Raw genomic sequence first — 242,500 nt, 5'->3', positions numbered from 1 at the left:
GCCCGGACAATGTCAGGCAGAAATCAGGAGAAAATCGGGAGAATGGTGCCCCCGGGAGATTCAGTGATACCCTCACTGGTAAGTGCTGCTATTTGAGCTATTTTTAGAACAGGCCAGCGGGCGACTCATCTGGTCCTTACGGGCGACCTGGTGCCCGCGGGCACCGCGTTGGTGACCCCTGCTGTACAGTTTAATTATGTGCAGAACATGCAAAAAGAGCAAAAAGAAAAAGACTGTCCGCGTTTGAGTCAGGTTACAGAAGGGGGGTGTCTGACTATCTTAGGGAGAAAGACAATGTGCTTCCACAACATTGCCAAGGCGTAACGGATCAAGTCCGTGGAGGCCAGCCAGGGAGACTACACAGGCAGATGTGTTCAGCAGTACATCCGTGGGAGCAGTGGTGGCACAGAGGAGGCAGAACAAACTGAGGGACCAGAGAAGCGTGACCCACATCTACAGCAGACCAGCGCAGAGGCACGAGGGCACAGCAAGGGGCCGTCCGGACAAAATCACCCCCCACAGGCCAGGCATCAAGGCGGAGCAGGACTGAGACATACCTGGACACCAATGAGCCAACCCACCGATGTGCACAAGTGTAGCGCAGTGGGGCTGTACCAAGCGCAGCACCTATAGCATCAGTCCACAGGAACCAGACAGACATCAGCAAAGGCCTGCACAGAAGAACTGCCCATCTGGCTGGACATATTGAAGTTAACCCCGCCCTCCCAAACCAAAAGAGGCACGGCTAAAGCAAAACTAAACTTACTCCCCAAACACTCAAGCTATATACAGGGCAAAACACAGCCCTAAGGCCAAGGTCACAATTTGTGAGACCCACTAAACATCACCCACCACCCAAGGATTACCACCCTCCCCAGCAGCCAGGTAACAAGGAGCAATTTAAGGAGGAATTTATGGATTTACAGATTGTAAATGGTATAGACAACTATGGGTGCTGCACCACCCACATAGACCTCAAAATGTTGGAGGGCCCAAATCAAAGCCAAGACCTCCTTTTCAATCACAGAATAATTGGACTGATACGAGTTAAACTTCTTGGAAAAGAAGCACATTGGCCTAAGCACAACATCATCACCCCCCGGAGGAGGACGGCACCAGCCCCAACCTGGCTGGCATCCACCTGGACCTGGAATGGTCTATCAAAGCGAGGTGCTGCAAGTACTGTACAAGAACATAACAGCGCCTTGACATTCTCAGTTTGAGGACCACACAAACTTAATATCAACAACTCTGTTAAGGGGAAAATGACAGTGGAGAAGTTCATACAAAATCTCCAATAATAGCCCACAAACGCTAAAGCTCCTTTTTAGTGGTAGGTTGAGGAAAGCCTGCTACAGCATTCACCTTCACGTCAACCGGAGCAACCCTACCCTGGCCCACACACAATAAAACAAGACCTGCAATCTTTCACAAAGAAAATGGAGAACCAACACAATAATCAAAAACCTGAAAAACTAAATTCAATTAAACGAACCACCATCAGATGGACCAAAAAACTAGAATATGCTGAAGGACTAAACCTAACAGTTATTTACACCCTCAGAATGACTCAAAACCTTCAGACTCCCAGGTTGTAAACAATACAAAAATGTATTAGACTGAAAAAAAAATACAAATATATAGTGGTGTCTAGAAATTTAAATTTGACAGCCAGTGAAAAGTGATATTTTTAACAACTGATGCATGAGTCCAAGAGTACCAACAAAAATTCAATTAAACTTTCTGATCCTTCTCAAAGACACAGCACTACTTACAGGTCTCTGTAACATTTTTTTTGAACATAATGTTTCTACGATTGATTAGAATAAAACTTCTGTCGGTATGGACTGGCTATTTCCTGCTTACTGTGCAGAACAGACAACAGGGAATATCTACATATAGTCTGTCCTGCTGAATTACTAACATCACCCAGACTGTCCTTTAAAATATGTTTCTCACTGCAGTGTAAACACACACACACACACACACACACACACACACACACACACTGTATATTAAAGTACAGATGACTGTCAGATTCAAGGAAAGGCTTCTTTATTTTTGGAGCACATTTCTTACGCAAGGCAACTCAATGTGCTACTGCTGGAATTCCTCACCTTCCTGTCATATTAGCTGCTTACCTTCCACCATCTTAGTCCCTCTCGTCATTGCTAATAAAAATATCTCTGTTGTCAACTACGTATGATGTAATCACACCTGTTATTTCAGTCAAGACTGTGGAAGTACAGTTTAATGAATCTGGATTGTTTTCACTGCATTTTTAATTTTTTTTTACTTGTGTCAGGCTGGTCAGCAGGACTCAGATGCAAAACTACAGTTCAGACAGATTTTTATTCGAAGGTTAAGTAAAAGTCAAGTTGAAGCACGAGAAGGAGAAGAGTTCACAACAGAAAGTCGACCTGTGACACACCTCTGAGTTTTACTAGCAGACTCATGTCGGTGCAAAAAACGTTCATGGTTCCATTGCATTGACCATATTTACGGTAGAATGTGGCTGTATTGAGGCAGGGATTTAAAGCTCATATCCGGAGTTTCTGAGAAATCTATGTTTATGAATGATTCTTTTGAAATGCAAAAAAATACCTAACTAGTCTTTTACTATGGTCTACTGCCGGTGGTCATTCATATACATTAATGTATATAAGTCTCTCCTGCGTCCTATAGACCCCTATACAAATGGAAACAATCACAGAGTGCACCCAGCCAATAGGCTTCGACTTCATGTTTTTGAGACTGTCAATCAAAGTGAACGCGGAACTGTGCACGGAAACAAGGCCACGCGTCACAACCGCAAACAGGTAAATATGATTTTGGCTCTTACCTGACCCATAGACCTATATTAATGCGACCTTGTTATGTTCTGCGATGCATGTGCAGAAAAGTAGAGGTGAGGCTTCTGGTAGAGTGGGATAGGCAGTGGGAGGAAGTGGAGCTGTTGAGGGCGGGACATCGAGATGTTTCTCAGAAACTCCGGATAGCATCTGTAAAGTGAATTCACATGTGCAAACTTTAGGGTGGAATGTGATTACTTAAAGCTGACATCCGGAGGATGAAAAGGACTCCACTTCCCCCTGCCTCTGCCATCTACCAGAAGCCACGCCTCTACTTTTCTGCACACGCATCGCGGAACATAACAAGGTCGCATCGGGTCGCATTGATATAGGTCTATGGATCATCGTTATTCTTTTGGCAATGGATATTTCTGAGGTAAGAGCCAAAATCATATATAAGCATCAATGCTGGTCAGAGTGATACCTGTTTGCTGTTGTGTGGCGCAGCCTTGTTTCCATGCATTCACTTTGATTGACAGTCTCCGCTACAGGAATTCGAAGCCTATTGGCTGGGCGATCGCGGCGCAATTTTCTATTTGTATAGGGGTCTATAGGACAAAGGCGGGACTTATATACATTGACGTATGAGAATCGGCAGTAGACCATAGTAAAAGACTTGTTAGGTATTTTTTCACATTTCAAAAGAATCATACATAAACATAGATTTCTCAGAAACTCCGGATATCAGCTTTAAGTGAAAGTGCTTGCAGGTGTGTGTATGCACAGTTCTATAAATTGGAATATGTTTTGATGCAGCACATTCTTAGATTTTTAGCGCACACACATTTTTAGTATGGATCCCACACTGTGCTTTATGACTGAAGCCTCTGTCCATTGCGTTGCAATTTATTTCCCCTGCGTCCTTACCTTGTAACAATTATTGCAGCTCTCAGTATATATAAACACACAAAGTTAAGGCAGGCAATCAGTTTCATGTTTAATAAATCTGATGCATTTGATGATTTATATTATCATTTTCTTCTTCCAATATTTAGGGTGCCACAGCTGATCCACCCAAAACTGCATATTTACCAGAGGAAACACTAAATAATATACTCATGGCCCGGGGGCCAAATGTGGTCCTTTGGAACATCCAATTTGGGCCACAGGAGAAAGTAAAAATGAATCATTGTGTAAATAAAACTAAAAATTATTTGCAGGGGCTCACAGTTTTCTCCGTGCTTATATCACATGATCGCAGTCATTTTTAATGTTAAACTGTTGAAAAAACTCAACATTATTCAAAATCCATACATAATATTCCCCTTGAATTAATAGAAATTTGTCACAAACCTAGAAAATTTAAAGTGAAGATTCTTTTGAGGCAGATATCTATAGTTTACTGCTTGGATATTGTGGCTTTCTTACATATTTAGTATTTTATGTATACTTATAAAGTGCAAACTAGGGCACAATGATGCTAAATTTCCTTGTTTTCCTTCATTAAAAAAATAATAATAATAACAGATCATGCAATCCTGATTGTGAGGGATTAGTAGATCTCCCACAATGTCTATTAGCGTGGGCAGTGACTTCTGCTCACATTTATACATGTGCAAAATGTGTAAGCCAGGCCATAAGGACAATTTTGTCTCTGTCTGAGAAAAAGGCACCAGCGAAATCAAGAACTATGGTTCCGCCATTTCGACCATCACAGAGAAACCAGTCAAAACCTTAGGCAAGCGTTTTGTACTGAATTAGAGGGCTGGCTGAAGACTGTGGAAAACCCTGTCATACCCAGAACATTTCAAGTAATTATTTTTAGAATTCTGTGGGTCATTCTTGTCTATGTGGACCCCATCTCACCAGTCATGACCTTAGAATGGTGGGTCAGTAAAAACCTCAGGGGATGGCTGGGGCTACTTAAGTGCCTGAGCAGCATCGCCCTCTATGGACACCTCATCAATCTATAGCCGCCCTTCAATATTCTTTCAATACTTTGGAAGAGAAGTTTAAGTTTACAAAAGCCACAGAAGTGGTGCAGTACAGAGACTAAAAAGATGAGAAAGTGTCAAATGCAGGGATCCAAGTGAGGACTTGCAAGAGGAGGAGGGTGGTTTATAGAGGTCGTTGAGTTTTCTGGGGCAAGGCTCCATCACAAAGAGCTGATGGGGGTGGTCACACAAGGCGGAGAAGTGCTAGGAGTGTTTCCAACAACACAAATTAACACCAGCAGAAGGAAGAAAATAAGGCACTTCTTTCAGGAGGAGGTAAGAGCAGCATAGGAGGATACCTGAGCCTGAAAACAAGAGAATGCTTGGGCAAGATTCGAAAATAAGGTCGAGCAGAGACGGACCTATGGGCTTTGGAAAGTCGAGCCACATTACATCAAATTTGTCACTGAAGCAGTGTACAATTGGATTCCAATCTTCACACAAGGGGCATTGCAAAGTCATTAGCATGCTCAAACACATCCTGTACAAAGGCACCAGGAGAGGAACAGTACTGGTGGACACATGAGCATGTCCTGAAGACCATTACTGGAGTTGAGTGGGCAAAGTAGTTGCTACCCTCCAAGCAGCCTATCAGTTTTTATCAGAGCTGGGGAGCAGCCAAGAACCACCAGAAGAACACTGTGGGCCTCTTGACAGTTATTGGTGGATCTTGAATGTCAGCTGGTGTTCCCCACCTACACAACAACTGGTTATTGTTCTGTAATCTGATCTACCAAGGAAGTTTTGCTACTGATCATGTAAAGCACTTTGAATTGCCTTGTGTATGAAATGCGCTATACAAACAGATTTGTCTTGCCTTACTGGAGCTGACAGACCATTGGAAAGATTGCTTGAAGGAAGCCTTTGAAAGCAAACTTGTCAGTTAGGGAGGACTGTTCAGCACATGACAGGAGGCAGGATGGAGAGTGAGGCTTTTCTTTACCCAGAGCCTTCAGTATTTCAGGCATGGACGGAGACAGGTAAAGGAGAACTATTCATAATACCACCAATGCAGCAGAGAATGCCTCAAGATGTCTGTGGATCAAAAGAGGAGAGCCACATAGACAGCATAACAAGCCAACTGGACATAAACTTGGAGGCATCATGGGGCTTAGCCTCCGTTATGTCTCTAGCTGTGTCATCATTACCAGCAGGTTTAAAGTTGTTGAGATTATTGACTTTCTTATTGGCTTCTCTTATCTGCAGATATTGGGAAGATTGCTTGAAGGGAGATGCAGTATGTTCTATGCTCTTTGCATTTGTTCAAAAGTAATACCTGTCAAAGGCCAGATAATCCTCTATCAGCCCAATAATAATAAGAGAAGGCAAAGGGTTTCCTGTGGATTAGAAACATGGGGGTTTCCTATACAGGTGACAGAGGTGATACTGGAGATGATTTGATGTCCACCAAGCATTGAGAGTAGCGTTGATGGAGGTGTGTTTCTTGTAACTGAGATGTGTCAGGGAAGTGTTTAATGGGAATTTCTTGTGTCAGTATCAGTGTTAATTTTTGATTTTGTTAAAGTTACATTTTAGTCTTTTAGTTTTCTTGCGTTTCAGTTCAAATTTAGACGGTGGGAATCAGTTTTAACTTTAGTCTCATTTTAAGTCTCATTTTAGTCTTTGCAAAATCATTTCAAAAAGGATGTTTGTTATGGTAGTAAAAATTCCATTGTAAGCATACCTTTATCTATGTGTCATTTAAATTAAGAATGTGCCATATTTTTTTTTGTTTAGGCCTGTTAGAAAAAGTGAAAAACAGGAAGTTGTTGTTTATTTTCTGTATATTTAAATAAATTATTTACAACCTGCAAGAAAAAAAGAAGGTAGCCTTGGAGTGGAGTTAATTTCCTTAACTTACATTATAGGCAAGGATGTTCATTATACAGGGAGGGCACACTGGACTAAAAAGGAGGTATTCCAGACCATTTGATATTGAAATGTGTTCTCGTTACAAATTAGTTGCACAAAATGTTTTTATTTAAAATATTGTCGATGAAATTGAGACTGCTGATCATGATTTGTCAAGTGATAGATATGTTGAGACTTTTTTGTTACAGTAAAATGTATTTGTCACCATGTTGAGAAAAGAGAGTATTATTTTTTCTGTCTAGGCGTGGCATGTACTTTCTCTTATTATCCCAAGGATCCTTTTCAGCTTCTTCACAGTAATGGGAGATGGAATATTATAGGTCTGACTTTATTTGGCTTTAGTTCAAATATCAAAAAAGTGACTCAAGAAGTGACTGAAATAATGTCTGTCTTAATTCTTTGTGCATATTCCACTACATGTTGTGACTGTGGATATTGTCGTCAATAATAAAATAATGAATCTGAAAGGCTTAATCCAAATGTAGGCAGTTGATCTGGTAGAGGCAGATGATACAAGTATTTATTTTTATTTATTTATTTATTTATTCAGTTTATTTCCGACATGGTTACATTAACTTTTTTTTTTTTGTACATGCCGAAAAAGGAGACGAGAGAAGCAGTTTGCTTATCTGGGTCCCGTCCCCTGTTTTACCATCGCAAATTTACATGGGTTTACATGTCTCTCTGGTAAAACATTCTTGAGTTGTTCTGAACAGTCCTTTTTTGTGTATTCTCATCTGTAGTCAGTGTTGTCTTGTTTTTATTCCTCCTCCTCTCTATCGTTGTTCGTGTTGGCCTTGTTCCCTGCCAGACGTTGTTAGCATTCCTCCAGTTCAAGAATAGTTCCTCTTTCAAAGGTGTTTGGAAGGTTTTTCCCTTTTCATCCATAATGTCACCACTCGGGAATGTCTCTTTTGGACACACAAGTTTGCAGCTTGTTTTGTCTCTACATCAAGGTTAATCCAGCTGTTGTTAGTTCTATTGGCAGTGTTGTATTTTCCACTGTTAGATTTAACTTGTATAAACACATTATTATATCTTAGTTCATAAGCAAGGTAGTAATTTCATTGTACAGGAAAATGTGTTTCTAACTGCACATATGACAATAAACACTTTGAATTTAAATTTAATGTAATCCTTAATCACCCCACCACCTAGCAATTGAAATGAATAAATGACAGAGCTTTTTTACTTTCTTGAAAGTGCCAAATCACCAGAAAACATTGCCAGGATTTCTTCTGCCTATATTTCTTGAAATGTTGATGGTTATGGCTTAGAGATAATGAAAACCCAAAATTTAGACCCTCAAAAAATTAGAATACAGTATACAAATATGTCACTTTATTTGTCATGGGGTTCACTTTCTGAAATGAGTGACAAAAAATATTGAACGTTTCTATGATATTCTATAATTTTATTAGATGTACCTGTATATACAGTAGTTTGCTGCATCTATTTGTGTTGATGGGCTATGTGTGAAATGTAAAGCTCCCCCTGGATTTACTAGACTCATAACTGGCTGCTTTAAGACCCGATTCTGTCTGCAGATGCCTTAAATGTGTGCCCTTTCAAGACTGAAAACTTTTAAAGTAGCTGCTCTTTTGTTAGTATTTAGCTTCAACTGAATCTACATAGCAGAAATATTCACTTCCGTATTTTCCTCAAGCCTGATGGCATATTTTGACTTACCCTTTTTATTGCATCTTCTGAAAACTGATCCTCTACCGGACCTCCTGATTTTCCTCTACGCTCGGGTTTTCCTCACTTACTTTCTAGTGTTCTTAACTTGAATCAGTCTCAACGTCCTTTTTTTCCCTTTCTACATTTGGTTTCAAACTTTATTTTCTGTATTTTGTGTGTGATTGGGTTAATGTAACTAAATGTGTGAAGCCAAATTTAAAATCTGTTCCATCTTATTTTTTTTACAATAATAATAATAATAATAATAATAATAATAATAATAATAATAATAATGAATTTTATTTGTGAACACTGGCCTCTTGTATATTATGAGATGGCTCCCCCTGCTGGCTAATGTGTTGATGTTACTTTATCTTCTTTAACCAACCAGATTATTTTAAATGAGCTGTATTCCAAGTGGAAATCCTTGTTTCATAATCCCACAACTTGTCTGTCCTTATTTTATTTTATCAGCTTTTTCATCAGGTTTCTGTTTCTTCTGGTGGACCTAGTGTCCCCTTGTGTACCACATTCTTTTGGTGGATAATGCACTGATAACTATTCCCCCATAATGACCGCAAATTCTCTTTCACACTGTTGTTGGTAAATGTAAAGGTTTTTACAATACTCTCAGCTTGATACACTATAACACTAATTGGAGGAGGAAGTGACTGTCAAACTCATTTTAATCCAGAGGCTAAATATGGTTTTGCCTGCAAAATGGATTATCCTGGTGTTCACAAGCACCAGAATTTATCTTGTGCCGTTCGCGCCTTTGCCTTTCGATTCCGAATCGAAATGGTTAGAACCAATCATGAGGCAGTGTTGTGGTTTAGGGCGGGATATCCGGTTGTGACGAAGGCAGAAGAGCCGAAGCAAAATGGGCGCATGTGTAGTTGCGGGGATAGAAACTAGCTGGGCTACTGCTATTAGCATAGCTCCGAATCAGAATAGAAAGATGTTGATGCAGGAGGATGGTTAACATGCCCTTAACTCGCGTACTCGTGTTGCAAAAACAGCAAAAGTCACTCAACAACTTCCTGATCGCAGCATTACTATCCCAAAAGAAAATTTTCCCCAGCAGAGCCTTGTTGTTGTTGTAGCAGCATCTCTGCGGCGCATGCCCATGACGACATCATCATTTGTTACCGTGTGATTGGCTAAAACAAATCATGGTGGACAGGCGCTTTGCCCAATCAGCCTCAAGCATTCTGTTCATGTCCCTCCCTGGTTCCGAAAGGATTCGTCAGACACAGACCCCGATCGATGTAGAGAACTCGAGTTAGGGAAGGGCTACACATCAATCTGGCTCTTGCTAGGTTACAAATATGAAGCAGTTAGATCTTAAGTGGGCTGCAAATTGTATGTGACATACAGTATTTAAGGCACAGCAATGGACTGGCTCCCTGTACAGGGTGTAACTCCGCCTAGCGCCTAGCTGGTGACAGCTGGAGACAGCTCAATGCCTTCCTGCTTATAATACTTGGATTCTCTACTTGGCATCTTCACTCGGTTTTCCTAGAATCACCTTTGTTAGATCCTCGATCCCACTCTGCCAGTGACTCGCCAAGTCCTCTGTTAAATAACACTTTTGACTGTAACCTCTTGTTTCAGTCTTGGTCTTGCTTTTGGGTTCTGCCAACTCTCATTCCTCTCCTCAACACTTTTTATCCCAGAACAATAAAGTTATCCAATCCTCACAAATTAGATTACACTGAAAATCCAGGGATGTTTTTAGAGTAGCACCTCTGACACAATGCAGAGTATGGAGCACAGAGGTTTGTTTTTAGGCAGTGGCTATCCGTATGGTTGCCCTATCAGTATACCATCATTCTATCTGTATGCAGCGCCCCTATTTGACTAGTTTAGGTCACTTAACTAGTCAGCCATTGGCCAGTTTAGGTCATGTGATAGGTCAGTCATTGGCCAGTTTAGGTTGCGTGACTAAGACTAAACCTAACCCTAACCTTAAAAATTGTAGCGATATTGGGTTATAGCCTGATTCTAACCCTAAACCTAACCCTAAGACGCTACGTACTTGTACTTCGGTAACCATACCAATAGCACCGGGGGTTGTCCGTATGGCAACCATACAAATAGACACTTTTTTGTTTTTAGGGTTGCATCATGTGCATGTTTGGTGCAGGCGCGTCTCACCTGGGGGATGCAACACCTGCACTTTCCTAAAAACTAAAATTCATCCCCTTCACTTTTTTACAGAGGGATTCATTGTTGAAAACATATTGGTCCAGTTAGATTGATTGAATGGTGAACAAGCCAATCAGAGCCTGCCATTTGACGAAGTTGTCATTTCGAGAAGGTAAACAAAGAGTTAACAGAGTTTCTCATTTAAGGTCATATCTCTGACTCTCTACGATGTTTAGAGCACAGGGCAGGGGTGGAGCTATAGACGGGGCCCGGATAGGAGGTAGGACTTAAGGGAGCCGGGCCTCTACCACGGCTCAGGAGAGCTGGAGAAGGTGGGCCCTCCAATGACTTGTGCCCAGAGGCACACAGAGTATGGGCAGTCACCCATCATGCAGATTTATACAGGGGTTATAAAGAAACATTTAGTGTGACGTATGCATACTAAATTAGGTGCATTCGTGCGCAGGCTCTGTGCAAATCAAGCGGAGGACTGCTGTGGCGATGGTACACGGGAGCATGGTGCATGCTATCTCAGTCTGGAATCTGGATCCAGTAAAACGTGACCATAAAAAGCTGTAAATGGACTGATATGCAGACGTAGGGCAGTGAGGAGGAGACTTAATGTCGAGATGGAAACTCATCCGTTGAAACTGATCAAAATACATAGAAATACACGGAAACCTTCATTAACAGGAGTACAGTAGCCCGCCTACCTGCCCGTTCATAACAGTTCTAAGCATCGAGAGACTTAATGCTTTTAGGTTTTCTTTCGTTTATACACTGGGTTTTTCTATCAGATATGTATGAATATATTGCCATTGAACATCGGGGCAGGAGTGCACATCGGATGACCACTTGTTTTCAAGAATGCTGCATGGGTCTAACAATCGTTCACCTGTACTTAAAGTGAGTTTCCTTAAATAAGCGGCGGCGTCCTCAGGTGACAAGCTTTCTATATACTTAGAACTATTTTTGATATTTTTTTTGGTTTCTGCACAGAGTATGCGCGCGCACGTCAGTCACGCGTCCCGCTCATTCTTCAAGTTAAAACTCATTCAAAACCAGTTGAGGAGCACGGTGGGACAGGAGAGACTGAGTGGACTTGCCATGTTGTCCATAGCTTATGAGAGAACAAAGAAAACAGACATACAGAGCATCCTGGACGAGTTCGCGGAGCACAAGGCTCGTCGTACGCCCTTCAAATAGTGGTGAGTAGGTCTATAGTACTTCATATTGAAATAGTGTTAGTGACCATCCGAATGTTTTTGTTGTTCTCTTGTTTTGTTATACTTCAAGTTCGTTTGATGTCTTCAAAATGACATAGTCGCTCTCTGTGGTATCGAAGCTTGTAAAGCCACGCTGTTGCTGGCATGTGTGTGTTGTAAAATGATGTTATCATGAGCTTTATTATTTGGGTTTAAAGGGTCCGGTCATTTGCCCTTCAGAAGCTCTGCAATGTTTGGAGCACCTAGTCTGCATTTAGTGCAGCACCTCTGACTCTTTACAGTGTATGGGGCACAGACCGAGGTTTGCCACAAAAGTGTGATTGTCTGATCTGAGGGCCACAATGTCAACATTCATGTCAGCATTTTGGAGAATGACTACTCTGAGCATTAATACATGTATATGATTGGATATGTTTTTGTGTGTTTAAGTGGTTATTTAGTGTGTCTTTGTTGTTTTTTGTGTTTTATGAATCATTTTTAGTTTTAAAAACATTTTTTTGTGTGTGTTTTTGTTGTATTCTGTGTACTTTTGCTGACCTTTTGAGCATTTTGCTGTTATTTTGTGTATTATGTATTATGGGCCGCATGTGGCCCCCAGGCCTCCAGTTGCCTATGTCTGGGTTAGGGTTTGTCAACTATTGCATCCTGACATCCTCGAAGACCAAAAGTAGGACACTACATCATGGGTCTTTTAATTATTTGCTAGCTACTTTATCATGTGAATGAAGCATTGTTGTGCATTTTTAGTGGTTTTTTTTTTTTTTTTTTTTTTAATTATTGATATTGGCTATTCTATTATTTACCTTGACATTATGGCATGATTGGAAAGCTTTCTGTTAAGTGAAGCTGTGGTCAATTTAAGGTAATGTAATTGATGAAAATTTAATCCCACTCTTGTTATAGAGAGACATTTCTTTACATTGTCTTGTAGGAGCCAGGGCTGTTCAGAAATTCATAATTATCTTAGGGCAACCGTGGTTCAGGTGGTAGTGGGTCGTCTTCTGATCAAGAGGTTGGGGGTTCGATCCAGTACCTGACTATGTGTCGAAGTGTCCTTGGGCAAGACACTGAACCCTAAGTTGCTCCCAATGGTCAACTAGCGCCTTGCATGGCAGTCCTGTCCCACTGGTGTGTGAACGTGAGAGTGATTGGGTGAATGAGCTGATGTGTAAAGCGCTATGGGACTGCTTCAGTGTGGTTATAAGGCGCTATATAAATCTAGTCCATTTACCATCTTTACAAGTGACGAAACACTAAAAACACAAATCATGAAAACAAGCTGCTTTCATGAAGAAAAATTTATTCCAATTCCCTTAAAGAATGCACATCTCGTTCTCTCCCCTGATCAGTGAGCTCCAAGTATCCAACGTGATAGCTACAATCCCCCCCCCCTTCCCAGCATACACTCATACAGCTGATCACAATATGATTGTACTGTTCATTCAGGAACAAAACAAGAGTCTAAACATGCAGAGGATATTCAGAGTTCTATTTCTTGGAACTTCTTCAATAAATAACAGAACGGTGACAGTAAAAACAGACGATTGAAATACCAAGTTCTTTTTTCTTTTTATGTCTGTCAAAAAAAAGCTTGTTTGAAATGTTTATTTACTGTATATCTATTTATCAAGATATATATATAAATTGTTTCAACAGGCTTTTATATTGTTAATCAGAGTTAATTTATAAAAGTAAAAATTGTGTCTGTGGAGGAACTGATGTAACAGCTATGCTAATGAACACATTGCATGATTCCTTGTGCCACCAATCACTGACATACGCAACACAATCTCTAAAGATCTCAATGTGCGTGTGTGTTTTTTTTTTTTTTTGTTTTGTTTTTTTAATCAAGCACCATTATATCAAAAGATTTTTTCTCAAAAATCCTGGAAGACAAGAGCTTCTCAAACTTCCTAAAGACGTTAGAGAGGACTACGATCTAAGGAATTTGGAGGCCTTGGACTCATCATATTGCTACACCCTTTCCTCGAGGTGCATTGTTCTGCACAAAGAAGCCACTGGCATCAACAGAACCCAGTGATCACGAATAGACGAAGAGGAGTATTTAGTCCATACCGACGTTTAGCTAAGCGACACATGCTACAGTGACATCCATACAGATCAATTAAAAAAAAAAGAGAGATGCGTTTCCTTTACGGGATAAACAAAAGCCTTGGAGAGTCAATGCGTGGAGGAAAAAAGATTGTCATATACAATGTAACTCTCACTATAAAACACATCAAATATCATGTAAACCTGTTCTGTCATTTATAAAGACATTAATGATAAATACTTTTATATAAACACTGTAAAAATGGACCATGCTAGTCTTGCTGGGGTACAGAATAAAACGTGTATAATACACTGTAGGCTTCCTATGTACAGTTACATATACATTGGATCTTGTTTCGCATCTTGGCTTTGGTAATTTTTTTTTAAAAAAAGTGTTGGTTTCTCCGTATAACACACCACCATAATCATAGTCTTGTGAAAATCTATCTTTTCAGACGTAAAGAAAACACAATAGAGGGAACTGGCAGCATACACTATAGTTTCTACTGATCTAATGCATAATATAAGTTACCTTTAGTAGGAAATCTGCTGGTTTCTGATTATTGGCACTACAGGAAATTACAGCGTGAACCCAAATCAAAGTGCTGTGCTTCATTGCTTATTGTTGGAAAGAATACTACGCAATCAGTGAACATTACTGAGAAAACGAGAGTTATTTAATTAAATAAAAAGGACTTTTACTTTTCAACTTTACAACTGTTGCTGGACAAAGTATACATGAATTTCAGCCAAGAGGTGCTGCAACCTATAAAGGAATCTCTTTTTAAATATAGCTTTAACTATTTTTTAAATTTTTTTTTTTGGAACAGATAATAATTGTAAAAACACTGCAATATTTTGGCAAATACACTTTTTTTTTTAACATCATTGGAAATTAGAAGAGGTCAGAGTCAAGAGACCCTTGCACACTGTATAAAAATCTATTAATTTATTACTAAATCACGCAAGACCACAGTCTTGTGGTTGTCAACAGTCGGTCAGGCGTACTATACTAAGGATCAGCGTTCATTTTGTCGATTTAAAATTTTCATCAGAGGCTACATTTTTTAAAGTGAAAATAACTAGACTTTGACTAATTTTAAAAAAAAACAAACACAATAACCAAAACATATGAAAATATATTTATAGTTTCGTCGCCTAATAAAAACAAAACTATAATTTCGTAACATGGGACGAAATCCAATCAGAACTCATGCGAACATGTGGTCTAACGCATTGATCATTAAAACAAATGTGTATTTACAAAAACTTGTATTTTTCAAAAATGTATAAACTCTTATCCTGTATATTTTATTCGATTATAAGTTTGACTAAAAGCTCAATGTCATTTAAGTGACTAAAACTAGACTATAACTGAAATATTCCTGATGTCTACATTTTGACTAAAGCTACATTGTGTTTTACCCAAAAGACTATGACTAAAACTAAAAAAACTAAATTAACACTGCTAAAGGCCTGACCCTAACTCAACCTTACACCCAGTCTGAACTGGTTACCAATCCAGCTACACAAACCTATTGCCTATATAGACAATAAATTAGATAACGCCATACAAAGCAATGGTTAATACTTGAGCGAATAGCTCCTCCCCCTAAAAAAAGCACAGTAACCAATTACTGCAAGACCGCTGCCGTTCATTTAGTTTTAATTAATTTCACTCAAATGTACAGTTATAATTTATATTATTAAAATGAAGTGAGTAATTTTGTCATCCAATCCACTAATTGCACAACTAATTCTGTCTAATCAGTGGATACTTTGGAAATTAGCATGCAGTGGCCAATTGTGAGGCTAATGCTATTGCTGTAGGCACGGTTGGGGTCAATTACTGTACATATTTCAGTTACAATTAGGTTTTCAATTACCCATGTTTAATTGAAATTCAATAAGAAATGGTCTATTTGTACGGTTGACGTACGGACAACCCCCGGTGCTATTGGTACGTTTAACGAAGTACAAGTACGTAGCGTCTTAGGTTTAAGTTTAGATTATAACCCAATATCGCAACAATTTTTAGGTTTAGGGTAAGGTTTAGTATTAGTCACGTGACCTAAACTGGCCAATGAGGGGCGCTGCATACGAATAGAATGTCGGTGTTTTGATACGGCAACTGTACGGATAGCCACTGCCATTCATTAAATTAAATTAAAAATATTTTTTATCCTCAGAAAGCCAATTACAATTATGTTCTCAGTTACTATAGTTCAATTACAATTAATCACAATTGCTGAGTTCACTTTTTCTGTTAGGATCTGTTATGTAACCAGGTCCAAAATCAACTGTAAAATGTAAGTGGTGTGGGCATCTGAGCCGTTTTTGTGTCCGTATACCCCCGTATGTTTCTGAAATGCAAAAAATGTGGTAAAGCTTGATATGAAACATATTTTAATGATTGCTAACTACATATGTACATTGAACTGTAACATGTTTCCCCAACTTTGCATGAAATTGTAATTGACAATTTTTAAATAATGTTCATGGCAATTACAATTACAAAGCGAATTATCTAAATTCAATTACAATTTCATTACGATTAGGACAGCAACAGATTTTTTAAATTACAATTACAATTATAGTGATGCCATAATCCTAATTATTATTAATCACGTGATTACAATTTTAATTGACCCCAACCCTGGCTGTAGGTAATGCTAATGCTAACATAAACTGGTTTTGGATCAAAAAGGACGTTGAGTGGCGGCTGTTTTTAGTAGTAATAGCAGAAACAGTAGTTATGTCATAAGTAATTACTAGTATCACTCTAAATATGGTTTATCGTCAGTCATAAAATGTCACAGGAAAGGCCGCTCGGTTGTATTTGCCATGTTGTGTCAGCAACTTTAGCGATACTGTTAATCAATGACTGATTAAATATGAACATGTAATACTGGAAACAAACAAATAGGTACATACAGTAAGTATCCTACTGTAAATGCTGGTTATTCAAACAAAAACATAGCTTTGTAGTAGTTGTAAAATGAGAATATGTCTTCCTTCTAAAGTATTGGGAAGACATTTACAATAAAACGAATCACTTTGAGGATGTAATGAGCCTTAGTAATTTAACAATACACCTGTTCTCAATAAAAATGGCAAAAATCCATAATAAATATGACTAAACTGCACAGGTTAGCAGGTGTAGACAATTTTTAGCAAAAGGTTAATTTTGGCAGTAATACAGCAATGTATCATAGAAGAACGACGCCGAGCTGTGATGTTGGTTTGAAGTCTTGGAAAGCTACAAACTAAACTACAAAGCAGGGTAAAAAATATTGATGGTGGATTAATAAATCCACCATCCAATTAAAACATGTTAATTATTCATAAATAAAGGACTTATTCATTACTTTACAGATTGTGCATTGTATAGACCAAAACAACTCCCAAAACTAGCTTTAACTAAGCTAGAAGCATCTTTGAGTGTCCAAAAAAGCGCTATATAAAATTGACGTATTATTATTATTATTATTATTATTATTATTATTATTATTATTATTATTATTATTATTATTATTATTATTATTATTAAAACATATACTTGAGTTTTACAGCAACAAGTTACAGTAAACAGGTGTTTCAGTGCAAGTCACAGCATGTTTGATTTCATGGCTACAGAGGGAATGCTAAGCACACTTATGGCTCCAACAGTATTCAGTTGAATATGTGGTGTTACTGTTTGTACACAAATAGAAACAAAATATAAAAACATATCCATCACATATTATTGACATATTGGTTACTTTTTGTAAAATAATTCACTATCTTTTTGAAGTTCACAGTTAGTGGTTTTGTATCTATATAGTGCTTTCTAACCGAGCACCCAGAAGTATTTACAACGCAGTAGTAAACATTGGTATCACAGCTTTGAAGCATTTTTTTTTTACGTGTGCTACAAATCAGAATTCACTGTGCTAATCAGTTTTTCTTTTCAAACGTTGGTTAATTACGAAAAATGTCTTTCTCCTACCTAAATAACACACCATTCACATTACAGTACTTTTTTTTTTTTTTTCTGCAACACACACATTGTTGTGCTTTTAGTGCAAACACATAGAAAAGTCATGCTAGGTAAACCCGTCATTTGAAGTGAATCGATGTGTGCATTGACAGGTGAAACCAACTATATGGCGTTTCTACAGTCAGTGTTTATAGAGGTCAGTCCTTAAAAGCAGGGGTGATTGATGTTCCCTTGTAGAAGATACTTCGAGCACTGTCGGGGCTGTTGGCTCTCTCCGGAATCAGAATCATGTTATTACTTTTTCTCCGTAAAGTGGACTCACGGCTAGAGGAGACTGAGAGGGTTTCTGAAGGAGTCTCCCCACCGCCCCCGCTGCCTCCAGCAGAACCCGAACCACCACCATCCCCTGGTGTGACTCTAATGGTGGAGATTCCTTGTGGCTGGTGCCTCTGCTCTGAATGGCCTATTTTCTGTGTGTGGACAGTACCCACAGATGGAGTACTAACAGTGGAAGTGGTAGGAACTAGGTGATTAATTCCTTTTATTTCAATGGACTGTTCGAGCACTCTCTCCGAGTTCTCCGAGTCCCTGTTCAGATTATTTGGATCAAAAGACTGCTTCATATTCTCTCCTCCTGCTTCACCACTTGACATCCCTCCTCCAGTGCCATGATCCAGCGATCGCCATCTCCACGAGCCACTCCCATCAGTGGAGGGTGGCTGAATTATTGGTCTGTTTTCAGGATGGGCATCAACTCTAACAATTGCCCCAGTACTTCCTGAATTATTGCCCATGGTGATACTTAGTGGGTTTGGTCCTTGGGTGGATGTCAGGTCTTGGTCTGGTGGCCCCCGGTAAACCACAGGGCCCTGGCAACTCCCAGCGGCGCTGCAGGCTATGCTGGTCTCATCCAAACTCTTGGAATGTGTTTGTAGGAGTCCCTGCTGCTTGGACATAGCTATCACTTGCATAATGCGTGGCTGGGCATTGTGTCCATTTTCGTAAGTCCTTGGGGCCATTTTCTCTGCTGCTCTTTGCCAGTTACCCTGAATTGTGGAAACCCCCTCGTTGGCTCCTCGTACCACCTTCAGGGAATTAGTATTGTAGTTTTCATGAGCTTCCTCTGGTATGTGGACAAGCTGTGAAGACCCAGGTCTTGACTGAATCGATATTCTGGTCCCTCCGGTGATACCGCTGCAGTTAGTGGGCAGGGTGGAACTCGTCCCTGCAGAGAGTTTGGACATGTATGCATGAGCGTCAAAACTTCCATTAGGACTCATGGTTAGAAGTTCAGAGCTGGCTCTGAGCTCCATGCTACCGTGATGGTGGGGAGGCTGTGAGGACTGGCCAGATGATGAGTCTACGGAAGACGAGAAGGAATTAGGAACCTGGAATGAGCACTTGTGGCTGTTTTTATTTTTCCATTGAGAGAGAAGCTCTTTTGAGCGGCTGGAATCCATGGAGGCGTGATGAAGAGTGGCAGCATGACGTCTGGCTGCTTCCTCATATGCAGCCATCGCCTGAGGGGTGTGGACTCGAGGAAGGGTGTGACTATAAGTCCCCAGAACATCTTTATTCAGATGACTATGAGTGGATATTGCTTCCACATCCGCACCGGATTGCTTAAGGTTGTTATCAGGTCTCTGCTGCAAAAGACCTCTGTGAAGAAGTCCTTCAGAGTGGGAGATGGGCAGACTGGGCTCCCCAGACATGCTGGCTTTCATTTGCAGAGAATGGAGTACAGCCTCCTGGCTTATGTGAGGCAAAGCGGGATGATGTACCATCAGCGGAGGGGAGCGGCTGCTTTCCTTGCTAGACTGAAAATTCCCAACTGCATACAAGCCCTGCCGATGACAGAAAACAGAATAACAGGTGACATTCTGCCATGTTGTTAGAATAATATGAAACCAGGACCAACTCCTACCAAGTAAACAGCAATAGATCCCCCAAGCAGGAAACCTACGTAAACATCAATGGCATGGTTCTTGTACTGAATGATCCTTGTTAAACCACAAATGATGGCACTGATGATAAAAGAGAAGACCAGCAGGGGCTTGAGCAGCTTAGAGGAGTCCGTCAGGGTACTGTTGAAGTACATCTGTCAACACAAGAGGAATCAATTAAATCATCTTGTGTCACTCAGTCAATGAGTCCTATTAAGTAAGTTACGATTTGGAGAGACATGTACACATGTGTTGTCTATTGGCTTCTTGTAGGGCTCTAACAGTGTCCGATAGGGCAGTGGTTCCCAAACTTTTCACAGTCCCGTAACTCTTCATACATTTAACCCGAGTCATGTACCCCCTACTCCTGCACACTTCAAAAAAAACAACAAATAATGTAACGTCATACACAATGTAGCCCTACTGTTAAATTTGTCTCTGAATTTTATCTATCCTGTTGAAGAATAATATATAATATAAAAAGAAGAATAATCTGTACACACACAAGAAAACGTCTTATTCAGAATGACTGCTTTATTTTAATTAATTAGCCTACTGGAATTTTCAGTCTGAAACAATATAATTATTATTTTGGAAAAATAAATCTACCAAACATTTTTTGATTGAACATACACCGGTAATACTACATATTCATCACGCCAATCTAGCTCTTGTCAGATTTTCACTTTTTTGATGAGATTACGTAGGCTAATGTGTAATTTGTGACAATGCGTGGAGGCTCCTGACTGCTGGTCAATTTATAGTCTAGTTCCCAGTTTTGTCAAGCTGTTTTTAATTTTTATTCACTAACCCCCTATTACAATTGGCATACCCCTGGTGATACCCGTACCCCAGTTTGGGAAACTAGGTCCTAGCATTATTGTTAAACATTTTCCTACTTCGACAATATAAACTATACACACTGCACAAAATGACGTGCAGGTGTAGGAACACATTCAAATGTGAAGGAATATAAATAAAAATATTGATAATAATGAAAAAACAAAGCAAGAAAATAATTCAAACATCCACTCGGTTCATGAATGGATATTAATCTGCTTTTTGTTTGACGTTTGCTATGACCTCCATAGGTTGTCATAGCAACCACGGAAGAACCAACACAGCAAGCACAACAAGCACAAACAAAGGCTTGTTAGAGCCCGATATGTAATAACAACCCAAAATGTACAACTAGTCAATAATGTAACAAGATGCTGAGCCCAAATTGTAAAAACTGTGTGTATATATAAATAGATACTGTACACATTGAAGCAATAAACCCTTTAATCCTTAAACCATTGACTCAATCTATGATGCAATAAAAGTATTACACTATTCGTGGATTTTTCTTCATAATGTAATAACAAACATAACGCAAAACGTTTTTACGTTTTGGGCTCAGCACTTGTGTTACATTATTGAGCAGTTATTACATTTCAGGTTTTATAAAAAAAACTTCATAACAAATCGGGTCTTGTTATATTTCGGGTCGTTGTTATATATCGGGCTCTAACAAAGCTTTAAATAAAACGTGTGCTCTGTCAACAGTCATATAATCAGGGTAGAGAATGAAGTTGATGTTTTCCTTACCGAAACATAGACAGCAGCAAAGGATGCAAGGGTGGCATGTTGTGACGGGAAAGACTTTCTGTAAGGACAAAAAAAAATCAGAAACGTATCTATTAAGTATAATATAGTATGGTAAAATTCAATAGTTTAAAGTACAACAACAAGCACCAACTATTTGCTTTTTTTTTTACCATCTTTCTCTTACAGTTGATCTCTTATTTAACCGAAAATTACAAATAAATCAAGGTCAGATACACAGTCACTGTGTGCAGCACAGAAAAAAGAGACAAATGAGTGTATGACCCACTTTTTTAATGAAACTGAACAAAAAGTTGATGAAAATCAACTTTTTTCTAAACAATGCCTTCGCTTTTACCACTTGTTGATAAAAGTTTGTGTTTTTGTAAAACAGTAAAAAAAAACAAACACAAAAACATTAGCCTATGGAATTAAATGAAGGAATTTCTACGTAGTAAATATGGCTCAAGCAAACACTTTTTCTCACCTTCCCTGAATAATGGTTGAAGGGTCGGCTCCAGGGCAGATATCGTCCATGACGTAGGGGTTGTGCTCGCAACTCACATTTAGTAAGGTGTAGTTGGGTTTGCACACAGTGAGGAAATAAGGTGTTGGGTAACCTGTCATCAGTTGGAGGATGTCCGTAATTAGGGCAGTGGCACAAAGACCAAATGCATGAACACCTGCAAAAAGAGGTTGAGATGGAAACGTAAGAGAGGAAATCAATTTGCAAATAAAGGGAAACCATTGGGTGAACGTAGGGTTTAATACAAATATTCTGTAAACAATTTAAACAAACTACCACTGAGTTAAACAGTGATGACTTCATAATCGATCAATATCAGCTGAACAATTTATTTATTATTTATTTATTTATTCAGTTTATTTCCGACATGGTTGCATTCACAGAAGTTTTGTTATTCTTATTTATTTTTATTTATTTATTCAGTTTATTTCCAACATGGTTGCATTCACAGAAGTTTTGTTATTCTTATTTATTCTTATTTATTTATTCAGTTAATATAATAAATGCTGCCAATAATAATAAGTTAATCTAGCCTCATCTGTACTACGGTAATTGTGGGTAATCCCCAGTTTAGCGTGACTTTATTTGATTTTATTTATTGTTTTGCATTCCAAGTAGACCTCCTCCATATGGACAAAAAAATACCTGCATATACAAAGTCATACATTTGTACAGTTAAGAACAACAAGGAATTAGTTACTCAATAAAGGGGAATGGGTCAGAGCCAAGGTACAGTTTGGATTGTGACTCCTCATGTCTGTCTATACATGACAGAATCAAAGCTTAGCGTACCAACGAAGCGGATTGCTCTTCGAACAAAGGAGTTAAAGTTGCACCCGGCAGCGTTGATGTTGGCCTCAGCTCCAGCTCCACACTTCCTCCGGGATAGACAGCAAAAAAGAATGGCCTCTCCAATCATGATCTGTCAGAACAGTAAAAGTTCACATATTTTAACTGTAGGATGTTGTTTTTTGTTGCCTTTTTACTTGTGTGTAAGTGTATGACGTCTGCAACCAATAAAAAGCCACAGCAATGAAAAGTCAGAATACCATACTTGGTATCTGTTATAATAAATGGGTTATATTTTTACCTTTTTACACACTATATTATATAACCTTTATGTAAAGACTTGTTTTTGTAAATCTATTCGGTTAAAAAGGCTTATGAAGCATTTTTTAACAAACCTAGAGATTCCAGGGCGAACATGTCGCACTCCTCTGCGACCAGTCATCTATTCTCAGTTCATTGTTTTACAATACATGATAAAGATTTCTAAATAAAATGGAAACTCAAACCTCAATGAAGTCTCTGATGCTGAATGACATCTTACACTTCAATCTTTTAGGTATGATTTCATTTCACAATTACTCAAATTCTACTGCTACACCTTGGTAAAAAAAAATAGGACATTTTTGGTGAAGTTTAACTCCAATTTTAGGATACCGTATTTTTCGGACTATAAGGCGCACTTAAAATCCTTCAATTTTCTCAAAAATTGACAGTGCGGAGTGATATGTATCAGTACTGTGCTTCAACATACTGAACTGAAAAAGTGAATAATGTTCTATATTTTGTGTGTTAAACCTGAAAAATGTTGAGAATTATTGTTAATAAGTTGAATAAAGTTGGACTTATCTGACTATTTTGTTTCACTTAATAATAATAATAATAATAATAATAATAATAATAATAATAATAATAATAATAATAATAACAACAAACCGGTGCACCTTATAGTCTGGTGCGACTTATAGTTCTTATGTATGAAAATAGACCAGGTCAGACCCATCATTGATAGTGCGCCTTATAATCTGGTGCACCTTATAGTCTGAAAAAAACGGTACATTTTCTAGTCTGGCATGACAATTTTGATAAACTCCTAACAGTTACTTTTTTTCTTAATTTTAAGAATTTGACTATTTTCATTACACTATCTTCCCTTCGACAGATCCAATTGATGCAGTTTATTCGTGGGTGCGATCAATGATGGAATGCTGTCCCACTGTGTAACACTGAATGTGTGTGGACTATTATTGTCCGTAGGTCAGTAGGTCACTATGTCACTAGTACACCTCACAGTGACACATAAAACAGAGGGACATATTCAAGTGTGAAAGTATAACACACAAAAAAAAAAGGTCATATTATTTCAGATTCATATCTCGTTTTAGCAAATGACCAATCTTTATTAAATTTGACTCAGTTATGTCGAGTTGGTTTCCTGTGTTACCCCACCACGATTCATCCCGATTAGGTCCACAATATGCATTACAATCTTTCAAAAAAAGGAAGTGCCAACACATTTCAACCTATACTATATCATTATTAATTGGGATATAACCATGCGATCATCAACATAGGAACAATTTATATGAGCAGTTCTGGTACTCATTACTGCAGAGACTGTAAAGTGTTTTTGACATTAAAGAAACGGCGCTAGGTTGGTTTAAATCCTACCTATCAGACAGAACCCACTTTGTTCATGTTAATAATCTCTCCTCAGCGCACGCAAGAGTTAACCATGGAGCTCCACAGGGTTCAATTTTAGGACCAATACTCTTTACATTATATATGCTTTCACTAGGTGACATTATTAGAGAACATAATATACATTTCCATTGCTATGCGGATGATACACAGCTCTATTTGTCAATGAAATCAGACTAAACTCCTCAGTTATTAAAACTCCAGGCTTGTCTTAAAAACATCACATCCTGGATGAGCTGTAACTTTCTCCTCGTTAATCAGGATACATTTCAGTGATTTAATTTGGTTCAAAACACCTTAGAGAGAAATTATCAGAGCAAATAGTGTCTCTGGATGGCATTACTCTGTCACCCAGTACCACAGTAAAAAACTTAAGTGTTACCTTTGATACGGACTCATCCTTTAATCATCTCATGTTGTTATTAAATCCCTAAAAAAATGCATGCATATAATAATTTAAAATCTTATCTATGAATGCCAAATATTTAAATGTTTATAGGGAATTTTAAGCAGAGGACACTTACTAGTCTAAGGGGTTGGCTGTGTTAATTTTTCAGTGTGAAGTTCGGCCAATGGCGGCTGGCCAATAGGGGGCTCTAGGGCGCCGCCCCACCACTCACGACACGTTAGTTTGAGTAAGACATAAAATATATAATAATAATAATAATAATAATAATAATAATAATAATAATAATAATAATAATAATAATGAATTAAATACAACAAAACAAATTTATATTTGTATTTAGATAATCAGAATGAATATTATATAGATCATGATTATGAGTAAAGTTGTTTCGTCTATGGACGCCTCTGCGCGCAACTTACCAGCGTTCCAAAATTAAGAAAGAGAAATTTCATAATTATGCTTTCCCTGCCTTCTTTTTCAGAATGAGACCCAACATGGATAAAGACAGGTATGACCCATTTTAAACACTTTTCAGAAAAGGTACAGAAAAAACAAACTTGGAACATAATTAAATTTGATGATTTAAAATCTTGAATATGTCCATATTTTGTAAACTAGGTCTTAAATCATAGTTTGTTAGGTCTTAAATTTTGTACAGTATGTTCATTTACCACTTTCTTTTTCACCCCTTTTTTTTTATTTGATTACTTGTTAAACTAACTAACTTAAAGTATAGTAATCTTAACACACACTCACTCCATTGTATATACACATTTGTTCTTGCTTGTTTATGGGTTCTGTGGCAATACATCTGGTTAGTTTTAAAGCGTTTTGTGACTGCAAATCTACTTCTGGTATTTGTTCAAAGCTGCACAAACCCTGCTTTTGTTGTAGGTCTGTTTTGGAGTTGTAGTCTCACTCTTGTCATCTGTGTAGTTCTAAACTCATTTGGGGTCTTTTTTGGACAAAAAACAATAAAAAAAGACTATGCAAATAAAGAGAGAACATACCTAATAGACACAAATGTCCCCATTTCACTGTCAGGCCAAAATGGTCTTCCAATTCATATGAATTTTTCTTGATATGTTAACATTAACTTTATTCTTCCTACTCCCTTTTGACATATTATTACAATTATTTGTTTACATGGATCTTATCTGTTATTTTGAACATCTGATCGTTTTTCTCTGAATGAATAAAATGATCAAATAAAAGAAAATATATTTGTGTTTTCTTTTTTTATTTCCACCTCTATTTTTCAATCTATATTTATTTTTTGGACAATATTTTTTTTTTACATTTTGTATTTAATTTTACATTTTTGTTCATTTATTTTTAAATTTGGCAGGTTTGGTCCTCCATATAAAACTTTCGTTTGTAACAGTGTAATATTACATACATTTTTTATTTACTTATACTTCACCAGGTTGAACAGAGATGGAATAAGTGCAACTTGGCATAGCCAAAGATTGTGTTATTTTTTGGATGTATTTATTTTGTTTGTTCTTGAAAAAGAGAGTACATGTTGAACATTTTCACTATTTTTCACTATAGAAAACAGCTTGTTGTTATTTAAAATGTCAGCAATGTTTTTTTGGGGGTTTTTTTGCACTATTTTGCACCATAAGTTATTTTTGAGTTTTGATGTTTGCTTAATAACTAAAAATTACATTATAAGTTGTAGTTTTATTTATTTAATGAATTTAGCTTTGCTAAGGGACTAAACAATACATTCAGAAACACTTCTTTCTTCTTCTTTCTTCTTCTTCTTTGCCTTGTCTGCACATATTGTCAAAGGTCAACAATATCCCTGAAATGCAATCTTTTTCACGTGATACAGTGTAGGTCAGTCATTGGTCAGTTAAGGTCACGTGACAAAAACTAAACCTTACTCTAAACCTAACTCTAACCCTAACGCTAAAAATTGTTGCGATATTGGGTTATAACCTAAACCTAACACTAAGACGCTATGTACTTGTACTTCGGTAACCGTACCAATAGCACCAGGGGTTGTCCGTAAGGCAACCGTACAAATAGACACTTTCAATCTTTTTATGACAGCAATGCATGTTTTTTTTAATTGCAATTTATTTTATTGCATAATTGTGAACATCACCAGCCCTCCCTAAGGAAGGGTAAAAAAACATTTTATTAAAGGGAGAATATAAAAAGAGAGGGCAGTGTTACACCTAGGTAAGGGGTAACGGAACAGGGAAGAGGGAGTCAGGGTAGGACAACGCAAGAAAGATTTTGTGTTTAATACCGTTACTGTGAAGGGATTACATTTATACCGTGATATGAATTTTAGGTCAGATCTCACAGCCCTGATGGATGAAGTTATGGCACCTTGCTTAATACATCTAAAGTAAAAAATAAAAATACTCCATCCTGGCAGAGAAGAGGCACAGAAGAGAAAAGGGTGAGTTGAACCATGTTGTGTTGTGATGAATCCATACCGCTATTGCAGGTCCAGCAAAGGCCAGGCTGATGAGCATCAGCAGTGGGATGACCTCGTGGTTGGGGTCAATGTAGGGCAGACTCAGGCTGCGGTCATGGCAGTTAAAACCCGACTTGACTGGTTTGAAAACATCAGTCCATTCCAGGAAGTACAGACTGACCACAGATGACACCAGGATTGGCAACTAGAAAAAAAAAAAAAAAAAAAAAGCGTGGAACAATTTTAAGGAGGTACTTTATAATCAGCTGGAGCTTCAGTGGTTTGGAAATGAGTACATTAAACCATGAGGAGGCAGTGAAGGTTGAAAATGTCACCCTAATTTACCGGTTCAGTCACCGTGCTATCAGGTTTTATCGTAATGTTCAGGCACTAATGACCGGGTGTGACTGTAGTGTGATTTCCTTGGCTTTTTGCTCATGCAGGTTTTTATCAAAAGCGTTGAATAAATATTTCTCATGTCAAAAGCAGAAGAGAAACAGTTCATTAGTTTTTATCATCAACATTTTATACCGTAAAACTGTTGCTACAGGCTTTTATTTCCGTGTTCTATAGCAACAGCTTTGCGCTGCACTTAGCCTGTGGCAACTGCTTGCTCAAATTAGTTTTTTGCTCCCTGGGCTGTTGCAAGCATTTCCATTAAAAATCAGGCATGTTGAGGTTTTAGAAAGAGACATCTTTAGCTCAGCAGATGGGACTCAACTGAAGAAAACTGCTCTGTGTTGTGTTACACAGTACAGAGATGTGTATATTGGGTGACCGTGGCTGAGGTGGTGGAGGGGTCATCTTCTGATCAAGAGACTGGGGTTTAATTCCAGAGCTATATCTGCCAAAGTGTCCTTGGGCAAAACACAGGTTCAGATTACTTTATTTGTACCTGTAGTTAGATGTTCTTTGCAGTAAGGTGATAGTCAACCATACATTGATCAAAATACCTTTGGTTCCACAAATAGAGGATTAAAAGATTAAAACAGACAAAGATAAAAAAAAAATACAGAACAGATAAGTAAGAGCAAATAAATAACGTATGTGCAAAAAGATGCTATGTGTTCAGTGCTGTAAGCAGTAGGAACACATATGGTACATTTCTGTACCCAGCCATAAGTGATGAATGTGTCTGTGTATGTGAGGTGGGCATTTGTAAGTACATTTTAACCTTGCAAAGCACTTTGAACAGCATTTTTTGTACTAAAAAGTGCTTGATAAATAAAGTATTATTATTGATACTACATAGTTAATATACATATAGTTTAACCATATATACTATCATATATTAAAGCTGCAGTTTGTAGAAACCTCTCTCCACTCCATTGTAGCCTTAGCCTCTCCTACCAGTGTATTTATGAATGCTCTTAGCAACTTTTTTCTCACTAGAGACTGTCAACAAATGTATGGACTTTATCTTGCGTTATTGGATATTTTTTCTTACATTAAAATATGCTCAAAGATGATAATGGATTTTTAACAACATAACATACAAAAAAACTTACATACTGCAGCTGAAACTACATTACTGTTAACTTAACTATATTATTACTATTAACATGACGTGCATATTAATTCAATTCAATTCAATTCAACTTTATTTATATAGCGCAAATTACAACAAAGTCGTCTCAAAGCGCTATTAAATTTAAATTTCATAAGAAGGAAAGAAATCCAACAAGATCCACTTGAAAAAGCATTAGCAACAGTGGGAAGAAACAACTCCCTTTTAACAGAACCAGTTTCAGAGGTGGCAGCCATCTGCGTCGACTGGTTGGGGTTAGTGGACAGAAGAAAGAACGGAACAGGATGGAGAGATAGAACATCCGAGAGTCCCAGACTAGTTGAGGAGTGAACCACTGATCAGGATATGTTTGAATATAGTGTTGGTATTCTACTATATAATCTTAGTTTTTAGTTCCTATTTTTTTAGGTTTAGGGCTTTGTTCCTAGTGGTTAGGTTATTATATGGTATTATATGGTATACGCTTGAGCTGTTGTTTTGATCATCAAAATGAATGTTAAAGTCATCTACTATGATAGCTTTATCAGTGCTCAGCACCAGATCAGTGAGAACGTCAGAGAATTCAGAGAGAAATATTAGGAGTTGTTGCTTGGCCAGAAATAAGCAACCACACACTCAAGAAAGTGGAAGTAGAACAGAAGTGGAGTCGTGTACAAAGTGAATTCTAGTTATAGTCACAAGTAAAGTATTTAGCAGGCCTGCTGTTCCTCAAACACAGCTCACCTGCCAGTGGATAGCAAAAAGAGTTAAAAAGTGTGTTAAAAAGTGAAAGGGGAGAACAGATCTTTTCTATTCTGGGCCATATGTCATCATGATCCAGTCCAGGAAATAGTTCACAGACACTGAAAAACAAAGGAATAAAATAAATATGCTTCAGGTCTATTATTGAGATTATCTCAGGAATGGACTACGGTGGCAAAATATCACAGAAGCACACAGATCTGTAACAAAGATGTGCATAAAAACAGTGCTTGCTGTAGGTGTACATTTTAAACATGTTGCATGTATTCAGAAATGTCCTATTATTTTTGACCAAGAAAATGGATGTATGCATTTATTTCAGAAAACTATAATAATGTTGCTGTTTCACTTTAGTGCAAAGCTTGAACAATAATATCTTTAAATGGATAATATCCTTAACCCTTGCAGTTTCTTTAAAGACACAAAGTAGTGCAACATTTTTTTTTTCTGATGCATAAAGGATGAATTAACTCATCACAGACTATGAATGCTGGGAAAGCTCCAGCTCATTCATGCCTCCCTTCCCCCTACTTATCTTTCACGACCGAATTCATGGTCTGCCTCCCTCGCTTCTCTTCCAGCATCTCAGCATGTACAAATGAGAAATATAGGTCAGTGCCAGTGCTCGAAGGGATCATGCTCTGCAGATGAAGCTGTTCCCCTCACCATACTGTACTCACTCTGCTTCAGAGAGCATTTCTGAAGAAGGTTTTTGCATTTAAATCTAAGAGATTTTCTGTCATTTTTGCTATTTTCATAGTGATTAAAACAAGTACAGCCCATTGTATTAAAAAATTCAAAACAAATCCTTTGACATGATGGTGTGTATTATGTAGCTGGGACTAATAATGTGGAAACTAATTGTCATTTATGGGATATAGCCAATTTGATTGGCTATATCGGATTGGCATTTTATGCAATTAATGTGATTGTCTGTAATGTCTTAATTCGCCATACCGATCAATGACGTCATTGTGATTAAACTTTCTGTAGATGCTCCCATTGCATTGTTTTATCTCTATCGTCTCATTTAGACCAAAGAGTTGTTTGCTTTAGGTGACACGGCTTTATTTCACTCGCATTTGTGCGCAAAGGTGAAAACCTATGAGCGAACGGCAAAAATGTTTCAGTTGGAGCGGAGCGGCTGATTGCCAGACTTCTTCTCTAGTCTTCTTGCCCTGAAAGTGAGGGCAGCGTCTGTTGTTACTGCGCGCTTGTTTTGTTTTTTCAGCCTGAGCATGTTAGAAGAGCAGAGCGATGCGCTCCAGTGTACTTTCACTTTCATACCGAAGACTTCTGTCCGTTTTAATGGCGGTGGTGAACACAGAAGCATGTGTGTGCGTGTGCGCCACACCTCGGTTGTGCACTTGTGAATAGGGACTATAAGCAACAGCAGGTTTTGCGATGTCACAGTCAGGAAATATGTGTTTTCTCCTAATGCTAATGCTAATGCTGATGGAGGCTTCACGTAGTTCCACTGTGGTCTGCCTCCACATCTTCATCTCCAACTCTCTTGTAGTTGAAGCTATCCACAGCTTCGGAGCAGTCTCCCGAGGACAACCACCGTGTGCAATACCAGTCTGTGGACCATTAGGTACCGTGCTGCATGCCTTCATCGCACTAGGTATGCAACAATTCTCAATAATGTTTTTACGGTTTGGCATACAGGTTCTGCGCTGGTCTGTCTCTCTAAATTGGTGTTGCATGTGTGCCTGTGAGGGACTGGGAAACCCCGCCACATGAGTTAATAAGCTAATCACGACGCGCTAAAGTTTGTTGTCGCTAACAACAACGGTATGTACTTTCAGCATGGTTAGCAGCGAGGGGTAGCTACGGCTTGAGAAAGCAGTCTTTAAAGTCAGCAGTTTGGCATTATTTTCCTTTCATTGTCTAAGTCTAATGACAAGGAAGAGAAAACTGTGAATGAAAAAATGATTGTCTGTAAACATTGTTTACATTGCAGCCGTTTTCGGTGCTTGGTGATGTGGGCTTCCGTCATATACAATACACCATACAAAGGAATGTGTATGAGTTTAGTTTTTTTTCAAAGTTAAATAAAAAGGCTTAAAATGTACCTAAAACACACATATATTAAATTTGTCCTCTGCATTTTAACCCATCCCTGAGGAGCAGTTGCCAGCCATATTTGCAGCACCTGGGGAGTGGTTGGGGGTTGGGGGACCCTCCGATTACAAGCCCAGTGTCCTTAGCCACTGGGCCACCACTCCCCCACAATTGAAACGTGGGCTGACTGTATTGTAGCATTCCTACATCACACAGATGTATTTGTGAATGGAGCCTGTAACTGTCCTGTCAGATGTAACCAGATGTTTGAATTAAGGAGAATAAGGCATTATCTGTATTCAGGACTAAATGAATTAGTTTATTTACTGGCTAAAAGAGATAATTACATTATGTCCTGTTCCGGCGCAAATATATTATATATCAAGACAGAGGTTGATAATGATGTTATTGCACAGTGCACATTGTGCAGCGATGCGTGGGGTGGAGTCAACAATCTGTACAAGATTACATGTTCATTTCGCAGATGCTTTTATCCAAAGTGACGTACAACACGAGCAGTTTGGCTTAAGGGACTTGCTCAACATCCTACAGTGATGGCCCAGGTTGGATTCAAACAGGCAACCCCACTTCCTTAACCACTACGCCACCACCTGTACGGTTGTGTACACCAGAAACTGCTTTATGAAGTACCTGAAACCAAGAAAACAAAAAGTAAATCCTGATCGTTTCAACAAGGCAACATGTCTAGAAGAAAATCATGTTATTATAGCCAAAAGGGACAGCAGATAAAATCAAGAATAGATGGGTCTATGTATAAATAAAATAAAAAAGTTTGAGAATTTTTAAAAATTATTGTTTAATTTATATATTCCGAAATTTTGACTCCCATGGGAATGACCTTTAGTTAACAGTCTCCCTCATTCACACTTGTAGCCGTTGTAGGTAAAGCTGATTATTAACACCTGTCTGTTAAACCTGTGTTCTACTAGGGTTGTCAAAAGTGTTGATACCTAAAAAAGTATCAATATGTGAATTAGCCACCAGCCCTCTGGTAAAAATGCAGACTGATGAAAAATAGCATTGTGACTGCGACATAACTTTGCATGTGATGTTCTTGAGAAAATAATTGTCAATATATTTGATTTGTCGCCCCACGTTAATATTCCTTCATTGAAGAGTACCAAAGGTCTCTTTTTAGATATCTGCTCTTTACAGTAAAATGACAAGAATGGAACAAATTTATTCCAGAATGACTAACTCATTTTCATTGTTTAAAGGGCTCTTCCACTGACCCGTGGATAAAGATTTGAAATGACTTCTTGGATATAGAAATGTGCAAAGGATGGGGTTGATGATCCAGTTGGCCTTTTGGAAAGAATATTAATGTGGCAGGATAGAACATTGGAAAGACCAGAAGCAACATTTAGCTTGATCTGCAAAGCCAGAGATTAGTGTGGAGATACAGTGGAGGCTTTGTAATTGGCTAGCTAAACCTTGAAACCAAACATAAAACTAACTGATGAAAGAGGCTGATAAATTGCTTTAAAAAGCATTCAGTGAACACTGAGGTGGGAGCCACCATTTTGCATGAGAATATATTTTAAAGAGCTAAAAAATGAAAATAATAAATTCCCAATTACTAACAACTTTGGTAAATGTAAGAACTGAACAAATGCTTTCAATTTAATCTAAAAAGGATATCAATTTTCCAGAGAAATGAATTACACAATATAGGTATTCAGTTAGGGCTCTATTCTCCCATGCACTTATGTAAAAAAAGCCATGCTGCGCGCTATTCTCCCCTGTACTTAAGTCAGTCACTGCGTGCCTTCATCCCAGTTACTCACTCTGGGTGGATCGACCCTGAAATGCGGGCGTTCCCATTCAAATCTGGCCTTGCGCATATTCTCCCGTCTGCTTCAGTTCTTTCCCTCTTACGCGGTTCTGACCCTGGAATAAGTGCAGCGCATGTAAGGATGGTCCAGAAACTGTTCTCACACATATTTAAATGAGGCTCATCTTCAGTTCGGACTCGCTCACATCAGCTCCATGAGGCTTTAAACAATATATATTTAAAACTGCGTATTATGTGGGAAGCCAATGGTTCTGTTTCACTGCAAACATCTCTGTCTCCTCTGTCAGGACGCTCTGCGGAGTTATTTCCTCAACCCTCCAATGCATCACACATAGTCACGCTTTAGAGCTACAGGAACCGTATTGATGACCTATGACGATGACGCGCCGATCATTTCTGAATGCAGGAATGGAAGAAGTTAATAAAATCAGGCTTTCCACACAAACGTTAATCCGTCGTTAGTATGAGGGGAAAAAAAGGAGAGATTTTAAGTGTGGCTCGGACAGAAGAATGCGGTTGATCCTGTCACACTGCAAGAATCTGATCAATAATCTTATCAAATCAACCTGTTACATTGTTTATCATTCATTTTTCAAAATAAAGTGCCCTTTATCATTTTCACAGATTTCAATGACATTTACAAGCCTTGGGAAAACTCTATGTTCAGTGATTTCTAGACAGCCCCAAAAAAAATTACATCATGCCCCAGTCCGCCTCCTTTGCTTCAATCTGCCTTCATTGACAGACTTTGTACTTTTGGTCAACTTGCATGCCGTGGGCGTGTCCGGAACCTGGCAGGAGAGAAGCACGTAACTGCAGGCATGGAAAAAAGCGTTTAAGTCTAGACGGTAGAAATAAACTCCTTAATGCATACTAAATGTGCTGCTGTGTGTATGTATGTTATTAAGCTGTGATGCATCTCTTTTAAGATGAGTATTTATTTGTGTGTGTGTGTGTGTGTGTGTGTGTACACTGGTAATTAAGACATACATCTTTAAAACCAGTCACCTTCAGGAGACCTCCAGCAGCTTGGGGACATTATTGGAAGGGGGACATCCCCTAATGGGAAAAAGTCCTGCTTTCTCATCTTCATTGTGAAACCTCCAGAGGGAAGTGTACGAGCAGAACCCAATCAAAAGCAGCTGCCTCTAATCAGTGGAGCTAGAAGTCCTTACACCCAATGCAGACACACGTCACGTGGTCCGCCCTCGGTTCTGGAAAGTACTGTAAAGCTGCAGCTTGGAAAAACCACCGTCATACCGTTGTACCATGTCGAGACACATGAAGATGGCTACTGCACAATGTCAGGTTTGGATGCTGGAAACGACGTTACCATTTTTCCATCGTGGTAAGCGAGTCCACAACCAGCAGCATAGCTGTCTGTACCGCTTACAACATGTGGGCCAAGTTGTAGCCTTAAAAGAGCTACAGTATGTGTGAGGGCAGATGTTTGCTTTTATCCACTGTTTTTATTGTGGATTTTTATCAAAAGGGCAATGTGGAGACAAATGAAGACATAACCTCTTAAACCCACAGAGGAGAAATCAAGGCCATGACAGTACAGCATCATCTTCCTGTGTTGCCAAGCAAGCCCTGTACCCTCAGATGTGTTCAACGAATTGTAAAGAGCGAGGGGTCTTGCCAGTTTGATCCACGTGCACAGGTAAGTACTGTATCTCCCTCCAGACGTTAAAGGATTTGATCATTCAAAAAACTACATTCTGACTGTTAAAGCTGTAGGATCCACCTGTGGCAGGACAGTGGTACCTGCTCATTGCTGACACCATCACTGGCTAAGAAAGTGAGGAATGCATTGGTCAAAGACAACAAGCAATCTATCTTTATATCTGTTGTTGTATAAACAACAAGCGACAGTTTTGTCGGTTATAGCCACTGCCAGTGTTTCTCTATGTTTAAGTCTATCTGTGAACCTTCCTTGATGAGCTCTGCAACAACTGGGCATCGCTAATCATAAGTACTTATCAACATTAACCATGACATTTTAATAATCAAGACAAGATTTCCCTCCTCACTCTGACAGAGCACATGTGACATCATTTTGCTCACTTCTGTACCACAGACTGTTATGACTGGAGTGGAATGGTAGATCAAAAGAACAAACACACAAAGAAATGTGTTTGGCAGACTCCAGCATTTATACTGTACATATTTGTCAATACATAAATTGTTAACTGAACCAAACCACACACTTTTAGCTTCCTGTCTGCCACTGACTTAGATTTGCTGACCATGCAATCCTACTTTTCTTTATTGTCTCAGGCATGAAAGCATGACTTTCATGCTGCAAGTCGACCTGGAAACTATCCAACTCTAAGTTCCCAGGTGAGCCTACGTTTACGCTGTCTTGTGATTCTGTTCCATCTGGGTCGGCCAGACCTCCTTCTGTCAGAGTTTCCCAAAGTTTCCCAAGTTTTCCAACTTAGACTAAAACCTGTAGGACTGTCCAACACCGTAGACATAAAATTGCTGCCGAAGTACAGCTTTGATATTGTAAAGGTTTTGTTTGAGTCGGTCAAATTTGATTTCATCAGAATTGACCTGAATGAATGATGCATTGTTTTACTTCCTTAAAATTGTGAATTAATTTATTATTCTGATAAGAGAACATTTTAAACCTAATCTGTGGGCTTGGATAGTCAGGTATTTCATTTCTACCTTGTTTACATTATCTTTATGTCATCTACTTCACAAAACCACACAACACTGGTGCAAAGGTCACTACAGATTGTCGCAGTAAATCTCCTAAAGGTGGCGGGAACCAAATCCATTGACTGATTTCATTTATCCACGTCCTTTAACAGCTGGAAAGCTCCATGAAAGTGATGGACACACACCATTAGGCAGCGTAAATAGAGGGTTTAATTTACAGAGAGCTGGAACTTTAGGCATTGACTTAGTTTAAATGCCTCTAGCTTTTTGAGTGCAAACCTTCAACAACAGGTTTGATTTCCAAGACATGAGTTCCGAGTTAATGTTTATTAATCAGGTGTATTTAAAGTTAAAATAGTGTCCCGTAGTCCTGCAATGCACTGGCAACCAATGAGTATCAGGGGAAAGGGTCTAGCACCTATTTGATCCTGATTAAGCTATGGATGGATACATATTTGAGCTACGCAGACTTGTGAACTGAACAAAACATTTAAAATGCACACTTTAAATGCATTTTACACTGGATATTATGTTACAATAATGAATAAATATGTTTTATTAAATTTACAAACACGAAGCAGGACATTTATATTTACGTTGAATGTTAACCAACTATTTTTGCCATATTCTTTACAGTGGTCGTCTTAATTACAGGGTAACAGCTGTATTTATTAAAAAGATGTGGATAATATTAGGGTTTTTAAATACAATAGTACCCCGTTTATTGCGGGGTTTATGTTCCAAAAATAACCCGCAATAGGCGAAATCCTAATATTATACATGTTTTAAGGCTGTAAAACCCCTCACCACACGCTTTATACACTTTTCTCAGACAGGAATTAACATTTCTCTCTGGTTTAAACACTCTCAAAGTTCAAACCTTCGTTGATTTTAAAACATAAACCTGTTTTCAATCATACAGCATCTCCTCGCTTCAGCGGACAGTGAAACTCACTGAGTTGGATGTGTTGCTGGTGGGTGAAAGCAGCATTAGCCAATCAGGACTCAGAACACAATGCGAGTTCATACGCTGTAAAAAAAAAAAAAAAATGCTTCTAAAATTGCACTGTAAAAAAAAAAATCTGCGAAACACAGAGGCCGCAAAAGGTGAACCGCGATATAGCGAGGGACGACTGTATCTACAAAGGCAATACAGACAGAGACACAAAACAGACGCAATTAAAAAAACACACAATCATAAAAGCAGCTCTAATGGCTCTGGAAAGCCTGTTTAAAATAAGGAAGTGTTGAGCTGTTTTTTTTAAAAGTCTCCACAGAGTCAAGGGAGCTCAAGGAGAAGAGGAAGTTCATTCCATAGACGGCTTTAAAGGATTCTCCTCGGGTTTTGGGACAGGTTCGAGGAACCATTAGCAGGTTTTGGCCTGAAGACCTCAGACTCTTAGCTCTGGATCAGATCAGTGATATAATCTGGAGCCTGTCCGTGAAAGTCAGGACCAGAATTTTAAAATTCACTCTGAAGGCAACAGGAAGCCAATGGAGAGACTTCAGAACAGGAGTAATATGTTCTCTACTGTTGGTGCAGGTCAGGAGTCTCGCTGCAGGGTTTTGAATGTACTGTATTTTCTTTATTATATGATTCTTAATAAATTATTAACTTTTCCAATTTAAATGTAAAATAATAATAATAATAATTATTATTACTTATTTCTTTTGGGTTTTTTTGCCAAAATGATAAAAAAACAAATACAAAAGAACATAAATAAATTCAGAAATATCAATAAGACCAAGTCAGAGGTGGGCAATATGGGAAAATAATAATACAACATTTTTTTCTTTGTAAAATCACGATCACGATCATTTTAAGTTATTTACCAGTAAACAAACCAATTTGCCAACTTAATATTATTGCCCTAAATGGAAAAAAATAGATAAAAGATCATTTAAGTCAGGGTATTTTTCAAACAATTAAAAAAATATATATGTACAGAAAGTATATAAGCAATTTATCAAACTGGTTCCAAGTACGATTAACATCAAACAAAAAGGCTGACACAAGTGCAATATGCCAAATTAGTATACATCAAACAACACTTGTTCATAAATGTGGTATTAAAATATCACAAAAATAATAATAACTATACTGGCCCCACATTGGTGGATGCTGAGTGCTTTCATTTGCCCGCGGACCGCATGTTAGACACACTGTTCTACAGTGAGGAGGCTTTATCGCACTGTATATCTGACAGCACAATATTTCCACACGCAATAAATGCCTTAAGTACCGATTCTGCGCACATTGGTTGATAGGATAATGTTTGACTGAAAATAATAATGAATAAAAGTTAAATCTGACCTCATCATCTGATCATCAGCTGAAGGAAGCACAGTGTGAACGTTCAGTGGCATCGCTCACCTCCACAAAGTAGAAGCAAGGCAGCAGGCTGACGCTGTCTTTGGTTCGGATCCCTCGGTCTCTGGCAGACATCGTCAGGCCTTCAAAGGTCCAAATAGATCTGAGATGAGACGAGCTGCGGAGGAACGGCGGAGCTGTGAGATCAGGAGCGCCTCATGCCGCTGTAGTTACACTGAGGATGATGATGGTGGTGGTGGTGGTGATGATGATGATGGTGATGATGGTGGCGTCAAGGAATGCCTTCAGAGAGCCAATGGCCGGACGAGCAGGGCCAGATCCAGCCCTGGGCTTTGGTTCTGAGCGTGTTTTCCTTGAGAACGGAGCCGCGCACAGGGAGGGGGAGAGCGCATGCGCACTCAGAGCCTCTGGATGGCCTGTCTTATCATCCCAAATAAACCATACCTGGCTGTCAAGTTTTGGATTTGAAAATATGGGAAATGTTGCATGGGGTGCAGATTGTAAAGTTGCGCACGCTTAAATAAACAGCAACGTTTTGCAATATTTAGCAACAAACCACGTTTAAAAAACTTTTTTTTTTCTTTTCTTTTTTTTTTTTTTTAATGTTACTTTTGACCAGATTTACAGCAATACTTCTGAAATTTGTGATTTTTTTTTTTTTTTTTTCGTGTAAAAATATAATGTCACAGGACACACGTGCGCTTACAGACCCTTTCCAAAAAATTAGAATACCATGGAAAAGTTGTTTAATTTCCAGAATTCCATTTAAAAAGTTAAACTTTCATAGATTATAGATTCAGGGCCCACAATTTAAATGATTTCAAGTATTTATTTGTTTACTTTTACGTAATTTGGGCTTACAGCTCATAAAACCCATGAAAACAGGAATTCAAAAAATTTGAATTCTGTGAAGAAATCACAATTTACTTCTCAGTTTTTCAGAACAAAAGAAGAGAAGAAAGACTGGACTGTTGGCCAGTGGTCCAAGGTCCTCTTTTCTGATGAAAGTAAAGTGTGCCTTTCATTCGGGAATCAAGGTCCAAGGGTTTGGAGGAAGACGGGTGTCTCAAAACTAGAGATGTAACGATTCACTCAACTCCCGATACGATTCGATTCACGATACGATTTTCTCACGATTTATTTTACAAAATGGGAATGTTGACAAATGACAAATTTTTTTGGGGAAAATACTGAACTATTTTCCTTTTATTTTTCATTGTCAAAAGAATCCCTTGATAAACTATTCAAAATGATGCAATTTGACTAAAAATAAATCTTGAATGAAATAAATAAAGGAATAATACAAATGAAGAAGAAACCTATTAATTTAAATTCTGGTTCTATAGTAAACAATTCAAAACTGCATAATAGTTCTTTTTCTTTTTAAAAGTGCAACTGAAAATGTATTTTGTGCCTTAACAATTGGACTTTTAAAAAAAAAAAATAAATAAAAACAGTCATTTTACTGTGATTAGGTCAGATATTTGTTTAGACCAGCAGAGGGCGCTGGTAACCCAGTGGTCGGTTAGCATGCAGTTATTCCACCAGTGAAGAAGAGAAGCTATGCTAGTAGACAGAGCTAATAGAAAAACATGACTTTTACAGATATTCACGTAATATTACAGATATTCTTTCGGTGCTAAAGGAGTAAAGAATCATTTATGAGCATGTTTAACAGTAAATGGCGGCCAGAAAGAAAATAGTAGCAGATTCCGCCTGTCACGTCCGCTTCTGGAAGGATTAATATATAGCGCCCTCTGCTGTTTAAAAAAAGTACTGCGATTCAATTTTCAGAGCATTGATGTGAACCGTGGTACCTATGAATCGATTTTTAACTGCCTTACGATTAATCGTTACATCCCTACTCAAAACACATTAAGTTGTTGTTTTTATTTTTTGAAAAGTGCCAGTTCTCGAATGTAATGTATTTATAAATGTTTATTTCTGTGTTTTTAGCTTAGTGATCATTTCCTGGAAAGTTGCACCAGTAAATTGGAGAAGGTGCTAGCTCTGACAGATGCCATGTTGGAAGATAGGGTGTTTTACAAGATGCCAGAGAGGGACACGGCCATCTTGCACATGACAATGTGGAACATTGAACAGCAGATGAGGGCGCTTCTTGGAGAGAATAAGGTGTGCCCGTTGGTGAACGCTGATCACATTCAAATCCAGATTGCTGACATGGTGGAGGAAGTCCTTTTTTTAAGGAAAGCGCTTTAAATAGCAGGAGGAGACCCAAAAGGTCAACACTGAGCTCCAGGACAAAAACAATCAGCTCAATGACCTCCACATCAACAAAATCATCAATGAGATAAAGATGGATTGGGTGTATCTGGAAGGGAAGGACAATAAAACCCTCACTTTAAAAAATGCCAACCAAGCCCTCACTGAGAAGAACCATGAAATGCAGAAGAGCATGTGTGAGAAACAGGTGGAGCTGATAACTGTGAAGGCAATCCTCACCGATTACCACGAGGCTACAGTGAGTTCACTCTCATCAGAGATAGAGTCTCTAAAATCTGCTCTGCACGTCCGGCAGAAAGATGCTGCTGAAGCTTCAAAACAGCTTCAGGGCAGTGACGAGACGATCCACCAGTTGAAAACATCTGCTGAAGTAAACATGGCCGAATCTAATAGACTCTGGAGCAGAAAGCTGAAAGTTTTGCAGCAGCAGGTGGCTTCAGAGAAGAAAGCTGTCTTTTTGAACTCCCAGGAAGAGATAAACCAACTCCAGACACAAATCCCTGCAGGATCTTCTTCAGAGCCAAACCCAGCAGGTCATTGATTTCCAAAAGCAGCTTGTGGAGGAAAAACAATCGTTGGCCAAAGCTGTTGAATCCCACAAGAAGGCCATGGATGTCTCCCGTGCACAATGGGATGAGTGGTGGTGCACCAGGGAGGAGGAGATGTAAACTTAAATGTTCAACCTCCAGAACCAGCATAAACAGAGGATGAATGTACTTTTGCAAGAACAGCAGGAAGCTAAAAAGACAGTTATTGCAGAGTGGGAAGCTCTGACTAACAGGAATGCTAAGAACCTGACAAAGATTTCAGCTTTGGAAAGTCAGTTCATCAGGACTCAGGCAGAGTGGAGTGACAAGTACAATACCCTGCAGCAGCAACACCTGTCAATGAGTAGAGCAACAGAGATGAGAGAAGAGGACGCAACAGCAAATGGAGGTCCTGGACAAAAAGAACATTGAACTCCAGGAGCTGGCCTTCAAAACAGATAAAGAAAAGGCCAGAGTGAGGAAGGAGCATAAAAAGGAGAGAGGGAGGTCTCCAAGAAGAGTCAAGGGGAGCTGAAAGAGCAAAAAATGCTAAAGACAGACTTTCTTTTTCCAATAACTGGCAAGAAAATCATCTTGCATGTAAATAAGTAGGCAAAGTTGTTTGTTGTTCTTGTTGTAAAATATCATAAACATGCAATTATTTCACTGCTACGCCGATGACGCTCAACTCTACCTTTCTACAAAAACAATCTGCCTCTCTGAAATAAAATCATGGATGATTACTGCAAGATTTTTTTTCACCCTACCTTTTTTTCTCAACCCCCGACATTGGGGCAACTGACGCAAGACGTGATTGGCCGAATTACCCACTAGACAGTAATGAGGTAACAATATCTAAATCTCACGGTTCTGTATAATTTCGGTATTAACTTCACGGTACGATAATTATTCAGAGCCAGAAATGCAATGGGACTAATAATTTGCAGAATAATTTCTTTCAATGTTTTGGCCAAGAATTTTCAATTTGGTTTATCCCTAAAGAAACTCCACAGCGTCATGTTCATTTCAATCCGAAAAAGGAAACAACATCACAATAAAATGCTGTCTGCCCGCTGTTAAAATGTTGTTATCATCCAGGGATTTTTGCTTATTTCTGTAATATTTCATCTGCACTGTGATGTAAGTTAGCCTATCAGAAAATGGATGGATGTGTTGTAAGTTATAACCATCCAGTCTTTTAAAAGCTCTTCTTAGGGAGGTTTAAAGACAGAAACAAATCATGTTTTAGGGAAATATAAATATTTCAGCCAGAAGGCTGCAGGATGCAGGTTAACTGCATTTGTTATTCTAGGGAATCATTTTCAGCAATAACTATTGGCACACATCAGTTACATTGCTTTAATATAGTGATACTTAGAGTAAGTTACTGATTCTATTTTTAACAGGTAACTTGAAATCTTCCCACCCTGGCAGTATGTGTAAGAATTACTGCAGCAATCGTGGAAATCCTTAAAACGTTCTGTATATTAGAATAAAGCAAACTAAATCTTTTTGTCATAGTAGCGGCAACTTATTCCTATTTCTCAACCAATAATATAACCAAAACATCGCACACATAAGAATGAAAACTACAAGTCACATGCCTGTCTACGTGCATGCAGCTGCTATATACAGACCCTTTCCAAAAAAAATTTGAATATCATGGAAGAGTTGTTTAATTTCCCTAATTCCATTCAAAAAGTTAAACTTTCAGAGTAGTGGAAGTAAATGGTGATTTCTTCACTGTATTCTATTTTTTTTTTATTCCTGTTTTCGTGGGTTTCATGAGCTGGAAGCCCAAAATATGTAAAAAATAAACAAGTAAATACTTGAAATTGTTTAAATTGTGGGCCCTGAATCTATGATCTTTGAAAGTTTAACTTTTTGAATGAAATTATGGAAATTAAACAACTTTTCCATGATATTCTAATTTTTTGGAAAGGGTCTGTAAGTTGTAACCTTAGCAAATGTGGGACTCTAGTGGTAGGGAGTTGAAGCAAATCGATAATGTTATATATAGAGTAATATGTTGCACATAACAGTATAAAAACTGTTTACAATTGTAAAGCATGTGAATATTTCATTACATGTCAAACTATTGTTTATTAGTTGTCTACACTTAACTTAGGTCTTATGGAACTAATCAAATCCTTGATTCAAAGGGTCATACCAGCCTGTCATTGCCCGATCCTGTTAGATCTCGGAAACTAAGTAGGTCTGGGCCTGGTCGGTAGGAGGACGGGAGACCACTGAGAATTCCAGGTGCCACAGTGGGGTGGCAGACACCTCAGTGGTATCTGTCATTGTGTCCTTGGGCAAGGCACTTCACCCGCATTGCCTAGTATGAATGTCGTGCGTGAGTGAGTGAGTGTTGGTTGTGGTCAGAGGGGCCGATGGCGCACTTTGGCAGCCTCGCCTCCGTCAGTCTGCCCAGGGGCAATAGTAGTTTATCACCACTAAGTGTAGAATTAAAGAATAATCCCTTAATTCTGTAAAGTGTCTTTGAGTGTCCAAAAAAAGTGTTACATAAAATTGATGCATTATTATAAAGTAAATATTTTTATTTAGCTGAATGGGGATTCATTCAGTGACCACTTAGTCACTTTGCCTAAAAATAAATGGGAGATGCAGTATTACTATCTTATAGGGATGTAGCAATTCACTCAACTCCCGATACAATTCGATTCACGATACTAGGTTCACGATACGATTCTCTCACGATTTATTTTACAAAATGGGACTGTAGACAAATTTTTTTTTTGGGAAAAAAACTAGAAAATACTGTACTATTTTCCTTTTATTTTTCATTGTCAAAAGAATTCCTTGATAAACAATTCAAAACAATGCAATTTAACTAAAAATAAATCTTGAATGAAATAAATAAAGGAATAATACAAATGAAAATGAAGCCTATTAATTTAAATTCTGGTTCTATAATAAACAATGTAAAACTGCATAATAGTTCATTTTCTTTTAAAAGTGCAACTGAAAATGTATTTTGTGCCTTAACAATTGGACTTTAAAAAAAAAAAAAAAAAAAAAAAAACACATGTCAGACCCACGCGCAGAGACAGAATTAGGCACTAGGCAGGTGTAATGTTCAAAATTGGAATCCATTTTAATGACAAAACCCCAAAAGAGGCACAAGAAGAACCAGGGAGCAAAGTGAAAAACACATCAGCACACAAGGAGATATACGTTCACAATGATCCAAACACTAAATAGTGAGGGAGGCCTGATTGGGAACGGGCCACACCAGGGTGGAAACCATGAGGCAGCTAATCACTCACAACCCAAACTTACTGACATCACTGGGAGGTGGAGACACAAGCAGGAATATCTGGGAACACAACGACAAGAGTTCAAACATGAAACTAGAACTATAATAACTAAACAGAACCAACAAAGACGTACAGAACAAAAAGAGAACTGTAAGGGCTACAGACAAAAACACTAAACAGAACCTGACAATTTCAATCTACATGTATAATGTATTTATTGATTGAAATTGAAATTCTCCCTGCTCCTCTCTGGACATGGCATATAACAATGTTGAATATTCCTTGTGAAAAAAGTGTGATCTTTGCCATGAGTGAATAAAAAACAAAATCAAAAAAATGAATAATTAAATAAATAGTATCATTGCTTGATTAGATAGGATGATACAGTATATTGTGCAACAAGATATTGTGATATTAAAACGTCACACAATGTTTTCAGATATTCGAATTCAGTTAAATAAAAAGCATGGTTATTTTCTCAATGGCAACTTTTTTTGTCTTTTTGTTTCCCTTCCAAAAATACTGTATCATATCGTTACCACGATACACTGAACAAAAATATAAACGCAACACATTTGTTTTTGCTCCCATTTTTCATGAGCTGAACTCAAAAATCTAAAACATTCTCTATAAACACAAAAGACCTATTTCTCTCAAATATTGTTCACAAATCTGTCTAAATCTGTGTTCGTTAGCCTTAAGGCACACCTGTGCAATAATCATAATAAACTGTCTAATCAGCATCTTGATATGCCACACCTGTGAGGTGGGATGGATTATCTCCGCAAAGGAGAAGTGCTGACTAACACACATTTACACACATTTGTGAACAATATTTGTGAGAAATAGGTATTTTACATACTTTTTGCTTGTTATAAGCCATTTTGTGAATTTCTGTTGTCCTTTTGTGTATTCTTCCTGTAAACATGTTTGTCTTTTGGAGTCACATTGTGTATTTGCATTGTCATTTTCGTGTATGCTGTACAGACTTTTAATAGTGTCTGCCTCTGATTGTTGACGCCTCTCGGGCTGATTTAGTGAGCTAACGCTAGCTAGTTAACTCATAATTTGATATTACAGTTACAGTTGAATATCTTAATGTGTCATCATGTCAGCTATACATAGACTGAGTTTAGTAATCAGTGTTTACTTAATTTTAAAATTAGCTCCATAAATTGCTTGAAATTGTAGCATTATAGACTACCTTTTAACTGTATATATTGCCATGGCAACGAAAAGGAAACTCACTTCAGTTAAAAAATGAAAGTACAAGGGATCCTCTTTTGAGCTGTCACAGCTTGAGCAATTTAAAACATTCCCCATGTATTCAAAAGTGTAAACCTTCTTTAAACCACAAATACCTAACCTCACCTGTACAATCTTTTCCAAAAATTGAACAAAACCGAAAATAAACAGTAAGTTTACAAAAAAAAAGTATGTCAACGAAAACATATGCAGCTAACGCGATTCAAAACGCGCAGCTTTATTTTGAAGGCGAGCTGTATCTGTTTCTGGTTGTCAACTTCCTTGGTTCAATTTTCATTGACATGAACAACCAATAAATTGTTTTGTAAAGCTGAGTAAAAACTTAAAAAAGTGACTCCATTCAGGTGTCTTTGATCTCTGAACACTCTGCTGATCGCTTTGATTGTCAGGAGATCAAAGTGGAATAGTTGTTTGAATAAATAAAACTTTATACATATTGTTCAAAAAGAAGACACAAATAATCTTGGTGGAATTACTACACGGAAGCAAGGAAACTTCAAAGCGGTCAGCAGACGCCTCTGACAAAGGCTGGCAGATGACAGTCAAAACATGTCAGGAGATCAAAATGGATTTATTTACTAAAGAACTGTCTGAAGCCTAAACATATTATTCAAAAAGAAGACAAAAAGAATCTTGTTGGAATTATAGTAGAAATCTACTTACCTCTTGCTCCATCTCCATTGCTGTCATATTTTATTCTCCCTGATGTTGTTCACTCATTGTAGTGTTGTTTGTACTTTATTATCCCGCAAATATCTCGTATTATAATGTATTAATAATTAAAAGATAGATAAATAAAAACATTCATCTGTCTCTAAACTGAAAGCCACATGGGTGAGCATGAAAAATGTAAAGAAAATATGTAATGAAAATAAAATGTAAATAACAGGAACAGTAAATATGCAATGTGTTGACTTGTATATATAAGTATATTAAATAAACAAATGCACTTCATATACCCATTTATTTTTTTCATTTAGGCTGTATTATAATTTAGGAATTAGGGCTGGGCGATATGATGAGATTCAATATATATTTAGTTTTCTATTTTGGCGATATATAGAAAACTACAATATTGCATATATCATAGCTTTTTTTTAATCAAAAATGGGAATTCAAATGAATTCAAATGGGGTCGTCTGAAATTTCTAGTAAATTATTTAAAAAATAATAATAATTTGATTAAAATTAAAACACCACATACAATCTCAAACAACTGTATTCTATACGTTCATTCCTCAAATATAAATCGAGTTAAGAAAATGCAATATAAAAATTCAATAATTAAATTGTTAATCAACAATTTGAATTTATATTTTTTGAATTTTTATTATTTTCATAAAAACACAATCACAAATAACTGTACTGTATACTATGACTTCCTCAAATTTGTATTATTATTATTATTATTATTATTATTATTATTATTATTATTATTATTATTATTATTATTTGTATTAAAAAATTTTATTCTCTGGGGACATTTTTCTAAGGGTTTAACAAGGTTTTTGTCAAATGTAAGGTTTTGTTTGGTTTTTTAAACGCAACTTTAGTTTCCACTGTCTTCTTGTCACCTGAGTAAGTAATAAATTAGTAATCCTAGGCTGTGTTTTCATTTGAAGTGCGTGTTGTATTAAGATTTCCGACACCACTTGAAGGTAACACTTCATTAGAGCGCCATAGGGTCAAAACAACGCATGCGCTCTGGTAGACGCAGCGCTGTACAAGTTGACCTGTCCTCCTGTTGTTCATGTGGGTTACAGTAGTTAAAATATATATATTAAAAAAAAAAGATTCAGGCTAACAACAGCGGATAACAGACACCTCCAGGCTCCGAGCTCACAGAGCAAGCCGACAGAAAGCCCTCACCAAGCCGCTATAAAACCGCTGCTGCCACCGGAGCTGTCCAAGGTAGCACGACCTGCACTTCTTCATTTCTCCTGTTACTATAGTCTGCACCTCTCCTTCAGCTCACACTACATTAACTGTCTACACGTTTACTGTTATTTCATCTACTTCAGAATTCAAAAAGGTTCCATGCAAGTAAAAATAAATGAATTTTAAAATCAAAAAATGTAAAATAAATAAATAAAATAAATAAAATAAATAAAATAAATAAAATAAATAAAATAAATAAAATAAATAAAATAAATACAAAATTACACAATACTAAAGAATGGATTAGGGCCAAATTTCATGGAGGAAATAATTTGGGACAAATCAAGAATAAAGTCAAAATGTCAAGATTAAAGTTGAAATTTCAAGAATAAAGTTTAAATATAATGTCGAGACTAAAGTTCAACATTTCAAAAAATTTTAATAAAATAATGTTGTGATAAACGCCCTGTCCAGGGTGTACCCCCGCCCAGCGCCCAATGAGAGCCGGAAATTGGCACCGGCAGACCCCAGCGACCCCGATGAACGAGAAAATTAGCGGGTTTGAAGATGGATGGATGAATGGATGGATGTTGTGGTAAAAGTTGAAAGTTTGCTAATTGAGTCAAATCTACGGAAGCAGACTAGGAAAATGAATTTTTGCTAAAACAAAAAAAAATTAAAATCATTTTTGGACACGTGCTTTATTTGTTTATTGGATTAGGTTAGGGTTAGGGTTATAATCTCAGTACGGAGGTAAACTCAGTACATGACACCGTAATAATACATTAGCCATTTATTTGTAGGCAAAGTCTCTAAAATTTTATGTTAGACTTATGTGGTCACTGAATAAATCCCCATTCAGCAAAAAAATAAGTAACTAAAAAATTACTTCATACCGTTTGAATCAATGATTTCATTAGTTCCATAAGACTTAAAATGTTTAGTGTGGACAACTAATAAAACTAATAAATCATTATGTAAAGAACTATTCACACGCTTTACAATTATAAACGGTTTTTATATTGTTGTGTGCAACATGTTACTCATATTCAACATATTACTCCATATATTATCAATTACATAAGTGTTTGCAATGCTGGTAATTTGTGGTCACAACTTTACACAGGGAGGTAGTCTAATAATGTAGTTTAGTAAAGTCATCTAGCACTTTCTACAATATCTGTTTTAAATAAATATATTCATCCATTTCACTACACATACCCACATTGGGATGTTTCTAATGAAACACAATATTGATTTTTTTGTCACTGAAAATCATTTGGTGATGCACCTTTGAAAAAAATGTCCAGTTAATGAATATAATAGTTACTAAAATGTTGCTTGTAATGCACTATTGGTTGGTCACTCAGTGTTTGCTGAGCCAATAATTCAGCACATTTGAATCTTTGAAAACAGGCTGAATTATTATATATAATCTTCATGATTAAAAAGCAGCAAATGAAGCTATCGCATCACCATCTGCTTGTCATTCTATTTTCACCATTAAACCTTAATTTAATATGGCCCTACTTTGATATACTGTTTCATCTGATGTTCAAACAGAAATAACTGTAATGTTTTTTTTCTACCTTTTTTTTTTTTAATTTAATTTAATTTAAATATGCAGAAACGTGGCTTTAAAATTGTGTCAACAGGTTATTATTTAACAGGCCTGTTTAGAAGCCAGTGCAGTAGCTTTGATCAGACTGGGACACAATAGGGGTCAGAAATCAATCTACAATAATCAATGACATAACAAAAAAAAAAAAAAAGGATTAAGTGAAAAAACACAATTTTTTATTTTACATCTCTGAAAGACAATAAATTGAAAAAGTGTCACTATTTTAGTGCAATATTCCAGTAAACAATATATTGGTTCCTTAAACAAACAGTGACAACATTTCTGTGAAGCCGTACCTGCACATTTTAGTGAAAAAGCAGAAAAGGTTTCAAAAAAAATAAATAAATAAATAAAATTTGATACCTATCGATAATCGATCTTGCAAAAAATATCGCGATACATCGCAGTATCGAGATATCGTCACACTTCAAGGACACAATATGTGTTATAGCAGTAGTTCATTACCTAGCTTCTAAACCAGAGCCCAAATTAAGAAATAATTCATATCATTTTTTTTTTTTTTTTTTTTTAATTAAAAACCTGGTGCAGTTTGAGTTTTAGATAATACAGAATATTGGAAACATAAACCTGAGTAATTGCAGGATTAATAAGTCTACCAGGAGGTGATGCTAAAGAGGGAAATATAAGCTCCTGTACATTTTATTAGAAAAGCCATACAGTGCATCTTGGGAACACATAGTAATATTAGATAATAGGATTATTAGACTCAACTCCTCCAGGCACCAAGAAAGTCCAGCTGCTGAGAAATATGTCTGAATTTATTAAAGACGTGATATTTAGTCCCTGGATCTTTTCCTACCAATACTGAGTCAAAGTAAAATAAATCAGTGTTTAAGAAACAGTTTTTAATTACAAACTCAAAGTAAACAGTATTTCTAAAAATAATAAAAAATCAAAAAGGAAAGTTATTATTATGACTTTTATTATGACTTAATGGGATTACTTAGTAAATAACGGAGATTGAAAAAGATTACAATAAAAAGGTTTATACAAAACATTTCATTTAGATTTTTTTTAATTGGCTGATATTAGAAACATTGTGTGAATACCCCCTTCAAAATAAAAGCACAGGGGGGGGACAAAAATGCTCTCATGGTCTAACTTTTATTTTCATTTTCATTACAGTTTGAATTTACTGAAAGAATAAACCAACATGCCACCAAAGCACCTCAGCAGAAGAATGAGGAGGAAGTCGTGCACAACATTGGCATTAGAGGTGAGATTTAAAAAAAAAAAAAAAAATATATATATATATATATATATAGAGAGAGAGAGAGAAAGAGAGAGAGAGAGAGAGAGAGAGAGAGAGAGAGAGAGAGAGAGAGAGTTAATTTTAAAATATGTTTACATATTTATGCAACAAAACAGATCTACACACTTGGATCAATGCATGTAGAGAATTTAATAAGAGGACTTTCATCAGCAGGGTCACAATAAACAGGCTTATATAATACAGGCAATCAGTCACACCTTTGCTCCACCACTCCTGATCACGTGGGAGATGTAGTTCAGAAGCAGAAGGGGGAGGAGTTTGTAGTTCTGACTGCGCAGCAATTAATAAAGTAAATAAAGGAAGCATTATAGAGAATAGAGATCCATCAGAATAAATGCTACACAAAAACCCCTTTTACCAAACACTGTAAGAATGTCAATGGCCTAGAAATAATGATTGTCAAGGTCGATGCACTGTGACACTGTTTACTGTTTTTTGCGATATTGTTTTTATTTCTTTGTTCTTACAAAAAAAACAAACAAAAAAAAAACGAATAAATATCAAGTATTAAAAAAAAAAAAAAAAACTGAAAAATGTTAAGACAATAATCCTGGATAACTATATTAAATGCCTTCCGCGACCCTGACAAATGCAGCAACGCGGTCAGAAAAAAGTGTTAGAGCAACAGCAACTACTGCCCACTATAGAACTCTTGCCATTTTTGCCCTGCTGCATAAGGTGTATCTTTTATTTTTAGTCTTTTAATGACTTACATATTCCTGAATATTCTGTTCTATAACCTTAAAGTTGTGTTCTGCTATAAAAATCTATATATGATTATCATCATTTTATTTTAAATGCATATAAAACTAAGAATAAATAGCCTACTAAGTTGTTCTGTGCAATTATAAATGTTGAAAAATGCTTTGTAGTCATACAAATTATTGATTTTGGAAGCATAATTCTAGAAACCTGTTGTGTGCTTCGTTTTTAATGAAATGCTTAATATTGTGTATCTCATGATACTCTGGCTAGGACCACTGGAGGGCGCTGCCTGTACATTCTTTTAAGGGAACATTCAAAATGTAATGTTTGCTTCATTTTGGTCCAACCTTGTTCTGATCACACATTTAGTTCATGCTCTGCTCAGAGAACAATGTCAGTGAGAAAATTATTGCTGACGTGGGGCTTTTCTAGTAATGATTCTAGGAATCAATTGCTAACTGAAAATATCTTTAAATTCCACAGCTTGAGACAAAAAAAGGAACCCAACATTTTTTTTAAAAAAAATACAGAATTCTGAAGACAACATGAGACTAGGAAGATTTAACTGTTGGCACCTGAAGAAGCCGTGGTTCTCAAACCTGTTTGGCTCAAGTACCCCCTTTTTGTTTTTTTTTTCTGAATTCAAGAACCCCCTTTGTCTGACTACAACATTAGAAAATTCTAATCAAAATTATTGAAATCATTATTTTGGGTGTGTTTTTGGTGTCATTTTGTTAATTTTGTTGTTGTTTGTCTGTTCTTTTTATTATTCAGCGTATTCTTCTCTTATTTTGTGTGTTTTTGTTGTCGTATGGTATTATTTAAATTCATTCTCTCTCACTGTGTATGTTTTTGGTGTCGTTTGGTTGTTTTTTTTTTTGTCATGTTGTATTACTCTCTGTCATTTGCATGTATTTTGTCGTGATCTTGTGTATTTTTCTCTCATTTAGTACTGTATGTCTTTGTTGTCGTTTTGTGTGTTGCTGGTAATAGTAAGTATTTTTCTCTCTTTGTGCATGTGTTTTTGGTGTCATTTTGTTTTGTTTTTTGTTGTTTGTCTGTTCTTTTTTATAATTGAGTCTATTTTTTCTCTTATTTTATGTGTTTTTGTTGTCGTTTTGTGAGTTGCTGGTAAAATTTACGATGATAATAATTTTTCACCAAAAACAAACATTATAAAACCCAAATAATTTCATTTGTTATATTCCTCTCTCTCCCTCTCTCAAGCACCCCCTGTAGTGCCATCACATACCCGTAGGGGTACGCGTACCCCCATTTGAGAAACTGATTTATGACAGTGTCTGAGGATGGCGTATAGAGAAGCCTATGCAGCCTGCAGCATCCTTCAGCATGACCTGATTTCTATGAAGTCAGTGCGAGCCTTGAGAGTCATGTTCTTGTAGGTCTTAATAACTCTCAGAAGAACGACTGCTGTACCAACAGAGCCAACCCTTGGCATAGATGCTTAGGGTATCCTATGAGACACGAATAGTTTACCTTCCCAATCATCTCCTTAGACTGCTCTGCTCCCTAAAAATTCCAACAAGTTCTTTTTGTCTTCCTTTTTGAATAATGCCTCCAAGTTTCATTTATTCAGACATTTTCAGGAAATGTACTTTGATCTCCTGACATGACTCGACTCTCAACTGCCAGTCTTCTTCAGAGGTGTCTGAATAAATGAAACCTTAACACGTGATTCACAAAGAAGACAAAAGGAACTTGTTGGAATTAAAACGCGGAAGTCAAGGAAACATCAAAGCCATCAGCAGACGCCAAGAAGACTGGCAGTTGACAGTCGAAACATGTCAGAAGATCAAAGTAAATTTTCTGAAAAACTGTTGTCTAAATCAGTGTTTCTCAAATGGGGGTACGGGTATGCGATGGAACTACAGGACGTACATGAGAAAGAGACTCGAAAATTAACAAATAAAAGCATTAAAAAATATGGGGATTTATGTTTTTTATTAGTCAAAAATGATAACCATAAGATTGATGATGAAAATTATTTTGATTAGAACATGAACTGAAAATATAAAGTTCAGTGTTGTTGGTCCCACACCAGGGGGGAGATGACCGTAAAATGATAAAAACTATAGAAATAAATCTATTCAGAAGGCACTAAATAAAATTTAATTACACTTATTTACAAAATGGGATTCTTTAAAATGTGTGTTATCACTCGTTCATTCCATCATTATGATCTATAGTGTATAATGTTGTAATCAGGCAAAAGGGGGGTACTTGGATTCAGAAATAAGAGAAAGGGGGCACTTGAGCCAAAAAAGTTTGAGAATCACTGATCTAAATAAATGAAACCAAGAGATATCATATTGCTCTGCTCCCAAAAGCAGACGTTCTTTGACAATGATTGCACTAATGCTGCAAGTGCAGCAGAAAGAGGATGTGATGCAAGAGTGCTAAATGGTTCTAGCTGGCAATGAGTACTGGGATAAGATCCTCTGACCCGTGGTCTGACCATCTGCTGTTAGTGTAAACTCTGTGTCACAGAAATGATGATGAACCTTGACACAGTTCTTGTCTCTAACGTTTGCTCGTACGTCACCAGGATAACTGATGTTCACTGCGTTAAAGTGACGGTTGTTGTTTTTGTTTTTAAAGCACAGCTGCATTATTTATGTTCAACATAATATAATTCAAGTTCATAAATCTGTGACTGAATGAATTACACTTCGGAAAATCCCCAGACTTTTGTAAATAGTAGTTTGTGTGTCTCAGCTGTAAACAAGGGGGCTAAACAAGTTCGGATGAACTACGGCCAGGCCCGCGGAATGTCTCCGCGCCGAATAGCACGTGCCACGTTCCCGAGAATTCAGTCAAATGACTCGGTTCCACTGAGTAAAAAAAAGTCTGCGAGAGGCTCTTGACATCCGCTCAGAGAATATCCATGTCAAATTACAGCCTGATTCCATGAGCATTAACAGAGTGCCCCCGTGGCACATACGAGTAATGGGCTCCATGAATCAGTATCATCAACTGTCGCAATATTTGATTCACAAATGAATTAGAAAACAACTTTAATGGAAATTGCCTTGGGCCCCTAATCGAATTGTCTGAGGTATAATCTTAATCTACGTTGAATAACCTTTGAAATGATATACCACACGACTATGTTCCCATAAATTTGTAAATTACCGGAAATGGGGGTCGGCCCCTGTGCCTCATTTAGAAAAAAAAGGGCTCTGAGCGTCTCATCATATTCGAAAAATGGGGCCCCCGGGGGTCCCCATGGCACGTATGGGGTAATGGGCCCCATTTATATATTGGTATGTGCCAATGATTGGTAGCACCAACTGACGTAATATTTGACTCGCAAATAAATTAGAAATAAACATTTGGTTTTTTTTGGGGGCCCCAAATCAAAAATCGGGCTCCGATCTTCGATGTGTACACGTCCATAGATTACACCTACCAAATTTCAGACCGATCCGGTCCCGAATAACAGAGGACTACACAACAACAACAACAACAACAACAACAACAACAACAAAGTGAGTGGCATTTTGAGTCTGGTAGCCTGGCCTAAAAAGAAAGAAAGAAAGAAAAAAGTGCTTTTTTTTTTTAACTTGAGATCAAAGTGAGCAATAAATACTTCCACTGCAATTTACCAACTAATCATGACTGATGCAATAAGCTACCCTGCAGGACCAACACATTTTTTTTTCTTCTTTTAAGTCCACGATTCATATTGAGGCTATTTTCTCGTTTAAGTTTTATTGGAATGCTGTGTTAACATAAAACTAAAGGCAATTGATGCAAGTGTTTAATAAATAATGTTGTAAAACAACCCCTAAATTCATTAATCGCCTGTATCCAGGATTCAAGCACTATTACAAATACTGCCCCAAATCCTTAGCAGCTAATATGAAGAATAAGGAGTCCATGAGTCAAATTTAAATTTCAAGACTTGAGTATATCTAACATAATGTATTATTCGGTGATGGGAGCTCAGGTCAATGCTGGGACTTCAGCTGCAGGTCCTTCTTGCTTCTGGAAAAAGTAGTGCTTAACTTCCATGCTGCCTTGATCACAACGTTTTGATTAACATTTCTTAATCTAGCAAACAAGGAGTATAAGTAATGAATTTTATTGCTACTTTGCCCATTCACCCAATTGGTATTGCTACAATGACAAACACACTGGCAAACAAGGATAATCGATGGTTTCTTTAGTATTAGTTGTTTGGTCTGTAGGGCATACGTTGGCCTCGTGGTTAGCACATCCGCCTCATCGCAAGAAGGTCTTGGGTTCAAGCCCTTGGGTGAACACTTGGGTCCTTTCTGTGTGGAGTTTGCATGTTCTCGCCATGCCACGTGGGTTTCCTCTGGGTACTCCGGCTTATTCCCACAATTCAACAGTCACGTTGGATTGGAGTCCCTAACATGCCCGTAGGAGTGAATAGGAATGGTTGTCTGTGTGTCCCTGTTGCCCTGCGATGAACTGCAGAAAAGTAGAGGCGTGGCTTCTGGTAGAGTGAGAGAGACAGTGGGAGGAAGTGAAGCTGTTTAGGGTGGGACATTGAGACATTTCTCCGAAAACTCCGGATAGCAGCTTTAAGTACAGGGGGAGAAAAGCGCGCAGCCAAAAACAGCGCCGCAGGATTACTATTGCAACAACACATCATCAGTAGGGTAAAACTATCCTGTCTAACTAACCTGATTTTTTGACTTACGTGCATGGGGGAATAGACCCCATTGATGACTGTAGATAGGTACCAGCAGACCCCCGTGATCGTGAAAAAAAAAAAAAAAAGAACCAAGCAGGTCAGGGAAGTGGATGGATAAAACAACCCTAACATTCATTCATTGTCTGTATCCAGTTTATCCTATACAAGCACTACAAATACTGCCCCCAATCCTTGGCAGCTAATATGGGGAATAAGGTAGAGTCCATGAGTCAATCACACATAAACATCTGATAACTCCTGTGGCAAATGTATATTGGGTATATCTAATGCTTAATTTGTAAATCATCAGGTCCCAGAACACAGGTTGCGTGTTGTTCCGGCAGTAAGAGAAAGACGATAATGTCACAGAATAAAAACATTTTTAAACTAAATGGGCCAGTAATATCACGTGAACACAAACAACCAAGTAACCTAAATATTGAATAAAAGAATGATGAATCAGCATTAAAGAAGTACGGACAATCGCCCATTACAGAGCGCACCCATCGCTCTCTCTGAGTGACAGCTGTCAAAATCTGCCAGGTTTCAGCACCAAGGACAGCGCAAAATCTCTGCTAATTTAGCCACTTTGAACATTTACACCCAGGCCATAACTCATCTAATGAATCAGCAGCACAGCAGAAAATGAAAATATAACATGTGCTTACCTTTTATTTGTCCAATGTCCATTATGTTAGATATACCTTATAACACAATGTATCACTCTATTATGGGAGCTCAGGTCAATGCTTGTCTGGAAAAAGTGTTGAACTTTCATGCTACCTTGATCACAAAGTTTAGATTAAAATATATTAAAGGTATTGTGGACCATGTTTAGAAAAGAAATTCCCTCCACTTTTTGAAAAAAAATGAACATGCGCAACATGCCTACGTGTGCGGGAGAGCAAACACTCTTCCACAGCTCTGTTTACAAGTTGGTGTGGACATCGGTCATACAAGCTTACTGTACTTATTAAAAGAAGATTTGCACTTTTCCCACTATGTCAGACTCGCCACGGATAAGTGAAAATCCATTTCAAAGGACCCGGTGTGCACCAGGCAAAAATCGTCCACAATACCTTTAATATAACAAACAATACAACCAAATGACTTACATTTTATACTTTTTGACATAAAGATCTGACCCATATGAGTTCATTTATATGATTCCTCAGGCCAATATACAGAGATTCACAGTATCAATGCTCCGAGCGGGGCTTCCCTCCATAAATACCGCCAATGTAAGTTTGGAGGAGACTGACCGTCTTTCACCAGGTCATGTGACCTGTAGAATGCCTGGAGAACATTTCACTTTACGGCTGTCACGTGACCAAGCTCGGATATATGTATATAGTTCCCACTTGACGTCACAACATACGAGCATTTCCCGACCCGGGGCCATTGCTGTGGGAAGCTGAAACGAGTTAGCCTCTGTTGACAGCCAAAAGAGCACAATATGGTAGTTTTGTGTTGGGTTAATGATGCACTAATCGCCGCAATAGTTCAGATCCATAACTTCGGGATAAGGATTGGCTCTCAGGGCTGGGCTCGCACCATGGCTTCAGTCTATGGGCTGGAGGAGCAGCCGCCACCGTCGCACTCTTCTTCCCGCCGCGTCGGGCGCTCCCCCCTACTCCTTGGCCTCTCCGCCGTTGTCCCCCCCACTTCGCATCCCAGCTCTTAGAGCCAATCCTTATCCCAAAGTTACAGGTCAACTACTGTTAGCATACACAATCAAAAGATAAGGGAGGCTGGCCCGACTGACTGTTGATTTTTTGCGACAGTGCTGCGGCTCTTGTGGCCACGAGGCGCGCTTGCGTGAAAGTTACCGGTCTAGCGCCCCTAGTGTCTAGAGGTTACACTGTGTGCCTTTAAGTAATTAATTATATTGCCTCTTTCTTTGCCATTCACTTATTTGGTGTTTCTAAGACAAACACACTGGCATTCAAGGACAATCAGTGGTACGTGTTCATTGTGCATTTCTTTACAATATTTTTTAGTTTCAGTCAGTCTTGTAGTTTTATTTGGGCTTTTACTTTCGTCTTGTTTATTACCTATTTAGTAGTTCTCGTGTCTTTTCCTTTCCTTCCATGGTATCTGTTCACATAATGTGTGTGAGTAATTTTGTCATCCGTAGTTATTCACAAAGGTATCCCAGCTTATTACGATTACTACTTTTATGACTAAAGCCTCGTCCGTGCACACATTGCTCACTGGTTTGTCTGCAGTACTCAGTCTTCCCTATTGGCTTCAGTCTGATTTATTCAGTTGTTTATTCAGTATGTTCATCTTCTCAACCAACTCACATCCCCTGTTACTTCAATGTAATATCTGTTCAGCCTGACAGCATATTTCCACAGCAGAACCCAGAATCCTCGCGTGCACGACTTGATTTATAATTGTCACCCTTGTGAACATTATCTAAATCGCTAAAACTAGCATTTAATTAGGACCACAATTTGATGATTGCCTGTAATGTGAGAAAAATGTCTTTCCATGAGACCTGGTAAGTGCCGTGTAAGGAGACTGTGCTTTTTCTTACATGCACCACTTTTTTTTTTTTTTTTTTTGCATTGAAGAACAAGAGCCTGCAGCTACAACTTTCACATCACTGAGTAGCAAGGAGGACACTACATAAATTCCTTATGAAATGTGACATACCAAATAAGCATAGGCTTCTTTAAGCAGCTTTGAAATTTGATCCCCTATTGCTTTATTTCAAGCATGCTGGCAAAATTCAAACAGAGCTGCAGTTCACTTGAAACCAAGGAGACATCAGGCACATTAAGCTCTGAAAAAAAAAAAAAAAAAAAAAAACTTAGTGAAATCAGGCCTTACTATAGATATCTATGATCAGAATGTGTCAGTAATTGATTCAAAAATCTCCAGTTGGTTTAAAATGCTAGAGCAGATGTACTAACAACGGTTACTCGGACACGTTTGATTGGACAATGACTGTGGGCGGGGTTTTGCGAAAGGTCAATTGGCAATTACTTATACATGTAATATTGCACTGAAAGAGATTTAAAGGATATACAACATTATATTTCAACTTTATTGTCAAAATTTGAACTTTATTTTCGACATTTCGACAATTTATTCTCGACTTTCCCAAAAAAAATTGGCCCTAGTCCTCTTCCGTAGATTTGGCCAACCTTTGACTTTTATCATCATATTGTATCATGAGTTTATTTTCGAAATTTTGACTTTAATCTCAACATTTCAACTTTATTTTCAACATTTTGACAATTTACTCGTAACTTTCCTAAAATTATTTTCTCCATCAATATCGGCCCTAGTCCACTTAAGTAGATTTGGCCAACCTTCGACTTTCATCATGATATTGTATCATGAGTTTATTTTTTTAAACTTCGACTTTAATCTCGTCTTTTCAACTTTAATCATGACATTATTCTTGATTCGCTCAAAATTATTTTCTCCATCAAAACTGCCCCTAATCCACTTCCGTATGATGGGGATGCCTAACAACAATAAAAAGTCCTTAGAGTAGTAGAATAAAACCAGTGTAGAATCCAGAATGTCTGTCAGATCTGATGCTGCTCACTAATGTCTGCACTGAGCCTTTTATTCATGTCCCAATCTAATAAACAGAGCAGTGCATGTGTCGGGATATGATGCGCATAACTGTTCAAACACACAAAAAAAAAAAATAATAAAAAAAAAATAGATGGTTGTGAAATTGCTGTCGTCTGTTTCACTCACATGGCTGACACGCGTACGCGTCGCGCGCGCACGCACGGCCATATCAGTGGAGGAAGAGCAGAGCATATATAGTGAGCATAGTGAAGCATAGTGGAGCATAGTGGGGCATAGTGGAGCACATATAGTGGAGCATAGTGGAGCCGCACTGCGATGAGTCCGAGCAGCTGTGGAGGATGAGGAGGAGGAGACAGACGCGGAGGAAAGGACGACGTTGGCTTCTTTCTAAATACATGTCTGTCGCTCTCCATCTGCATCATGCTGTACTTCCAGCTGGTGATCATGGCCGGGACCGTCATGCTGGCCTACTACTTCGAGTACACGGACACGTTCGCGGTGCACGTGCAGGGCTTCTTCTGCTATGACACCACGTTCACTAAACCGTACCTGGGGCCGGAGGACAGCAGCGCCGTCCCGCCGTTCCTGCTCTACGCGGTGGTGTCCGGGCTGCCCACACTGCTGGTGAGTCTGTAAACTTCACCCAACACACACTCACACAGACAGTGTGTGTCCACCCTGGTGGGACCTGCATGGTCCACAGCAGGGGTGTCAAACTCATTTTAGTTCAGCGCAGGGGTCAATTCAGGGCCGGCTTTAGGTCACTCTGCGCCCTAGGCAAGAGTGGACTTTGCTGGGTGAGTTAGCTTTACACGGACTTTAAAGAGGATTCAACTTTTATTCTGAACGAAAGATGAATCTATATGATGGAAAAGTTGACATACCAACTAAAGCTGGAAGGACATATCCATGAAAAGAAGTGGACCGATGCCAACAACAATGAACTAGTTCAGGGGTTTTCAACTGGTCTCACCCTGGGACCCACTTTTATTTATTTATTTTTTTATTTTATTCAACCAAACACATAATATTTTTTTAAATAGCTGTTGAAAGCACATATAATCTTTTTTAAAACATAAATCTTCCTGTGCAACTTGCATGTCTGTTAAAAGTAGTTATTTTTGACGAGCTATCTGCAACCCACCCAGTACAGGTCCGCGACCGTCTTTTGGGTCCCGACCCACCAGTTAAGAATCACTGAACTCGATGACTTGAGAATACACTCAGGAAATGCCCTGACATATAACACCTTTTTATTATATGTTGTATTTCCTATGTTTTTTTTTTGTGTGTTTTGTTTTGTTTTTTCTTTGTTTTTTATCCATCTGTATTGCTTTTCTTACATTTACAAGTTGTTTGCATGTACAAAAAAGAAAAAAAAAAAAAAAGTGAATGTAACCATGTCGGAAATAAACTGAATAAATAATAATAAATAAAAATAAATAAATAAAAACAAAGTTTAAAAAAGAAAGAAAGAGGAATTAAAGCTCCCATGTAAATGTGAGTGTCTCAAAGTGTTTCTCCAGGCATAACTTCATGCTGGTGCATTGCTTTTCCCCAATGGTTAAAAAAGCAAAAGGCACTGGTAGTGGTACTTTCACATTTGTGGAATGGAGTTCAACTCCCTACAGTGTCCTTGCTAAAAGCATGAAAAAGCTACTTAACCTCCCACTTTTCTATAACAATACATAGTGTACTTCCTACATTACACTAGTTTATATAAACAGAAGGTGGTTGCTATGCATGGTTTGTCCTCCAGAGTAAGAGTTATGAATGCTGAGTGGCAAACGTGTCCTATCTTTCCATATCTATGGTTCATACACTGATACCAGGGCTGGGCGAATTTGCCTAAAAAAAAAAAAAAAAAAAATCTAGTTTCGATTCGATTTTTTGACTGCATACATCAGATATATTGTCAAAAGTACAACTTTATTGCTGTGATTGTCCTCAAGAGTTAAAATGCATGGAATAATCCCAAAATAAAAAGTAAATGAGGCTCTGTCATTCAACAATTTCAAGCTTTAACCGATGTTTAAGCAAAAGTGCAACAGCAACTTCACAGTAGCTTAAAATTTCTGATTAAGAAATCAGATAACTACATATTTTATAACATATAACATTACAAATGAAAACAAATAATACACTTTATTTATTTATTTATTTTTGTCAATATCGCCCATCCCTAATACCTCATTTAAATTTGAAAAGCTCGTCTTGGAATCAGTCTTTTGAATAAGATGTAATTTCTTGTCTCTACAGTGTCTGTGAGTATTTATTAGTGGAGGATCTATACCAAGCTTGACTTAATACATCAAATAAAATAAACTAACTACATTCATCATGACCCTTAACCAATTCAACAAATAACTTTTAGCTTTAAAGTAAGGCTGGAACAAAGATGAAGAACATCAACAACAAAACCCCAACTTTAGCTTTACTTCACTAAATTTGACCCTCAGAGAGTTATACATTTCAAAATGGTAGTGTCGGTAGTGCTCGCTTGCATGCCACGCAATCCCTGATGAATTATATCATACTGTATTTTTTAGTATGATACAGTATATCGTAGGGATGTAACGATTAATGGTAAGGCAGTTAAAAATCGATTCATAGGTATCACGGTTGATATCGATTTTCTGAAAATTGAATCGCAGTACGTTTTTTTAAACAGCAGAGGGCGCTATATATTTATCCTTCTCTTGTCCAAATGCTGAGGCGGTGGGCGGAATCTGCTACTACTTTTTTTCTGGCCACCTTATACTCTTAAAACATGTTCATAAATGATTCCTTACCCCTTTAGCGCCGAAAGGATATCTGTAATATTATGTGAATATCTGTAAAAGTCAAGTTTTTCTATTAGCTCTGTCTGCTCGCATAGCATCTCTTCTTCACTGCACAGATTAGCTGCATGCAAACCGACCACTGGGGTACCAGCATCCTCTGCTGGTCCAAAAAATTACAATGCAGACTGGTTTTTATTAAAGTCCAATTGTTAAGGCACAAAATACATTTTCAGTTGCACTTTTAAAAAGAAAAAGAACTATTATGCAGTTTTGCATTGTTTACTATAGAACCAGAATTTAAATTAATAGGCTTCTTCTTCATTTGTATTATTCCTTTATTTATTTCATTCAAGATTTATTTTTAGTTAAATTACATTGTTCTGAATAGTTTATCAAGGGATTCTTTTGACAATGAAAAATAAAAGGAAAAAAGTACAGTATTTTCTATTTCTTTCCCCCCAAAAAATAAAGGAATATTTTTCAATCATTATTTTTCTACAGTCCCATTTTGTAAAATAAATCGTGAGAGAATTGTATCATAAACCCAGTATCGTGAATCGAATCGTATCGGGAGTTGAGTGAATCATTACATCCCTAGTATATCGTGATGTATCGCGTCGTGACATGCAAATCGAGAATCGGATTGTATCATCAGATTCATAGCAATTCACACACCTATTATATCAGAATCAGAATTAGGGTTATTGGCCAGGTACAGTTTAGAACAATACAAGAGTAGAGTAGTTAAATAAGAGTCTAGATTTCAATATTCTTCTGCTTCTCTTGCTGGATCATTGCCTGGAGATGTGTAACTTGAGCAATCTTAGTAGTAGTAGTCGTAGTTACATGTGCACTTTCTATCGATGCACAACTCTAATTATTGCTGAATCTGCACCAATCCAAGCTTGAGGCATTTATTTAAGTCATACTCTTGTCCCATTAATTGCGTAATCTGCATCTTTTTATCTTAATCTAAACATGAATGAAGAGAGAAAGCCTAGATTTGGACAGAAAGAGGAAGACTGTTCCATTAGGGTTATGAAGCTATATGATACTACAGTAGGTGCAACAGTGGTTTTAGCTTATGCTTGCTTGTTGACAAAGTCTTGCATTAATACTCAAAGTAGTTGATGCAATAATTAATACTCTTAACAGCTTAAACACAATCTAGTGATACAACCATGAGTGCACTCTGCATGCTTGCACAACAATTCACCATGCAGGTATTCTCACTTCCTCCCACAATCCAACAGAAAGTAATTTAATTAATGAACTATTTTAACCCTTGTAAAATCAGCCAAATCACAAAACCCAAGTGTTTCAAGCTTGTTCCCATCATAAGTTTCTCTCTTTTGCTATCCAAACACTCTTGTTATTGTTTTCAGCCAAAAAACTGCACATTACAGTTAAACACATGGTTATTTAAGCGGCTGTTGTGATTGTGAGTCAGACAAACACTGTTTCAGGGTGTGTGTGCGGCAACAGTAGCGGAGTCAATCAGCTGAGTCAGCTGCTTCAAACACTCACTGGAGCTGCTACGTGGCTTTCTTGTCATCCTCTCCACTACTTATTACAGGAATAGTCCAGTCAAGGTGATAGTCCACTGTTTAGTCCAACTGCTGCGTCACATTGGGTCACAAACACGTCAGATCATGTCAAAGGCGATACGAGGCGATGTAACGGGTACTAAAAATGGAATTGCTCTAGGTGCTACACCGTTGCTGCCCAGAGGAGCCAGGATTGTCAGGAGGAGGAGTGTCCGCTAGGTGACGTCAAGTAGCAAGAAAAATCCAACTTGCCCTTTTAGAGCTGACTTTTTACAAAATGTGGAATAACAAGGGAGGGAGGAAACAGAACCTTTTCAACTTTGACCTTCTGAACGAGGCTGAAGTAGTGCAATTTAAGTGCGATTTTGCCTATAAAAAGAATCTCATATCTTTTAAAAAAAAATTGAGTTTCAATTCGATTTTCGATTAGTATTTTTTTTCAATGCACTTAAAAATGACTGCAGACATCAGATATATTGTCAAAAGTGCTACTTTATTGCTGTGATTGTCCTCAAGAGTTAAAATGCATAGAATAATCCCAAAATAAAAAGTAAATGAGATTCTGTCATTCAACTATTTGAAGCTTTAACCCAGGTTTAAGCAAAGGTGCAACAGCAACTTCACAGTAGCTTAAATTTTCTAATTAAGAAAGAAGATAACTACATATTCTATAACATTACAATACAATTAAAAAAATAATGAACTCTTCCCTTAGCATCTCAGCATAGTGCGAATAAAAAATGAAACATGTCTGTGGCACACACATAGCCTATTCAAAGGGTAAACAAATGTAAACATAGCCTATTCAAAGGGTAAACAAATGTAAACAAAGAGGGGGCTGGCTCACATCGCTCTACGGTAACCCATGAGGATGGAACGCGAAAAAGTTTGAAAAAACTGGTGGGGAAAGAAAAAAAAAAATAAATAAAAAAAAACAAAACAAAAAAAAAACATGAATTTGCAAAATAAAAATCGTCTTTATCTACAAATTCAATAAATCGATTAAATCTATTTTTTGCCCAGCCCTATTCTAAAGGGATGTATATCACTGTAGCAAAACCATTATAAAGTGCATTTTTGTTAATACTGCCCCTTTAAATTATCTGTTTAATTCTAATCTAAACAGATTAGAAGAATAATGTCAAATTAAAACGTTACTATCGAATAGATATGTAATCCCATTAAAAGCAGTAATGTCAAATGAGAATTTATTCCAGGATTTAGCAGCAGAACTACCCACAAATACTGTTTAAAGTTGATAAAAAAAAAAAGTGGAACGTCGAAGACGTCAACATATTGCTGTGGTTTCACAGATTTGCAGCTCTCTGTGGTTCACTTGCTGTACTGAATAAATCATCTGCATTTACTATGTATTCAACAGTGTTGGGAACGTTACTTTTAAAAAAGTAATTAGTTATTGTTACTCACTACTTGTTCCAAAAAGTAACTGAGTTAGTAACTGAATTACTCTATAATAAAAGTAACTCATTACCAAGGAAAGTAACTATTTGCGTTACTGTTAAAAAAAAAAAGTTGCTATATGTCAAAGAATTCAGATTTTTTCGATGCGTGTGTCGTGAGGTGCTTCATTAAATTCCAGTTGCTTACAACAGATGTCGACAAAGTCTTCACTCCTGGTTATAATGTACACTTCACATGCACGTTCTTGCCTTTGACCACAATTAATTTAAAGTAGTGTTTGTATCGTCACCTTAAAAATGACAACTTTTCATTGGATTGCTCCACGCTCACCATCACTGCTACTTCATCCAATCAGCAGTGTGTGTGTGTGTGCTGGCACGTCGCCTTAGCCAATCATAATCGCTCACCTTGTTTTTAACCCACCTCCTCACTACATTGAGTAAGAAGCCAGGGATGTTTTCGGATAGCAGTTTATTTAATCAATGCATGTAATGCACCGCATTTAACGTTCAGTAACGATCACGGCGTTGTAACGGCGTAAAAACTTAGTTAGTTAGATTACCCCGTTACTGAAAAACAAACGCCGTTATTTTAAACGCCGTTATTCCAAACACTGGTATTCAAACTGTACATGATCAATCTGGAGTTTGCTTTTTATCTTCAAGGACCTAATAGGTGCGACCGTGGCTTAGGTGGTACAAAGGTCGTCTTCTAATCCGTCTGGTGGTTTGATACCAAGGTTTTATCCGCCTGTGTCTGAGTCTGAGATGACGTGACCTTGACCAAGACACTAAACCTTAAATGCATGTTCAAGCGTGTTCAAGGGCAAGTGAAGTGTGCTCTTAAATATTTATGCGACACACGTTCACAAAACATTGTACATGGGTTTGTGTGTCTGTTAGGTCTGTTTTTGGGAGCATTCCACGTCGCTACACAGTGAGTTCAATGTCAGCTGCTTGTCTTTTTGGAGAACACTCATTTCTGTATCGTTACATGGGAAAATAATACTGACAATGATTCCATTTTAATAAACCAAACCTCGATCATGAAGAAAAACAGAAGGTCAGACACCCTTGGGACTAACACTAAAGCAGGCCACAGTGATACTATCCAACACAGGACCAGAGAAGTTAGTGAAGCCCATCTCAGCTCAGGGCAGAAACCAGAGGACAAGATTAGTGATAGACAGATACATCAGCCGATTTTTGTGTTTTTTGCGTGTATCGGCATCGGTCGATGCGGGCTGCTGCGTTCGCCGATTTGCATTATTTACAGAGAGCAGAAATAATTTTCATCTATATTTGTTCTACATCACCTGTTTTTATTATTTTTTCAATACTTTTTTTTTACTTGTTCTTGTTCTACATCACCTGTTTTTATTATTTGTTAAATATTTTTTACTTGTTCTTCTACGTCACCTGTTTTTATTATTTGTTAAATATTTTTTACTTGTTCTTCTACGTCACCTGTTTTTATTATTTGTTAAATATTTTTTTTACTTGTTCTTGTTCTACATCACCTTTTTTATTATTTGTTAAATACCACTGTTGAAAAGCACTTTTCCATTACCTTTTAAGTAAATTATTAAATTCTTTATTTTCTATAATATGCAAATGAACATAATTGGTTTTGACCTTCAGTAACTAAAGCAAAAACTGCTGTAGAATCCCAATAAAGCAGGATTATATCACTAAACTTTGACCTATAAAAAACCTGATATTGCTTTTGAATTGCAATAAGATATTATGCACCTAGAAAAGATTATGACGATAGTGGCTTGTGGGTCTAATCTAAGGTGCCTTGAATGTATTACTTAAGTAACTATTTTATTTTGTAGCAAAGCTTTGCCTTTCAGACTCTTCAAATTTCTCTTTAATAATAACTCACAAAGAAAAGCCTGCAGATTAAGCCGCTTAAAGACAACAGTGGTTGCCAGCCCTGCTTTAAAAACTCAGGTAACGCCACCATCAATTCATCACACATCCATTCAGGCCCCATCACCATGTAGGGAGGCACTGAGTGCAACGCAACATGCAAAAAAAACACATGTTTTCACACGTGTCAAAGCGTGTTTGACACGTGTCAAAACATGCTTGGCAAATGCTGTTGCTTCTTCTTGCTGTGTATTTTATACTGGGATTATGGAACATTCATTTTAATGTCATAAATATGGAAAATGATTTGGATCGGCATCAAATGTAGCTCCATATCTTTCATGTACACGTGGCTGGAATAATTACACTCATGATAATCCACTTTGTTGGAATTATATTCTGAATAAACCATTTCAACTGTTTTAGACCAGTGAATAATACACATTGACTAAAGGGGTTAAGCATACATATATGTTAAAAAAAAACTTTATGTATACTTGTACTATGTAAAAGTAAATAAAGGTTGCTGAAAAAAATAAGACCATAGAATTAGGCTGGCAATCTAAAGGCAGAATATTAGTTATCGATGTTTCCGATGAGCCCATAATTAAAAAAAAAAAAAAGATAAAATATAATTTGATGCTTTACACTTTTGTGCAAAGTTAGAAAAGAAAACATACCTACAAATTTGTACACTTGTAAAATATGATAGATGCTATTCATAGCTTTTCCTTAAATGACTGCCATGCATCACTTTTGACCGCTGAGGCCGTACATCTCATTCATGCCCCAGGGGGTGAAACCAAATACAATAAAATAATAACTTTCTCTTTTGTTTTGCCCCATGAGCCTCTTTTTATCTCAATTTTCATTTTTCACGTGAAGCACCATCACCCTCACCCTCACCCACACATTTTTTCACATCCACAACTAAACTGAAAGCTATGTCATCCTGGTAATTGAGACAAAATAGGATCGAGATATTTAGATTTTTGTCTCTAAACCACCTACAGATCAGCAGAACCCTTTCCAAAATGTGGTTATTGATAGTTTTATTTAGGTTGCATGTGTGAAAAAAATTAACTTTGGTGGGTAACATTGTAGCTTGACAAGCCAGTTTGGCTGGTGAAGAATGAAAAACCACTGCTGCGTCGGTTTGAATCGGCAGGCTGCAGAAAGTCATTGTTGCCAGATTGGGTTGTTTTCCGCCAAGAAATTTGAGGGTTTTTGTTTGTGTTTAGGATAGTGTTTAGACTTCAAAACGTAATGTGCACCTGGCAACACTGCTTGTTGTACTAATCCTCCTATTTCCCATGAACACTAAGTCGTGACGTGTCATTCAACATTTGGCCCACATGCTTACGTTAGCGTGATTGTGGCTATCGGAGAAGAGAAACAAACGTGGAGATATTTATCCAGTGTTGAAAAACCTGAACTGCAAAGAAAATGAAGGCCGCTGCCAACACAGGGGAAAATGTAGATGAAAGAGAATCTGAAAAGAAGAAGAAATTGAGGAGTTTTATTAATAATTTGGATGTCGTGTCATGAGTGGCTGGTATTCGACCATTTGTTGAGCTTGCGTGTTAGTAAAACATTTTGTCTCTACATTACATGTAATTCTTAGTACTGATTAGTGATTACTTCTATTATTTCTAACTTCAAACTGTGTTCCAGGGATCCAATTTTCATCTGAGTTAAGTTTGTTTATTACGTTATGAGAATATGCTTTATAAAAGGTTCACTTCTCCGACACACCCGAAGTTCCATATTGCACCTTTTAGGCCTTATTACAACATTGTTTTTTAAATTAAATGTTTATATTTTTTTTACCATTTTAATGTATTTCTGCAATCAACTAAAATATGAACTATTTAAAGAAACACGAATGCTTAAATCGTAGTTTATTTTTGCTGGAAAAAAAATTTGGCTGGTGGAAAATCTGGTTGGCTGTTCACTTTAAGAATCTACCAGCCATGCTGGCTAGTGATCTAAAAAGTGAATTTAAAGCCCTGATAACAATACATTGTATAATAAAGAAGTTTTGAAGAACAGTTATGTTAGTTTGGCAATAGTTATGGAGGAAATGATTTAAAAAAAAAACAACACACACACACACTGCAAACAAGCAGCACACTGCTACTGTGGCCTTGTCAGCTTGTGTTATGGCTGACAAGGAAGTGGGACAAATACCCCGAGGCTGTCACATGGGTGCCCAAGCGTTTTGGAAATCAGCCACCTCTTGCCTTTTTCACTTCAAACAGACTAACAGAGGCAGCAAATTAAAGTGCAAGAGCAGTACATGTATGAAATGGTGTGTTACATTAACAGCTTTGAATGGCTACATTTATGACACAGGCTGTCATTTTTTGTGGGAAATAAAGGCAATTTTGGCTGACGGGAGCTTTCAATAATGAGCTATTGGCAGTAGAAGAACCAAGAATTTAGAACACTAAAAAAAAAAACTGCTGACTAATAAGTTGCGTGCCCAGATATGAGGCTGCTTCAAATTGGCTTGGTTTGAATTCAAGAATGCCTCTTTTCTTAGCAGGCACGTAGAGTCTCAGATTCTCCGTTTCAAATTTCCCCCAATTTGGTTTCACAGCATTGCTTCAGTTTGTTTAATTCAGTTTTGTTTCCATTTCATTGGCTTTCTCTAATTAGGTGTTATTACTGGCTGGTAAGATTATCAGAATGGTGCCGAACATGCTTAAAAGAGTTAATGAAAGTTAACTACTTTAGTTTTTTTTTCTTTTATTTCAGTGCTTCAGATGGGTCTGTGGAAAGGATTGTTGGGCTAAAATCATGCCGGATTACGTAGCGTAGTGCAAGATTGTGTGTGAGATTTGCTTATGTGGAAAAATATTGTGGAACTCCATGACATTGTCTCAAAACTTTTAAATGAAGGTTTAGTCTGTGTATCATAGCAATTAATTAGATAAATAATACATTTAAAAAAATACGAATAATTTATTATCGTTTCAGTTTTAGGAAGTGATTTCCGTGATTTTAGTCGGTTTTTAATGATCATTGAAAATTGATGGTTCCAGGCATGCTATTACTGTAGCTGAAGACGGTGCTGATTAAATGACTCGGCAAATCAGAGCCGTGGTTCACTGTATTCTACAAGCTTCTACAGACATCCTCTGTGTTGTAGCAAAGGTAAAAAGATGAGATTTAGCAGTTTAAAACGTTACATAAGTGAGAAATTTAAACTAATTAGGTTCTCTTATGACGTAATCATCATTTTACTTGTAATTTCAATAATTTGTTGCTGTAATTGTAATTGAATTGTTATTTAGTGTTTTGTATTTGTAATTTGAAATTAAAATTCTATTAAAGTCAATTACATATTAACTAAATGCAAAGTGGCACATATTGTGCAGCTGTTTTTTAATAAATGAATGTGGCATTTTGCATCAGCAAATTTACCCCAGAATTGTCTTTCTGGTCAGACTTTATTTGAATTAAAATTATCGAGATTTATATCGTCTATCATCATTTTGAAGAACAATATCGAGATGTGAATTTTGGTTGATATCGCCCAGCCCTGATTGAGTTATTCTAGCTAGAAGTTACTACCGATCAGGCTCAAGGGCAGGTTTAGTTAATCCTGCTGCTTAATCTTAGTCTCCAACTAATCTCACAAAGTTCTTTTAAAGGTATTTTAATTATTCACACATTGTTATGTCAGAAAGAATACTTTACAGGAATTATTCCTGTTGCATGTTAATTAAAAAAAACAACTTTTTTTTTACTCATATATAAATAGCATTCCCATCAGTAATGATGTTGAATAATGAGAGATCTATAGATGCAGTGCAACTGTTATGTTTCCCCTGGATAACGTCCGATTGGGAGGGGGGGCCAGATGGAATTGGGTGTCAGTGAGAGCATTTATTATTAATTTCATTAATACACATGAGTATTAATTATAATGCTTCATTATTTTGAACAGGTGGCACAGATGTGTGCATAAAAAGAGAAGTTAGTACAAATCTCTTAATCCTTATCAGCGGAACGTGTCGTGCTCCCTCTGTGCACATTAATTGAAAGTTCAAAGCAGAGATCAAAGAATCTATTCATCAGATCACTCAACGGTCTAATAAATTATATGGTATTTACTGGTGACTTGTTGCATCGTCATTAGCTGAGTTTCCATTACCCTACAAACGGGTAATACCCAAATTTCGAAAAAATAACACTCAAATATCGCAAAAACGTTTTTACGCTTTTATGAGGAGGTATTTCAGATGTTTCGATTTTGAAATATGTCGCAAAAGCGCCATGGAAGCACTTTTTTTTCTCGCAAATACTTGTCACAGGATGTGACGTACCTGGTCACATGACCACTTCTCTCCGAGTAAACAAGAAACGGTACGTGTGGACAGAAGAGGAGGCCGGGACATTTCTTAGCATTATACTTAAAAAATGATTACTGCCACAGTAAACAACAGATGAATACGTGTTATAAGTAGGGGTGTGAAAAAAAATTGATTTCAAGGTATATCGCGATTTTTTGGGTGCCGATTTTAAATTGATTTTTTTATTTAAAAAATCTATTTTTTAATTTAAATTTTTTTAATTTAATTTTAATTATTTTTTTGGAAATTTAATCAATATTTTTGTGTACTTGTGCAATATTTCAGTGGTGGTTACAATGCTTTCAATGTGTTCAGATCAGTGCTTAAACTGATACAATAGGATAAATTATTTTTTTCTTAATTTTGTGTATGTCAGTAACTCTGGGTGCTTCATCCTTAATGTTCTCACTTACAGTTGTTACAATGCCATCGTTATGTTGTTATGGTTACTTTGAGACTTCTACACAGTAGTTTCAATGAAAAGAAACTTGCTGCACTTTATTTTATGATGGCAGTGTGTAACACTACATTTTCTTTTTCAGTGAAAAGTGTGCAAAAACACCAATAATTGATAATAAATAGGATGTTTTGAAGCAAATAGTTTTGACTCAATTTCTCCTCTAAATGATCAATATCTTCTGATGAACATATACAGATACTTGATTTCATCTCTACGTTTGATTTTGATATTAACTGGGTAGAATATCGCGATATATCGCGATAATATTGTATCGCGATACGCATCGTATTGCAACATTCTTGCCAACACTCACCCCTGGTTATAAGGAGGTTCTGAGCGTCCGTCTTACTGCGCCGAAGTCTCGCGAGGCTCCAGCCCAAAACAACGTTCAATGGAAACACGTTCAAAGCGCAATTATACTTTGTTGACATTTACAAATATCGCTTTTATTTTGTGAAAATCTGTAATGGAAACACAGCTATTATTAACACAGCAAAGTAACTCACAATGATCAGTGACTGATCATAAATGCTTCAGTTGTTCTCCATCATACAATTACTGAATAACACCAACTTTAACCATTTTTGCAACTTTTAATAATAATGTGGAAATGACAAGAAACTTGTTCAACTTTTCGTATCAGCTTTCGTTTCTATTGGTTTTAAAACCTGTGGTGTGTACATGTGAACTACCTCATTGGTCCTCTGAAGACAGCCGTGAACGCACACTTATCCGAAACAGTGAAGTCTGGCTTGAGTAAGCGGGTATTGCTTAGCCTGATCATAGTTTGTGAAATGGAAACAAGCCAGTGAGGGCTTAGCTAAACCAGGCATTAATTTGTTAACCTGGATATTTTAAGCACACTTTAATCACATATTCCTTGGAAGGGGGAAGATACCACAGCACATGAGCCGAAAGACAATGACAACGATGTGTTTGAAATCACATACTAACGTACTATACACCACACACTCAATGAGTATATACTGTCTACTATATACTAGGGATGTAACGAAAATACTGTACTATTTTCCTTTTATATTTAATTGTCAAAAGAATCCCTTGATAAACTATTCAAAACAACGCAATTTAACTAAAAATAAATCTTGAATGAAATAAATAAAGGAATCATACAAATGAAGAAGAAGCCTATTAATTTAAATTCTGGTTCTATAGTAAACAATGCAAAACTGCATAATAGTTCTTTTTCTTTTTAAAAGTGCAACTGAAAATGTATTTTGTGCCTTAACAATTGGACTTAAAAAAAAAAAAACAGATACAGATAGGACTGTTGTTTTGAAGTTAACCAGAAGTTTAGTCAGTAGCACATTGGAGGGTCTCAGAAAATCTCTGAAATGTCGGCATGAAATGTGTTTCTGTGAGTTTTATGGATCAAATGACCACATGTTGATTTTCTACTTGGTCACTTTCTCGCTTAAAATGTTTTCAGAACTTTCAAAGGTGGAGAATCAATGGAAATGTTTAGCCTCCGTGTGGTTCCGTTTTTTGTCGTTGTTGTTGTGAAATGCATCTTGGGAAACTTGGAAGTTTACTTCAGTTGGATCGCTCATCATCGTAATCCTCCTAATCATACGTATATAGTAGACAGTGTGCGTCTACTATAGGTGCGTGTGCGTGTACTGCGTGTGATTGAGTGTATAGTACGTTAGTATGCGATTTTGAACACAGCCCTTGTCTGTGGCTCTGATGCTATGTTCTGTATTATCTTTATTATCTTATTATGGATACAGTACATGAATGAAATAATTATCGGTCAGAAAGCGCCCGACACGTGCAGCCTTTATCAGCTGACAAATGTAGGTCGGTCCATTAGACAAAAATCTATATATCTCTCCTATAGGATGTCATTGGGTAAATGAAAGGATTGCATCAATTCATAAATAGTCTTTCTCTCCTGTCAGCTGTGCTTTATACGTGCTTATCCTAGCACTTAACCTACTCCTGACCGTTCAGCCCACATTACCATAGTGATTTACTCTGGTAAGTAGTTAACCAGTGTCGTAGTACAGCATAGGGTATGGTTTATTCCATAGCTGCTAATAGATTGCCAGTATTGTTTGTTTCCAATATTGAATATTCTTGGAATGAATAACACACCATTGCTGTTTGTTTTTTGTCAGGGTTAATGAAAGGTGCGGTGATGGATGACAATAGCTTGAATTAGGGATGTACCGATTCACTCAACTCCCGATACGATTCGATTCGCGATACTGGGTTCACGATACGAATCCCTCACGATTTATTTTACAAAACGGAAATGTAGACAAATATTCCTTTATTTTTTTGGGAAAAAAAAAACTAGAAAATACTGTACTATTTTCCTTTTATATTTAATAAAAGAAAGTCACTTTTAATAGAATTCCAAATTCAACTCAACAAACAAGCTGTGTTCAAGCACTGGGAAATGAGGAACACATGAGCTGAAGAGATGAACTACACATTTCCCTGAAGATAAAGGAGGGGTGTGGAGAACAGAAGGGACTAAGATCCCCACAACTAATACACAGATACTAACCAGATCCAAACCTTACAAACCCCAGACCATGACATTCTGAACACAACGAGCTCTTTAAATGTATGACATTGAATGTAGTTTGTTATTTTATCTTTGATTTTCAAACTTGCTGTTAAGAAAAAAGATTGTGGGTATTTTTTTATTGTTGCATTTTCAATTAGTAAATACTGCTACAAGATATTGGGTATATTAATGGGATAAATGAACAATGAACCTAACAGCTGGCCCAGTGAAATTGTTTTTTTTTTTTTTTCATAGTTTTCCAGATGAAAATCTGTTTGATCATATATGAGCAATGTAGTCATAATGCTCACTCCTCTCACCCTTACCATTAATGAGAAACATTGTTTTTTTTTTGTTGTGAAAACTGCTTTGGTGTTATATAAAATTCAATGTTGATTTCATGACCTTCTCTGCAATCCCCCAATGTTTTTTTCTTGAGTTCAACTTCCGTGTTCCAAAAATAAAGTTTAAGGTCTCCATGAATCCTGGTAAATCATGATTAAACTGACCAATTATATAGATCTAATAAAAAAAGTCCAGAGTATCTGAGCAGTGTAATGTACAGATAGAGCACATTGGGATAAAACAATACAATTAGTGAGTGTTTGAGATTATCTGTCAGTGTCAACAATAATAATCCCATTTTTTCTTGTTTCTTCTTCTACAGATCACTATCACAGAGACTGTGATGTTCCTTATCCAGTACACGTCCAAAGAGTTTGACCGATCAGAAAAGTCCGTGGCCACAGGTGATTGCTGTTACCTCAATCCTCTGGTACGCAGGACCTTCCGCTTTCTAGGTAAGCCTTAGGTTAGGCTGTATTAATGAATTATTAGTATTTAAGCCACAGCCTTAAGCATGTTGATTTTAAATGTATAAACTTATGTTATCATTACCATTAAGGATGTCCCGATCCGATCACGTGATCAGAAATCGGGCCCGATCACGTGATTTCAGACTCGGAATCAGACGTTATCTCCCGATCAGGACTCGGATATATATGTATATTTATTATCATTATAGGGTTGGGCGGTGTACCGGTTCATACCAAATACCGCTATGAATTTTTGTTATGATATACATTTTTATTATTGATTACACAACGTTCGGAACGCTACGCTGCGCCGTGTCAGACCGGAGCCTTTTCAATGTTGCACTGTGAAGGTAAACAGTAGCGCTCTGGTTACCGTGGTTACGGTGTAAATGGTTAAGAAAGCTCTGAAGCTGCAAAACTAGTAGAACATGATGGCACAGAAGAAGTTGTGTCAAAAAGAGGAGGAGCCCTGTCTGTTGCTTGGTCGGCAGAACAAGTTGGATGCAGAGCGGAGGTGGAGAGTTAGACCCAAGTTCTCAGACGTTTGTGAATAAAATAGTTCAACAATTGGTAAATCCCTACAACATTTGTTCTGTTTGGAAGAGACCAAACGTATCGTTAGCCTCTATGCTAACTAGCCTTATGCTAGTGTGTGTGATGGGCGTGTTTGTCTGCTCCGCACATGCACGCGTCTGTGTGATTTGAGTGTGTTTGTGTGTGAGAATAGACCATCATAAGTCAATCTACTGCAGTATTTAGTATATCAAGCACCTACAGCAGGACGTGCAGGTGTGTTCTAAATCATTGATTCTCAACTGGTGGGTCGGGACCCAAAAGTGGGTCGCGGACCTGTACTGGGTGGATCGGCAACAGCTGATCAAAAATAAATACTTAATGTCTCTCATAATGGACTTGTCTTTTATTTTGAAAGACACTTTTCTTTTGACAGGCACATGTTGCACAGAAAAATATATGGATTTTTGTTTAAATAAACTTTATATATAAGCTATTTAACTTTGGTTGGTCGAATTAACATGCTCTGCACCTGCAATGCCAACAAGATTGAATTGTCATACTTTTCATTAAGAAAAACATACATTTCAATATGTGAAACTAAATGAGGAGAGTAAGCATTAAGAGTGCAGTTCCTAAAAACTTATTCCTGAGCTTACTTTACAGCACTTTGTTAACATGCCTGTTGGGTATTTTAAGATGAGGCACAGATGTGCTCTGTTTAGGGTTGAATGTTAAAATAAGGTAAATAAAATAAATAAGGGACATCCTGGATCTTTTTTTTTTGCTCTTCTTTATCTTTTTAATGTATTATAGAAGTATCGGATCGAGACTCGGTTTCGGCCAATTCTCAAAATCAAAGGACCCGGACTCGGGGGCAAAAAAACATTTTCATAACTTGGATATTTGTATGAGTTTTGGAGCATGTTAGCCTTTTAGAGAATTTTAATGATTTACTCTTTATTTTTTGTTGAAAATGTTTTTTTTTAATACATAATAGAGTGATTGGCATGATTTGTGAGTGCATATATTTTAAGTGTTGGGTACATCTTTTTCAATTTGTTTATTTTTTTAACTAAACAATTAAGTGTAATAACTATCACGGGTATACAGAAGAACTCAAATGCAACGCAGGAAGGAGGAGGAAGAAACTGAAATATCTAAAAGATTGAATAAACGGGCCCCAAACAAAACAAGGAGGATAACTGAAATATTCCCCAATCGGACTTGTTTATTAATAAGGAACACAGATTCCACACTTTACAATCAGAATCAGGAACTCTCAATAATTTCAAAGAGCTTGAAAGTCTCTCTTCACAGGTTGACAATCTAGCAAGAGACTGACTGAACTGAGGGAGTATATATAACCTCCTCCGACTTGACGAGGGAATGAGGAGCAGCTGTGGAGAGCAGGAAAACTGGGCAGGCAGGAAAACATGGACAGGAATTATTGAATGATTGAATTTGAAAAAATCTGGCAAACCTTGATATCCTTTTCTTAGAGATAGCTGATATGTGCAGTCTATGGTAGGCGTGGGTGGGGTATGGGAGGGGTGGGCATTTATTTTTTTTGTTTAGTTTATTATTTTGCAATAAGGACGCAAGTATTTCTAGTGAAAGCTAAAGTTCATGTCCTTTTTCTGTTGTTTGTTTTTTGTGCATTTTTTTTTTTTTTTTTGTATGTGTATAAAAACAAAACAAAAATGCCTTCAGCAACTCTGACCTTCATTGAAACAAGCCATGCAATAGAATTATATTTATATTATAAATACCGTTAACGGCAGCCATCAACACACACTGAAGTTGATCTCAAGAAACTAGGAGCACAGGTAGATTCATTACACCACGTCTGGTTCCACATACAGTATCATGTGCATGTTTTAAATAACATCCATTTGGTTTTGATTTATTTATGTATTAACAACATTTCAATTCACCAGTAATGTGACTTATGTGTTGTTATTTTTATGTCCGAACCGGGAGAGAAAGTCCCCCCAGTCACCAGTTTATCTGGATACAATTTGGACCATAACACTCATCGGTAAAGTTGGCACATATTCACAAATTCAGACTTCCAGCGTCAATAACTCTTTAACGAAACGTCATCGACACACAAATGACACCTCTGCCATCAGTGTGAGGTGGACAACATGATACAGTATCATTTTTTATCAAACGCAGCAGAGGAAAAGTCCGTCTGTGTGTCCCCTCTTAAAACATTAAAACGTGAAGCTCTCGTCCTAGTTTTCCTGTAAATATCCAAATATCACACAAACAGAGCCAGATTTAATTGAATTGCTTGTTTGGTTTTTTCTGTTTCTGGTTTTAAATGAATAAAACAACAAAAAACGAACTCATTGAAAAACAAATATCTTTCTAATTTTGAGATTTTTGTTCAACTTTTCTGTAAACAACAGGGAAAGTGAACCTTTTTTTGTGTATTCTTCTTCTATACGTGTAACACTGATTTTGAACCGTGGTCCCAAACACCAGGGGGACCGCTTCATACTGGGCCATTCCGTAAATGAAGGTTAAGGTTGAAGAAATTAAATGTATTTTATTTTCGAAAAATTCCAACTTCCACTTCAACACTCATCACTCCTGTGCTGGAAGCTCACAATCACACAGAAAAACGTCTTCGCCACATCTTTCACATCTTTATTTAATCCTTTTTCATATTTGATCCAAATGTAATCATTGTTATCTCAGCTTTTTTAGTTTACAGATAAGGAAAGTTGATTCAGTCAGATGCAAATCTATCGTAGATTAAAACCGATCAAAAAATATGTGTTGATAACATGAACACTAAACCAAAATAAGCCTCATTGCCACGGGTGTTTCTTTTTTTCCCATTTTTGATTAATAATTAGCATTTGCTATTAGATAACTAATGTTAATGGACAATCAGTATTGCCTGATTTCCTCTAGTTTTAATAAAAGACAGAAAACCCAAAGCGTGAAGTTGTCCTTTGTGATTTTAACAACAGCCATTTATTTTATTTTTAATATTTTTTTTTATATAAAGGTTTGATTACAGTTTTTAGACAAGTTTATTTAAATGATTTATAAAAGTTACAAGATAAGAAGCGTGTTGTATCTAAATAGCATCCATGTATGACATGCTTTAAACTCATGGCCCGTGGGCCAAATCTGGCCCTTTGTGACATCCAATTCGGCCCGCAGGAGCCAGAAAAAATGACAGAGAAAACATGAATCACTGTGTAAATAAAACTCAACAATATTTGCAGAGGCTTACAGTTTTCCCAGTGCTTATATCACATGATTGCAGAAAGAAAACTCAAAATTTTACAAAATTCTTCAAGTTTCCTTAAATTATTACATGATATTTCCCTTAATTTAATAGAAAATTGGTCACAAAACCTAGAAAATTTAAGGTGAAGATCCTGTTGGGACTGATATCATCACGCTTGGATATTTTCGGTTTCTTACATATTTAGTATTTTATGAATACATTAGGGCCGCACGATTATGGCCAAAATGATAATGATAATCATGATTATTTATTATTTATTTTGATCATTATTGTAATCATTGATTATAATCACAGTTATTTATCATATTAAGGAAAAATCAGTGCCTTTATTGCACTACTTTTACAGTGGAAAATGATGCAGTAGCTCAGTCCGTAATGACATTAGTTGGTAACCGGAAGGTTGCCGGTATAAGTCCCGGTGTGGACTAAAATACGGAAGTGGGTCTGGTAGCTATAGAAGTGCCAGGGCACTTCTTGAGCACTGCCGACATGCCCTTGAGCAAGGCACCGAACCCCAACACTGCTCTAGGGACTACAGAGGAAATATAGCCCTTATTCTAATTCTGGCATATTTACAGAAATGTGTATTAATATGCACTGTCCCTATAATAAATAAAAAAATTAATTTCAAAACATGTACCCCAATAATTTAAAATGTAACTAACTGAATAAATACACTATTATAGAGTGCACAGCCACTATTTTAATTGTAAATATTGCCAACGATCAGGTTAATTTAATCGTGTCAGCCAAATTTGATTAATTGTGCAGCCCTAGTTTACCTAGAAGTGCCAACAAGGGTACAATAATGTTGGAATTACTAATGTTCCAGCCTAAAATCTGTGGCCCACTTGAAAATAAACTGCTCCGTATTTGGCCCCTGAACTAAAATGAGTTTGACGCCCTGATGTAAGATTAAGCATGTTTACTGTATGTTAACTTCTGTGCTATTTCATTTGTATGCTTGTGCCAGGCATATGCAATTGTGCGTGAGTGTGTTTGTCCGTGACATAATGATTCTTCTTAGGAAGCAGCAGCAGCTGCATGTGAGTCGAAGCATCCGGCACTCCACAGCCCTACCATCTTATTGGAGCCCGCTATTTCTTTTTATGTAATGACTCAGTGTGCTGTGCTGTTTGGGAAAGACTAAATTTAGAACATAGCCATGGGTTTTGTTGCTGTCACACACTCAACTTCAGCAGCACATATTAAGCTTTGTACAATGTACATTATAAGGCACTGCTTGTTCAACTTTAGATGTAACAAGTCCAGACACAGCCTTCCCTCCTAGTCATAATTAAATAAAGTTAAGGTTTTGATTTCATCTTTTTAATAACCGCCTAAACAATCATTCTTAACGCAAAATACTGCTACACCAGTTTATGCAGCGAGACCCGGTGTATTGTAAGGAGGAAACGATGGGGATGTTTACGGATTCGTGGCTGATGGCCCTAAAAACGGACTTGGCGTTGGAATTGGACGGCTTCCAACTTTTACATGGTGACGGACGACGGAGAGCGGAAAAGAGAGAGTCTGGCTGTTTTTGTGTGCGGAAAGGAGGAGCTGCTGTTTTGCTCCTGCAGCAACGCGCACACACTTTTCCGACTCAAAATCACTGCACGTTGTTTGATTGCGTCATTGCATCACACGCTACTATTCAGCCTTGCTTTAACTCACTAAACCAAAGGCCGAATGTGGCTTTTTTTGCAATATTCGGTGCATCCCTAGTTGTACAGGCCTATAACAGAGCTGCTGAAAGAGAGTCAAATTATATATAAATTATCTCATTAAAACACAAAGTGCATTGAGGTACCAGAGCGTGTGCATCTCCAAGATGCACACACGTCTCTGTGTGCTTTGATAAGTTTAGTTTAGTTTTTATTTTGAGCAGTTTACATTCTTAACTTTTTTTTTACAACATTCACATTATTCAGTTATAGAAGCTCAAAAAAGGAGAAGGCTGAAGCCATGCATCATTTCTTGTGCGCACTGCTTTAATCTCATCCAAGTAATGATCTTCATAATGTGGACCAAGTATCGTTGTGATGTAATAAAGAGCATCTCTGTTAAAACGAGCGCTGACAAACTGAAACCAGATTCTACTGCTGAGGCGCAGCTGTTTGCCAAGCTGCAGCGTGGTCCGTGTTGACGTAGGTCAACACATGACACAACTACAGTGTCTAAGTGACACAGGAACATAAAACACACTTACGTGCCCCATCAACTCTGCTCAGAAGACTCTTTAGTGCTAGGCTGTATTGAAATACAGACGTGGACAAAAAACCGAAAATGCACCTTTGGACCATTTTTGGCCGAAAAAATTTGGTGGCCGGAATTTTGGTGCATCACTAGTCGCTATTGATATGTAATTGAAGAATTCTCTCCTGGTCAGTTCTTGTCAGAGTGCCTTAAGTAGACCAGTTACCATTGTACACTGATAGCACACACCAAAGCCTCTGCCCGAGGAGGCTCCGCTCTGCTTTGACTACCACGATCAGACATGAAACCCTCATCCCGTCCACTGTAGCTAACCACCAACACAGCCGTAGTCCACTATCTGTGGCCCTGAAAACAACTAACGCTAAGCCGTCACCAACCTCCCCGACTTTCTGGACAGCCAATAGATCCTTCTTCCACTGCCTAGAATTAATACATACATAGAGAACAAATGTATATTTCTAATGCTAATCAAGGTCAAGATGGACTAATTAAACAACATAGCTGATATTTTCATTAGTCTTATGTTCCTATGATTTGAGTGTTGCCTCTACTTTAGGATGGTTTTATGGAAAATGATGGAATTTCTTCAGTCCTTGAGGAAGATTGCACATCTAATTCAATAGCACAAAGTCTGTCACAATAATGACAAATATACCAGGGCTGAAAGTACAACATGTATTGGAAAATAAAAAGGGATCTGAACGGTGTATGTTTTCTCTCTCTTTATTTAAAATCTGCAAAACGGGTGACTGAATATCTAACAAGCGTAGCAAACGGACAAATACGTCTAATTTCCCACATGATTTCAATCAAAATCTCACGCTACGTGTTAATTGACTAGTGAACATTTATCTGAACTGTGCTTTTAATGTGTTGCGATGAAACAGCAGGTCAGATTATTATGAGTACATTCCAATCTGAAAAGTATAGTATTGTATCGGGACCAAATCGTGCATTTTTGTGGTATTTTACTATAAAGCCGTGGCTATGGGTGAAAAGTGTAGCTAAAGTGACGTAACCTTGCATGATTCCAGTGTAACCATCCTGTTTTCTTAAGTCGTCTGAAGAATATGAAAATGAAATGAACAGTAGTTGTTTCTGTTTACCCTGTTTAGCATCTTTGGTGTGATTTCGAGACGTTTAATAGTTAGTAAAGTAATTTTAAAAAAAAAGAAAGGCGATGAAATGGAAACGAAACGGGTATACAGAAAATTGGTGGCCCTAGTTTAGATCGGACAAATGTTTTATTGTTCAAAGATTTTGTTTTAACTCATTTAGAATTGGTAGGAAAAAAGTAATAATCTAAACTACTGAATGAAAAACTCCTTGATTACTAAACCAGACTTAATCTGAGAAGTAATGAAATTCAGACCAGAAATCTATTTCTGTAACAAAATCTCACAAATAACATTACAAATCGAATTAATAGTTTGATGTAAGAAATAATTATTCTGACTTAAATTACTTGAAATTATTAAGTAACATAGTCAATTGCTGAGGTTAAAAGTGTTGTGCTTTTTCAGTTCCACTGTAATGCACATGTGCATGATTCATGTTAAAGAATTTTTTTATTTTGTTCTTTTGTTTTGAAAAAAAAAACAAAAAAAAAAAACATTTTCACACTAATCTACAGGGTTCTTGCATGCTAAATGCTTTCTGTAGCTTTGAGATCAAAGAAACTTTGCATTGCATTAAACTTGTGTCCAAAACAAACACATTCATATGAAAGCCCATACGGATAGAAACAAGCATTTACAGACGCACACACAAATCACTCCAGTGGGCGTCCATGCCAAGTCGTCTTTGATCGCACACACACACACACACACACACACACACACACACACACACACACACACACACACACACACACACACACACACACACACACACACACACACACACACACACACACACACACACACACACACACACACACACACACGCACACACACTGGCTTTGCAGCAGATTGGGCTTTGTTCGATGCAGGCAAACTGAATCACATTTATGCCCCAATAAGCAATTTTGGTTCAGCCTTTTTCTGTGTTTTCTAAGCCAGGCAGGATGAGGTTGTGAGGGGAGGGGGTTTAGCTGGCTGATGTTAGTCATCCGTAAAACACACAGCATCCACATTTCCTCATTCACGCTGGAGAAAGTAGGACAACATTGGGATGAAGAGCTCTGCAACCGAGTCACATGATTCTCGATCAAATCATTTGATGCTCATTAAGAAATTGACCTGTCAGCATCTGGAGACTTACACGGCTTCTTCAGACACAGAAAGAGAAAAGAAAGCAACACTGAAAAAAACAAAAACAAAAAAAATGATGTTCTCACCACTACAGCTGGCTGAATTACCACCGACTTTACTGTAATTATGTACAGTATGTATGTGTGTGTGCAGACACGTGTATTTGTTTGTTTTGACTCTAATGTAGAAGTACATTTGTTGCTCCAAGGATTTTTTTTTCCATCTGGAAGATAAGATTCTTTTCCTTGCAGCAGTGGGCCGAGCAATAAAGAATAGGAAGTTTGAGTGACATTATAGAGATGTGTTTTTTATTAAGTTTTTCATTTATTTGACAGGGACAATGTACATTCATCAACATTACAGTCAATGTGCTAGAGTTCGCCTCATGGCTATAATTCATCTGCTCTCCCTGGACAGCTGTTAAAAGACACCCTAAAACATCATCTATCCACACCAGTACAATAAAAAATGTCACATTCTGAAACAGCTTAAAAACATTCATAAAAAATATTTATATTTAGGTAAGTTTGTTTGATAGCATTTCAACGAATACTGTAACTGTAAACATTTGGGACTTTTTCACTTCCGATATGATACTGATATTGCAACCTTGCGTAGCGGCCGATACCGATATTGATCCGAAACGATATCATACATTTTACTTTATGACTTCTCGTAATTTCCGGGTTATAAGCGGCTATTTTTTCTCACACTTTGAACCCAGCGGCTTAAACAGTGACGCGGCTAAATTGTGGATTTTTCACGGTTTTATAAGCTTCATGCCACACAAAATTGAGCTCTGTCACATTAGATCCGGTGGAACAATGAAATTGTGAACATTAAATTGTTTTTGCTTGCACTGAATCATTATGATCACTCATTTTGTCATGATGCACACTGCCTCGTCATAGCAACGACGCGGAGAGATGTTGTCAGAGAGAGAGAGAGAGAGAGAGAGAGAGAGAGAGTGAGCAAGCGCCCGCTGCTGCTGGATGCAGTAAAAGTCAGCCAGTTTGTAATAGAAAGATAAACAGCATAAAATTGTTAAACCACAGCGTTAGGTTTGTTCAGGATTGATCGGTGCTCTGGACTCTGAGGCTGATGGAGACGCTTCCTTAATGAGGACGGACAGACGGAGCGGAGATCAGAACAGCCTGGATACATGCTGTATCTGCTCCGTCTCCAGTCAAAGTCAGCCGGTTTGTTATAGTAACATAACAGCATGAAGTTACCAAATCACCACGTTGGATTTGTTCAGAAGCGATTGAGTCCACATCGCTGTGATCGCTCCGCGGTAGTTCACGGTAAGAAGAGCGGACAAAGCGGTGTATCAGTCTGGTTCCAGTAACAAGTGACCATAAAAAGCTGTAAATGGACTGATATGTAGACGTGGGGCAGTGAAGAGGAGTCTTCATGTAGTAAAGGAAACGTATCAGTTGAAACACGGACATTTCCATGAAACCTAACTTGAGTACAGCAGCCCGCCCACCTGCCCGTTCTGATTGGCCAAGTTGTCTGAAGGGCACCCTCATCAGCCAATAGAGTGCGGCCTATGTTAGGCTGTGTTATTTGTGTGGATTTTCCTTAGAAAATTGCTAAATTATTGTAATGCGGCCAATAAAACTACACTTTATAGCCCGGAAATTACGCTATTTTGTAGTGTGGAATGTTAGAAAAGGCTTGATCAAGTGATGTTACTTTAACAAAGAGCAATAGTCAGCAACAGTAGGTTAGTTTGTTGGAGTGTGAACCACAGTCACCTATGGATAGAAGTGCTGGAGCGGAACATTTTATCAGAGAGCTTATATCAGGGATTTTAGATGCAGTCCGATAAAATCCGATATTCGTTTTCTGGCTGATATCGGACCGATATCCGATTTCAATATTGGATCGGGACACCTCTAGTAAACAAACTATGATGTTCTGTGTTTTTTTTTTTTTTTTAAAACATGTCTGTTTAATATCTGTCCTGATACTTTTGCTATAGAAACTGTAAGGTAATCTAGAACAATAAAGAACATCTCTAGAGTGAAAGGTTTGATGACTCAGAAAGATCAGGACAAGCTGGTTCACTGGACTATTGTAATGGTCTTCTGACAGGAATCCCCCAAAAAAGCATCAAACAGCTACAGCTGGTTCAGAACGCATAGTAATTATTCATGTTTGTATTTAAACTGAAAATAATCGAATCGATACTACACAATACGATATACAGTACATTGTGATATCAATAATAACGCTGCAGCTCGGGTCTTAACCAGAACAAAGAGATCAGAACACATTACTCTAGTTTTAAAGTCTTTACACTGGCTCCCAGTCAGCCTCAGAATAGACTGTAAAGTTCTGCTGCTGGTGTATAAATCTGTGAGATGTTAGTCAGGTATGAACCCAGCAGGTCTCTCTCAGATCTATGGACACAGATCAGATAGTGGAGCCCAGAGCTCACAGCAAACATGGTGACGTTGCTTTCAGTTGTTATGCTGCAAAGAAGTGGAACAAACAGAGCTGAAGTCAGTGTCACATGGGAATTGTTTTTAATCAAAGTTGAAGGCACTCTTTTTCTCTACTGTGTATTAATGTTTTTACTGCTGATTTATTGTTCTTATTGATTCTTAAACTATTAAATGTTAAATCTTCTGCACTTTTTAATCATTTAAAGCACATTGAATTGCCTTGTTTATGAAATGCACTACTGTATACAAATACATTTGCCTGGCTTTGCTTAGTCACATACCATATATGATAACGTAATGTATTTTTGTCTTTTCTTTAAAGGAGTTTACACTTTTGGCCTCTTCATCGTTGACATCTTTGTCAACGCGGGGCAGGTGGTGACAGGGAACCTGGCGCCTTATTTCCTGACCGTCTGCAAGCCAAATTACACGGCACTGGGCTGCAAGCAGGCCGTACGTTACATCAGCCATCAGGAGGCGTGCACAGGGAACCAGGACGACATACTGAGGGCCCGGAAAACCTTCCCATCAAAGGAGGCTGCGCTCAGTGTCTATGCTGCTCTCTACCTGGCCGTGAGTTTTTCATTGTGGAAAAGACCTGATATCTCTAGCTCTGTGTGATTAAGAATATTCTATTACAACAAAGAGGGTAAAAGAAGAGAGAAAAGAGGAACAAAACAACAACAACAATAGTTTGGTTTCAACTGAAATGTGTTCAATAGGGAAAGAGGGTATAGTAATTATTAATCTGTTTGTACTTCAACTGAAAATAATTGAGGTTTTCTAAGCTTTTTAGTCTTTAAATGTAATAAAAAAAATAATAATTAGGTATAGAGCTTTGCATTGCCATGAATCTGATGATTCATCCCGATACTAAACAATACGATATGCATTGCGATATCAATAATTACAAATTTCCCCTTTACAAGTAAAAAATGGTATGTATGAAATAAAAAGTATTTCATTTTTTTTTTTAAACTTGCGAGAACAAGTAACGAACTGTAATTCAAGAATATAAAAAACAAGTGGTATGTTTAATCAAACTGTCAAATTACATTTGTCAAAAAAGTAAAACTTTTGCTTCTACAACAGATTCTGATTCTTAGAAGTTCTTAAATTATAATTATTATTAATTTTTTTTCAGTAACCACATACATCTATAAAAGTGCCCATGTATGTTTTATGAAAATAAAGCAATCAACTTCCAAGCTGAAATGCATTGAGGAGTGAGGTTGATTAATAATGTCTGACTCACTGACACCGAGTGACCGCGCGTGTACGTGCTATACAGATTTTAGCGTTTTTTGTTAAAAAACATGATTAAAAAAAAAACGTTTTGGACATTTTTTGGATCGATACGATAAGCGCTTGGTGAAATATTGCGATATATATATATTGCTGAATCATATTTTGTTTTCTTACACCCTTAATTAGGCAATGATTGATGGTCCACAGGTTATGATTATGGTTATGCACAACCCTGACGCTAACCTACTTGTACTACTTGTAACCTGCTTGTAAAAAAAAACCCCACCAATCTAGAAAGAAGTGTTGCCATGTTGTTTGAAGGAACATTATTGCAGTTATGCTGAGGCTTTAAGGGATGGTGAACCTTGACAGGCAGAAAATTACAGTCGCTTAAGGTGTTTATAGAGAAAGAGAGAAAGACAGAGGTTGAAGATGAAATTAAATTCCTGCCATGCCTTCTACCTTTTTTTCCACTTCACATCTGTGTGTCCTTTTCATGTTGTACTCAATCATATTGATCATTGATATGTTTGGTGACAGTTTGCCATTCCACTTTAGGTACAAGGTGCTTACTTCTCAAGGTAAATGTGTCACCTTTTGCTACATAAGGTTGCGTGTTAAATTCTACAGCTGGATTTATTTCCTCCTCTCATTCCCAGAGATTGAGGTGGTAGGGGCTTTTTAGCTCTTCTGTTTTCTATTAGAGCTCCTTTATGGCTCTTTAAACATCAAGGGAAACCAAATCCAGCAGTGTGTCACAGCTAAGGTTGTACTACTTTAGTTCACTCGTGACTTAAGACTGGGTTTTTTCTAGTTCAATGTCGTCCAATAGTTTCCGAATACATTTATTAGACCATTATGTAACAGGTTTTCAGTTTTGGGAATTGTTTGTTTATGTCAGAGGTATGCAACCTTTACTCTACAAGGAGCCATTTTGTCTCATCTCACCTGGATTCAAGTCCTCCTGGAGCCATAAAAAAATACCTTCTCAATGAAGACAATACAGTGAATTAAATTACAGTTAAAATTATATTATATAAGGTTTGATTTAATTGACTTACTTTGTATTGATCATGCTACTTAAAAACAGTTTAAAATAAAATAAAATAAATTGACATCAACAAATAAGGACGTAACGATTCACTCAACTCCCGATACGATTAAATTCACGATACTGGGTTCACGATACGATTCTCTCACGATTTATTTTACAAAATGGGAATGTAGAAAATACTGTACTATTTTCCTTTTATATTTCATTGTCAAGAGAATCCATTAATAAACTATTCAAAACAATGCAGTTTAACTAGAAATAAATCTTGAATGAAATAAATAAAGGAATAATACAAATGAAGAAGAAGCCTATTAATTTAAATTCTGGTTCTATAGTAAACAATGCAAAACTACATAATAGTTCCTTTTCTTTTTAAAAGTGCAACTGAAAATGTATTTTGTGCCTTAACAATCGGACTTCAAAAAAAAAAAAAAAAAACAGTCTGCACTGTATTTACGTTAGATATTTGTTTCGACCAGCAGAGGGTGCTGGTAACCCAGTGGTCGGTTGGCATGCAGATATCCTTGCAGTGAAGAAGAGATGCTATGCTAGCAGACAGAGCTAATAGAAAAACGGGACTTTTACAGATATTCACGTAATATTACAGATATTCTTTTGGTGCTAAAGGGGTAAGGAATCATTTATGAATAGGGATGTAACGATTAATCGTAAGGCAGTTAAAAATCGATTCATAGGTATCACGATTGATATCGATACTTTGAAAATTGAATCGCAGTACTTTTTTTAAACAGCAGAGGGCGCTCTATATTTATCCCTTCTCTTTATCCCTTCAGTGTACCGGCGGGCGGAATCTGCTACTATTTTCTTTTTGGCCGCCTTCTACTCTTACATGGTAATGTTACATGTTAATAAATTATTCCTTACCCCTTTAGCACCGAAAGAATATCTGTAATTTTACGTGAATATCTGTAAAAGTCATGTTTTTCTATTAGCTCTGTCCGCTAGCATAGCATCTCTTCTTCACTGCTACATTAGCTGCATGCCAACCGACCACTGGGTTACCAGCGCCCTCTGCTGGTCCAAACAAATATCTGACGTATATCAGTGCAATGACGGTTTTTTTTCTTTTAAAGTCCAATTGTTAAGGCATAAAATACATTTTCAGTTGCACTTAAAAAAAAAAAAAAAGAACTATTATGCAGTTTTGTATTGTTTACTATAGAACCAGAATTGAAATTAATAAGCTTCTTCTTCATTTGTATTATTCCTTTATTTATTTCATTCAAGATTTATTTTTAGTTAAATTGCATTGTTTTGAATAGTTTATCAAGGGACTCTTTTGACAATTAAAGATAAAAGGACAATAATACAGTATTTTCTATGTTTTTCCCCCAAAAAAGAAAGGAATATTTTTCCGTCATCATTTGTCTACAGTCCCATTTTGTAAAATAAATCGTGAGAGAATCGTATCGTGAACCCAGTATCGTGAATCGAATCGTATCAGGAGTTGAGTGAATCGTTACATCTCTATTTATGAACATGTTTAACAGTAGAAGGCGGCCAGAAAGAAAGTAGTAGGAGATTCCGCCCGCCGCCTACACTTTTGGCGAGAAGGATATATATAAAAAAATTACTGCGATTCAATTTTCAGAGCATCGATGTGAACTGTGATACCTATGAATAGATTTTTAACTGCCTTACGATTAATCGTTACATCCCTATCAAGAAATAAAACAGTATCTTCAAATTCTTAGTTGATGGTCTGTAGATGTTGCAGGAGGTGGAGTAGGAAGGTGCTGAGTCATTGCACAACGTGATTTATTTTTAGGTTAACAAATTGTTATATCTTGATTTTATTTGTCATTAATCATTAATAGCCGCTGTAATAAAAGTAACTCTTTCTTTCAATAGTTTTTTTGAAAGCTATAGTGAGCCATTGCATAAGAGTCAAAGAGCCACATTAGGCCCCAGACCCGCAGGTTGCAGACCCCTGGTTTATGTTAATGAAGAAAATGGCATGTGATGTAATCTGTACTCTTTTTTTTATTCCAGTAACCATCTTGACTCCTCTTACCAGTTGGTCAATAAAACATATACACACACATACATATATATACATGTATATATATATATATATATATATATATATATATATATACTTAAATGCTCAATTGGTATATCTGATCCTGGCTTTTGTATCTTGTGTAGTTTAACTCACATAAATCCCAATGAGCAGGACAATTGACCACCATTGCCAACCAGTAACAATCTCTATTATTGATTGATTTATTTTTTTAAACCTAATTTAAACCTCTTTTCTCTGTGCCACCTAGATGGTTTGCGCTACATCATATCTTTTATTCTTGTTGTGGATCAGGTTGTCTGACTACTAAATAATGGAAGCTATTAAAGCATCTTGCCAAAGTAAAATGTCTCAACAAGGAGGCAAAAGGGTGACTAGAATCTGTTCAAGTGTATTGAAGGAATCTCTTTGAACTCTTTCCTTCTGTTTTACTTCTTACAGTGAGCAGTCTGTAGCGCAGTGTAATGCATTAACCTGTTCATGAAAAGCACCATAAAAAAAGAATTTGAACTTGTCAGAATAAATGTCTTGCAAGATATATATTTAACAGCCTGTAGAACAGACAGCAATCTCATGTTTCATACCTCTGTAGTGTTCTGAAAGCAATTCATCTCCAACATTCAATTACTATTTTATGCGTGTGGTGTGTGCGTGTGCGCACGTGTGTGTACGCATTTATTACAGGGGCCATATAGCAGTATAGCACATTACCCTGTATAAAATAAGGGCATGTGACAGCTCTTATCAGTCACTGGTTACAATGACCAGAGGAATTCACTTTAACCCAGTGAAGGTCAAGCAGTCCACACACACACACACACACACACACACACACACACACACACACACACACACACACACACACACACACACTTTTTTTTTTACTGAGCTTTGTATGTTTTTGTATTTTTCAAGCTTTATCTGTCAAAATTATATTTGACTTTAATTTTTAAACCATTTTTTGTTCATGGTGGGAATTATTATAATAAAATATGTAATTACTTGGATCAAATATAATGTATGTTTTAAAGGCGGTGGGCTCACGTTAACAGTTTTTTGATCACTTCAATTACAATTGATCATCAGTGACCTTATTAAAAATCAATAGCAGAAATTGTTGAAGGTTTTTATACATGAAACAGTTGGGGCTCAACACAAGGATTATTGGAACCAACAATACCATTGTACACATTTATTTAAAAAAAACAAAATTCAGATTGTTTGAAACCATGTTCTACTGTTGCTATTAGATGTAAAGAAGCTGGAAAACCCCTCAAATAATTTTTTTTTTTATTGAATTGAATTTTCTTAGCGCATTGTCAATGATTTACCATGTTTATTTTCTTTTTTTTGTTCAAATTACCCAGAAACAGGGAAAATAATCAGAATTTAATAATTGGTTGCAAGCAAGTTCCTCCAAATACTGTGGACATTCTTTAAATATCTGAAAAACAGATTTTTTAAATCCCTGCTGTTGCTATTTTTTTCAAGTCAGAACACACATATTAGGGCTATATTATGTGTTGTTGAGCCCAGCACAGCAGGTTAAAACATGCAATTATCAACTTTCGTATCTTAACAGGAAAACTGTATTTATATTTATACTTCTGGCCATCGGCCAGCTATTTAGCCTTAGAATAGCACTAGAAGGTGACCGGAAGGATAGTTTGAAGTCATAAGAACAGTAGAAACGATTGATATTGCCAAGCAGGAGAGTGGTAATTCAAACGCATATATTTACTTTTGTCCCTGGAGCCTGAATGTTCCCTCAACACAACAGATTAGAGATTCAAACCAAACATAGATCTGCCTTCTCTCGTCTGTTTTCCTCTTTTTTTGCCCTTCTTTCTTCTTATCCCCAAAGATGAGTTTGTTGGTACTAAAATAAGGCCAGTATGAATATTGAAAAACAGTTGTCACATGGCTGTTATCCATAAAGCCACTCACAAAAGAAGGTCTACTGTAATTATTGTGCTTTCCCTCCATATATCTAATCTCTCAACGTTTAATGATTTATTTATTATATTTGGATATAATTGTCAGTGATTTGCTCAGTATTTGTTCAGCATAGGTTAAAGTTTGGCTATATTGGTTATATACTGTATTTGGCTATATTTTATATTAGTTTGATAAGTTCAGTGGTTAATACGTCTGTCTTGTTTGTTACAATTGTCTTGTTCTGAGCTTTTTTTGTACTTTTCTGTCACTCTGTCCCATCTGCACACATATGAGTGTTTCAGTAATTACATCCACAGGTTTTGATTGGATTCTATCAAGTCTTATCAATATGGAGCCATGAGAATGGCAGCCTATTACAGCAGCTTCCGGTAGGGAGATGGGTACCAAATTTGGTACTTTTATCGGTTCTGACCAAATTAATCTAGTACAACCTGGTACCGTTTCACTTACAGTCATGCAGTACATTGCACTTTCAAGAGTGTAATGACATCAGTAGCTGCGAGTTCAGCAATAGCTAACAGAAAGTGGTTGACATTGTGGCACTGCTTTGAAGAAGTACCAGATATTGGTACTGTTGTGTACCAATACCGATTCACAGGTACCGAATATCAGTTCAAATGTGAAAGTTACCCATCCCTAGCTACCGGTGTGCTCTTGTGTTTTTTGGAGCTCAATATCATCACTGAGGACTTTGAACATGTAAACCTGGACTCTGTCCTCCCCAATTACCATAAGTTTAAGTCTACTTTACCACCAGACATAATAGGACCTTAAACTTACCGTTAAAGTCCCCTACGCAAACAGTGCCACTGCGCTCCCCTGACTTTAAATGTCAGATCACAACCAGGCGCTAATGACACCACAGTAGTTGTACCTCTGGTAAAGAGGTAGCTTGTGTCAAGAATGACTTGGGAGAGGTGGAAAAAGGATGCTGTTGAAGTACCTCAGGACTGTTCTGAAAACACAGGCTGGGATGTGCTCTGCATGCCACATGGAGAGGACATTAATGGTATGACTGAGTGTGTCACAGACTATACATAAAGTTCTGTGAGCAGTCCACCCAGCAAGCCCAGTCCCCTGTTTCCCCTGGATTATGATCAATTTGAAGGCTCTATTAGATCAAAATAAGGAGGTTTTCAGGTCTGGAGACAGAGAAAAACTAGAAAGAGTTCAGCGAGACCTAAAGGTGAAGATAAGAGAGACCTAAGACAGCTTTTGGAGAAAACTGAAGAGAAAGTTCCAGGAGAACAGCACAAAAGACATGTTGGCTGGGATATAACAAATAGCAGGATTTGTAATAAAATACCACCTGCTGGGCGGTTCTTTGAAGAGGGCGAATAAGTTTAAGTGTTTTTAAATCGGGTCATTTTAGCTCTCTCCACTGATATTTTCCCCAACTGTCTTACTTCAGACCTACCTCCGAAGCCCCACATCCTCTCTGCCTTCACCTTCCCTTCCGCTGTCTTCTCTGTCAGCCACAGTGATCCCCCTGGGCTCCAGTCATCCCCCTAGCCCCCTTGTCACCTCAGGCTACTTCAGGCCACGCTCAATGAAAAGCTCGGAATGGTCAGGCCAGATTGTCTCAGTCCCAGGGTCCTTAAGAACTGTGCCACACATCTGTCTGTGGTGCTCCAACATTTCTTCAACCGTAACCTGAAGGTAACGAAGGTGCTAGTGCTATGGAAAACATCATGCCTGCTACTGGTACCAAAGATGAAGATACCATCTTCCCTCATAGACTACTGACCTGTGGCCCTCACATTCCTTGTGATGAAGGTCCTGGACAGGCTGTTTCTGGCCAATTTTAGTTCTCAAGTAAGTTTCTGTCTTGACACTCAGTAGCTTGCTTTCCAACCTCATCTACCTGCTGCAACAATCTCATTGTCACCTTGATGTATCTGGTGGCTCTGTCAGAATCACCCTCTTTCATTTCTCCAGTTTGTTCAACACCATCCAGCGGTGCTACTGAGTGAGAAACTACGTGTGGTGGGGATGGCCTTCCTACAACCTCATGGATCATTGACTAACTGACCAGCAGGCCACAGTACATTTAACTGGGTCAAGTTCTGTGGAGGTCAGCTGTGTTGGTTACCCACAGGGGATTGTGATGTCTCCATTCCTGTTCCCTTCATAGACTAATTTAATTATGACTCGGAGTCAATCCACCTGCAGAAATTCTCTGATAACTTTGCAGTTGTTGGTTGCATCAAGGACAGGATGAGTTGTCTTTACTTTCTTAGGAAGCTTGGATTTATCAACATGTGCAGCAAGATGTTGGAAGTGCTTCCAGTCTGTGGTGGCCAGCATGCTTCTCTATGCTGTTGTATACTGGGGTAGCAGCATTGGAGCTAGCAACGCCAACAAACTGAACAAGCTGATCAAAAACGAAGGCTCCATTATTGGCTGCAAACCGGACACTCAAGAAACTGTTGTGGGGAGCAGGAGGCTGAACAAACTGTTATCTACAGTGATTAAATCATGCTCTCCATCACTTGCTGTAAGAACAGCAAAGCTCCTTCTCTAGCAGGCTCAATCACCTCTGGTGTCACAGGGAGGGTGCCAGGAACTCTTTTCTAAACTAAGAAACTGAATAATCACATCTCTCATGTGAATACTGCCAATTTGCACGGTCCCTGTGTGTGTGTTGCCAATATTGTATATGTATTTTCTATTTATACATACACATATATATATATATATATATATATATATATATATATATATATATATATATATATACATAGACCCCCTTTGCCCAACCCAATTTTACATCACATTATAAATATCTCCATGAAAAAAACATAAGCATTTTTTTAATGTGATGCCTCACTGAATGTATTCCCCACAAAACATCATCTGTAAGAAATAAGAAAACTAATTCAGCTGAAGAAAAAAGTGTCGTTTCTTTTTAACATGTTGCCTCAAACGCCAACACTCATGGTCAACACTACAAGAAGTGCGATCTTTTTAAAACAGCAATGCATGTTTTGGCATTGCAGTTAAATTAATACATTTATTTTATTGCATAATTGTGACCATCACCAGCCCTCCCTAAGGAAGGGTGAGAAAGACTTTAATAAAGGGAGAATATAAAAAGAGAGGGCAGTGTTATACCTGGGTGAGGAGGAAGGGAACAGGGAAGAGGGAGTCAGGGTAGTCTGAAGAACATCATATGCTGCTTTTATTTTCTCATCGTTTTTGTTTTCAACATGGCTCGATGTTTTGATGTTTCAGTTAATCGTATTTTCAAATATTAAAGAAATTAGAAATATCTCAAGGAGTGTCATAAAATGCTCACTGATGCATATGCCATCATTGTTAATTAAAAAACAAAACAAATGTATTGAAATTAAAGTTGGTCTGTCTAAGATGTGAGGAAGAATTTGCAGTTTTTTTGGTGGGAAAATGTTAAATTCTCAGTTTTCAGTTTTATTCTACAAGTCCAAGATGGCAATGTGGGTTTAAAATAACTCACAGCCCAACCAACTGTCCTGCTGTCTGGCGGTTGAGGGAGATCCCTAAACCATACCACATACTGTGAACAATTCAGACTATAGCCTGTACCGCGGGTGATGGCTAATGCAATGACATTCATGCTTTTTTCAAAAGACATTAAAAGAAGCTTCGTACTCAGAATAAACTTTAGGAAATTAGCAAAACCAACTGTTTAAAAAACAAGCAGGAAAGTGTTTTATCACCTTTCAGCCACACTCTACAAATACTCATTTACACAAATCTCACCAATAATCCACACCTTATATACTGTATATTACATACCTTAAAAAGATTTAAAGATATACACAGTGCATATGGAAAGTATTCACAGTGCTTCGCTTTTCCCACATTTCATCATGTTACAGCCTTATTCCAAAAGGGATTCAATTCATTTTTTTCCTCAAAATTCTACACACAATACCCCATAATGACATGAAAAACATTTTTTTTTTTAAATGTTTGCAAATTTATTGGAAATAAAGAATGAAAATATAACATGTACATAAGTATTCACAGCCTTTGTTCAGTACTTTGTTGTGGCACCTTTGGCAGCAATTACGGCCTAAAGTCTTTTGGAATATGAAGCCACAAGCTTGGCACATCTATCTGTGGCCACGTTTTTAAGTTGTCATCATGGGGTATTATGTGTAGAATTTTGAGGAAAAAAGTGAATTTAATCCCTTTTGGAATAAGGCTGTAACATGATGACATGTGGGAAAAGCGAAGCGCTGTGAATACTTTCCGTATGCACTGTAATACAATATAAAGAACTAAATATACCCAATAAAGATAACTAAACCTACTATTATGATAGATAATATACTTTATTTGTTTTTCAATGAGGAAATAATGAAAATTAACATTGAACCTGAAATGCCTGTGTCTCTGTGTCCTGCATGACAGATGTATGTGACGTGCACTGTGCACGCCAAGGGCACGCATCTCGCAAAGCCAGTCCTGTCTCTGGGGTTCATGTGTCTGGCTCTCCTGACTGGTCTGAACCGCGTGGCTGAATATCGCAACCACTGGTCAGACGTCCTTGCTGGATTCTTCATCGGCAGTGCTATCGCCACTTTCCTGGTGAGACATCCCCATTTAGCATGTAGGAGTCACTACTGAAAAACACTGTAAGGAAAAGGAAAGTAAGAGATACACTTTCTGAAATCAATTACAGTCAGACTTTTAAAAATATATGGATATTAACTGCTTTGAACTCTGCGTGTACGCCACTACAGTAGATTTAAAACTGAAACGATAGATTGATTAATATTCACGTTGTACCTTCAGTGTGTCAAATTTGACTTATTTACTGTAAACAAACCTCTGTGTAAGCCTTGACTCAACTGTTTTATCATTGGTTGTGGATATATACAGTACACAGTGCCCTCCATGGTAAATGCAGTAAGAAAAGAGAGTGCGTAATAATGACTTTAAAGTGCCTAAAGAGGAAGTTATTGCTTTAAATGTTATGAAAACCATTTAAGGGCATGTTAGAGCCCGATATGTAACTACGACTCAAAATTGTTGTTGAAGAAAATGTAATAAAACCCGAAATATAATAACTGGTCAATAATGTAACAAAAGTGCTGAGCCCGAAATATGATAAAAAAAAATAAATAAAAAAAACTGTAATAAAACTCGAAATTTGAACTGTAATGAGTTGCTTAGCCCAAAATGTAACAACTTTATTAAATGTTTTCATATAAATGAAGGTAAGAAATAATCAATGTTCTCCAAAATAATATACCGGTATATAGAAACACACACACATATTTACGCATACGCATTTGTGTATAATACTATTCTCTACATCCATAAATCATTTTCTCATTTAGTTATTTAATGCAATTTTTACACTATAAGAGGGACAGCCCACCCCATAATGTACATTTTTAAAATAAATTACTTTTTGGGCTCAGCATCTTGTTACATTATTTACCAGTTATTATAATTTGGATTTTATTAAAAAAATTGTATTACTTCTTTAATTAGCTTATATAATCTGCTGTTTAGTTCTGTGGCACTGTTTTGGCACAAACTGAAACATCATCTAAGTCTTTTTCTCTTTGTGTCTTTGTGCTTTCCCAAAAAAACAGTTATTTTTGTAATTGATCAGTGAAGGAAAGGAGCTTCTAGATATTTTAGGATTATTACAACTTAGGTTATGTTTAAGTCAAAACAAGACACAACAAAAATAAATCAAAAATACTTGACGGGACGTGTAAACACTGAAGTGCGCATGATGTCTGTAACTGATCTAGAATAAAAAAGTAAAACCTTGACGGATTGTGTTTCACATCCAACAGAAGTTTGATTCCAATCTTTAAACAGCATGTATGAATATTTTCTGATTGCATGTTTTTACACTCTTAACTCATTGACTGCCAAAGACGTCTAAAGATGTTAATTGTGTTTTTCGGCTGGGGTTGCTAGGAGACGGTGTGACGAAGCACTCCTGTGAATATCGAGCTTGTACCATGATGTAGTGACCAACTGGTGACATGTAGGTGGCAGTAGCGCACCTTTGGATGAGAGAACAACTGTGATGGGCAGAGCTCAGAGGGAGAGGAAAGGAGTTTACCAGACAGAAAATGGCGCTACAAGAGTTGATGCTGAAGTTCCCAGCAGCTCACACTCGACCAGAGCATGTGTGGAACTAAGTGGACTATTGAGAGTGTCGTGATGGTGAGGTAAAATGATCAAAAAACGGGGCAAGCGGTGACACTCGGCATGTGCGGGAGGAGGAAGTTGCGCGTGGGGAGACTGATGGGGGGAGAGACTTGGAGGAATGCCAAAATACAGTAAGAAATCCAATCAGCTCTGACATAGATAGCAAAATAATAATAATGTTCCCATCAAAAGCTCGGTCTCAGTGTTGTTTTTATAGTTTTATAGAAGGAAACCAATGTTGAGGTGCCACTAAAGCAAAAAAAAAAATGCTTCATAGTCACTAATAGGTTTTTTCAGAAAAGGCCGTTTTTCTCAGGTTTTTGTCACAAACTGGCGATTTGTGTGAAACTTGCCTCTCGTAAACGAAACACGCTCGAAACAAAATTTCTGATGAAACTAGAGAGTCTAATCTTTCAAAATCTGGTTTCAGATTTCAGATTGTCATAGTACAAAACAATCTGTGAGTCTTAAAAAAAAAAATCAGTGAAAATCAAATAAAACGCCTGGCGATGTGGGGTTGGCTGCTCTGAAACGGGCTGGCAGTGAATGAGTTAAAAGTTTACAAAAGTCATGTACCCAACCTGCAGGCTTGTCTCATTATGAAACTTCTTCTCTCTGTAAATGTAAGTAAACATAGATCCTGCTGTGCCTTTAATGCTGCCGTGTGTGTGCGAGTCCTCGTCGACTTTTAATTACAGGCGAGTCACTTGTGCTTCGCAGGTTGTGTGCGTGGTTCACAACTTCAAGGGAAAATTACTGCTGAGCGACGAGTCGCCCGCCGAGCTGCCAACCAACCCCGGCGTGCTGAGTATGGGCAGAGTGGAGAGTCCTCTGGAGAAGTACATCGCCTCGCAGGTGATCACAGCATGGCATGAAAAACACATTTAGCAATTTAAGACTAAGATATTTCATATCTCTGTGTAATATCAGCAAGATAATTCATTTTTAATCAGTGGCTATTTCTATGTTTTACAAAACTTAAGAAAATATAGAAAATAAAGAACATGATATTAAGTTGGTGTGCAGTCCAACCAAAATTTAGGAGTAGACTTCTTGTAAATGTATTTATGAGACTATGACATCAGCAGATATCAGATATTTTTCAAAATAAAGCATCAAAATGTTTAGATTTGAGAAGGAAAAAAGATCTTAATTCTGTCTCAAACCTAAGGTAAAATAAATCATTCAGATATTAAAACAAGATATTTTGTATATAATATTAGTTAGTATTGGTCAGGGTTGGGGTCTATTTTAATTGTAATTGCGTAAAGGATAATTGATTACAATTATTGCATAATTACAGTTGTAATTTTAAAAAAATCTGTTGCTGTCGTAATCTTAATTCAATTGTAATTGAGTTTAGATAAGTGACTTGTATTTGTAATTGCCATTCAAAATTTTATAAAAATTGTCAATTGTAATTTCACGTAAAACTGGCATAATGTTACAGTTCTGTGTACAGTTATACACATATGTAGTTAACAATTATTAAAATATGTTTAGTAGATAGATAGATTTTATTGTTTGTCCTAAAACAGTGACAGAAATGCCTCTGTCACACATTCACCACAATAAAACACATTCACCACAATAAAACACATTCACCACAATAAAACACATTCACCACAATAAAACACATTCAGCACAATAAAACACATTTACCACAATAAAACACATTCAGCACAATAAAACACATTCACCACAATAAAACACATTTACCACAATAAAACACATTCACCACAATGAAACACATTCACCACAATAAAACACATTCAGCACAATAAAACACATTCACCACAATAAAACACATTCACCACAATAAAACACATTTACCACAATAAAACACATTCAGCACAATAAAACACATAAAATTAAGTACGTATCAAGCTTTCCCACAAAAAAAAAGCTGAGATACCCACACTAAAAATATTAAAACCTATATTTTCATTGATTCGGAACCCTAACAAGGTAACCAATAGATAGGAAATAAATCAGATGATATATATATATATATATATATATATATATATAAAAACAATATATATTTGTTTTTAGTGCATTTTACAGCTGATTTAGTAGCTGTTAACATAAGGGATGCTAACAGAAAGCTGACACAAGAGGAAGGTGAACTTTTAGGTATTTATTTTAGTAATTTATTTGTTATTGGGATAAAAATGCTGGTAACTGTAATCATGATGCAATTGTAATTGAATATGGATAATTGAAGACGTAATTGTAACTGAAAAATGTAATTGATCCCAACCCTGATACTGGTACAGGAATTTAAACATGGTGCATCTCTTCATATGGTATTCAGTAAGATGTGGTTGTCCATTTCTAAAAATCTTAATGTCTATATAGCTTTAATATATATATATATATATATATATATATATATATATATATATATATATATATATACTGTACATTTGAAGAAGCTGAGTTTCCTTTTAAATTGAGCAGCCGTATTAAGGAACATGGGAATGGGCAACCAGCAGTGCTGTCATCCACCCCATTGAACCCTTATGGGAAAAGCTTGGGTTGTGATGTTTGTGCCAGAGACTAACAGCATCATGTTTGCTGACAAATGCTGGTTGTTGAATGTGGTGCCATCAACACTATAGTGTGAGCAGGCTGGTGACCAGCATGAGGAGGAGCTGTCAGGCTGTTGTTGCCATGTTTGGTTCTTCCACACAGCACTGATGCTGACTAAATAGCCAAAATGTCTTGTTTTCTTTAGACTTTAATCAGATCATCCACCAAACAACAAAGACAATCTGTTTGGCAAATTCCTCATGGGCTCATCCCACAAATGCATTTTTCTCACAATGTGGCACCACTTAATGAAATATTCACTCTTTTCAGGAGTTTGAGATTCATCAGCAAAAAGCTTTGTTAAAACCAAATACATAATCATCAGATTGATACTTTAAATTATGCTGATGGAGAAGTTCTGACAAAACTCTTGATTATTCATGAACAGCTAATGCCAGCATTTGTTTCCCATGATAAAAACGCTCGCTCTGCTGCTGCTGCAGGAAACGGATGACGACGAGGACGACGGGTCCTCCAACATAAAAGAACACCTGCAGAAGTTCCAGCTCTGGCTGCAGGGCGTCAAGCAGCGCCTGCTTAAAAAAAGGCAACTTCTCAGCAGTGGTTTGAGATGTGTGATCTTTATAACATATGGATGACTTGGATCCATAGCTTTACTGAAACTTCTTTACTCTTTGTGTGACATTACTAGCTGTTAATGTGCTGACTCATATTACTAATCACCTTATCAACTCTTCTTTTTCTCTTTCCATTGAATTGGGGTTTTCCTCTTTTTTGAAGGTTGTTTGCTTTTAACTTAAAGAACAAAGTCGTATACAAGCTTATTGTGTAGCAACCCGTCCTCTTAAAGCTTTTTTTTTTTAAAAATAGTTCATTCTTTTTTTTAATACTTTATTGCATTAATTAACAAACAAAATTTCATTTTCACAAACAACTGTCATCAAAAGTACATTGCATTTTTTTTTTTTTACAAAACAGAACAGGACAGAAAAACCAAAGAAAACAATGTACAAAAAAATGAAAGCGCTTTCGAAAACGCCCAATTTCATTCTTAGCTATTTCGACATTTTGATAGAGGTGAAAACTCGACATCAATCCACCAAATTTGAATGTAGTCATAACTTATTTAAACTGTATAGGATTTTTTGAAAGTCGCAAATGGGCTTTCCAACGTTAATTTCCAAAAATCGCTGAGTCAGCAATCTGGAACGTGCTTCTCGTGTCTAATACTGATGAATTAATTACAAAGTCCCTAATTAATTAGATTTTTTTTTTTTTTTTTTTAATTGAGTCCCACCAAAAATAATTACATTACAATAGTAGCTTACCACCAGTGTGTGTGGAGTGAAAGAATAATGCTATGTTAAAAGCTTAGGTGTTAGTGAAAGACGCTGTATAAATCCAATACATTATTATTATTATTATTATTATTATTATTATTATTATTAATAATAATAATAATAATAATAATAATAATAATAATAATAACCTGATTTAATGGAAAAACCATACATCCTCTTTATCCCCTTTTTCTGATCCGGGTCAGGGACTTATCTTAGCTTACTCTGGGGAAATGCTACATTAAATACAGCTTATAAAATATTCCTTTTTGTCATTTTCAACTAATGATTAGGTTTGTTTTCTAAAGTATTTTTTTTTTTTCTTTATTGAAAATATTAGTAGCATATTTGATTTTAGGGGGGAAATCATGAACCTATCTTTGGAGTATTTGTTTTGCAGTTTTCTGAGGTAATTGTTTGACCTGAGAATCAGGTGAAAATGTTGCCACGATTTTCTATTCCAAGCTATCAGAATCAATTTGCTGTGTTATAACTTTTAACGTCTCCAGACATGTTTCTGTACATTATTAATGAAGTGGCAGTAAACCTGAATACCAATCCTGGAAACACATTTGAATGTGAAATGACAGCCGTGACCGTGAGTCGGTGACAAAGACACTCCTTCACCGCTGAGACTTTATGTCTAATGTAGTTTGGAAGTTTCACTTTGTTCAGACAAAGTCAAAGAGCAGAATGGTGGTTCATTATAGTGGATCAAGAACCCTGAGATTAATCCTGAGGGAAACTTAATTTGAAATTATTAGTCACCTTAATAGAGACATTTCTCTTGATATTACATAGGTTGACTTAGTTTTAAACTGCACAACATGCAGTTTACCATAATAAATGTGTACTGTTTATTGACAAACCAGCTAATTCTAGCTTGCACCTTTCGCTTAGCAGTCACACATAAAAGTTACTTTATTGAAATCTGTTATAACGTTTGCTTTGAGCAGTGGACAGTTTCGCTTCTAAGCTAATAAATGTTAATTGTATTCAGTTAAACAGAAAACTTAAAAGCACATATTGCCTTACATTGCATCATTGTGTTAGCTAGCTGTTGGCTAGGCAGCTAAAAGCTTTTCCCAAGCTGAAATCTAGCAAAGCCTTTCCCTCTCCATAGCCAAACAGTTAAAACATAACCTCAGAATGTTTCTAGAATTGCTGGCTAGAATTAATAGCTAGTTTGCTAACCAACGACTATGTGTTCACATAGTCGTTGGTTAGCAAACTAGCCATGCTAGTAACGTGATTGAAAAGGTCTTTGGACTCATTTGTCCTGTGTTGGAGCCTGTTGCATTTGGTGGTGTTGATGCTGATGAGAAAAAAGGTGGTCTAGAAGAAATCTTTGGGACAACTGAATTGCAAATATTATGACAGATGATATTATACAATCAGAGTCCAAAAACAGGGTGTCAAAACCTTCTGAGAGCAGCTGGCCAGATCATTGCAAAAACACGGCAATTTCTGCAAACTCTAAGGCATTTCCCAGCAAGCGAGTAGCCTATATATCAAATCTCTAATGCTGTGTTCACACCGAATGCATCTTCTGCGGCGGTGGACACATCTGCCGCACGAAACGTACCACAGGATAAACAAATGACCCCATTTGCTTCATACACGCATCTGAAGCGAAGCAACGCCCACCAGCGACACATCCAACTCGGTGAGTTTCACTGCCTTCTGAAGCGAGGAGCTGCGCTTTTTTTTCTCCTCACATAAACATAAACCACCAGTGAAAAAAGCCGTTGTGATTAGCGGCTAATGCTGTCCTAGCTCAGTGCCAATATTCAAAGATGAAAACTACAGAGAGAACTTTTACCTGCTACTTCCACCTCCCCGCTGATTCTCCTCCACGCCAAATCCTTCCGAGTCCGGTCCCGGTTATAAAGGCCGTGTCATGCAGCTCCAGGTGGTCACACACAGCTTCTACTCCATGGTTGAATAGGTGAACAGACCTGTGTCCGTGTTGACGTCCTGACGTCATAGTCAACAAGGACTCTGATTGGCTTTCGTCATGCAAAACAGCCGCAGGAGTTCAATATTTTCAACTCTTGCGAATGTGTGGATATGCGTGAAATCGGGAGCGCGCTCACACGGCCAAAGCACTTGATGTAGGGGTCGCACCGCACTGCCGCACTGGAAAGATTTCGTATCTGGGCCGCAGCTATCCATTGACTTTGTATGTAATCTGGACGTACAGACATTTCGTGACGCATCTGGTGTGAACATCAGTGAAACAGGGAGCTTGTTGTCTTCACCCGTCAAGGTAAACTGACTCAAAAATGAAGGCCCCTAAGCTCTTTGCTGTGATGTATTGAAAACAGTTAACCTTTGTTCAGTAAATATAAACCTTTTAATATCAAGATGTTAAATACTTTGATACACTTCAAGCCGTATTTATTTAAAGCACAGTATTCAGGTAATGAAAATATGGCAGTTCATAATTCTAGCTCATCTTTTTATTTTAAAATTTGGTATACAATGTTAATTTATCACATTAGGTCTGCAGTGAAAGTCACATCACCCGATACTCATCCTACTTTCACTGATCATTAGATAGTGATCGGCTTTAAAATTCTTGATCAGAGCTTTTATGATCCAAACATCTCTGATTTTAATCATTTTTGGGTGTATTTCCGCTTTAGTTGTTGCCTGCAGTCAGTTCTTATCGGTACGAGTCGAAGCCAGCAACAAAGTCTTGTAAACAGCAGTTTGAGGAGGTCCCTGTAAAACGGATTAAACGTTGGAGCTGGAAGGCCAAGTTTTGGCATCATTAGAAATAAAAGGAGGAGGAGCAGACTGTGGAGAACTATGAGAAGGCTTTGACCTACTTCAGCAATGCTCCGTTATCAACAAACAATCCATGAAAAGCACCTGGAAACATCTTGTTAGCTTTTAAGTGTTGTTTGATGTGGAGGTGCTTGAGATCAGAAGTTTTTAGATGAAATGTAAAATATCTGCTAGGAACATTTCAAAACTTGCGTTATTTAATAACAAAATCCCTTTTTTAATTTTCTTTTTCACATTCTGCTTGGCCTTGACTGGCTTTTCATAAAATCTGTAGACTGTACAATGGCCGAACTTAAAAACAAGCAGAAATGAATAAAGTAGCATGCAGGGAAAAAGGTGAAACATTGAAGGAGATGGCCGACGATCAACATCACACAAGCCGTTTTAGCCCCACCCACAATACAACCAAAACACTGAGCCACAAATCAATCACTTTTGATAGCATGTGGTACTACGTGTTCTGCAAAAATATATGTATTCATACGTGATGAACACTCATGCTCACTTGTATTTTTGAAATTGAGAAAAAAAAAGCATTGTCTCCTCTATCAGTGAATGTGCATCACATGTTTTAAATCAGGGGTTCTCAAACTTGGGGTTGTGAGTCACTGGGAAGGGGTCGCCAGATAGATGCCTTTAAGAAACTAAAACCATTTTTTGAACAATTTGAGCTTGTTTTTTTTTTTTATTTTTTTTTTATTTTTATTATTTTTACCCTTTTTCTGCAACGACACCAAACCGTTGAAGATAGGATAACCACATTCGGTGTGTGGCTTCAGGGTATCAATACCTTGATTGAGTTCGAAAATGAGAAGCGCGCAAATATTTTTATGTCTTCTTGTTCCTGAATAAAACAAGGATTTACATCTTTGAGATGACTATATACAATGGAGCAAATAATACTGAACTTCCTGGATAACAGTGGATATTATTCAGATGAATAAATAAATAAATGTGGTTATCACAGATTCATAGAACAATGGACCATCATTTTGTTGACTTTATGGATGGGTCCCAAAAAGCTCTCCCCTTTCTTCCCCCTTACAGATGGTCGAGTGCTGAAAAGTTTCAGAACCACTGTTTTAAATGACATCTCAGTTTACACTCTGCAATGTTTTTACTTGTGATACATGATAATTAACTACTACAACTCCTGTTGTTTTGTATTTGGCAATAATGAAAAAAAACATTTTTACTTAATCTCAAATACGGTGATTGATTATTTACAAAATTTAACAAATTTTACGCTGTACTTAGACTGTATGTAGGTTTTCTTTTTTTTCCTTTTTTGTAATGGTAACTATTGGAAGCAGATGCTTCAATAGCCAACAAAATCTCTACTTCAAGGTCCCATGTCACCCTCTAACTAACAACTGAGGGAATCAATGAAAAAAACACTTTGGGCATGTGTATGAAGCCCAAATAGCACTTTTATCATGTTTAAAGCACAGAAAAGTTGATTTGGCTTAACATGGGCCCTTTAACTAATAGTGCAAAATATCGCAAATGTAATGTAGTTCAACATACTATTGAGTTCTAGAAATGGTATACATTACAAGTTTAAAGGAAGTACAGAAAAATGCACAAACTGCATGTTTTATTCCTTAAGAAGTAAAGCTGTAGTGCCAGCTTAATGCTTGATGAAACTGTTGCTGAGTTGCAGGTTTATTCATTTTATTCAGAAGGATGATGTCAATTAGAGCTGAGTCATGGTCTTACTTTAACTTACCAGAAAACACAACACGGGCCGTACAGGATAAAAAAAGGTACTCAAGATGAAAGGGTGAATAAAACTACAATAACGATACATATCAGCTCCATGGTTATTAATTTAGCAAACAGCAAAACTAGCTCCTAAAAACGACAGCAATGACTTCAATCTGCTGCAAATGTGTCAGTTTTTTGTTGTTGTCTGCATTAATTGTTAAAGGTTAACATTACATATTGTACAGGTAATGTTTCATTCTTGCAACAACAAAAAAATGTAAATGATGCATTTATCAAATTTCAACAGCCCTTCTAAGGTAAACCTTGTTAAAGGGGAAAATATAAAAAGAGATGGCAGTGTCACACCCTAGTGGGGGGGACAAGGGAAATGTAGGATTAGGAAGGATTAGAGCGAAGTCCTTTTTTTTTGCTGAAAGTATAATGTGATGTTATTATTGTGCAGTAGTAATACGCTGTGCCAGTGTAGTGAAAGGAGTGGTTTGTAACTCAAAGTTCATCTAATAAGCAAAACCGAAGGAAACCGAGTGCGAATCAAAGGAAATCCACAACCAAAAGTACTCACTGAAAATAACTGAAGACTGACTGAATAACTCACTGACCAAAAATCCAACAAAATGATGACAGGGACAGGAAGGAGTGACAATCCAACCGATGCTTCAACGCTCGACGTTCAGATGCTCTTTAAATAGTGAAGGGAAGCAATCAGAATCAGAATCAGAAATGTTTTTAATGGCCATGTACAGTTTTAAGGACAGTACAAGGAATTTGTCTTGGTAGTTGGTGCACAAAACAAACAACAACAAAAAATAAAAAAAACAAAGACCAACCCAGCAACAATAATAATAATAATAATGATAAATATAAAGGATGAGGGATAAATAAAGGATAGATAGAGAATAAAGGATAAATAGGATATATATATATATATATATATATATATATACAGTGCAGCAGATAATGTCATCATGGAGGTGGTGATCGGGTGGGGGGGGGGTTCAGTGGGTGACTTGGGGTGTGTTCATGTGGATGGTGGCAGAGGGAAAGAAGATGTTTTTGTGTCTAGAGGTTCTGGTCCTGATGGGGAGAGAGCTTCTGTAAGCAGCTGTGGTGAGACTGTAGCTTTGATGTGGGGGTTGAAGGTGTTGGAGTGAGGCTGGTCAGAGGTGTGAGGGGGGTTGGAGTCAGGTCTGTCCCATTGTCTGTCAAATCTACAATAGAAGTTATTCAGACTGTTGGCCAGGCAGAGGTCGTTAGCAGCAGCAGGGGCTCTGGGCTTGTAGTATGTAATTTGCCTGAGCCCTCTCCAGACAGAAGCTGAGTCATTTGCAGAGAACTGATGTTGTAGCTTCTCTGAGTACAAACGTTTGGCTTTTCTCACCTCCTTTCCAAACGTGTACTTCGACTGTCTGTACCTGGCTCTGTCTCCACTCCTGAAAGCGACCTCTTTGTCTGCCCTCAGCCCTCTGAGCTTAGCTGTGAACCAGGGTTTGTCATTGTTATAACTCACCCTGGTCTTTGATGGAATGCAGCTGTCCTCACAGAAGCTGATGTAGGACGTCACAGCGTCTGTAAACTCATCCAGAGAACTGTTCGCAGACCTGAAAACATCCCAGTCAGTACAGTCCAAACACTCCTGGAGTTTCTCCACTGCTTCACTGGACCACTGTTTAGATTCCTTCACCACAGGTTTACAGAGCTTCAGCCTCTGTCTGTATGAAGGAATCAGGTGGACCATCACATGGTCCGATAGGCCCAGTGCAGCACGGGAAACGGCGTGATAAGCACTGCTCAGTGTGGTGTAACAGTGATCCAGTGTCTTCTCCTCTCTGGTCGGACATTTAATTAATTGTCTATATTTGGGGAGCTGGTGTGAGAGGTTACCTTTATTAAAGTCACCAAGCACAATGATAAAAGAGTCCGGGTAGGTCCGCTCCATGCACAGGATCTGGTCGGCGAGTGTGCGCTGTGCCTCGCGCACATCAGCTGACAGTGGGATGTACACACCAACCAGGATGAATGAAGCGAACTCACGGGGAGAATAGAAGGGTTTGCTGTTGATAATAAAGGATTCCAGGTGAGGAGAGCAGTGCTGAAGGATCACTGTCACGTCGTTACACCAGTTGCTGTTCACATAAAAGCAGATTCCTCCACCTTTCCTCTTCCCGGTGAGCTCCGCGTCTCGGTCGAGGCACACTTGAGGAGAAACAAGACGGAGCGTAATCATTCTCAGCTCATACTTGAAAAAAAAGACAGAGGTCCTCGTTGATTAACTGTTTGTACGTTCAGATGTAAGCCAGTCTGACTAGTCTAATACCAGGGATTTATGCTTTTAGGCTGTGGATGAGTAAGTTTTCATTTAAACCATCATTTGCAGTTACTGATAATTTCATTCAAACCTGAGCCTCCGATACGGAAACGCTGTTCAGTGCCTCCGTTGTTCTCTTCCACAGAGCATTTAAATGAGCTAGTTAAATTGTAGTTTAGGAAAATAAGGAAAATAACATCTTAGTTTTTCTGTGAGAATGTTGATTTTCATCTCGGAAACGTTTCTTTCCGCTGCCACGGCGGGTGTTTCCTCCTTATCCCGTCGAGGGTCACGGGGAACAGCTATACCTTCGACGAAAGTCTGCGTGACTTCACTGCCTTGCACTTTTGAAACTCGGAGGAGCCACTTGCGTTATTATTCTCTGGCGCCGCCATCTTTGTTTCGGCGCACATATTTTGCGTCAACTTATTGAAACCAAATAAAATCCCAATTAACAGACAGCCCAACCAGGACTTGAAACCACAATTTAGATGTTACAAGTTCAAAATGAACCCAATGTGCTGTTAAACCTACAGAACATATGCAGTAGAGTGCTGTATCTTTATTCATCCTGCAGTGGGTAAATTTACTGTCATGGCAGCTCAATTGAAAAGTGTAATGAAAAAGACAACAGAAGGCAACACACAAAAAAAAACCTGAAAGACGCCCAAAAAATAGTGCAATGAAGATAAAATAAACAATAAAACAAAAGAAAAATAGAAATAGAAAAAAATATATGAAGTATATGTGATATTTACAAGCGGGACAAAGGAGATATATTTACATAATTACAGACAGTACAAGGAGAGATGCCCTAGACTGTTTTATTGTACAGTCATACAGCGGTGGGAATGAATGACCTGCGGTAGCGCTCAGTCAGTACAAGAAAAGATCATAATACACTGTTAAAGTGGCATCAAACACAAAATGAAAATGATTAAAATGTGCATATTTATTCTCGAATACAATAATAATAGAACTGTGTGGGTGTGTGTGCGTGTTTGAAGGTTTGTCAAATTGGAATTTCCATCAACTACTTAATAATGTGAAAATGTTTGTTCTGGTGTAGAAATAGGTTTGTTTTCCTAACTGTTTGTGTTTTCTGTTTTAAAGCAGAATCACATCACCTTCGCTGAAGTCACATGATGTGGAGTCAGCTGTGTTGCAGACCCATTGGACGTCCACGCTCTTCACAATCCAATCCAAGTAACCCAAGTGGCGCACTGAAGTCCTTTATTGTGCGTGAATGTGCGTGTGTGTGTTGTCCGTTGTTGTCATTACATTATTCTTGTAATCGTGTAAATAGAAATAAATGAGGACGGGTTTCTGATTTTAAATCTATGCACTGACTTGGAATCCTCATCGGACCCGTCTCTCTGAGTCAGGCTGTTTTTGTGGAAACTCAAGCAGATCACATCAAGATAACAACAAGTTCTCAAAAGATGACTTACGTGATGTTTGTATGTTTTATGTGAAAGAGACGAGACAAGAGTTAAGTCTCAGAAAGCTGAGAGTGTTCAAACCAAGTATTTTTTTCAAGTCAAATAAAGAGATAATGCATCAGTGACTACTTGGCCCTCATAAATATAACTGGTTTGGTTCTTGGACTTTGGTCATAGATTCCAGGGCTGATTTTCTCATGTTTGGTTGTATTTTTTTTTCTATTTAGAAAAGTCTGCATTTATATGTGTTATCACACAGCCGACTGACATCATGTAATTTTTCATGCTTGGTAACACGATTTCCTCAAATGTTTTTGTGCTGCGCGACATGCTTTTTTTTTCCTGTTGTACACTATTTTGTGGTCAACAGTGGTGTAGTGGTTAGCACGTTCACCTCACAGCAGGGAGGCCCTGGGGTGGACATTTGGGCCCCACAATCCAAACATGACTGTTAGGTTAATTGGTGATAGACTGGCACCCTGCCCAGGGTGTACCCTGTGCCTAGAGCCTGATGATAGCTGGGGATAGGCACCAGCAGACCCCCGCAACCCTGTAAAGGAGCAAACTGGTTTGGAAATGGATCAGTGGACACCAATGATTTATGTTAAGTTGCTTAGAACGAATTGCAATTGTTGAATACAATGTGAGTAATTGCACAAAATAATTTCTGTGTCCAGCAGCACAAGTAACAATGCAGAAGTGATGTCAGCGCATGAAAAAAGTTCTGTGACAATGTGTCACCTTCCCCCCCATGTTTTATCATGAGTACGGTGTATATTTTAGGACAACCTCAGGTCTCAGAGTGAGGTATGGGGTATCAGGAAAATTTCCGTCATTTATCAGACCAAACTGACTCTTGACTCAGCAAAACTTCTATCGGATGAAACGCCGTCAAATGACACGGCTTCACTGCGCAAACCAAACACCGTCAGACTCAAAACACGACACGGCGTTTTATTTTGAAGGAACTGGATGAACACATGATGAAGTTGAAAAGCCGTTCTCTTCTTTTATTTTTGAAAAGTTAAGATACATCAACGTATTGTTTGATTCATGAATACAAAGTTAAAGGGGACATATTATACCCTTTTTTCACCTTTTAAAACAGTTCTTTGTGGTCTAAATGACATATCTATGCTGGGGTTAGGTCAAAACATAACTTGAATCAAGCAACGGGCGATATTTATGACCCTGTATAATCCAGCTCCTTCAGAGCGCTCTGTTTTGGGAGGTGTGTCCCTGGAGTTGCAAAGACTTCCACCTCCCCTGGCCCCTCTCTTCCGCGGGGTGGCACACACACTAAAGGTGCATTCACACCAAACACGACTGAAGTGACAAGATTACATTCAAAATCAATGTAAATGACGCAATTTCAAGCGAACTCCCTTCGAACGACCCGACTTGCGTGATTCTTGCGACTATGTCGCTCAAACTTTGAACTTTTCAAGCGTAATTCACTGTCTGTAGAGTTGAGGCAGCAGCCCCTCCCTCCCGCAACAGTGACACGGCTGCAGCGGCTGTACACTTCCTCAACTTACCGGTGCAAAATTAAAGCAGTTAACTTTTTGAATAAGCCTACATTCTGTGTGAACTCATCCTTTCGTAACTCTGTAAGTTGATCATTTAAACTGTAAAAGCGGCGCTGTCTATGATAAGTGATGTAAACATACGGCCAGAGAAGAAGTGATCAGCACTCTCTCCTGTCACCGGCTCCGCACACACACACACACACACATACACACACACTGTTCCCTGGTCATCGTGTTACTTGAACAATGCAGTGATGGAGTGACTGAAACGCACCACTATGTTCAAGCGACTCATCACTGGCGATTGAAGTGACTGCAGTCGCTACAGTCGCATTCGGTGTGAACGCATGCACCTTCACAAGCAAAAAAAAAAAAAAAATGGCGACTTTTGCGAAGGTTTTCATCAGGTTGTGGGTGGAGTCCATGGGTGGAGATGCCAGCGGAGGGGAGGGTATTTTCTTTCCTGATTTAGCTTGTGACATCACAAACTTAGAAAATTTGAAACTGAGAAAATATCTCTGTGTTGTAAGACCACAAACAAAGGACTGGATGGGTTTATTTCACATTTTGTGTGACGATGGACACTCAAGTTACCTCATATGTGTTCAAAAACTCAGCAAAAGTGGATTTTTCATAATATGTCCCCTTTAAATGAAACGTTGATATATCGTAACCTTTAGAAATAAATCAAAATTAACAGCTTTCAACTTACTCTCACATCCAAAGCAGCACATATTGATGATGTCGTGTATTTCCGGTTTCTTCAAAATACAACGTCATGTCGTGTTTTACAGCCTGAGGTGGTTGTATTTGAGGCCGTTTGGTTGATGACTTTCATTTTGCATGAAATGCATCTCTCATGCAACAAATAATTCTCAGTCAGGAGTGGTGAAGGAAAAGATCTTTGGTATTTTGTCTAGAAGGAATATGTTGGTGTTATTATTTAGTTTTATAGTAGTTATTGATAGATCTACAGTGATCAAAGACAGAAAATGAAACAGTCAACATGGACATTTGTAAAGATTGTCGCTGTCTTTACCACTCAGTGTTCAGAACATCAACTGCTGCTACTGATTATGAGCTGAGAGGAGTTTGCATGTATTTGAAGGAGCCAGTCACTGAACGCCCCCTGTAGCGCTGACCAGAGGATTGGTGAAATATTCTCACGCTTCGTGGCAAAGGCTGTGATGTTAATAATAAAAGGAGCAGAGCACGGCTTCAAAAACAGACCCCAAGGACGTATTATGATGACATCATCTACAGAGAGCTTATTAAACTGAGATCGCCATGGCAACGCAATAGCATGTCATCTCCTTATCTACATGGACATTTTTTGAATTAGACAATAGCTGCAGCAGGAGAATGGGTTGGAAATTTCTTTTTTTTTTAACCCATAAGCCTACAAAAATATATAAGGACTGTCATCCTTCATGTTTGTAATCTGCGTAAATTCTGCTCATTGTGTTTGTTTGTTTTTTCAGAGTAGATCCATCCATTAGACGAGATTCATCTTTGACTTATGCCAATTTAATTAGTTGTTCACTACCTGTTAATTATCTCCAAAATGAATAAATCAGGACCTGCACATTAGCTCCACAGTCTAAGTTACTGTGCTTTAGAATGTGACTCAGGCAGAGAGTGAAGTGACAGAATAGTACAAAACATATTTTGTTAGAACATTTTTATAACAAATAGTGGTGAGGATCAGCTTAGGTGTTGGAATCTGATCACTCCCAGGTTTTTGCTGATCTTCCACTGGGTGTAGATTAAAAAAAAATGCTTTGATTATGGGCGTTGCTCCAAGAGTAGTTAAGACACGCCCAGTCACAGCAGCCCCACCCCCACGGCGCTGCACAGTTCCTCATGGAGCTGTCAATCAATGCTCACTGAGGGCTGTGAGAGGAGGAAACCTAGTCCCTCCTCCCCATCTTCTATAGGAGGGGTGATATCGCTGATCTAATCTCAGCCAATAGAAACATTCCTTTGCAATAGCCGGCGTTCAACCGAAAAAGGGCAGTCATTGACATTTTACAACTAAAAATGCAACATTTTAGTACTTTGACTAAAATGTGAAGAGTGGGATAGGATCAAGAAACTCAGTTACTTAATACCAAATAATATTCAGTGGAAAAAAAGTGGTTTTAGGGTGTACTTACACTGTGTTGGAACAGTAAAGAGTTCTAATAAAGAGTTGGGGTTCTGTCCAGTGGGATTTCACCCACTATAAATCTGAGGATTCAGTCATGGATGTAATGGGAGGATGGTGTGGGTTAATGGATCAAATGCAAAGAGAAAAAAGTGAGAAAACCTCAGAGGAAGAATAAGAGTCAACATGTTGCTTAAAAAAAAAAAAAAAAAAAGTTGTTTTTTAACCAATAGTCTGACATTTATAACCAAACTTTTAAAAATAGATCATCTTTAAGCTTTAAGCTTTTTATTTCATTGATATTTTCATCGATATGTCTGTGTATGTCTCTCTGTGTGAGTGTGTTATCTTTTAATCAGATAATGCTGTATTCTCATGTAAACCCTCAGCTTCCCATTGCATCAGACAATCATCTTTCTCAATCTCTCTGTGATGTCAAACCCAGGCTGTATCATGACTCGCTATTTTTTTATTCCCTCATTGTCTCGTAATAGCATTTCAAAGCCAGTACATACAGCTTGGGGGTCGGAATACAATTAGTGATAGAGTTTTAACATTTAATCCTTTCTTTCTTTCTTTCATTTGCCTTCAATTAGTAATCATAACCTGTCATCAATTTCAAGAATATATCAAAGGCTGATTTTAGACGCTCACGATCCCATTTTGCAGCTGTTTGATGTGACGACTTTGATCAGTTTTTGAACTTTTTGAACACTAACTGAGCATGAATCGTTCTGTTTTCCCTGCAGTTACAAAATACCCATGCTTTTATTTAACTTTAACTTTTGACATACTTACTCTGGTTATGACCTTTTTCTCCCTTCCCATTGTACCCTCGACGATATACGTCTGGTGATGATTTCATATTGCAATATCTTGTTGCCCACCTTTATATAGATATTTAATGTAATAATATGATGTAATATTTCAACTTTTAAATATTTCAGCAAAATGTGAATATTGAAACATGTTTTCATGTTTATTCCAGTGTTTTTTAAACCACAGGGAATTTTCTAACGTTTTCACAGGATGGACATTACCGTACTAAAAGAAGGTAAAAACGCGCCCCTCAAATGTAATGAAATACAATATTTAAATCTGTGTACATCTACTGTATTATGTTCTTGGAGATAACAGACCTTTTGCTACTTAAACGTCATTATCTACTGCAGGGGTTCTCAACCTTGGGTTCAGGGCCCCATTTGGGGTCACGACTCGCGAGACACTGGGAGGGGGTCCCCAGAGGTCTTAAGGAAACTGCATTTTTTTCATGATTTGGGCACATTATTTTTGCATTTTTTTTTTTTTAAATTACACCAAACTTGCCATATTTTAACCTATATTTTTATAATTTTCTTGCCATATTTTTTTTTAATCTTTTTAATGCATTTTTGCTACATTATTTGCATTTCTGCCACTTTTAATGCCTTTTCTACACATTTTTTCCACTTTCAAGACATTTTTGTATTACAAATCCTTTCCACCACTGTTCCCACCTAATGTCTCATATGTTGACGCATTGTCACTTTTAATATCTTTTTACCATATTTCATGCTTATTTTTGCCAATTTAACCACGTTTACAATTTATCATGCCTACTATTTACCAGTTTAAACTAATTGTTCCAATATTGACACTTTGAACCCTTTTTACAATGTTTTTCTGTCTGTTTTTGGCCACTCTGATCTGCAACTTTTTATTTCTGATTAAAACAAGGATGTGCATCTTTAAAATCACTACACTATGGTGTAAATAGTAATAAGTTTCCTGGATAACAGTGGATATTATTCAGATAAATGTGGTTATCACAGATTTATATATTATTTTATATTCATTTTGCTGACTTTATGGATGGCCCCCCAAAAAGCCTCCCCTTTATTCCCCCTTATAGATAACCCTGTCTACACATGACTGTTCTTCAATGTTAATGTCTGTGTTCAGCCACCTTCGGGTACAGTGGGGGTCCCCACTCTCTGGCACCTTTATTTTGGGGGTTGCGGGCTGAAAAGGTTGAGAACCACTGCTCTACTGCTTTGTAGATTTAAGTTGTTTGTATCACATATTTTTCTCCTGTAGCAAACACCTGTAAAATGATTTCATCACAAAAGCATCCAACAGCAGGTACACATCATTTTCTCGTATTTATTCTATTTTTGTAAGACGAAGAAGAAGAAGAAAAAAAAAAAGCAAATATACATTTAGGCAAGAATATGTAAATAAATAAATCAAATGATTCATTCAACCAATTCCTCTAATATCTATGGTAGATATCACAGGTGCTGGAAACCAGTTCACCATATATTCAGGTCTTCAAATAAGAATTCATTTTCAAAATGTATGTTATTAGCTAGTATAATTTTTAGTGGAATGAAAGCAATGTGTAAAGCATATATGCTTAAAGGGGAAGTGAAATACAAGTGCTCGTGATTAGAGACTATTCTGGTCTGTTGTAAACATTGTGTGTGCTTTAAAGCAAGTTCATATATACTGTATATATACGTTCATTTATATGAAAATATCCATTATTTCATTTACTTTTATGTACCGCATGTAAACTATAATATTTCACCATTTTGGCCATGATGTTACAGGCTTGACTGTTATTACCCAGCAGCATTCCACTACTTGGTTGACAGTCACCGGTTCGTTTAGCATAGCATAGCATAGCATAGCATAGCATAGCATAGCATAGCATAGCATAGCATAACATAGTTTAGTATAGCTTAGCTTAGTTTAATTTAGTTTAGCTTAGCTTAGCATAGCTTAGTTTAGCTTAGCATAGCATAGCATAGCATAGCATAGCATAGCATAGCATAGCATAGCTTGGTTTAGTATAGCTTAGCATAGCATAGCATAGTTTAGTATAGCTTAGCTTAGTTTAGTATATCTTAGCTTAGTTTAGTATAGCTTAGCTTAGCTTAGCTTAGCATAGCATAGCATAGCATAGCATAGCATAGCATAGCATAGCATAGCATAGCTTAGTTTAGTATAGCTTAGCATAGCATAGTTTAGTATAGCTTAGCTTAGTTTAGTATATCTTAGCTTAGTTTAGTATAGCTTAGCTTAGCTTAGCTTAGCAGCAGGTTTGTTTGTCTCAGAGATTAAGCCATGAAAGTCTTGCACTTGTTGAGGTGTTTGTGTTGCTATGTTGGTATACTTAATGACAGAAACTGAACAATCTCCTGTACCACCTGTGATGTCACACACAACAAATAAAAAAAACTGATTCACGAAACATTAACGTGTTTTTACCAATCAATCAAAATATATCATTTGTCAATGTGTTTTCCTTCCCCTTTAAAACGTACATTAATTGCATTACTTCTGTTTTTCTACCAATAAGACTATTGCACTGTGGCTTTAGCTTTAGCTTTTTCAAGAGAAACAGTATTCTAACCTTCCCGGTCACTGTGTGTGTGTGTGCGCGCTCAGGTTAGAGCACACAGTCACAATAAACTTTGTTTTATGTTTGAGAATAAAAACATTAACTATGTTTTCAAAGCACTGTAAAACAATAAAAAAACTGCTTTTTCAGATGACTGTTTCTCCTTCGCCATGTCAGTTGAGTGATTATTTTTATTGTCATACTATTTGATTTGTGAATTGTGTGCAATACCAATAATACTCTGTTGTGTATATTGTAAATGTACCGATTTGACAAAATGAAGCTTCTATTCTTCCCCTTTGTGTTGATTTGCATCTGCCTGTTTGTGACTTTAAATATACTGCTGTTGTACTTTTAACTTTATCTCTGGGTATGTTGGTTTCATTTTAAATTTTCTTCTTATTTAACTTGAGTTGTGCCCTTTTACACGCTGTGAAAGTAAAAAAAAAAAAACTTTTAATAAAACCGTTGAAAGAAATTGTTGTGTACCTTACTCGTGTTTTGTGATTTTGATGTCAGATGGAGGCAGTGATAGACGCAGAAACGAAAGATGATGATCGATAATCTTAAAACCTCATTTAAGTGAGAGCAATGATATTATTTCCAGACACTTAATGTCAGAGCACATGGTAACGTCTTATATAATAAAGTCTTAGAAACATGTCAGTCTTGTTTCAAGCCTTTGAGAGTTTAAGGTCGGTGAATAATCAGCATTTGGAGATTGAGTGGTGCAATATCCTGGAACATTTATTCACTGAAATTTGTAAATATATGAATTCCAGAAATTACTGAACAGAATTATGGTCACCTAGAGCAGTGTTTCCCAACCTTTTCTATCTCATGTACCCCCCGAGAACCCCTTTGTCACTCCAATTTAGTAACCTCTCCTACAGCTTGAAAATGTCAACCTGTACGTTTAGCGCACAATGAATGTCAATTTTATGCATTACAATTATTGTATATCAGAGAATATATTTACCTCAATGTGCATAACATGTTAGTAACAATTTAGTAGGATATTAAAGGTGCAATCCGTGACTTTCAGATCTCTCTCTCCCCCTCCCTCGCCGCTGCTCTTGCCCTGCCTCCAAATTTTCCAAAGTCCCTCTCTCACAGGAGCTAACAAGCTACCGTTAGCCCGACAGCAACATCACAGTAATATAACATGCTCTGTTAAAAGCACATTACTGCAGCACTTCTCTATCTATGTGCACACACCTCATCAGCAGCAGCAACAACACAGTGTCACTTACAGCAACCCACACGGAAGCTCCCAAAGGTCCCATGTCATGTTATTTTTTACCCGTCTCCATTTGTTCTGAGAACCCCAAAAACATAGTATTTGAGGTTTATTTTCCCAAACTCGCCTGTTTTCCAGAGTTTTAGCCTCTGAAAAGTCACTTTCTGAGCAACTCTACACAAACAGGCTGATTTACTTATGAATATTCATGAGTGGGCGTGTCTATAGACCGGACACTGACTTCCTCCTCCCCGCACGGTGACGTAGGGCCAGAGGACGGCCCGCCCTCCTCCCACCCACTCCGTAGCTGAGCTCATGCTGCTTTATAAACACGAGACAGAGCGTGGGGGCGGGGCGTTCACCGGTACATACACGAACTGTAGAAAATAACATACATAGCACTGGACGCTGAAATGCTCACCTTTGTTTTTTTTGTTTTTTTTACTTGTCTGCACATGCTGTCAAAGGTCAACACCACAGGAAGTGCAATCATTATGAGACAGCAATGCATATTTTGTTATTGCAATAAAATACATTGATTTATTTTATTGCTTAATTGTGACCATCACCAGCCCTCCCTAAGGAAGGGTAAGAAATCTTTTATTATAGGGAGGATATAAAAAGGGAGAGCAGTGTTACACCTAAGTGGAGGGGGAGGGGGAAGGGGAGGGGAAAGGGAGCAGGGAGGAGAGACTCAAGGCAGGAAATAGAAAAGGTGGGAAAGAATAGACTGTTTTGCAGTGAGGGTGCGATGTGAGGTTGTAGAATAAATTGTGCTTATTATGTTGTGTAATCCAGCCAGTATAGTGACATGTGTGAAGCTTAGCTACTGTATAATCGTGGTGGCTGTGAACAGGGGGAATGAGTGAATGGTAGTACCTAAAGCAGGATTTACGTGTCTAAGGTTGAGCCCAGTATGAGTTTTATTCCGCATCCCAAGGCGTGCCAGTGCATCGTATACCAGTATATGTGCAAAAAAAAAACGCTACTGCAAACCCAGGAACTGCCCTGGGCCCGCAGATGCAGCCAGGCCAGCAGAAAGAGCGGGGGCCAGGGAGCCCCAGGCAACCCCCCTGCAGCCCCCAAGATCCCAGGCCGAGAGGCAGCCACCGCCCCCCACACACACATCCGAGGAAGCCCCAAGCAGCCGAGCACCCAGCGCATCCCCCCACCGGCCCCAACCCCCAACCCCAAGGCCCCCCGCCAGCATCCAGCCCCCCCACCCACCCACACCCAAGCACCCAACCCCCTGAGGGAAGGGTCCAGAGAGCCCCCCGCCCGAGACCCCAGCAGAGGAGCCAAGGCCCCCGCCCAGCAGACGGCCAGAGCCGCGCGGAACGGGCAGCCGGCGGGCGCCCACCGGTGGGCCCAGGGCCAGCAGGGTCCGGACCCCAGGCCAGAAGGACCCGGAACGGAAGCAGCACCGAGAGCAGCGCCCCCAGGGATGACAACCACGCCAAATGCTCACCTTTGTGGGCGTGTCTGTTTACATGTCAGTCACGGCGGAGAGCTTCCTGGAGGCGTGGCTTCTCCAGATCAGTGCCGTGTCAAATTCGTCATCAAAGTGGGAACGCGTCATCAAATTGGAGCGAGGTGTTTGTGCTCACCCTGCAGTAAGAAAGGAGCAAATCACCCTCTAACTAACAATTGAGGGAATCAATGAGAAAAGCACTTGTGTATGAAGCCTTAATAATACTTTATGATGTTTATAGCACAGAAAAGTCGATTTAGCTTAACATGAACCCTTTAGCGTTGGTGTCATTGCCTGATCTTTTCCTCACTCTTCTTTGTGGATTTTTACCAGTTGTGTTGTGTTGTGTTGTGGGGTTCATCATTCTGTGTTGTGTTATGAGCTCTCAGGGCACTTTTTGTTGTGTTGTGGCGTTCTTCAGTTTGTGTTGTGTCGTGACCTTTTACAGCCACTGTACTGTTTTTTTTGTCTTTCTTCTTTTTTGTACTTTTCTAACCGGTATCCCTTCGGACTATACAGTAGATACAGTATGAAGTAACTCACAGGTTCCGAAAGGTTGGGGACCCCTGGTTTACAGTCTATCACTCCAAGGTAAAGCAGCATGTATTGTCTCTATTTACGTAAAATAAGAGCAGAAAAGTTGAAATGATGAAGAAAAAAACAATTAGTTTTGAGCAAGTAAAACAATGATTTAATGTGTTTTTGAATAATTATAACCACGCATTTCCACAGGCTAAATTACTGATATTGAAATGTATCTTGAAGTTGTGTAGATAACGTTGCCTGTCCATTGCCAGCAGTGATATGACTGAATAAAATCTCTGTTTTACATCAGTAATCGATATTAAAAAACCATCAGAGGCTTATGGTTTGTTGAGGCTGCCAATGACACCACAGTAATCACCACATTAAGCTGTTGCATGGCTTTCATGCCTGCATCCACTTTGTATGGTCTAATGAATATTTACACATTAAACATCTAGGATCTTTAAATTCTTGTATCATTTCAAAAATATGACTTGTTAATCTCCAAAATGTAACTTTCTATATTGTAATTATTTATCTTATCTTATTTATCTTAGGACTTTTTAAACTTTATTTATCCCCGGGGGATAATTAGATAATTAGAAAGGCAAAGAGCGGCATATAAAAGAAGATTAAAAGAAACAATAATAATAAGAAGAAGAATTATACACACACACACAGAAAACAAGGAGGTTGTAAGTTAAACTGAATAACAATTTGCAAATTAGAATCAGAATTCCTTTATTAATCCCAGGGGAAAATTGTTTTTGTTACAGCCACAGAAAGGAAAAAAAAATCACAAATAAAAGAATAAAATGTTTAACAAAGATGAAAAAAGAATAAATGTTAAATAAGTGTATAATTAAGTAAAAGATCAGATACACACACATTACAACAGTAGAAAATAAAGTAGGATAGAAAATACTACTACTACTACTACTACTACTACTACTACTAATAATAATAATAATAATAATAATAATAATAATAATAATAATAATAGTAATAAACAAATATGATACAGATATTTACAAAAAAAATGAATGATAAGGTGCCAAATGCTTATGTATGCAAGTTAAAAATGAAAATAATAATAATGAATAGAAAATAAAATAAAGTATATATACTTTTATTTCCTTGTGACCTTTTTATACCCAATAATTAAGTTACTTACCCTCTAGTGATTCATTTATTTTTAGAAACAGGCTATCATATTAGTGTGAAAGCCAGCACTAGCACTTTTTATTTACACAAGAACAGGTCTTAAATGTGTAGATATAGGAAGACTATGTTACAATAATGTCTACAATTGTAAAGTATAGATTAATTATGGTTTTGAAACAAGTGAGAAAAAAAGTAACATGTATGTCAATAAACATTAAAGGGATAGTTCGCCTATTTTAGACATGACGTTGTATGCAATCCTCACCATCATCCTCACCAACTCGCGGACAACATGTCTGACTCCGCCGATGGCAACTCTGGATGCCATCGGCGGAGTCAGACATGTTGTCCGCGAGTCGCGCTATCAACAGCTGATGGGATTAGGCGCACCGATGACGTAGACGGCAGCGCGGATTGATGGAAACGGAAGAGAAAATAGTGCCGATTAAAACTGGAGGTATGAATTTTTTTTGTGGGCGGTTTTGTGATGTAAATGAATCAAGCTTTCAAACGCATATCTCTTTTTCTATTAAAGACGCACAGTCATGTGGCCCCGGAAACTAACCGGGACTACTTTCTTGACCAACTTCAAACGGCCAGAACTCGGACCAGGGAGGTGAACACTGAGTGAAACAATGTGTATGCACTATAGTGATGGTGAGGATTGCATACAACGTCATGTCTAAAATAGGCGAACTATCCCTTTAAAGGGATGGAAAACAAAATGCAGGGAGACATGAAAACAGGGGGTTAATGGTGATCTGAAAACCTTTTTGCTAATGTGGAGAGAGCTATGCTTCTAGAGTGGGTCCTTTGGGTGTTGGGGCCACATCATCATCATTATCATCATCATCCACAGTTACTTTGAAATGAAAGCACTTCTCTTCGGTTTGGGTAACTAGCTGAGGGTGTATGATGTCATTAACTGTGGGTCGGAGCTGAGAAAAGCCTCTGAAGGAAGGAGGAAAGGGTTTGGAGATGTGCTTCAGCTGCTCAGCTGTGGGGGTGGAAGCCACGTGAAACAGCTTCCAGCGAGGGGTTGAACCACGGATGGCGAGCTGCATCTTTGGGATTGACAGGCAAGGCAGATGAAAGCAAACTGCAGCCTGACTGTGGTTCTCGGTGTAGCAGCTGCAATTCGGGTCCCCGCGCTCATTATCGTTCACTTCACACTCTATATTTGGATTTGAGATTGTATCTGTGGTGTACGAAACATTTGGTTATCCCTCAATGTGAGAAGTTCACAGCGTGGGAGAGTGCTAGTCAGAGTAAATGCATTCAGATATTGACCCAGTTTTGGTCAGGCAACACATCCGTGCGTGTGTGCATGTGTGTATGTGTGACGTGCACATGTGAGAAAAGTGTTGCAGTAGACATTCATGTTGAGCTAATGGTGTAGAGATGAAGAGGTTTCTCCCTTTGTGACTCTTTGCTAGTTTGGGTGTAGCTTGCAGTGCTCTGTAGTGATCATCACCAAGGAGAGAAGTTGAAGAAATGTGTGACCAGTATGCAGAGGTGAAAGTAATGGATTACAAGTACTCATGTTCACTGCTTTAAAGGTGCAGTCCGCAACTCTCGGGTCCCTCTTTTCCCCTCCCTCCCTGCTGCTCTCTTGCCCTGCTTCCAAACTATCCAAAGTCCCTCCCTCAGAGGAACTAACAAGCTAACTAGTCCGACAACAACATCACAGTACTATAACTCTGTTAAAAGCAAATTGCTGCAACGCTTCTCTCTCTCTATGTGCACACACCGCAGTAAAAGCAGCAACAGTGTCACTTACAGCAGCCCAAACGAGTTCTAGTGTAACAATTACAAATCGCAATGTATCTATACTTAGAGCCTGACAATTTTGAATTGAAATAATTGGTATTAAATTTTAAACATTTTAGCAAAACTTTTATTTCATACAGATTCCTTTGTGGAAAATTTGTGGAAAAAGTTCCAACTGTGGTAGATTTGGTCTCTTCCTTTTTCAGTTTATACATGAGATGTTTACTGTATGTAAGAAAACCGTGGCAATGATTTATTACCAACAATAAACATGGGGGGTGAAAATAACTACTAACTTTTACTTTGAGTACTATTTATTTGAGCTAATTTCTACTTGTACTTGAGTATTTTATGTATGGCTTACTTGTACTTTCGTGGACGTACAGTAGATATTATAATCCTGCCTGTTCGAGGTTGTCTCAGGCTGTGCTCGAAATGACACACTCCGTCCTATACACTACCAACTCAGTGAGTATATACTGTCTACAATATAATATAGGTATGATTAGGATGATTCTTCAAAGTTTCCCAAGATGCATTTCAAACCTCCAACCTCTGACAGCATTTTAAGTAGAACGCGACCAACATGTGGTCATTTGATCCATAAAACTCACAGAAACACATCTCATGCTGACCCTCCATTGTGCTACTGACTAAACCTCTGGTTAACTTCAAAACAAGAGCCCTGTTTACAAAACTAATAGAAGACAAGAAGAGATGCTTTTGTTTTGAAAAAGGGGGATGTTTGACATTTAGCTTGAAGCCGATGTCACATACTGCGTTTACCTCTGTACTGAGATTATAACCTTAACATAACCCCCCCCCCCAAAAAAACCAAAACAAAAAAAAAAAACACGTGTCTGTTCACTTTGAAAACAAAAATAAACAAAAAGAATTTATTATTTTTTTTTAGCAAAAATTCATTTTCCGGTAGTGCGCATGTGTACAATCTCAGTAAGACAATCTCAGCAAACTCCGTACATGACACCGGTACCAGGACGATTTTACATTTCGCTCGCAATGCATCATGGGGCAGTTGAGTATGACTAGTGTGCCCACTGTGCATACTTATATAGTATATAGTATACATCTGGGTATTTCTCGCGTACTCAATCTTTTCATACAATCTAATATGAACGCACTATATACTAATTTTAACGTCATACTAGATAGTAGTAAATGAGTATGCAATTTTGAATGGATTCAGTTTTTTAGAATAGCTCGTTGGCCAAAAGGAGCAACATACAGTAAGTCACATGACTGGTGATCTGGATAACCCCCACAATTTATTTACCCTCACTATATTGTTCCTTAATGTTAGTATATCCTAGCTATCCTCAAATGTTCACAGAAATCCCTTAATACATTTTTGAACATTGTTCCAAAACAGATGAATTAAATAGACAAACACATACTCCCTTGGTGGAGGAAATATTTGATTTACTCGGGTGGAAGTGAAGATTCACATTTTGAAAAACAGCTGGTAGAAATCCTAAACAGCCCTACACATTATGTATGTAACCCATTGGTTAATAATAAATGGGTCAATTCTTCTCACACCTGCTGTTGCTGACTATTGCTCTCTGAATTATTAATATCACTAGTCTTTTCTAACATTCCACACAACAAAATAAGCAATAAAAGTATGTATGATTTGTGCTGCTATCAGGTCAGATTGATATCGGTATCGGGCAATACGCACTGCAATATCGGTATCATATCGGAAGTAAAAAGTTTGATCGGGACAACCCCAGAGCTTAATTTTTGGCCGGATCCTACAGGAGCAAGTTCCAGCACCTCCCGGATTTTGACCGGCACTTATTTGATTGGATCCAGGACCTCATTTTTTTTTTTTTTTTTTTTTTTCCAGAACCTCATTTTATTTATTTATTTTTTTCCAGAACCTCACTTGCTTTTAGGTGCTTTGATTAAAATTTGAAGTATTATATTTGGGCAGTTCTGTTTTTCACTGAGTTTAAATCACTGGAAATGTAATTATAAACACAAAATGTAATGTAAAAACTCAGCCCGAGTGATGAGGAGAGGGGTAAGTCAAGCCACACCCACGCTACGTCTAAAGTCCGATTTTGCGCAAAAATTGTTTCTCTGTCAGCATGGAAGATGTAGAAAATGGCTAAAAAAATAAATAAAAAAAAAAAAAGCACTTGGATTTAAAGAGTTTTTTTAAGCCACTAAGTGAAGCTAAGCTTGAGGTAAAGTAGTCAAAGGTTGTTTCTGTGGAAATTGCGCAAAAAAGCAGCAGCAGTTAGTGTAGCGAGTAGCAGCACCTGTAGCAAAGATGCTAATGCAGGAGAACCTGCCTCCAACAGACGGGACACAGGAGGAGGACTATCCAGGGGACATGAGGAGGACTCGGGGACAGAGAGACCTGCGATGTATGGACAGAGGCTCAGTTCAACGCTAAGATAAGCTGCTACGCTTGGCTTATGAAAGACAAGGCAGGCCTTGGTTGTGAAATATGTAAAAAAGTTGCGAGGATACAAAGGGCTCCATGGCTGTTTTTTTTTGTCTGTTTTGACAAATAAAAGGTAGAAGCACATGTTTTATTTTCATTTTCTGCTGTGCTGCTGAGTTATTAGAGGAGTTATGGCCTTATGGGTGTAAAAGTTAGAATTTTGTATTTGTGGGTTATTGTGTTCTGAGAGTTTAGTGTCCTTTGTGTCTAAATTTAGTACTGATTTTGCGCTGTCCTTGGTGCTGAAACATGGCAGATTTGACAGCTGTCACTCAGAGTGAGCGACGGATGCGCTCCGTAATGGGAGATTGTCCGTGCTTCTTTAACGCTGATTCAGGCCCATTGAGTTAGCAAAAGGCACTTTACAAAATGTAGTCAGTGACATTTCTGTCTCTTTTTCTGCCAGATCGACACCCAGCGTTTGTTCCAGAACCTGATGATTTACAAATGAATGACTGCATAGCCCTATCATCATACAGTGGAGGATATGTACAATTTTATTAATAATAATATACTTCTATATTATATAATATGATATAAAATTATGTAATATTAAAAATACATGATATAAAACAAAACAAAATTTAACAGAATAAAGTTCAACTGTGTTAATCATATTTTATGTTTTTTTCATTTGTATTCATTACACTTTGATAATAATTACTGCATATTGTCAATTGCACTTTTTATTTGGAAAATGAACTGTGGAAAAATAATAATTGATTTTGTTGTTGTTCATTTGATTCTCATTAAAAACATTTACTTTGTGTTTATTTGATTCAAATTCAAGTATATATTGTTAATATAGGATTCAAAATTTAATTTTTTTTTTAACTAATATTTTCTGTTGGTGGTGTGCCTTTTTCAATGAAAATATGTATCTTGGTTAAAAAAAAGGTTAAAAAAATACTGCAATACATCACTAATTCCTAAACATGCAGAAAAAACTAACGGTTAAAAAATAAATAAATAATATAAATATATATGTTTAGCAAAGCGTGTTTTCCATATGAATCATATATACAGTATCTCTGTTAGCACGTAAAGTAAAAATACACCTACTCTTTGTAGATGACGGGGTCGCACCATCTCTAAGCCTGACTAAATGATCAGGTTTGAAATGCTCACTACAGAGCACTGATGAATTAGCAGAAACTAAACCCTCCCGTCTGTAAACAACTTCCCATTGCCTCCTCAAGCCTGTATCGCTGTAAAACCTTCAAAATGTAAAGAAGAAACAAACAGCAAGTGACAATAACGTTAGCTACAATGATATAATATTATAAATGGTAAAGAAAAAAAAAAAAAAGTATTGTTCAATCTTACTTGGGATCTGGTTTGAAGTGTCAGTTATTGCAACCAAAAGCTGTACAAAACACCAACATAGTTGTTCTCTAATGCTAGCTCAGAGTGAGGAGACCTGTCCAATATGGCGCCGACGTTTCATGCGTTCCAGCACGTCATGTGGCGTCTAGGTAGAGTATATGTATGTGGGTTTTCCTCATCATCATCGCTGATAATTGCTCATGTAGAAATGTAGAGTTTTTTCATTAAAACTTTATTGGTGATGAGTGCCATGAAATTACGTTTGTATTTGCCACTATATGGTAAATTAATTTGATTTATATAGAGCTTTATAACCACCAAGGTAGTCCCAAAGCGCTTCACAAGATCAGCTTATTCACACTCATTAACACACACCAATGAGACTGAGCTGCCATTGGGAGAAACTGAGGGTTCACCGTCTTGCCCAGAGACACTTCGAGAGGTATAGCGCTGGGATGGAACCCCCAACCTTTGGATCAGAAAACAACCTCTCTACCACCTGAGCCACAGGTGCCCCCATAAGAATACAGTTGAATCCAATTCAATTAAAATGACGTAAATGTATTCTAAAGCTCTTCAATGCAGGATTAACACAGTGCCATGAAGCCGTTTAACTAAAGAGCTGTTTTCTGCATTCCCAGTATGGAAGAGTGAGGGGCCAGACCCAGACCCCAAAGATTTTGAACTGTTTGATGGAAACACCATAAAAGGGGACAGAGTCAGATGTTGAAGGAAGCAGGCAACCACAATCATGAGTTATGTCCAGGTCATTGGAAACACCAGCATTAAAAGTTTGACGCTGATAAGTTGCTGATGCCTCCAATATAGAGGTACAAGCCTGTGTCATAGTCATAATATGCCATTTTTAAAATTCAGACAGTGAACTATACATTTTTCACTGTTGTAATATTGATCCTGTTTCTATTCCTATGCTGTACGCAAGACAAACTCTAGTTTGATTTGTCTTGTAGAGTTTATGTTGAATAACAGAAAAGTACAGGGAAGTATTTATTTCCAGCTACTGACGTGAACAAGCTTGTTTCAGGCTGTCAGGCATTGCTCAACATATGACCTGCAATGAATCATTAAGTGTTTCTTAGCTTGTGGTTCTGTTGACCCCAGTCTGCTCTTTCCAGTTCCAACATCATGTAAGCTAACCAAGGCTGCTGGAGATGGAGACAAGCGCAGGCGTAACAAATTAGGACTTAAAGAATGCAGCTCACAAACATGTTTGTCAGGCATTACATTTTTTTTTTCCAGTTCTTTTATTTCTTTCCACTTTCATTGACCCTAACTGCTATTTTTAGATGATAAAGTTGATGGGTTAGCAGTCTCAGCAAAACGATGTTGGTCTTACTTATACTTATAGTCCTAGTGCTTAGACTAAGATGGCTTCCTATACACCAAATGTTTCCAAGTTTCTCCCCACATTACAACTTCTACTGTTGGAATGGCTTCACAATTAGATACATTGCATGCTTTTGGAAGTTGGATGTTGTCCTTTTTGAAGTAACCCCAAATTGGTTTAAAATAAGCCCTAAGAGGTTACATACCAAAGCTTGTTACTGACTATTGTAGAGTAATATCACGAGATCAAGTCTTTTCTAACATTCCACATTACGAAATAAACAATACAAGTACGTAAGATGTGTGCTGCCATATCTGCAATATCAATATCATATCGGATGTGAAAAAGTTGGATCGGAACAACCCAATCATATGTACGTACAACAAGAGCTTTAGTTGAGGAACTTTCTTTGAAAATTCTTGCAGAGCAGAAAGGTTCTTCCCTTGTGGTTTTTCTTCATCTAAATTGCTTCTATGTCCTCCCAGACTCGTCCCCCAGTAAGTCCAGTCTCTCTCCTGCCTACTCGTGTCGTGCAGCGTGATCTCCATTGCATCTCCGACTGCCGCTTGTGGCTGTTCTGATGTACACGTCCAAAGTAGCTCCAACACACATCCTTGTGTTGTCCATGGTAATTAATTAAACAGTGTTAAAGAAAATCTGGAGAAAATCGCTACAAAAACATCACTAAAAATCATAATCAGAAAAATCAGGTACGAGACAATAATGTAAACATTGCACTAGAATCAACAACTTGACTTTACATAAGGCTGAGCGTGGCTGATCCCCATGGATTGTATTTTACGATATGAAATCTTACAAACTAGTAAAATGATATGTTTCTTTAAATGAATGTGCACATATTTAGTTAACTGGTGATACATTAAACATATTGTACGTTATATACAAGACAAGTACAGGTAGCCTTTAAATAGAGTCTGATGGACCCTTAATCAATTAAAGTAATACAAATTATATAATCTAACACGATTCATAGAAAATACTGTATGCTTTTATGGTTAATGACTGGGCAACTAATGTATACTTCCTTTTAGATAAGGATGATCCCTGCTCTGATAAATTAAATATATAAGTTAGACATACAGTATTTGGCGGCATATAGAAATATTTAGTCCATTTTGAGCAAAACTGCAGGATTTAAGACAAAACTGTGGTCATTGCCATTGATATTCTGTTATAACCTTTTATTGTCTATTATCTCTACAGTGATGTGATAGTATGCATCCTCTTTAAACCCGTTCATCAATTTTTAAGCAATATTGTTCTTATCCACAATTTTGTATTCAGAAATGAGGATTTTAAATGAGGAAGGAGTTAATGAGCATGGCTTTTCTGAATATATCTGAACCTTAAACACACACAGAAGCAGAAATTGCAGCAGTGCTGAACACTCAAAGCAAACACTAGCAGCCTTAGTAACTTCGTAACATCGAAGACCCTTCCTACACATATTTAGGTTGCAGAGAACATCTAAAGCAATCATGCTAAATAATAAATCCTGTTTCAGTTATAATAGTTATAATGCTGGATTAGCACATATGTGCAGGTCCAGAGGAGATCATTTATGAAAGGGGTGGAATTTTTCAGTAGCTGAACTAGTGGGTATCACCATGTACCAGTGAGGACGCTTTTTATCAAGCCTTTTAAGATATGCAAGGCACGGAGTGTCTTTTTTTAAAACGTTATTATATCTACACAATAAGACAAAAACTGCAACATTGAAGACTGTTTGACTTTTAGTGCAAATAAATGACACCAAAGCAGTGTTATATTTTGACAAGAGTAGGATTTAAATATACAACTAAGGAATGGTGGGGATTGTTTAAAATAGTAATCTCACTATAAACTAGTGTTGATTGATCCTGGTCCAACTCTCAACATTTTAGTCAAAGTATTTTAATTTGGCATATTTAGTTGTAAAATATCATAGTCACTGACCTCTATGGGTTGAAACTTGGCTATTACAATTGATTTTTTGCTATTGGCTGAGAAGAAGATCACGTGACATTTTGGGACCATCTTGCATCACAAACTAGCACTGTGAGCCCCGCCCCTTTTATAAAAACTAGCACCTGTGGGCTCTACAATCGACAGGTTGGATTGAGAGAAGAGTGAATAGAGATGTTTGTTGAGTAATGAGCAGTGATGTTGGAGCAGTGATTTTGGGTCGGTAATGCGTTACTTGTAGTCACTTTTGACAGTAACTAGTACTGTAACGCAATATTTTTTTAAAGAAATAACGCCATTACCATTACAATATGGTGCGTTTGTCCGTTACATTACTAGCAGCAGTGTATACTTCCTGTTTACAGTGGCGCTACATATTTTTGCGGGATGCCATGCCAAATACGGTAAAACAGTAGAAGAAGAAGCATTGTCGAGTCATTGCGAGAACAGGATGTGCTTCTCAGAGTGGAAATACGTGCATTATTTTTGTCTCAAAAGATGCATCAGTGAAGCTAAGCTAACGCTGCGGCTGGATTTTAACGGACTGTGACTGTTATCCAGGGACAGGTCAGCCAAACTATTGCATGGTATGTTGTTGTAAATATGCATCCTGTCGCTACTGCTGAGTCACTGCTAACAGCAGCTCATTAGCCTGATACGTTTAGCATTGTGTAGCTGAGAAAAATGTTGTGAATTTGTTTTTCCACATTTATTTTTATAAGCATTTTCAACAGCAGAATGTGCACCTGGAATATGCACAGCTTACTTTACATTACTGTGCTAAGGCTGAAAAATTACTGTTTTAATTTTGGAGCAGCTGTTTTATGCTTTATATGCACATCATTTATGGTTGTTTTATAGCAGTTGATCAACAGTGGATTCTTGTATTATTACAGCACTAATATGAAGCTGTATGGACACAAATGACCCAAAATAAATAATACATTCTTTAATTCTAAGTAACTCAAAAGTTACTTTTTCCAGTAACGCATTACTTTTTGGTGTAAGTAATCAAAATAGTAACTGAGTTACTTTGTGAGTAGTAACGGTAACTAGTTACTTTTTTTCAGTAACTAGCAAAACACTGGTAATGAGTAGCTAGTTAGCATAGCACAGATTGTTCATTGGAGATTTTATAGTATAGACTAGGCGTGTCTTTACTGCTCCAGGAGCCACGCCTACAATCAAGGCATTTTTTTCAGTTTCCCTCCTATTGGCACATCAGAAGAAGTAAAATTACTGATTTAGAAATATACTTAAAAAAAAAAAGTACAAGTACACATAAAAGCAACTCAATTACAGTAATTAAGGACTTTTTATCCATTACTTTCCCCTCTGGTGATTGGCCAGAAATCAGCATACTGTGTGATTATTGAAGCTTTAACTGATGCACACAGTCTTTAAAATGCCTGGCTGATATGCTGAAATAGTTTAAATGTGTCCCTTTAACCTCCTTCTCTCTTTTTTTAGACTTCGATGGCATTGAGTGATCATGAGAGATGGTGTTTCAGTTACAGAAATGCAAATACTAACTGGTGTCTGACAGTGCTGCTAATTATTAGAACAGACGTTCTAAAAACTGAAAACTACTGAACAGCTGTCCTACCATGTGTGTGAGCACGTGTTGTGGATCTGAGATCTCCTCAGACGCTTCAGCTCCCTGACTGGGACACATTAAGTGTTGTTTTTTTTTGTGTGAACTGTGACAGCTTAGAAAACTAGAGGATCTGTTAAGCCTACCTTATTTTTTGTGGAAAATTTTTTTTTAAAAAAAGAAAAAAAAAAAAAATCAACAACACGAGGTGATGACGTTTGATCCAGGAACCCAAGCTTAATATAGATGACAGTCAGCTCGCCACTAAAGCAAAAATCTATTTCCATTCGATTATCATTCTATACTCAAGTGTTAAAAAAAAAACCCGTAAGTGACAGGTGATGAGATTAAGCCACTTTACATGACAGCTCTGTTCCTATCGATGCATGTCTAAGTGTGTAAATTATTGATGAGTGCAGAGAAAAAGCAAAGCAAACATGCACCATAAGTCTCCTAAAGGTCAAAGGAAACAGTTGCTTTGTGCATTCTGATGTTCATCCACACAAAAGTTTATCAGTCAAACAATGAAATTAGTTATTCTGGAGATTTTTTTTCCTAATTCATTGCTTCATTAGGTTCACCGCATTGGACCAGTAGTAATGAGGTTTTCTTCATAGTATGCCTATTTATATTCTCATTTCTTTTTGTCATGTGCAAACACAAGAAATAGCTCATCTCATTTAGTCCTTTAATAAATTACATAATTTATTTGGTGGTCGCCTTATTTGCTAATATATGCGCTGACCGGTAGGTGTCAGATGATTGGCAAATACCAAAACACGAAGGCAGACAAAAAAAACACAAATGCAAACGAGAAAAACAAACAATGCAAAAGCCACAACAGGAATGCTAACGGCACTCCACCACGCTATATTCATATTAGCTGATGTTTTAAGACACAGAAAACTATATTTTACTACATTTTTTGAACTTTTTGCCGTGTTGTGTGTATGGAGATAATTGTCCGTCGTAACACAGCTAGCCATAACAGCTAACAGTTGAAGTCTTTCAACATCTGTTGTAGTGATGCGTCCATTTGTTTTGTAGCTTTTGCGTTTGTGTTTTTTCGTTTGCATTTGTATTTTACATTTGCATTTGTGTTGTGGCTTTTGTGTTGGTGTTTTTGTTGTTTCGTTTGCGTTTGTGTTGTTTTGTTTGCGTTCATGTTGTGGTGTTTGTGTTTGTGTTGTTACATTTGCGTTCATGTTGTGGTGTTTGCGTTCGTGTTGTTTCATTTGCTTTCGTGTTGTTTCATTTGCGTTTGTATCATTTCATTTGAGTTCATGTGGTTACGTTTGTGTTGTTGTTGTTCATGTTGCGGCATTTGCGTTTGTGTTGTGGCGTTTGCGTCCGTGTTGTTTCGTTTGCGTTCATTTCGTTTCATTTTAGTTCATGTGGTTGCGTTTGTGTTGTTTTGATTTCGTACGTGTTGCTTTATTTGTGTTAATGTTGTGGCGTTTGTGTTGCGGCATTTGCGTTTGTGTTGTAGCGTTTGCGTTCTTGTTGTTTCGTTTGCGTTTGTGTTGCGGCATTTGTGTTTGTGTTGTAGCGTTAGCGTTCTTGTTGTTTCGTTTGCGTTTGTGTTGCGGCATTTGTGTTTGTGTTGTTTCGTTTGCGTTCATGTCGTTTCATTTTAGTTCATGTGGTTGCGTTCGTGTTGTTTTGATAGCGCACGTGTTGCTTCATTTGTGTTAATGTTATCGTGTTTGTGTTGTAGCATTTGCATTCTTGTTGTTTCATTTGCGTTCCTGTTGTGGCATTTGCGTTCAAGCTTACTTTACAGCTACAGATAATAAGATGTGTTGCTTTACATTTTACAAGTCACTTGCAGCAATGCAAGTGACTTTTTGCATGAACTAATTAAATTGGGTTTTAGTGTTACTCTTGAGCTCTAAGATTTATTTAGGTTGCAGCATGAGTACAAAAACATAGAGACTGAGATGGAGCAGCAGGCAAATCAGTGCCCAAAGAGGGTTAGCTGTAAGCATGGCTGGGAGCAATGTGCTAGAGAGAAAACAGAGTGAACAAAGGCATCAAAAATGGGGACACAAAGAGATATTTCATTCAGCAAACTATTATCAACCTGAAATTGAGAAGAATGGGTGCACAACATGGTTTTGGCAAAGCCAAGAATGGATACTCACCTGCCATCCATCACCAAATCACTTGAAGTCCTTATATCACCCAAACCCTAACCGAGAGAATACAACATATACAAAACAACAACAAAAACACACAGAATTTCTCCAAAAACACTCAAGACAACTAACAATATACATAAAAATGAAAGAAAAATGCACATCATTGCAAACAAAAAATATCAATTCTGGCTAAAATAATTAGAAGGTTATAAAGTGGTAAACTGTCTGTTGGGAAATGTTTTTTTTCCTCTTTTCTTTCTGATTTTGTCTTGAGGTAGGTTAACACTACATGTATTGCAATCTTCTATGCATGTTTTTAAAAAAAACCCCAAAAAACACATTTTATTTTTTATTGCATAATTGTGACCAGCCCTTCCTAAGTAAGGATGGAAATGTAAAGACAATAATTAACCACCCCAACAGATTTTGTGTCTAGATAATTATTACTGTGTAGAGTGCAGAGAACAGAGCGGTTTGCAGACATAATCTTAGACTTGCTGCGCTGTGTGCTCTTGTACAAACGCATGTTCTTCCCTTCCCCCTTTTGTCCTTTTCTTGTCCCACGCTGCTATTCCCCTTTGAGGTAGTATTTGTGGAGTGCCTCATTTTCAAGGCATTGCTTTATTTAAAGAACCTCTGTTAATATTTCATACGATTAAGCTTGTAGAATAACCTACTTAGTGGCAGCATGTGCACGTGGAGTGAATAATCGTCTTTAGCTACTGTATGTACAATGCAGCAGTGATCAATACAGAAGCAAAGGATGTCTGAATGGAACTTGATTAGCTTTGAACTTGGATTGAGATTCAATTCTATTTCATCCAAATACCAGCAGACATGCCACCCAAAGCTAGGCCCAGTATCCCAGTATAGCCAAGTTGGTTGTCTTAACCCTTGAACACCATCAGTGGGTGATTTTCACCAGAGCAAACAAATTTACATTATTTTCATGAAGTTGTTTGTGAGAGTGTCTTGGGTTCCGGGGTAGATTCAACATATTCTCTTGATGTTTTTGAAGGTGTGGATGTTCCACGAAAACCAAAGCCCACTTTTTCATACAGGCACACATTCAGGTGATTTTCACCCGGCAATAGTAGCTGCGTTCATTACCCTTGGAAAAGCCCAAAATCTAAATAGCACAATTAAAACTGGTAATGGAAAAAACACTGCAGCTGTTTGTGTGTCAAATAAACCAGTAGCTCTCAAGTGCCCCCTTTCTCTCATTTCTGAATCCAAGTATCCCCTTTGTCCGATTGTCTAATTGCTCAGAATTCTATGAAAAAAACAACTATAGAGCGTAATGATGAAATGAATGAGTGAGAACACACATTTGAAAGAACCCCATTGCAAATAAGTGGAATTAAACAGTATTCAGTGCATCCTGAATGTATTTATTTCTATAGTTTTTTATAATTTCTCGTTATGGCCCTCTGCGTGGGTCTAAGGCTGAACCTTGTACATTCAGGACATGTTCTAATCAAGATCATTTCCATCATCAATATTATGATTATTGATCTTAACATACGCGTTTGTGAATTTTTTACTTTCGCTTTCAAGTACCCCTTTAATGCCATCGTGTACTTCTCGGGGTACACATACTCCCATTTGAGAAACACAGAAATAGACTATGACATCACCAAGGAATCCGCAAAATGCTAAAATAATGTTTTGTTTTCAAATTCCTACTTTTGGTCTAATATTTTTAGATTCCACCCATGGTAGTTTTTTTTTCTTCTTCATTTTGTTAGGTATGACATAATATATCATATATTTTGATAATTACGTTTAATTTGGTATTTTATATCGGGTAAAAATCACCCAGTGTTAGTGATGGTGTTACTAATGTGTTGTGCTTGATTTACATATGCTCCTATCTGTTAACAAGAGAAGGAAATTGATGAATTATGGAAAATAGCATTAGGAATGAAATGTGTCCGTCAGTGAACTTGGGCCCTTGTTGGGAAACCTCGAGCAATGTCTGTTGCTTTAAGTGCACAGTGGTAGATCGATGTCCTGGTGCTGGATCCAATAAATGGATGATGATCATTGATGATGTTCAGCAGAAGGTGAGATAAACTACTTTTCTTTATTACAAGTATTGAGACAGGGAGTCATGTACAACATGCAGGACATGGGCCCTCCAGGTCCAAATGTGGGCGTCCTACCATTACTAATAAGAAGGGTAAAAAATAATTAAGGCTCCTTGAATTATACAACATGTAATGACTGCTCTCTTTAAAAAAAAAAATAAAAAATTCTAGAAAGTAAGTGGTTAATGTGTTGCAATTAGACGCGTAATGAGTTATGTTAATATCAGGAGCGTCCATTGATAGTCTTAATTGTTCTTGGAAATGTACAACTTAATTTTATACTCCATCTAATTAATAAAATAAAGCAGCTGATGCAGTATTTTTTTTGTTTTGTTTTGTTTTATTTATTACCACAAATCAATTCCAAACACGGAGATAAAAAGCAACAGGATCCAATGTTAGTATTCAGTTAGAAAAACACAAACACAAAAACATTTTTGCATTGACTTGATTTTCATCAGTGGAAAAATATTATGCATTTTTAAGTCAACAATTTCACGCTTAGCTCCAAAACAATAATTTGGTAGAAAACCTAAAAGTGCTACTTGTCAAATGTTAGAGTTCAAACGCACTGGCACTGGTTTAAATGAGGCCATCATTTAATGTGAGTTCGATGCTTTCAAATCTGTGGCTTTCCAGTTGAAATACAATCCCACTGCACAACAGTCTGACTCTGCAGTTTTCAGATGATTGGTCAATGAAGAACACATTTAACCACAACTACATCTTATACTATACGGTGCGTTCCAAGAAATTTACTATTTTCCTGGAAAAATCCACATATTAGTCTCTTTGGCCAATAAGTTGTATGCATTGGTGTTAGAATGGTTTGAATATGCTCAGCGCAATTCTGATTGACACCTTTGTTAGCCAATGGAGTGCCTTTAAAGAGTTTTGCTATTGTCTGAAGGTGCCAATCACCAATAGACTCAGTGAATCAGAGCACGCCTGAGGGTTGGCCCTAGATCTGGTTGGTTTCACTGTATTCTGGTGAGTTTCTACACCTGCTCCCCCTCACTGCTCCATGTCTGCATAGTAATCGATTTAAAGCTTTGGATGGTCTATTTAAAAAGAAAACTGGAATTAGGCGGCCTGCTACGCGAAAGGAGAATCAGTTCTGCTTTTGCAGGTTGAAACCAGGGTCCGGCCCAGAGTAAAATCAGTCACTAAAACTTAATGTTTTGGTTTAGCTACTTCATACAAGTTAGTTGCCAAAATGTTTTTAAGAAATTAGCATAAACAGGCTTTCATCAAGTAATCAGCTAAGTGAGATTTCACACAAATTGATTAACGTTTAAATTGAATTCGCAATTTACATTTGCTTCCGACTTGCTGAATAATCCACAGATAGATTGCTTTGGCGTACCTAGACCCTAGAAAATACCGTCACAATATGTTAGTAAATTATTCTATAAATGCTATACAATGCCATAGAAATATCTTTAATGACGTGCAGTGGAATGATGGCCTGGAATTAATCAATGGCTTAAGAGCAACATTGGAAAGGAATGGAGGAGAGAGAAATATTATTTTGTCTGGTACAAAAATTAAAGTGGTTTTTAAGTTTTTATTTGTTGGTTTTGGTCGACAGAGCGAGGGCAATGCTCTGCGCGGCTGAGGAAGCAGGGAAGATGTTCTCCCTTTACGAACCATCGTCACCGTCTTTCTGCTGGCAGGTCTCTGCCCTCTGAGTTAGAAGGAAGGACTCCCACACTGCCGAGCACTGAAGAGGAGAGAGTGTCAAACATCCATGAAGTCATCAACACATGCTGATCCAGTCAAACATTAGGAACAAGAACTGCACTGGAAAGGACAATGTTCAAAAGTGGACTCATTTAAAGCCCAATGTGTTGCCTCTGATTAACCCGCTGTTAGTTCCGATCAAGTTATTTCATTCAACAACAGACATTCAAAGAGTACAGTTGTAGAGAAACAACAGAACCAGAACTTCTTACGGATCATATTACTCCACTGTACAGCTGATCTAAATGTCGTTAATTAGTGAGGATGCTTCCTGCAGCCTATTGTTATGCATATTTTTACGTCACCAACACCGTTTGTCCAATTTTGACAAATGAGCTGGCAAAACGTTCAGAAAGTTCCTATGATTTATGCTTTCGCTTTTGTGATTTGTAACTTTTAAATTTTTAGTTATTACATTTTTTTTTGTGATGCTGCATTGACTTCAGCTCTGATCCCATTTTTAGAGTGGACAACCACTAGTGTGGAGCTACTCCATCTTATTTCAACCTTATTGCTAATGTTAAGCTCTTGCTAGGTTAATGCTATTGCTTGGCTAATGTTAGGCTAGTGCTCGGTTAGTGCTAATGTTAGAATAATGCCATTGCTAGGTGAATGCCTAATGCTAGGTTGATTCTAATGCTAGACTAATGCTAATGTTAAGCAAATGTTATTGCTAGGCTAATGCTCACTTATGCTAACATTAATACTAGCTAATGCTAGTGATAGCTTATGTGAATGGCAATACTAAGCTAATGTGGTACGACCCGGGCCAGCGTCTGCATCCTTACTTGCATTTTCTTCAGGAAATGCAAATATTCAAGTTGCTAATGTTAGCTATTGCTAGATTAATGCTTGGCTAATGCTATCTTAATGTGATTGCTCAAGTTAGTGCTAATGCTAGGCTAATGTTAATGCTAGGTTAGTGCTAATAATAATAATAATAATAATAAAAACAATAACAAACCGGTGCGCCTTAGAGTCCGGTGCGCCTCATGTATGAAAATAGTCAGACCCATTCATTAATAGTGCGCCTTATAATCCGGTGCGCCTTATAGTCCGGAAAATACGGTATTTAAAACAAAGATCTAATAATACTTTGGAAAATTATTTACATGTATTTATTTTAGGTCAGTTCTAGCCAGGGCTGTAATGCAAGGGAAAATTGTTTGTATAGCACATTTCAAACACAAGGTAACTTATTGTGCTTAATGCTTCAGAACAACCAAAGCTCTATTTAACTCTATTTATCACTGCTAATGCCAACATACAGTCAACTAACAAATAGCTGCAGATTACAGGCAGCATCAACAACAGTATATTATTCTACACCTTTTTATGGCACAACAATTGAAAAACATGTTTTCCCCTGAAAGCTAATTTATTGTTGCCCTATTTTTAGTACATCAAAAGAAATCAGATCAAACAGTGCAATCTCAGTCTCTTTGGAGCTTTTCCAAATGTCTTTCCATGCACTCCTCCTTTCTGCATTTGGCTCTTTCTTGCCATCTCATCTGGGAGGGCGTTTTATTGTATCAACAATGGAATCACATCCAAGTCACCTTGGGCATGTGTGTTGCTTGGAACTCAACAAAGGGAATTACACATTAATGAAAGTATTTATCTAGAAAGAAAGAGGAAGAGGAAGACTTGTGCTGACTGTGTGGGTTCCATTTTAGTGCAGTGTAAGGTAACTGTAGTATGTTCAGAGACTGTGTTAATCAGGGGTTTCACCTCTGAAATCATCCGGCAGTTTCTTTTTCGTAATGGCACCCTTGAGACAACAAGTGTTCCATTTAAAATGTATTGCAAACCATCTTTGAAAAGTTCCCACCTTGGTTGGAAGAATGTTAAACCTGAAATCACTGAAAATATCTATCAGGGCTGTATCAACAGTGTGATTACTAGTAAAATCTTACTGGTCATTTTGAGTATGCCAAAAAGTCATTAAGTGAGATTAAACTTAGTTTGAATAGGTTGCACACACAGCAGTTTGTGCATCAGTAACAAACCTGGTTTCTGGTCAAAACAGACAGTATTTTATGGTTTAAGGTTGATCCCACACATCATTTATAATGATAAACATTTCCAGATAATATAAGTATAACAGGAAGTATTGTATTGAGACTCAACATTCTGCCAATATTCTCAACACTACAGACTTCGCACAACTCCGTAAAACTGAAAACTGAATATATTTGATTAAGTTCAGACTGGTGAAAAGCAATGTCAACACAGCACATGTTGACCCTGTTCTCTCCGTATAGGGCTCTATTCTCCCCTGCGCGTAAGTCGGAAAAAGCCACGCAGCGGCGCGGTTTCTGGCTGCGTGCTATTCTCCCCCTGTACTTAAATCAGTTACTCTACGCCTTCATCCCAGTTACGCACTCTGCTCAAAGGTGATTATTAATTTTTGACGAAATCATGCAAAAAACTAAAACTTACAAACTGCAGCTTTAACCTATACCCCAATACAATTACTCACAGCTTCACGTTCGACTGATTATTTTGATTCATCTGCAGCACTGGACATCTACCTTGTTAAGCGACACACTTTTCTCCACTCCGCCAGGCATCGTCTCACTCGAAATTGAGTTTGACTCCCTTGTCAAAAACCAAACTGTTTTACTCTAAACATTTCCATGTTTCCATAGTTTGTCAAGTGGGCCAACTGCCTTCCCATTCTTTATCTTCTTTAAAGCTTTTTCCTCACTTCCTCCCACCTGATTTATTTAACCTCCCATCTATTTTTTCTGTTTTATCTCCCTCATTCTACTTGTTTACCAGCCCCTAATCGGACTCCTGCCAACGTAACACACTCTTCTCATTAGATAGCACAAAATCATCTGAGACCTTCATCACACTAAGCTGCTGTACTTCCCAGCCTGCTCTCTTTGCCTTGCCATTGCCAAAATGTACAAGTCATATTTTCCTACTTTAGTGTCCAACCTCTTAACAACTCATCATATGCGTATGCATAAATACATGTAAGGCTAGATCAATATTGTGACAAGACAAAGATTCTTGAACCTTAAGCCGTTTCCAGGGGACAACATTACAAACACATGTGGAGGGTTTTAGAGTACTATTGATTTTTTTTTTTGCTTTATGATCATCAGGGTCACATCATACATTATATTACAAGAGGAATACAATCATTTTTTTGCCCCTCCAATGAATTATAACACGTAATAGACGGTGTGCACACACACCAAGCTAATTACACTCGTGGTTATGAAGACAAATAAAAACATTTAACTGCACTCTATATACACATAATCACACAGTCAATTACTGAACTAACAAAGAGCACATCCTAAATTTCCTTTCTATAACAAGCAGCCAGCAACCCAATTTGATATATTACTGCAATTGTCCTTTAAGTACTATAAGTAAAAAAAAAAGAGATGAAGCAAAAGTAAAACTAATCTTACACTGGATAACAAACTTTGTATCAACATTAGCATGGAAGGAATCATTTAGAAAAAAGGTTTGTTGAAGTAAATAAAAAGTCAATCGTATGTGGTGAACCCACAGACACTGGATTCATTAAGAAAGACCTAATGAACCAACAGCTAAACATGTGTTATACAGGGATGGGGTGGATGAGACTGAAGAAAGGCTGGTTAACTTCTTGTTTTTGCTTTTGTTTTGTGTTGCTATCAATAGTACATTGTACATTGATTGATAAACTATACATTTTCCACAATGTATGTACATTTTTTTGGATCCGCAAAGCAATGGTATCCCGTCGCTATATTGCAGTGTTTCCACATCTGCGTGTAAGACTATTTTACAATGAGTGGATTTTAGAAAAATCGAGATGATCCCTAAATTCCCCAAAAGAGCAAAATCAATGCAAAGAGATGGAAATGTAATGAAAGATCGAAAAGCGAATACGTTTGTGTTTCAAGGAGAAAAACTGTCTTTTGAGCCAGTGTCAGTGATCAACTTTAAATTAACTGTAAATACCATGCATCGCAATGCGGAATGTTAACGATTCTGCATTGATGCAGAGATGTAGATTGTCGACTGTATAATTGTAATGTTGCGTCCTTATTTTCAGTTCACAGCAGGACAGTAAAGTTCTCTTTAAAGTTTTTTTCATTGATTCCCTCAATCGTTAGTTAGAGGGTGATTTGCTCCTTTCTTACTGCAGGGTGAGCCCAAACACCTCGCTCCAATTTGATGACGCGTTCCCACTTTGATGACGAATTTGATGCAGCACTGAGCTGGAGAAGCCACGCCTCCAGGAAGCTCTCTGCCGTGATTGACATGTATACAGACACGCCCACGAAGGTGAGCATTTCAGCGTCCTTCGCAGAGTGCTATGTATGTATTTTCTACAGTCTATGTATGTACCGGTGACCCACGCTCTGTCTCGTGTTTATAAAGCAGCATGAGCTCGGTTACGAGTGAGTGGGAGGAGGGCGGGCCGTTCTCTGGCCTTACGTCAGTGTCCCGTCTTTGGACACTCCCACTCATGAATATGCATAAGTAGGCCTGCAAATCAGCCTGTTTGTGTATAGTTGCTCAGAAAGTAACTTTTCAGAGGCTAAAACTCTGGAAAACCTGCGAGTTTAGGAAAATAAACCTCAAATACTATGTTTTTGGGGTTCTTAGAACAATTGGACTTAATTCCTAATGCAAATGTAATTCCCAATGAAACGTAAATACAAATTAGGTGGCTGGTTTATTCCGATTGTAATTCCGAATTATATAATTCCTCTACCTTGTAAACACTTAATTATGCTTTAAAGGGGACATATCATGGTTTTAAATCCTTCCTTTTTACATATAAATCATACAGTTGTGGTCTATATAAAGCGGAACTGCAATGCTTGGGTCTGAATTCCTCATTATTATAGCTCCACAGGCCCCTTTTCTACCCCTTTTCTGATGTGCTTCTGAGAGTAACTCGTTTTGGTGCGGTCTCTTTAAATGCAAATGAGACACTCCATACCCCGCCCCCTCTTCAGGTGACACTCGGTTCAACTCCACCCTGCTCGGCCATTTTTGTAGTTTGATAGAAGAGATACGTGTAACCCACGTCATAAAGAAATTGATTATATTTATATTATTTAAATATATTATTTAGTAGAAGTGAATTTATCATAACATCTACTCTAAAGTTATTTATATACAATATTATTTCACTGCACTATTACTAATAGACTACATGACGTCACTCATCCACACGCATGTACGCCAGCCAATCACAGACTAGTATTGCAGTATCAACAGGAAGCATGAGGTACGTGAGGGAGAGGCTTGAATGGGGGAAGCAATCAAGCAGCAGCTGAAACGCAGCATACGAACACTAGGCTGTGACGCCCTACTGAACTGAACTAAATCCCAGCGGGTGAACTCTAGTCTGTTTTGAGACTAATTTTGGTTATTATTATTGTTTTTGTTATTTAATAAATCCATGGTACTTATTTTTATAAACAGCAAATGGTCTGTCTATTTTCTGCACATCGTAGTAATAATTCCCAACTCACACTTGAACCTAGGACTAATCTCAGCCCAAAACCTAATAACCAACAGTAAATGTACATTAGGCTACATACGGCTATGTAGCAGCGCATAAACTTTTTATTCAGAGGTTATTTAGAAAATGTCAACAACGGAAGACTTGTCCATCCAGCCTTACATGTTCGAGCCAGAGTCTGACCCAGCGGAGCGAGATGAAAATGAAGATGAAGAACCTGCAGAACCCTAACAAGTGAGCTAACACAAGCACCGAGCTAACGCTAGCACCAAGCTAACGTCACGAAATGCATTTTAATACAGTCTTTTCAAAGACAAAAACGGCAAAATGAAATGACTAATGAAAACTTTAGACTTAAATTAAATCACGGATCTAAAACGAGCACACAGCGCTAACATAGTCTTAAGACGGTGCGACTGCTAATGCTAACAAAACAATGACAGGGACGTCTTATCACACTTTTTAGTGTTATTTACAGCTTACCGAAGTGCTCTGTTTGTCGTCTCCAAAGATAGAATGAATTGAACGCTCAAACAGAATATAAAGATATCTACGGAGCACCTGAAGAGACAAATTTGATTTTTTCTGTACTTCTAAGCACTCTTAATACACAACAAAATGCATTTAAGGGCTAAAAAAGTGGATTTAGCATGATATGTCCCCTTTAAGTTAATTCCTGTCTTTCTGCGCATGCTCGACTTCCCGCAATAACGTGCTGGTGACGACATAATCCAAGCTAGCCGCCCAGACTTGAGCTGAGACTATTTATTTAATAAAAGCCTTAAAAGACATGGATATAATGAAAAGAGTGGCTGGAGGGAGGCATAAACATGCAGACATTCACACGAACACACAGACTTATTACACACACAGACCTCGGCAAATGGAACAGGCTTCATTGGGGCATGAAGCACCAGAGCTTCACTAATGATGCGCGGATCATTATAAAGTTAATTTTTCACTCAACGTTCTGTATAATGGAGGTAGAACAGCTGTTGCATTAACCGCTGGCTTTGAATGACCAAAGTATGTCTTCTATCTCCAGAAAAACAGACTTCCAGTCTCACCATAATGAAAAACAACTTTTTTTTGTTTATGTCCTCTTGTATTTCTGTTTTATGGTTTAAGAAACAAAAATTGAAAATCAAATGATTTTTAAGTTTGCTTATCCCTCCTTGACCCTGATGAAGAAACATTCCTTAAATTTCAATTTGAAAACAAAAATCAAATAACCAATCGTTTTTTGTTTTCCTTTTCTGAACAGAAAAGGCAATGACCAAAACATATACTGACCTCGCCCTCTGTCCAATCAGAACCCTTCCCAACCCCAAGACCTAAAGCGGAATTGAATAAAGTCAAATAAACCTCAATTCTGAATTACTATTTCCATGTAAACACGGCGCAGAACACTTTAATTCCTTATAATTTAATTTGGAATAACTAATTCCAAATTAAAAAACATCATGTAACCGTGGCCATTGAAATGTGGGAGAATGAGTCTAGTACAGCATGATGGAGAGAGGATGAAATAAAGAGAAAGTGATTAAAAACGTGCTTACAGCAGTGGGGAATAAAAGCAGTTTTCCATTGCACTGAATGAAGACATCCCAACGGTTTGAAAATGATCAAGGTTCCCTTGCATGAAATTTTAAATCCAAGTAGTTGTTTTACTCAACCTCATGGCTCTTTTGATGCATTAGAAGTCAGAGATGAATGTACAGATTGGTTCCAGATCAAAGAAAGGCAACAGGAACTGAAATAAAGTTGGAACAAAGGCTGGAAATCTGCTGCAACTTTCAGATAACAAGTTACTAATTTCATGTAAACATGAAAACCTTGAAATGATTGATCCTATCATGTCCTATCAAGTGAAGGAGCACAACTGTTTCTTTTACACTATTTTCCATGTAAATAATTTAACAGTAAAAATGAATGCCAAAGGGACAAGTTAGCAGACAAAAAAATGTTTCACTGTTAAAGGTGCAGTCCGCGACTCTCAGATCCCTCCCTCCCTGCTGCTCTCTTGCCCTGCCTCCAAACTTTCCAAAGACCCTCCCTCAGAGGAGCTAACAAGCAACATCAAAGTAATATAACATGCTCTGTTAAAATCATATTACTGCAGCGCTTCTCTCTCTCTATGTGCACACAGTACACCAACCTATCAGCAACAGCAGCAACACAGTGTCACTTACAGCAGCCCACACGGAGGCTGCTGCGTGCACACAAACAACACATGCACCACAGAGTCCTAGTGTAATTACAAATCAAACATAATGTAAATCAAGCAGCAGTAATTACCTTTCAAGCAGAAAAGTCGCTAATTCCATCTTCTACTCCTCCAGACCATACACTGTAAAAAAGACGGCGCTCCAGCCCGGGATAGGGGCGTGGCCTGTGAGCAACCGCTGTCAGACAGTCCATCAAACACAATCCTGGCTCTGATAGGTTATTTTTGCTCGGTCGCGGTGCATTCTGGCAATCTGCCAAAGGCTGCAGGAGCAGCAGGAGGGACTCAATGAGTCTGTTTTTTTTTTTTTTTCTCCACACAAACTACTAGTTTGCAGACTGCACCTTTAAACCTTTTATGAGTCTTATGATGGGATGTCTACAACCTTTTTATACTGTTTTTTTTTGCAGTCATTTTAAAGCCAACCAAGTGTTACAGCTACTATTTCAAATGAACCTCAGGCTTGTTTTGAGTGCTCACGGCCATTTCTCATGAATGAGAGCATCTTTGACATGCTGAGACCAAAAGTAAACATCTGCCCCCTTATAACACCACAACTGTCATTTCAGATCGGGTGTTAGGCTGATCCCAGTGACACAGACAGCAGAGAAAGAAGAAGTCAGGAGTGAGATAAGGATAGGTTTGTCTCAACAGTTCTCTCGTACCTCTGTGTTATCGTTGCGGGTCTGTCATACGGAACCGACTGTCGCACCAACTTGACGGTGGAGTGATCCGTTGAATCAGAAATAATGACATCTTCCATGTTTTCATGAAGAGATTTATGACACTTTAGTTCCATGCACCTGTAGTGTTTAATGTAGGCACCTACTGAAGAAGTAGCAAGCGGGTTTTACCCTTTTTCTATCTGCGATGGTACAAAAATAGACATTTGTACACAATTGTAAGCAACAAATGATCTTTGTTCTATTTCAAAAGTTTTTGTTTTTTTTCCTGGCACAGCGTTGTTACCATGTGTGTATTTTAGGTTTCTTATGTGACTGAAAAATGTCCTTCCAGATCTGCTTTGCTTTTGATCGACTCTGGTTGTACCCTTCAGGATGTATTTTATTATTATTGTTTCATGTTGTATATTTTGTGACTGTTTTTACATTGTACTTTATAATGTTTGTTGTACAGCACTTTGGGCAGTTGTAGCTGTTTTTAAATGAGCTATATAAATAAAGTTGACATTGACATTGACGTGTATTTCAATGTGGCTGCAATTTTAGCATTTCTTCTGGGTCCCTTCAGTTGCCACGTAAACCCTACTTATAACATAGGTAAATAACTTAAGAAACTAGGATTTCATTTATAAAGGTCCAAAACTTTCCTCGTCTTCGCAGTTTATCTAACAACATCCTCTTATTATTCCAAACCACACCCTCTCTGCCCTCTCCCTAATACCACGATTACAATGACTTCCCCCTTTTTTTGCCTTTAATAATTTGCTCAATCTTTTTATCCTTAGTGTAAGCTTTATTTGTGGGGTTCCTCTCATGCCCACCTTGGGTTTGAACAAGCCTCCCTGGTGCAGGTATCTTCATAGACTCTGACCATCAACACATGCTAAGCTCTTTGTTTGAGGTCACTTTTAGGAGGACTGATAATCAATGCTTGCTCAAGTTGCACTTTTAAAAAAAAAAAAAAAAAAAAAAAAAAACAGGAAAAACTGTCAGTAATAAATGTTTTGGTGCACAGGATTATAGCCTAGCAATAATATGTTCTAAACTCAGATTTCCAGGTATCCCTGGAAAGTTTGTTGGATTAATAAAACATTTCCATGGGCAGAGGTTGTAAACAGTCTAAAGCAGGGGTTCTCAACTGGTTTCACCCTGGAACCCACATTTTGCCATTTTTTTTTTTTTTTTTTTAATAATTCAACCATCCAAATTTAGTTTTTCAAAAATAAATGTTGAAAACACACTTATATAATCTCTATAACTTTCTGTGCAACATACATTTCACAGCATGCCTGTCAAAAGATAAGTTTCTTATCTTTGTCTAAAAAACAAGTCCAGCATGAGACATTAATTATTCATTTTTGACCAGCTGTCCGCGACCCACTTTTGGGTCCCGACCCACCATTTGAGAATTGCTGGTCTAAGGAACACGATGCACTTGTTGTCTTGTGTTTTTTCATCAGTCTGCAGCTTCTGTGACGCACTAGTGTTTGCCGCTGAAACGGATATGAACTCACATCTTCATCTAGAAAGCACTGCTCACTGAACTGCATCAAAAAGCACCGTCTGAGCAAACACTGCCTGAATAAAAACAGACACAAGGCCATTGTTTTTAGCTAATGGTTGTGCGCTCAACTCTTTTTTTTTTTTTTTTTTTTTAAAAAGTGGAGTAAATGTGCTCAGTAACATAAGTTTAGTTTTATTACGTGGAATTTGCATTTGATCCAACCTGGACCACTTTTTGGTAGTTAACAGACTTCAGAGAACCCACAGCAAATGACGTTATCATTGTTTGTGATTGTAGACGAAAATGAATCCATCTAACTTACACCACTAAAATGCTAATTAACATGTTAACATGCCTTTTTTTCCCTTTTGGTAAAAATTAGACATTAGAATCCATGGCTAAAAACTGGTAGAGACTCACTATTTAAACACGTAAACATGGCCACTGGCATTAAAGCTGGGGTATGTAAATTTTTTTGGTTTTATTTGGTCAAAAATCCATAGTTTTAATCCCCTTTTAAGATTAAATTCCAGGATTTAATCCATTAGGATTAATTTCCTTCTACGAATACTTTACCTTTTCCAGTGTCATCCAGTTATGGTACCTTCTAAACAGTTAGAACGGGACCGCTTAATTTCAAGGTGCATATGGCAAGGGAAGAAACTAAGCCAGGTTAAAACATAAAACCGTGCTATTTAGAAAATATAAAGGTAGAATAGGCCTTCCCTGCCTATGACAGTATCACCTCGTCACTGAGCCTGTCTTAGACCATTAATGTGTTTATTCTCACCCACATACAGTATATGTATATGTGCAGTGCTAACGGTGCCTAAAGCAGACTCATTTAATACTATGAAAACTATTTGGCAAAGTAAGTTAGTACAGTAACACATACTGTATGTTCATTCATTTTTAATCATCACAACTAAAAAAATGACGATGGAAGTGACAATTGTAAACTTGGCCGATAATCATTGCGCTTATGTTGACTATGTCATGCACACCAAGGTTTATTCTGGGCATGTGGTAAAATGTTCAACATAAGAAATGGAAACCACTCATGCAGCTGCAACGAGCAAAGATTCATCCTCTGAGTGCTCAACTTGGGAAAGATTCATTAACATTTCATCTTTGAAAGATTTTAAAGGACACTCAACCCAAAGGCAGCTCGACTGAAACTTTACCAGCAGGAATGGGAGACAATTTAGAAGCTACATGTGCAATGAAAAGCACTTTGAACGCACACCCGTGGAGGTCGTAGCAAAGACTTGCCTGTTTTAAAGTGTGAAAATCGGTGCTCCGACTGACATTTTATCTGATATCGACATGAAAAAAGCTGGATGACACGAGATTCAAACGTCTTCTCCCCACAGACTCTCTACAAATTTGATTCTCTAATACGTGATGCCCACATATTAGGGAATAATACTAAAACTAAATTTTTTACTGTTTAAAGTGAACACAAACAGATTAGTAACAAAGTTTCTATAATTCATCTTAAGACCTGTCATCCAAAGAGCGCTCGTATGATGGATTGTATATTGCAGAAGATAAATAAATAAAAGGCAGCCTTATTTCTGTCGGTAAACATATGTCCATGACAATGTATTTAACAAAAGGATGTAGACTTGTTTAGACTCAACAATATGTTCATCATACTCTAAGTGCTTTTACGTTTACAGAAAAGTCATCACGAGTAGTCTTTTGTTGTATCGTTATGGCTTAGTGTTTACTGTTTCTCTCTTTGCTGCAGTCGAGGGAAAATCAAACAAATGTACACTTATCACACTGCTGCTATATGTTCTTATCCACCTTTTTCATCAGACAGAGAGAAATAACTTATATAACATATATATATATATATGAGAGATTTTACCCTTACTTTTAAAATACTGCATATTATGTGAATGTTGCATTTCAATTCCAAATGATTTTACACACTGGATCTGTGCTGCCCCCTGCTGGCAGAACTCATGCTTCCTTTAATATCAAATGAAAATGTAAGTTTTCGACTATTTATATTCTACTTCCAGTGACGTGCAGTCAGGGTAGGCAAGGTAGGCAGTGCCTACCCAAGGGTGAATTGATATTTTTATTATTTGTTTTAATTATAATATAATTATAATCTATTTATTTTTCCATTTCCAATAGCCTACAGTACCTATAAGTTTGAAAGTGTCAGCATTTTGTGCTTTTCATGGCCTAAATGACTCAATGCCGCTATTTCCTGGTACGGCAGAGACGCTGCGCAGTCTCACTCCGCTGTAAGGCAGGAGGAGGCCACACCCCCTCCCAAAAGCACATTGCTGCTCTGCCTCTGTCTCCATAGAGTGTTTTTATGTGTTTGTGCATGCGCAGTCAGTTCCCCAAGATGAAAACCATTTAGGTTTGCTCTCTACGCTGCCTTTGGACGTAACCGTGCTATGCTAAATGCTATATGTATGTTCACAGTACATTAGTGAATTGATATCACGTGACCGCTGCTGCTAAGTTCTCTTGCTAGTGGGTAGGATAAAACTACAGGCAGGATGACAGTGCTAGAGACGATAAAGACACTTTCTTTTAAGGAAAAAACGACTGCTTTTGAGCTACCAGACCTTCAGCAAAGGTAAGGTCAGAACATTGTTCGTATTTTCTACAGTGAATGGTACAAAAGGAAGGATTGGCTTTGTGGATGCGCCTCACTGAGGCTGTTCTGAGTTGTTGTTGTCATTTTCTCCGTGTTTCTGTGTTCTATTTCATCCCTGCTGACCACCAGAGGCGGTGCTTTAAGCATTGAATATTCCCCTTCGCGCATGCGCAGTGCGAGTATGTATACCAACAATGTCACCAGTGACCCCTGGATGACCCAGAGGAAGTTTATATCTTCCGGTATCACTCCAGGCTACTTTCCTTTTTTTCTTCTCGCGCGCAGTTACTGGAATACTGTGCATACAGCTGCCGTCGCTAGTAGCTCCGTGACCGTGGTAGGTCGGAGCAGCGTGCATTCGCCCTCCAGGAGCTGCGACGGTGAGTGTTTGGGTAGCGGTAGCTTCACCCATTAGCAACCTCTGTTGGCACAGGCCGCGTTAGCGCCGCCTCCCCCCAGCATATGGTTTGTGTTTGATCCCGACGACACACGCTGACAAGGTAAGTAGCCGCTTATTTGGCAGATCAACGGTTGTCTTTATATAATGATAGAGATGGTCGGTGAAGGCTGCATTTGAGCAGCCTACTCCCGAAATTTAAGTTAGCCGACTTTATTTGTTTGCTGGTGGATTGTGTGCGCACGCCCGGAGCCCAGCGTGGATTTGTTTACATTAGCATCACCGGCTAAGATAGTGTCATCTTCTGTTAAAGAGCCCAGTCTGGGTGAGGACCACAGTACAGTGGTTGTTTTTTATTTAGTATATTGGGCCTCTACTGTGCAGGCAGCGTGCGCGCTCCCTTCCCCAGTATACGGTCCCTATACTCGCCCAACCTACGACGTCCATGCTCAGGCTAAGCCGAGGAGTGCAGGGTGATACCAGACAGGCGGCGTGCACGCCCCCTCTCTTTGTTGAATACCTGTGTTGAAATCAGCGACTTCTCAGTCAAGCTACGATGGATGGCTCACATATCTGCACATCTTATGGGGTTTCTTTACAGCCAGAGGATGGCCACGACCTATGCCCCACATGCCTTGGCCCTGAGCACCTGGGGGAGGCGCTGTCAGGCAATCCCTGCATGAACTGCAGCTACTTGCCTCGGGCGGCCAGGGTTGCCAGGTTGGCGGGGGTGGAAGGCTCAGTAGCCGTAGTCGACCTCCCCCCAGGCCAGCCACCTCCGACCCGTCAGACACGCTCCAAGAGGCGGGCAGAGGCTGCGGCAGCTGCCCCCTCCAGGAAGAGAATGAAGTCTGACCATAGTGGGTTATCATCTAAAGTTGGCAGCTGTCTGCTGAATTGGCTCAGATGAGATCCCTGCTGGCCGACAGCCAGCCGGTTATTCCCCTGGTGGCTGATGCGGCACTCTCTCCCCCAATGCCAACGCTGCTGCCCGAGGAGGATACACTCTCTTTGGCTGCTTCGGCTAGCCATTTCTGTGATTATGGGGAGAATTTGGATGTCGGATCCCAGGTGTCTGAGCAGGGCTCCCACTCCTCGGATCACAGTTCGGGGGCCGAGGTTGAAGACAACTCCATGCGCGCTGTCATGCGCCTGGCTCTACAGCGGCTGCACACAGTTGTCCCACAGCAGGCAGAGGCAGCATCTGCAAGCGCCTTCTTCAGGCGCAGGCCTGCCCCCACAGCTTTCGCTATTCCTCATTCAGAGGATTATCTGAGGGAGTTGCAGTCCTGTTGGAGGGACAGTAAGGCTTGCTCCCGTCTCTCTGCAGATGGGCGGACCCTGGCAGCCATGCATGATGCAGCGGGGGCCGGCCTGGATCGCACTCCGCCCATTGAGCCTGCCATCGCTTCTCTTATTGTGTCCCCAGATGAAGCACTTCGAAGGGATGCTAGGTGTCCTCGACCCCAGTGTCGAATAACCGATGACCTTCTCACGAGGGCTTATGATGCTGGAGCACGTGCTGGTCGCATGGGAAACTCCCTATCACACCTCATGTTGGCCCTCTCAGCCTCACTGCAGGAGGGCGGTGTACATGCCGATGCGGTCACCTTCTGTGATGCCTCATTGGAGGCTTTTGGGCTCATGTCCAGAGAGCTTGGGCGAATAATGTCCATCTTAGTCCAAGCTCGTCGTCAGGTTAGGCTGTCCCAGTCAAACTTAACGGAGGCAGCCAGGAGAATGCTGCGCAGCCTCCTGGTCGAACCAGGGGATATATTTGGTCCAGCAGCCCAGGAAGCGCTGGAACGGACCATCCAGGCGGGGCAAACCAGGCAGCAGCTTGCCGGGCTTAGCCGGATGCCTCCTCCTGATAGACCCCCGGCCAGCAGGCTGAGGGGCCCCCCGGCGGTTTTTCGCAGCCACATGCCATCGACAACTCACTCCACTGGTCGTCGTGATGCCCAGCGTCCCGCACGGATACCAGTCCGGGATTTTCGGGGCTCTGCTCGCCTGCCCCCCAGACAATTTTGAGCTCCAGAGGCTTTCCGCCCTCCAACTAGGGCCCCGAGGGGCTGGGGGAGGGCAGAGATTGAGGCTTTGGGGCCGGCGGTCGGACTTTTTTCACATCAGCAGCTCCAACAGTGGGCCACTCATGCTTCAGCCCCGTGGGTGGTCGCCACCCTAACCTACGGGTACAAACTTCAATTCCGCCGTCGGCCCCCCACATCCGGCCGGGTCAGAATGACATCCATCAGCGACCTGGCAAAGGCTCTCACATTAGACCAGGAGCTGTCTGCCCTCATGGCCAAGGGCGCCATCGAGCCTGTAGACCCTGGGTCAGGTCACCGGGGGTTCTATTCAACGTACTTTTTAGTGACAAAAAAAACAGGCGGATTCCGCCCAATTCTAGACCTCAGAGGGTTGAACAAATTTCTGAAGGTCATACCTTTTCACATGCTGACCACAGCAGATGTCCTCAGAACGGTGGCTCATGGGGACTGGTTCACATCGATAGACCTCAAGGACGCGTACTTTCACATCCCAATTGCTCAGCAACACAGGCAGTTTCTGCGCTTCGCATACCGCGGCCGCCGCTGGCAGTTCAGGGTGCTGCCCTTCGGCCTCTCTCTCTCCCCAAGGGTCTTCACAAGGTGTGTGTCTGCGGCCCTAGCACCTCTACAGTCTCGGGGCTTGAAGGTTCTCCCATACCTGGACGACTGGCTGATCTGTGCTCCATCCCGGGTCCAGGCGTCACAAGACACAGAGCGTCTCCTGTCCCATGTGGCTCGACTTGGACTCAAGGTGAATGTGGAAAAAAGTTGCCTGGTGCCATCCCGGGTCACAACTTTCATTGGGGTTTTAATGAACAGTGTAACTATGACGGCAAAACCCTCCCCCCACCGTGTGGACGGTATTTTTCGCCAGCTCGCCTTATTCAGGGAGGGCCGCTGACTGACCTATGTTTCTTTCCTCCGTCTTTTGGGCAAGCTAACGTCAGTCTCGGGGGTAGTTCCTCTGGGCTTGCTGTCGCTGCGCCCGCTGCAGAGGTGGCTGAACAGTTTTCACTTGGATGCCAAGCGGCACAGGAGCATAAGGCTCAAGGTCTCACAACAGTGTCTTTGCGCCCTGGCTCCGTGGAGGGACAGGGCTTACTTGCTCAGAGGCGTTCCTATAGGCTCCGTTCCATCTCGCAGAGAGACCGTTACCACAGACGCATGCCCTTCAGGATGGGGTGCGGTGTGGCAGAGCAGGACGGCCCAGGGGCGTTGGCCTGTGGAAGACCAAGGTGCACACATCAATGTGTTGGAGCTGCGTGCGGTTCACCTAGCTCTCAAGCACTTCTTGCCGCATCTGAGGGACAAGCATGTCATTGTGCAGTCAGACAACACGTCTACAGTGTATCACATAAACCATCAGGGCGGTACCAAGTCTGCACGGCTGCTGGAAGTGGCAAGGGAGCTCCTCACATGGGCAGCCCCCCGCTTGATCAGTATACGAGCAATGCATATACCGGGAGAGCAGAACCATTTGGCGGACTTCCTCTCCCGTTGGAAACCTCCGTCAGGGGAGTGGCACCTCCACCCGGAGGTAACGAACATTATATGGAGCATATTGGGCAGAGCAGAGGTGGACCTCTTTGCTTCGGAGCAGTCAACCCACTGCCCTCTGTGGTTCTCCTTGGCCGAGACAACCAGTCCTCTCACAAGCTGGTGTCCCTTTTTTTGAGAGGAGCTTGGAGGTTGCATCTTCCGAGAGCCACAACGACTCCAGCATGGGATCTTCCCCTGGTGCTGGAGGCATTGCGCCTTCCACCGTTTGAGCCCTTGGCACGAGCAGCGCTGAAGTGGGTTACCCTTAAGACTGCATTCCTTCTGGCCATTTCCTCCGCAAAGCGTGTCGGTGAGCTGCACGCCCTGTCAATCAGCGACACATGTCTGAGGTGGAACTCGGACGGCTCGGGAGTCACCCTGTGGCCGAACACAGCTTTTCTCCCGAAAGTGCTGTCCCGCGCTCACCTCAACCAGCCCATTCGGCTGGCACGGTTCAACCCTTCTTCCGTGGAGCCAGAGGTTCAGTCTGACCTGTTGTGCCCAGTGCGCGCCCTGGAAGCCTACATTGCAGCTACTGTAGGTTTTCGGGGGTCTGATCAGCTTTTTCTTTGCTATGGTGGCCCTAACGGGGGTGGTGCTGTCTCCAAGCAGCGCCTGTCCAACTGGATTGTCGATGTGATTGCCCATGCATATCGGGCAAGTAACCGTCTCATCCCATCTGGTGTGCGGTGCCACTCTACCAGGAGTGTTGCTACGTCATGGGCTGCCCTGAGGGGAGTGCCCCTGGATGACATCTGTGCTGCGGCCTCATGGGCGTCGCCAGGCACTTTCTCCAGATTCTACAGGGTGAATGTAGCCACACCCCATCCATTGGCTGTGGTCCTTCGGCCAGAGTCCTCTGACCCTACACACTGAAGGGTGGTAAGCAGGATTCTTCGTGACTTTTCTGGTGCAAGTCATTCAGTGCTTAAAGCACCGCCTCTGGCGGTCAGCAGGGATGAAATAGAACGAAGAGTTACGAATGTAACTATGGTTCTATGAATCCCGAATGACCACCAGGGCTCTTTGTCACTCAGAACCCTCGTGTGCTCGCGGGAAGATTCTGTAGGAAAGTACCCTGGAGTGATACCGGAAGATATAAACTTCCTCTGGGTCATCCAGGGGTCACGGGTGACATTGTTGGTATACATACTCGCACTGCGCATGCGCAAAGGGGAATATTCAGTTCTTAAAGCGCCGCCTCTGGCGTGTCATGAGATATATCTTGTTGGGAGAGTATGGAGGCTATATTAAATACTTGTTTATGTTTCTTTAACGGTGTTTATGATGTTGATTTTGTTAGATGGCTAAATACTTGTTCATGTGGCTCTTGTTGGCTTTTTTCTTTCTTTTAATGAATTTTATATTTTGATAAGCGCATTGAGATGACTTTGTTGGAAATTGCGTTCTACAAATAAAGTTGAATTGAATTGAATTAACACTTGCCAGCAGAAACATATGAAATAGTCATTGGTGGTCTCGATTTGCAACGTGTCTACCCAACCCTAGTGGTCACGGCACGTCACTGACTACTTCATATAAAATCTACAGAAATTAGTCAGGTTTTGCTGCTAAAGCAATTTGATTTGAAAAAAAAAATATATTGAAATTGTGTTGGAATGCAATAAAAAACATGTTGAAGGGGGTGTAAAAATAGAAATAACCATTATTTTTTTCTTCTGTTCTCAGGGTGATGAGGATTGTTGAGTCTTTGTTTTGACTGCTTTTATTTAAGGAAACACAGACAACACGAGTTGTCTGTCATGTGTTTGTGTTTCACATGCAGGACCAGTGACTAAAAACACACAAAAAGGGAACATTTCCTGTGCTATAGCTGTGCTCACCTTCTCGTAGTACTTCATATTCTTCTCCGCAGTGGTGAGAAAAGCTGATCTGAGGTCACTTCTCATGCCGCTGTGCCAGCGTTTCCAGTCTCCCCGCAGAGCGTTGTCGGCGAGCTCAATTCTGTCCGCGAGTGCGTTCACCTCCTCCTGCAGCTGCACGTTAACAAGCAGTCAACTCATTTGTTGCTGAATTTGCATTTACGACAATAGGAAATGTTGAATTAAAAAAAAGAATTTAAGTTTTTTTTTTTCAAGCAGTGATTAAAGAGCAAATACAACGTGCCACTAGCTTTAATTACAACTACAGTGACAACACATTCAAATAAATATGCAAAAAAGTTCACCATTCTGTACAATGTTGGTCATAATAGCATGTATTTATTAAATACCTCATCAAAACCCAATAGTTATTCACAAAACAGTGATCTAAGCAAATATTCTAGTGGGAAATAAACTCAACACAACTTTATCAAACAACCTGGTGAGATCAAAATCAAAGCAACGCTGCCCTCTTTTGGTGGTTATCAGATACAATATAAGAACACTACTCAGAAAACATTCATTATTGCATCTGCTTCTTCTTCTTCTTCTTTGATGAATAATCTGACAGATGAGCCACTTCTTACTTATAACCAGAGCAGTTGAAGCCCTAAGTAGATTTAGTTAGACAGGGAAATATTCTCACATACCCTCAATTAACTGTCCTGTCTTAAGTAAAGCACTAAAGAAGACTTAACCTGCTCTTAAAGAATATGTGCAATTCAAATATAGAAAGTATTTAAAATGTAATATGAACATTTTAATTTTGTTAGCAGTTATTAATCGATACTTACTATACATGCCCTCACTAATATGCTACCACCGTGATTCATTCATGAAATTAATCATCTGTCCTTCTCCAAACTTGTCTTATCTTTTCTTAAAGGTCCTATATCATCTAAATCAACTTTTTTTTTTGAGCTTTTAACCTTGTTACAATGTTAATTACTCATCAAAAACACCCCTAAAATATGATTGGGCTTCCTTCCCACATCTCTGAGAAATCCTCAATAATCCTACTCTCTGAGTCGCTTCTCTGCCCTGAGTCGCTTCTCTGTCGCTCAGCATTCTGAACCGTCCCCTCCAGGAAGTGCCTGCTGCCGGTACCGCCCCTCCATAGTGAACATACACGCCCATTCTCTCTGGTGCTGGAGGCAGCGCACCTCCATCTCTGGCACTGTTTACATAGTGTAGTGGGCGTGCCTGTTGCCCATGCTGCCGGGGCTCTAGGGCTACGTCATGAAATGGGAGGCACTCACACGGGGAGAGGGGGCGCTCCCAGAAACCGTGTGTCTCAACTTCCGGTTTGAAAGAAAATAAGTAATATTTCTTAATAAATTAGTATTTTATTTTGCAAAATGTAAAATATTACCCATATGTGGCTTTAGTTGATTTTGTAAGGTCTTAATATAGCATGATATAGGACCTGGTAGCTGAACAACACAACGTAGTTTAGCCTTTTTATTTTAAAGACACTACCATAATCTGACCATGGGTCACATGTCCATAATCAACCTATGATTAAAAAAGCAGAGAAGATACACTATTCATGATCAGTTTTAGGTTGTTCAACATCTTCTTGCAGTATCTACAGTATTTTAATCAGTTTTGAAATATGGCATCAAGTTAAAAAGCTGTTTTACATTTGCATATTCACTATTAAATCTATTTAATTGTTTCCAATTGTTGTTTTACAAACCACATCTGAATTGTTTTGTTCTTTGGTTTGAAATGTGGCTTTCTGGCCATGGTAAATATTTAGCCTGGATGCTAGCTTTAAGATTCAGCCTGACTTAAAACAATGTATGGTTTACACCTGTAGGTTTTAACATTTTGAATTCACTTTAACACATTTATTCTCTAAATGTTGAAAATGACACAGATATACTTACTTTGTGTCTGGTTTATAATAATGCCAAAACTTGTTTTCCCACTAGGGAAAGGCAGATGTATTCTCAACGCCTGTATTTTGCATAATATTGGCCAACGATGTAAACAGGAAATACTGGTCTATGCAAACAGAAGGTGTGCCATCACCAAATCTGCAGTAATGCAGAGGAAATGTCAAAGAAGGCTGATGTGGATTAGAAAACTGAATTAAACGACATCGAGCTTGTTCATTCACACACAAATTTAATCAAAGTTAAGTCTGTGGGGAATGCTAGGTGTCACGTCTTAATTAAAATCTCACAGATGGAATCTAATACTGCTCTATTGGTGTGTGTGTGTGTGTGTGTGTGTGTGTAGGGGGGAGAAAGTAGTAAGATTCTTACACAAAATATCCACAGGACGAGTGAATCATCTGAAATTGGCTAGACTAACCTGGTCTTAGGGCTGATAAATCCTGATCTTTTCAAGCAGCTCATGCTTTAAGCAGGATAAGAAGACTTTTATTATCCCATGAATAGCTGTCGGGCCCAAAGAGGGGAAACTATTGAAAGCCCCCACACCCCCCTCCTGAGCTGGGGACTAACTGCAAGCCGACAAGCTTAGATATTTCGATAATCCTTTTTCCTCCTAATATGAGATGAGAGTGATTATGTGGATAAAGCTCCACTCCACATTTCTTTTTATTAAATCTAATCTCCGGAAAAAATCACTGGAGAGCAGACTAACGTGTGAGCAGCCCGAGAGAGAAAGAGAGAGAGAGACACGAGAAGATCAACTTACAGCTTCTTGGTCGTCTTTTCTGGAGAGCAAGGCCTCGTTTTTGGTTTCAAAGTCAGCCTGAATTTTGTCTCTCCGTCTCATCACGGTCTAAAACCAACCAGACGGAATGCATTCAACATAGGGGTGGGCGTAATGGGGGAAAAAAAAACATATCACCATGAAACTGTGAGCTACGTCGTAGGTTCCGTATAGTCAGAAGGGTTAGAAAAGCACTTCCTAAATACTAAATGTTCATGGTCTCACTTTAATTAGAGGGTCAAATAATAAGGAAGGTGAGAAGGAACTTAAAAAAGTGTTGAGGATTCAACATGCAACACTTTATTACTCATTTTCATTACATTTTATTTTACAAACTTTTAACAAACAACTTTTACCTGATCGTATAACGTGCAACAATTGGAAAAAGGTAACAAATAATTCATATTTTATCAAAATCCACCAATATTTTATATATCTTATATTGGAGCCACCCCATCACCACCTCCATAAAGACAATATTACCTGTCGCACTTGTATAAATGTATATATATTTATCCTTTATATTTATCATTATTATTAATATTATTATTGTTTCTGGTTTGTTCTTTTTCTGTCCTTCACACCAACTACCAAGTTAAATTCCTTGCATTGTTTTTTAACTGTACTTGGCGAATAAAAAACTTTCTGATTCTGATATAAAACATACCACTGACAATACACCAACAATGTTTTATTGAAAATAAACGTTTAAAGATGGTTAATTTAATCCTAAAATCAGGTGCAGCAGTATTTAACTCTACTAAGGACTATCTACATCTGTATTTACTGTATCTTTGTGAGTTTGAATCTTGGACAGTAAATCAGATTTTAGATAAAGCTCATTGATGACTATAGAGCTCCTGAGGGCCCCTCACATGATCCATGCGGGCTACCTGGTGCCCGCATGGATCATGTGAGGGCGACCCCTGATTTACACTATTTTAAAGTTATTTACTAATAAAAGAAACCAATTCACCTACTTAAAATCATCGCCCTAAATGGAAAAAAATTAATAAAAGATCATTTAAAACAAGGTCATTTTCAAATAATTTTAAAAATGTATGTAAACATTTCATCAAACTGGTTCCAAGTACAATTAACATCAAATATCATTTCAAGTTAAACATTATTAAATTAAGGATTAAATAAACATTTCACCAATGTGGACTAAACTATAAGAACATCTGGCAGGGTTGTGGTCAGTTATCATAATTGTAATTGCGTAACTGATAATTACAATTATGGTGTAATTATAATTGTAATTTTAAAAATCGGACGCTGTCGTAACCATGATGAAATTGTAATTGTAAGTAATTGTATTTGCCATGAAAATTCTATAAAAATTGTAAATTATTATTTAACGCAAAATTGCGGAACCATGTTAGTTCTACACATATGTAGTTAACGATTAAGGTTAATCATTCAGCATTAATTCGCATGTCTATGAATATATGTATGCATGTTTAAATTTTATCTTTATTTTTTGATTTCCAAATAATAATTTGTTCAATATTTTCATTATGCTTTGATATAAATTTTTGTGAACTTTGTCTATACATTATTTTTCCTCATATCAAAGATGAATTGTGCATTTTGACCTCCTTGCACCTTTAATGTTGTTAATTAAACATGACGAGCCTCACCTTCAGAGTCTCAGCACAGAGGACATAGTCGTGCAAAGTGGGGAGCAGGACCTCAGATAGATGACTGATCTGCTCCTCCGTTTCCTGGCTACACTGTTCCACACAGTTGGCCACGCCCCTTAGTGAGTCGGCTAGCTCATCCTCCGACTCTGCCCACTGGGTGTAGGTGGGGCCGTACTGCTTCAGCTCATCCAGGTACTCTGGAAACGGACAGTTTGAATGTGTGTGTTAAGGTGCGTTCACACTGAACGTGGCCGTAGTGCTGCGGTTGCTTCCATCGCCCCCGATGTGTCACTTGCACATAGTGGTGCTTTTTGTCACTCCATCACTTCATCGCTCCAGTGACGCGATCACCAGGGAACAATGTGTGTGTGTGTTGAGTCGGTGACAGGGTAGGGAGAAAGAGAGAAGGGGTTGATCACTTATTTTCCGTCTTGCTCCACATTTAACGTTTAAAAGATCAACTTACGGAGATATTAAAGGATGTGTTATGATCAGTAGTTACTGTGGTTTTCAAGAAGTTAACCGCTTTAATTTTGCCCAGATAAATTGAGGAAGTTGTACAGCAGGGAGGGGCTGCAGCCTCGGCTCGACCTCGTCGCTCAAATTACACATGTTGCGTCGCTTGAGGGGAGATAATTTGAGGTTGCGTCATTTACATCGATTTTAATGTATTTGAGTCACTTCAGTCACTGTCATAGCTTTAGCGTTAAACGCGATTCATTAATTACAGGAAAAAATAAAGCACAAAAAAAAAAAATAAATAAAAATGCAGTTCATCTCTTTTTTTTTTTGCACTCCTAACAGCGCAGAACCGTTCTCATTCCAAGAGCTCCCGGTATACCCATAATGCTGATGCACAGTCTACAATAACAGACCTTATAAAAACACTGAATGGAAAACAAAAGCATGTCGTGTGCAAACTGTGCAAGAAAAAGTTTGTTGATCACCAGATCTTTTGGAGCTTCCGCACACCACCCCAATGCTAAACATGTAGCAGCTAGCACCGACACTCGGACTGTGCTAGCTAAGTTTATGATGTGCAAACTTTATAGCACTACATATCAGGGTTGGGGTCAGTTATAATTGTAATCACGCAAGTGATAATTAATATACAATTATGGCATAAATGTAATTGTCATTTGAGTTTGTAATTGAGTTTAGATAATTCCCTTTGTAAGTGTAATTGTCATGAAAATTCGATAAAAATTGTCAATTATATTGAACACAAAACTGGGGAACCATGTTACAGTTCTATGTACAGCTCTACAAATATGTAGTGAACTATTATCGAAATATGTTTCACATCAAGTTTTCCCACATTTTACCATTTTTAAAAAATGAATCAAAGGGTATATTGACACAAAAAATTTCATTTTTCATTGATTAGGAAGCCTAACAAGTTAATCAATAAATAGGAAAGAAATCAGCTGTAAAAAATTTTACAGCTGATTTAGGACTCGTTATCAGAAAGCTAACACAAGAGGAAGGCTAACTTTTATTAGGTTATTTATTTCAGGCTCAATAGCCATATATGTACATTAAACAACAAAGGCAGTTCACGTTGCCCGGATTGCAGCTCGGAGTACCCACCCTTCTTGGATTCCTTAGAGGGAGTACTGGAGAGTGCTCCTTCTGGGGATTCCCTCGTTCTGCTGGGGGACTTCAACGCTCATGTTGGCAGCGACAGTGAGACCTGGAGGGGCGTGATTGGGAGGAACGGCCCCCCTGATCGGAACTCGAGCGGTGTTTTGTTGTTGGACTTCTGTGCTCGTCACAGATTGTCCATAACAAACACCATGTTCAAGCATAAGGGTGTCCATATGTGCACTTGGCACCAGGACACCCTAGGCCGCAGTTCGATGATCGACTTCGTAGTTGTGTCATCGGACTTGCGGCCGCATGTCTTGGACACTCGGGTAAAGAGAGGGGCGGAGCTGTCAACTGATCACCACCTGGTGGTGAGTTGGCTCCGATGGCGGGGGAGGATGCCGGTTAGACCTGGCAAACCCAAACGTATAGTGAGGGTCTCCTGGGAACGCCTGGCAGAGTCTCCCGTCAGAAGGAGCTTCAACTCCCACCTCCGGGAAAACTTCAACCATGTCTCGGAGGAGGTGGGGGACATTGAGTCCGAGTGGGCCATGTTCCGTGCCTCTGTTGCTGAGGCGGCTGATCGGTGCTGTGGCCGCAAGGTAGTCGGTGCCTGTCGTGGCGGCAATACCCGAACCCGTTGGTGGACACCGGGGGTGAGGGATGCCGTCAAGCTGAAGAAGGAGTCCTACCGGGCCTTTTTGGCCTGTGGGACTCCGGAGGCAGCAGACAAGTACCAACGGGCCAAGCGGAGTGCAGCCACGGCGGTCGCCGAGGCAAAAGCCCGGACATGGGAGGAGTTTGGTGAGGCCATGGAGAACGACTTCCGGACGGCTTCGAAGAGATTCTGGACCACTATCCGGCGTCTCCGGAGGGGGAAGCAGTGCACCGTCAACACTATGTATGGTGCGGATGGTGCGCTGCTGACCTCGACTCGAGACGTTGTGGATCGGTGGGGGGAATACTTCGAAGACCTCCTCAATCCCACCGACACGCCTTCCAATCAGGAAGCAGGGCCCAGGGACCCGAGAGTGGGCTCTCCTATCTCTGGGGCTGAGGTTGCCGAGGTGGTTAAAAAGCTCCTCAGTGGCAGGGCTCCGGGGGTGGATGAGATCCGCCCGGAGTTCCTCAAGGCCCTGGATGTTGTGGGGCTGTCATGGCTGACACGACTCTGCAACATCGCGTGGACATCGGGGGCAGTGCCTCTGGATTGGCCAACCGGGGTGGTGGTCCCCCTTTTTAAAAAGGGGGACCGGAGGGTGTGTTCCAATTATAGAGCGATCACACTTCTCAGCCTCCCCGGTAAGGTCTATTCAGGGGTACTGGAGAGGAGGGTCCGCCGGATAGTTGAACCTCGGATTCAGGAGGAGCAATGTGGTTTTCGTCCTGGCCGTGGAACTGTGGACCAGCTCTACACCCCCAGCAGGGTCCTTGAGGGGTCATGGGAATTTGCCCAACCAGTCCACATGTGTTGTGGACCTGGAAAAGGCATTTGACCATGTCCCTCGGGGATTCCTGTGGGGGGTCCTCCGGGAGTATGGGGTATCGAACCTCCTGATAGGAGCTGTTCGTTCCTTGTATGACCGGAGTCAGAGTCTGGTCCGCGTTGCCGGCAGTAAGTCGAAATCGTTTCCGGTGAGGGTTGGACTCCGCCAGGGCTGCCCTTTGTCACCGATTCTGTTCATAACTTTTATGGACAGAATTTCTAGGCGCAGTCAGGGCGTTGAGGGGGTCCGGTTCGGGGGCCTCAGTATTGCATCACTGCTTTTTGCAGATGATGTGGTCCTGTTGGCTCCAACATACCATGACCTTCAACTCTCACTGGATCGGTTCGCAGCCGAGTGTGAAGCGGCCGGAATGAGAATCAGCACCTCCAAATCCGAGTCCATGGTTCTCGACCGGAAAAAGGTGGAGTGCCTTCTCCGGGTTGGAGATGAGGTTCTGCCCCAGGTGGAGGAGTTCAAGTACCTCGGGGTCTTGTTCACGAGTGAGGGAAGGATGGAGCGAGAGATCGACAGGCGGATTGGTGCGGCGTCTGCAGTGATGCGGAGTCTGCACCAGTCCGTCATTGTAAAAAGGAAGCTGAGCCAAAAAGCGAAGCTCTCGATTTACAGGTCGGTCTACGTTCCAACCCTCACCTATGGTCATGAACTTTGGGTCATGACCGAAAGAACAAGATCACGGGTACAAGCGGCCGAAATGAGTTTCCTCTGTAGGGTGGCTGGGCTCTCCCTTAGAGATAGGGTGAGAAGCTCAGTCATTCGGGAGGGGCTCAAAGTAGAGTCGCTGCTCCTCCGCATCGAGAAGAGCCAGATGAGGTGGCTCGGGCACCTAATTAGGATGCCCCCTGAACGCCTCCCTAGTGAGGCGTTCAGGGCACGTCCCTCCGGAAGGAGGCCCCGGGGAAGACCCAGGACACGCTGGAGAGACTATGTCTCTCGGCTGGCCTGGGAACGTCTCGGGGTCCCCCCGGAAGAGCTGGAGGAAGTGGCCGGGGAGAGGGAAGTCTGGGCATCCCTACTGAGGATGCTGCCCCCGCGACCCGGAAACGGCTAAGCGGGAGAAGATGGATGGATGGATTTCAGGCTCGGTAATTGTGATTAACTGTAAGTGAACTTTAGTAACTTTCTGAGGATGGAAAATAATTGTAATTTTAAAATTTTAATTGGATAAAATGCAAGTCACTGTAACTGGAATTGAATTGTAATTTGACAAGGGTAATTAAAAATGTAATTGTAACTGAAAACCCCAACCCTGCTACATATGGACCTGGTGTTTTATTTCATTTGTATTTTCTATTATTTGGTGATTGACACATAAATATTGCCCCCGATGGTCTAAACTAATAATTTCAAATACAGTGGATGTAAATGCTTCAAATCTGTTAAAAACAATAAATGAGTTTATAAAGCCACTTTGTTATACTGTATATCAATCTTGTGATCTGCCACAATAATGTAATTAACTTAAATAAAAATACCAGTTGAGGGCTTTTCGCAGCAATTTTTAGGTGAGATTAAAAAGAGAGATTAATTACTTACAGAGCATAATAATTTTTTGCTCAATTTTTTAAATCTCTGGACAGCACTAGTGGGTGGGTGTGTGTGTGTGTGTGTGTGTGTGTGTGTGTGTGTGTAAACAATGCAAAATTAAAGCAGCTGTACAAATATTAAGAGCAAACCCGTGGCTGAATGATTATTATTGGTTATTAACACTCAGGCTTCTACAGTACCTTTCTGTTCCTTGATGATCCTCTGTGTGACTTTGTCCACAGAGATCATCTTGTTGCTGAAATCCTCCACGTATTCCTGCATCACGGTAAACTCCCCAGGTCGGGTCTTCAGGCCCCGCACAGAGTTGGCCACTGATCTCATCGTCTCCCCCATCCTGCTGAGGAAGCCTGGGCCCTGTTTTTTATGAGGGGCCAGCTCCTGTAGGAGGACCGTCACAGGACAAGCTGTTATATTGTTTCATTTACATTATGTTTGCTATAGTGAATGTGCTCCAGACTGATTGTCTATGTGTAACTATCACAATGTGATTTTAGGGTGGAAATGTTGATATTGTTGATTTTTTTTACTTTTGAGTTCTGAATTTGCTTACGCGGGCCAGCACCAGTATATCCTCACTTGCATTTTCTTTAGAAAACGCAAAAAATCAAGTTATTATAATTTATTTTTTATTTCTCTCTGAGTTTTGTTTTGAGGAAGAGGACTTTGTAAAGTCAGCAATCATTATTATTCTTTATCTGTCAAATTGTGTTGTATGCAACACTTTGTATACTTTGTGTGATTGTTCTAACAAAAATACAAAAGAAAAGTAAAATAATAATAATAATGTGCTTTCAGGGGTCATGCATAAAGCTTAGATGAAACATGTGTGAGAGAGAGAGTGACTGGAACCTCTGCAGTGAGGAAAACTTTCAAGTGTTCGCTGTGGGATAGGACAGGATGCTCCGAGATCTTGTTAAGGAAGCGATGCAAGGCTTTCCTCCTGGTCTCAATGAAAGATTCATTAAAACGCTCCACCATGCCTTTCATTACAAACTTCTCAGGGAGAGGCTGCAAACGGCAACAATAACAAAAAAAGGCCACCATTAAACACAGGTAACATTTATGTAACCAGGATGCTGACATGTTCAATTATTTATTTCATAGTATTTAATGACTTGAAATTCCACACAGCAAATTTTTGCCAAACAAATGAAATAGTTCTTAAACATTTACCTAAAGTACTTTTTACTTGATTACAGCAGAATAACCTATCAACTTGTCACACATCACCTCAGTAATGTTATAATACTGATATTATAGGTCAGGTTTTTGTCTAGAAATGTCTAGTAATCATACAATTTAAATAATACTCTTTAAAATTATATATTCTTTTTTTCATTTTATTTGTCTATTTTACAAAATTAAAAAAAAAAAAACAAAAAAAAAACAACAATACAATATATCACAGAAATAGAGGCAGAATGCCTATTATTCTTTTTCACATTAAATCACCACCCACAATCGCAAACAACTGTATTTCTATACGTTCACTTTCTCGAATATTTGGTGCATATTGTCACGTTGTGCAGTGATAATGGTCACTCTGTATGTGTAACACAGTGTAACAAACATATCAAAAAACTAATTTTCTGTGCTCAGTGTTTCATTCGGCCAGTTGAATTTCTGGTTTATCTCGAGTGTTTTGGAAAAAGCCTGAAGGCCGTGTGTGTGTGTGTGTGTGTACGAAAGCTGGTAAATTGAATCTTCTATGATGATCATCTTCAGTTGTCACATGTACTCGGGTATCAGTTTTCTGAAAGCTACTTTACCACCAATGTAGCCAATTTTAGTCGCGTCTGCATTCCAAATGTTTGTTCTGTAACTGCTGGGCTGTTTCTCAAATATTTTTTTTTTTTAATCAATTATAAAAGTGCTAGACCATAGAATGTATACCCGGTGTCACAGACTGAGTTTACCTCATACTGAGATCGATTATGAGAATATATGTAAGCACATGCAACCCTAACTCTAACCTAATCCAATAAAACTGATAAAACATATGTCCGTTCACTTTAAAAAAATAAATAAATAAACAAAACTGAATTTTTTATTTTTTATTTTAGCAAAAATTAATTTTTCTGGTACTATATACTCATAATCGATCTCAGTACGAGACACTGGGACTAGCTGCACATAGCTGCCAGGATAACTAATCAAATCAAACTATTTTTGTAATAGTTAACACTATTTAGGACCTGTTGTGTGTTAATCAGAGAAAAACAAATGTCAAATAGTTTCATTTACATAATTATAGTGTCATATTTATCCGATAATGCGAAAAACTGCAACAAAAGCATTGGTGTTTACCTATACAGTAGATAATGTCACAATATGGTTATTTTATGTATTGTATTATATATCATAAACTACAATAATATATGTTAACATAATCATTTTGATATTTTCTACCTTCCGTCAAAGACGTAATAATTTCACCAACATTTCCTTGTTTGTTTGTCTCTAAGCAGGATTACGTCACATATACGGACAAAGTTTTAACAGAAGGTAGACCTTTTGATTCCATTACATTTTGGAGGGAATCCAGATCAATAAACTGATTCTGGATCAAACATTTATTATACCTCATCATTGGCTACATTTCTAAAATGAATATCTCGGTTCATAAATTACTGATCTTGAGAAAATTTGACTGAGTTATGAAAGGGTTGGTCCATTAATTACCCCCACTGAGTTTCATCTGGATCGAAACCAAATTGTACATTTCATCTTTATTTTTAGAAAAACATGGGGTTGCGAATACATTTAGACCTACTGTATCTTTATTAATGGTAATATAAATACCTTACAAGCCTTTAAAGTGTGAATGATCACTGTACAATGATCAATGTCACTGTTCCAGATGATTTATCATGTAAATATTGAATATAAAACTACAAGACACTTGTTAAAAGTTACACAATTGTTGTTCTTTATGGGTTACTTTGTCCCATCTCCCTTTATTTATCTATGTGCTAGAACAGCAATTGTCAACTGGTGGGTCGGGACCCAAAAGTGGGTCGCAGACCTGTACTGGGTGGGTCGCAGACAGCTGGTCAAAAATAAAAAAAACTTCATGTTTCTCATGTTGGACTTGTCTTTTATTTTGAAATAAGCGTTTCTTTTGACAGGCATGCTGTGAAATACATGTTGCAGAGAAAAATATATAGATTTATGTTTTTAAAAAAAGATTGTGTGTTTTGAACAGCTATTTTTGAAAAACTGAATTTGGTTGGTTGAGAACCCCTGTGCTAGAAAACAATAAAAATTTTCTATCATTTTGCATTAATCATATGACTCTAATTACCTGCTGCTTCTTTTTAATACGAGAACAAATAATTTGCAGTTACTTGTAAGGTCTTACAACTTTCACACGATTATTTCCTTTTTTAAATTTTCAAAAAAATTAAAATCTTGTCAACACAAACTTCATCTATGTGATCGTTTACCCTAATAATATAAAAGTTCCTTTTCACCAAAATACAATTGTAGTTTGTAATAATAATATTAATAATAATAATAATAATAATAATAATAATGTGTGATTGGTGACTTTAGAGAGCCATCAGACACTGTGGAAAAAAAATTAATAATTACATTTTGAAAGAAGTGAAATTAATCACATCATTGAAACAAAGAGATACTGAGCAGTAGGTACATACAGTACATGAATAATAATAATAATAATAATAATAATAATAATAATAATAATAATAATAATAATACATACATGAATAATGAGGGTTGGGTGGTTTTCTTCCAGTCTGCTTCGTAACCACAGGAAGTCCTGGTAGCGGCGGCTAACCTCATACTCACTGGAGTCAAAGTCACTCCGTGTTGTCTGATGGGAGACATTTGGAATCAGATCCATCAATATATCAATAAATCCCAGAACTAAGCAGAATACTGTGAGGAGTTGGTAACACTGACAACTTTGTCCATTAACACATTCATTTACTAAAAAAATACATATATTTATGAAGTTCAAGTAACAAATAATCATCCTCTATGTAATTTTTTCTCAGAATAGGCGAAATGAATGTGTTTATTAATCAAGAGCTTAAAATAGAGCAGTGGTCAGGCTTTATAAGCCACCATTGATCACAGTTAATAATAGGGATGTAACGATTCACTCACTCACTCAACTCCCGATACGATTCCATTCACGACACTGGGTTCACGATACGATTCTATCACGATTAATTTTACAAAATGGGACTGTAGACAAACGATAAAAACTAAAAAATACTGTACTATTTCCTTTTATTTTTCATTGTCAAAAGAATCCCTTGATAAACTATTCAAAACAATGCAATTTAACTAAAAATAAATCTTGAATGAAATAGATAAAGGAATAATAGCCTATTAATTTAAATTCTGGTTCTATAGTAAACAATGCAAAACTGCACAATAGTTCTTTTTCTTTTTAAAAGTGCAATTGAAAATTTATTTTGTGCCTTAACAATTGGACTTTAAAAAAAACAGTCTGCACTGTATTTAACGATTCACTCACTCACTCAACTCCCGATACGATTCCATTCACGATACTGGGTTCACGATACGATTCTATCACGATTAATTTTACAAAATGGGACTGTAGACAAACGATAAAAACTAAAAAATACTGTACTATTTCCTTTTATTTTTCATTGTCAAAAGAATCCCTTGATAAACTATTCAAAACAATGCAATTTAACTAAAAATAAATCTTGAATGAAATAGATAAAGGAATAATAGCCTATTAATTTAAATTCTGGTTCTATAGTAAACAATGCAAAACTGCACAATAGTTCTTTTTCTTTTTAAAAGTGCACTTTAAAGTGGACTTTAAAAAAAACAGTCTGCACTGTATTTACGTCGGATATTTGTTTGGACCAGCAGAAGGCGCTGGTAACCCAGTGGTCGGTTGGCATGCAGTTATTCTAACAGTGAAGAAGAGCTGCTATGCGCTAGCAGACAGAGCTAATAGAAAAACGTGACTTTCACAGATACTCACGGTGCTAAAGGGGTAAGGAATCATTTATGAACATGTTTAAAGTAGAAGGCGGTCAGAAAGAAAGTAGTAGCAGATTCCGCCCACCGCCTCAGCATTTGGACAAGAGAAGGATAAATATATAACAGCCCTCTGCTTTTTAAAAAAAGTACTGCGATTCAATTTTCAGAGAATCGATGTAAACCGTGATACCTATGAATCGATTTTTAACTGCCTTACGATTAATCGTTACATCCCTAGTTAATAACATAATAGTTAATAACCATTGTAATGCCTTTTAATCAAAAAGCTATGTTAACCATTGAGTAATGTTCAATGGTTACAAATGTAGAAACACAAAGTAATGCAACATACTGTGCATGCACTAATTCATTAGATTCAGCCAATCAGACTAAAGCTATAAACACCCATTTGTAAAGATTGACCAATAATCGGCACAGCTGATAATATCGGCCAAAATTCTGCATTTTTATATTAATCGGTATCGCGAGTTTTCTTAAACGATAGCCGATAAGATTAGTTTATTTTAGAACGAGCGTCTCTGTCACCTTGGAGTGTATCAATGTCCCGCCTACAGACCCCACTGATTGGCTACACAGCAAGTGACAGCCAATCAACACTGAAGCTTCTATAGACCCCTTAACGGCCCATGTCACGAGCAACGTGGCTGGAGGCAAAAACAGGAAACACCGCTGGCTAAAGCATAGATATATATAAATGCTAGATGACGCAAGTGGGATTCGCCAGCGTAGCTCAACGGCGGCCATTTTACCTCAGACAACTGGCGTTCTGACATTCTGACGCGCTCCACGGTACTTGTTGGAAGGTGAGTGATCAGCTTAAACAAAAATACCCTTAACTCGATGAAATATTGGCAGATTTACAAACGGTTTGCTTTATTACAAACCTTACTATACGTAGGTACGACATAGGATGCTTATGCATGTTGAAATTGGCGCTTGCCATTAGAAAAGTGGTTCAGAATTGAGCAAGTTATGGTTATTTAAATAGTACATGCACCATTGACATCGATGTAATGAGCGGGGTCAGCTGTCTGGGGTAAGATGGCCGCCATGTTGCTACTTCGCTCCCCATTGTCTAACAGCGCTGGTAAGGTAGTGTTTTTATATATATATATATATATATATATATATATATACATATCTACGGTAGTTTGCCTCCAGGCTAAGCCCCGCCCAACAAAATACGTCACAATGTTTACAAACAATCAAAGAGTCTATATGTAGCATCACAGGGAGAGAGAGGAGAGGACTTCTCTGTGATTTTACTTTGATTTGATAAAAATATACACTGTTAAACAACCACATGTAAGTGCTGACATGTCCAATTTCCACATGGATATGTGTATATAATTCTAAACTACTGAGTCAGGGTTGTTCAAGTACCCACATTCCCTGAAGGCAACATAAGTGAGGAAGGTTCACGCCCCTCTCAGCTGATGCCACGCCCCACCCACGCCATATCAGGGTCAAAAGTCTGAAACTAGAAAAAAAAAAAAAAGATTTCAAACTGAAAAAAAAAGGTAAAGTGAAAAGAAAAAAATTAAACCTCGAAAGTCAAAATACATATGGAAGCGAAAATGAATCATTAATTCAAAAAAATGACAGAAGTGAATCAAAATTATATTTAACCTGAAAATTAATCTCAGATTTTTAAAAAACTCCTCCAAGAACCGCCACCTTAACGTGGTGGAGGGGTTTGAGTACCCGAATTATCCTGGGAGCTATGTTGTCGGGGGCTTAATGTCCCTGGTAGGGTCTCCCAAGGCAAACAGGTCCCAGGTGACGGGTCCGACTAAGAGCGGTTCAATGGCCATATTTGTACATTAAAAAACAAAGGCAGTTCACGTCGCCAGGATTGGCGCTACCGGGGCCCCACCTTGGAGCCAGGCCCGGGGTTGGGGCTCGAGTTCGAGCGCCTGGTGGCCGGGGCTTTGCCCACGGGCCCCGGCCAGGCAGAGCCCGAAAGGACGACGTGGGCCCGCCCTCCCGTAGGCACACCACCCGCAGGAGGGATCATATGAGGCCGGTGCAATGTGGATCGGGCAGTCGTCCAGGGCAGGGGGCCTTGGCGATCTGATCCCCGGCTACAGAAGCTAGCGTTAGGGACGTGGAATGTCACCTCTCTGGCGGGGAAGGAGCCTGAGCTTGTGTGCGAGGTGGAGAAGTTCGGACTAGATATAGTCGGTCTCACCTCGACACATAACAAGGGCTCTGGAACCAGCCTTCTTGACAGGGGTTGGACTCTCTTCTACTCTGGAGTCGCCAATGGTGAGAGGCGCCGGGCCGGGGTGGCTATACTTCTTGCCCCCCGACTTAGTGCCTGTACGTTGGAGTTTACCCCGGTAGACGAGAGGGTAGCCTCCCTCCGCCTTCTGGTGGGGGGACGGATCATGACTGTTGTTTGTGCCTATGGGCCAAACAGCAGCTCGGAGTATCCACCCTTCTTGGATTCCTTAGAGGGAGTACTGGAGAGTGCTCCTTCTGGGGATTCCCTCGTTCTGCTGGGGGACTTCAACGCTCACGTTGGCAGCGACAGTGAGACCTGGAGGGGCGTGATTGGGAGGAACGGCCCCCCTGATCGGAACCCGAGCGGTGTTTTGTTGTTGAACTTCTGTGCTCGTCACAGATTGTCCATAACAAACACCGTGGTCAAGCATAAGGGTGCCCATATGTTCACTTGGCACCAGGACACCCTAGGCCGCAGTTCGATGATTGACTTCGTAGTCGTGTCATCGGACTTGCGGCCGCATGTCTTGGACACTCGGGTAAAGAGAGGGGCGGAGCTGTCAACTGATCACCACCTGGTGGTGAGTTGGCTCCGATGGCGGGGGAGGATGCCGGTTAGACCTGGCAGACCCAAACGTATAGTGAGGGTCTGCTGGGAACGCCTGGCAGAGTCTCCCGTCAGAAGGAGCTTCAACTAACACCTCCGGGAAAACTCCAACCATGTCTCGGAGGAGGCGGGGGACATTGAGTCCGAGTGGGCCATGTTCCGTGCCTCTGTTGCTGAGGCAGCTGATCGGTGCTGTGGCCGCAAGGTAGTCGTTGCCTGTCGTGGCGGCAATACCCGAACCCGTTGGTGGACACCGGGGGTGAGGGATGCCGTCAAGCTGAAGAAGGAGTCCTACCGGGCCTTTTTGGCCTGTGGGACTCCGGAGGCAGCAGACAAGTACCGACGGGCCAAGCGAAGTGCAGCCACGGCGGTCGCCGAGGCAAAAGCCCGGACATGGGAGGAGTTTGGTGAGGCCATGGGGAACGACTACCGGACGGCTTCGAAGAGAGTCTGGACCACTATCCGGCGTCTCAGGAGGGGGAAGCAGTGCACCGTCAACACTATGTATGGTGCGGATGGTGCGCTGCTGACCTCGTTGTGGATCAATGGGGGGAATACTTCAAAGACCTCCTCAATCCCACCGACACGCCTTCCAATCAGGAAGCAGGGCCCAGGGACCCGAGAGTGGGCTCTCCTATTTCTGGGGCTGAGGTTGCCGAGGTGGTTAAAAAGCTCCTCGGTGGCAGGGCTCCGGGGGTGGATGAGGTCCGCCCGGAGTTCCTCAAGGCCCTGGATGTTGTGGGGCTGTCATGGCTGACACGACTCTGCAACATCGCGTGGACATCGGGGGCAGTGCCTCTGGATTGGCCAACCGGGGTGGTGGTCCCCCTTTTTAAGAAGGGGGACCGGAGGGTGTGTTCCAATTATAGAGGGATCACACTCCTCAGCCTCCCCGGTAAGGTCTATTCATGTGGTTTTCGTCCTGGCCGTGGAACTGTGGACCAGGTCTACACCCTCAGCAGGGTCATGGGAATTTGCCCAACCAGTCCACATGTGTTTTGTGGACCTGGAAAAGGCATTTGACCGTGTCCCTCGGGGATTCCTGTGGGGGGTCCTCCGGGAGTATGGGGTATCGAACCTCCTGATAGGAGCTGTTCGTTCCCTGTATGACCGGAGTCAGAGTCTGGTCCGCATTGCCGGCAGTAAGTCGAAATCGTTTCCGGTGAGGGTTGGACTCCGCCAGGGCTGCCCTTTGTCACCGATTCTGTTCATAACTTTTATGGACAGAATTTCTAGGCGCAGTCAGGGCGTTGAGGGGGTCCGGTTCGGGGGCCTCAGTATTGCATCACTGCTTTTTGCAGATGATGTGGTCCCGTTGGCTCCAACATACCGTAACCTTCAACTCTCACTGGATCGGTTCGCAGCCGAGTGTGAAGCGGCCGGAATGAGAATCAGCACCTCCATATCCGAGTCCATGGTTCTCGACCGGAAAAAGGTGGAGTGCCTTCTCTGGGTTGGAGATGAGGTTCTGCCCCAGGTGGAGGAGTTCAAGTACCTCGGGGTCTTGTTCACGAGTGAGGGAAGGATGGAGCGAGAGATCGACAGGCAAATTGGTGCGGCGTCTGCAGTGATGCGGAGTCTGCACCAGTCCGTCATTGTAAAGAGGGAGCTGAGCCAAAAAGCGAAGCTCTCTATTTACAGGTCGGTCTACGTTCCAATCCTCACCTATGGTCATGAACTTTGGGTCATGACCGAAAGAACAAGATCACGGGTACAAGCGGCCGAAATGAGTTTCCTCCGTAGGGTGGCTGGGCTCTCCCTTAGAGATAGGGTGAGAAGCTCAGTCATTCGGGAGGGGCTCAAAGTAGAGTCGCTGCTCCTCCGCATCGAGAAGAGCCAGATGAGGTGGCTCGGGCACCTAATTAGGATGCCCCCTGAACGCCTCCCTAGTGAGGCGTTCAGGGCACGTCCCTCCGGAAGGAGGCCCCGGGGAAGACCCAGGACACGCTGGAGAGACTATGTCTCTCGGCTGGCCTGGGAACGTCTCGGGGTCCCCCCGGAAGAGCTGGAGGAAGTGGCCGGGGAGAGGGAAGTCTGGGCCTCCCTACTGAGGATGCTGCCCCCGCGACCCGGAAACGGCTAAGCGGGAGAAGATGGATGGATGGATTTTTTAAAAAAAAAATTTGAGTTTTGATTTGATTTTCAATCAAAACATTTTCAATGCACTTAAAAATGACTGCAGACATCAGATATATTGTCAAAAGTGCAACTTTAATGCTGTGATTGTCCTCAAGAGATAAAATGCATGGAATAATCCCAAAATAAAAAGTAAATGAGGTTCTGTCATTCAACTATTTCAAGCTTTAACCCAGGTTTAAGCAAAAGTGCAACAGAAACTTCACAGTAGCTTCAATTTTCTGATTAAGAAATCAGATAACTACATATTTTATAACATAACAATACAATTAAAAAAATAATAAACTATTCCCTTAGCATCTCAGCATAGTGTGAATAAAACATTTAACATGCCTGTGGCACACATATAGCCTACTCAAAGGGTAAACAAATGTAAACAAAGAGGGGGCGGGCTCATGTCGCGTTACGGTAACCCACAAGGACGGAACGCGACAAAGTCTGAAAAAAGTGTGATAGAAAAAAAAAGAACAAAAAAAAAAATTTTTAAAACATTTTTTTTTTTTCTTTTTTAAAACTCGAATTTGCAAAAATAAAAATTGTTTTTATCTACAAATTCGATAAATCCCTCGGTCACAGTCTCTTGAAATCCAAAAAAAAAACTTTTTTTTTTTAGTACCGGCATTTTTATTGGCCCATAACTGCATGTGGAAATATAAGACCAACATCTGATCTCCATTTTACTTGATAGTATAAAGGTTACTCTATAAAACAATTTATTCATTTTATGTATATTCTGAGAGAGTTTGTGAAGCTGTACAACTATACCAACTTTTAGTTTCCTATGTGTTTCCAGAGATATTGAAAGCTGAAAATGGAAGAAAAATAAGGACCCACCAAAATTTACACATACTCACCCATCCCCCCCCCACTAAATTGTAGTAAGTATTTATCTGATCAAACACAAAATGTGTGCCTACTGAATAATTACGAAACAATTGGTGAAAGAGTTTCATGGCCGTGGAATAACCCGGTGTAGTTTATTTAAATAAATCATCAATATAACTTCTTGAAATCTTGATATATTTGTTTACAAAAAGATTCTATGAAGATCTGGATAAAGGATTCCTAAACCACTCTCATGATATCCTTGTTTTTCAGATAAATGTTACATTTCTAAAACCAAAGAACATGTTTGAGGTTCTCCAAAAGGCTCAAGAAGAACATCAAAAACAAAATAGGTTTTTTTTTTCCTTGGTGTTTTTGGGGGAAACGTTTGGATTTTAATGTTAATTTCATGCTTGCTTCCATTTTCCTTTACTTAAGAAACACTGGAAAATCTTTGTATTTTTTCATCTGGCGTGTGCCAGCTCTCTGTGTCCCGTTCTGTTATTAGAGTCTTACACAAAAAGCTCAAATCAAACTGTCTAGACTAAAGGACGCGTTTATCTATGTCGCACACAGGAAAAAGAACACGCTGCTCACCCTTGTCACCACTTTATACGTGATAAACGTTTCCACAGCTGTGACGTGGCTCTCTGGGTTGCTGACTGTGATGAAGAAGTCTTTAGTGTGGACTGCTTGTAGCCCCTCATCCTCATCCTCCAGTCTGTACTGGTTGACCATTGAGCCCGGAGAGTTGGGTAGGGAGCTCCCATCGGCCAGAGAAGTGTTCTGGAAAACAGCACAACAAGCTCACACATTCAGCTTCCACTTCAACACAATGTCATTATATGCAATTAGGGATGTAACGATTCACTCAACTCCCGATACGATTCGATTCACGATACTGGGTTCACGATACGATTCTCTCACGATTTATTTTACAAAATGGGACTGTAGACAAATTTTTTTTTTGGGAAAAAAACTAGAAAATACTGTATTATTTTCCTTTTATATTTCATTGTCAAAAGAATCCCTTGATAAACTATTCAAAACCATGCAATTTAACTAAAAATAAATCTTGAATGAAATAAATAAAGGAATAATAGAAATGAAAATGAAGCCTGTTAATTTAAATTCTGGTTCTATAATAAACAATGCAAAACTGCATAATAGTTCTTTTTCTTTTTAAAAGTGCAACTGAAAATGTATTTTGTGCCTTAACAATTGGACTTAAAAAAAAAAACCGTGATTACACTGATTTACGTCATATTTGTTTGGACCAGCAGAGGGCGCTGGTAACCCAGTGGTCGGTTGGCATGCAGAAATTCTTGCAGTGAAGAAGAGAAGCTATGCTAGCAGACAGAGCTAATAGAAAAACCTGACTTTTACAGATATTCAAGTAATATTTCAGATATTCTTTCGGTGCAATGAATCATTTATTAACATATTTAAGAGTAGAAGGCGGCCAGAAAGAAAGTATTAGCAGACTCCGCCCGCCGCCTACACTTGCCCTCTGCTGGTTAAAAAAAGTACTGCGATTCAATTTTCAGAAAATCGATATCAACCGTGATACCTATGAATCGATTTTTAACTGCCTTACAATTAATCGTTACATCCCTATATGCAATATTACAGTAGTTACGTTTCCATTACAGATTTTCGCAAAACAAAAGAGATATTTCTAAATGTCGACAACGTATAATTGCCGCGCAACTCCCGTGAAATCTCAATCCCGCGAGACTTTGCTGCAGGAAGATGGATGCTCCAAACGTCCTTATAACAACGGTGTCTGCTCAATGAAATTGTAACAAATAGATAGATATTGGTGTAAAATGAGGGGAAAAAAAACAACAAAAAATCCATAAGTATCTGATTATATGGGCCTACATCTAAAATCTCCAATATGATATAATAAATATTAAATTATTGTTTTTCTTGGATTTATTGAGAGTAGTTAAAACAAAATAGAACAGAATATATTTTTGTTGATCTCCAGGGGGGATATTCACATGTTGTAGCAACACAATAGAATTCGTACGGAAACGTATCGATTGACTCCCCCTCTATCTGTACGCAGCGCCCCTCATTGGCCATTTTAGGTGACGTGATAGGTGCACCACGTCACTTAAAGTTCCATCATTTTATTTGCAGCTCATATTTATTCTTAGCTCCCCCGCTAACCCTTTTATTTTAGCCCTAACCCTAAACCAGGAAATACCCTAAAATGTTAATATTTTTTGTATATGTATTTTTAACCGTAACCCTAACCCTAAACCAGGAAATACCCTACAATGTTAATATTTTTTGTATATGTATTTTTAACCGTAACCCTAACCCTAAACCAGGAATTACCCTAAAATGTTAATATTTTTTGTGTATGTATTTTTAACCCTAACCCTAAACCAGGAAATACCCTAAATTGTTAATATTTAACGTATACGTATTTTTAAAGGTGGGATTTGCCATGTTAAATATGTTAAAATAAATAAAAATATTTATGAAAATACACAGGCACGTTATGCTTATGTAGAAAAGGTCCGGAAAACGTACATGTCCGTGTCAATAGTCTCAGGGTCTATGGATACGTTTCCGTATGAATAGACACTTTGTAATAATAAATAGGTGAGTTTTTCCCATACCTTATGTTGCGGACTATTGTTCTCATAATAATATCACTTGATCAAGCCTAAAAAAATGATATATCGTATCGATATGGGCAAAAACTGAAGATTGCAATATCAGTATTTTAATGGAGGTGAAAATGTTGTATTAGACACACCTACTGATTTAAATGAATCACAAAAAGTACAGAAAACCACAAATCTGTTTGCCGTCTCATCCAACATCAGTGCCTGACCTCATAAAGTACCACACACACACACACACACACACACACACACACACACACACACACACACACACACACACACACACACACACACACACACACACACACACACACACACACACACAGTAAAGCTCGGAACTTTTCAGGAAGTGGGTTTACCTTGGTGAAAACCTCCAGATCATCGTCCTCGTCCAGGTCCAACATGTGTCCCGTGAATCCCGCTGAGTCACCCTGTCCACTCATGGTTCTGTGTAAACTTTACAAAGGCCTGAGCTCATCAGAAGAAAAAAAAAAAAAAGACCCGAAACAAAGTCCTGGAAGAACTTCAGAGCGACGCAGATCACGACACACACACAGGGACGCCCATCGCTGCACGGAGAAAGACGCTTTTCAAAATAAAAGCTTACCCTCCTCCTTTTTTTTTTATTTTTATTTTTTTTATTTTTTTTACGTCCATTAGTATATAAGTCGAACTTTAGAAACACAAACACGGACAAATGTGTTAGTATCCATAAGTCATTGTAATGTTCTCTGGGAATTTGTGCCTGTTGGTTTTGAACAGCAGTTATGAGGTCAGGCACTGATGTTGGATGAAAGGCCTTGCCCTGCAGCCTCTGTTCCAATGCATCCGAAAGGCGTTGATGAACCCTGAAAACCCGGTGTGTGTGTCCACACAGTGTATCTATAATATATTGTCAACATGCTCTGTGGGCTGAAAAGATTTCCAAATGCTTCAAAGTAGCATAAAGAAAGTGTCTTGAAGAACAATACCACGTTGATTAGATAGAACTGCTTGTTACATCATGCCACAAAACAAACATGACACTTCAGACAAAATATAGAGATCCAGTAATTACTTATGTACCTGATTACTGATAAATCTAAAATGTAATTGTATATTTTTCAATGGATTAATAATGTAGGTCAGTTACACACATTGTTTTGCTCCTGGGATAGACCTGAGCTCAAAATAAATACTATATATCTATGAGAAGATTTTAATTCAGGAAACTGATCCATGTGTCAATTCATGTTTTGCAATGAACAATTTTATAATACGATTAGAAATGTTGCTGTTCAATTCCGAATTATTTATTGGCATAAAATATATTTAAATAGATAATTGTCTCTGACTAATGTTGTTTATTTTATTTTAGTGGCATGTATTTCCACTTTATGTTTTATTATTTGTGGTTATTTACTAGATTTGGTAATTTTGGCATTCTCGTCCATTTTTAAAAGGGTGACAGGGAGTTTATTTTGAAATCAAACTGCTATATTTCCGTTGTTGAATAAAAAGCACTTGACGTTCTGAACTGCTGACCAAGCAGAGGCGGAAGCGTCGCCTGAAAGCAAAGATCACCCTATAGCAGTAAAAGTTATTGTACATGTGATTATTGCTCGTCCCTTTTCTGTATATTTTTATGATGTACACTTATGACTTGTTGTACATTTTTATTTTTCAATACATTTTTTTTTTTTTTTTTTTTAAATGTAAAAAATTGAAGTACAAAGGTGGATACAAGGTGTTTCAAAGTAGAACCTGGATTTGATCTATTATATTTGTTTGTGTATTTACTTTTTAAAAAACTAACAAATTGAGATAACAAGGCTGAAGTACGGTATTATGTTTCAAATAAATAAATAAATAAATAAATAAATAAATAAATAAATAAATAAATAAATAAATAAATAAATAAATAAAATGTCGGGATATCCTGACACTCACTTTTTCCAGACTGAAGTGAATGTTTACATTTTTGTGCTCACTAATATTGCGTGCAGATTAATTGTTACATAGTTTTCAGTAATCATATTTAGTGTATATATATATTTTTTAAACATCCAAACTAAAATAAAAATAAATTAAATTAAATTAGATTATCATTACATAGGATAGTGTCAAAGCATTTTTTTTTTTTTGTGAAATTCACATTTGACTCCAAACAAGGACCTTTTGTAAACCATTGTAAAATTATTTGAACCCAAGTTTTTATATAATTTGGTAAAATAGAAGCATTCGTTTGTGTTAAAAGAATGGAAACAATGGGATGGAGATAATGAATTGGCACCTTTTTCAGGGTGAACAAGGAACAAGCAAGTCAGAAAACCAACGCATCGATTAATAAATCTGTGATCATGTGTTGGAAAAACGCATCTTGCTAGATTTGCATATCTAATAAATTCAAATAAAAATGGACGTGATGTAATTCAATACAAGAGCATTGCTCTTAAATGTTAATAATTTAAAAGTAAGAACTAAAAAAATGTGATATGGTATGTGCTACTAGTAGGGCTATATTACAATTTTTGACACTCAATCCTGAAGCATGTAACACAAACTTACTTAAGGCTAAGTACACATGTACTTAACTGATTATAAGAGAACTTTAAGACATATAATAGGTCTGAGTCATTGAAACACCCATACGCTCCCATTACAGAATGAACCCCCACTGGAGAATGGAGCCAGCAGACCTCTGTACTGGATAAAGATAGAGTAGTGGTCACCAATAGTGATAGATGTATAGTCAGAGCCTTAGTAGAATTACATACTGCTGCACTTGAAAAGTTCATTAAACTTTGTTAATTTTGGAGACGAAACGAGGTGCAGCACTTTTCTAGAAAGTCCCCTAGCAGCCTCTGTCTACAACTCTCGCCCATTTACTCGGAATCGTTCGAGGTGCGAGAACATGAGTGTACAACGATTGACAAAAAAGTCACACAGCCTGTCAGTGCCTTTACTTCTTCTGTCTCGACTGGTATAAACAAACAAACAGACTACAAAGATGGTGTCCGGGTTTTTCATATATATATAATTTCCTAAACGACTTGCCAAATATATACACACACATGCACTTTCACATAAACACTATATTTAATTTATATATATATATATATATATTTAATTTCCTAAACGGCTTGCCATATATAAATAGGCTAGCCTATATATATATATATATATATATATATATATATATATATATATATATAAATATATATATATATATATATATATATATATATAAATATATATATATATATATATATATATATATATTGTGTGTGTGTGTGTATATAATTTTAATAAGTACATTTGGGTTATGACCCCAAGGTTGAAAAACACTGTCTTACCCTTTAAAGTTAAACCATAAATATTTATAATTTTAAAAATGTATATCAAACCATAGCCCTTCAGAATATTCAATTTCTCTCTCTTTTTTTTTTTTTTTTAATGTGTGTGTGTGTGTGTGTGTGTGGTTTGGCCTGCTGGCAGCAAAGCGCCACGGTCTGAGCTCCAGCCATTAGATGTCACTGTTGCACAAATCAAAACTTTTTGTTTCTCTGCTCCCTGAAATATTATGACAGTGAACTTTGGAAAATCATTTACATACGTGGTCGAATACATATCATTTGAACATTAGAAATATCTCATGATGGGCTTCATTTTGCCACACTTTGTGTGAGCGAGGTCACAAATGCAGCCTCACAGCGAGAAGGTTATGGATGAATGCATCGGCCATGTTCCAAGGTTGCAAGCCATGCACGAAGTACCCCCACATTTCTTCCTGGGATCCAAAATATTTGCTTGACTGCAAATTCATAAATTGATTGTACCAAATAACGTGTGTGTGTCTGCCCACATCACACTCTGCCCTGGATTTTCTAGTCTTCAAGCACAATGAAACCTGAATCTTAATCAAGCTGACGAAGAGGATGTCACGCCTGAGGAGATAAAATGGGAATTTTAATTTAGAAAAATTGAAAAGCCAGTCGAATAGTGATTTCCTCTCAATCAATATTTTAATCCTTACTCATGTGTGTCAATGCGTCACATGTTGAAACATCGCCAGTTATTTCCTAATGGACAGAAGATAATCAATTCATATGGATTTTTTCCCCCCGCTACTGCAACAGAAGAAGGAGAAGAAAGAGGCGTTCCAGCTAGCGTCGTTAATATACAGGAAGCCATTATCGTGTGTGTGTGTTTGTGAGTGTGGGTTCATGCGCATTTGAAAACAAAATCACTCACATCGCTACAGTCTGCTATCTGTATTTGTCGGCTCATATACGCGACGCGCAATGGGCATGTGTGTTTGTGCAAATGACAAACGTGTGGAAGTTCATCCCCCACCTATCAGATTAGAGTCTTCTATAATAGGCCGACAAAGGTCAGGGTTTTTCGGTAGCGGAATGTAGCAGCAGGCTGTATTTTAAAGGTCATAACGCCACACCATTGCATTATCTCCCTGCCATTTCATACCAGTTTGCCTGTTTGATTGATTTAAGAAAAAAAAATAAAGCTGCATCTACACCAAGACCCAGTGTGGCTGCCTTTTCTTTTCCCAGTTAAAGAATGACAAAAAACGGTGGCGGGGGGAGTAGGTGGTTTTGTCTTGCTTTGAGCTCTGTGATCCTCGTGGTTCTGTTAAAAGAAGGTGGTTTTCAGTCTGGGAAAAGAGCCATCAACTGTTTTACTGTTGAATTGTGATGGGCATCCTCCTGCTCTATGGGTGACTCGGCTTGTTGGAGCTTAACAGCACTGCTCCACCTTGTCTGTGCTGACGTCTAGATCCTCCACCACTCACTAGTCCTCCTTCTTTAACGTAGAAGCGTGAATAGTGGAAGGAGAAGAAAAGAAGACAGTTGTCCTTTCTGCTAAACGGACCTGTTGCCAGGTCAGGAAATCTTGAAATATTATACAAATCCTCAATATGTTGACAATAGAATCCTGTCTGAAAAATGTGACATTGTTCTGTAAAGTGCAGAGAGTGATATTATGTGGAACAAAGAACTAGGGTAGGTGGGGCAGCTGATGCTGCTTTTGTCTTTTCAGCAACAGTTGTCGAGTCTCTCTGATTAGGTTGTTTGTTTTTAAGGTCACAGGGGCAGCATCCTTAGCAGGGAAGCCCAGACTTTACTCTTTACCAACCACTTCCTCCAGCTCTTCCCGGGGGATCTGAATGGTCCAGTCGACTCATTGGTCAGCCTCAACTGGACGTGGAGTCTCTGTACCCCAGACATTTACTGTAAATCGCCCACTCAATTTCAGTAGAAATCTCCCACCCTCTGTTTGCAGAGTTCTAGCTCCTTCCATCCTGTCAAAGGTTCAGATTCCGAAGGAGCAGAACAAGACGTTTCAGGAACAGCTTTGTTCCAGCCGCAGCTGTTCTTTTAAATAAGTTTTAGCCTCAGAAATGTATTTATTTATTTATGGTAGTTTTATTCTTTTATTGTCTTTTACTCTGATGCTGTAATTATCTTTTAAAGCTGCAGTTTGTAGAATCTTTCCTCCTCTCTGTTTTGAAACCGAAACTTAGCCTCCCTTACCAGTGTCTTTTGTGAACGCTGTTAGCGAGACTAGTGACTAGGGACAAAATGTACTGACTTTATCTTGTGTGATTGGATATTTTTCTGGTGTTTTAGAGACTCTGATATGAATGCACATATCACTCTGTAGTAACTGCACTGAGCAGCGGCTGCTGCCATCAGCTCGTCCCCGTCAGGGAGCTCACACAGTCAGCTGTGATCCCAGCCGCTTAAAGCGGACCGACAACCATCACTCAACATCCAGACTGTAAAATTAATTCAACTTGAATAAGCTTCTCTTAGGTTTACACACGGTTTATCCCGTCTGTTATGACTCTCCCTCTGACACCAGTGCGTATATAGGGCAGACCCTGTGCAGTCACGGGGATCCATGAGGACGCAAAGCGATCAGTACGTTTGTGCCTTTAAACTGTTGCTTCTCCACCTCGGTCTGCTCTTTTTCTGTTTGATTTGTTGTGTAACTGTTGTGTCTAACGCCACGGTGGAGACTTCAGCTGGAACGTCCGTCATTACACTTGGTACGTGAACTCGCCTGACTTCAGATGAGCAGCCAATAGTAACGTTCAAAACAGCCCATGGAGCACATCTGTTTGTTGAAAGATCTTTGATTGGCTTAGAGATTTTTGACTAAAAGATGAAAAAAATTACATACTGCAGCTTTAATTGCTGAGTTGACCTTCTTTCCTTTGGTCCTGGTCTTGGTAATATACTGTACTTGAAGTTCATTTCATTAAGTATACTTTAAGTATACTTTAAAAGATAACTGTAAGTTTACAAAAGTACACAACAAGTACACTAATCTATATACTACTAGTATTTTTTTTTTATTTGAAATATGTTATTAATCCATCAAGGGGAATTTTTTATTTCTTTATTTATTTATTTTGCTGCTTCACCTTGATTTTTACTATGAGGGGAGCACACCCAGAGCAGTGTTGGAGTTTGGTGCCTTGCTCAAGGGCACCTCAGCAGAAAGAAGTACAAAAGTATACTAATGTAAAAGTATAAGCTTTAGGATTAAAATATAAGTGAAAGTCTAAATATTAATGTACTTAGTCTTACACTAGTCTTTATACTTTTCAATAAGCCAAGTACACTTCACTATACTTTTCTTAAATATATAAAATATAGTATATAAAAAGTACACTTGAAGTATGCTGCCTCAGTTTTATTATGAAACAAGTATACTTGTAGTACACTTGAATGAAGTACTTTTTCCTAAGGGTCTCAGGGCCTCCTTCCGGTGGGACGTGCCCTGAACACCTCACCCTCCCGGATGAGTGAGTTTCTCACCCTCTCTCTAAAGGAGAGCCCAGCCGCCCTACAGAGGAAACTCATTTCAGCCACTTCTACTCGCTATCTTGTCCTTTGGGCCATGACCCAAAGCTCATGACCATAGGTGAAGGTAGGAAGAAAGATTAACCAGTAAATGAGAGCTTTGCTTTGTGGCTCAACCCAACATTACTGCAGACGCTGCCGGTCTGCTAAGCAAAGCTTAAAATTAACTTTTGAAGGTCAACTTCTAATGAGCAAATTGAACGATCTGTCATTGTGTAAATACTAATTTGGAATAGTTAACCCTTCAAATTCATTCATTAGACTCAATCGGTTAAAATAACTTTACTAATTAATTGTACATATGAGGGTAATTGTTCATCAATAATCACATCTTCACACACTCAGGGCGACCGTGGCTCAGGTGGAAGAGGGTCGTCTTCTGATCGAGAGGTTTGGGGTTCGATCCCAGTACCTGACTATGTGTCGAAGTGTCCTTGGGCAAGACACTGAACCCTAAGTTGCTCCCAGTGGTCGACTAGCGCCTTACATGGCAGTCCTGTCCCACTGGTGTGTGAATGTGAGAGTGAATGGGTGAATGAGCTGATATGTAAAGCGCTTTGAGACTGCTTCATTGTGGTTATAAAGAGCTATATAAAATCAAGTCCATTTACCATTTAGTCCATTTACTCAATCATCAAGGAATTACACACAAATTGTGTTAAATACAAACAGTTACTTTTTGTTATGGGGAAATCAGAATCAACTTTATTGGCCAGGGTTGTTACATGTTTAGTTCCAGGGTTGTTACATGTTTAGTTCCAGGGTTGTTACATGTTTAGTTCCAGGGTTATTACATGTTTAGTTCCAGGGTTATTACATGTTTAGTTCCAGGGTTGTTACATGTTTAGTTCCAGGGTTGTTACATGTTTAGTTCCAGGGTTATTACATGTTTAGTTCCAGGGTTGTTACATGTGTAGTTCCAGGGTTATTACATGTTTAGTTCCAGGGTTGTTACATGTTTAGTTCCAGGGTTATTACATGTTTAGTTCCAGGGTTGTTACATGTTTAGTTCCAGGGTTGTTACATGTTTAGTTCCAGGGTTGTTACATGTTTAGTTCCAGGGTTGTTACATGTTTAGTTCCAGGGTTATTACATGTTTAGTTCCAGGGTTATTACATGTTTAGTTCCAGGGTTGTTACATGTTTAGTTCCAGGGTTATTACATCCTTAGTTCCAGGGTTATTTCACAGAAACAGGTCTGACACTCTTTGATTGTTTAGCGTTGATCAGAGTGACAGCCTGGGGGAAGAAACTGTTTTTATGACGGGTTGTTTTGGCGTACAGTGATCTGTAACGTCTGCTGGAGGGGAGGAGTTTTAACAGATTGTGTCCAGGGTGTGAGGGGTCTGCAGTGATGTCACCTGCTCGTTTCCTGACCCTGGACAGGTTTAAGTCTTGGATGGGGACAGTTTGACACCGATGATCTTTTCTGCAGACCTGATTGTCCGTCGTAGTCTGTGTCTGTCTAGTTTGGTTGTAGATCCAAACCAGACAGTGATGGAGGTGCACAGAACAGACCGAATGATGGAGGTGTAGAACATGATCAGCAGCTCCTGGGGAAGGTTGAACTTCCTCAGCTGATGCATCAAGTACATCCTCTGCTGTGCCTTTTTTTCTGAGTGTGTCTATGTGGAAGGTCTTGTGAAATTGTGGATCCCAGGAACCTGAAAGAGTCCACGGTAGCCACTGTGCTGTTCAGAATGGTGAGGGGGGGATTTCTCCTGAAGTCCACTGTCATCTCCACAGTCTTGTTGGTTCTGACTGCACCAGAGAGCCAGCTGTTCCACCTCCCGTCTGAAGGCAGACACAAAGGAGATAACATTTTTTTTACCGGCATTTATTTATTTGTTTGTTTGTCTGTTAGAAGAATTATGGATTGTAACCAAAAATAGAACTTATGCTACGGAAGATTCCATTACATTTTTGAGGGGATCCAACAGCTGATTTCAGATCAGTTTGAATAATTGCTAACATTTTAAATATTCATAATTGTTTCCAACTGTCCTCGCTGAATAAGATGAGCAAAATCCTGAGCGCAAACTTAACGCCTCTCTCCTCCAAGAACACACCTTAAATAATTAACACTACTCGGCCTCTGAGTGCTGTTGTTGTGCTAGTTTTTACACACACACACAAAAAAAGAAAAACCAGTGAAAAACGTAGAACGTTGTGAATCATGCAAACATCCAGGGTTGTGGACTTGTTAAAGGCCGTTCTGTTATTACTAAATAAATCTTACTTTAAAATAATAACCCAGACCCCATTCAAACAATGTGCACAAATAATCTAACGTAGAGGTTTAAAATTCAATAAGAGAAAACTGCTGAATAAATTTGAAACTAAAACATTAAAATCTGTTCAGTTAAAAAAAAATAAAAAAATTACTACTACTACTTCTACTATTATTAATACTCTTTATCACTACAACTACTATAATGTACCAGGGGGCTATTTCAGGTTAGAGGTTCAACAAACTCTGAGTTAACTTCTTATCTGATTCCTGAGCAGCTGATGTGCGTTAGTTTAATCAACTATGAGTATGTTTACCTTGAGTTATTTGAGCACAACCGCTATAAAAAAAAAAAAAAGCCATGATCAATGGAGGCCAGATACCACGAGTCACCATGACAACTGAAAAAGAAAATACAGTTTCTGTGTAAATGTGACACGCCTTCAGCCATGAAGGAGAGAGAATGATGGCATAGGAGAAAAATCATACCCTAGTCAATGCGTCAGTTTAAATGTACTATTCCATTAACTTTACATTTAAACATACTTAAGATCCTAGCATACTGTTGTGAATAGAAATAGGAATATATATATGTCATATATGTTAATGAAATCAGATGAAACTCATCAGTTATTAAAACTCCAGGCTTGTCTTAAAGACATCACATCCTGGATGAGCCGTACATTTCTCCTTCTTAACCAGGATGAAACCAAAGTGATTTTATTTGGTCCAAAACACCTCAGAAAAAAATTATCAGAGCAAATAGTGTCTCTGGATGGCATTACTCTTGATACTGACTCATCCTTCAATTCTCATATTAAACAAATCTCAAGAACAGCTTTCTTCCGCCCACGTAATATCTCTAAAACCAGGAATATCTTGACCCAGAGTGATGCTGAAAAACTAATCCATGCATTTGTCACATCTAGACTAGATTATTGTAAGTCTACTGTCAGGATGACCCAATAACTTCCCAAAAAGTACTAACAGGAGAGAGCATATTTCTCCAGTATTGACTTCCCTTCATTGGCTTCCTATAAAATCTAGAATAGAGTTTAAAATCCTCCTGTTAACATACAAAGCTCTACATGATCAAGCTCCTGTGTATCTTAAAGACCTGTTAGTGTCCTATCGTCCAGGCAGAACTCTCCGCTCTCAGTTCACTGGTCTACTGGAATTTCCTAAAGTATCTAGAAGTAGAACAGGAGGCAGAGCTTTCAGCTACCAGGCTCCTCGCCTTTGGAACCAGCTCCCAGTCTCAGTACGGGAGGCTGCTACCCTCTCCACCATTAAGGCTAAACTCAAAACCTATTTATATGCTGAAGCGTATACCGTATACTAGCATTAACCTAACCACTAGGAACAAAGCCTTAAACCTACAAAATTAGGAACTATCAACTAAGATTATATAATAGAACACTTTATTCGAACACAATCCATGTACACATAGCTTTAATGGGTTGCATTGGGATGATGTCCAGTCAGTTAAGGTTGTGCTGGCTTGTAGCCAACCCCCCACTTCTGAACGTCGTTGTATGTCCATCACACTGCTCACACTGCTTACACACCATTTACACTGATTTCCACCCCATATTCATTCTCATTCCACTCACACATAGCTTAGCACCAGGTGTTTCCATGCAGGCAGACCTGCTAATACTCTATCATGTTTTTTTTCTGCAGTCTGTGCCTTCTCCTCGCCCTTCTCTGATTCAGGTGTCTTGAAACTGATGATGGTCGTTCCAGATCAATGGTTCACGGCTCAACTAGTCTGGGACACTCTGATGTTCTATCTCTCTATCCTGTTCTGTTCCTCCTTCTGTCCACTAACCCCAACCAGTCAACGCAGATGGCTGCCACCTCTGAACCTGGTTCTTCTGGAGATTTCTTCCTGTTAAAAGGGAGTTGTTTCTTCCCACGGTCCCTAAATGCTTGTTCATGTGGATCTTGTCGGGTTTTTTCCTTTTTATTACAATTTTTACATTTTGATAGCGCTTTGAGGTGACTTTTGTTGAAATTAGCGCTGTTTAATATATTTGAATTGAATTTAATAAAATCAGCGGACAAACAAACAAGATGAAATACATATATATGAAAAAAAAACATAGTTCAAAAAAATAAAGCATATTTTGCTCAGCTTTGAATGTACCAAGCTTTGATTTTAATTTTGATTTTTTTTTTTTTAATTAACTTGAGCTATTAAACAAAGTAAACGTTAATACTTCAAGTAGTAAATTAAACATATAACAGTAATATTTTGTTACAAAAAAGAATGATCAGAATTACCGACAAAGATGGTTTTAGAGATGATACAAATTCCTTATTTATCAAATCAGGGTTATTAAAATGTAGAGACATAATTGAAGCAGAACACTGCCAGTGTGTTCAAAGGTTATTTATAGTTGCGTGTGAGGATGATGATCACAGGAGGAAATTTAATTTGAAACACAAAGTAGCTCGTACTACTTCAATACTAATGTGTTTGTCTGATGTCGGTGTAAGGTTGTGGAATAATGCTCAAGATAATGATTTTAAGGTTTGTACATATATTTGTCAATTCAAAAGTAAAATCTGCCAATATACTTTAGAAAGTTGACTGGTGGTGTGATTTGTAAATGTGTTGCAGATTTCTTGGATTATCAGAATAAAGTAAAATAAAATGTGTGGATTGATGGGGGAAGGTTGATGGGATGTGTTGATTAAGTTAAAGGAAGACATTTAAGAATTCTTCTTAGAGCTCCTTTCCAATCATGAAAATGTATCATTTGGACTGTGATATTGTTTGATGCACATGAGGAATCTATGCTGGTTTGCATGTTAATGAAAGGAACAAATAAATAAATAAATAAATAAATAAATAAATAAATAAATAAATAAATAAATAAATAAATAAATAAATAAATAAATAAATAAATAAACCTAACAAAAGTCATCTCACCTAATAACCCACTAGTAGATTAACATTTGATTCAATGTTTACGCATTTGTATTTTATACGTAGCTATTGGAGTAATTTAAAATGTGACCATGTGCACACAAACGCTATAAAATACTAATTTAAAAGAAAACATAGCCAACAGGAGGAAGGCAGAGGCTTGAAAAATGAGTGGAGGGAACCTCCCCCACCTCTCAGAGGCTGAGGAGCTCTTAGCCAAAACTGCGACCGACCCCCCCAGGACATCACATGCCAGTATACACTTACAGTAGACAAAATAAATCAATAAAATAAAATTAAAAAAACGTTGTGGATGGTCTCGTTGATCTATGTATCTTTTTAATTGGATCTCCATTAGCTTTGGCTAGAGCCATTGCTACTCTTCTTGCAGTCCACACCCAATACAATCGTCATATTAGTGCAGTATACAATAACATATAATATAAGACAACACAGCAACACAAACAACAACTAAAACCATTTACAAAACAAAACAAAAACGACATTCATACAGCGGGACCTAGTTCCAATTAACAATTCCTCCACAGGTGGTTTTTAACATCAGATGATTGTTTATTTAGCAATATACATTTACAATATATCAATATACATTTAGTATATACACTATATACATATACATTTATAGATCACATAAAACAAATCAAACTTTCCCTAATGAACTGTATTCAGTAGCTTTGATTATACATCATTAGGCACCTAGAGCTTTTTTCTTTCAGTAGTTTTTACAATTTACATTTGTTATTTTCTTGAATAACTTGTCTTGGAAGAGCATTTCATGTCATCACAGTCCTGTACATTACAGTACTTGTCATTTCATTCATCTTTGCTTTAGGTAGAGTGAATCTACCTTTCCGTAGCGTGCCTTGTTTTATATGCATGTTCATCAGAACTAAAAGACAGTCGTTTAAATAAAACTCTTGGCTGTTGAGTTGCAGAACATTTTCTAATAAAACAAGTAATAAGGCAATGCGTCTGTTCTTTACCTTTAACCATGCAAGGCAGTTATGCATTTGTTGGGTTCTTTCTTTCTTACTCTGGACTTTATATTTTGTTAAGCGCACTGAGATGACTTTGTTGTAATTTACGCTACATAAATAAAGTTGAATTGAATAGAATAGAAGGCTTTTATTGTCATCATACACAATGTACAACAAAATTAAAGGACAACTCTGGTGGTGTAAGAGTACAGGTATAAAGAAAAAAGAGTATATATTAAAATAAAAAACACAATAAGCTCGTAAAAATCTGAAATAAAAATAATAAAATTAAATAAAATAAATAAAATGCATCATAGCAGCAATGGGAATAAATATACAGTATATATTACCCTCTGATTAAAAAAAGTGTTTGTGAATCTGGAAATGAATTCAATTGAATTGGTTTGGTATGGATAACGCAGTCGACATCGTGCTGCCTTATTCTGTGCAATTTGAAGTTTGTGTATGTGTATGTGTGATGGTGGTGCATGACCAAACTGCAAAGCAATAGTCCATGTGTGATGGAACCAAACTATTGATGACACTTCCCCTTACATTTAAAGGTAGGAAACCTGAGCATCTCCTTATCATTGCAAGACTTCCACCCATTCCATTGATCAATTTTTCGATGCGTTTAAACCAAGTTTATTTACTATCAAATATTATTCCCAGAAGTTTGGTTTCGTGAACTTGTTCTACAGTCACATAATTGATATATCATTTCAGTTTGGGTTCCTTAAGTAACATTATTTTTGTTCTAAATACAATGCTATTTGTTTTAGAGACAATTAGAACTCATTTATTTCACTACTGCCTTTAAAACACTACTAACCTCAGATATTGTGGGGCTACTACATTGTTGAATCATCAGCATACATCGATAGATGAACTGATTCCATTCTCAGATCTTGCCTCAGAAGGTCGTTCAAAGTATTATGAAACAGTATATTTTCCTCTATGACAGGAGGAGGAAGGATGACGATGATTTAATGAAAAATGGCTGCAAATGAAGTTACTGAACTCACTCTGAGTATACATTATAATTTAAAATAATAGCATAAATGAATTCTACATCAGTCACCTGTAATTCTGTGTAGTTCTTCTTTAATCTTTCTAACAGGTTTGTGTCTAAGGAACACTGCCATCAATGATAACAGGCGTTTCAGTGTGAGGGCTATGTTCCTCACTCTACACTTGCTTTTCTGAAGTGTTCTGCATCCCTATATCATTTTCTGTGATGTGAGTTTGTAATGTATGGTCACAGTATGTGATCGAGACAAATTATACCATTTGATGAAAAAAAAAGCAGTTGCGTTCAAACAGATATTCTTCTGGAAATGACAAGACATCTAATGTGGGTCAGAAGATTATCTTGTAATATATACAGTAAGTTATTTTGAATCAGTTCAATATCAATCAGATTGGGAATTACTGGGAAATCCATGCAATCCAGCTTTCTTCAGGTTATGTTCAAAGACTTTGTTACCATGGTGACTGACTCACAGTTTCTCATAATGGAATAAATATCTCAGAATGTCCCCCATCTCAGGGTTAACTTACTGAACTGTGTGAATAAAAATGGATGAAGTCTCTTGTGAATGTTTTGCTTATTTCTAGTTCAGGAACAGAAGGAGTGGCCTAATCATCTTGCTCCTTCTTAATTATCTGATGGTGTTTTTCTTGAAAGGCACAAACATACTTGGGCGGAACGCACTGTGCGCGGAATATGCACAGTCAGAGTTTTCATCGTTGAACGCACTGCAGTGTAGTAGTTTCCAAGGGTGGACTGGCCATCTGGCATACTGGGAAACGTCTGGTCCGCTATGTTTTTTGTTTTTTTGATGAGCGAGTGGAGGCAGACAATGTAACAGGTGGCCAAAAATGGTACAAAAGTGGCAAAAACGTGGCAAGAAAAGAGTGTAAAGTGACTATAATAAGCCAAAAGCAGTCAAGAGTAGCGAAAAAAATGACAAATAAAGAGGAACCCGGTTGCATGTCATGGCAAAGGGTAGCTTTAATGAGCAAACTCTGGCAATCAATAGTGAAAAAGGGCAAAATGTGGCAAACAATAGTGAAAAAGTGTAAAAATGTGGAAGAAAAAGAGGCAAAATGTAGGGTAAAAAGGAAACAAACGGTATTCATTGAGCAAAAGTTAGCTTATTTGGATGAAAAGTGGCCAAATAAATTAAAGAAAGGACAAAAATTGGATAGAAGTGTCAAAATAAAACTTGCAAAATTTGAGAAAAAAATAGGAAAAAGGGGTATTTATTGGCAAAAAAAAAAACCTGTCGAACCTTTTAAAAAGGGGCAAAAAAATGGGACAAAAGTAAGTTGCGAAATGGCCAAAGAAAATTCTATAAAATGTTGGCCTGTGTTGTCCATCCATCCCAATGTTTTTTTGTTCTTGTTTAGGTTCTGTTTAATCAGCCGATCACTTTGGTCTCACATCATGATATCTGTGGTTGTGCTGTTTCATAAATCAGTGTCTTTTTGTTGTAATTGTTGTGTTGGTAGGAAAGGTCTTACACTAACAAAAATGTTTTGAGTTCTTATAGCCAATAGTGTGCCTCTATTCTATTGAGGTAAGCCTTTGACTGAAAGAAAGTACCAATCATTAATCGACCAATCAGAGCATGCGACTGGTTCCAAAATATTCCCTGTATTAAACAGTTGTTCTGTGTATTCTGGTGAGTTTTCTACAAGCATTTATAAACTCTAGGTAATCTCACTCCTCCACATCTGAATATCAGTCGATTTATAGCGTTTAATGTTCTTGTTTTACTACAATCAGCCTGTTGTTATGCTGGTAAGCTATCTCTAGTTCATCTCTAATTTATATGGTAGAAATATAATTTTTGTTCTGCTTAATAGCACGATTAGCAAAATCAGATGGATGAATAGTATTTCTAAAGCCAAGAAAAAGACTTAAACTCTATAATAACATCTGATGGAAACTTGTAGTGGATCGATCTGGACTTTCAGTTTCAGAACATATATACATGTATATATATATATATATATATATATTCTAATTGAGTATATGTATTTGTTTGATTCGTTCAATCACAGATATTAAGTAAATATCATAGCAGGGAGAACCTTCGGTGGTGGAGGGAAACATCTGGTTCTGCTGCTGGATGACTGGGTGGGGTATGGTTGGGCGGCTTGGTTACAGATGCAAAAATATATTTAGGAGGTAAATGCTACAAAAACATTTTCTTGAATGCATGTGATCTAAAGCAAAAAAAGACAGGTCAGATGAATAACAAGTGAAATACGGTATTATTTGGCCAAAGTAAACCTTGTTAAAAACAGGGACATAATGTTGTTCTGTTCGTCTGCAGCTCAGTTGATTAGTTTTTGGCTTCATATGACTATATTCTGCCGGAGAGCAGGTTTGCGTCATAGAACAAGTTGCCATAGCAACTATTTCCTGATTAAGGTGAGCCATCTCTTTGAAATGAGAAGCCCTGCATTTCTTCTAGATCAACCCAAGAATACCAGGATTTTCATTAGTCCAGCCTCTTGAAATAGGGCCCTGCTCCTGTTCTGTTTATTATTTAGTTAGCCAGTTAGCCTGCTTTTACTTTTCTGTTTCTGTTCTTTTTGCTTTGCAGCATGATTTTCTGTCAGCCGTTGGTTCCTTGCTTTCCAAACCTCCTGTTCGATGAACTCCTGCCAACAACTTTAATCTTCTCGCCTTGGTCCAACCCTCATCACACCACAACCTGACATTTTAACACCTCAGCCAAGTCTTAAATCCTTTGAGCAGAACATTTCTAGTGTTCTTCTAGCAAACTAAGACACCCATGGTGAGCCCTGGACAGGAGGCCAGTCTTATTCTTCCTACAAGCATGTTAGGCCCTCCAATAATAAAATGTGTATTTTCAAACTAGATACAGGGAGTTGAGCTAGAACAGAAAGCTATAACAGAAAATTCTGACTTAACTTTGTGTTTTGGGAATCACCCCCAGGACCTTAATATTCAGTTCAGCTGTTCTGAAGCTTTTTTTTGACAGTTTGTAGACATGGACTATTGCTGTCAAACTGCTTTTTTTTTGCACACAGCCACAACAGTCAGTCCATGCAGGTCTTTGTGTCCTCCAAAAAATAAATACAAACTAAGCTGGTTGGCCTCTTTTATGTCCACACTAAGTCAAGTTAAAAGCACTATTGAAAAATGGGGCCCTATCTCACTGTTTGTTATTTTCTATTGCTGTTTCCATCCACTCTGTGTAATACTAAATGAATTGCTCTTGGGGAGGAAATTGCTGCGATGGCAGCAAACATGTGCCACTTAGAGAGAGAGAGGCACGTATTGAGAGACTAAATGGGGAAAGTTGGCCACCTTAATGAATGCAAAGGACTGAATAATTAAAATTCAATTTACTCTCAAAAAGCTTTGCCTTCTAATTAGGAACACGTGCAGGCCAGAGGGGCTTTTTTGTTGAAGGGCATCATTTTTCCTCGACACACATTGTTTTGCATTTTTGTTAACAGCATCCTCCCCCCACCCCGCTCCAACTGTTTTTCATCCTTTGTTTACATGCCCACATAATTATATTGCTGCAGCAAACAGCTTATTATTCCTACGTCGACAAATACAATAGCACTAAAAAGTCTACCAAAGACATTTGGTCTGATTCCCAGCAGGTGTGCAGTGTTCAAACCAATCTTTGCTCTGACGGAGTGACAATGATTCATTGTCTTTAAGAACACAAACACATTCGATTGCTTTATTATTGCCGAAGAGAAAAAAAAATGTTTGAAAAGCTTTAGCTAACGTTCAAGCCCGTTGGAGACCATTTTCTTGGTTTCACAACAGCTAAGACGATCCTGTCACATATGGCAGGAAAAATACATGAACGTTACACAGATACACTGCTGCTAAAAAAATGACATCCAACAATTTCTCTGTAACATCAATATTCAAAATTCATCATTTACTTTTTTCAGTCGAAAAAGGCCCAAAATCAGAAGGTCAAATCAATAACAAGGCAGAGCGATGCATAATACAATGCAGAAGAGATAACTGTAGCAACAAAAAAATCTCAAAAATGATTTATTCAGATTCATACTGTATGCTGTCTGTGGTTAAAGAGAAAGGAATCCTCAAAGGTAAATACTACTACACCAAATCATACATGTTTTCTCTTTTGGCTGTAAAATGTTCGTGTATTAATTTATCGTGATTTAAATAGGAAAGAGCTGTATTGGTTAGCATTTCTGCCTTGCAGCATGAGGTCCTTGAGTTGGACTCGCAACATTGATAACTGGAGTTTGCATGTTCTCTCTGTGCTCATGTAGGTTTGGTATGCAAACTCCTATTTTCACCCAAACACCAAACATGGGGGTTAAGTTTGGCATGCTTTGGGCTGTGGGATAAGCTTGTATTGGGCTTAACCTTATGTACATTGATCATCATTACACCTACATAAATAATTGATTATTGCCCCTTTCCATTGCCCTACCCTAACTCCCTCTTCCCTGTTCCCTCCCTTCTCACCGAGGTGTAATACTGCCCTCTCTTTTTATATCTTCCCTCTAATGAAGTTTTTCTTACCCTTCTTTAGGGGGGGTTGTGATTGTCACAACTATGCAATAAAATAAATGCATTTATTTCATTGCAATAAAATAAACATGCATTGTTGTTGTAAAAAGATTGCACTTACATGTAGTGTTGACCTTCGACAGCGTATGTTGACAAGGTAGGAAAAAAATGGGGGTCAAGTTATTGGTCTCAATAAAGCAAACATCACTTTATTTTCGCAAGAATAAAACATACACAGCTGTCGCAACAAGATTGCACTACATGTAGCGGTAATCTTTGATGACATATGCAGGAAACAAATAGATATATTGCAGAAAGACTGCCAAGGGCTCCGCCGTCACAGTACGTGTGACCAATAAAATAAAGCTAAATGGACCATTCCACCGATATCATTAACCGATGAACTAACAAGCTTTGTTTCCTCGATAAACCCATAGATGTCATATATACGTAGAAACAATTGTCATGAATTGATATGAGATGCTTCACATAATGTAGTTGAAAATATTTGTCTTATTTTGCACAAGGCAAGGCAAGGCAAATTTATTTGTATAGCGCATTTCATACTCAAGGCAACTCAATGTGCTTTACATGATAAAACATTCAATTGTTTAAAATCAATAAGAACATTTAAAATCATCAGTAAAATCAAGGAAAAATTACTAATGCTATAATATTTTCAGCTTTGTGTTATGTAATTTCACTGCGATCTCTGCAATTAGGTCTGGCGGAAAAATATTGGCATTGGCAGAATGAGTTGTAAAATATCGGCCTAGCGGTCCAAAATCCGATCTTGTGCATTGTTATTGCTAGCAAATGGCTCTTTTTTCCAAGTGGGATGTGGAGGACGCAGATCACTCATGGCCTCACACTTTAGTGAATACTTATCCTGAATTGTTTGAAATAGTACCAGTTTAATTCATGCATTACCAGCTCCATCACCTTGCTCTCCTAGCTCAATAAAGAAAACGACTAACTTTTTAAAATAACATTTGGCCTATATAAATATCAGGTTTAATGTATATTGTGTTTCTTGCTTTCACAAAACAAATGCTCACATTAATTTTGTGTTGAGAACACATAAAATTTACATTTTAATGCAAATGACCTTATATGTGTTCAATACTGTGAAATTGGATATTGATATGACCTAATGTAGGTCAGTCCATCAGATATAAATCTATATGTTTCCTGTAGGATGTCATGGGTAAATAAATGATAAATATTGTCTCTCCTGTCAGTGTCACATCAGATCCACACGTTTTCTATGAGAACTGATTGATCAGGAGGCGGGACTTCAGTACTATCTCATATCCTAGCCAGAACAAAACCTGGTCCAGACCTGGTTAGTCGTTCAGCCTAAGTTACCATGGTGATTTAGCTCCGTAAGACGTTAGCCAGCTTCGTAGGACAGCACACACTAATTAAATCCCGGAAGTTAGTGCGATAAGAGGAAATCCAGTTTTGTAGTACAGGACCTTAGTGATAATCTGACTGTCCATGAAGTTTTTATATCTGATTTGTCTCATCGCTTACATACATTCTGGTGTTGCTGTTAGATTTAGATTAAGTTAAAATAGGATATTAGATATAATTATATTTAGTATAAGGACATATAATTATAGTATGATAAGCAAAAAACCTCTATAAAAAAATGTGTTTGTTAAAAGTTGCTATTGTCGTGGTGTATGGTGCTCCTGATTTTTGTGGTTCAGTGCTGCTGTTACTGTTGCATTCACTGCATCGTGGTGCACAGTGTAATTGTGACGTGATGACATAGCTTCCATTTCCGAAGTTATTATTTGTTCTGATGTGGTGCAGGGGAAACGTGTGAGCCCTCTTTAATGATCCAATAAATGTGCCATGACATCTGAAAGGGAACCAGCTGCTGCCTCAGTCTCTGTTCATCTGACACCTCAGTGCAACACTCCACTTAACCTTATTTCATTAAATGTTTCTGCTCAGAACAGATAGAACAGTATTAACACTATTTTTTCACATTGTCAGCTCTGGATATCTTTCATAAATAAGCAGAGCACAGATAATGATCAGGGGGTGGGTGATTTTTCTCTTATTCTCTCCATTTCTTTAGCTCGTCTCTCTCTTTTTTTTTTTTTTACGTGCTTCTGTTTGTGACTCGGTGTCGTTTTATTTTTAGCCTGAAAATAAAGCCACACAGAGCTAATAATGCTTTCCACAATCCTCTGCTTCGTCCATTCTCTGTTTTGTACAGCTGCCCTGTGTGTGTGTGTGTGTGCGTGTGTCACATACAACCAGCTCACCTTTTTGACAAAACTGCAGCAGTGCACACAGAAAAAAAAGTAGTATATATACCTAGATCAATCTACTCACTACTACTTAAACTGTACATGTACATGTCACATTGAGGGATGTTGCAGGATGAAAGGAAGAACCAAGCGCAAAGGTAATGAGGAGTCAAGCAGGAATAATGACCAACGAAATGTCAGGAAGGTCAGGTGGAGAAGTGTAGGTTGAACCCCAGGTGAAGATGGAAGAGAAGGCGGGAATAATGGCACTCAAAGTCCTTTCAATCCAAACTCAAAATTCTAAGAAATGTCCATGCAAAGTGTTTTTCAAATACAAACAGGGGAAACACCAGAAAAGCGTAAAGAAACAAATCCTTGGAAACTACAAGCACAAGAAGTCACGGGGAACGCAAGGAGCTTGAAGAGAGAGAAAAAAAGTCCACTTTAACAAACTGTGACGAACACTCTAGTGCAGGGAGTTGATCAGTGGAATGTGATTCACCTCCGACAGCACAGAGAGGAAGAGGTGAGAGAAGCAAATTCACTGCACTTACACACAACCAATCTCAAGGAAGGACTAACCCAAACTACAAACAAAGACCAGTGCCCGTATTCACAAACCATCCCAAGGCTAAAAGTAGCTCTTAGTACACTATATACTATATAAAAATGTTAGAAAATCTATTATTTTACAATTTTCCCTTACTAAAACTATATTCGCATGGGATTAGTTTTAACAATGGACCACATGTAATAAATAAATGACCCCCCAACGTCTGCTTTCTATGTGGCACATTCGCACGGGATAACCGAAGCCTGAGCATTTGCTGAAATTTACGGACATCTGAAAACGTGAAACCGTGTGTAAGTTGCAGGCTTTTGGCCACAGCTTGGTGCTGTGTTACTGCTAGCGCGAGCCAGCTGTATTAAATATAAGGCTACAAACAGAGAAAAAAAAAGATTCTCACCGTGTCACGGTCTGTGTTTACGTCAATGAGCGTCGCGCGCATGAGTACAACCTGGAAAATGAATTTTTGCAAAAAAAAATAATAATATAATAATTCTGTTTTGTTTTTTTTTGTTTTCAAAGTGAACGGACACGTGTTTTATTAGTTCATTGGATTAGGTTAGGGTTAGGGTTACGGTTGCATGCGTATACGTATATGCTCATAAATGATTCCAGTACGAGATAAAATCAGATTGTGACACCGGAAACAAAACAACGCATAATCACACATCAGATCCCGCCCCTTCATGTCTAAAATCATGGAGAAAGTGGTTGCTAAGCAGCTGGCCGCATGCATGGAACAGCATGATTTTTATGATAATTTTATGTGCATCGACCGCTGACTCTGGTCGATACACAGTTTTGGTTTTACTTGATCTGACAGCTGCCTTTGATACTGTAGATCAAAGTATACTGGTTGATCGACTTAAATCTTAGATGGGGTTTTCTGGTGCTGTTCTCCAGGTGCTTACCTCTTATATAAATGGAAGAACTTTTTATGTTGCTATTAATGATGTAATGTCCATTGTGTCTGACCTGTCATGTGGAGTAGCCCAGGGCTCTGTTCTGGGGCCTGTTTTTGTTTTTACTGTACCTGATGGCGCTTTAAAATTGTGTCTTATCATTTTTATGCTGACGATATCCAGTTGTACTGCTCCTTTAATGACTCAGAGTTCCACTTTTTATCTGAGTTCTTAGATTGTATATCCCGTATCAAAAACTGGTTGTCATCAAATTATCTCCAGATAAATTCAAACAAAACAGAAACTCTGATCATCGCTCCTGATAAAAAGATCCCTCTGATTAAAAGCTCCCTTGGTGATCTGGTCTCATCTGTTAAAACCAACCTCGGAAACCTTGGGGTTGTTTTATTCCTTACTTACTTACTTACTAGATGTCTATTCGCATTGGATTAGTATTATCACAGGACCTCAGAGTTCAGCAAAATATGGTAGATAATTTGTGGGGGAATTTTTACTTTACAAATTACTGACATGGCCGATTCACAGGGGATTAACATCACAGACATTCTCCGCAATTATTACAAATCGCATGTGGTCCCAAGGTAAAACGAATCCCGTGCGAATAGGGTTTATGATAAATGGACTTTTAAGAAACCTCAGAGTGTCTTAAACAGACAGAAAGACAGAGAGAAAGGACATATATTCTCTGTATGTTTAAAATAAAATTAAATAAAATTAAAAAAAAATAAATAAAATTAAATAAAATTAAACTGGGCTTTAAGCCTTTATTCGTCATGTATATATGTTGTTACACCTATATATTGCAATTTGTCCTCTGTAATTTAACCCATCCCTGGGGAGCAGTACCACAGTAATTTAATAATACGCTACATATTTGATCGCGCGAGGATACTGTTTGTGGTTGACTTTATCAGAAATGCATGTACTTTTCCCGCACAGCGTATACGTAACAGAGTGATCAGTCAGACCATTACAGTGCTTTCACAGACTTGCATTGTTGTGCAATTTGTTTGCTCCCCCTAAACAGTTCAGTAAATGAGCATACATAATTATAAAACAGTCATACAAATATTAATGTCAAAGTAAGCAATGTCAGCAGCCATAGCCTTATGGTAGACAGGCTACAACATTCACCTGTTTGAGAAGAACTTCATTTTTGTGCTGCGATCTCTATCCTCGCGAGGGATTCCTGCAGTAGCAGCACTTCACACACTGACCCCACACTGAGAGAGGGAACAATGCATTTATTTGTTGGTGATGAGTTCCCTTTGTGACGTGATCAGAACCCTGTTTCCCTCTTAATACTCTTTTATTTCGTTTTACAGCGCAGCAATCACAGTAATCACTGACAGCTGTGTCTGCTCCAACATTAATATCAAAATACATAAAGCAGTGAAATTACCAGCGTGGACAGTTAACAACAATAAGTAAATCAATATAATAATAGGCATGTGAACGAGGTTCAAACATTTTTAAGCTGTGTACATTTATTTTTGCTAAAATAAATACATTTCATGATTACACATTTGTTAATGCAGTCCAAGTATGATCAGTTTATTTTACTCTCACAGAGCGTTTTATTTTTTCTTCCTCCTTCTTTTAGCAGACTGCATTAGACCCAGCAACGGTGTCAACCCCACCTCCTCAGTAAGATACAAGTTTGTGTCCCTTTTTGCTCAGCGTTGCTCTCAGAAACTTCCTGAATCACTTGTAAGCTAAGATTACTTGCTCGGAATTTTTAGGCTAAGTTAGGAGCTCTCTGAGAGGGAAAGACTACAGTCATAATTACTCTAAATAATTCAATATTTCTTAGTGCATATTCCAGACATATACCTGTTCTTCAATATTAGAATGATTACTGTATCACTAAGAGGCAATTCTGTGAAAATCTCTCATCATCCGCTCGTACAATTACTGTTGGAAAAATAAGGATATGTCTTTTGTTGGCATACAGGTGAACATTGTCTAGGGCTGACATGTAATGGCCTTGTGTTCATAGCGACATTGCTTTTTGTTCTGTCAATGTCTGTTGTTCTTCTCATTGTGAAGCAGAATTCATCAAGCGGTGCATTGTTCACCCAGGGAACGAATGAGTAGGGATTAGACCATCATGAGACAGACTTGTTTTACCCTACTGATGATGTGCTGTTGCTATGGTAAGCTTTTGCATCCCAGTTTAAATTCATATAGGCATTGATGGGCCAGCATTTGCATTTTTACTTTTAATTAAAAGCTCTGCATAGCAATACCCTATTAAGCTTTCTTAACATGCTTCTTACTGTATCTGGGGTTCCTGTGTCGTGACCTCATAGCCCAATTAAAGCCTTTAAATTCCACCTGTACCTGGGAAGCCACCAGTGTGTACGCACATAAAAACCACGTTCTGTTGCCTAAAATTGGCCTTTTCCAGTACACATTAATCAACAGTAAAAATCTCAACAGGCCTCCAAAACAACCTCCATCAAGTACGTTATGTTTTTGGCCACATTTATTTATCAGGGGCTGAATTGTTATCAAGGATTCTTTTAATGGTTTTGTAATATTTGTGGCATTCTCAGTCATTTATAAAGCCTCACACACAGTTTTTTATTTTTTTTACAAAATGAATAAGTCCTGTTCCTTCTCAACTAATTTTATTTTTTATTACATATCTATCTATAAAGCAGCAAAGGTCTGCGTGCGTGTGTGTGTGTGTGTGTGTATGTGAGTGAGTGTGTTTGTGGAGCAAATGTCTCCTTGACACCTTATGAGTTTGACATGAAACTTTGTCAACGGCTTCCAAATACCACAAGTGTGTGCATCCATTATTTTGGAGCAATTTGGTGCTGCAAAACGTTCATTTTAAGATTACGGCTCCCTCTCTGTATTGAGCACGGTAATGGCCGCGCTATTTTCATCCGTCTCCATGAATGTGCGCAGCGGCACCATATCACAAACTATCTGGTTCTTTAGACAGAGGATTATTAACTTTCATGTGAGCGGATGGGTCCACAACATGGCTCCACGATGATTATCGTTTGTTCTGTGCAAGGGTGAGTGATATATATTGCAAAGCTCTCAAGTCGGAGTAGGTGCACGGACAGGTAGTGATACACACACTCACACACACGACTGATGCGCGTGCGTATGAGAGTGCCGGTGTAGTGTAAAATAAACCTACCGTGAAATTTTCCTACAGTAGACAATGGGCATTCGCGTCCGTCATTTTGAGAAAAGGTAAGAATCTGTCCTTTAATTTTTAGGGTTACGGTGAAGGTTCGGGTTAGACTTAGGGTTTATCATAGTAGGAAAATTTAAGGTAGCAAAATATTGTACCTATACATTTATCAATTGATTACTCTATTAGTGCGCATGCGCCTGTAGGAGGCGTTCACGCATAGGATTATTTTTCACTCCACCGGTGTCACAGTCTGGCTGGATTAGCCATGCACAGAGATTGCTGTACTGATTTTAAAAAATGCTTAAAACATCACATCAGTCGACCATCGATAAAAAATCGACCAACGATAAAAAAATGTATGATTGTCATGAGCAGATTTATATGAATAAAACAGCTTTTTATTGTAAAGTTACATTAGGTTAACTGTTAATTATTGCAATGTATATTATAATCATGTTTGTTTGGAAAACAAATTATTCCTTTTCGAAATGCTAAAAAATAGTTTTATCTGGATGAATTAATATGACTTTTATCAGATTCAACTTTATTTATCAATTCATCATGTGTATGTCCCGTAGAAATAAACCAGAGAAATCACACACGCTATTTTACTTTGAACCTGCAAATAAACCCCTTTATAACACTACAGAGTACAGAGTATGTACTGTACACCTCTTTGTAGATCCAACCTTCAAACACATACTCATTTGGCCATAATTGACAACTCTACTTAAGCTCCCACTATATGAATACATACGACGGGCACTGTACCAGTATACTACAACACAAACTAACTACCAAAACACCTGAGAGAAACCAACATCATGTAATGACCAAATCACACTAATATTACGTAATCTCTCTATAAAAGCAAGGAATCTCTGTCTGTCTGTTTGTCTGTCTGTGTGTGTTCCTCAAATATCTCTGAGGATCAGGATCAGGCAGACCTGAGAGTTTCAACATGGCTGCTGCATTGTTCAAGGGTGTGCAACATTGGATTTGTTTGGATGCCCCACCCCCACGCCCACCTCCTGGGTCGAGGACTGAGTGATGATGATGTTATCAGTCCTAGCTCTACAGTGATGAGGTCATCAGTTAGAATATTAGAACATTGGAACATAGGGGTGACATCGTCATTGTGGAGCAAGGACTGATGTCACTGTAGAGGCAGTAGGACCAATGTTCCAATGTTCTATAGCATGAAATACATACTTCCTACGGGCACTACACTAGTTATTTAAAATGACAAATATTTCAATAATCAACACTTTAATTGTACAGTTTTAACAAAAACAATACACATTGTGAAAACATTATTTAAAGCTAATATTTAACTCATAAAAGATTTAAAAGTGGCATCTAAGAAAAAATATGAAAGCTGCATGTTTTGTTTTTCTTACAGTATATCTCAGCTTCTGGGACTGTTGTAGCTTGAAGGTTAACCGTGCAACATTCCAGTTTATCAGTAATTTTCTTCTTCTGGACATATCCAAGGTTACTGACACATAATTGAGGAGATTAGTTAAGTTTCTTTTTTTTTTGTTTTGTTTGTTATTTTTCTGTTCCCTGCCAGTGTATGTTTGGTTGTGGGCTCAGTATAAATAGGTTTGCTTAATATGTTGACCTTAAAAGATTGCAATTTTTATGTGCATATTTTATACTGTGAGTCATTTTATTAAATGTAAACTTTACCTTCTATCTATTTTTATAGTGTTTTTGTGTTGATTTCTGAAAAGTTATTATTATTTTCTCTGATATATTGACTTCCACGCAGTGTTTTCATGAGCTCTTTTAATTACAGTTTTCATACTGCCAAAAAGCACTTATTTGTCTCACTCCACCTCAGATGTGACAATGCTAATTACCATCGTGGAAAAGTTTCTTTTCTTGCCAGTGTTTGTTTGACCTCAGTGGGCGAAGCCTCCGAAGCACAACTATTTAAAGGCGTAACATGTTAATGACGATCGAATTCAGCTGCCACATTTATCAACACCTGGTCATTCGTACACTGGGATTGGTCAGATGTGAATGTTTTATAAATCACACGTGTGTTCTGTCGTGCAACCAGTTCTGCTCTACAGTCTGCACCCGTTTTCATGCAAGATTAATAATTGAGAGCCAATATGTTAAGCCACCTTAAAATATGTCTTGTTACTGGGCTTTAAATACTGGTGATTAGTTCCTATCTCTTCGTGTGTATTAGGTGAATGGGAAGGTTTTCTCACTGAGTGACATTCTCCGAGTGACTTCCCTGACTCTACCATTTAAAGAAGTTTCATTTCATTCAACTATTGGTGATCAAAGACAATCTGTACTCTGTCTGGTTTCACCAAACTCCACAAAACTGCTTACAGTCACCAGTTCTCTATCTGATTGGCTACCTTTGTGTCACATACACACTGGCCACGTTTACATGGGAGCTTTAATTCCTCTTTAAAGCAGAATAAAAAGTTAATTCCTCTTTAACCTGACCTTGTAAACACATAATTCCTAATGCTGATTTAATTCCAAATTGAACTTAATTCCAAATGAGGTGGCTGGTTTATTTAGTTTTTAATTCCGAATTAAATAATTCCTTGTTCTTGTAAACAACACTTAATTCCGCTTTAAGTTAATTCCAGTTGTTCTGCGCCTGTGTGACTTGCGGCGATGACTTGCTGGGTGAAGACATAATCCAACATGGCGGCCCGGAATAGAGCTGACACTATTTAATAGGGGCCTTAAAAGACATGAATATAATGAATAAAGCAGATGGACGGAGGCATAAACGTGCGGACATTAACGCAGACACATGGACTTATCACACACATGGAGCTCAGCAAACGGAACAGCTTCACCGGACGGGTGATACTAAGACCCGGAGACGGAGTAAATGAGTCCCTATACTGCTGCACAGGCTGTAATATCACCAAGTTTATCATTGTAACGGTTGTTAGAGCTACTATGTTTACCAGAGAGCAAATATTTATTCCTGATTATTAGAGATGTAACGATTCACTCAACTCCCGATACGATTCGATTCACGATACTGGGTTCACAATACGATTCTCTCACGATTTATTTTACAAAATGGGAATGTAGACAAATTTTTTTTTTTGGGAAAAAAACTAGAAAATACTGTACTATTTTCCTTTTATTTTTCATTGTCAAAAGAATCCCTTGATAAACAATTCAAAACAATGCAATTTAACTAAAAATAAATCTTGAATGAAATAAATAAAGGAATAATACAAATGAAAATGAAGCCTATTAATTTAAATTCAGGTTCTATAATAAACAATGCAAAACTGCATAATAGTTCTTTTTCTTTTAAAAGTGCAACTGAAAATGTATTTTGTGCCTTAACAATTGGACTTTAAAAAAAAAAAAAAAACGTGATTGCACTGATTTACGTCATATTTGTTTGGACCAGCAGAGGGCGCTGGTAACCCAGTGGTCGGTTGGCATGCAGATATCTTGCAGTGAAGAAGAGAAGCTATGCTAGCAGACAGAGCTAATAGAAAAACATGACTTTTACAGAGATTCAAGTAATATTACAGATATTCTTTCGGCACTAAAGGGGTAATGAATCATTTATTAACATATTTAAGAGTAGAAGGCGGCCAGAAAGAAAGTATTAGCAGACTCCGCCCGCCGCCTACACTTGTGGATAGCGCCCTCTGCTGGTTACAAAAGTACTGCGATTCAATTTTCAGAAAATCGATATCAACCGTGATACCTATGAATCGATTTTTAACTGCCTTACGATTAATCGTTACATCCCTACTGATTATTGTTTTCCGAAGTTCTACTAGGCTATATTTACTGGTGATTAGTTCCTTTCTCTCTTCCGCTCCGTGGACCAAAGTGTTTTTATTGTTGAGCTGCTGCTTCAAAACCACAATCAAAATAAAAGTGAAAATATTTCTCATGTGGTCTTCTATGTTGGTGCTGAAAAGAAAAGGTTTGTTGTGTGTTTTTCCCAATAGATGTGATACGTAATGTTCGCCCCCTGTCCAATCAGAGCCTTCCCAACCCCAACAACCTAAAGCAGAATTAACTAAAGCCGAATAAACCGGTTTTCCATGTAAAACTCAGTTTGTGAATGACTATTTCCATGTAAACACGAAGCAGAGAACATTTTAATGCCGAATGATTTAATTCAAAATAACTAATTCCAAATTTAAAAACATAATGTAATAGTGGCCAATGTTTCACAATGTGCCCTTTAGGGTCACCAACCTGAAACCCGGTACAGTTAGTACCAGTCTATGAATTTATATTTAACTTCACGTTAAATGCACAATCACCATATCTTTATGAATGATTATGAAACACTTTAAATTGCTGATGTCACGGCAAATTTACGATTGTCCTAGTTTGGAAACATGATTTGTGTTCTTGTTGAATGATGAGGTCCAGACAAAAGCATGATGAGTTTTTCAAAAAAAAAAAAGGATTTAAGTACAAAAGGAGTGTCCTTCCAGCAGGAAGGAGACATGCAACTAACGGAAAGTTTTCTGAGCACCAGCTTTTACAGATAGGAGGAGCCCCACCCTAAGCTGAGAGGGAAGGAGGGTGTGAAGGGAGGAAGGAGTTAGATGGAAAATCACTGTTACAGAGCTCTGCTTATCAGAGCTTTGATATGAGACCTTGAGCAGAGACTGTTTTTTTGCTGGCACTGTGAATGCAGAATACAGCACAACCTGTCTATACCGCGAGTAATCTAATCTAACATGACTCAGCAAAGGGAGCAACATCTCTGCTCAAAAGTACAACGATATAATGTAGTCATCGTGTATAAACACATGACAAATTGTACACACGAACACACGTTTGATGACATGATGATTCAAATAATAATTGTCATAACACTGATGTGACGATAAACGTTCTATTGTTGTTATGGTTTCATAGAATGATGAGCACTAAATAAATCCAAGTCAATATTGCTATTTTTAATCATCAACAAGACTATTTATGTCATTTCTCATTGATTGACGCGAGGTTGGGATGGTAGGGAGTTACCAACCCAACTTTCTGATTCAAACTAACAACTCTCAAGACAAAAGTACGTTTATCTAAACTTTAACCTCCAGGTTATAATCCGTCCTTGCCTTTATATAGATACAGTAAACCATTGCAGGTGTATGTCTCGCTTATTTAAAACGTGCAACAAAAACTCATTTAAACATTAGATCATGCACTATGACCAACTTTGTAAGTGTAATGCATCCCACCATTTCTCTCTCTCTCTCTCTCTCTCTCTCTCACACACACACACACACACACACACACACACACACACACACACACACACACACACACACACAGACAGTAGCAACAGAAAGATAGACAAGACCTGTAATGAGCAACCTTCCATGTTGGAAATTAGAGTGTGGACAGCAGGCTAATGATCAATAGACAGGCCCACTGGAGAAGCACCACTGGGGCTCATTAGAAGCAACATGTGGCCACCATGTCATTTTCTCACTCAAACATTATACACACACACACACACACTAACACACACTGACTCATCTCTACATCCCAAGAGAGACTTGATCATCAAACACAGTACAAACGCTAACATTCCTCCCACAGCGACCAGAAGACAATGAGGATGGTTAAAAAAGTGCAAACTTATTTCCCAAAAAAAGAAACTGTCAGCTGTTGAATATTGTGTGTTGTGTTACTGTGCAATAATATAATATATTCACGTATTTATTTTAGCCATTTTAAAAACCACAATGTTTTAATGTGATCACATGATGTTCTATGTTGAAAATGAAAATAATGTTTCAAATGCATGTTTTCTGTGTCATTATTTCCATTCATGTCTCTAAAACATGGGTTTTCACAGTACAACAGCGTATATTTCACAAGTGTGAATATTGAAGCAGGTGTGTTGAAATAGCGGTTCCAGAATGTCCTTGAAATAGGAAAAAAAAAACAAAAAAAACAATTGTGACTCATCAACAGAAAAGATCTACAACAAAAAGATATTCCTCTACTTCTAATCTAGCAGCTCTTGTGTGAATCAAAAAGGACTAAACTTCACACACAAAATACAGAGACGTGGAAGAAACAAACATTATTTCAGGAACTAAAAGAAAACAATAACTAAAGCCAAACTAAATCCCAACTGGATCAGTGCCACCCACCGAGTAACCCCCCAAATATGAGAACTTGCTACTGCAACTTACCCAGTGTGCCAAACAAACTAAATGTTAAATTAAATTATGAATTAATTATTAAAAATAAACCCAACCCCAGATCATCACACCTGGGTCAATTGTGTCAGCATATGGTGATGGGATCCAATCTAGATAACTGGACATCTGTTCAGCCATTCAAGGATTATGATCAATACTTGAGATGCATTAACCATTGACAGGGATGGAGTGGGACTCATTTTCAGCCCTGGCCCACTTTAGATCAAAACATAATATTATAATAATCATGTTCTAACCTTACATGTTGAGTCTACAATAGCATGCTGTTCTGTAAAGCCTTCTTGTATTTCAGTGGATTGTAATATAATATATAAATTCAGAGCAGGTAACGGTTGCTTCAAAATGTAGAAATATTTAAAGATGAAACCTTTTCTGCTGTACCCACCTTAGAAAAATGAAAAACTCTCAGGGCCCCCTATTGTGACAAAATGACAAAAATTAAAAAAAAAAATTAAAATCTCATAAAAAATGATGTACAATTTGCAATCACATATTTTAGAACAGTAATACAGCTCTTTATTAATACATTGCAAAGACAAAACATTTTTTATTTTTCATAATTCATTAAATGTATTTTATATTAGCATCACTTATAAGAGAACTAGAATGGATGAACATGAGATCTTTAGGACATGACCACTACACTAGCTTCAGCTATAATTAATCACCTGCTTCATTCATTAAAAACAAGATGGCAAATCATATCAAATGCATAGATAAATGCATTAATTATTCAATATTAATTATTCAGACAAATTGAGTTTTAATTCAGTTTTTTTTTTTTTTTTTTTTTAAAGCATAATTAAGTAGGAATTCAAGGCTGATGGGCTGTGGGGGTGCAAATGGGAGGGGGTGTGGCCACACCTCATACATCTGTAGTTCCTATGTCTATACCAGGGGTGTTGAAACGCGGTCCACCAGGATTTCAATGTGTCCCTGCTCCAACACTTCTGATATCCTGAAGCAGCTTTGCTAATGAGTCTCCCAGCTGTGTTTGAACAGGGACACATTGAAAACCTGTTGGACCACCAGCCCTCCAGGACCACGATTGGACACCCCTGAAACTGACAAGAGTGAACGGACGTAATGAGTCAGCTGCCAGTGGAGGAGCAGTGACTTCTGTAGCGTGATCTACCGAGTGTTATGATTGAGGATCGCACGTAAACACCGGTGTCATGGACTGAGTTTACCTCGTACTGATATTGCTTATGAGCATATATGCGCATGCTCACTACCGGAAAATTATTTATGCTAAAAAAAAAATAATAAATCAGTTTTTTTTATTTTTGTTTTCAAAGTGAAACGACACATGTTTTATTAGTTTAATGAATTAGGTTAGGATTAGGGTTAGACTTAGGGTTGCATGCGCATACATGCTCACTGTCGATCTCAGTACGAGGTATACTCAGTCCGTGACACTGGCCTCTCGCAGCCCAATCATTAGACCAGCCCACCGGGAATTGTCCCGGTCCTCCCGATTAGCCACTCCGGGCCTGACCATTGATATCTGTCATTAGAGCATTTGGTTTAAGGGAAGATGTTGCAGGGATCAGGAAGTTAAGCCAAGTCTCCAGGCTTTGTCATGTCTATCCCAAGAGTTGATCTGCTCTAGAACACTAGACTGCTGAAGTCCTGTTGTGGGGGATTGATGGTAAGATATTCAGTCTAAGAATGATGCTGGGGAAGGTGTCACAGCTTTGGAAAATATGTTGTGTGGTACTTGTCCCTAAAAAAAAACACCCCCAAGGACCTTAGTGAGCACAGGCGATGGTATGGACATCACACCCACTGAAGACCTTGGAGCACCTGAGCCTCAGCCATCTCCATCTACTGGTGAACACGTTGATGGACCCACTCCATTTCACCTATAGCCAAAAACTGGAGTGGGAGGTGATGTTATTTACCTTCTTGATTACGGTGTCACCAACCTGGAAACCTCTGGAAGCAATGTGAGAATCATGTTTTATTATTTCTCCAATGCTTTCAACACAATCCCACCTATACTCTGGGGAAGCCTGATCGAGGGGTCAGAGGTAGACCCTCACGGGTGTTAGACTGCCTCACATGCCACCCACAGTATATGAGAACAAGATACTTTGTTTCAGACAGGTTCATCTGCGGTACACACTCGGTTCCACAGGGAACGGTCCACACTGTTTACCCTATACACGGTAGATTTCTGATTCCACACACTTGCACACTGATATTTTTGGCCTAATCAGGCATGGGAACAACAGGGATTACAGAGAACTGATACATTGATTATTAGATTAACTCACTCACTGCCATTGACGCATATATAAATCAATTGGTTTTTCCCGCTGCTGTTGCAAGGAGACAGTGTCATAGGGCCCTCCCATTAATATGGTGTAGTGACCAACTGGTGACATGTAGGTGGCAGTAGCACACCTTTGAATGAGAGAGAAGCACTGATCAACAGAAATAGAGGAAGAAGAAAGGAGAGAGACGAGGCTAAAAATGACGTTACGAAGATATATTGTGAACAATCCAGCGGCTCACAGCATCTCATACTCAACCAGACGATGTCCAGACCTAACTGGGTTTTTGTGGACTATTGACAGTGTCGTGATCATGAGGAAACGGGATAAAAAAAACAAAAAAGAACAACGGGCCACATGGCTCAACTTAGCGCGTCCAGGTCAACAAGGAAGTTGCGTCTCTGCAGACTGACGGAGGAAGATTCTTGGATAAAGGTCAAAATATAGTGAGAAAACCATTCGATTCTGACCCAGATAGCAAAATAATAATAATTTTGCCATCAAAAGCCCGGTCTCAGTGTTGTTTTTGTAAATTTATAGAAGAAAACCACAGTTGAGGTGTCACTAAAGCAACTCAACTCAATTTGGTATTAATTGACTCAACTTTCATCAATGTCTGTGATTACTGACCGGCCTATTAGAATCAGTGTTGGTTGGCTTTCAAATCTACCACAGACCAGTGAAAAGCAATAGAGAAAAAATAACAAGGAAACCCAACAGGACAGAGGAACAGTGTTTGCTTCTTGCTTTTGCTTGAAATCTCTTGCTGTTCGCGAAGACGGCTTCGTCTTCTGACGGTGCAATTATTGGGACATGTGTCCCATCCATTGCACCCACAACAGCGGGGAATCCTGCAATGCCCATAAATGCCCTTTTGTGAGCTTGTAAAATGGGGCATCCAGCTGAAATGAAACAAATTGTGTCACAATATGATGTTTTGAGTGTTTGGTTGATGATCCTGCTGATGGAGGGTTGTGACAGACCCAAGTCATCACTGCTGCAATGTTGCATATTCCCTGTTGCCAAATACCTCATTTCGGGTGGTATTGCATTGTGGCGTTGGGTTGGAGAAGTAAGTGCATCTCTAATGAGATCAACCACAAACGTGACGCCTGCACAATCCAATCTGTAGCCTTTTATTAATTCACTGTCATCCGGTGTTTGAAGAATATCTCTCCTGCCTCTTCTGTCCGCCATTTTGTCATCTGCTTAGGGAACTCCTAAGTCGCTTAAAAGTCCTCTTCCCTGCTCTTAACAGAGCTCAACTTAGGAGCTCTCATAAGAGCTAAGATTCTTTAGGAATTACTTTTATCTTTACTAGGATCTACTCTTCACTTTTAGGGGAAATTCTATGAAAACAACTAGGAGCAACGCTTTGCACTAAGAATCTTTAGAAATACGGCCCCAGATCTACAACTCAAACAGGACGTAGGCTCCCCAAAGCTTTGAATTTATTTGACTCTGAATTTGGCAAAAGATTTAAAGAGAAAAAACATAAATCCCTTTAGTGAGTTTTGGATTTCACTTTGATAATGCTGAACGGTGACCAATAAATTATGATTTTATTAAAAACTACATATTTCACCCAAACCATCTTCACTGGAATAAAGATTTGTATAAATGAGCTGAAATATGTGTGGGTTCTGGGTTGAAATTGTGGTGTTTGTTGTGCCATGTGTGAGTGTGTGTGTGTGTGTGTCTGAATAAATGTGTAGTTTTGCCTTTATGCAAATGTTTTGACGGGGTGATGGAGAGCAAGCTTTTGTTCTGCGTTGCTTGCCTTTTATTTTGAAAGCAGCCACAGCCTTGTGCTAGTGATGATGATACAGTAGTGCAAGTTCTTTTTCTTTGGGGCAACAAAAAGCAGCTGATACATTTGATCGGCAACACGTTGGTCTCCGTGTCACCCATATAACATGTTTAGAAGTGTGAAATAGCCACAAAGTGATTCTTTTTGATGCTGTTACAAACCAAATAAAGGTATACCTTATCCTCTTATCTGATCTGAGTTCATCGTTATTGCTAATCTGCTTTCATCTGTAAAGAACACATGGCTAATTAGAAATTATTGACCATCCGCTCACCTTCATAGTGTCCATTTTTGGTTCTGGGTAGAAATATGCATACACGCGGCTTGCTGAAGTTGTTTTGTTAAAAGATGTTAATTCTCTGCTTTTACTATCTTGTCTGAAAGGGCATTTCCGAATCCTATTCTTTCTACCATTGCAATCCTACCAATCATGCAAGCCACATTGAATTATGGAGAAACTACATAACCTGAACACCTTCTACGGACTGCCTCATATGAAATCTAGTAATTATGGAACTGAACAAAGACAAAGTTAAGCTCAAATCAGTTTCATAAGACGTGATGATATAAAAATGCTTGCAACCACCACTTACACAGCATTTTCATAAGAAGAGTTGTTTTGCTAATTACCTCCTCCTTCTACCTGCAGGCTGCCCATTTTCCACAACAGTAGGTGAAACTAAATCACAATCATTAGTGCCTCCTAACGTTCTAATTGGATAGGTAATCACCAGCCCCGATGTCTTCTGCTTCAAACTCACCCCTCTATTTGGTAGAAGTACAAGGCGCATCCTTAAGCAAACCTTTGAAAAAAAAAAATCCATCTGATTCTTCTAATTCTCCCCAAGATGTCATGACTTTGATTACTGAGGACTTCCACAGATTCCTACTTCTATACTTCCTTCTCAGCTTTCTCATCGCACAGCAAACATATAAGACACATCACAGGTCCCTCTTTAGTCTGGACCGGGGATTAGCATTGCCCTTTGTAGATCTGACATTCACCAATTGGACTTAATTAGCAGTGCTGAGCCTGCCGCTGACCTTTTGTTATGCAAGCTGTCATTGAAAACCTTTCTGTTGACTTAAATGAGAAATGTTATTTGCTAAAGTAACGAGAGTCCATCCAACTCAGGCCTTTGCACACAGAAAGGCATTGTCTCTTTACTGTTTGCACAAAGGTTTCCAGGAAAATGAGACTAGTAACTGATTTGATCAACTATAGAAAAATAAAAGTCCTTGAAGAAAATACGATTTATAACAAATAAACCAACTAAACAGGTGTTTTCTAAATCAGTTATTGGTAAAAAAAAAAATATTCATCCACTTTGGCCAACTCCGGGTTATAAGATGAAACATTTTTCATTACTGGTAGTTTATAATCTTCCTAACAATAATGTCAGCAAATATTTCTAATAACGTTCTTTGCTGGACCTATTGGTTAACCTGGCAAGAGCCAGATTGATGTGTAGCCCTTCCCTCTAACTCGAGTTCTCCACATCGCTCGGGGTCTGTGTCTGGCGAATCCTTTCGGAACCAGGGAGGGACATGAACAGAATGCTTGAGGCTGATTGGGCGAAGCGCCTGTCCACCTTGATTTGTTTGAGCCAATCACACGGTAACAAATGATGTCATCGACGGTATGCGCCGCAGAGATGCTGCTACAACAACAACAAGGCTCCGCTGGTGAAAACTTTTTTTTGGGATAGTAATGCTGCGGTCATTATGTCATTGAGTGACTTTTGCTGTTTTTGCAACACAAGTATGCGTGCTAACCCTCCTCCTGCGTCAAAATATTTCTATTCTGATTCGGAGCTATGCTAATAGCGGTAGCCCAGCTAGTTCCTCTCCCCGCAACTGCGCATGCGTCAGTTTTGCTTCAACGCTTCTGCCTTCGTCACACCCGATATCCTGCCCTAAACCACAACACTACTTCATGATTGGTTCAAATCGGTTTCAGTTTGGTTTCGAAAGACCAGGAGAATCCATCTTGCAGGCAAGGTTACCTATAGGTCTCATCATCAGAAAATGTCAGATTATTGTTTAACAGTAAATAGGCTTTTACAGTGCTTTTTCACCACTAGACTTTTTCAAAGTGTCTTATATTATCCAAATTGTTTCTTTTAATCATTTGCACATATGTATATGCATAAACCAATGATGACTTCAACTGTGGGAAGACTGACTAGTATATGTTCTTTAAAGCAAGTACAAGACACTGAACCCCCAAAAACCTTGATTTTTTGCAATATTTCTGCTTTTTTTTTCAGGCAGTAGAAGGACACTATAAGTTGAAAGTTGAGCAAACAGACAATGACCCTTAGGGAAAAACTGCCTTTATCCACTGTATTTCTGGAAGCTAAGCTGTGGGTAGGACTATGGGCAAAGCATGCTTTTTTAAATTTTGGGTGCATGTATTAAAGTGATAGTTTTCAGTAAAATGTTAGGGCTTGTTGCATCCAAATACAGTCTGTTTTCTAGACAGGTAACAGACAAAGCCCTCTGTTGACCGAAAAAAGGAGGGGAAACATGGTCTATACACTGTCATATTTTAGACTGACCTACCTCACCCATCCTCACTCCCAAACGTGATCACAATGTTGAATGTTTCCCTATCACAAACACACACGCACAAACACACAATTTTAATTCCACTTTCAAAGAATAGAAAGTCGACTCAATGTTCTTTCCACTTAGATGCAATTTTATCCTTTCTCTCGAGCTCCTCTTCCTATTACCGCTGAAATATTTTGCTTGTGTGGACAATTGCTAAATGCATCAGCCCAGAGCTTCCACAGAATCAATTCTGCATGCTTAGCAGCTGGATTTTTTCAATTTACAAGCCCTGAAAAACAACAGACCTTAATCGCTAATCACTGCAGCATTGTTCACACTATGGTTGGTTGCACACTAATATTTGGCACAACATTGGAATAGTATTGAAGCAGACATCTATGAATAAATGTTTATGCACTAGTTTGTACTGTAGAAGTGTAGCCCTGGGGAATTAATTGAGGTGTGAGCAATAGTTACTATACAGTGCTCTTTTCATTCTCAGAGTGATTACACAGCTGTCTATGTTTTAATGTTATTTCAGTCTTTGTGATCATGATCATTAGAGCAGGACACTTGACGGGATAGGCCTGTCATTTTACATGCCGTGATACCTGATAGCTGATAACTGAGCTGCTTTTGAGTTGACAGCATTTAAATTTGAGCCTGAACGGTAATTCAACGTCTGCCTTTTACTCACTTTTTTACGTGACAATATAGCACTTTTGACATTTTCGACAACATCACAAAACACAGTTACATTTAGTGTGAAACACAAGCAGTTTTAACTGGCCGTAGTTGTTAGCCCAGTAGCTACTGTAATGACTCTTACCAATGACGTGCGGTCGGGTTCATCTGTGGTGAGGCACTTCACTTTTTCAGGGGTCAAAACAAGGAAGTGTGCATGCTAGCTTCTCTTCACTACCAACCCCACTGCCCTGATAACCTTTTAATCTTCTGAAGCCGTGCCGGACACAAGGAAACTCACAGGCATTAACGAGGTGGGCTTCATTGATAATTGGAGATCCTTCTGGGGAAAACCGAACCTGATAGGAAGAGATGGAATCCATCCTACTTTGGAGGGAGCATCTCTACTATCAGAAAACATGGCACATTTATGACATCTCATGAATGAGACCATGTTACAGAGGGGGAGTCCTCCACGCCCCTCTGCGCTTGCCCTAGGACAGTTTCCCTCCCATTGCTATTATGATAGCTGTGTTCATCGCCATGGCAACTGCTGTGATGGTGATGAATATTATTTTATGGAGACGGTGTCAGTCCCCCGACCCAAATTTCACAATGATTTTAACATAAAATCAAATAAAAGAGCTATCAATTATAAAAATCTGAAAAAAATTAAAATCTCAAATCTAGAAACACCAAAACATAAAACCATTAGATGTGCTCTATTAAATATTAGATCACTGAGATCCAAATCTCTACTAGTAAATGACCTTATCTCAGAAAATAACTTTGATTTATTCTGTTTAACTGAAACATGGCTGTATCAAGATGAATATGTTAGTTTAAATGAAGCCACTCCTCCCAGTCATTTAAATACTCATATGCCACGAGACATAGGCCGTGGAGGTGGTGTAGCAGCTATTTATCATTCCTCTCTCCTAATCTATCCTAAACCAAAGGCCAGTTACACTTCCTTTGAAAGCCTGGTTCTAAATTTATCTCATACCGAATCAAAAACCTGCCAGCCAGTCTTATTTGCGATAATTTACCGTCCTCCAGGCCCTTATTCTGAATTTCTATCAGAATTCTCTGAGTTTATATCAAACTTAGTCCTCAGTTCTGATAAAATACTGATAGTAGGAGATTTTAATATCCATGTGGACAAAGATAGTGATAGCCTGAGCTCAGCCTTTATGACCCTAATAGACTCAGTTGGCTTTTTTCAAACTATTAATGAAGCTACTCATTGTTTAAATCATACTCTTGATCTTGTTCTAACATATGGCCTTGATATTAATGAACTAAAAGTCTACCCTGAAAATCCTCTGCTATCAGATCACTTTTTAATATCTTTTAACATTATCCTAGAGGATCTCACACTGTGCAATAAAATAGTTACGAGTAGAAATCTGTCCAATAGTGCTGTGGCTAAATTTAAAGAGGCCATTCCTGCTGCCTTAAACTCAGTGCACCATCCAATAAATAACTATGATATTAATTATAACCCCTCTCAACTGGATCTGCTTGTCGATAGCTCTGCTAGTCTACTAAAATCCACCTTGGACTCAATTGCCCCATTGAGGGAAAAAACCATTAAACGTCAGAGGAAAGCTCCGTGGTTTAGCTCTGAAACTCACACACTCAAACAAACAACCCGTAAATTAGAGAGAATGTGGCGCTCCAATAAAACAGAGGAGTCACGAATACTTTGGCAAGAAAGCCATAGTAAATACATGACAGCCTTACGACATAGTCGATCTACATACTATTCCTCACTAATTGAAGAAAATAAAAATAATCCGAGGTACCTTTTCAGCACTGTAGCCAGGCTAACACAAAGTCAGAGCTCTATTGAGCCCATGATTCCTTTAGCCCTCAGCTGTGAGGACTTTATGACATTTTTTAACGATAAAATTCACAAGATTAGAGATAAAATTAGCCACTCCCTGCCTTCACCTGGGCCTGCTGTACCATTAAATGTAAATAGGCCTAACCTAAACTGTTTCACACATATAGGACTTCAGGAACTTAACTCTATTATTTCATCCTCCAAACCATCGACCTGCCTTTCAGATCCGATCCCAACTAAGCTGTTTAAAGAAATTATTCCCCTAGTCTGCCCATCTTTGTTGGAGACAATAAATATATCCCTATCAATAGGCTACGTGCCACAGTCCTTTAAAGTAGCTGTAATCAAACCCCTTCTCAAAAAACCTACTCATGATTCCAGCACTTTAGCAAACTACAGGCCTATATCTAATCTTCCTTTTATTTCAAAGATTCTTGAGAAAGTTGTGGCAGCTCAGCTCTGTGAATTTCTTCAAAACAACAGCCTGTTCGAGGACTTCCAGTCAGGTTTTAGAGCTCAACACAGCACAGAGACTGCTTTAGTTAAAGTAACTAATGATCTACTCTGGGCTTCAGATGAAGGACGACTCTCAGTGCTGGTTTTATTAGATCTTAGTGCAGCTTTTGACACTATAGATCACTATATTCTACTAGAGAGATTAGAGAAATTACTTGGAATCACAGGGACTGCCCTAAACTGGTTTAAGTCCTACCTATCGGGTAGGTACCAGTTTGTACACGTGAATAATAAGTCTTCTGTGTACACTAAAGTAAGCTACGGGGTTCCTCAGGGCTCTGTGCTAGGTCCAATCCTCTTCTGTATCTATATGATCCCCCTTGGTAATGTTATGAGAAAATACTCTGTTAACTTTCACTGCTATGCTGATGATACCCAACTGTATGTATCAATGAAGCCAGGTGAGACAAATCAGCTATCTAAACTTGAGGCCTGTCTAAAGGACATTAGGGCCTGGATGGACCAAAATTTTCTTCTTCTCAACTCAGACAAGACTGAGGTCATTGTACTGGGCCCACGACACCTTAGAGAAACCTATGCTAGCCTAACTGCCCTAGATGGCATTACTCTGGCACGAAGCACAACTGTTAGAAACCTTGGGGTTCTATTTGATCAGGACTTATCCTTCAACTCTCACATAAAACAAACTTCAAGAACTGCCTTCTTTCATCTCCGTAACATTGCTAAAATCAGATCTATCCTGTCTCAGGGCGACGCCGAAAAACTAGTCCATGCTTTTGTTACCTCTAGACTGGATTATTGTAACTCTCTTTTAGCAGGCTGCCCGAGCAAGTCGCTTAAGACACTTCAGCTGGTTCAAAATGCTGCAGCACGTGTACTGACTAAAACTAGGAGAAGAGATCACATTACTCCTGTATTAGCCACTCTGCATTGGCTTCCCATAAAATATAGAATAGAATTCAAGATTCTTCTTCTCACTTATAAAGCCCTAAATGGACAGGCACCAGTCTATCTCAAGGAGCTTGTAGTGCCATACAATCCCCCCAGAACACTACGCTCTCAAAATGCTGGACTACTCGTTGTTCCATTCGTCTCTAAAAGTAGTATAGGAGGAAGAGCTTTCAGTTATCAGGCCCCACTTCTCTGGAACCATCTACCAACCACGGTTCGGGGGGCAGACACCCTCTCTACCTTTAAGGTTAGGCTCAAAACATTCCTCTTTGGTAAAGCTTTTAGTTAGGAACCAGCTCATAGTTCATAATTAAGATGCAATAGGCATAGACTGCCGGGGGGGGGGTCTGGCATGCTCGGTTGGAGAGAGGTTGGAGAGGGCGTTAAGAGAGAGGTCATTTAGGTTAGAGAGGGACCGGAGAGGGTCCCATTCCTCTCTCAAACACTCCCTCTATGTCTGCTTCTTCCCTTGTGTGTTTGCTCCTGTACTCCTTCTGGCTTTTGTCTTGCAGGTCCGTGGGATCCTCAGTGTGGAGTTACAGAGTCTCAACAACTCTGTCTCCACCCTTTCCTCTGCACACACCCAACACAGCATAACGTGGATGGCTGTTCATCATAGGAATGGGATCCACACAAGGTTCCTGCTGCTTAACAGAAGGTTTTCCTTGCCGCCATGATGAATTCATGTTGGGTGTGGGATACATATGTATGTGTATATACGTATATATGCATATGTGTGTATCCATAAAATGAAGAGTCCGTCCTTAAGACTGCTCTACTGTAAAGTGTCTTGAGATACCATTGGTTATGATTTGACGCTATACAAATAAAGATTGATTGATTGATTGATTGATTGATTAACTTTAGCAGCTAAAACCCTGGACCGTCATCCACCTTTCGAGATCCGATTTCCACCCAGAATTGACATAGAACTAAAAAATGCTGAATTCAAGACAATACTACATTTTCAAATGATAGCCTATTCAAATACATTCCTGTATAACAATTTTCTACCTTTGTTAAGTCTTGGCCCCTCCTTGACTCTGGTCAGGAAGTAACAATTGGGGGCTTATCCGGGATCTAAACACGGAACCTCTCACACACAACATTACTGAACTTATATGGAAAAAAAATTGATCAGTAGAAAAATGTCAATTTACATACCTTTCATTTTTAGTTGTATTTCATTTCATGGAGGCTCATCCGAACACACGTCCCTGGTACAGACAAGCGATTGTGGACTCTTGTTTGTTTCAACAAGGAAACCAGGACCCTTAACAGCTGAGTGTTGAGAAAAAAGAGGAAATTAACCAGCAATATTTCTCACTAGATTACAACAACTCAAGCTATAAATTCAACATACCATCAAATACAATCATTGACTTTTTTTTTTACCCCTGATGATTTTGCCAATGTATTTGGTAATCTCTTATCCCCCTACATCTTTTGTTGCGATCAAAGATAATAAGAAGTAAAGAGTTCAAAGTCAGAGCCACTTGAAGACCCAGAGAAAGAGGAAACCTTTACTCTAATTCCCCTCGGACTGAACATGAGGGTCAATCAACGATTGAAAAGCGCAGTTATGTTCACTTTCATGATTGTTCCAAGGTCAACAAGTTCCTTTTAACTCACAATAATTATTGTGAGCAGAAATGTACTATTAAAACTACAATCTTGATTTTCTTTCTTTTTTATTGCTTGGTAATGACAGAATGTGGTCTAGAGATACCAAAAAAGAAGGTATACCTACCAGGTGCAGTTGTTTAAGGTCTCTAAAAAAGGGAAACGACATAAAAGAAAAAGCACAACACATAAAAGAGGTCACATATACTTGGATGTATATTTAAAAAGGACACTTCCACCTGGATTGTTTGTGATCGGCTTTTATTGATCAATCTCTGCTGTGAATTTCAGAAAGACGCAGGATCTTCACACACTTAGACCTACACCCCATGCTGCACTCACTGCAACACACACATTTGTCCTTCCTAACCAGCTCCACAGCGTGCACCCTGCACTACACAGCATAGAAAACACAAGTTACGGGTTACAAGTTTGCCCAACTCAGCCGATGTGCACATGGTGACACAGGGGACACACACAAAATTACATGGGTCACACACACGGCGACATGGGGTTCACACGGTGCCAAGTGGCACACAGCCTGCCCCCGATTTTGTCTTTGTGAGATTGCCGAATGAGCTTTAACAGTATGTGGAACACCACAGGGCTAGGTCCCTTTTTAATGTGACGTGTAGTCGTTGATTCCAGAGCAGTGTTTACATTGGCTTCTTGCTGATTTCTTTGATTTTCTTAAAGCTGCTATCCGGAGTCTCTGAGAAACGTCTCGATGTCCCCCCCCAAACAGCCTCACCAGAAGTCACGCCTCTACTTTTCTGCACACGCATCGCGGAACATTACTAGGTTGCATCGGGTCGCATTGATATAGGTCTATAGGTCAGGTAAGATCCAAAATCATATTTACCTGTCTGTGGCCTTGTTTCCATGCACAGTTCCGCATTCACTTTGATTGACAGTCTCCAAAACAGGAAGTCAAAGCCTATTAGCTGGGTGCACTCGGCGACCGTTTCCATTTGTATAGGGGTCTATAGGATGAAGGAAGAACTTATATACATGAATGTATATGAACCCGCAGTAGACCATAGTAAAAGAGTAGTTAGGCATTTTTTCGCATTTCAAAAAAATCATACATAAACATAGATTTCTCAGAATTTCCGGGTATCAGCTTTAATATTGTTTTATTCATTACCGTGGGAAACACAAGGATGTGTGTTGCAGATACTCAGCGTCAGAGTAGCTGCAGCCAATATTTAACAGCATAGTTTACAGACATCGCTCTGTGGAACACCAATAAGTAGGAGAGAGAGTCTGGGGGGGACATTGAAGGAGTTTAATGGAGGAAAATCGGCGAGAGAAGTTGCATCGCGGAGCCACCGGCACAGCTAAATGCAAAGACCCAACATCACTACTAGAGTCTGAGATGATTATATGGCGGCCACCATTCTTCTGGATAACTTTTTCTGCTCCTGGCTGCTTTACAAGCGAAAAGTTACCTCGCTAAACCTCTAGGATTATTTATGATCTTTTGATAGAGCTTGTAATTAAAATTAAAATTAGTGCCCTTTATGAAAGATATGAAAAATTATAGGTGAAAAATAACTTGAATCTATTGTTATCTGTTGTCTTCTCATTTTATTATTACTTCAATCTAGGGCCAATAATGCAACTTTAAAAGCAAGTTCCCATACTTTATGTCCTTGTTAAAGGAAAGGCACATGGCTTTCTATCTGTACAAAATCATTTAACAAAGTGAGGGTGACAGTAGACAGGCAGAACAACAATCTGTAACCCCTGAAACCCAAAAGACTCCCGAGGCTGTTCATGCTTTAGTTCCACCCCCAGCCCATATCAAGGACCTGTCAAAAATTAGTTCCAGCTCAGTTCATTCGCACTCCTCCTTTTCCTTCTACCCCTACCCAAGCACCCCACCCCCAAGTCTACCTGTTCTGAGCGATAACTGATCATTCATGGATAAACACTGCTAATATGAACAGATCAGGCTCCCACATTTACCCAAGAAGCAGCAGCAAGTGAAACAGAGGAGTTGGAAGAGGGAGCAGGGAAAACAGAGGCAGTAAGGGTGGGGGAGAGGGTGACAAGAACCTTGACAGTTAATTATCTAGAGAATATAGCAATCAGAGCAGCAGTAAGTGTTTCTGAGCATTTTCTTTTATTTGGTCTTTGGGGACGTGTCGTCGAATTTATTCAAAAGACAATCTGTTGAAGGCCCCTCTGCTCAGTTGTGTCCTCTGCCAAACAAGTTTCTCTTTGATTATTCACTTTGACAGATTATGTTCTCCTTTTTCATTCACCCACACAATTAGCTTGAGGATTAGTACTACCAACTGTGCAAATGTTGTTATTATTAAGGTATATTATGTTCAAGTAAATGTTCCCCAAACAATATATATTTAATATGCTTTAAATGCGATCTCATAAAGCAGTCTTGGATGTTTTGATGATCATGGTTATCAATCAACAGAAAAACAGTAAATGAGCAAGAAATAATAATAATAATAATAATAATAATAATAATAATAATAATAATAATAATAATAATAATAATACGTATTTTAATGCAAGTAAAAATACATGAAAATGACATAAACACAAGTCACTATATAATGCAAACGTGAATATGTCAGTCCCTCCAGGATTTTGCGATGTTGCGATCGAAACTATTAACGCAAAATCAAGCAAACTCCGCAAAATCATAAAAAAACATAAATATCAATATATAATATATTTAATATATAAATATGTGGCCACTTATTGTTATTTTTGGCATTTTAGTGCTTATAGTTCCTACGGAAGTAGCGGAGGATGTATTATGGGCTTTGCCCCATAGACATGTATACGTAGATGCCGCATCGACTGCTGCCGCCCACTAGAGCGGTGCGTCTACGTATATTATGTCTATGCTTTGCGCTGCTTAACCTATGAAGACGAAAATGCCTACGTCACATCCTGTTTTCAACCAGTGCCAGGAGAAAGCATTCAATGGAGTCATGTGCGATAGAAATACCTTGCATTTGCTTACAAAAATATTGGCTAAGAACCGTGCAAAACAGTACCCAGCGTTGCTTATAAAGAGTGGAGGTAAACTTTTTTGTTCAAAATGCAATGTTATCATCAAGCACAAGCGGAAGTTGTCTATGGACAAGCATTTTGCTTCTGCAAAGCACGTCAAGAGAAAGCAAGCCAGTGCACAACCCCAGGTGGGAGAACAAACAGGAAGCACACAATATCGTTACATACAGTATGTTCATTAAGGCTTTGTATTTTTCTTTTTTATTAAAAAAACAAAAAAAAAAAACTGCCTCATTATAATCCTATATCAAGACATTGTTGCCATGGTAATTCGTGTCATAATTAAAACCTGCTCCATGGCAGGATATATTTATAAAAAGCCTGGAAAGATAGACATTGTGGTACCTTTTTACTGAAGTAAAGGCACACATTAATATAGTTTTACCTCTGGAGAAAGTTTTAAGTTACTTTTAATATGTAAAACACTATACCAAAATTAAAACTGCATCACATTTCAGCAGTTTATTATATCCCTCACCTATGTTCTTCAACAATATATACAGTGATGTATAGTGTAGTTTGATTTTATGCCTTTAAATCCCTTTTTCTCTGTCTTTTGTGGTGACATTTATAGGCTGTTGAACCCGGCTTTGCTCAAATGAGTTTCAAGTAATTTTATCCATGGTGTGAATAATGGGGGTTTTCACACCTCAATCATGGATTAGGGATTTACCCACGATATATCGTAACAACATTCCCCTTCCTGTCAGCAGCAGACCATCTGTCGCACTCAGATTGACAGCACCAGCATCTACTGACAGTCCCGCCCCTCCTCCTGAACCCTAATAATGAATTATAAAGATGAATGAAAAAGAAAAAAACCAAATTACATTGGGAAAAAAAAACAAAACAAAAACAATAATGATCACATAGAGATCGGTTCTGATGAATAATCCTGAGAGACTGAATAAGACATAAACCTCATATTTAAAAGTTTCGCATTGGCATGTTGACAATGCTCTTATCATATATTCTTGCTTTTTTATCTCACCCTTTTTACAACAGTGGAGGACTCGATATCGAGTGTGAATTTATGAAAACATATGAAAATATAATTGTGTGTTTTTCTCGGCTGTCTGTCATTGATAATTATGTCTTCTGCAATCTACTGATAATTGCTTTTGGAGTTCAGTGTGCGCACGCCTCCCTTAGGCTCAACATTGCTTTGATTGATTGAGTGAATACGTATCAGCTGTGTTGAAACGGTGAGTCCGGCTCTATTCACCACATGCTCGATCAAGCTGGAGCTTCTGCTTTCAGGGCATGTTGAGCTGCAGCTTATTTGAATAGGGCCCACAACATTAGCATATGTGTTTTGGTTTTAGCTAAATCAGCTATCAAATAAGAGAGAAAGGGAGAAGTTAATATTGATAAAACTACTATTTTTACAACTCCTTTTTACTATCTTGTTACAGCTAAAAAATGTTCATCATGTTTTCTTAATTTTCTGGACTTTTTTTTTTTTTTTTTTTTTCAGACATCAAATTTAAGAGTAGATGTTGCTCTTTACGTGCCAGCTGTAAAAAATCTGCACGTCACACGCTGTCAGTGAGGAAGGTGAGAGACATCGCCGAAACTGTAAAGCTAAAAAGGTAAAGAGCAACATCTGCTCTTTTTTTAATCAAATGTAAACCTCATTTAGGTTGTTCTGTGTTGAACTCAGAGGCAGATTATTAATTATTCAAGGTGTGATCTGAACCTGTGTTTTTACAAAGGCGAACTGCCATCGTTGCACATCAAGTTTCATCAAGCCTTTTTATTCAAGGCTGCGTTCAAATGCCTTTTTGTTAAGCAGCAAACACACAAGCAAACACACAAAGATACCCTAAGCTTCTTCAAGCTATCTTATATGGACAACCAGCTGCATCATACATCACAGTCTTCCTTCTCCACCTTACTCGCCTGACCACAGGAATAGTCCATTTAAGACAATAGTCCATTGTTTTGTTTGACTCCTGCGTTGCTTATGATCATCAACACGTCAGATCATTTCATAAAAGCAATACGAGGCGGTATAACGGCTACTAAAAATGGAACTGATTGTAACCACTTGCTCTGCGCCACAAGGAAGTAAACTCTCAACTGTGAGCTGTTTTAAACACTCACATTAGCTGCTACGTCCCTTTCTTCTCCTTTTCACCTTTTCTGGTCACAGAAATAGTCCATTTAAAATGATAGTCAATTGTTTTGTCCAACCGCTGCGTCGCATTGAGTCACAAACATGTCAGATCATCCCATAAAGGGGATACAAGGTGGTATAACGGCTACTAAAAGTGAAACTGTAGTTAACGCTCTTTGGTTTATCTATATAATAAAAGTAAAGATATTAACTGTAATATCAACCAGCCTTTGCTATGTTTGTTTTACCTGTGAGGTAGTTTGAGAGCGGGGAGCTCACATTCTTATAGTGTAGGAGGAGCCAGGATTGCCAGGAGGATGAGTTTCCCCCTTATGACTCATAAGGGGGCAAAAATCCAACAAGGGAGAGAGGAAACAGAACTTTTTCAACTTTGGCCCTTTGAATGAGGCTAAAGAAATGTATATCATCGTAGCAAAACCATTATAAAGTGTTTTTTTTTTTATAATATTGCCCTTTAGGAATATTCTTTTAAATGTGTAAACATTGGCTAAAAGGTGAGAGACTAGAACAGCCTCTTTGCTTTGATACTTGATGCCGACCTGCGAGCGCCACGGGTGGAATTACTGCACCACGAACTGCCACCAGCCCTCTGTCTGATGTTTGAAAATCTGTTTGTTTCTGCAATCTGCGCCAGACCTTGCCTTTGATTTGAAACACCATTCTTCCTGCAGCAAGGTCTGTTTTCTAATCCCTTAGCAGTAGAATTTTATATTGTTAAGCGCTTTGAGATGACTTTGTTGTATTTTGCGCTATAAAATAACGTTGAATTGAATTGAATAGGTGGTAGCAAATGGTGTGTCGCATGTTCCCCAACTAGCACTATGCAGCAAAATACTCACACCATGCATGATTTCTAGGAACATGCCTGCATTAGCACAGGGAGCAAAATAAGCTAATTTGAACACTCAGGTGCAGCAAAGTGCAGTGTACCTCTTTCAAGCTGTGTTTATTTTGAATGCCTTATTTGCAAGGGTGGCTCAAATATAAAGGGATGGGGTTTGGGATAATGATAATGATGTTGTGAACAGGAAGATCATAATCCTAACCACATTTTAAATAACAGTGCTTATCATGCATGTTTAACACATGCTCACAAACAAGTCAAAATAAAAGCAGTTATACAAGGCTAGGAAATCACCTCCAAGCAGTGTGGAGAGGTCAATCTTACTGGTCAATAAATGGAGAGTTTGGCCACAAATATGCTCAAACCAATTCCCAGCTTTCCACCCACTTGCTAAAGCTCATCTACCCTCCAGCAGTAAACACAGACAAGACGCATCATAACTCTTTCAGGCTGGACTGGCAAATGCAAGAGAAGTGTATTCCTACAATGAACGACAGACAGAGAATAAAACAACAACTCACTATAACTATTCAACTAGAAAAACATCATTCGTAATGTTTTTAACCTTTTTATGAAGCTTTTTTCGTACAAATGAAAAAACTCTTCCTACATGTCCTTGAACAATTGCTCACTAAAGATGGAAGAGTTGAAGAGCCATAATTATCCAAGAAGCTATAGTGATGGAGGAAATTCAGCCATGGTGGTCACTCTGGGCAAAATAGTTGTGGGTGAAGGGTTAGATGGAGCACACTTTAGAGGATTCCATTGATTGAGGACAACAGCAGCAGTGCTTGGCCCGGAGGGTTACCAGGTTAAGCGCCTGGTTGTGGCGAGTCATGGTGGATGAGGTCCAGCCAGGGGTGAGGGCAGAAACAAAGGGATTGATGCTTAATAAAGTTTTGGGATCTGTATTGTATGCTAAGTTAACCAGCAAGTGAAGAGATGCTATTCAGTCGAACTATTGTTCAGTGTCATAAAAAGCCTGTGCTATTTCCTTTCCTCAATGTAATGTCAAGTTCTGGGCTGAAGAGAAGGTTTTCCTGTGTTGTTAAATCCATTAGTTCCATAGGGTGGGGGAGGGATGAAAGCCATTATTGGGTTATCAGTAAACAAAGCCACAGTGGCATCCTCAACAGGGTAATCACACTTACCAGTGTAATTTCCAGACATCCAAAGATAACTGTTTTAAAACTGGGGATTGTTCAATTTTAGTCCCGTTCATAGAAAGGGTTGTTCCCTGCTATTGCTTTAGTATACACTCAGACACAATTTGTTATACAAATTGTTTAGAAAATGCTTTGCTTCCTGTAATATCACGGAAAACAAGTTTGGATGAACTACGGCCGGTTCCGCGGAACATCTCCGTGCAGAATAGCACGTACCACGTTCCCGAGATTTCAGTCAAATGACTCGGAAAATGTAGCACCTGAGAGCCCCCTGGCGCCCCCGTGTCACATACGGAGTAATGGGCCCTTCTTCATATATTGATATGTGTCAATGATTCGGGACCACCAACTGTAGCAATATTTGACTCCCAAATAAATCAGAAAACAACTTTAATTCAATTCAATTCAATTCAACTTTATTTATATAGCGCAGAATACAACAGTCATCTCAAAGCGCTTAACAATATAAAATTCAAGAAAAAAAGAACCCAAGAAGATCTACATGAACAAGCATTTAGCGACAGTTGGAAGAAAAAACTTTATTTTGTTTTTATAACAGGAAGAAATCTCCAGCAGAACCAGATTCAGAGGTGGCAGTCATCTGCCTCGACTAGTTGGGGTTTAGTGAACAGAAAGACGATCAGAACAGGGTGGAGGGATAGACCATCAGAGTGTTCCAGACTAGTTGAGCCATGAATCATCGACGAGAAACAGCCAGATCCAGCATCAAGACACCTGAAACAGTTTAGAGAGCGGAGGGTGAGGAGAAGGCACAGACTGAAGGAAAACATGATACACTATGATATTTTTTCCTAGTGGTTAGGTTAATATTGATGTTAAATGGAAATTGACGAAAAAAGGGGGGTTGGCCCCTGAGCCCCTCGAGCTCCTAATCGAATTGTGCGAAGCATGATCATAATCTATGTTGAATAACCTTTAAAATGATATATCACACGACTATGTTCCCATAAATTTGTAAATTCCTAGAAATAGGGGGTGGGCCCCGGGCCCCATTGCAAAAAAAGGGCTCAGAGCGCCACACCTCTGTGACACGTACAGGGTACTGGGCCCCATTTATATATATATAGGTTTGTGCCAATGATTCGATACCACCAAACGTCGTAATAGTTCAACTTTTGTTTTTTCTTTTTTCTTTTGGGGCCCCAAATTGAAAATTAGGCTCTGTGCGTCGATGCGTACACATCCATAGATTATACCTACCAAATTTCAGCCCATTCTGTTTGAAAATAACAGAGGAGTAGTGATTTTAACTCATGTACACAATAACAAGAACAACAACAAAAAGAAGAACAACAAAGCCTGATAACTACTTTATAAATAAAATGGCTTTAGGCTAATCCATGGTTATTGATGTTAATTGAAACTCGCAAATCAACTGAACAGGATGAAAATGTGCGTAATAAAGTATATGCTAAAAGAATTGGGAAAAAAAAAATACACAATTATACGACTTGTCGTTCCCTGTTATGTCTCAAAAACTAGAATTTGTTAACCACTTGGTAAACCTATAAACAGATTTACTTCAAAGTTGCTCTCCCCGATAATTCTTCTATTAGATAAAATACTAGAGCAGGGGTCTGCAACCTGTGGCTCTGGAGCCTCTTGTGGCCCTTTGACTCTTTTGCAATGGCTCCCTATAGCGTTAAAAAAAAAAAAAAAAATATATATATATATTAAAATAATTAATTGTTAACGCTTACATAAGGTATTGATAATTAATGAGTAAAATAGATCATATTGTGCAATAACTCCATCTTCCTACTTCACCTCCTGCAACCTTTACAGACTCTGCACCTGTGATTAACCTTACATTTTAAGTCCCTGGTAAGATAACTACACTAACAAAAAGATTATTCTGGAAGAAAATAGGGATTTCATTTGTGTGGGGAAACATTTATTTAACTGCCAACATGCCGGTTTAATATACATGCTTGATATGTTGCAAGAAATTAGAAATGAGCATGTGTTGACTGACATTATCATGTGTTTAATTCTAGTTATTTTTTGTAGCACTTCAAATCCATTAACTCATCAAATAATTCAAAAACTGTATAGAATTTTATACATCGTATTGTCATCAATGAGAAGGTTTTTTTTTGGCTCCGGAAGGACTTTAATCCAGGTGAGATTAGGCAAAATGGCTGATTTGAGAGTAAAGGTTGCAGACCCCTGTCCTAGAGCATGCCTCATAGATCGAATTGAACACCATTTACTCCAAAAAGAAAGGAAAAGGGTTGAAAATGCCTCTTAAGAGTTTGTTTTCATCTCCAACCTAAACACTTAGTTTGTTGACATTTTTGAATATTGAATTACAGGATGTGGAGTCCTGTAAATGGGTACAATAAATAGATAAGTATAACATTTATAATGAGGATTTTATCAAATAATTAAAAAAAAATATATATCAGTAGTAGCAGCTTTAATTCACATCTTGAGCAGAAATGTTCCTCTTTTTTTTTGTTTTATGCTTCCTACCCTGATGGGAAAAATGGGAAAGATCTAATTGGCAGAGAGCATAGCAGCAGCAGCTCTTGATCTAACAGATGGAGACAGAGGCATGTAACCGCCAAAGAGAAACAAATCAACAAGTTCTGCAGTGATGAATAAAAACTAACTGAGGATTGTGTCACAATGGAGCTCCACAAAAACAGAAGTTCGGGAACAAATTGATAGAATGACGAACAATATGACGACCGCTCAACACAAAGTTCACGCATAACATTCAGGCGAAAAGGGCATCAACAATAAAGCACAAACATGCTGTGGGAGAGCAAATCAGAGCACCACCTCAGATATTCTTTTAGCTTTTTTTTTTTTTTTTTTGCTAAGGAACATCTATTAACATATGCCAACACCCTAAAATGCTCCCTGAGCACTGCAAAGTGGTTGCTCACTGCTCCTTGGGGATGTGTCAAATGCACGGAATGGATGAATTCTTCTTTGTAAAGTCATAGCCTTTTAATAAGAAGCAACAGCTCAGAGATAAGGTGAAAACAGTAAGTCTTTGCACATAATGCTTTGTAGCGTAGGTGTGTCATTCACAAAAATCCGGGCTGGCACTCTTCAGGATAGCAAAGGCTATCCTGTCCGCCGTATATACTGTACCCTACAGCCTAATAAAACCCATATAAAAAGAGTCACATAATGTGGTATAGCCCTGTGCATCGGGGGTTTCTAAGTTGTGAATTGGATCTAACAGGTTACTGGTGATGTTCAAAGACCTCACATTACTTCCTCTCAGACTATTCTCACAGGGCTGCATAGAAGGTAACAGTCTCTTTTCTGTCACTGACCTCCTCCTGCACCACAAGCAATCATAAGCAACTCAGGTGGAAGTTGACGTCATGTAAAGCTCTGTGAATGAAGGCCACAGTTCATCTGATGAAAACTCTACGAAGAAATCTTGTTAGAATTGAAGATCTTCAGTCTAACAGTTACTATGTATAGTTGTGTTGCTATATTGGTGCCAACAATGGCAGCAGGATTATACCAACGCACAATAAAATACATACTTGCTTACATACTCAAATACTGTACGTCTCCTGGTTAGAAACATCTAACAAGAGTGAGTGTGTTGTTTCAATTTGGTAAGTTTTTGTCTGTTACCAGGATTACATCATTGGATTTTGACAAACTTTTAACCGAAGATAGAATTATGCGACAGAAGATTACATTACTGATTCTGGATTACTTCTTTACAAAATTTCACTCAGTTATGCAGGGTTACTCAATTACCCAACTGAGTTTCATTCATCGGATTGTGAATTTAATCTGGATTTGTGGGTGCCCGTATACGGAACATTTGGACCTACTGTATTGTTCTTAGCTGGGATAAAAATTTCTTCCAAGCCTTTAAAGTGTGAACGATCATGTTACTATATACAAAGATCAGGATCACTGATCCAGATAACTCCCCAAATCTGGCAAAGAGGATATTACATAGCTTTTCACACAGAGTTTTTACTTGGAATCCAATCTTACAAATCTAGACACATTTAAAGCTGCAATAGCTTAAAATGTCTCTAAACGGGCAAATGTTTCTATAACAGGGGTCATCAACCTTTCTGAAAATGTGAGCTACTGCATAGGGACTGTTTAGTCCGAAGGGCTACCAGTTTGAAAAGCACTTCTGAAATACTACATTTTCACAGTTTTTACTTTAATTAGAGGGTAAGATAATAAGGAAGACTAATAGTAACTTAAAAAAGATAGGGTATGTTTACGTTTCAACATAAAACACATTATTTCTCCTAAGTTATGCAATTGTTTCATTTTCATTAACACTTTACAGAAAATATACCATGCCTTTTTTAAAATTACATCTTTTATATATCTTATTATATACAGCCACTGACCACAAATCAAATCTGCAACACTTAAAAATACAATAGTCACAATGTTTTAGTGAAAATAAACATTTAAAAATGGTTAACTTAATACAAAAACCTTGTCAGCAGTATTTCACTCTAGTAAGTACAGTACAAACTACATCTGTTATATGTATTTATCTTTGTGAGTTTGAATTGTGGAAAATAATTCAGATTTTAGATGGAGATTATTGGTGACTAGAGTTCCTGAGGTCACCTCAAATGGTCCATGTGGGCTACCTTGGTGACCCCTGATTTATAGTATATTGCTTGCTCTGTAATTTCAAAATGTATACAGTAGAAGAACCAAGGGTTTCATCTCTTACTCTCCATCCTTTATCTGGAGGAATGTAGCACTGTTTTTGAAAAACTCAACAAAGAAATGTGCTGCAAATCCTGACCCACAACGTTTAAAAAGTCTCACACACAAATATGTTACTGTAAAAAGCTAGTTAACGTTTACTGTAAAAGAAATAAATTGGTAATAGTTTGGATTGTTGGAGGTTTTCATTTTTATTGGCAGCAAGGACATTTCTTTTTTATTCTATTTCATTTTTTATTTCTGACACTACTTTTATGTGTTGCAGCACTTGAAAGCAGCAGCGCTTGTGCGGAATGCCTGGATGCGTTTGAATTAAACTGCTGCTGTGTACAAAGGAAGGCACAGAGCAGAAACTGGAATTAAAGCAGTGTAGCCCATTGTGTCATTGGATCAACAAAGATCTCATGGCGTAATCTGACATGTCCACACAACCTTAACGTCAGTGTCTACAGACCAGTATATTGTGGGATTTTAGTGATGCCTTGCCTTGCTCTTATCTGCCTATGAAAGGCTTGAGGTTTAGCAATTTTAGACTTCACAATGTAGTTGCTTAAACAGTGGAATATCTTCACCTGCATGTTACGTATGTGATAGAGACTTCTGGTAAATGGGACATTGTAGTGTTATTTGTTTACAAGTTACTCACTACTTGTTCCAAAAAGCAACTGAGTTAGTACTCTATAATAAAAGTAACTCATTACCAAGGAAAGTAACTATTTGCATTACTGTTGAAAAAAAAAAAAAAGAATTTTTAGATGCATGTGTCGTTGTGAGGTGCTTCATTAAATTTGTGTCGCTTACAACGGATGTCGACGAAGTCTTCACTCCTGGATATAATGTACACTTCACATACACGTTCTTGCCTTTGACCACAATTCATTTAAAATAGTGTTTGTATCACTACCTTTAAAAATGCCAACTTTTCATCAGACTGCTTCACGCTCGCCATCTCTGCTGCTTCATCAAATCTGTAGTGTGTGTGTGTGGTGCGTGTGCTGGAACGTGTGTAAAAACACTGGCTCTGATTGGCTACCATGAAACATGACGCCGCCTTAGCCAATCATAATCGCTCACCTTGTTTTTAACCCACCTCCTCACAACAGCTGCGTATGAATAATTTATTCAATCCATGCATGTAACGCACCGCATTTAACGTTCAGTAAATTTAACGGCGTTGTAACGGCGTAAAAAGTAATTAGTTAGATTAAATTTGTGTTTCATTCGTTCATTTGTTTTTCATTATTTAAAAAACGGAAAACACCTTGTTTCTTCATTACCGATTGGCCAAAGTACGTGACCCGGAAGAGTACTCTCATCCAATGCTAACGGCTATGCTAACGACAGATCGTCATGATCGCTGCTTCCAATTGTGCATCCGAAACGTGTCCTTTTAGCTGGTGTTGGGTACAGAACCCCCTCACGGGCATTTCGGAGGATTTAGAGACTCCTGAGTGTTGCAGAGCAAAAGATATCGTGGAATGTGTAACGCTTCACTTCTAGGTCACGTACTTTGGCCAAACGGTAATGGAGAAAACGAATAAAATTGTTTGTTTTCTGTTTTTTGTTTTCTGTACCGAAGCAAAAGAGCTTGAATTTGAAAAACAAGGCGTTTTCCATTTTTTCATTTTGGAAATGAGTTTTTTTTTTTGTTTTTCATGTTTTTCTTACATAATGAAAAACAAATGAACGAATGATACACAAATTATATGACCCCCGTTACTGAAAAAAACGCTGTTATTTTAAACGCTGTTACTCCAAAAACTTGGGTAAACAATAATCCTTCAACTGGCCATAAGTCTAGGCTACAGAAATGGTCCAACACACATTTCATCCTGAGGTTCTCATTTCTTACCACTTAGTATAGTCCCATGTCCTTTTGAGCTGCTCTTTCAAATGAATGGATCCAAATGATTTCAATCCCTCTGATACACATATCTATTTCAAATATTGACAAGGGGATCAATATCAGATCAGAAAGATTTTTCCCCAATCCAAATGAGCACATTGTGATAAAACATTTTCTATTTTAGGAAGGTATGAGAACACCTGGATATCTCAAATTATTTGGTTTGGTGTTGCTTAATATCTGGAATATGAATAGTAACACATCATGGCCCAGCAGTGTAATAAAAGGTAAACAGAGCTGTGAGGTTACACACCTATACAGTATATGAGGGAATATTCATTCTGCCTTCTTCTTGAGAAAGAAATTCATCAAAAATCAGGCAGTTCAATCTAATGAGTTTTGTGCAATCAAATTTGGGCACAATGGTTGGGATCCTCTCTGTGTGCACACTAGTTTTGGTTGGCGGAGAGAAAGAAAAAAAAGAATGTGATTGAAATAGAAAATGAAAATAAAAATGAAGGTATTATATGGTATGTTAGATAGATGGGGAACCACAGAATTAGAAAGGTCTGCCTCCCGTTCCTTTGTTAGAGCCAGTGAGATTTGAAAAAACATCTTCTGGTAAGTATGACCATTACATATATTTAAGATATAACGGAGCTTGGTTGCTAACAGCTCATTAAATTAGATTTTTTTTTAATTTATCAGTTTATCATCTAAGAAGCTTCATAAATAAGGTTTTAAAATAGTCTGTATCCACAAATACAATAATTAAAAAAATGTCACAAGTTTAAGTTTCATCGCTTCTAATAATAGCAGGGAACAAAATCTAGTCAACTCGACACATACTGTCTAATCGTAGCTGAATTAGTGCACATTTCTGTCCGTCACATTATTTGAGCTAAAACACCAGGTTTCTACAAGCTTCTTAAAAACATTTAGCTCTTGGGCACTTCACACTAAATGTCATGCGATACGACAAGCCACACAGCTTTTAGCCATTTCCCATCCTGCCATTGCAAAGTGCTTTATGTGACTAATTGGCTGCTAATAGCTTATGGATTTTCCTTTTCAGTTTCTGTCTTTGACACAGCTCTGCCTTACATGATGCTCTGCAGATATTTGTCCTGACAGCCCTTTCAACCAAATTCCTTGGTCGTTTGGAAAAGCCGAGACAGGCCACTTGTCTTTTTTTATCTTCAGTTTTCATGGTTTCTCTTGTATCTGTCAGGGAAATGTAATGCTTCAGACCAATCCCACTTTGTGACACAGATAACAAATGAATGCTGGGTCGTCTACACATTCATCTCACACCTTGAAATGCAGAATGCTTTGAACTCGTTGAAGTGTTAATAAATATGGTGACGATTCAGGTTTATATGAAATGAGGAACTGTTTCTTGTGTAGGTGTAATTTCAAACTTTTGCTTCAGCTTTCATAAACAAAGAAACAATAGTGATTCATTGGCTATTACATTGTCAGATGCCAGCAGGGGGCAGTATGCAGGCATGAAACAAAGCCCGTCTCACCCCTGAGGTCCTCGGGCTCCTTTGTTTCCGATACATTAAGGAACAGTCTTGCTCCAAGATAAAAATGGGTATGATTATTTGATTTCCCCCCTCAAACACACACACACACACACACACACACACTCCACCACCCGCGCTCAAAGGCGAGCGCTGATCGCAGTAAAATCCTTGGGAGAATTTAATTTCCTTTGACTCCATAGATTCCTCTGTGTCAAAAGCAGCAACAGAAATGGAAAGGTAATTGCTCAGTTGCTGCATGGGAATGAATACACAACCAAAATGAAACATTTGCATTGCTCCGCTCTTCATTGAATTTTATTTGTCAGTTTGTGATCAAGTCTGCTCGAATGAAATGAGAAGAAGAAATCAAATTAGCGTCAGATTGCCTCAGTAGGGCCTTTGTATCAGTGTTGTCTCTTTTACCCCCTCAACCCGTGATGGATATTTTTTATCTCACAGCATTAATTGTTAGCATGTTTTATATATGTCGTTTTTTTTTTTTTTTTTTAAATACATAATATCACAGCTTTATTCTGCTCTTCAATGAACAAAGGTGGGGAGGGACAATGGTAATTGGGTTCTGATTCCATCTGACCATCATCTGCTGTTAATATAATATATATATAAACAGGGAATGGAGGAATGTTCTCTCACTATCAATAATATTTAAACTTACAAAGTGAAATGAAATATTCCTGTGAACCTTCAGGTAAGAATCCGAAATCTTTGGTCCCTGAGGAAGCAATCGTTACGTTTTCATACTTGGAATTACTTTTTATTTTCCTTCACATGCTTCATATACATGTGACCAAGGCGTTGAATTTGCTGATACATTTCTATTATATACAGGGGGTGTGATGATGTTTGGGAAAGTATTTTAAGGTTGTATTGTCGTTTTTATTCTCTCTCCTCAGTGCCTCATGATGATGCACAAATCTACATTTCATGCCCAACAAAACACCTTTTCTTCATTACTAAAACGTCGTTTGGTTTAATTCTTGTAGAAATTGTAAGGCTTTCTTTTAAAAAAAGAAGAAAAAAAAGAAGAAGAAGCAGAAGAAAAAAACAGTGTCTTTTTGCTTTTATTTTGCGCAATATGTTTGTTTCTTGTGTTTAAGCCAAATGATACACATGCAATCTTCTCCACAGATTTGTGTTTTTGGTTTTCTCTCTTTTCATCCTCAATTTGTCACCACTCCTAAGCTGCTTCCTTTCATCACCTTCTTTATCATCATCCTCATCCATTACCTTTTACTTTGCATTATTTTATTTTATTTTATTTTTATTATTTTTTTGGGGTGGGGGTGGATTTTTTGTGACTGACAGACTGGGGAGGGGTGCTCACATCAATTAAGCACTGCTAGATGCACAAGTGTGTGTGAGTGTGTATCCGTGTGTGCGCTTAAAGGTCACATTTAATTATTCCCTGGCTTTCCTCTGAGTAGCGACATTTTATTTGGACAAACTGCTGGTGGCTGAAGGTTTCCATCGCTCCTGTCTGTCTCTCCTCTCGTTCAGTAAATGTTCATACAGGTTTCTCTACTCGCCTTTTCCCGATGCTTTTTCCCCTCCCTCCCGTCCTTTTCTATCCCTCTCTCTCTTCTCTATCACTCTCTTGCAGAAGCCACATCACACCACATACACCCCCCCCACACCCCACCCCTTACTCTCTCATTCGTCTTCCCTCTCAGTTGCTCTGCCAGCTCATTGCAGGTTGTCAGTTCATTTTTAACGGGGCAGAGCAACAACCGGCTTCTTCTTTCGCCACCGGTAACGAAGAAGGAACATTAGGAGCCGCAGGCGGTCAAAGGAGAAGAAAAAGAAGAAGAAGTGAAAGAATAAGTGGAAAGGGAAAGCAAGTGGATGGAGGTCGTTGATACAGCATCCATTCCATCAGCCGCTGCCTCTCCATATCTGGCAGCTGCAGCAACAGCACCACCGCCTCACCCTCTGTTGGCCGGCCAGCGCCACCACTGCTTCCCCAGCCTCCAGCCAGGATCTGCCTCCTCCTTTCTCCTCAGTCAAGCTGTTCCTTGAAGCTGGGTAGAGGAGATGAGAAGCACCTCCGCTACAGTTTGTAACATACCAGCATCAGGAAAGAAAGACAGAAGGAAGGATGGAAGGGAGGAAGGGGGATTAAGGTGAGGTGTTTTGAAAGAGAGAATAGGAAACACCCTGAGTCAGAGAAGAGCACGAAGAAGAATCAAAGATGGTAAGGGCCTCATCTTAAACTTCTCTATTTTTATCCTGTTTACTTATAAAACTTCTCATTATTTTATCTTTTTAAACAAAAATATTGTTTCCCTTATTGAAGATTTTCATCTTCTTCCACTCAACCTGAAGTGTCTTTGTTTTAAATGTATCCTGATAAATGACCTGTTGCTTTGGTTGTCATGAACAGTTCTTTTTATTTGACATGTTCCCATTCAATCAGAAGAATGATGAGGTTGGTGATTCTCGCTCTGTTCGCCCTCTTTTTTTTTTTTTTTTTTTTCCTGTTTGGCTTTTCTCTTTCTGCGTGTAATCAGCATTAAGTTCATTGCAGAGGTTTTAGTTGTAGTCATCGCCACCCCACCCCTCTGACAACCTGCTGCTGTGCTAAAGGTGTGGAAGTTGGAATAAGACTGTATGTATATGCAAGACAGGGTTCCTGTGTTTCAATATTATATGCTGCTTTCACTCTCAGTGTAATCTGATCATTGCCTGTGGTGCCTCCACTGAGGGATCAATGATACTTGGGCTTGCTAACCGTAGTGTTCTGCCTCTCCAGTAATGGGTTGGGTTGGGCAGTATGTGGTGAATTTCAGTTTCTTGTATGTGGTGGTATTGTTTCCAGTGACAGTTTTCTCCATTTTGTATTATTCAAAGCATGTTTAATGTGAATGTGTATGTAACAGACAAGCCTTAAAAAAGAACGTTTGGATCTTAGCTTTGTGATACTGATTCAGATCACATCATACATTTCTCCTTTGTTATTGACTTTTTCTTCCTCTCATGCATTGTTTTTTTTTATTTATTTTATTTATTTATTTTTTTAAAATCCTTTTACTGAATCATTTTTTTTCCCCAAATTTTATTCTGCAAATCTAACAGCTTTTGCTTTCATACAATTCTCCTCACCATCACTTATGACAGTTATTAACCAACATCTTTAATGCAGATGGAGTTACACAATACGTTTTGGTTAAAAAATAAAATTGTGAGCCTATGGCGTTGTAGAGACACACAGCAATAAGCTTATTCTTTTCACCAAACCACCCACAGAGTAATTGTAAATATTGATTGGAGACAACAAATCAATGAAATGATTTTGGACTGGCTTAGCTGAACATGCTCTTTGTATTCAGCTGGCTGGTTTAATTAAAAGAGAATAGAATACATTTCCTTGAAATTCATACATAATTCATTGCCGCATATCAGCGTTTAATTAGATTTTATTTTAAGAAGAGGAATAAAGATTGACTTTTGATGTCCTAGCTTTTAGAAACACGTTGAGAGAATCTCGAATTGACTGAAGATTTGATACGTTTTTCATGAAAAAAAAAAAAATTGACTGCCAGTGTTTTTAAAGACGTAGCATAGTAGCAGTAATTAAAGTGAGGGAGTGCAAAATGCAGAGACAAGTCAAAACAATGTGATATCATTAACCAAATGAGTTCTCTGACTGGGTGTTCGAATCCATGTGTTGATCATGTTTGCTGTGTGGGGAGCAGAGAGTGGGGGGAGGTGGAGGTGCTCGCGTAATGGAGTGTACAGCTTTATTGTCACGCAGCAGGCTGACCCTCATAACCCTGTCTTTCTTCCCCCACTGTGTGCCCCCCCCCCATGCCCCGCACCCTATCCCCTCACCAACAGATATCAATGCTTCTCCGCATGCTGCTACGCGAATGAAACAAGGTGTCCACAGAGAATGAATGGAACCGTGGTCTGCAGGAAAGGAACGGGCTGTAAGGTAAAGACCAGTGTCAGCAAATGTGGACTTTCACTTTACATTTTTTTAGTTTTGCTTTGTTTTTCTGTGTCTCCCCGCTTTACGCCGCCGCTG

General features: G+C 38.5%; 3 protein-coding genes and 1 long non-coding RNA gene across 7 annotated transcripts in view; 2 read left to right on the top strand and 2 right to left on the bottom strand.

Annotated features, from left to right (window-relative positions):
* Window positions 1-17,767: 17,767 nt before the first annotated feature.
* plppr4b (phospholipid phosphatase related 4b) lies at window positions 17,768-38,640 on the bottom strand. 2 transcript variants are annotated; one of them, XM_028434436.1, is made up of 7 exons: window positions 38,326-38,640; window positions 27,152-27,337; window positions 22,592-22,721; window positions 21,761-21,956; window positions 21,277-21,334; window positions 19,668-19,841; window positions 17,768-19,587 (listed from the first exon to the last, which is right to left on the bottom strand). In XM_028434436.1, the coding sequence occupies exons 1-7, from the start codon at window positions 38,395-38,397 to the stop codon at window positions 17,941-17,943; spliced, it is 2,463 nt and encodes an 820-aa protein (XP_028290237.1). In that variant the 5' UTR covers window positions 38,398-38,640; the 3' UTR covers window positions 17,768-17,940. The 2 variants fall into 2 exon arrangements, with proteins under 2 accessions (XP_028290237.1, XP_028290239.1); XM_028434438.1 differs by having other exon boundaries at window positions 38,266-38,407.
* Window positions 38,641-47,397: 8,757 nt separating this feature from the next.
* plppr5b (phospholipid phosphatase related 5b) lies at window positions 47,398-112,521 on the top strand. Of its 3 annotated transcripts, none has more exons than XM_028435037.1 (8): window positions 47,398-47,512; window positions 50,247-50,337; window positions 59,777-59,965; window positions 74,995-75,127; window positions 86,177-86,427; window positions 96,558-96,734; window positions 99,045-99,179; window positions 110,163-112,521. In XM_028435037.1, exons 2-8 carry the CDS (start codon window positions 50,275-50,277, stop codon window positions 110,190-110,192), a joined length of 978 nt encoding a protein of 325 aa, XP_028290838.1. In that variant the 5' UTR covers window positions 47,398-47,512; window positions 50,247-50,274; the 3' UTR covers window positions 110,193-112,521. The 3 variants fall into 3 exon arrangements, with proteins under 3 accessions (XP_028290838.1, XP_028290837.1, XP_028290839.1); XM_028435036.1 differs by having other exon boundaries at window positions 110,160-112,521; XM_028435038.1 differs by lacking the exons at window positions 47,398-47,512; window positions 50,247-50,337 and having other exon boundaries at window positions 59,592-59,965; window positions 110,160-112,521.
* Window positions 112,522-137,503: 24,982 nt separating this feature from the next.
* snx7 (sorting nexin 7) lies at window positions 137,504-179,778 on the bottom strand. The gene is made up of 9 exons (XM_028434955.1): window positions 179,588-179,778; window positions 177,181-177,369; window positions 169,504-169,614; window positions 166,626-166,784; window positions 165,956-166,154; window positions 161,134-161,333; window positions 159,473-159,559; window positions 156,764-156,916; window positions 137,504-138,381 (listed from the first exon to the last, which is right to left on the bottom strand). Exons 1-9 carry the CDS (start codon window positions 179,669-179,671, stop codon window positions 138,301-138,303), a joined length of 1,263 nt encoding a protein of 420 aa, XP_028290756.1. The 5' UTR covers window positions 179,672-179,778; the 3' UTR covers window positions 137,504-138,300.
* Window positions 179,779-240,125: 60,347 nt separating this feature from the next.
* Window positions 240,126-242,500, top strand: part of LOC114454306 (uncharacterized) — a 4,160-nt gene continuing 1,785 nt past the window's right edge. The window contains exons 1-2 of the long non-coding RNA XR_003672526.1: window positions 240,126-240,667; window positions 242,311-242,407. This is a non-coding gene — a long non-coding RNA (uncharacterized LOC114454306). The remainder of the gene's footprint in view (window positions 240,668-242,310; window positions 242,408-242,500) is intronic.

The sequence above is a fragment of the Gouania willdenowi genome, chromosome 20, assembly GCF_900634775.1.
Source record: "Gouania willdenowi chromosome 20, fGouWil2.1, whole genome shotgun sequence".
NCBI classification, from domain to species: domain Eukaryota; kingdom Metazoa; phylum Chordata; class Actinopteri; order Blenniiformes; family Gobiesocidae; genus Gouania; species Gouania willdenowi.
Note: the sequence above shows the minus strand (reverse complement) of the source record. Positions and strands in the feature narration are given on the sequence as shown.

Coding starts and splice junctions, on each gene's coding strand:
- plppr4b (XM_028434436.1), bottom strand. CDS start 38,397: ATGTCTGCCAGAGACCGAGGGATCCGAACCAAAGACAGCGTCAGCCTG. Junction 21,957..22,591: donor AAGAGCAATCCGCTTCGTTG/GTACGCTAAGCT, acceptor CTCTTTTTGCAG/GTGTTCATGCATTTGGTCTT. Junction 21,335..21,760: donor TCAACCATTATTCAGGGAAG/GTGAGAAAAAGT, acceptor TTGTCCTTACAG/AAAGTCTTTCCCGTCACAAC.
- plppr5b (XM_028435036.1), top strand. CDS start 50,275: ATGCCACCAAAGCACCTCAGCAGAAGAATGAGGAGGAAGTCGTGCACA. Junction 50,338..59,776: donor GCACAACATTGGCATTAGAG/GTGAGATTTAAA, acceptor CTGTACTTCCAG/CTGGTGATCATGGCCGGGAC. Junction 59,966..74,994: donor CCGGGCTGCCCACACTGCTG/GTGAGTCTGTAA, acceptor CTTCTTCTACAG/ATCACTATCACAGAGACTGT.
- snx7 (XM_028434955.1), bottom strand. CDS start 179,671: ATGAGTGGACAGGGTGACTCAGCGGGATTCACGGGACACATGTTGGAC. Junction 159,560..161,133: donor TCTGTGCTGAGACTCTGAAG/GTGAGGCTCGTC, acceptor GGTTGGTTTTAG/ACCGTGATGAGACGGAGAGA. Junction 138,382..156,763: donor ATATGAAGTACTACGAGAAG/GTGAGCACAGCT, acceptor TCTCCTCTTCAG/TGCTCGGCAGTGTGGGAGTC.